The 287463-nt window shown below is 39.8% G+C and overlaps 8 protein-coding genes and 1 long non-coding RNA gene across 40 annotated transcripts; 4 read left to right on the top strand and 5 right to left on the bottom strand.

Moving 5' to 3' along the window:
• Positions 1–346: 346 nt before the first annotated feature.
• Positions 347–34790, top strand: CUL4A (cullin 4A). 9 transcript variants are annotated; one of them, XM_079301561.1, is made up of 20 exons: positions 353–823; positions 1343–1458; positions 4695–4821; positions 6867–6934; positions 8676–8749; positions 10167–10329; positions 12029–12118; positions 12525–12607; positions 15637–15704; positions 18862–18980; positions 21404–21596; positions 22999–23103; positions 24754–24864; positions 25252–25337; positions 26330–26437; positions 27622–27735; positions 28643–28748; positions 31811–31983; positions 32821–32973; positions 33225–34790. In XM_079301561.1, exons 1-20 carry the CDS (start codon positions 670–672, stop codon positions 33318–33320), a joined length of 2307 nt encoding a protein of 768 aa, XP_079157687.1. In that variant the 5' UTR covers positions 353–669; the 3' UTR covers positions 33321–34790. The 9 variants fall into 9 exon arrangements, with proteins under 9 accessions (XP_079157685.1, XP_079157683.1, XP_079157687.1 ...); XM_079301553.1 differs by lacking the exons at positions 4695–4821; positions 6867–6934 and having other exon boundaries at positions 356–823; XM_079301555.1 differs by lacking the exons at positions 4695–4821; positions 6867–6934; positions 26330–26437 and having other exon boundaries at positions 354–823.
• Positions 8893–26321, bottom strand: LOC306800001. Of its 3 annotated transcripts, none has more exons than XR_013773734.1 (4): positions 25776–26321; positions 24436–24524; positions 11049–11122; positions 8893–9771 (listed from the first exon to the last, which is right to left on the bottom strand). It is a non-coding gene; the product is annotated as an uncharacterized lncRNA (long non-coding RNA). The 3 variants fall into 3 exon arrangements; XR_013773736.1 differs by lacking the exon at positions 8893–9771 and adding an exon at positions 10336–10953; XR_013773735.1 differs by lacking the exon at positions 8893–9771 and having other exon boundaries at positions 10336–11122.
• Positions 34791–39598: 4808 nt separating the features above from the next.
• LAMP1 (lysosomal associated membrane protein 1) lies at positions 39599–58177 on the top strand. Of its 2 annotated transcripts, none has more exons than XM_079332511.1 (9): positions 39599–39761; positions 48625–48740; positions 50045–50258; positions 50365–50526; positions 53555–53772; positions 55153–55275; positions 56173–56242; positions 56401–56571; positions 57174–58177. In XM_079332511.1, the coding sequence occupies exons 1-9, from the start codon at positions 39725–39727 to the stop codon at positions 57311–57313; spliced, it is 1251 nt and encodes a 416-aa protein (XP_079188637.1). In that variant the 5' UTR covers positions 39599–39724; the 3' UTR covers positions 57314–58177. The 2 variants fall into 2 exon arrangements, with proteins under 2 accessions (XP_079188637.1, XP_079188638.1); XM_079332512.1 differs by lacking the exon at positions 39599–39761 and adding an exon at positions 39961–40138.
• Positions 58178–59504: 1327 nt separating this feature from the next.
• Positions 59505–93559, bottom strand: GRTP1 (growth hormone regulated TBC protein 1). 2 transcript variants are annotated; one of them, XM_079332667.1, is made up of 8 exons: positions 93415–93559; positions 91763–91914; positions 85685–85843; positions 78254–78378; positions 76421–76517; positions 62083–62255; positions 61782–61967; positions 59505–59996 (listed from the first exon to the last, which is right to left on the bottom strand). In XM_079332667.1, the coding sequence occupies exons 1-8, from the start codon at positions 93450–93452 to the stop codon at positions 59907–59909; spliced, it is 1020 nt and encodes a 339-aa protein (XP_079188793.1). In that variant the 5' UTR covers positions 93453–93559; the 3' UTR covers positions 59505–59906. The 2 variants fall into 2 exon arrangements, with proteins under 2 accessions (XP_079188793.1, XP_079188794.1); XM_079332668.1 differs by lacking the exon at positions 93415–93559 and adding an exon at positions 92644–92782.
• A 31481-nt stretch (positions 93560–125040) lies between these two features.
• ADPRHL1 (ADP-ribosylhydrolase like 1) lies at positions 125041–146991 on the bottom strand. The gene is made up of 7 exons (XM_079322910.1): positions 146476–146991; positions 142486–142650; positions 137457–137582; positions 134737–134877; positions 131528–131655; positions 127005–127137; positions 125041–125958 (listed from the first exon to the last, which is right to left on the bottom strand). Exons 1-7 carry the CDS (start codon positions 146687–146689, stop codon positions 125801–125803), a joined length of 1065 nt encoding a protein of 354 aa, XP_079179036.1. The 5' UTR covers positions 146690–146991; the 3' UTR covers positions 125041–125800.
• A 3772-nt stretch (positions 146992–150763) lies between these two features.
• Positions 150764–175340, bottom strand: DCUN1D2 (defective in cullin neddylation 1 domain containing 2). Of its 9 annotated transcripts, XR_013776451.1 has the most exons (8): positions 175217–175339; positions 172671–172887; positions 169564–169732; positions 166993–167123; positions 161289–161376; positions 160809–160905; positions 155924–156006; positions 154633–154688 (listed from the first exon to the last, which is right to left on the bottom strand). XR_013776451.1 is itself a non-coding variant. In XM_079322925.1 (7 exons), exons 2-7 carry the CDS (start codon positions 172843–172845, stop codon positions 153852–153854), a joined length of 735 nt encoding a protein of 244 aa, XP_079179051.1. In that variant the 5' UTR covers positions 172846–173067; positions 175217–175340; the 3' UTR covers positions 150764–153851. The 9 variants fall into 9 exon arrangements, 7 of the variants coding, with proteins under 7 accessions (XP_079179051.1, XP_079179049.1, XP_079179055.1 ...); XM_079322925.1 differs by lacking the exons at positions 160809–160905; positions 161289–161376 and adding an exon at positions 150764–153931 and having other exon boundaries at positions 154592–154688; positions 172671–173067; positions 175217–175340; XM_079322923.1 differs by lacking the exons at positions 160809–160905; positions 161289–161376 and adding an exon at positions 150764–153931 and having other exon boundaries at positions 154592–154688.
• On the top strand, positions 174758–207911 carry TMCO3 (transmembrane and coiled-coil domains 3). 2 transcript variants are annotated; one of them, XM_079322899.1, is made up of 13 exons: positions 174758–174896; positions 177625–178167; positions 182696–182875; positions 184479–184670; positions 185468–185596; positions 188499–188591; positions 189749–189935; positions 190927–191044; positions 191649–191844; positions 197927–198077; positions 204373–204452; positions 204939–205088; positions 206742–207911. In XM_079322899.1, exons 2-13 carry the CDS (start codon positions 177721–177723, stop codon positions 206853–206855), a joined length of 2037 nt encoding a protein of 678 aa, XP_079179025.1. In that variant the 5' UTR covers positions 174758–174896; positions 177625–177720; the 3' UTR covers positions 206856–207911. The 2 variants fall into 2 exon arrangements, with proteins under 2 accessions (XP_079179025.1, XP_079179024.1); XM_079322898.1 differs by lacking the exon at positions 174758–174896 and adding an exon at positions 175546–175687.
• A 5495-nt stretch (positions 207912–213406) lies between these two features.
• Positions 213407–250953, top strand: TFDP1 (transcription factor Dp-1). 11 transcript variants are annotated; one of them, XM_079316811.1, is made up of 12 exons: positions 213407–213553; positions 214988–215069; positions 227581–227647; positions 236565–236671; positions 239173–239294; positions 240705–240870; positions 241066–241209; positions 244915–244983; positions 246300–246451; positions 247023–247189; positions 247755–247836; positions 249874–250953. In XM_079316811.1, the coding sequence occupies exons 2-12, from the start codon at positions 215058–215060 to the stop codon at positions 250019–250021; spliced, it is 1236 nt and encodes a 411-aa protein (XP_079172937.1). In that variant the 5' UTR covers positions 213407–213553; positions 214988–215057; the 3' UTR covers positions 250022–250953. The 11 variants fall into 11 exon arrangements, with proteins under 11 accessions (XP_079172937.1, XP_079172941.1, XP_079172936.1 ...); XM_079316815.1 differs by having other exon boundaries at positions 241063–241209; XM_079316810.1 differs by having other exon boundaries at positions 213424–213553; positions 214958–215069.
• Positions 250954–260339: 9386 nt separating this feature from the next.
• Positions 260340–266542, bottom strand: ATP4B (ATPase H+/K+ transporting subunit beta; the record flags this gene model as incomplete). Its single annotated transcript, XM_079298083.1, is given in 8 exon segments — positions 260340–260372; positions 260376–260534; positions 260694–260786; positions 261320–261376; positions 262658–262857; positions 263636–263749; positions 264891–265019; positions 266431–266542. Coding segments are annotated over 8 exon segments (897 nt in total).
• Positions 266543–287463: the final 20921 nt, after the last annotated feature.

The following is a 287463-nucleotide window of genomic DNA, read 5'->3' as shown; positions in this document are numbered from 1 at the left end:
CCCAGATACTTCCCCGAGAGAGCGCTGGAGGCTCGCCTTCCCTCCCTTCTCGCTAGCTGCCCGCGGGAGCCCTGGAGAAGGGTCTCGGTGAACTTGGGTCAAAAAAGTTGAATCGAGTTCATAAACTCCCGAGCAAGTTGACTTTTAAAGGCACTGCGGCCAGGGAGATGTGTGAGACAAGGACACGCTCCGTGCTCCCGCAGGCCGGGCTCGGTGGGGTTTGGGGGGTGCCGGTGAGCAGGGCGCGGCGGCCTCTCGGGCTGGTTGTGGGCAGGAAGCGCGGCTGCTCCTTGGCTTTCGTTCCGGCCACCCCTCGGCGGGCACCAGCGAACAGAGCCAGGGCAAGCGGGGGACACCGGGGTCTGCTGCCCGCGGGAGGCTGCCCCGGCCCGGGAGCCATCTTGTGAGCGGGGCCGGCGCTGCCCGAGCGCCGCGGGCCGCCCGGACTCGGGAACGGACCCGAGCCCGAGGCGGCCGCCGGGGCGGGCGGAGGCGGGCGGGCGGCTATCGGTGCCTCCCGGCCCGGCGGCACTTGGCAGCCGCCCGCGGGCAGTGGGGGAGGGCGGCTGGGAGGTGGCGGAGGAGGAGGAGGGGAGCGGAGGCGGGGACCAGCCGGCCCCGGCCCAGCCCAGCGCGTTGCCCCGGCCGGACACGGCGCCCGGGGCGGAGATGGCGGACGAGCCGCAGAAGAAGCCGCAGTTGTCGGCCTTGGTGGGACACACGAACGGGCTCACCAAGCCCGCCTCGCTGGCCGCCACCCGCTCCACGGGAGGGGGAGGCGCGACCGCCTCCTCCAAGAAACTCGTGATCAAGAACTTCAGAGGTGGGTACGGGGCAGGCCGGGCCCTCGGCGCTGGCAGGTGCGCTCGGCCCGATCTTTGTTTACTGCGGCCCCGCCGCTCCCCGCCCCTTGCCCGCGGCCGGGCCCCGCCGCCGTATCGGGGCGAGGGGCGGCTGCCGCGGGGCTGATAACGCCGCGGGGCTGATAGCGCCGCCGGCACCGTGCCCGTGAGGCGCTCCCGGGGACACGCGTGGGGCTCCGTGCGCGGGGGCAGCGGCCGGAGGGAGCGGGCAGAAAGCCACCTTGGTGTCAGCGCTGATTAAAGCCAGGCGAGGGTGGCCGCCTCGCTAAAAGTAACACGGGCGTCAAGCACGGCAGCCGGCGGGTGAAGCGTGTCGTGCTAAGGCTCGGGTGGAATTAGCGACCCCTCCGAGTGTGCCAGAGTTACATGGCCGAGAGCAGAGTGGCTTGGCAGAACTTGGTGGAGCAGCAGGGAGAGAGGCATTGCTGCAGGCTCCCGTTGGGTGGCCCTTTTAAAACTACCTGTGTCTTACTTCACAGAAAGACCCAAATTACCAGATAATTATACTCAGGACACCTGGCAGAAACTTCATGAAGCGGTGGGGGCAATACAGAGTAGCATTTCTATTAAGTACAACCTTGAAGAGCTCTACCAGGTAAGCCTCATAAGGTTTAGTTTTTTTGTTTTGTTTTGTTTTTTTTTCAAATAAACTGCTTTGGCATGCACTCAACATGATAGATTTTGATTTGTTAAAAGCTGATTAAATACTTCACTACATACTCTGCTTTTAGTCAGTTCTGTATATCCATTCCTTGGAGGGCTACCAGGATCTGGGCCCATGAAAAAGCAGTTTATGTTGGGAAGTACAGAAAGCTATTCCTGGTTAGGGCTGAGATCTAAATCTTTAGTATCTTCAAAACTCTGCCCACTCAACATGTTGAAAACAGGATGTTTCTCTAACAGGGTTATAAAGTTCCATATCTTATGATGGTTTTTGTACATGCTATGGTTTCTTATAAACAGTAATGTTTTATATTATTAGATTTGTATTTCATATTATTAGATTATAATCTTATACTTCTGTACCTTTTGGGGAATTAAAAAGGCAGGCAACAAACTGGCACTTTACCCACATTTCAGATTACTGTTGCATTTTCATAACAATCAGCATCTTAGTATTTCTGTTCAAGTGGTGAAAAAGCATTTCTGGAACACCTGGACTACTGGAGCAGGGGCTAGTGAGGGCAAAAGAAGGATGGACTCCCAAGCCACTTCTCTCTACTTTCTCCAGTTATATGTAGTTTAGTTCTATGTTATTTTAGATGTATGTGCTTTAGCTGAAGTAGTAGGTTTTTAGAGTGATATTGTTATAAAAAATTACTGATGCACTAAATTGTGCTACATAACAGAAGTTAGTTATGAGTTCTCTGTGGGTGCAGGTGTTTGATCTGCAGATTAGTGTCCTTGCCAGACCAGGACTGAAAATACTATTAGGCACACCTAAGATTTTCTAAATGTTTAGTTGAGGTGCAAAGGGGAGACTGTGAGAGAGGAGAAGGCCAGTAATATGTACTGGGTCCCTGTTCAAGAAAATCAGGATGTATTTCAGACCTGACTGTACTTGTCCCTTTAGTTAGGGTATGTAGTAAGTAGATCTAAAATGGCTGATTATGAAATATATATTGACTTGATATAAGTGTTTATTTTAAATAGAGAAATTGAATGTAATATATTTATTAGTACTTAAAAATTTGCAGAGTTTGAATGATAGAATGCATTTTATTGTTTTAAGTTCAGCATTTGAATAACCCTGCTTTTTCATGTCTGAAAAAAAAAAAAAACCCAAAAAAAACCAGCCCACAGATGCTTTGAGTGTTACCTAACTTGTTTTCAGAGGCTCAGAAATGAGATTATAGTAATATGGCTATGAAATCACTAGGGTACATGCTTGAGTTTTGGCAGAAGAGGAGAGAGATTTCAGATAACTGTACTTCTTCTCTTTTCTTGTGCAAGGCTGGTCAAATAATCTGTAATGCAGCAAATCAGGAAGATTTCTGCACAGGGGTGGTGGTGCTCAGTGTGCCTGTGCATAGACAGGTACTTAGTCTCCTGCCAAAGGAATAAAAGATGAGGTTCAGAATCCATTGGAAACCTGATCTGTATTTACAGATCATTTTAACTGCCTGTTGGTGAGCACCGAATCATCCACAGGGGAAAATATCTCTGTGTGCATCAGTTGTTACTGTAAGGCCTTTTTGGTGGGTTTTTTGAGTCTTTATCTGACATTATGGGAGGAAGTGAAAGGGCTGCTAGAGTTCAGTGCACTCAGCAGGCTGGTGTACCAGCCTACAGTTGAACCTTCTGATTTATTTATTTAATTTGGCACAGTGGCTGAGAAGAAACTGAAGAACAATGATGAGGCTGTGTGGGAAGGCTGAAGGATACTCCTTTCCAGGCTTTAGAGGCAGCATGGAATCAGGCATGAAGGTGCTTGGCAGAGATGTAGTCAGTAAGCAGTGGGAGGGTGGCAGCCAATTTTTTGTGACTAAAATAGAAATGATATCTGGGATTGGTGGTAGACTGCACAGATTTTGATAGAAGTAGCTTTTATACTTGATGGGATAGAGAAAGTGGAGCAGTACAAAGAATTGCTGAATGAGGAGTGAGTGATAAAAATAATGGAAAAAGAAAATTACTTTTGGAGTGAGGTCCTAAATAATCTGAAGTGGGGCAGCACTGCCCTTCTGGAGGACACAGAACAGGACAGTGTAGTAGCAAAGGAAAGACAGTAGAGCTTTGAAGGAAAAAATTATGAGAGCCCTGACTAGTCTTATATTTGGGTGGGTGGATAGGAGTGGCTATAACATTATCTGCAAAGTGATTGTCTGAATACTGTTTGTTGTAAGTTAGCATTTTACTTGCTTTAAGATCAGATGAAAAACATATTATAGGCACTGTTTTGTAATTTTGTTTGTTTGTATGCTTTAATGTATCAAAATTGTGTAGGCCATTTTTATGAGCATTTAAGTAAAATTAGGTTAGGTTAGAATCCTCTGGAGCAGAGGAAAACACTCTTGGGTCAGTTTTAGTTGCCCAGGTGACATAGTGCTTTAAATCCTTGGCAGTGTTCTGTGCAGTATCACCTCATAGTATTAGGACAGTTGATATTAATAGAGTGACCACCAGAACATTTGGTTTTGGGCAGAATTGGCCTCTTTAGTTAACTAAGAATAAATACTCAACTAAATCCTGTGAGCTCCCAATAAATCAGTTCAAGTCTTTATGTAAGAGTTAATGTGGGGTTGGTTTTTGGGGATTTGTTATTGTTTGGGGTTTTTCTTACTTATTTTTTCCCTATAGTTTACATACCTTGGTGTGAGTGTGTAAATCAGTGGAAATATTTGGGAAGAAATAAGTTGATAAAAAGACAGGAAAGTAGCCATTTATCATTTAGACAGACTGATTGAAATGTCTACCTTGAAGTTAAGAAATTAAAATATTTGGTATGATTGTGTTCCTGCCCCAAAAAAGCACTTGTGTGCATACTGAAGGATGAACCAAATGGACTTTTTGAAGGAGTTCTACTCTTGAGCAGCATTGAAGGAGGCAGAGTTCTGGTAGTTTTTAACAGCATATCTGAAATATGACCCAGATTGTGATGGTGGATCTTGTTTGAGAGACAAAATCTAGCATAGTAAGAAGGGACTAAAATCAGAAAGGCCTCCTTAAGTCTTAATTTTTCTATGTAACTTCTTTTTGATATTTTGGTTTTGTGCACAGCTTGAACATATAACGCTGATTTTTTTTTTTCCTTTGTCAGCCTTAATTACACAGACACAAAACATTAAGTTATTTTTTTGTCTCATTCATAATCCTGTTTTTGGTTTTTAGGCTGTTGAAAATCTCTGCTCCTACAAAGTTTCTGCTACACTGTACAAACAGCTGCGACAAGTCTGTGAAGAACATGTGAAAGAACAAATCCTACAGTTTAGAGAATATCCTTTTGTCATGCACAGAGGTGGTTAGAATGGTTAGTTTACATCATTATTTTTTAAAACAAGACTGCAAAAATTTCACCAGTAATTGTCAATGTGTTAAAGAGGTTCTTTACCTGCTTGCATATTTCTTAATTAGTCATAGGCAACTTTAGTCATCTGGGTAAATAACTTTTTGCATATTGATGTGTAGCATGCTAACAAGAACTTATTTATCATTTTAATAGGGATGCAAATTTTACTCTAAATCTAGAAAATGTCAATAGCACTGTGAGATTTCTCAGCAGGTGTGAATTTGTGTGGCAGGTGAGTAGTTGTGATGCTTATGGCAGCAATAGCTTAAAGAAATCACAGTGACTGTCAACAACAATAAAATAATTTTCAAACGTGTAGTGCATCTGTATGACCAAAAATAACTACTGGTCAACAGTGATGTATCATAGAGGCATTCAGCAAACCTTCACATATCTTATGTGTACCTTGGGAAGTTCTTGGAAGACAGCTCCAAGTTCAGGGCATCATTTGGCTGCCTTGGGATGCATAGAAGGATGAAGTTTGATAGTAAATTTCCCCATGATTTACTGAAGTTACATTGCTGTACCTTTCTTTTGGCTTAATGGATCACAGAAGTACCTGTAGATTTTCTGTGTGCACCTGGCTGTATCCAGGTCAAACTTTGCATGCTGAGAAGGTGCTGTATATCTAGGTGTCTTTTTCTGTAATGGCCACAGGGTTGCACTTGCTGGAGCACCAGATGAGTAGTTTATGTCCACCTTGCTGTCCCCATATTCCTGGAAAATGCCTTAGCCAGCACATGATGGATGGGAGAGTGCCATATTGAACAGATATTCCGTTGCATTACTGATATACAGCAACACTGTGGCTGCTTCTATTTTTTCCCAGCTGTCTATGGATTTTTTTAGCAGAAAATGATAGGATAAAGTAGAAAAGATAGGATTAAGTAGAAAGAAACAAGAGGTCAGGGCCCAGAACAAACCTCCTTTCCAGATGAATGCTTTAAATGTGCTTTGGATCGTGACTCTCAGTTTCTTGGCTCACTGCATTCCCCAGGTGGGTGGAACTCAAAATAATGAGGGATTTTTAATGGTGCATAGCACCAACATGGTTTTGGTTTCATTTTTTGTTGATGGTTTGGGTTTGTGTTTTTTTAGTCCCGTTTATGCCATATGGCTTCTAAATAGCACATTAGTACAGTGATCTTTACCATACCTGGTTTTGGAGAACCAAATCTTCCAGTCTTCTTTAAAGCAGTGTACAATCATCTTTTGCATTCCTGCTTTTTCAGACTTTAGATGATATTATTAAAAAACATTTTAAAACTAGTGTTCTCAAACTGCTTTCACCTTGCCCTCTTGACAGGGTGATGGTGGATTGGAGAGTTGAAAATCTAGTATTTTACAGGTGTACCACTTTGTATCCCAAGTACATGAGATCAGATTAATCAGACTTGGCCAGAATGAGTTGGAAATGATAATGTGCAGGAGAGGAAGGTAAAGTCTCATTAGACATGTGAGAATTCTATTATTTGTAAATATCACTTGGATCTGTTGTGTAATGAAGAAAACTCTGCAGATGACTTAGAGTGATCTGGAGATGTATATGAAAAGAGTGGTATTTGGATTTGAGGATTATTTAGAACTGTAACTGCTTTTAAGAGATTAGGGTCACTCCTGTTGTGCTCAGTGTGAACTCATTAAATAAACAAAATAACCTCTCCATCCCTCTCACCTCAGTTGGTGACAAATGTGTCACTGGTGACGCTGGTGGGATTTCTTGTTTAAATCTATATTAAGGTTACACAGTACAGCCACTAGATGGTATTACTGAAGAGCTGTCAGTGTTATTCCTTGAAAACACGGGGAGGCCTTTTGGAAAACTGCCAGCCACTGTGCTGGGCAGTTCTGCAATTAATGGTTTATCCCTGGCAGGCACAGTAGCATTGGAATATCCATGGAGCAGCTTTGCCTAATGGCTGGCAAAGATCATCTCCAGAATATGGCCTCTAAAGATACTGGTAAACTAGTTTTCCTTAATGGGTGCTGCACAGATTCTCTGGATAGTCTTTTATTTTTAAAGAAGATAAATAAATGCTGGCAAGATCATTGCAGACAAATGGTAAGTTGTATGTTTATTCAGAGTACATATCCTTGGGTTGGGAAATCTGACTAAAATAAGTTTTCCATAGTTTTAACTTGGGACTGCACTGCATCTCTTCTCCAAGTTTTAGCCTTGCTTTTCACTTTCCCCTTTGCTGGCTGAGGGGACTTTTGTTGTTTAAATGTAAGTTCTGTTAACTCTGACTTTCATATGTTCATACAAGGTTTGAATATCACTCAGGAATATATTGACACTTTTTTTTTCTTTGGATGGAAAGAAAAACTAAGCAAGAAATGCTGAAGTTGTTTACTGTTCCTAATTTTAATTGGAGAGTCTTTGCTTCTAGGTAGCTCCAAGAACTAGGTTAACTTGCAACTTTTTTGTTTCAAAGCAGAGATTATTATCCTGACTGTAGAGCTAAGAAATAGAAAAGATGAAGAACTGAAAGTTGCTTTCTGTCTGCCTTTTTTGTCTTTTACCTCCACAACAATTTATGTTACAGAAAAAAGTCCTCCCTGAAACACACTCTGGAAACTGTGCCTTTAAGAAGGCATCATTATAATACCAAACTAACATTTTACAATGAGTTTTTATTTCATTGTCCCTTAGCTTGGACTGCAGATGCCCCATATGGTTGATTTGCTATTTTCATTCCTTGAATGCACTTTTCTTTCCTTTTCTGTGAAGTTTGGGCAGGGGTGTGTGATTTTTATCTGAATTAAAAATGGAAAGTGTTAGAGAAACTATTCGAATTCAGCAGTCTGATGAAAATAGAGTTGAATTTACTGCCTTGAAAATGTAGTTAGCATGAACCTGTGTTTTTATAAAAGGGCTTTTGCTGTGAACATTGTTTGCTTTAATTACTTCTAAGCATTCTTTTTTTTTTTCCTTCCTTCAAGCAACAACCTGTAGCAAGTGGCTTTCTTGCCCATATGCTGGGTTAACACTTGGTGCTATTTAAGGAAAAAAAAAAAAATCAGCCTTACTGCTGTTTTACTTTAATATGCTTGGCCAGAAGCTATGTCAGCTTGAGAATTGCTTCAGAGGCAATGAAATCTTTCAGGGAGAGAGTAGGTGGACAGCTGGGAATAGAAATCTCTATCTGGCCTGGGGGTGAGTTACTGACATCCGGAGTTAGGTTAATGCTAAACTGGGAGTTGGGCAGCCTTCTTATGAGCAAAGTTAGAAATGGATTTTGAATGTAGAAGTCTAGTAAGCTACAAAACCACCTTCTCCTCCCGCTCTTTTAATTAAAAAAAAGGGATAATATATTTTTATATTCTTTTTACTGTTGGATTTAATGTATGTCTATTTTTCTTATGAATTTTTGCAGCTAACTTTTATTATGAAAAGATCTGTTGCACCACTTATTACTGTCTAATCTTAAACCTTTGTTTGTTTTTTTTTTTTATTTTAAAGAGCATAGCAGCATGCTATTTCAGGGTGTTTACTGACTGTATTGGAGGTACTGTTTGAATAGTTTATGTATGTCAATGGTATAAAACTCCTAATAGGCTAATAAAACTATTTAGTTAATGGTTATTAATTTGAAAACTGTTTTGGATGTACTTGGGAATACCACCAATAGTACTACCCTCAATAAGTTGCATACCCGTGGCTGTACAAGTCACCATAAATGTTTAAAATACCTACATCAGTAAATGGGGTGCATGTCTGTGATGTAGTTTTTCAGAAGTTGTTTTATAATTTAAAATATCACATGGAGGTGAAGAGAAAAATATTTTCTTTGTATTTTCAGATCATGATCAGAAGCATTTTCTTATTTTTGGATCGTACATATGTGCTTCAGAATTCAGTGCTTCCTTCCATATGGTAGGTATCCATGTAAGTATTCCTATAATCTTTAGAGTGTTGACATGCTATTACATTTGCAATGATTGAAAATAATTTTTTCACATTATATTTAAACTGTATAATAAATCTCTAAAATTTTTTGTCAGTTTGTGGAAATGCATGTGTCATGTCCTCCTTTCCCAGGAAAGTGTTAACTGTTAAACTGTTAAGTGGGAGTAAAAGAAGGTCTGTGAACATGGGCTTAAAAGTCAAGGCATATGTGTAGCTGTAGTTGTCAGAGCCTGGGTGAGGCTGGTCTGTGGGAATCTCCTCTTGACTGCTGCCTCCCACCTTAGCTCTTGCTCAGCATTCCTGTAGGTGCTCCTAGTTTTTACAAAATTCAACATTCAGCTTCTTGTTCTGTTTTTTAAGTAAGTCAGATACAGTGACAAGATGCAGATTATCTTTCCAGCACTGGTCACTTGATGATGCTTTTGTACTTTCAGCCCATCATGGTAACATCTTTGGGCATTCTGCTTTAAAGCATTCCCCTGAGGGTCATTTAACATCATTACCTGAGCAAATAAACCCAAGCTTTGCCAAAAATTTTTGATATTGTTACTACTTTATCTAAAGCACGCTTCCAAACCACCCCCCACCCCCCCAAAAAAGGTAGATAAAGTACTGAAGTAAGAGCATGTTTTTTCCCTGCCTGCCTGGCTGCTATGCTCTTGTGAGTTCCTCAGGCTGTCAGGAGAGCCTGGCATCTTTCTCCAGCCTCTTGCTTGTCCAGTGGACATCTCTTGTTCCCAGCTTCAGCTGTTTTCCTCCAACTCTTTGTCTTAGGCTTCCTTTTACTAAACATTGTTGATGAGGTCTGTTCATACTTTGTCTTATTTTTCTCCCGCTGGGAAAATTCCTTTTATTGAAACCCTGATGCATATGAAGTTGTTGGAGGTAACAAGTTTTATCTAAGACTGCTCAGTTTTCTGTACTTAACAATTAGCTGCTTCATGGTGCAGAGGCACCCATTCCTCATCATCTTAGAATGAGACAAGAATCTGATAGAGGTGATAAGATCCTAAAGATACAAAGAATTCATGCTTTTGAACAAGACTTACAAATTGCAGGTAGAATGTCTGATCCAGGGAATCTTATGTTAAGGTGTATGATCAGATTTTTTTTTTTTAATAAGCAGAAAAACTTACAATCTGTTATGTGAAAGTTGGACAAGCTGGTAACAATTCTCTACTGAAGTGTATGCCTGTGGTAGCATGTGATCTGGTATTTTCAGGATAATTCTTGTTACAGTTTTGTTAGAGGACAGTGCCAAAAAGAGTATGCACACCATTAATATATTGTTTTTCTGTATAATAGATGTGCACTATATATTTTAAATGTATATGCGATTTTACAAAAGAATCAACAGTGTAACTAATTTTCAATATTCACATAGGGATATGGGGCTAGAGTTATTTAGAAACCATATCATTAGTGACAAGCAAGTTCAGACCAAGACTATTGATGGAATTCTCCTGCTGATCGAGCGAGAACGAAATGGTGAAGCTGTGGACAGGAGTTTGCTGCGGAGTTTGTTGAGCATGCTCTCAGATCTGCAGGTGAGTACAGCCAAATTCACTAGTAACAGCTTTGTTTAGAAACACAGTGTGGACTGCCCAAGTTGTGTCTTGTGCAAAAATTACTCTGTTCATCTAGTAAATGTGTGTAAAATCTAGTATTATGTTGGTATGATTGCCTTTTCTTTACCCCATGTGCAATCTTGTACTGCTTCTAAATAAGACCTCTTTGCCTGTTTTCCTTAACAGAGGTAATCGCCTCAGATCTTAATAAATTTACAGGTCTTTGAGTATGTGCAGTATTTTGTCATAATCACTCATTGTTTTGTCCGAGCGCCATTAAATATAGGAACCAAAGAATTCCTCTGTCACTGTAAAAAGTGTCACTTTTTGGAGATCTTTGGTCTGTATCAATAAAGCATCACTGTACTGACAGCCTTAGGAATGCTGAGGGTAGAATGAGATGCCATATTAAGGCCAATGTTTTCACATAGATCATGTCAAGCTGCAGCTCACTGGAACTTTCCATGAGCAGAGATAGTAAGTAACCAAGGAACTGACAGATGCTGTGCTGCTGGCTTCCACATGGTTTGTCCTTGAGTTAACATGTGTGATGTGCAGTGAAACTTTGGAGCTATCCTTCATTCCTAAAGCCTGGTGAGGTTGCTCCATTTCAAAGTGGCAATACAGCATTACAAAACTGGCTGAAGGTTTGAAGAGGCAGATGACATAAAAAAGTCCTTTCTGGTTAGGCAGCTTACCTGTTTTTCTGCCCTTCATGTTAATCCTCTTGACTTTAATCTGTAGCTTCCTCTGTCATCCCAGAAAAATTAGTCTGTTCAAGAGAGAAGCCATTGAAAAAAAAAATTAAGCTTTTGAAAGTGATAAAATTGTTTGAGTTGAAAGGGTCCTTAAAGATCATCTAGCTCCACCCCCCTGCATTGGGCAGAGGACCTTCAGCTAGGAGTCCTTATGGGACAAAAAGTAGCAGAATGTAACCCTGTTAGATGTTTTGGAAGAAATATTTTCTTCTATTCTTCCACCACACTCAAGGAATTTTCCCTTTCTCTTTTTACTGTCCCTTTGTTTGCATATTAATCCCTAATTCTTCAGATTGTTATAAATTTTTCTTTTTGTAGTTGTTCTTTTTGACTTACTTCCTTTCTATAATTAATAGTTAGTCATTATGCAGAAGTTTTTTAATGTCTCTGATTGTTATTGGTGCCCTTTTTTGCACACCTTATTTGTTTCCCGTAGAGAGAGTTCACCTTATTTGATATAATTAATTTCTCCTGGGCCACTGAGAGAAACCTGGCAGATCTGAATATTAGTATTTTAATGATGAGTATTGCCTGTTTTGTGCCAATGTTTCACTAGTTGGAAGGGGTTTTGGGACACAGAAAGTTCAGTGGGAGTTTAGATCTTGGGTGGATTGGGTGTCATTGCTGTGTAGTAATGTTGGGTACTGGTGATGGGCTGTGTGCCTTGAACAGAAGCCTGTTAATTTAGACTGTTAAAGTACTGGTGACTGATACAAGCCACTGCTGCTTTGGGAAATCAGCTCAATCTCAGTCTTTCTGAAACCAGAGGACAAACAGAATTTGTTAATGTAATGTTACATTGACATTTCTCACAGCTGTGTACATCCTTAAATTTTTACTTGCCCTCTTATGCCTGACAAACGAAATTGCTGCTGTTTCTGTGAGCTTAATGTAAGTATCTCAATTGATTTCTTGAGCAGGTTTACAAAGAATCATTTGAACAGAGGTTTCTGGAAGAGACAAATTGTTTATATGCTGCAGAAGGCCAAAGATTAATGCAGGAAAGAGAGGTAGGTGCATATGGTAGATGATTGCTGTTATGTTAGTTTTATCATAGTGCTGTGGTGTATTAATGTCCAGTGAAATTTACTGGCACACAGATATTCATGTGTTTTGATATGGACCATGGTACTGTATCAACAGGGAGAGCAGGCCACAGGGTGCCATGGAATTTTGTAGAACAATTGTGGAGTAACCCAGTGACATTTTTGTAGCTAAAGTCACATTACCAACATAACACATTTAATATGAAATAACATTGATTAATAAAAATACAGATTACATAGTACATAACAGCGTTCTGGAGGAATAGTCCTTTCCAATTCATGTTATCTTTAAAAATGTAGTTTAATTGTACTGGAACAAAATCAGCTGCCTTTCTTATCTGTATAATTGAACTGGTTGTTTTCTTGTTAGGTCCCAGAATATCTTCACCATGTTAATAGGCGTTTGGAAGAAGAAGGAGATAGAGTAATAACATATTTAGATCACAGCACACAGTGAGTACAAATGTTATCATTTTTACTGTAAGTCAAGCATTCTTAATAAATGAATATGATTATCTATGGTTGTAGGGACACTATGATAATCTTTTCATTATCTTACAGATACTATCTTGTTGAGAGTGCTTGTGAAATTTTTTGGTTTTTTAAAGACATCAGTTTTATCAAAAGTTACTTCTTTAAAATAAAAGTATATTTTCAGTAAGAAAGAAGAAATTTGTTCAGAAATACTAATTCTGTATAGTGCATTTAAAAACATTGCATAAAACCTCAAATTTTCATTATCAAAACAGCAGCTGATTTTAGCCATTCACACACTGATAACATCTTTAACCACAAATCCTTTGAGAAAAGGAAAGACTCACAAGCAAAACCACAAACAAACAAAATAAGCAAACAAAAACCCAAACAAAACCTAAAAAAACCCAGAAAGGCAGAGAACATGAGTGTAATTTGTAAACAGTCCAAGGTGTGAGCTACATCTGCTGCTGCCAGTGCACTGTGTGAGGTAGCTTGTCCTTTTTTCACTTGGGTCTTAAGTAATAGTTTGTGTTTTGTTGGGTTAACACATTCCTCCAGAAACTGACACACTGCATAAATCTATGTATCATTTGCCCCGTAGCAAGATACTGGTTTGTTGTTTTTTTTTTCTTTAGTTAAGAATGTGACATTCAATTTATTGAGTTTTAGTGTTCTGGAGGATTTATAGGCATTTCATTTGGTGTCAAAAGGACAACTGAATAAAAAATATCTTTGACTTCTTATTTTCTTCAGCCATTTTACATAGATGTACATATATACACATGTATGTGTGTTGTGTGTCATGGCACATATTTGAACTTGGATCTTCTTCCTGTAAATGGTGATTGCAGGGTGATTAACTTTTTCTGGTGAAATCACTCATATTGAAATATATCAAACTATTCCTGTTCATAAAGTTACAGCAAATATATGTATTTATTTACTCTTTAGGTTAAAAAACAGATTGATACCATTAGGTTTTCAGTCTAGATAGACATCAATTGAATCTTGCCCATAGTTAAAGGCTTAGAAACCTACTTTTAGAGGGCTTCACACTCATTTCCTTCCCTTGCATTAAGAAACAGCAGTTCTTAAAATTTGAGTACTTCAATTTTCCTGGGGTCATACTGTTTCTCTGTATGTGCATGAAAAGAGCAGAAAGGTTGTTATTTAGTTGGAACTGGCTTGAGATGGAAATGATACTTCTTTGACAAAGCTGTCATGTAAAACACCATTCCATGTACTCCAAACTACACCTGGGAAGTGGTGTTGTAGCCCACAGAGGGATTCTTTCAGCCCAGCAGTACATGCTGTTCTGGACAGCTGACCAGATGAAGTGTATCTCCTTGTCAGTCAGTAGATGACTGAGGTAGATGGCTTTGAGGTCATACAGAGGGTGCCTTCTGGCTCCTTCCTCAGCCAAGATAAATACTCATGTTGCTTGTTTGCTAGCATGTAAGTGCTTTGCCTCTTGGCCTCAAGCAGACAAATTGTCCCTTCTTCTCCTGTACTCAGAATAGTCCTTCCAGAGCAAGGGATGGTATTTCAATAGAACCCTGACTCCTGCTGTTGGAAACAGTCAGCAACTGAAGATAGCAGTGGTTGGAAATGGCAGGAGATATGGAAAGTACCATAAAAATGGCCATGTATGTTAAAAATAAGGGTCTGTCTAAACAGTATGTCACCTTCACATATGACCACTGAAGGGAACAAATAGAGGAAGTGTATGTGATGCCCTGATACTCTCCTGGTGTCTGCCTGTTTCCAGCTCAGTGCGTTTTTGGTACCTGCTGTGGTTTGTGTCTTTGTATCTCTAAAATGCTCGAAGTCTCTCAGGGGGATTCACATCAGCTTTTCTGTCTGTGCCAGGTACCAAAGTGTTCCACAAGTGGTAAACTGCACAGCCACCTGGTGATAAAGTGCCTCCTTTTAAGTCTGATATGCAGTACCACTGCTGATGACCCCAGTTCATACATTGAAAAGAAAAGTGATCAGTCAGTTCCCTTCACCCCTTTCCTGCCTGTTTATGGTATCCTTAAGTCATCTCCTTCCCAGAAAGAAGAGTCTTGACATGTGCAGTTATCTCTCTTGTAGCTGCTAGTGCATGTTTTGATCATCCCTACTTCCTTCTTGAAACCTTTCCAAATGAAGGACCTAAACTGGTGTGTTGTTTGAAGGTCTGGCATGTCACTGATGGGCTGTTCAGGAAAGAGGGTGTGTTAGCAAAGGTACACTTTTGTTTTAGCATTAAGTGTATCCTCCTACAGGAAAGGCTTCCATCAATCCAGGTTGAGCACCTCTCTCCTAGGAAATGTCAATTAAGGCTCTGAGAAACAGTTTTGTAAAACTTAACTCATAAAGAAGTGGTCGGTCTTATGTTGTTCCATTGTAAGCAGGATAGAAGTTTAAACATTTGAATTAATTTTATCTTTAGGCAATTAAGATGTAAGTGAAAACTTCCTATTATTTTTCACTCCTGTCTAAAATGTATGTGTAACTGTAAAAAGTAGGGGATATTCAAGGACAAATTTAAAAGCTTTTGCAAATCTGTGTCTTGTGGCTCTAGCTCAATTCATGCTTGTGTACATACGTAAGACAATCAGCTGAAAATGTTACAATTAGCTGAATTTGGAACATAACTAGTGTGTATTGGTTTGGTTTGAAGTCCAAATCCTTGGTGGTTTTTGGGTTTTTTTGCTTGTTTGTTTCCAGAATTCAATATGACTTTTTTCCAGTTAGGCTTTTGTATTGACTTTTGCAATGTGAGCTTCTCACTTCTACTGTGTAAGGAATTTCATTTTATCAATTTTTTAAAAATTACATACATAGCTTATTGCTGTCTTTCTAATATCACATGGTAGTTTTTGTCTTAACCTCCAAGTTAAGTCTAAGAAGATTGTTGGAGATTTTTGGATAATAATGTAAATTATACATAAATACACTGTGACAGAAGGCAACTCATTTATACCCTGGAGCTTCTAATATATTTTTCTTGTCTAATTCAGGAAACCACTGATTGCTTGTGTGGAGAAGCAGCTACTAGGAGAACACTTATCAGCTATTTTGCAAAAAGGTAATTTTTTTTAAATTTTAATCTTTGATTAGTAATGGATTGTCATACTCTGCAATAGCTATAAATTCCACACCTTTTACTTTAGGAGGTATATTAGGCATGGGAAAAACTTCCACAGACACAGAAAGCCAATCCTGTGATTGTTACCCTCACTGTGACAAGTAAATGGTATATCTGATAAGAAATATATAAAATCTAATTCCATATTTGTAAAGGTTGCTAAGCCTCTAGCTTTCCTTTGACTTGCAGCCGTGGGCTTGGAAATTAAACCTTTGGAACTGCTTCTTTTTTAGAGTTATATGAACTTCTAAATGAGAGCTGCAGTTACTGTTGTAGCTTTTTTTATGTGATGATCACACAGCTCAAGTGCAGTAGTTTCACATATTCTCAAGATTGTGTAGTTTAAGAATCGTGAGTTACTGGAACTGGCAGCATTCAAGACAGTGAACTTTCATATGCCTTTATCTGTACTTTACCTTTTGCCTGGCAGATAAGAGCTGCAGCTTCTTAAGAAGTCCTTATTCAGACATTAGTGTGTTCAAATTGCCATTCCTTTATTCCTCTTAAATTTTAATCTCTCCTTTTTTACTGAATTTGTGTTTGTTCAGTACTCCCCGATATTTTAATACTTTAAATGATCTTTTCCTTCTCTTGCAGTAGCTGTATTTCAGGTTTTAGCTGAACTTCTTCTAGCAAAATTGTCCTTACATCTGTGTTTTCTTTTATGTTGCAAAACATAAAAAGATGTCCCTGGTAGTCTTGTATCTTCAAGCTGCATCACGTCCATGTTTAACACTTTCATGTTATACATACCCTTTCTATGTCTGTCTTTGCTTTCTTTGTCCCTTTTAAAGATGACTTACACTCAGTTTTCTCTCAACTACACTGGGAATAGCTTGTTAAATTGCTTTCAGTACATTTATAGAAATAAGCTTGGTGGCTTCATCTTAGCTATTCTTAAGATTATAAATGGAAGGTAAGAATAATTATATTATGCTGATATATGTCAATTTTGCTTGCTCTTTAGTTCAAGTATGATTAAGTAAATTTTCCAGTGATATGCTTGTTTATCATTATTAAGTGGCTTAAACAGGAAGTATGTGGTCTTGTTTTAAACTGAACTTTTTCTTGGCTTACAATGTGTATGAGCCATCCATGTAAAGATGGAGATTTTTACATTTTTCTAGTGTTCTGATTACTGTGCTTCAGGACTCGTGTATCATTGGATCAGCTTTTGCATTCTATGTCTCCACTGGAAAAAATAGTTTAAAAAGCTTCTGTCATCACTTTACTTGCTTAGTTCTCTGTATTTGTTTGATCTAGGACACATTTTAATTTGCTTATGACATCTTAATATTCTGTTCAAGTAGAAGAAGATGTTGCCTTTTGTAAGTTTTCTTCATTAAGTCTAGAAAGGTGAAGTAGTTTGATACAGGAGAAAAAAGTTTAAAAATGCAGGGTCTGTATAAAAACCTTTTTCCTCATGTTAGTATAACTAATGTTGACTAGATATTTGAGGTCACATCTGGTGGTGGGGGATTTTTCTATGGCTATGGCAGTGTTTTCTGGAAGCTCTGTGAAACCTTTTATCAGAGGACTTTGCTGCATGTCCTTTTTGTTTATCAAATGTGTGACTAAATATTTTTTCAGTCACACAGCTCATGTTAGAGAAAGAAGGAAGGCTAGATTTTGTGACCCAGGTTATAATAAAGCAGATAGTGTATTGGTGTCTTTAAATAAATAGGGGGTAATGCTTGAATGGGATGGGCATTTCTTAATTGAGAGAGTTGGGGTAATTCAGTATAGAAAAGAGAAGGTTCCTGGGAGACCTCACAGTGACCTCCCAGTACTTAAAGAGGGCTTATAAAAAAGAGGGGGCAGATAGTGATTGGTCAAGGGGGAATAGTTGTAGCTAAAAAAATGAGAGATCTAACATGAGAAGTTAGGAAGAAATTCCCTGCTGTGAAGGTAGTGAGTCACTGGAACAAGTTGTCCAGAGGAACTACGAATGCCCCATCCCTGAAGATACTCAAGGCTAGGTTGGAAGGAGATGTGAGCAGCCTGGTCTGGTGGAAAGTGTTCCTGCCCACAGCTGGGGATTGGAACAAGATGGTCTTTAACATCCCTTCCAATCCAAGCCTTTCTATGATTCTTTGATTTTAGTTTTAGTTCCATGCTCAATTAAAAGAGAGCCCTAAAACCCTGTATTTGAGACTGTAGTCTGTTGTCTTCTGTTTAAAGTATGTCTACTCTTCTGACATCTCAGAAATTAGGAAATCTCAAAATAGTAGACAAAAGTTTACCTGACATCATTCTTGAATATCACTTGCCTTTCTGAACATGTATGTAAGTTAGAATATACAGTGAAAGCATTTTTAAGCTGAAGAATATAGTAAAATATGGGATAATTTGCTAGTGATTTGCAAAATCAATTTTTAATACTATTTAAAAATTAGCACTGATGAAATATACTTGGTGAAGTAGGACAGTTGTACAGTGTCAACTACACTGATAATGTAACTTCTCAACCTGTATAAAATCAAGCTTTTTGTTTTCTAAGAAAATGTTATAAATCCTTGATACTATGCTGCAGCATTACTAAAGCCCCTGTAGCTGACACCAGACGAAGTAGTTCTGATTGCACTGGAACTACGTATGTCATACTGCCAAATGGAACAATGTGTATGAAGTTACTTGCTTGTTACATTCCTTGGGCTTCACTTCTCCATTTGTTAGCCCAAAGCTTACTCTCATGTAGGGTGAATTGACAAAGCAAAAGTTGCTTGAAAGGAATTTTTTATCTTGTGTTATTCCATTGGGAGGAGTGTAGACTGTTCCCAGCATATTCTTAATCTAAAAACACAGCTCACCATGCTCCACAGAAAAATCTCATGAAGTATTTATCATTACATTAAATTTAGGGTAGTTTACTTAGCTTCCTGTTTTCTTTAGAGGTTCTTGATAAAACTATACCCTTGAAGTCAACCTCTCTTCATAACCATTCTGCAAAAGGCTTACAATCATCACCTTGTTGGGAGAGTATTTCAGTTGAAATACTGGCATATTCTCTAATAGATATATTCTCTAGTAGATTTCTGACTATATTTATGCAACTCTATTTAAATTTGCTCTTTTTTTTCTAATTATTTGTTTTTAGGACTTGATAGCCTTCTTGATGAAAATAGAATACCAGATTTGACCCAGACATACCAACTGTTCAGCCGGGTAAAAGGTGGGCAGCAGATCCTTTTGCAACATTGGAGTGAATACATCAAGGTATTTCAAAGATCTATTACTAATATAAAAATTTATGCTGTTACAAATTTCTTCTGTCAAAGCAGAGAATAACAATAAGGTGTATCACCAAACTTCTGTTTTAAGTAAATATGGGGGATGTTAATGTTTCTGCCTCAGTAAGAATCATATGATGAGAAACAGCAACACCTGCTTGGAAATTGCTTTCTTTATAGGTTTGAATGTTATACAGTATGTATTTGGTTGCATTGCTTTTAAATAGAACCCCATGCACATGTGCTGGACTGTACTGTATGTTGTTTTGCTGCAAATATACTCAACTGTTCACATACCTGCAAAACCAGTGAAACATCAGATGTTACTGTTCTTCTGCAGCTTAGGCAGTGCTACTCATAACCACCCTACAGCAATGCCTGATGGGTGTTAAAGCTGTTGGGAAGGGAATGCTCCTGATGAAAATAATCTATCAGTTGTATTTAGATGCTCTGGGTTTGTCTGTTAGGAATAATATCCCTACAGTATGCTGCCCCAGAGAGCTTGCACTCTAGTGCTCTTAGAAGATGAAGGCAGGAAAGCTTCACAGAAGACTTTTCTCCCTGGAGTTGATCATTTCCGATGTCATGGCTTTCCCCTGAATTGTCCATGTGTTCATCAACCTTCAGGACTAAGTGCACATCAGTTCTCTGTTCTCCATGCCTATGCCTGGAGTTCAGCATGATGCACCAGTGCTGCAGCTCACAGGAGTGGAACATGCTTATCCTGTGCCCCAGAACTGAGGTGGAGTTTACTCCTTAGCATGCTGCCCAGTTGAATGGTGGTGCTGTGGCTGAGGAGAATCATCTTGCTTCTCCCTTTCTCCCAGATCACACTCCTCACTTAATCCTAGTGCTGCCTGCCACTTCGTAGGCTCTCCTGTGATCTGTTTTATCACAATTCCTGGGCAAGATCAGCTTAATTCCTGGTTTAGTGAACTAAAGAGACTCACAGAAAAGTCCATGTGCTGGTCCAAGGAAAGAAACAGGATTTTAAGATGGTTAGAAAATAAGGAAAAGAATCTTTACTTTCACAACAGCAAGTTGTTAATTGGCTTATCATACCCTGTATCTTGCAGAATCAGGCCTCTTACCTGGTGATAACTTATCTGGTGATAGTTATATACATACTCTAAAACCTAGAAAACCTCTTCTGTAGTGTCAGTAAATCTCCTCCTTCTAAATATTCTGTGTGACAGTGAGGAGAGGCTTCAAGAACAACTAATGTTTATCTTGTGGGCCAAGTTACTGTGATAAGGATCTGTGCTCCATTTTAGTCACCTCTCTGTGAATTCAGAGATGCCATTTGGCTTTTTCTATCTCGGTTTGCTGTTTGCAGAATGGGGAGAATTTCTGAATGTACCTGATAGAGACTGAGGTGCCCAAATGCTGTGTTAATGAAGGGGAAATTGTGACAAGTGGAAGATCTGATTAGCTGATCATCAGAGGTCTTTTCCAGCCCAAACTGCTCTGTGATACATGTGTTGAATCTAAGGACCTTGGGAGCCTTGTGTTCAGCTTTGCTTTGGAATGGTACTTGAGAGAGATCTCCATGAAAGATGACAGTGGCTAATTAGACAATGCAGTGGAAATTCTGAGGCTGGAGAGGAATTTTCCCCTATCTCTTTTAGTGTTGCTGGCTAACATACTTGAGTTGGTGAAAATAGACCAATTGAATAGTGTTTTGCTTTTGTTTGTGCTATGTCTTCTTTCTCACCTTGGAAAACTGATCATTCTGTCCAGGGCACTGATCAGTGTTTACTATGTAAATGTAAATTGTCCAGTTGGTGGAAAATCCTCCCTTAACAGGATATTTTGGTTCATTAGACAAATGGTGTTCTATCTCTGAGATAATAAATGTAGGAACAGGAAGAGAAGGTCAGGTCTGTGGCTTCTTGTGTAGAGAAAGTTTTGTTTCCTGGCAAGTCAGCTAGGATGGTTTTGGTTTTTTGATGAAAAAGAAATCTTTTAAGGCTGAGCAGCAGTTAAATTTTTGCTACCTATTTAATAAGTTACTCTCTTGTGGGTTTTAATAAAAGTAGTGCAGAGTTTTCCATTATACTTAAAATTTCTGAGGCAGTTTCCATTTAATTTATTTTACATGAACCATAGTTCTGTATCTCACTGTGAACTTGCACATCATAGTCATGTCTACTGTGTATTTTTTTTTTACTTTTGTCTTAAATGTAAATAATATTTAAATCAAGCACTAATGTTTGAAATCCATTAATGTGTGTCTAGTTTTTATTTTAAATTTCAATGCATCTCATTTTTTAAATACTTGAAGTCATAAGTAGTTCTGTAAAAAAAATTCCTTTTTCTAATGATAAATTTTATAAGGGTGAATGTGTCTGTTGTGGGAGATAGGTAGCACTCTAAAGTATTTTACTATCAAAAGTGTTTGTTTTACAGAACTTTGGGACAACAATAGTGGTTAATCCTGAAAAAGACAAGGATATGGTGCAAGAGCTACTAGATTTTAAGGATAAAGTGGACCATATCATAGAAGTGTGCTTTCAGAAAAATGAAAAATTTATAAACTTGATGAAGGAGTCCTTTGAAACATTTATCAACAAGAGACCAAATAAGCCTGCAGAATTGATAGGTACACAAATATTTTTCTGTAAAATATTTCAAAAACCTATAGAAAGCATGATAATGCTGCTGAGTGTGCTAGCGCGATAGCGGTGCAGTCGCATCCTGCTTTAGGAGACTGGTTTTGGGAGACGAGGCCAGCGTTAACCCGGGCGTGTGGCGGGTCCCCAGAGCTTGGGTGTGCTGTCAGGGGTCCTGGTGGAGCATGTCACCTCCTGTCCTCGCTCTGCTGCTTGCACTGAGGGGCCTGGTGCTAACAGCTGCTCCTGGAGCGCTGGGGCTGCCACGGGAGCACACGGTCAGGGGCGAGAGCAGCGGCGGCAATGCAGGGGAACGGGCTTTACCTGGGCAGGAGAGGAGTTTGGATCTCTCAGCCCATCCATCTGCCCTGAGGGCTGAAGTTGGGATAACAATTTTAAAGCTTTCAGATACAAGGGGTTTTAATAGAGGGAAAAAAAAAAAAACCCACTGCCTTGACAGGAGAATTAGTGCTTATTAAGGGCAAAGATAATAACTAATGATTTTAAAATATTATTATTTCAATTATTCCCTGATCTGGCAAAAGCTATCCTGGTAGTTTTGCCTGCTGAAAAACTGGAGCCTGTGGTATTTTACACCAGGAGAGTATCCTGCTCCTTGGTTGTTTGTTTTTCCTCCACATTCTTTTGCCTTTATTCAGCTTATTTTGTGTCTTCCATCTAAAATCAGCTTTATATAGGACAGATTGCACACACATAGTTATACAGGTTAAAGCCATGATATCAGCTGTTGTCATTTGTGGATCATGGTGTTCCAGCTCCCACAAAGGTTTTCTTCTTACATAGGAGGTTGTGTAAGGATACTAATGTGGCTTAATAAATACTTAGCAAAACTCAAGGATTAACCTTATTTCTGGCATTCTGAAACTACTAACTGGAAAGCATTGCTTCTGTTTAAATTTTAATATGCTCCTATCAAGGAGCATGAGGGACATGGTAGAGGTCTACAAAAATATAGTCCTCTTTATGTTGTTTGTTTTTGTTTCTCATAAAATACATCCATATACATTGTATGCTTCCAAAACATTGTCTTCCAACAAGTAATGTGCTTGTATGACTATAACATAAAATGTGGGAATTTCTAATGTATTAATTTTAATTATTTTATTGTATTTATTTTTTGCCTGGGACTATTCCTTTTTTGCAGTACTTTCCCATTATATACAGTAGAGCTCCAGTAATTTTCCAGGAATGTAGTAGGGCTCTGTCATTCCATTGAACATAGGAAAGGGAAAATAGAAAAGTTTCAGTGCTTAGCCTATATTTTAACATATAGTGGTATTTAACACATAGTAATATTTCAAACAGGGGATGCATAAGTTGGTTATTTAAAGTCTATTTTTAAAGCTGTTACCTAATTTTCTTTATTTGTAGCAAAATATGTGGATTCCAAATTAAGAGCTGGTAATAAAGAAGCAACAGATGAAGAGCTGGAAAGAATCCTTGACAAAATCATGATCATTTTTAGATTCATTCATGGTAAGAAATAGCAGTTCACTGTTGATGCAATTAAAACTGTTCCCCTTGTTTTCCTCTGAATGCAAGAGATCTGTTTCAGCATGAATTTCTGCTCAACTCAGTCTTTAATTCAGGTTGCCTTACACCTGAAGGAGCACAGTAAATATACCAGGGAGGACAAATAGTTCTGTGGAGATTGGCAAGTTACAGACCTAAAAGTCTTGTGAGTGGACACCTAAGAGTTAAGGTGCTGCTGGAAGTTTACCATAAATTAGCCATGTCTGTAACCACAGTCTCTCCTCTAATGAGAGTTGAGACTTTCTCTTTCCTGTCCACTTATGTGTGTTGTAGGTGCAAAGCATGAAAACCCAGCAGCTTTTCTTGATTTCTCTTATAGCTGAGAAGGAACGTAGAGGGGGGCTCAGAATGATAGGAAAAAGTATTACTGCTGAGTTTTGCTGCCTTTGAAATGCATTTCCCTCATGTATGTTCTGTCTGAGCAAAACCCTTGAATATGTTAGGAAATTTTTTTTTCTAGATTGGATATCAGAAAAACCAGTGGTCTAATCCAATATATTTGCATGCTCACTGCTCTGAGGGAAGTGGAATGTATGTCTTGGACTGGGTTGGAATAGCAGGAATTGTGTATTAGTTTGAGATCTATGAGGTCCTCTCCTCATAAAAGTCCCAAACAAGTACAATATGATGGGAAAGAAGTCAAGTCATACAATAATATCATTTGCATAATTGCATCATTTTGGTCCGATGGAAATAGTGAATGAAAACAGTTGTACTGGCAGATTGTCAACCTAAGAGATTAATTTTTGTTAATTTGAAACTTTCACCAACTCTTTTTCTCTTCTATTTTTTGTAGTACTGAGCTAAAAGCACAGATTTTATTTTGAGCTATCTAATACGTAAGAACTCTTCTAAGAGCAGATGATAACTAGTAGACAGTTTATGGGCATTGGTCTTTTTGATAATATGTTAATGCAGCTGGTTGATGAAACTCCACCAGGACAGGATGGGGAAGGAAGAAGGCTATCATAAGAAGCACTAAATTGGAAGGTATTTCAAAGGAATTACGAGGGGGGTACTGTAGGCAGCACAAGTAGTGGCTTGGGTTACAGTAAATTTGTTCCTCTTAGCACTGTCAAATAGGGAAAGCTTGGGTTTAAGGTGTGAAAGTTTGTGGGTATCTGTATGACTCCATTTCAAAAGGCTATTGGCAAACCATATGAGAAACTTCTGCTAAATTTTCTTCCCCTTTAGGCTTTTAAAATATATTCTTTAATATATAGAGGACCTTTCCCCCCCCCCTTTTTTTTTTTTTTTTTTTTTAATTAATCAGACCAGTGGAGGGACAATATTCTTTTGGACCTTAGAGTAATTTCTTGAATTTTGCAGCTGATCCAGTAGGAAATACAAGGCAGCTCAAGTTCCTGGGACAGAAATAAAAAATAAGCAAATAGTTTGCAAAATATGTTAAGAACTATTAAAATACAAAAAGAACAAAATGTCTACATGTTGTTCTTCACTGCTGCATAATGAATATTGTTCTGCTGATCAGCTTTTCATGGGAAAGGCTTGTGTCACAAACTTGAAGGGCAGTGATGCAGATAGAATGCATAATTTAATTTTATTTCAATTTTTGTTTCAATTTCCTTACAGGGAAAGATGTGTTTGAAGCATTTTATAAGAAAGACTTGGCCAAAAGATTGCTGGTTGGAAAAAGTGCATCAGTAGATGCTGAGAAGTCCATGTTGTCAAAGCTTAAACATGGTAGGTGTCTTTAGATGAGTTAAATTTGTATTACTTTTTTGGCATGCAAATTTGGAATCCCTATTTTCTCATGCTTTTTAAAAATGACAAGCCAAATTTTAAGTAATAGCTGGGCAGCTCTTAACTTAAATAGTTTTGGGGGGAGTATACATATATATGTGTGTGTGTATCAGACCTTTCCCTATGTTCAGCACAAACTATTAGACTGACTTTTTAGGTATGAGACTGGTCTACAGAGGAGAACAAATCCTGAAAATGTACCTATTTGTAGGTGCTCTGTAACCTGGTAAATATGGCTCAGCTGTCTCAGGTTATAAATGTTTATCACTTGTTCTGTGCTTCTTTGTAATTGTGGGATCTTTGCTCTTTTTTGTGTGTGTGTGACAGAATGTGGCGCTGCTTTTACCAGCAAACTGGAGGGCATGTTCAAGGACATGGAACTGTCCAAAGATGTCATGGTGCAGTTCAAGCAGGTACATTTAGTTTTTGTTTGTATACTAAATTTTCCAGTCATGAGGGAGGCATTTAATGGTGCTATCTCTTGGATTAAGCTGAAATTAAACAAAACAGTTTGGGGCTGGTCCTAGTCATAATAATAGTGTCTACTTACTGTTCTGTTAATACAACAGAATTTATTTGTTTTATACAATAATTTTACAGTTTTATTTTATTCCTTTTAAAGTAAAATAGTCTAAATACCACATAATAATTTATTTGACTGACATCCTTGGAAGTCTGTATGCCTTCATTCTGTAAACTGCTGCTGCTCTGATGAATTTTTTGGCAATGGCCCACACCACAGAAACCCCCTGAAGGTTGCTAAGTGCACAGAAACAGTGCATGTCTCAGCCCCAAATTTCCAGCCTGTTGGTGACTGATGAATGCTTGCAGGAAATACTGTATGTGCTCACCTTGCTGTTGCATTTCTCTCTGGGTACTTGTTTTGGGGTCTTACTGAAGTCAGGATTATGGGTTAGAGATCTGATCTAGGGACAGCACCTGTAATAAAATACTGTAATGACTCTTCTGTCCCAGATTTTGCAGTCTGGCTTGACTGATGCTCTACTCCAGTTATGTGAAAAAGTTCTGTCTAACAGATGTGAAAGCCCAAAGGGATCCTTTTGATCTTAACAGTCCTTGCCATGGCTTCCTTGCTTTTGCTTTATTTGCATGTAATTGAAATTTCTTTGACCTTAGTACCCTGTATAGACAGTGGACTAGGATATTTCAAAGCATGTTGATCTTTCTTTTCTTTGTACTCCCAACCTCTTGCTGTGTTTTGAAGTTGGGGAAGTGGTCATTAGATAGTTACTCAAAATCCTGGTACAGCATGTCTAACCAAGGATGTGGCCTGTAAGAATTTTTCATTGTTATACTAAGCCTAAATTTCTAACTTAAGTATATACATTTTCTAATTTAGTATGCAGATAGTATACTTGAATAATTTTTGTCTCTTGTGTTTTAGTATATGCAGAACCAAAGTGACCCAGGAAATATAGATCTGACAGTAAATATATTAACTATGGGATATTGGCCAACTTATACACCTATGGAAGTCCACTTAAATTCAGAGGTTTGTACTTGAATTCTTCTTCTAAATGCACTTTTCAGAATGGAATAAGCATCACAGGGTGCATTAATGCCCTTCATTTAACATTTTTTCTGCTAGATATTTAAGGGTTTTATGTAATTTTAAGGATTCCAGAATTGCAAAAAATAAAATGTAAGGGATAAAATCCACTTTTTTTTAAATGATTATTTCACTCAGTTTGGGGTTTTCTTACCTGTATAGTAATATCATTGCCTTACTTAGCATTGCAGTCAGTTACTTAAAAGTTTCAATTGGTCAGTTCACCTTAATTTAGTCAATCTTTAACTACACTGGTTAGGCACTTTGAACTAATCAATAGTTATTGCACTTTTATAGTGCAATAGTTCCTTTCTTCAAAGATCCTTCCTCTGTTCTCTGCAGTGTGTCACACAAAACTGGCCTCTGCACTTAAATAGTATTTGCCTGAAAAATGGTTGTTTCCAAGTTGAGAGAATCTTGCAAAGCTTCTTCCAGTAGCAGTTTAGGTTGAAATGTGTATTTGGAGTCCCTGCTTCCTACAATACCTTGCTTGATCAGAGGTGTGGGAAGCACTTCAGAGGTCAGAGGTGGTAATGGGGTTCCCACTCAGTTTGGAAGATATGGAAGCTCTTGTACTCTTGTTCCTGAGGTGTCTCTTCCTCCATGGCTGACTACTTCTGAAGGATCCAGCCTGAGCAACACTTCTTGAAAATGGAGGGCTAAAACCCCCTTACTTGGAAGTAAAAGGGCATAAAGTAGTGGAGTTGGACTGGAGTCCATTCCATCTACAAACTACAGGAAGAACTTAAGAGCAGATGGTACTATCCAGTGTAAAGGTGTGAGATGGATGTTTTTTGTCCTGTGACTTCTAGGTCAGATTCAAAGTCCAGGACGAAACTAGTATTTCTTTTGAGGTTTAAAACCCCTTAAAAGGAGTTTATTTTATTTAAAACAAAACAAATTAAAAACCTGAGGAAAATTCAGTTATTTTTGAATTGAGGCTTTCTTACATGCATAGTAGTACCAGTGTACTTGAGAGCAAAACTTTGCTCTTAATGGATTAAGTTTTTCCCACAGAAGAACCTATTATGAAACATGATTGAGGAGAAGAAAGAAATTACATGTGTGAAATCATTTGGTATCACTGCACTGATATAATGCTAGTGTGTTTTCTCTTTTCTTAACAGATGATAAAGCTTCAAGAGGTATTTAAAACCTTTTACCTGGGAAAACACAGTGGTCGAAAACTTCAGTGGCAGACCACTTTAGGGCATGCTGTCCTGAAGGCAGAATTTAAGGAAGTAAGTTTGCTTGCATAATGCTTTGCTTGTTAGGTTAAAATTTAAGTAAATTATTTGGAATCTAATTATGTGTTTTATTTTTATAAGGGTAGCAACATTTTTGTGGAGACCAATCACAATTCAGTACTGTTATTTTGTACAGAAAGTAAGCTTTTTATTAGTAAACTGAAATACTACCTAGCTAACAAAACAACATGATACTTTTTGGTTATATTAATTTGATAGGGAATGTTGTTAATTCAAATAAAGATGTAATAAAGGAAGAAACTAAAGCAAGAAAAAGAACACAGCTATTTTTAATCGTTAATATGGAATTGTTTTGATTTTTGACATCCTGTTGATGCTTTTAGAATGCTTGACATACATAAAGAGACTGAAGGGTATTAATCATGTGGTGGCTGTGGTAAAAATTTAAATCTTGTTGAATTATTTAAGTGTTAAATAACTGCACCATTCATGTGGTTTTGTTTTGCCTCATGCAGTATCTTGCCTTGTAATAGTGCAGCTTCACTGAGCCACAGCAAAGAAAAAAAAACCCTTGAATTTTTACTAACTCATTCTGAATATTAATGACTTAATTACGGACAAATTCACTATTGATGGCTGCAACACAAAAATTTCATATATTGTAATTAAAATGAAGTGAAGGATATGAAGTAAATAGCAGGCCATTCTAATGACTTTTGCTGTGTATTGTTACTGTTAGAGGAGCAAAAAAAAGTGGTTTAAAAATATCCTGTTTCCTCAGTACTACATTCAGGCAGATTCTTCTGTGTACCAGGCATTCTAAAATGCATATCCATTCTTCTAGAAATAGAAAAATTATTGTATACTTTCTGTATTGTCAAATGTAGGGGTACAATAGAAAATTCTCTAATACTACTGCTATTTGTTGTTTTTCTTTTAGGGAAAGAAGGAGTTTCAAGTATCACTCTTTCAGACATTAGTACTGCTTATGTTTAATGAAGGGGATGAATTCAGTTTTGAAGAAATTAAAATGGCTACTGGTATAGGTAGGAGGAATACTTTTGATTCTTAAGTTTATTCATGGAGTGATCAGCAATTATGATTTGCTATGTGAAGTCCTAATTTTAAGAAATTTGTCACGATCTTTAGGATAAACTTTGTGCCAATAGTGCATATACACACCAAAAGAGATGAGGAAAACACACTGCATGTATTTCTTAGTATATTTTCTTGGTGTGTAGAATGTAGTCTTCACAAAACTATTAGTAAGAGCTGTGTGGAATGTGATATTACTAACAACCTATTAGATTTAAAAAATTTATCACTTCAATTCTTAAAATGTAAGTGGTGATAAAGACTGTTGTGTGTACATATTATTTTTGCTCCCTTTCAATTTTACATAGTATATTTTGAAAATGATATGTTGTAGAATGCTGTCATTTGAGGGTGATTTAAGAGAGTATTTTCAGTTTAACTGTTCTGAGAGCTCACCTGCCTGTTGCCCATTCCTGGCAGTGGGGTGCCCCTTCACAGCACATCTGATTTGTTCAGAGCATTGGTGTCTTCTGGGTTTGTACTTTGTATTTCTCTGCCTCTGCACTTGAGCCTGAAGGATGAAGAAAACTGAGGAAGAGAATAGTTTTCATTTTAATCATCTGCAGTATCTGTCTTCTATGTTTTTATGTTCTTGGGTAGTTTTTTTTTCCCCAAATTCTTATATTCTGTTGAAATAGTTATAGCCAAAAGACTGTCATTGTTACCCTCTGCAAGGTTTGCATCAATTAGCAGCTTACACCCAGTAGGCCTTCATATGTTGAAACTTATGATCAACCTAACACAGCAGTATCTGAAAGAGTATTTGAGCCCTTACAAGTACTAAAATATTGTAATATATTTACTAAAATACTCTAAAATGGGGATACCAAGAGTCCTTGTTCAGCATGATGCATTGCAGAAGGAAGTACAGCTTGGGTGCTCCGTTGTCTGAGTGTCAGTGTTTCAAGTTACTTAAGTCATCCTCTCCCTTAATGGAAAGGAAGCTGAAGTGAATCCATGCCAATGATAATAATCATCGGAGCAGTCTGGAGAGGCTCATTAGTTTGGAGTACAGTGTTTACAGAACAAACACAGGGTCATGCAAGTCTGATCCAGATCCTGCTTTCTCACCTTGGATTGCTGTCCTGCTTTTTCATCTTGGATTGCTGTCCCTTGGACTTGCATTCTGGCTGCCTGGACAGAAACAGATAAAATCTGCTGCATGGAAATCCATTCCATTATAGCACAAAATAAGGAATTTAGTAGACTGTTTTTAAGGCAGGTGGCTGAAATTGATAGTTGGGAGCTGCCTATGTATGTGTCATTACACTGAGTGCCATGTCTGTATTCTCTTTCCTTTGGAGAAGTAGTTTAGAAATTTAGGTAGTAAGGACAGTTCATGGTCCACACGGCTCCTGTGAGGCCAGGATGAATAGCACAGAATCACAGAATGGCTTGGATTGGAAGGGATCTTAAAGATAATTTAGTTCTAGCCCCTGGTCCCTGGGCAGGGACACATTCCATTAAACCATGTTGCTCAGAGCTCCATTCAGCCTGGTCTTGAACACTTCCAGGGAAGGAGCATCCAGAACAATGTGCTCTAATGTCTTGCCACCCTCACAATAAAGAATTTCTTTCTAACATCTAATCTATTCTGTTTCAGTTTGAAGCCATTCCCCCTCGTCATGTAAATTTACAAGACCATGTAGTGACAAGTTCTTCTCAGTTTTTCTTGTAGGGATTAACTGGCCATGGTTGGAACTTGTGTTTTCCAATCACTGTTACAGTAAATTATCATCAGCCTCTTTAATGAGATTGTCCCTGGTTGTCCTCACATCAGAACAGTGAGAACTGTTACTCAGAGAAAGAATAGTCACGGTCTAATTTTGTTGCTTTGAGATGTGTTACCCAAATATATTCAGTGTTTTTACTTGCCTTATTATCAAGGAAACCTCTAGGAGCTGTAGTTTTTACTTCTACTTCAGGGATTGATAGGTAATTGTAAATTCCTTCCCTTTGGCAACTGTAACCTGTGACTTCACATGCAAAACTTCAGTGTTTTAACAGCAGCTTTGTGTTTGGACAAAAACACAGCTCAACAATCTGACTTTACTGAGGCTGAAACACGCAAAATGTCTCAAATGTCATAAATATCTGTTTAACCCACATTGTTTAAAGGGAATTTTTAGAATTCATAGAACAGTTGGAAGTTTAAAAGAAGGAAAAGTTGCTCTCTGTAAAAGCTTAAGTATTTTTAAAATAGCAATTGTGTTAATCTTTTACTCAGCTGTACTTCAGCACTAGATTGCAAAACCTGTCTTTGTTTTTAGGCTAAAATTCTATTCAGGAGATCCAACGCATTTAGTGATAATTTTGTACTGTGAATAAAGTGTTCTAGAGACTGCGGAGGCTGTTTTCAGTGCAAAATCTCGATACTAGACTTTGCAACACAATTAGAATGTTTAAGACTTCATTTTAGCTTCTTGTCTAAATGCTTTTAGTTTTACATATTACTAGGTAAAGTTCTCCTCACACACTTGTGTCTACTACTTTCCTGTTTTGGGGGAAGTTTGACTCTAATAGCTGTCAGCTCTACCCTCCCACAAAACATCTTCCTGTCAATTTAAGCTTCTGTATTTTTTATTCCATATGTATTTTTTGCTGTGTGATAAAACTATTCATCAAATCTTAAAATAGGTGGCTTTGCGTTTCTTGTCATACACTGACTCTTTCTTTTCCAAAGTCCTGTTAGTACCAGACAAAACTAAAGCAATAAAACTAAGTTTGTGTTAATGTGAAATCTTTTCTGAAGCTATTTTGCATTGAAAGCTCACTGAGATGAGCCTAAATCTGTTTTTCTGACACTTATAATCCTGTGCATGCTCTCAGCATTTAACCTGTGAAAGACAAGACCAACTTTGAAGCCTGTGAGATGATTCCTAATTGCAATTTAGTTGTAAGAAAGTATTAGTATAAAACAACTAGTTTTTCAATTTATTTCTAGATTAATTACATAAAACTGTTCATGTTAATGTTTTGTTCTGCTTTCTCCCATATTTTAATTCCTTCACAGAGGACAGTGAATTAAGAAGAACCTTGCAGTCTTTAGCTTGTGGAAAAGCACGTGTATTGATTAAAAATCCAAAGGGCAAGGACGTAGAAGATGGAGATAAATTCATCTTTAATGGTGATTTCAAGCATAAATTGTTTAGAATAAAGATCAACCAGATTCAAATGAAAGAAACAGTACGTACTTTTTACATTCATTCAGTTTGTGTATTAACTGTTTATCTACATATCCCATATGGAAACACATTATCTCTTGTATTTTTTGTATATAAAGAAATGTATATTTAATTTCAAAGGACATTTAATTTTTAGAGTAGTTAAGATGACTCAGAGAGGCAATAAAGACTTCAAAGTCACTGAAATTGAAAACAACTTAAGTTGCCTCCTGTGCTTGCAAATTTAAATGCCTATATATTAAACTAAAAGAATCTTGTAGATGTTTCAGTCCATATTAGACGTTTGTGGTATTGCTGAAGTGTTGGTACTATATTGAACTCATGAATCAAATGTCACCATGCTACTTCTATATTTAGCAGGTAAGAGGGCTGTAAAAGTCAGAGTTGTCCCTGATTCTGCAGTGAAAAAAAAACCTTTTTTCTTGTATCTGAATCCCCATTCTTGACACAAGGCTTGTTTCTTTTTTGGCTTTGTATATTAAATTTCCTAGAAGTCAAACTGGAGTTTGACACAAAACACAGCTGTATTTGGGCTGTCAAAGTGTTATGTGTTCTCTCAAAAATCTGAAGGGAGTTTCTAAGATTTACTTTAATTTATCAAATAATGTAAAATAAGACACATTTTATCCATTACATGATCCTTAATTTTCTCTTTTACTTGCTTTAGCAGTACACTTCAGGAATCACTTAGCTCTTAGAATGCGGTAATGTGTGCATCTCTCTCAAGGATGAATAAGAATGCATGAATTTCATTTTATTGTGAAGGTTAACTATAGAAATATAATTAATAAAAAGTAGTAACAGAGAGTGATATTTGTGGTGTTGTATTGTTCTTCAGGTTGAAGAACAGGTCAGCACAACTGAAAGAGTATTTCAGGACAGACAATATCAGATTGATGCTGCTATTGTACGAATAATGAAGATGAGGAAGACTCTTGGTCATAATCTTCTTGTTTCTGAATTGTATAATCAGCTGAAATTTCCTGTAAAGGTAACTTACTTTTTTTTGTCACATTATCCTAGATCTATATAAATACAATATATTCAGCTTGTCTATTAGAGCAAGAAATGTGAAATAAACCCAAAGATTAAGGAGTTGTGTGAACAGAAACAAATCGGAGTATCAGCAGTATGTCAGTTATATACTATGGTTCATTTCTTATGTAGCTTTTAGCAATTTTTTTTTTTTTTTTTAATATTGGCCTTTGTATTACTTTACACTAATCTCATCTTTTCTTGTAGCCTGGAGACTTGAAGAAGAGAATTGAATCTCTCATTGACAGAGACTATATGGAGAGAGACAAAGACAACCCCAATCAGTACCATTATGTTGCATAAAGGAGAAGAAATTATTTTATTTTAAAGAAAAAAAACCCTAAAAAATAAAAACCAAAATCATCCACATACATCTTCAGGACACCAAATACCTATGCTGTTCGAGACTTTCCTTTTAGCAGATTTCAGGTTGATGTATATTATTCAACCAGCTGCATGCACTGCTGTGGAAGAGAAGCAAAATGACATGATCACTTTTGTCAAGACTTACTAATTTTAAATGTCCTGAGGTTTTTTTTTCCTTTAGCTAATCTTTTGTTCTCTTGGGTTCTTCAGAATTTAGTTTTACAGTTTTGTTTAACAATGTCATTGAAGTTGGATGGAAAGGTAAAATCACCTGTGTGAGAAATACTTCTGTGATGGATGCAAGTCTAGTTTCTTCATTTAGGTGTTCCTAACTGCATCCATAAAGTCCCTAAATGCTGCACTCTTTAGCTACAGTGACAACTTGGGTAACTTTTTAAAAACTCTTCATTGATAAACATGTATGTACAAGCAGTGTTGTTGAAATACACTGAAGTTTTGCACCATGAAATCCCTTAAACTTGTGTTAGTTTTCTTTCAAGTTATGACAAACTTCAGTCTGGTTTGGATAAATCAGGTTTTGAAGTGAGATTCTTGAAGTGCCAAGAGGACAACTGCATTCATGTGTGTACTGAGCTGTTGGATTACTTAGCTAAAATATGGATTGTTCTATTATTACTACTTCTGCTGGCTTGGGTGGCAAAAATTAGATCTGAGTCAGAGGCCCTACCTCATTTTAGGGCAGCAGGCGTATTTCACTGTTTCTGTAATTGCCGTAACATTTAGTTCTGCCTTGAAAATAACATCCAGGGAACCTAGTGTACAGCATGCTCCACTTTAAGAAAACAAAACCTTTTTTTAAAAAATACTTTTATGGTCTCAATATTGGGAAAGCATAGCATTTTGTCTTGAAAGACTAAGGATTTTGTGAGTACTTTGTTACATATTGTACATATGTAAGTTGATTTGAATTAGAGTGAAAGACACTGTAGATCAGTTAGATAACTGTAACTATAACCTGTAACTAACCTTTTCTGGTAATACTTGTAAGACTGTTTATTTTCCTGATGTCTGCTGGTATGTTTCATTCTGAAAAACAGCTACCAAAGGAGTTTTGATCACTACATAAATGAGAATTTAACTGAGAAATATTTTCTTGAGAGATACCTTACTAAGTTTATGTGACATGGGGTTTGTGCATCAATTAAAAGGCCACTTAAACAAGGCTATGAGGCGACAACTTGTGAAACTACATATTAAAATTGTATTCTGTCCTCTGGTGTCATTAATTGTACTGCAGTCTGAATTATTTTTGTTCCCTTTGTGTTTAGAAACTAAACATATTTAGTTTATTGTATTTAAAGCGTATTTAATATTATAATTTAATGTAGACTTATTTTAATATTTGAATCTGCAGTTAATGCAAATAAAATCTTTGATGCATATTAAGTATTAATTTCTTAGCCTTTGTGAGAATGTGGCACTTGAGTTTATTTTTGTGGTTGGTTTTTTAGTTATTCACTTTGTAGTTCACTTTTTATGTATATGGAAACCAATGACCTCCATCTTACCAGACTTCTAAACCAAAAAGGACTGTGTGCCTCACAGAAAGGTAGTGGCCAGAGGCTTTATCCACACTGAAAGCTGGCAGTAGTGTGCAATAGCTGTTAGGAAACAGTGAGAATGTGCTGCCTGCCCCTTCTGAACCTAAATGTTCTGGTTCAGTAGTTTTAAACAATAGCTTAATGCAGTGGAGTTAACCTGAAGATGACTGAAATGGTTCTGCCTCAAGAAGCAATGTTAATTAAAAGTGCTGAGATGTAGTTTTTCTTAATTGCCACAGACTAGGACCTCTCTGGCCATATTATTCTGGTCCAGCAATTAAAAATGGGTTGTTCCACAGCAGTGGAAATTATGAAGCCTGAGTTTCTGTGCTGTATACCCTTGGTAACCCAACTGTATCATCCCCTGCAAATAATATCAAGTACTCAGATGGGTTCTCCTTGGTTCTGCCTTTCTGTTTGTGGTAGTGGGAGTTTTGACCCTCATCCAGCTGCTGATCTCTGCCCATCCCCTTAAACACCTGAACCTACAGAGAATGTCTTCAGGCATCATGACTTCTACTCTTCCATACTGATCTGTAAGTGGCTTCAGAGATTCAAAAGCTTTGCGAGAGACTGGCAGGCCAGGTTATTGTGACTCTTTTTCTCAGGTCCTCATTTTTAATTTGATTTCCTCACATTTTTCCTCCCGGGGTGTTTTATTTGCTGAACTAAACAGGTAAGCAGTTACTTTATGAGTCAGCATGGACATCACTTCTCTATAATGAAATAGCTGCAGCTTTTGGGTAGCTAGTGATAGAATTTGGCTGAGCAGTCTGCCTCAATTTGTTCTTTGGGGTCACGTTGCCTGAGTGTACCTGTACCTACACAGGGTTGCTAAACATTTCTTCCTAGAAAATCAGCTAGTGTTGAAGATGTTTAGAAGTAGCAAAGTAACAGATTTACTCTACAGAGCATCTATGTTCAGATACGTCTGGGAAACCTGGATCTTGGCAATTCAGTGTCCTTAGAACAAATTGTAGCAACTTCTATGAAATGAGAAAAATAATGGCAGGAGTCTGGATACAGCCAGGGGCTCTTAACTTACCAAACTTACATTACATACATTTAAAAAGCAGCTTTCATAACTGTGGCACACTGTTAACTAGCCCAGCATTTCCTGAGGGAAAGTGAGTGTGAGAATGTAGGCTGGGGGCTGACTTGAAGGTGCTTCCCAAGCCTGGCAGTTATAGCTGTCCTTAACCAGCCTCCTTTCTGCCCTTTCCTTCTTTTTTTTCTTAGTTCTGCATTTTATCTTCCCTTGGATTCCTTTATCTGAACCTGGTTTTATCATTCAACTCTCTTGATCTGCTGCAGGTTTTTTTCATCCTTTCTTTGTAATACAGCTTTGGGGGTAAAAAAATTACACACGCTTCAGGTAACTTCAATGTCTCAATTTGTTATGCACATCTACCTATGCACTGCTCCAGGCAGGGGGACACAGTAGCTGGGAAGCTGCCCAGTGGAAAAGGACCTGGGGGTGCTGGTGACAGTGTCTGAACATGAGCCAGCTGTGCCCAGGTGCCCAAGAAGCCAAGGGTATCCTGGCCTGGATCAGCAATAGTGTGGCCAGCAGGAGCAGGGCAGGGATTGTCCCCGTGTACTCAACACTGATGAGGCCACACCTCAAATCCTGTGCTCAGTTCTGGGCCCTCACTACCAGAAAGACACTGAGTGTCCAGAGAAGGGCAGTGGAGTTGGCGAACAGTCAGGAGCAAAAGTCCTATGAGGAACAGCTCAGGGAACTGGAGTAGTTAAGGCTGGAAAAAAGAAGGCTCAGGAAGGGAGCCTTATTGCTCTCTACAACTGCCTGAAAGGAGGCTGTAGCCAGGTGGGATTGGTCTCTTCTCCCAGGTAACAAGTGACAGGATGAGAGGAAAAGACCTCAAGCTGTGCCAGGGGGGTTTAGATTGGATATTAGGAAAAATTACTGAAAGGGTTGTAAATCAAGCTGGATTAAGCTGTCCAGGGAAGTGATGAAGTCACTATCCCTCTGGGTGTTTAAAAGACCTATAGATGTGGCACTTAGGGACATAGTTTAGTTGTAGGCTGGGCAGTACTGGGTTACCAGTTGAATGCAGTGACGTTTTGAGGTATTTTCCAACCTAAACAGTTCCATTCTGTTTGTAGGTTTATTATCTTTGGCAGCTATGGTCAGGAGAGTGGACTCTGTACCATGAACTTGGTTAGCCCTTCCTATCAAATCTCTTCAGAAAGGAAGTAACTGTGTGAAGTCAGGTAATACTCAGCAAAAGGCCATGGGAAAATAGTCATGTTTTGTGGAAATTCTTTCCTGGTAAAAATTCCAAGTCTGAACTCTGTTTCCCTTGCTTGTACTCTGCCTTGACCTCACAGGACAGCTTTTACTGTAGTAATGGCTCCTAACTCTCCTAGGTGCTTCCCATGAGCAGCCCATTCTGCATCCATGGCTCTGCAGAAAGACCAGGGAATGCATCATGGTTCATATCTGGGCCTGTGGGCATGCTGGCTGGCCAGCAGCTCTGTAAGATGAAATGTGGAGGGGCTGGGTATGGACTATGATTTCCCTCAGAGACAGCACTAATTTGGACCTGCAGGCTGTGTATGCAGCAGCTTCTACAGAAGCTGTAATTCTATTTGTTTATGTCTTACCCTGCTATCACGCTTGATTGATGTCAGCCAGCAAGTTACCAAGCAGTGGGGCCGATGGCCAACACGGTTGTGCAAGACTTGATGCATTTGTCTAACAAACACCCTGGTAATACCTGTACTGAAAGGAGGTGGAAATTGGTATGGTGCCTTCTCTGCACCATTAATAAAGGCCTAGTGAGCTAATGATCCACAGCATGGAACATCAACATCATTCTCTGCTGATAACTTTATGTTCTTTATTTACCAAATTTTACCACAATCTTGTTGCTTTATGCAATTTACATGTATGTATATGGTGGTGATTGCTTGGTAGCAATCTAAGCAGCTGCCATTTTTCCATTCATAGATGCCTACTGATTTTCCAGCAGAGAGACAGAATACTGCACACCAAGTTTAAACGTGACCTTGGGCTTCCCTCTCCATTTGTCTTGTGGCAAATTTCGTGTTCCACAGACCTTCCTCCAATCCCAGTGCAGGTTCCAAAAACAGTCATCCAAAATGAGAACAACCCATGTCCCACCTCCATTACCCTCAACTCCTCTGCAGATGAGTCATTCAAACACTTGACCAGGGCTGCTCATTATGTCCTTTTCCAAACTAACTTCTGCTTTTGGCAATGCGTGGCAGGAATAATGAAGATTGGTAGAAGTGTTGCAGGGAAAAACAAACAAACTAAAATAATACAATACTGTGTATAAAAATGCACAGAAAAAAAATACAGCATTAAAAAACAAATATGTGTTTATAGCAATAGCATTGAAAATGAAAGGTAGATCCCCTTGCTACTATAAGGATCAACTAAACTTACCCAGGATGTTTTGGGGAAACAGAAACTGTGAGTGAACTCGGACAAAGAACAAGGAAAGGTCAAGTACATAGCAGCTGAACTTTACTTTAGAAGCTGGGAGTAGCTGAAATGCATTTCAAATGGGTTCAAAGTAAAAATGTATGAAGGCAGCTTGGGAGCAGAAATCATTCTCCCTCAGAGATGATTAATCTGGAACAGCCTGTAGTGAGGACACCAACTATATGGTAGTCATTGTGAGAAAGCAGTGGCACACTTCTACTGGCACACATTCCAATTGTACTAGAGACAGGATTTCAGGAGGAAGATACGTGCTTCTGAGGTTTCACATGAAATAAGCATATCCCTAACAGCGTGGGTAAGAGAGGGCATTGGATTACAAAGTGATCAAATGACCTGGGCTGTCCACCTCCATTACATCTGAGAATGTTTACAAACTAACTTAACCTTTTCTGGTTTTCTAAAAAAAAGAAAAAAAAAAAGGGATTCTTTAAAAACCATCAGACATCTGAAGCTATGTGAAATCTCCCAATGTACAGGTCAGTAGCGCGCCTGTTTTGTCTTGGAACACGTGACTCACATGTAAACCTGAGTATATATAGACAGAACACTTCAGAGATAACAGACCAACAACTTCCAATGTTTTTATACAGCTAGGACTGTATAATTCTCTGCGAGTACTCACCTCAGACTGCCTTTAGGTTGAGTGGTAGGAACTACACTGTGGAGCAACACAGAGCTCAGGGGGTCAATCGCACCCGCGAGTCACTGCCCCTCACACAGCTCCCCCTTCACACCGCCCCCTCACACAGCTCCCCCCGAGTCACTGCCCCTCACACAGCTCCCCCTTCACACCGCTGCCCCCGAGTCACTGCCCCTCACACCGCTCCCCCCGAGTCACTGCCCCTCACACAGCTCCCCCCGAGTCATTGCCCCTCACACCGCTGCCCCCGAGTCACTGCCCCTCACACAGCTCCCCCCGAGTCACTGCCCCTCACACCGCTGCCCCCGAGTCACTGTCCCCCTCACACAGCTCCCCCCGAGTCACTGTCCCCTCACACCGCTGCCCCCGAGTCACTGCCCCTCACACAGCTCCCCCCGAGTCACTGCCCCTCACACCGCTCCCCCCGCCCGGCCCCGCTCTCGCGAGATCCTGTCCCCCCTCACGGCCCGCAGCGCCGGCCGGCTCACGTGACGGGAGGGCCGCCCGTGTGACGTCAGCGGTCACATGACCGGCCGGGGCCGTCGCCAGAGCGCCCCGAGCGCGGAGCCGCCGCCGCCGCCCCCCGCCCGCGCCCGCCCTCGGCCCGTGCTCGCTGCTGCCGCGCCCGTCCCCGCACCCCGACATGGCCCGGGGGCTGCTGGCGGCGGCCGCCCTGCTCGGTAAGGGGAGAGACGCGGGCGGCCTGTGTGCTCGGCGGGCTGGCAGGGGGGGTCGCAGCGGCCTGAGGGGCCCCGGGGCCGGCGGCGCTGGACGCGGCACCTGTAACGAGAGCCGGCCGGCCGCTGCCGCCGGCTGCCGGCGTTCCCGGCTGCTGACTGACCCGCGGGGGCTCAGGGTTCTTGGGGGGCCATCCCGAGGTGGAGGGCAGTGGCGGACGGGAGGCGGCGGCGCAGGAGCCGCGTTAGAGCCGGCCGGGCACCTGCGTTGGATGCAGGGACAGCGCTCCGGGAAGAACCTGGAAACGCGCCTGGAGCACGAGGCGTAGAGACGCGGGAGCTACTGATGTCATTGCTAGGAAGCAGCGCTTTTCTGTCGGGCATGTAGTCCTCCGTTGTTTAATGGCTTTCTTCCGGCCATATCTTGAGGAAAATACGAAACGTGTCTGGAATGGAGAGATTTCAGTGCCTTGATGAGAAGGTTTGTTAAGGCGGCACAAGACTGTTTTACGAGGAAGTGTGTCTTGCTTGTTTACTGATAACTACCTTGCCTTTGGTTTCTTGTCTTGCAAGCCACATCACACAACGCTGTCAGGTTTCTGAGATGTGGCTTTGGCAGCGAAGGAAACTTGTTCAGCAGCTGGCCAAAATATTTCCCAAATAAAGTAGTTGAGAATGCTTATCTGCCATCGTTTTTGAGATAGGACAGTGTCTGACTCCTGTAACGTCTCTTGGGTTATCACCATTGACCGTACTTCAGTTTCACTGAGCCCAAAAGATGCCACTTGCAAAGGGCACGGAGCAGTTCACATATCCAGCCCTCGTGAGTCAGTGTAGCAAGCACAGTGATTTACAGAGCTCCTTGACTTGCTTTTTAGGGCTGCCAGCTGAAATGTCGTTGAACTGGTATTATGGTGGGAATTACTTGAATAGTTAGTTTGATATAGTTATGGCTTAAATGAGGAATTGCTTTATAGTTTGCATTCAAATCAGCTTTTGTGATTATGTGGTACCACAGTTAATACTTTCAGCCCCTGCAGTACTCTTCTTCTGCTTAATTGGTAGTTGCAAACATCATTCGGTGCATTATCTTTGTCACTTTCTGGCATGTAAAATGTGTCAGATTTCTGCAACTGAGGCAACAGAATAGTTTATTGTACCATAGAGTAACTATTTACTGATAGTCGGGACTTTGTACCAGTGTCTAGTAGCTTAGTAGCTGGTTGTTCCTGCATAACTTTGTACTGCAATCTTGGGGGAAGATTTTGTGGTGCAAATAGATACCCCATTCTTGCTAGGGTGTGGGGTTTGGGTTGTAGGTGAGGGGAGAAGAGTAAGAGATAATGATAATATGTGGACTGAAGTCTTCAGATATTTTAGCTTATTTGCAGCCTTGTAGTCATCTGAGTGAACACTGATTAGGATAAGGTCATGATCACAGGAGACTGAAAGATTAGCATGGTTGGGGCAGATGTGAAAACTTGTTCAGTGATGCCTTGACTTTAGGACAGCAGAACTTTTCTTTGCCCCCCCGAATACCTCACCATACCTCACTTACTGTTTCATTTTTTTAATTAAATTGAGAAGCAAGCACTAAGCTGAATGTTTCATATGTCAGCACTGAGCATTTTGTAATTAATTTCCTTGTTAACATCATATGGAATTAAAAAAACATTGGGGTAGTATATGGTACATGCAGGGAAAGGGGGCTATGGGAAATGGAAGCACCTCCCCTAAACTTAGCTGCTGCTTTTTGAAATACTGATTAAGATGGTGCTTGTCTGTTGTTGAGCACAGTGAGTCAGTTGGGTTGTGTGCCAAACCCAACAGTGCTGCTCAAGCTCTCTGAGATCTAGAGCAACCGAACAGTTTTTCATTACTGAAATACAGACACATCAGAGAACGCTTTCCTGAAAATTTAGGATTAGAAGCAGACATGGATTCAGTGTAGTGAATAAGTAATGAAGTGTTAGAGAGTTGCTGAAGAGAAAATTACTTTTTCAAGGTAGTGATGCCATTTCAGAGTCACTGACGCATAATCCACGTGTTTCTATTGCGCAACTCTAGGCCAAAAAGGAATTTCAAACCTTGCTACCAATGTAGAGATAGTTTAGAGAAACTTGATAATGAATTCCAGCCTGTGAGCAATCTGGTGGTGAATTGGTTTTTTCAGGCTTGTTATTATCAGGTGTTTGAAACTGAGACCAGTATATCTTGGTTTTCACATACTCTAACTGCTTTAGCATTGAGCAACTTTCAAAACATTGTTTTACCAAATGCTGCCCTTGACATCGTGCTTGCTTGATAGCAGCTTGAAGTGTGTTGACACAGTCTCTAAGGATCTGAATTAGTGTGCCAGTCATCATGTGATGGGTTACTTAGCTTTGACTTCAGCAGCTTCTCTGACTTGTGAAGTAACTTCTTGCTTACTGAGAACTCTGCAGATTCCCTGACCTGTCACTTTTCAAATATGTTTCCAAGATTTCTGTTCAGGCTGACCAAGGATTTTAATTTTTGGTGTAACTTGCTTCTAGATGTTCTGTAGCCATTAGGATGTTTTCTAATCAGTAACAGATAACAAAATGAAGAATTGCCTCTAAGTGCAGAAGAGACTGATTCAAAGAAAAGATTGATATTCTGTTGCAACATTAACTGCTGTTGCTACCTCTGATAAGCTTTTGTAGGTCTCAAAGATAAAAGCTTATTTCTAGCAAAAGGCACACCTTGCTTTTACTTGTTGCAGCTTCAAGAGTTTCTTTGCTCTCAAGTCAGCCATGATTATCTGGAAATTCCTTGAGAAACTTTAGTGCTGAAATGGATTTCTTAGTATGTGTTCTCTTAAGCTTGGCAGAAGACACTTTTGGGCATGTGAGTGGTGGGAATTACAACAGCTGTTTGAAAACTCCCTTGCATTATCCTGATCCTATATTGCATACTTTTAAATGTACCTTATGTTTTGGTTAATCGGGATTCCACAGTTTTTGGGCATCTGGCTTCAAGATGGACTGATCTTAGTCCTTTCAGTTTTAGTATAACAGTTTCTTAGCCTTCTCTGACCCTTGACAGCACCACTGATTATCTACTGTTTATTCCAAGTGTGAGAGTCTTAGGTGCACCCTGGCATTAAGAGCACAATTTAAAGGTGCTTCAGCTCTGCCCAGTGGGTACTTGTTTGTTCACTCTCCAGTGTTCAGCCTTGAGCACAGAGTTCACAGTTAATACATTTGGTTTTGTTGTATTAAACTTCTGATGACACCTGTTTTCTTAGCAAGAATTCACTCCATATGATATGGGAACACCTGCATTTTTACTTGCCTTGGCAGGGTTAGGATCTACTCTGTAGGACTAGGAGAGTGATTTTACTCAGTTAGTTTATTGCCTTATTTCCAATATCCTCTCTTCTGGGGAAGCTTTCTCTTTAAATTGTCACACAGTGCTCCTTTCTTCAAAACATTTTTTGGGGCTGGCAGCTGCCTTGAAGAGTGTGTCTTAGTTGTGTGGTGTGATGCAGCAGCACTAACCAGAGCCAGGGCAAAATGGACTTGTGTGAATGCTGAAAAGGGTCTGGTCAGGGGAGTTCAGCTCTCCCAGTGTACTCATGCAATCAGTTGCTGCAGAGCTATCCCAAGACTTCCTTCCTCTATATAGGATGCCATAAAGAAGTTTCATGTGACTAAACTTGATGCAGTTGTGCAATTCTCTGGTCAAATGGCAAGTGTATGGCTGTTAGATAGCCTTTCAGTTTTAGTGCTTTTGTACATGTATAAATTGGTTTATAAAGGCGAAATTTATTAATCTGCAAACTTGAATTGAAAAAAAAAAAGTTTACTGCCTTAATTGAAGCCAAGAATATCGAAACCATGATCTGAGATTGCATGAATTTTTCTCTTGGTTGGCAAGGATGCATATCCTGGGCTGGATCAGGAACTTGATATAATCAGGTGCTGCACCTGCACAAGTGCAGCTGGTTCTCTTATCCCCCAAAGTGCTCTCATGCATCTTTGAATTAAGTTCTGTTCTTTCTTTCCCTACCACTGTGTGTGTATTCAAGTGAGTCCAGCCTTGTCTTTTCCTGCCAGCTTTCCAAATAGGCAGCATTCAGCCTCATATGTCTGTTTGTGAAAGGTAAGTATAACTTAGAATTTCATGGAGACCATCTTGCCTCTTGCAAAGTGTTTCATACATCAAGCCTGTCAAGGGACTTTCCTGCTTTCAGTTGTGACTGTTTTTTTCTTTCTGTATTATCCCGAGGTGGTAAAGGTTCTGAACTGTAAGGAAGTGATCTTGACTTGTCTTCTGATAAAGGACTTGGACCTGGTGTCCCTCTGGGAGTGGTGCATGCATTAGAAAACAGAGTGTTGTAGAGGACCAGAAATCCTCAGGGATTTTTCCATTCTATTCTCTGGCATAGATTTAGGAGTTTAAAGTGGTGGCTAAGGTTACCACTGTTAACAAAATGGCACTGAGATGACAGGATCATTCTGAACCATCAGAATGAGTAAATTACTGGGCAATCTGGTTAACATAGACAATAGAAAATAAACCTTCTTTAGGTAATAACCAGCATTTCTTATCTCCTTGGATTGATGCCCCACAGATAGCAGTGTTTGCTGTGTTTGTCATCAGAACACCTGGGCAAAGGTGCAGGGCAACACATGAGTGGTGCAGCTTAGGTACAGAACCATGGCATCCCTTACCCCAGGGTGCTGCTGCACAGTAATTCCAGGGTGGGCTGGAGCCAGGGGGAGTCTGTGAGTGTGGCCAGGCTGTGGGATACTCTGAACCCCGTCCCAGCACATCCTGGGAGCTGGCAGGTGTGCTGTGCTGCAGCCTGGTTTTCCTCCTGAACACAGTTTGAACACATCAACTGTTTGCAATTGATGTAACTGCAAACAGTCCCATCCACTGGGACTTAACCTGTATGGCTTAAAATACTGATGATACACAATGTGTGCCCAGATGGATTTGGATGGCTTGCTGCCCTTTACTCCAAGAGGAAAAAAATGCTAAAGTTTTTACATATTCAGGAAACATGACCATAGTAATAAACCCTAGATTATACAGAAGTAGCTTTTGTGTTTCCTTATTGTCAGTGTTCCATGTTTCTAATAAAAATTAGAGGCAAAGTAAATCATTAACTGGAGTAACTGCAGTCTTCTTTGCAAGCAGATGGTGTACACAATTGCCATTAAATGTGCTTGGTTTTCTAGCACACAACAACCATTCGTCTCTCTCCCTTACTAGGTTTCTATTGTATGGGAGAGTAAATCAGGGTAGCTGTGTTTGACTAACAGGATTTCAGTTATAAGAAGGTTGAAACCTGACAGCATTGCTGTGCTAAATTGTTTTGTTAGCTTTATAGTTTTCACCTTAAAGCAAACAACTTTATGAGGTGGATTTCTTTAAGATAAATTGCTAGACAATCAAGGAAGTATTTGTTTTGTTTGACTTACTTATTTTATCTCAGGCTGTTAATATACTACAGGGTTTTTTCAGGTAGGTGTATTAGATAAAGAAGGATACTGGATTTAATTCAAGCAACATCTCTAGTTGTTGCTCTAACAGTTACCTTAAGTGTTTTCTTGCATGAGACCATAATTGCAGAAATGAGTATAAAGTGATTGTCTTATGATTTTAAATTGAAAATATGTAGCTAGAATACATATTATAAGCAGTCTTTGGAACATAATGGAATACAAAGGAAGCATCTGAACCAAGTGAAATTTCTTTGATATTAGTACATTTTTGGTAATTCCTTTACTAGATATTCATAATGTAGTGTTTCCTGCCAAGTGAATAATGAACTTAACTTACTTTTTGCTGTTGAAAGGTCTTGGACTGCTTCATTTATATCTGAAGTACTGCACTTCTACACAACTGTGCACAACTACACAGTTGTCATAGAGGGCTCTGCAGTTTATTAAGAGGAACATTTAAAGCCTAAAGTTAAGAATCTGGATGTTGTATCAGTTTTTTGAGTTTTACTGCAAATAATGATATTGTTCTGAAATGTACGAACAATATTCTCAATTTCTAGATATGCCCTGATAGAATTAAGCAATACATTATGTAACTTTGTTAGAAACATTCCCAGGATAGATTGATTCAACGTCAGTTTTCTTTTCTGTAGTCTTGACATTTTGACTGTAGGATTGTAGTATTTGTGGGCTGGTGATGATTCATGCATTAATCACTACTCAACATGAAACTGCCTTCCCAAAACTCAACAGTTGCTTTCCTGCAAGACCCAGCGAGCTGCTCCTCTGCCTTAAACTGCCTGGAGCAGACACCTTCTTTCCTTCAGTCTTTATTTGTTCTTCAGTGGTTTTTTTCTAATTTTTCTTTGCTCCTATGTCCCATACATATGTTTCACTTGGTTTCATCTGCATTCCTTCAAGACCTTGAGAGCAGATGATGCTGCAGCTCAGTTCTCTCTGATCACCATCCCTGTGAGTGTTGTCTTCCTTGCAGTGAAACAGCTCTCACCACTCCATCGAGGACAGCTCAGTGTCTCCTGCTGGATGTGCCTGTCTCGTCTCTGAAACTGCAAATCCAGCCACTGCTGAATATTTCTGAAGAAGGACTTCAGCATTTGTTCCCCACTAATGAAATCAGAATTCATAAAATGATGTGATTTTAACCTTACAAAAATCTAATAGTTATGCAGTGTTACTATTTAATGTTTATTCATGCCCCTTATTCTTTATTACTTAAACTTGCTGAGGGTGATTTATCACTTCTTCATTACCAGAATTTGTCTTCCATTTGATACTTTCTGTTACCTCCAATCATCATTTGTTCTCTGAATCATTTGTAATGGACAGGTCTGTCATGTTTTCATTTTGGTCAGCAACATTTTTCTTACTTGTTTTTCAGTATTTTCTTTCCCCTGCATTTCTTTTAAATTTATTTTTTTCATTCTTCTAATATGTTACTTCATTATTTTTAGCTCCAAAATTGCTGGATTTTAATAGCAATCAAACAAGGGAGTCTGCATGCACACTGAGGGTTTTCATTCTAGCACATTTTTCAGTCATAGTGTTAGTTCAAGGAGCAATGGATTCTTATTCCCTGCCTCTACACTTTTCTAGGCTGTGCTAGAAATCTTCAGGAAAGTGTAGGCAGCTTGCTTTGGAGAAAACTAGTGCTTGCATGAAATGTAAACAAATTCCAATGCAAATTCCAATGCAAATTGAAGGAAACTTTGCAAATTGAGACTTCCATGTGGATGATCATGTTTCTGATGCTGCTCTGAATTGTAATAAATTTATTTGTGAATATTTGGTCCTTAATGAGCATACTATGCTGGACATAAAGGCAAATGTAGAACAGTTTTCATTTGAAATAAGTTTTCTACACTATCTGCTCTTAAGCTTTTTCATTTTTCTGTCTATATCTGATTTCAAATAGAGACTCCCCAAAAACTGGGTAAAGTTGAATGAATTTCAGTTTCAGCTCTGTCGTCTTTGGTGCTAGGAGAGGATGTGATGTTGCTAAGGGGAAGGCAACAAGGGAAAATGCTTGCTGGGTGCCAGTGAAATAGTTTCCAATGTGTTCCTGCAACTGATGTGCCTTTTACTGACGTCCAGCTGACAAAAGTCCAATTTTTCCTAATAATTGTCTTCATACAATTGTATGCACCATAGTTTGCAGTGAGAAGTTTTAAGGTTTGTTTTTTTTGAAAACTTCTCAGGGAGGGGATCTAGCTAATGGATAATCCCTCACCTGGATCTCTTTGCTATTATCAACAGTTGAATGGATTAGCATGTTTAACTCCTTAAAGCTTATTTGCTTGTGATAATGGCTTATGTCTTGCAGCTGTTTTTTTATCAGGTTTTCTGCAAGACTGAAGTTGTTGCAAATGCAAACTGATAAAGTGCTAGCATGAAAATGGTGCAGGCTTTTTTCAGTGAGGTTCACTTGGGAGTTGTTGGTGGTGACAAATTGAGAATCTGAAAAATAAAAGGCTCTAAAATGAAGAAGTGGTCAGGTGCAGGAGCACTGTCAGGTATCCCTTGCCACAAATGAAGTAGGAGATAACCAGCTGTTTCCATGCTGCCATCAGAAGGGATGGTTGTATGCTCCCCTTGCTCCATGTTCTTGCCCTGTTAAGTTGGTATTTTGGCAGTTGTACTCAGCGTGCTCTGAGCATAGAGGCTGGAATGGAACAAGAGGCAGAAAAGCTTTTCTCTGCTTTTCTCAGCAGCTCAGTCTGAGTTTAGCTTCAGCCAGTCAGGAAAACATAACCCCAGTCTGTGTCAAGGTCTTGGCCTTTTCCTCCTCTAAAGAGTGGAGAGCACGAGGATGGTAAAGAGAAGTTCTCCTGGCAAGAGTAGAGTGCTCTATCGTGCTATTTTTGGCAGTGCCTTTGAAACATCTGCAGTTAATCCAGGCTTTCTAAATGCTGCATTCAGTGCTTGTACAGCTGAGTGTCCTGGTACAGCAGGAGTGAAGGCTGCATGGTGTGCTTGGGGGGGGAAGGCAGAGTTTTGGAGACATGCAGGATCAAATAAGCTAAGTCAGGTCTGGCTGAAGATGGTGAAATTGTTACTGTGTGTGAAGAACACTGAAGCTGCTTTGAACAGTATGGCTGGGGTTTGTTTCATGTTTTTCTTATCTCTTAGGACCCAGAATGTCAACAGTTTTGGTTTGGGTGGCTTTGCATTTTTATAAATGAGGTAGTTAATTTGCATTCTGTTTGCTAGTAAAGCTGAAAGTAATCTGGAGACTGTTAATGCCCAAGTTTCCAAAATCAGCTGTTGCTTAAGTTGTACTCCCAAAATGTACAGTTGTACTTATTTGTCTCTTTGGGATTAAAAATGCAAATTTATGTAACACCAAGTTAACCACTTTTTATTTTTATCAGGCTTTTTACAGGTTTCCTCTTCATTTGAAGTGAAAGATCCAAGTGGTAAGGTCTGCATAATTGCTAATTTGACAGTAGCCTTCTCCGTGGAGTACAAAAACAATGGGCAAAAAGAGGTAAGGGCAGTGAGTGTCTTACTGCTTGTCATTTATTAGTATTTTTAGTATTTATAAGATATGTGGTATCTTTGCATATGTGCAGTATTTAAACTTTTCACTGAGTATCTATGCATGAAAACTGCTTCAACAAAGATTTTCCTCTCCCAGTCATGTTGAATCAGCTTTTCTCTACTATGCATGTTTCTTCTAATTAAACAGCAAGGTTGAGGCTGCCTGAAACAATCACAAACAAAACATATCAAATTACTTTTGTGACTAAAATTCCACACCTTGATAACTGAAATGGGTTTCTCTGGAACTATAAAGGCAAAAATACTACAATTTCTCTTTAGATAACTTGGTCACACTCACATGCACTAAATCTGAACAGGCTGTTGACATGTAGCTTTTGAACTTTTTAAACTCTGGAAATCTGACCTTTTTACTTAGTAAATCTCTGGATTTCATTCTATTGACAGACTAGCACAATGCTTACAAATTGTCCCATATTAACAGCAAAAGCTTGGAAATGAAAAATTAAAAATGTGCATTAAGAAATATGTTTTGGAGACTTTTAAATCTTCACTACTGAATAGGAATTGGGGATTATTTATAGTCTTATGGAAGTTTTGTGTTGTTATTTTTTTTTCCATAGCCATCAGTGTAATACGAGGTTAAAAAAATCCTGCTTCTTTACTAGTGGTGCACTTGCTATGTGGGATTTGAGCTGAGACTTATATTGTATAATCCATATTTTTCAGTGGTGCTGGTGGTCTGAAATCCTGCTGATACTAGTATATGTGTTTGCATTCAGAACTGACTTCTTTCGTAACATACTTTCATTTGTTTCTTCTTGTAAAGCAGTAGGCTCACAACTTCCCAGAAAATGTATTGGTCTTCAGATATCACATTTCTTCACAATGTGTAATAAACTCCAAGTGTCACAGCCAGTGTAATGTAGGATGTTCCATTCACTTTTGTTATTGCTCAGTTGTACTACAAGAAGCGAAGCTTAAATTCTCCCATTTTTCACATGTCCAGAGTTTGTCAGATTTGATTCTTGCAGTACAGAAGTACCTGCAAATTTATATTGCTGGTTTAGGAAGAAAAAAAGAGATGCTGCAAGTATGTACTGTTTTGTCCTCCAGTTTCAAACAGCAAGATTCTCAAACTTGAGTGCCAGTAGCATGCTGCTTCATATATACTGGTATATAAGTAGACATCTTATATATTAATGTCTGCTGTATGTTTGCAACAGTTTCATAGGATATTTAAAAAGCTGTGAGGAAAAGCTTACATGTATTTTATTTTCTACCCCACAGTTTGTACACTTTTTTCTTCCTCAAAATGCTTCAGTAGCCTCACAGAGCTCATGTGGTAAAGACAACACATCTCATCCAGTTCTGGTATTGGATTTTGGAGCAGGACATTCGTTAAGCCTGAACTTCTCAGAATCTGCAGACAACTACCAAGTTGAAGAGTTAGTTTTCCACTACAATCTGTCAGATACAACTTTATTCCCAAATTCAACTGAAGGTAAAATGAAAGCTTCCTGTTGTTTTTGTGAAACCCTTCCAGATGTAATATGGAGTCCTTTCTTTAAATACTGGTACATACAGTAATGCAATGTATCTTTTTACAGGAGAGGTGAAGACTGCATCACAGAAAAGTATTATTAAGGCACATATGGGCACAAAATACAGATGCATCAACTCCAAGCACATCAATATGAAGAATGTGAATGTTACTTTTAGCAACGTCACTTTGGAAGCCTATCTCACAAATGGCACTTTAAGTGTGAACAGTAAGTATCTTGTAACAGAAAATGTACTTGATGATCTAATATCTCCAGTAAGAGGTTATTTCTTCTTAAGTCCTGACTAATCATATTTAGGGTGGTTACAAGCTGGATGTGAAACTGATAACAGCATGTTTTTGAAATGAATGGACTGGCCTCAGGTTTTCTGTAGGGTGTTGGAATCTGTGCCTCAGGGATAGTGCCCTGGGTTCCCATGGGTATTGTACTGGGCTCTTCATGAGTTAAACACATGCTGCAGGAGGTCGAGTGGGCACAAGGCCAAAATCCTAGTTTAAGTAGTATCTGATAGCTTCCAAGCAGTATGGCTTCTATCAAAGTAATTTGATCTGGTTACTCTGTGCTCTGGGGAAAATCAGTGAAATAATGGCAGACAGTAGAGAACTGGTCTGTAGAGAGCAGAAATGTACATCTTCTTACAGGAGGTTTTATGTCAGCTGTAACAGTCAGGTTTTTCTTTTTTGGGTACAGTGACAAAGTCATGTTCTTACCCTGATTGCTTTTGAATCCACAAAATACTTTTATATTGAAAAGAAGTGTGGAATTTTACCTCAATTTATTAATTCAAATTAATAAAATCACTTCATGGTGTGTTCATGTTCTTTGCTTTTGTGGCAGCAGTCCTCAAACACAAAAGAGCTGTATAAACTCATACCCAAACTATGTTAATTAGTGATAAGTCTTTGCCTTACTCTTAGAGTCTTCATCTTCCCTGGGAAATGTAGGACTTTTCTTTAGCTGTTAATCCCATTTATGCACCTGCTAAGTTGAAACAAATATTAAAAACTAAGATAGTGAATACTAGCATGGAATAGATACAATGAAGTGCCTTCTACTGGAGTATCTCTACCTTGTCCCATTTCTGTGAAAAATACCTTGCCTGATGCATGATAATAGTGGCATTGACTTATTTTCTGGCTGCTTCACATGACTGGCTCAGATTTGTATGTATCATTCTCTTGATCAAACTTTTCCATTCAGTGAACTAGTTTGGAATAAAGGTGTGTACCTACATTTATGCTTTAAAAAACCTACAGCAAACCCAAATTTCTACTATTACAACATTCAGAACTATATTTTTTTAGATTATGAAACTTTGATCTACTTGTTTTACCAGTTAAGTATGATAAGTGATCATTTATCAGCAGGCTCAAACATAAGACATGATACTGGGAAAAGCTGATTTTTAACTTCTACGAAACTTCAATGAAATCTCCCTAATGTGTAATACTTTTTTTTTTTTTTAAGACCTTAAGATCTGCTCTTATATAGTCCTCTGGATCCATTCTTGTAGGCTTGAGCCTTCCCTGTCCCTTAGGCAGCTAGTTATTGAACTTTAGATCTGGAATTTTTCCCTAATATTTTTTTTTCTCTGCAAATCTTTAATGGCAGGATATTTCTGTCAATGATCTGTACAAGGCTCACTGAAGGGAAGAAGAGTCAATAGTCAGTGCATCTGCATAGCTAGAAATTGTGACTTCTGTCATTGTACTAGAAGTTAGTGACTGAGGGGGTGGCAGTGGTTCTCTGCAGCTCTGAAAGGAAGACTCCCATTTTCTCTCTGTTGGTAGCTTTGCCAGCTGCTTTCCTGTAACTGTCAAGAAAAGACATAAGAATTTGTCTCATCTTTTGATCTGTCCTGCAGAGCTACTAGAAACTGCTCTAAATCAGTTCAGTAAAAATAATGTATCTAAACTCCAACTAGGCTAAACTTCCACTCAATGTGATTTGGTTGTTTCCATCTCAGCCAACTTAAATAAGAGCCTGTTTGTGTTGAGGTCTTGCAGATAGAGGGTAATTCTCCACTGAAGTACCAAGAAAGATGATTTTTGGTTTGTTAGAAAATGATTGCATTTTGGGATGTGACCAGTACCAGTCTACAAAATACAGGATCACTCCACCCACCTTCATTGTGCTCTTAGGCTTTCTAGCAGTTAAGTAGAAATAGGAAAACCTGCTATGTTGAAGTGTGTGTGACTTCAGTTGGTGTGATTAGAGTTCCTCTTTCTGAGCCATAATCAAAAGTTAAGCTGCTGTTTAAGGCTATGTATTAGGTGTCTTGTCTCTGCAAGTACATATGCAATAAATTTTAGAAGTAGGCCCTTTGAGTCAGAGTTGATTGTCACTGCAGTTGTGGTTGTCCTTAAAAAGTTGCAAGCTGTTATCCCTGGCATGTGCAGATGACCTTGGCATGGAACATGGAAGCCTCTACTTTAGTAATGTCTTTGTTATGACCTTTGGTTTTGGCTTAGATGTTTCAATGCAGGAACCTTCTTGGCTCCCAGATCGAGTCAAGATCTTGCTGCCACAGGTTTCCAAGTACTCTGGCAAATAAATCAGAGTCGCTGTTCCCCTGGAAGTTGCTGCTAGACTGGATGAAAAGAGAAGGTGAAATTGCACACCTTCACAGCCTTGTTAACCCTGTGGAGGGTGGCTCCTCGTGCAGGGCTGAAGGGAGGATGGATGTGAGAGGATGCAGCAGAAGAAAACTTGTCATCAGAAGCAGTGTCTTAGAATCCCCTTGTTAAGGACAGAAGAGCCACAGCAATATCTTAAGGCTACTCTGGGTATTTCCAGAATAATGAGAGTAGGGGAAAGGAGAACACATCTCTTGGGGGACCAGTTTGAACAGTGAGCAGGAGAACTGTTCCTCTGCTTTTCCCACATGAGTGCCCAGAGTAAGGGATAGGGATCCCAGCCTGGCTGTGAACAGACAGCAGGAATGCTGGCTCTGTCAGATTTACCCTGACCCAATGGCAAAGCAAAATGAGGAATGTGGATGTGGTCACCATGAACTTCAGTAAATTACCAGCAGAGGTGTTGTTTTTACATGCCAGGCTTTAAAAGGGCCTCAAACTTCACAACAGGAGTTTAGGTAATGCTTTACCATTGTGTTTCTGAGCTTTTATTAGGAAAACTACTTGAAATTCCATCTTTCTTTTCCTCTAATATTAAAAAGGTAGATCATCTCACAGCTTCATTTTGTTTGTTGATGACTGTTTTCCTTTCTCTGCAGAGACAGAATGTACTGAAGATATGATCTCTACTACTACTATGGCACCTACAACTTCTAAACACTCTACTAGCCAGGCTCCAACACCTAGCCCAGCCCCAACATCATCACCCTCAAATCCTGCAGTTGGTAAATACAATGTGACTGGTCCAAATGGAACGTGTATACTTGCCTACATGGGCTTACAGCTTAATATCACCTATCCAAAAAAAGATGAAAAGGTACATTTTGATTTTTGTTTCTTCAAAGCCTTCAATTTTTTTCTTTGGGGAAGACTTGGTAAATTATTATAAGCCAACTTTTCTTTAAAAAGTCTAGAGTAGTGACATTTCAAACACTTGAACTGAAAGTGGTTCTTAAGAATTTTTTCATTCAGTAAAAACAGTATTAAACTTGTCTGTTGAATCCAGGAAGTGTATATATGGTCATTTAAGAGAAGTAGCAAAAATAACCAAGATATGAGTAGGGGAATCCTGTTATCAAAGTTGCAATCAAAACGAGATTTTTAAACTGTTAAATAAAATACAGAAATTTGGCCTGAGGCACAGAAAGAGTGAATGACTAGTAGAAGGGAAAATTACTATTGTAAAACTGGACAGGCTTGTGACTTTGCCTTCCAGCCAGCACTGAAGACATTTGGGTCTGACATTGATGTTTAAAAGCTACTTAACAGCTGATTTTAATAGTAAAAAACCAAAACAAAATAAGGTTTGTGTAAGATGTGGCCCTGGCACAGGTTCTTTCCCTCCTATTGGTACAGAGCCTGGCTTGCCAGCCCTATTGACAAACCCAGAGTTCTGAAGGGACTGTTGACTCCCCCCAGCAGGAAACAGTGGTGTTGCAAAAGGAACTACTGTGTTTATTTATGATGTTGATGACTGAAAGGTAAATCATGAGCACTTATAGCTGGTGTGTGGCTGTACAGTGGCTTGTTGTGGTGGTAACTGTGTTTTAGCCACCTTAATTGTGTGAAATTGCCTGATTGTAGTGTTCTGCTTCTGGTGGAACAGCTGATTTCTAGTGTAATGACCAGTGAAGAAGTGGCAGGTGGGTTTTCTGGTCACATGAGGATCAGCTAAGAGCTAATGAAAGGATTTCTATTTAATTGTTTGGCAAATGCATTTAACCCACAGCCTTCTGCAGATGCAAGACAGTATAAAATCATGAACCATGGACAAAACTAAAACATTTTGAATTGAAATGACATGCAAGATAATTGTGCTGACAGGTGGTTCCCCTTAATTGCTTCTACCTTATGTCAAAGCAGTATTTTATAGCATCTTGCCCTCTGTGTAGTGTGGTTCTTGATGTTTTTCCTTATGCTGCAAGGACCAAAGCAGTTTGTGTGGAGAAAGCAGTGGGCTCTTGGCTGCAGCCAGTCAGGCTTGCAGGAAGCTTTGTTAGATGTGCTCTTAGTTGTCTGTCAGCCTGGTAACTCAGGGGCAGCCTGCACAGATCTGAAGTGTGCACATGGATGTGCCCTGGTGTGTGGGCAAACACAACACTGTAGGCACAAGACACAAGCCAGCTACACCTCCACTGAGGGTAAGGTGATGTGCTCAGTCTCTTCAAGTGCCATAATAGCTCCTCTTCTCTCACAGATGGGTTTGGATTTGCTGAATTTTGTACCACATAACACAACTGCTTCTGGAATATGCGACAATACATTTGCCTTGTTGAACCTGACTTTTGAGAAAACGAGGGTTGTTTTCCACTTTGCATTGGTAAGAATCTTTGCACCAAGCATGTAGGGTCTGCAGTACTTTGCATGTGGGAAAACTAACTGGGACAAGTGCAAGAGGAGAAAAGATATCTACAGGAAGGGGAATAACTAATTCCTTTGGTTTTACTACAGGATTTAGTGGGTTTTATGTGTGGTAACCACTGTTTGAAAAGAGTATGCTTATGTATATATGCATACATATATATTTGTACACAGAAAAGTATTTTGTTTGGAGTGGGAACTTCCTTGAAGATTGTGTTGCTTACTCTTTTAGGCTTCTTGCAGAAACTGGGAGCAGCCTGTGACAAGTGGGCATCTCATCTAATTTTAAGCCTGGAGCTGGATTTAAGGCCTCAATAATATTCTGTTTACAGCCAAAGGCCAAGTATGCTTGTCTTCTGGTCTCCTATGATGGCTGGGAGTCTGGTTTCCCACAGCCCTGCCCCAGGTGCTGTACTGGAACAGTGTACCTTTGAGGACTGAATCCACTGTTTGTCAGAGCTTCATGCTCCTTTTAACGCTGATCACCTTGAGCTGTTACTGTTAGATGACTCTACAGCTCTGTGGGGTACCAAGTTCACTGCAGGTAGGCTGCTTAAGCAATGGGTGGGACTATGCCTGCAGTGTGGAAGTTACATCAACAGTTTGGGGGTGACAAGGCCGCCTTTCACTGTCTCTTTGCCCTCTCACAAAATAATCTTCCTGAAGGTGCATACTTTATGTAGCTTTAGGAGAGAAAAGTCCACCTAAATGCCTCCTCTGGGTGCTAATCCCATTTGTCATCTACATTTTAAAAGCATTTCTCAAAATGCATGCAGAATGGAACCTGAACAGCTTATGTTGTACATCATCATCTTAAAGGACAACTACTGATTGTTGTTTTTTGTTTTTATTGAAGAATGCAAGTGCTGAAAAATTCTTCTTGCAAGGTGTGAGTGTAAGAACGATCCTGCCTTCTGAAGCAAAAAGTAAGCACTTCTAAGAAATCTGTCTGTAATTGCTCCTGTAAATAGGATAGCCTGCATTAAATAATGTATGAGAAACGTTGGGGATGAGTGTATCAAATTGCAGCTCTATGAGCTTACAGCTCCTTCAGATTTATATAATGAGACTTTCTCTTACACAGATCCAAACTTTGAAGCATCAAACAAGAGCATGAATGAGCTGACAGCTTCAGTAGGGAACTCCTACAAGTGCAGTTCTGAGGAGAATCTGCAGGTCACGGACCAAGCCCTTATCAATGTATTTAATGTTCAAATCCAGATTTTCAAGATTGATGGAGACAAATTTGGGCCAGGTAAGAGGTTTGCATTTGGCAGCCCCTGTCAAATCCAAGATTTGTGAAGTGTACTTTGATATAAATACAACATTCTGTAGTCAAATGTCAGCTTGTGGGTGCTATGCCTAGTCTCTGCATGCCCCACTACAGATGATGTGGGGGCTGATTGAGATGTCCAAGTTGAGGCTAGTGTGAGAAGTCTGTATAAAGCTTTGAAACAACTTGGACTTGTTCCTGATGGTCCAGAGAAGAGTTAAGGAAGGGTGCTACCTTTCCCTCCAAACTGTGTGAAGACAGTTGTGTGAAAAAGGCAAACCTGTCCTTTGTGACTATGATGAAAGCAAAATGACTGTAGGAAGGGTTGCATGCATATTTATGGTGGCTAAATTTGTGAGTAATTAACAGTTCCAGAGGAGGAAACAATCAGTATAATCTCCATATTGTGTATACAGCTTGTACTATAAAGACTTCATCCTGAATGATCATAGCTAGTGGATTTATTGTTGGCAAGCTATCTGAGCCAGTTTTATCTACGTGCTGAGAGCAGAATGCTGAAGCTCTGGATGTAGCCATCTGTTGGTGCACTAGTACCTAACATGGATCTTTTTCTCTCTCTTCAGTGGAAGAATGTCAACTGGATGAAAATAACATGCTGATCCCCATAATAGTTGGTGCAGCCCTTGCTGGTCTTGTTCTAATTGTCTTGATTGCTTACCTGATTGGCAGAAAGAGGAGCCATGCTGGATATCAAACAATTTAATTACTTGCACTAAAATCCAGCATAGATGAACAGCAATTGCAAGAGGCTGGGGGAAAAAAATCCCCCTTCGTTTCCCCTGAACTGGTTGATATTGTAAGGTAACATCTTTTCTTGCAAATTGCTTCTTTAAAGTCTGCTTTATTAAATGTGAAATCATCTTGCAGCATTTAACTATGCACAAAAATAACTTCTGAAGATTATGGTGTTTAATTTTGCTAATTAGTTTTAATATTTACCCACTTAGAAACAAGCTAAAAGTTTTTAAGGGTGCATTTTTGAAATTGGTGTAAGATCATGTCAGCTGCAGATTCCAGAGAAGGATGTTGCTAATTCTGACTCCATTTCAGAACTCTTAACAAAGGGAAAAGGTTCATTATTTGCACCGCTGCCATTGAGCGATGATAAGTATACTGATGATGCATTTGAAAAAATTGAGTAACAACTGACAAAATTCAAATCTAAAATCTGAACTTCACCTTGTCTCTTAGGTGTGTATTTTTTACTAAGCTTTAAACTCAATGCCTGGCACATGCAGGGTGTGAGCGACGCAATACTCAAACCTTACAGGAACTCTTTATGATTGGACAACTCCCCTGTTTGATATTTTTGATGCTATGCCAGCTTGTTAGGAGCTGGTACTTTTTTAAAATGGGTGTTATTTTTATTTACTTTTTTTTGTAAAGTGATTTCAGTCTATTCTGTTGGAAGGTTCAGAGAGATCCTGTTACTGCACATGTGTACAATTTAGATCTCAATCTGCTGATTCTATTGCTTTAAACTTGGCTGGGGGGTTGTACACTTTAAGGATCAGTTCTTATGTATGCATTGCCTGTAACAATGCTAATAAAGACTTTTTTTTCTGTATTTCTTAGTACTGCTGATCACTCTTAAAACCATTTGTTGACCATTCATTGAGTCTTGAAGTCATGGTTTGGCTATACTTGGAAACCTTCAAACATTCTTTAGTGTGGAGTTAAAGAAGTGCTTAAGTTTTTTCTCTGTGGCACAAAGGAAGACCTTAACGTGTGTGTGTTGTAATCAGGTTGCACTTTGTGTTTGGAAACAAGGAAAGCTATGTGTTGGTAACCTGAGACCTGGAGAAGTTAACTCTTTAAACTGCCCTTCCTGAGGCATGTTGCTACAGCACTCTGCCTAGCTAAGCCTCACTTTCTGACTGTGCTGCTAAGGTCCTTAGTCTAAGGACTGTGTAAATGATATTTCATGTTTGATTTTGAAGCTGGCCTCTTACCACAAAGTAGGAAACTGCATCTGCTGAGGGCAACCAGGACACACCAAAACATTGCACAGAACACTCCCGACCAAGAGAACCTAATGCAGGGCACTAAGGCTGCTGTACTTCAGACCAGTGCCCTGTGACCTTGAAGGTACCTGGAAGCTATGAATTTTGCTAGTAGTGAATAGTGTTTCCCAATACCTGCTGCCATACTAGGACTATGTTACTGCTGCTATCCTTATAATACATACTTGAAGAAAAAGGTGTATATCTCGTACCATAAAGGAAAGGATGGCCCAGACTCACTGCTCAGTGACAGTCTTTAGTTGTCTAGAAGAGCACTCTTATACTTCCTCTGAAACAGACAAATTTTTTTCCTGCTGAGGAATGAAAAAATCTCAATTTGTGGGATAGGGGAAAGTGATACTTCACAGGGAATGAAGAGAACTTGGAGTGGAGTCTGAGAAGGACTGTGCTGCTAAAAGGTGAGGCTTTCCACAGTAGTTGTTGCACAGGGACCGTGCACGGTGCTCCAGTTGTCTTCTTTTCCCCAGCTGGAAGGAGAGGATTTGGCCACCAGAGGGCTCTGTATGGACAAGAAAACAATTCCCAGACTCCTGACCCCAGCAGGGCTGGAAGTGGCCTCGTGCCAGTGCAGACTTAGGAACTGCCAAGTATCTTCCCCTGTCAAAGAAGTCTGTTTGTGGATATCTTTACAAGTGTTTCTCCTCAAATTTTTAGGGAGACAGGTGTGGGAGAATTGCACTACAGCTGCTCTATTTCACACTGCATAGATCAACTGCCAGTGAAAGATCATTGATTGCTCTCTTGCCCTGTACTTTGCTGTATTTGAGTTCCTTAAGTGAGAACAGTGAGGAAAAAGATGCTTGTATGCCAGCCAATGACTGGCAGTCAGGACTCAGATCACATGTTTTACTCTCTACACCAAAGAACAGGTTCTGACAAATTAAATTAATTTATTTTGTACAAATGGTAATGGTGTCACAGTTAACACAGTAATACATAATTTTATACATCTGTTTGCTTTTAATATTACAAAATTCCCTGGGACTATTCTTTTAAAAGGAAGGTCCTGACACTGATCACATTCTTGTCTGAAGATACCTTAATTCTTTAAAAATAAAAACAACACACCACCAACAACACTAACAGAACCACCAGTTCCAGATATCAAATCTGACATACAGTACTAAAGTGTTAACACACTTACTTGAAAGGCAGGAAAAATTGGTCAAGTGTCAATTAATTCATGGAAAGCTTAAAGTGTGCTTTAATCAGTGCAAATAGAGGAATGTGTCAATTGCTGCAGTATCTGACCACCTGGTTACATCTGGCATGTTATCCCTGAGAAAGCAACTTCTCCCTGCAAGTCTCTCGGAGTTTGTTGATTGTTGCCATGGATAAGCTTCCAGGATCAGTGAATATTTTCTGAGGGCAAACAAAGAAAATTCTTAGTTAAACTGCTGGCTTTGGACAGCATGCTAGAATTCTCACATATTCTCTGAGGTGTGAAATCCCTGCTTCAATGTCCATACTGTGAAACTGCTCTTTGGCCTTCCTGTAATAGGGTAACTTCATCTACTGAGCAGTAAACTTGCAGCTCATAACAAGTGCAGTAAATGACACAAAACAGCAGTAGAAAATCTGGTTTGAATGGGTGTCCAGTTGAGATTATTTTAGATGGCAGGTGGTAGAAAGTGGCATATTTAGAACATACTAAACTGCCCTGAATAATGTGACAAAGCACCTGTGCACTTCCTGTGTGGTGCTAGCAGAGGTGGTTCAGGCTCTGGAACACAAAGAAACCAGTGTCTTCTACTGCAAAAAGTCACTTTTAATCTCTCATGACACTGCTTTTGCTCCTCTTCTCTACCATGCTTTCCAGGGGAGTAATGGATAGGGATGTAAGAACCTGATGTGTTCTGAATGCCATCACATGTCTTCAATTACTTTTTTTCCTTTTGTTTTCACTCTTGTTCAAGAACAATACATTTGTTTCCACTACTTCACCTAGAACTTCTGAGTGAACAAAACTGTGAAGCAAAGCTACAGGTTTATGCACTTCAAACTACAGTTAAGGTGTGTGGGCACCTCAGGTCTCTGGAGCTGTTAAATGAGCTAGTGTAAAATTTAACATAATTAAAGAGGGGAGAGGGAATTCCTTTAAGGACAAGTGTTAGCATCAGCCTCTGAACAGATGTTCTTAAGGCAGTTAACATTTAATAAAATTCTTACTCTAAACTGTTTATGGAATGGAAAAACCCCTCAAACATCTCCCTTCTAAATGAAAGCTGTACCTGTGATTTTTTTTCTTGCTCCTTTACTTAAAAGACTTAAAAGTGTCAGTAAGTTAAGCTAATTTTTCTTCTATATGAACAATAATGAAAGTTAGTATAAGTGATATCCTACTGTGACTGACCTATGCAGAGAGATGTGCAGTGAGCATGAAACACTTTGGGGGGTAAATGGCACCCTCCAGAACATGGTTTTGTGCACACTGAGCAAACATGATAGTGGAGTTCACCACATGATTTATGACAGATATGCTCCTGTTACTTGTTTTGCAGGTACTACCTTTTTTATGTTTCCATCTTCCTACTGTTTTATACTGATGTGGTACTCACACTGTATTAGTAATTTAAAAGAATAACTTCTAGATTGCAGACTGTCATAGCACTTGGACATTCAACTTCATGGGTTTTGTCTGGAAATGACAACCTGCTGCTACCATCTTGTTTCTAAAGAGAATGCTAAACAGTCTGGGCACTACAGCCATTTATCAGGGCAAACTTAAAATTCACTTCATGCTTATTCTACGTGCTTATTCATGCATTTACAGTTCATCTGAAAACACAGGATCAATAACAATAGTCCACTGGAAAAATGTGCTAAAACTATTTGCTCATCAGACTTCCTGCCTCAACTGGTAAAAAGGGTGAAGAAGAATTTTCTTCCCTGTATGACAGATAATGTGGATGGATTGCTATATATAGAATTAGATAATAACTATTAAATATATAATTGATCATAATTATTAAATATAAATTATTTATTATATTAACATATTTATTAGAAATATTTTAGTTTCTTATTTAAAAAACAATCCTAACAGCCATGTTTCTCCTAACTGTATCCATCTTTTGCTCAGTGAAGAACATTTCTAAGTCAGACTTGGTTTTAATTTGAAATGACTAAAAGCTGCAGAGAATTTACCTGCATGAAGCTGTGACACTCTGTTACAAATGTTCCTTTGGTGATCTGCTTAAATTTATCACAAATGTCAGGGAAATTTGTGGCTTCCAAAAGAAAAGCTTGGTTTTGCTTAATCAGAGTTAAGGCCACACGGAAGATGATCTTTGACCCTTCATAGAATATACAATCCCATATTCGGAGCACAGTCTGCAGGAAAAGAGAGAATTCAGATTAACTTTGATTTCCAGTAAGCAGCTATTACTAAAGCAGTACAAATGAAATAATTAGGGGTGTAGTAAGAGACCTTTGTGTTACCAATTACCTCCACTGGAAGAATGTCAATGAACAGGCATATAAACCAGCGTGACACCACTAGGGTCCACATGACTCCATGTCTTTCCATCAGCTCCGCCACAGCTGGAACTTTCATTTTCACAAGTTCTCCAAGAACTTCCTGATCAGTTTTCAGGCCCAACATTGCAGGACTGTAATAATCTTAGAGAGAAGAAATCAAAACTCAGGAATCTGTGCACATGATCTTTTTATGAAATTGAAGAGGATGTCCTCTGCAACTGAATGTATAAAGCCTAGGAATCCCAAGGTGAAGTAAATTAACTCACAGCATGAAGATCTCTGCACTGTGATCATAAACTGCTGCTCTTTCAGCCAAAGCTGATCCCTCTGCACAAACACTTCATTCATGCCTACTGAAATATCTTCTTTCTCTCTGATGCTTTTTGGCAACTCATTCTTCCTTCCCAAGGAAGGTGGTTTTTCACTGCTAGCTTAAACTACAAAAGTGTTACTAATACTTAAACGGTTCGTTATAACCACCCCCTCCTTCCTGTGTGTGGGGCCTGCACAACTCCCAGTCCACACAACACCCAGACAGGTACCAAAATACCCAAACCCTCAACAATAACCTGTAGCCTTTAGACCAGATCCAGTCGAACTGGAAATGAAAATTCCCCAGAGCATCAGCCGTGCAGGGGTGCTGGAGGTCAGATACTCCCCATCTTCTAAGGTGTGGCCTAGCCATTAAGGCAGGAGTTTTTCTCTCCTTTGTCTGAGCCAAGAAAATCCCACTTTTCATAGAATAGTTCTGAAAGGAAGTGAATGACAGATGCCCTCAGGCAACATCTCTTCCTACTTAATTTACCTGCAAGTGAGGGATTAAAATAAGACCTACATTCCTGCACTTCTGGTCACTGCAGTAACTGGTAAATTCACAATTAAGAACAACAGAGCTCTCTGGCTGTCAGTCCAGAGCCTGTTTGTCAGGGTAAGCATTTTCATTATCAAGGTGCAGGCTGAATAACGAGTGTCTCAGCTCTATAAATGAGTAGCTCTGGGTATATTTAAGGGAAGAAAAAGATGTTTCAATTCATAAGTATTCAAATGCAACAGTATGACACAAGAATTACACATGTTTAAGGAATTTGTATTTTGGGTTGATATGTTGACAGAAACATTTAAACTAGACTTGGCCTCTCCAGTCCTGGGAAGCAACTTTTGATAGTTCATGAGTGCATTGTTGACAAGACCTACATTATTAACTTTTGTTTATGGAAAGAAAGCAGTGGTAACACAAATTCCTTTCTATGCCATTCTTTCTTCACTGATTCTGAAAAGCTGCAGTTCAGATTTCTGCCTTACATGGTTTCTGCCAATGTCCCCAGACACACAGCATAGTCCAATGGTTCATATAAAGGTGAAGGAATCAGAGAAAGTCTATTTGCCTGAAATAATTCGAATAAAACCTCCCAGTGCCACAGGCAAGTTTAAAAATATGTCTGAACTATGCAGAACATGTATAACCACTTACATTTCTCTAATTTCACAAGAGCAGTTTAATATTCCACTCTTTACTGTGCCAATGGTTTTCCTGACCAGACTTCCCTTCCTATGAGTTATTTGCTCTACATTTGTACTGTCCAAACTCTAGAACATCTACAGGAGTTTTTCATGGTACTGCAGAGCATCACATCCAGTCTTTAGGAGCTAGCTTTCTGTCTGGGATCCTTTGTTCCCCCTGGAGAGTGAGATGTAAAACTCCTCTACAGACCTAAGAGTCACTGCCACTCATATTCTTTAACCATCTGCCTTTCAATTGCTTGTAGGGAAAGCTCCAACAGCTAAAACACAAGTAATCCCATGGAAAAGTGTGCTGAAAACACACCATGACTTTAGAGCAAAAGCAAACCCCTCTCTTTCTGCATGTGTTGTATTAGTGCTGTGCTCATTTTTGAACTGGAATGCAGTAACAGTAACATTAATTGGCTGAGTACATATTTTTTTAAACTGTTGCTTTAATGCAAGTGAAATCTAATGACATCTCAAATAACAAGTAACAGAACAAGCCTTTTCCCTTTCCCATCCTTCCTCCTCCTCTCATACATTCACAAACAATTTTTTTCCTCGTTATTTGTGCTCCTGAAACACGTGACTACTGAAAACTTCAAGTTACCACTGGCAAATGTCCTCAGGAGGAAGGACAGCAGTCCACTCACACTGCTCTGCTGCAATCATCTGATATGCTGAAACCAAGAGCAGCTGCTATTTTTAATCTGTACAGCAAAGTAAATGTCAGGATCTCAAGAACACAACTGGACACCTCCCCAGCTCTTTGAGAGCTGGGAAGCAAAAAGTTAACAGTCACTCCACAAAGTCCTGAAGCAGCCAGGAAGCTTTGGTGTAAATTAAAATTTCATTCAAGTCTGTTAGATTGTACTACTGGACAGAAAGGAAAAAAGGATCCATTCATCTATCTGGGGCAGCCCCCTGCTGTTCCTCGTGGAGCAGGAGCAGCTCCCATGTGCCCTGGTACACAGCACTGCAATGTTCAGCCCAGCACTGCTGCAGAACCAGTGGGAGGAGTGATTAACCATTTATGCAAATGCCAATAACAGAGTAGCAGGGGTTTTGGGATACTAGCTGCCAGTTCACAGCAGAAGTTAGGTTAAATGAATCTGCACTGAAGACATTTTACATGTAATTCTTGTGTGTTAATTATAGATCATGTGGGTATTATAATTATGACACATAATTAATATGTAATTATAATTTAATATTTATTTTTCCTGTATATATACTTTTATACATAAATGTATGTATATAAAATTAGCTTCTCAAATTAGGAAAGCCATATTTTCAAATCCTTCAGAAACATTCCTGGAGGACCTCATATTTGTGCAAAACTTACCCACAGATCATTTACAAGGAACACCTTTCACAGTCCACATCTGGTTTCACTAGGGAAGATGATTTTTGTAGCTTGGTTCAGTGCCTAAGTGCTTGGTAACATTTAACCTACATGGCTCATCTATTCCCTTCTTATTTACCAGGGATCCCCAGTCATTAAGCCCTCTGAAAATGTCCCCTCAGCAAAAATCCTGCAGCTCTCCCTTGCTGCAAATGCCTCACTGTATGCCCTAGTTTCCTAATATTTTATAATTGGCTGCTCTGCCAGAAGTCAAAATATCCTTGTTTATAACCAAGTCTACACAAGCCTACCTCTCCCCCACACCACAAAGCTGTTTTTCACAAAATACAAGGCAGTCAATTATTTTTACTAATCTACCATTGAAACACATTAGCTTTATATTCCTTATGTATCTTATATCTTACAAATTATTTGAAATTTCTAGATTTGCATGATCCACAGTTAATTAGCATCTTAATTATTTTTCCCCTCTCAATAATCTGGCAAAACACTGCACATGTGATGACTCAAAACAAACCTGAGTCAGTAATGGCTCCTAATCTACCACTTACTAATTAAAAAAATAGGCTAATTATATTGTGTATCTGTTGATCTAGGTGGTTTATAGGAATGACCTCTGACAAAATATCATTCCCCTGAAAAAAAACCACATAGCCAGGTTGTTTCCTTTATTTCTTCAAATGGTGGAATGGAAGTAATAATTTTTAGGTGATCACATTCTACATTATTTTTCATCACATTTTCTGTAAGGCAACAAATGAAATATTATATTATTAATTGATTACTAAATTCCAGAAAAAACATCTAGATGAAAATAAAGTTTCTCAATATGCAACTTGGCATTTTAAGTGCTTTTGTCAACTGATCCAAGGCTTTCTACTTTCCTCTCAGCTTTTCCTTTGTTGCTTTACCCAATCTGTTGTTCCAAGTATCTGCCTATGGATTTTGGATGCCTTGCTAAGTTCAGGAGTGCCTGAGAGTGTATCAAAGGGCAATGTGGGCAGCATCCCATATGGAATTCATTGTGCTTCTTCCTCATCCAAGTCCTGACCCTGAACAGCAGTGTAGCCCTGTGGCTGTATTGGCACCATCAGCTGCTTCCTCTTGGAATGAAGCAGCAAACAGGAAAAGCCAGCTTCACCAGTTGCCAGCTACTTTATTGCTACTGTACAACACAGGTGACCACATGAAGGGACTTTTTTCCTTGTTCAAAGGGCTTTTGGTTACTAACTCTGCACTGCCTGTGGCATGCAGTCACTGAGCTGGAAACCTGTCCTGGCACAGACATTCCTAACCCTACATTTCACTGTCTCCCTGTCACAACAGTTAAAACATCTCTGGATCTTACCAGAATATCCAGGACTCAGACATAACTGGCTGCTTGTGTTCCAGAACAGTAATAAGATTTGTAGGAAATAAGGATAAAGCTTGTAGGGACTCTATGACCTTGTTCTCTGTTACAAATAGATTAAGAGGTTCCAAAAATAAAAGTTTAAGAAGCAATACTCTTATAGTCTTAAATTATCTCTAGGAATCAAGAGCTACAGAAGTTTAAAAAAAAAAAAAAAATCCTTCCAGTCTGTTGTGCCTGTGTCAGGTTAAATATACATATTCCTAGTGGAACTAAATTCATAAGTGTTACAAAAACACCCCAAACAAGACCTCAGCTCTGCTGCTTATATTCCAGCATTTCTATTATTTCAAGAGCCTACACAGACCAGCCTTGGGCAGAATGTTTTGTCTTGGAGATCCAAACCAACTGGAAAGTTAAAAACTGGCTGGTTTAACTTTTCTCACAGACTAAGCAACGCAAAGTATTTTATTCACAAGAATACGATTATAATGTCCATGTGTGTGTGTGTGAGATGATAATCTTCTGTCTTCTCCCATAGTAGCAGAAATAGTTCATTTATATACCACCAAGCAACATTGCATCTCTCCTTACTGGAGATACCATTTGCTACCAGACCTCACTGGAATCCAGGACGAAAACAGAGTAGGCAAGAAAATTCAGAGGTTTCCATGAACAGAATTTCATGAAAGGCACTCGGTTCTATATTTCCTACATTTCAAGTCAAACCCAAAACAGATTCCATCATGTGCATTTGTAGGGGGAAGAAAATAAACATTTTAAACATATCAGCTTTGGTGTCTTCTAAGTATCTACATCATGAGCCTTACGTTAAAAGCTGAACAACCTACATTTGGGAAGAAACCAGGAAGCCACAACAGGAAAAGGAGGAAACCCAAGAGTACTGCCAATTCTTTTTGCAGTATCAGACCAGAGTGACCCCTGCAGGTGTCCTGGCCAGAGTGATATCCTGTAGATATGTGGCTAAATGGCAAGCTAAAACCTCTTAACTACATTATTTTTAAAAAGTTCCTAATTTTCCAAGGAACAGAAAAAGCATCTAACAAATCAAGCAACCCCAACAGGCTTAAGCTATGTTTTATCTCTTCCTTCAAACTAAAGCGCCTGAGAACTTCTGTCCTGGGGTACTGAACTCACATCACAACCAGCATCAGCTGTATCATTCACAACTGAACATCAGCTTTAAGTAAACATAAGGAAACCAATTTTATTTTGGATGGCAGAACTATCTTAAAAAAATTGGAATGCAACATCTTATAGATCCTTATTGGTTGAGATTACACAAAATGTAGAGTAATATAACTTGAGAAATAACTTACTAACACCTTTCCAGCAAGCACAAAAAGGTAGTATTTGTTTCTACATAATGCCATCTGCCTGTATTCATCTTTTGCTTCCGGTCCCAAACTTGGAAAATAGATCCCAGGGTGCTGAAAGAGCCTTTGGTTTCCCACATCACAGAGCACAGTGGAATTTTGAGCAGATGTAGTAGCTACCTGCCATTTGGAAACTGAAGAAGGATGCTTGTTAACTAGAAAGACAGTGGAAAGGCAGGCAAAGATGTCATCCTTCCAGACATTACAGATAGCAGAGATGAAATACAAAGAAACAAAGGCTTCATGTGTAATCCCTCAGAGAAACAAACTTAAGTTAGCAGCATGTTAGAAAACACAAATGCAACTTTCAGACCTTCTAGTTACAGAGAATGAAACTGGCTATGTTAATTATTTACATACCGGCTCTGTTACGTGCTGCTCAGTAGAGACTTAAAACGATTCCAGCTTAAAGTTATAAACACCAAACCACTCTAACATAGCTCAGATATAATTGAGCAAAATACTGTTGGCCAGCTCTCCTCGCTCCCCTCTTTGTCAATATTTGTCGATAGTGGTTTTTTCACAGTATCACTGAGCTGACAGACACAGCACACACACAGTAATCCCCACTTGGCTGTTTCCAAACAGCCTGGCCTGACTCCAGTCAATGCACCCCATGAATTGTGCCTGTCTAAACAACTGCATGCTTTGGAGCAGTCTGCAGCTTCTGGGGCTGACAATGACCCCAGGAGCCAAGGCTTTTAACTCAGAACCCTTTGACTGACTTTTAGCACCAATTTCCTTAAAGTGAGAGGAAATTCAAGAACAAGCATTGAAAACTACAACTGCTTATCATGCCTGTTGAGTAAACAAACTTTAAAAAACAAAAGCTTACAACTGTAAAATGAGTCTTAATGACTGATGACTTCAGCTGAATAAGGATTCCTGGGTCTGTTTTTAACTTCACAGCATTAGAAATAATAGGTATTTTATCAGTTGACTGCACTGACAAGATTATTTTTAACAGTTCAGCACAAAACACAGCTGTGATATCCTCTCATGCTCAAGAAGAACCTCAGTGTCACATTCTCCTCAGGTCTTCACAAGAATGCTGCAGTCACACCAAGGGGACCACTGAGCACATTGAGACTGGGACAGAAGCCCCTTAAAACAGAGAGCTGGACCAACAGGGATAGCTCTCATCTGGCACTGAAAAAGGAAGCCAATCTGACACTTTGGTCTGAATAGAAGGGGAATGAAAGCCACAATCCTCTCATTTCAAGCTTGAGGAAGCTAACAAGAGAATGAATTTTGTACATGGAGCAACAGGTTTTAGAACTGTAAGATGAACAAGACTTCTCCACTAGCCATGAACTGACATCTTAGTAAAGCACTCCAGTCTTCTGAACACGAACACATGAAATGCAAACCAAGGCTGTAACTCTCTCAGAGGTAGACAAAGATTACCACTGTACATGATTTTCTTCATTTAATTTCCTTTCCTCCCAAATCACATCTTACACCAACACATTCTTTATGTTGCCACCTATGCTGAATGTGCATTATACTATATTTTGAAACAGTATCAAAGCCTGCTGTCTTTCCACTATGACATATTTTTAAAAAGCCAACACTTAATGGAGTTAAACTTTTGAAAAAACCCTCAATTTCGCAGTATCTTAAGTTGCAAATATGATAAATCCAGAGCAAGCACATCATAGCTCAGAAAAAGCCAAAGCAATCTTTGGATATATTCACTACTGAAGAGAGAGTATATCATCTCTGATTATAACATTAGCAAAACTGAGAAAACTCGTAACATTAGAAACATAACTCCAAACATTAGAAAACTGCACCCAGCTCTGATATTTACAATTCAGGTAGAAAGCTGAAGAACTTGAAAGGACATGAAAGAAAAGGTACTTAGAAAAACTGAGTTCTGTAAGGAACCTCTTTATTTGAAGCATTTATGCAAGAAAAATTAAAAGCAAAGGTAACCACTTCATAGAGACAACACACCAGGCATTGTGGGCTTTTCAATATAATAGGAGAAAGTCTTAAAAAAAGCAATACCTGAGAATTAGGACAACTCAAATTCCAATTAAAAATAAAAAATTATAGCAAAATTAAAAAATATAGCAAGTGTTTTTAGTAAGACTGATTTACAGTTTGAATACAATACTAGCAGTGGTGGCAGGATCACTATTTCAAACCAAGTCTGGAACTTCTCAAATATCCTGACCTAGCCTTGAGAACTTCCAGGGACTGGCACCTACAACTCCTCTGGGCAGTCTGCTCCACTGCCTCACTATCCTCTGAGGAAAGAATTTCCTTCTGACATCTCATCTAAGCGTCCCCTATTTTAATATAAAACCATTCTCCCTTGTTCTATCGCTATCTGCTCCTCTAAGAAGTTGCTCTCCACCTTTTTTTAAAGCTCTCTTTAAGTACTGAAAGGCCACAATGGGAAGAATTACTACTATTTCCTCATCTGGCTTTTTGTATGGAAAAATCAAGATTTCCAGTTACATTTCCAGTTTTATGAGTCTTGGTATTTAACACACAGATAACTTCAAGCATATTAATACATTTTATGGGGATTTACAAGTTAAAATACAAAACATACAGAGCCCTGGCTGACCATCAGAAAGTAACAAAAACCCAAAAAACTGCTGTGGCTTTGCTGTGTTAACTCTGCAGGTAGAACAGCACAGTCCCTTAAGCATGGAGATGGCTCTGTCAAAAGCATAATTTCAATACCAGATGTGCACATGAGTGCTTTCACAACTCAAAGCATTAGATAAAACTAAAAAAAAAAAAAAAAATTCAAAAAGATAATAGAACATCCCTCCAACATGGCTACTCTAATTAAATATAAAGCACAAACTAAGTCAGTCTTGGGCTGCATACTAAGGCTTGGCTACTTATTGATTCTTCCACATAAAAAAAACCTGTGACCTCTTCTTCCAAACACACACTTCTGTGTTTATGCCACAATACCTGCTTTCCTCCTTTGCATGCAGCCAGGGAATTCTACCTTTGATCAGTCCTAGCTGAATTAAGATTGCATTTGGCAATTTATTTTGCTGATGGCTTTTGAAAGGGATAAAACTTTGATTTACTGGGTAGATAAGCAAATAGCACTACCTGCACAGACAGCCAAGGCTGCAGTCCCACACAGACTAGAGCTATGGATGGCCTACTGAATAAGTTCAACATAATCAAATTATATCAATAGAAGGCTTACTTGTCAGAATGAAGGAGGCATTCTTGACTTTTCCTTGGTGGAATATGTCCTGCTTCCAGTGTAAATAGTCATGCCAAGGAAAACAATATTCTTCAGCATTTTTAAACATTATGGGTACTTTTGTTGCATATTTCCTCTGAAATGTAAGGCTAACAGCATGGATATTCTTGTCATGTGCAGCAAACTTCTGTTTCACACAGAAATGTAAGAGTTCTACCCAGTCATCTAAAACACACCTAACTAAATAATGAGATTGTTCTTTTATTGATGAGTTTTGTGACTGGGTGAGAGGGAGATATGATACAGAAAGTAAATAAATTATTTCAAATAAATGCCTGTGTAATTTTAAAGGAAAAAAAAAATCAGTTGCTTTTCCTGCTTGCTCAAGTCTCACAAATCCCCTAGCAGTTCAGATTTGTAAGTAATGAGGATTTCAGGCTTATCATGGTCTCTAAATACAGGCACATGACTCCTTCATTCCACCTTCACCTTACCAGGGCACTGCATGCTTAATTCCTGGGTATATTCAACTGACCTCTAATGCTTTCATCGTGGCTGGGGGTTAACAATAAAACATGATGGAGTTCTACAATTCAAAACTCTGAATCGTTCAGCTGACCAGCAAAATGCTCCTGTCTCCGAGGACCAGATGTGATGTTGGAGGCCAGAGGGGCACACCACTATGGCTTCAAATGCAATCACAGAGGAAATCCATGGATGAGTGAGAATACTGCCAACTCACAGACCTGTAACTGTGTGCTGCCAGAGGAAGAAGATAAAGAAGCAGCCCTGAATGTATCAATCTGCTGAAATTTTCCGGGTTGACGGTGCTGTAAAAAAAGTTCAGCTGTCAAAAACTACTTTGCAAACATGGTGTCATGCATGTCACACATAGCCTTGAAAGGAGCTTTCCACACCAAAAGCACATCCTGGAGGTGCTCAAGTCTTCTCTCTAAAAGGAAATCTTTTAGTCATGACAATCCCCATCTTAGGCTACAAATTCAGCTCAGTTTAGGTCTAGCAGTGTTTTTTACCTGCACAGCTAAATAAAAATGTTTCCTGTGAAGAGTTCCACTCCCTTTGGAGATGCAGGTCTGAAAAGATGCAGCTGCCAAGTCAGTTCTGCATTCAGAGGTTCCCTGACAATACCCAGTTAGGGTATTTAAATAATTCAGCTATAAGAAAATAAATACAGGCTCAACTGCAATTAAAAGCAAATAGCCTAAACAGAAATACTTTACAGCTTAGTACAGCCTTCTGCATTTCCCAAGCAGTTCTTCCCTTAAAACCTGCAGGTCTGTATGATGGGACTCAAAAGATTGTTACAACATGAATCACTCAAGAGAAGGATATTCAAGAGTTTGATATGTAGCTATGATGCCATTTAGTTCAAATATTCATGTCTCTCATGTGCCCAATCTCTTGTGCAACCTCTGAGTCTCTGGCTGACACAATTGCGAGCCAGAGAGCTGAACAAACATGGGAGATATCTGTTATCTCAGCATGCAGGCACTTGCCTTAACCAGCATCACTACACTACACACCAAAGTGGCACCTTGCTTTACACCTTGTGTGCTTGCAGCTCATGCCAGTTACTTCAGTGCAGTCTACTACTGCTTTGGTGACTATTTCATCATCAAAACTCTGCTCTTTCAATATTTTATAAACAATCCACTATACACGGGAAAAATAATTTTAGAAGAAGCTGCTAAAAAGTAACGAGACTGAAGAAAGATTGTTAGACTGATTCTTGAAGAATGCTACACCTCATTTAAGATTTTCATTAAGAACATTGGAGAAAAAGAAAAAGCTGGTATTTGTTGGCAACCCTAAACTAAGAGCTACTGACCCACACATGAAGCACAACAAAGTAACAGTGAAAGACTGCAGTAGGAAACATGATAACACTTAAAATAACAAGAATGTGCAAATAAAGTTCAGCAAAAAAGGTGTTATGAATTCCTAAATGCTGTGGAAAAAACATCCGTTGACAATGAGAGAGAAGGAACAGCAGATGCATTATGGTGGAGACCACAAATCAAAACAAGTCCCACTAGGGAAAAAAGGCAAGGGAAATGCTACAGCTTTTCCCTCTTAAGCAAAACACTTTCCCCTGTGAAAAGAGCCACTAGCTGATTCTGCACCGGAAAATAAAAGTGTGCCATTGTGATCAGGTTTAAAAAAAAAAGAAAAATTAATTCAAACTGGAACAAGCACACAGAATAATTACTAGGCTAAAACAGGAACAGAGAAAAGGTTCATGCAAGAGAAGAGTTTGACTGAAGAAGCATAGTCATACAAAAAAACCTCCAAAATTAACTGACTGCATCCTACAAATACATGAAAAGTAAGCACAAGAGAGAGGGGGACTTTTCTCACCCCCATAAGTCGGCACTGACACTAGAATAAAAGGATATCAAATTGGTGCAGAACCCATGAGACCTCTTTTAACCACAGGACAAGTACTCTACAACTAGTTTTCAGTAGAGTAACTCCAGTATAATAGTCCAGTAGACTATTTGGAGTATAGGTTGATAGACACAATTGCTTCCAGACTGAGAACCACTGAAGGTAGGAGGGGGGATTAGCATAACTGTCATGCTAAAGTGAGACCAAGGTGTTCATTTTTTCTACTCATAAGCTCACCATTTAATCACAAATATGTAGAATATGACAAGTGTACTCCTTTACTTACATACTGAAGTACCACAGTTAAAAGATCCTACCTACCCAGTGCTTTCTAAAGCAATTTCCCCACTCTTCCCTTAACAGCCCAAAAAATTCCCCAAAACTTCTCAACAAGAATCAGAGTGAGGAACAGAAACATCAGAGCTACGCTGAGTACAAACTGCAGGCACATCCACTCTGTGCTTGCATTGAATCTATACTGCTTCTTGTGGGCAATGTTGTCTGCTCCAGCCATCTGTCTGAATGAGCCTGGGAATAAAAAAAAATTTGGTAACACCCAAAACTTCAGTTAAACATAATTCTCTTCCCCCTTGCTGTGTTTAAATGATAATCCCTCCAAATCCCTGGCTGAGCAGCTGACAGACAACAGGCAGAAATGCATGGGCTTGCCCTCAGCAGAAGCAGGAGCTTTCTGGCCTCACCCAGCTGTACCCAGCAGTGCTAAGTTCAGCCAAATGAAAGGCATGCACACAACTCCTCTTACCATCCAGCCAAAGCCTAATTTACTGGCTCTCTCTATCCAGCTGCATTATCTCCATTTGGATGTAACAGAACAATTCAGCCAGAAAACCTTTAGTGATGGAGTCCCATTTTCTGTCACTTCCCCTGAATGTTCCCATCTGTCACACTGTACATTTTTCAATCAATGACATTGATCTGTGGCTGGCTTAGTTCATCTGCCGACCAAAAAAACCACTGTCAGCACCACAGTTCTGGAGGGTCTGTTTAATGTAATTAAACACGTGTGGGCAGGGGAGGAAGCACCCACAGGGACACAGCAGAGGGCAGAGAATGGATTTCTAAATTGTCCTAAAGCACCACTGATTTAACTGGCAGTGACAGGACACACTCAAAAATGAGGACATGACCTGGAGGCATATTTGGTGCAACAACAGGGGGAAAACATGTATATCATAATGTAAACAAATCAAGAAACCAAATCAGCAACCAAACTAATGGAAAAATGCTGGCATCAACAATCAAACTGTTAGCATCCAACAAAACTGACTCTTAGTCTTCCCTCTGAAGACCTGGAAAACATACAAGATCTACAAGATCTTGAGAGGTACAGTGCTTCTCTGCTTTCCTAATAATTATAGGGCTTAAAACTGAAATGTGCAATACCTTGTACTAGCAGAAAGGCAGTAATTATTTACCTGTGAGCTGCTTTATGAATACAGTCTGTCTGATTCTCTCTCACATATGCACATACAGTATTTCACTGAAATTATGCCAGTTATTTTATCTGTCATGCTTTGACTTTTATAAATATAAAAATCAAACTATATAAGAGAGTGATGGGAAAAGAAGGGATAAAAATATTTTTTACAATCAGAGTGAGAGAAGAGCATCAGCAATAAGTTTTCTGTCAGGAACACCTTGTATTATTCAATACAAATATTTATACTATATAGAAGATTCATATTGCCCAGTTGGACCCAGGCTAAAGTCAGTAAAAACAATCTTGCAGAGAAGTAAAAATATACCTATAACTTGAGTAGATATACACCTCCTTTATACACAGTAATTGCATTTCATGTTATGAGTTTCTTCTCATCACCAATGCTACCTGCCTAAGATAAAGTCAAAAGCTAGGAAGGAAAAATAAGAACAACTTTTGCCACAAGTATCACTAAAGTGTAGAAGTGTATAAAAATGCAGGTTTTTCTGATAGGTTCTGGTACGTTCCCTACCAAAACAACAAGTATAAAATTCTGAATTTACCTCCTTTGTCTCAAATGAAAGAGTGCAAGACTATTGAAAGTATTAACAGCAAGAGTTTCCACACATCACAATTAACCTGCCTTTTACTGAGTGCCTTATCTCTGACACAGTGATGTCAAAGCAGATATTCACCCATGCCAGGCAGCAGCAGGTCCCAGGGCAGACACCAGTCCTGTCTCCCATCTGCTTGCACAGCTTAGAGCTCTCAAGGCTGAACAAAAGCAACAGACAGTTGATTTCTTTACACTATTTTTACAGCTTGAAAGTAAACTTCAAGGCTGCATAATGTTAAATATTTGCAGACTGATTCAACAACTCATAACATTCCCTGCCTGTCTCTACTCTTTCATCTGGAAACAAAGTCCAACCACTGTTTCCACACAAGGAAAATCCAAGTTCCTACACAGTGCACTTAGTGTAAAATAACTTCTTACAGTCATTCAAAAGTATGAAAAGAATCTTTCGGCTATTCTTCTTTATTTCTCAAGGTCTTTCCTTTCTATTTAATAGGGAACCAAAATTCTTTTGTTTAATTTTGAACATGAACAGACAGAAGGAAAAGTGAAAGTTTTAATCAACCTCGATGTCCTTGACCAGTACCTAGTTTACAGTGTAATACTGAATTCCACCTCCAGCAACTTGAGACAAAAAAATCACTGCAAAAGCAAAACTAGGCCAATAAAGAATTAGTCCTCCACTTTCCACTACTCTTCCAATGAGACCTTCCACCTACATTAAAGATGTATCTGTAGTCAGACCTGTGCAATGAATGGGAATTCAAAATAAAACCCTTCTCCCTCTATAATTAAATCTCTAGAAAAAACATTGCCAAATGCATTTCACAGGAGTAAAAAATATAGCTGTGCCTGGTATCTGCTTCTGGTTTTAAACTACCTCACATGTGCAGTGAGGTTCAGCTTACACATGGGGCAAAACTGAGTGTTTAAACACCTCCTGTAAACCCAGAGATCCAGGCAAGGGAACTCAGCTAATGAATGGACCAGATGCAAGTATTGTCTACAACTAGGGAAGAATGCAAAGATAAAAGCCAAGCTCCAATATATGAATAAAACTATGTTTTTAACATACCAGGCAATATTCTTCCAATAAGAGCATCTAGCAACCAAAAGGATTCTTCTTCATTCTTTGTAATAAGAATCAGGTATCCAGCAATGAAGTTCATGCCCTGAAATAAAAAGAAGGGTTTTGAGATGCATGCACTTATCTTAAGAGTTTCTAGTTTACTTCTTTTGATTAAGGGCTAAATTACTGCAGTTCTACAAAGTGTGCATATTAATTCTAGTAATGAAGGCCACTAGTTGAGTAACCTGCTAAACCTGCACAACAACAGCTAACAAGAATTATTAACAAAGATCAAGGAGAGGAAAATTAAAGGAAAAAGCTTAGCAGTCTATGCTTTCAATTTTGCTTTTTTGTAAATTCCAAAGCCCAATGCAACTGAAAGCTGCTTTGATCAGTACCCAAACACAGCTGTATTAGATGAACACTACAAACACAACAAACCTGCAGGTAGACAGTGAGGCTGCAGGACCAGAATGTCTGACCCAAAATACACCAAGTCAAATGTTCCTCATTCCCAACAGTCAAATGTTGCAGTTCCAGCAGCTTTTACAAGCTTTTGCTGCCTAACTCATCCAAAGGCTGTGTACAGTTTTCTTCCATAATACCTCAGTACTCCACATATACATAAATAGCACTGATCCTGTGAGGAGACCAGACGTGCAAAGAATCCACACAAGGGTTTTTTAAGTGTTCTTTCATTAGCCAGTAAAGGTACCAAAATACTTTATTAACAATTGGACATGTAGAAACTAGTATAGTTTAGAAGTTGTGTGTTATGTTGTGTATAACCACCTCCATATAGAAACCTGACACTTGCAAAAGTGAGCATTCATAATTCTACCCCTTCTGTCATTATCAAAATATTGAAATTATATTTTGATAAACACCTATTACTGGAAACAACAGAACTTACTCATCTTTTGAAGAATGGGAGTAAATAATTTCTGTACTAAAACTAGTTGGGGTACAGAAGAAAAATAAATTTTTTTTGAGACTTCAGTGTAGGCTTAAGTCCCTCTAAGCCTTCTCTCAAGATTTAAAAAAATACTGTTTCATATTCTTTCAACTTTGGAGTAGTTATATTTACAACACTAATTTTCTCAACTAAAATGAGCCACATGTTAGCACACACATTCTTGCTCAGGAAGTGGAGGAGACAGGAGAGGAGGTAATAAGTGAACTAAAAACACATTGTGATCATGACAGTGCTTGCTTCTTTAAGATCCTTAAAGTCAGATGGTTTTTTTCCTTGACTGTCAGACTCTCATAAATCAACTTATCTTCTCTGTGTCCCACAGGAAACTTCGCAGTACTTGACAGTGACAACAGAAGCTTTCTTGAGCTGCCATCAAAGCAGTATCAGGTTGAATTTCAAAGAAATTTTCTTCCTACATGTGTTATCTATATTGGGAGATGGCACTAAATAAATGCTACTAGCCCCCAAGTACATGACACCACATTAATGCTGGTCTTTCTGTACTTTGAAAAATGTGACAGTGAAAACAAAAGAAATTGAGATCTCACGATGCCATGTACATACCCTCTTGTTCTCCAAAGCAACTACTGTTCATACAACCACATGTGATAAAATACTTATGTTGCAGCTAACAAATGGAACCAAATTGATTAAGATGTCTGTGAGAACAGCCACTGAGAAATTCAGAAGGAAACTTGAATTTGCCTGACGCTATTCATATCCCACACCCCCACCCCAACCTCTCAGGGCCAGTTCATAAACAGAAATAGTTTGTGGGTGTGCTTCTAAAAACACACATTGAAATGGACAGGAACAGTTACCACTGGTGAAATGCAGCAGTTTACAAAATGATGCTTACATACCTGACAGTATCCTACTGCTTTATTGTGATGCCCATATGCGACCAATACATTGTAGAGCGTGTGCTGCAAACACGGATCAGCGGTTTTGCGGAATTTTATATTATCTGGAAATGTTCTGTTCATGTCTAGACAAAAGGAAAAAAGACCAAAATTAAGAGCTGCTCCTTGTCACTTCCCAAATAAACTTTTACAGGTCTTCTGAAGTACAACTGAAGCTTTACTATAGTTCACTGAACTGCTGCTTTGGTGGACTAATTTTAAAAAACAGCTTTACCTCCATTTTGGCTAAAAGGGCACTTGCATTCAAGGATAATCTATTCCTAGAAAGAATAATCCTATTAGAGTACCAATTTCAATTTCAAGCAGGCTTGAAGAAATTCTCCTGCAGATTGGACCCTCTCCATGTCTGACTGCAAAGGCTTAAATGAAAACAAACTTGATGTTTAGACTGACAGACACAAAACATGCCAAACGTATCAAGTCAAGTGGCATTAAATGAGTTATGCTTCCAGGACAGCATATACTTGTAAGAAATCAGATAAACTTTCAAAGGACTTATGCAGCAAACTATTACCAAACAGTAGCAGCCAAAAAAACCCAGACATGTTCCTGCAGCTGCCAACTTCCAGTTAAAAACCACTTTTTAAAATTTAACTTTCTCCATGATGTGATCGTGATGTGATCACTGGTGCAATATCACCCAGAATGGGAGTGATTTCAACCAAGTAGCAGAGCATGTTCCCACATGCTTCAAGCTCAATGCTTAACCAAGTAAGGAGGATGTAATTACTGACATTTCCAACTATTAATTTCTTTCAGACCAAACATTAATAGTAGAACTCATCTCTCATGACAAATATCTAAAAATTAGACAAGCAAGTTTGAGCTAATAATCCCAAATCAGCCCTTAGTTGTTGGAAAGAAACAGGCAGAGTAAATTTTTGCACTGCTTCACTCCATAAAGAGAGAACCCAAGGTCACTTGCATACACTTGTGCATCTGATCTTTAAATAGAAATTTTCTCTCCAATTTAAACAGCTGAAAGTAACTTTGCAGATTTTCAAAACCCAAGAGTTACTAGCAAAATATGAGTAGTTGTTTGACTTATATTTAACAACAAATTGAGTTAAAGTTAAAAACAAACTTCAGTAACAGCACCTCTGTACAGATTTTCATGTCCTAAGAATTATCACTTTTTATCAGCCTTTTCCAGCATAAAGGACGAAGTCTGTTACAGCTTTGACACAAAGTTCAGCTGTAAGCAATCAAAGGAAGAAAGCTCCCCAAAATCGTGAGCAGTGTACCGGAAGTCACATGCATGAAGAAGTTATCACACTAATTGCTATTTCTTCCTTTTAAGGGGAACAAATCATTTGCAGAAAAACATTTCACTTCACCTCTCATGTGAATGAGAAGAAAAACATAAGGAAAAGGAAATTTTTGAGAGGACCTGAACAGATAGTTACAGGATAAATTAATTTCTTTTGCTGCTTCTTGATAGGAAGATTATGCAGCATAGTACTTGCATAATCAAAATTTATTTTTTATTAAAGTACATGCTGAATGTCACAGAAAATATTATTGCTGAAGTTTAGGCATGGCTCTTCTCCTCAGCTATGCAGATAAAGGGTGAGGGGAAAATGAGAAAAGTCCATGACATACAAAGCAGGGACTACTCAAACCGAACTCATCTGCAATTTCACAACCAGCAATTGAGAGAATCAGCTGCAACTTGTTTTCTGATTGCAGAGCATGTTTTTCCCACAAGGTCTGGGGGAAGCCTTCCCTAGTTTTATGATGGATATAAAACTTCCCTCTGTATTTAGTAACAATACTTTAGTTTAGAGTGAGGCGATGGAGAGAAAAAACAACATACAAGAGCTAAAAGGCTTTACTCTTAGTGGAAGATTTGGAGCATGGTCTCACAGGACTCCTTGTGCCAGGTTATTACTTTGAGGACAAGAGCAGAGGGTCCCATTCCATCTCCATCCTGCCCTTTCTGCTCCATTTGCTCTCCCTCCTCCTCCAGTTCTGAGGCTCCTCTGACTCAAGGCGAGGGAACTCAACCCACTCTCCAGGCACACAGGAGCCAATATGTTTTACCTTGCTACAAGGTGAGGGCCAGAGATGACTTGAGGCAAATGGCAGGATCAGGTTAGGGCTGTTCATTTGGCTTCACCACTTAAACCCACTTTAATACACCTGTTCCAGGGTAGACATCCAAACACCACCTCCTCATGCCCAGCACAACCTACCCTCGGACCTACTGTCCATCAATCTGCTTTGCTCAATAGACATTACTGTCCAAAGGAACACAGCCTCAAACTAGTTCTGTTTAGGGGAAAAAAGAAAATCAGAGTTCTTTTCAAGCAGTAAAATGAACATTAGAATCTTACATTGCAAGATAAATCCCAAAATTATGACTATCTTGTCATTATGTGCAGATCTGCTGCTAATAATGGGTATTGGGAGCACAGAACTAGGAAGAAGGTCATTTTGAAAAGACTAGCTACTCTTTTGTAGTCAATTCAGATTAAATCCCCACAGCAATTTTTTAAACATTATTTCAGCTCTCTGAGCTGGCAGTTTTATGCTGCTATGAAACAAAACCAATCACCAGCTTTCCTGCTGATTTATCTCTGTGCAGCAACCATGAGAAGACCATTGCTTCTTTATTCCCTCCCATGGGTCTGCAGTATTTCTGCCTCATTCAGTAACACAAACAGGCAGAACACATTAGCATCATTAGTTTATAAAACAGATGTCTATTTCAGTACCAAGAACCACCGTCATTGATGCTATTTCTGGAGCAAAGAGATTTGAAAGTGCAGTCCAGAAAACCAATGTTTTTGGAACCAGTCTTGTGCTTTTCCTAGTTCCTACTTCAGAAGTCAGGCATCTACAAGACAACATTCTTCACCTTTCTATCTCATCCTTCCTTTTTGTCCTGGTTCCAGTCAGGGCAGAGTTCATTTCTGCAGCAGTTGTGAGAGGGTGTGGCTATAGGGCCTGGAGGTTGTTCTATACCCCCTCATCATTGTCAGGGGCCTGGGAAAGGGACTGTCTTCCAGGGAGAAGGGGCTCCATCCAGCTGAGAAAACGGCAGAGGGAGCCACTTGGTATTGCCTATTATATTTTGTTTTCTGTGTGAATTGTTTTGTATACCTTTTGTTATTACTGTTGTTGCTGTTACTGTTCATTTTTGTATCTCATTGCTGTTTCCAGTAAATCCTTCTTACCCATGATCTTTGCCTTTTGTCCCTCCAGCTGGAGCAGGGAGAGGAACTCACATGTGGTTTTAGTGGGAGTGCTAAATTGAAGAATACATTTCCTAAACCATGGCATTTTTACTTTCATATCCAGGTGCTTCCCACTCCAAGACACATGTGGTCAGTAAATTACACAAGTATTTTTATTACTAACATATCCTACTACACTTATGGACATTTCTTTGCCATTGCTACATTTGTGATGTGCATCTGCTCTGAAGAGCTTCCAGGCAGGTAGTTTTTTCTTTTTTAACATAGTAGAGAGCAGAGAAAAAATTCAATTTGACTACCAACTACAAGCACTCAAAAACTCCACTGCAAATCCAGAGTAATGAGGCTAGGCCATAAACTGCAACTTGTAGAAACAGTATACTAAAAAAGGTATTTCAGATTTGTTATAACTGGGTAGTTAGCGGTCATCTTCAAGCTTTTCCCTGAAACACCTGAAAATATAAACTATTTTGGAGGCTTGGGGGGGTTGTTTGTTTTAAATTAAGGCCAAGTTTGTCATTAACTAAAGTCATAAGAATTAAGCCTCACAATCCCCACTACCAAGTAACAGTTAAAGAGCTTTCAGCAATCAAGAAAGCCTACAGGGTTAGGATTCCCTGTAACTGTATAAATCTGAGAAGAACATGCATAAATTCCAGTCCCCTTCACCTCCAGAAGATGACACCAGAATTAGAGAAATTATAGAAAAGAATGGCAACAAGGAAGATCACAGATATAAAATGGCTACTACACATAGCATAAAGCCAGGTGGATAAAAGCTCCTTGAAGGCAGATGCTTAGCAGCATTGAGACAACACAAATCTGCAAAATCATAAGCAAGGTAAACAACATGAAAAAGGAGCACCCAGAAAGATTTTGTGATTTTTTTTTTTCATCCAGCATTATTAGGTACGAACATGGAGCATATGTCTTGGCAACTCTCCAAACAGCAGGTAACTGGAGACTAGGAAAAACGTTCTGAGGAAGTGCCACTACACACTTCACTCCTCCAGTTCTCCCTTCAGCTGTTCTGGTAGACCAAAGACCAGATGAGGCAGCTGTTTGGATAGGACCTAATAGGGCTCCTCTTACAGAGAGCCACAAGAGCTTCCCCTTCCTTTTGCATGGTTAAATGCTTTAAACTCACCTGAAAATTCCCAACATCCACTCAGTTTCAGGGAAGTTTCTGAGTTCTTAGTGCTTTGATAGTAAAATACTCCCTGTCTCCAGTGAAATGGCAATGACCATTTTTGAATTACTTTCCTGAACCCATTATAAACTCCATTAAGATCCTGCAACTATCATCCAATCCACAGACAGATCCTTAGACCAGCACAGCTCAGGCTCTGGGAATGGCTGGTAAGTATCAAATTGCAGGTTTCACAGCACCTACAATCCCTCCTCATGAAATGCAAGAGTGGAAATACAGATTAACTGCATGTACATGCCTGAGCACTTGCAGAAACAGATACACTTCTGTCCAAAAGCGTGTTTTTTCAATGGAGAAAAAAGACAAGACACAAGAGCTAAAATCCAAAACAGCCCAGCCTAAAGGGAGTTTGCTCCAAGGAAACTACAACGTACACTCCATCTTTTTACACCCAGCATGTATCCCCTGCATTAGGAGGACAGCCATTTGTTATCTTACAGCATCATTTGTCCTACTAAACTTTCCTATGATAGGGCATGAAAAGAAAAGTGTTGTTGGAATGCATGCCCTTCTAAATGTGTACATAAACGAAGACACAAAATTTAGGCACCTGCACTCTTTAAGTTCTTTTTTAATGGTTAGAGTAAGAAGCCTGTACCCACCTGCACTTTTCCTTAGAAAATCGAAAGTGTTCCAACAGCAAATACCATATAAAACACAGTAGCAATAAATCTCATCAGTTCAGAATCATGAAGTTAAAGGGCAAAAATGGTGAAAGAACAGATTACAGATTTAATTAGCTAAAATACTTCTGTTGGTATTACTAAGCAGATTTTTCCTTAAAGATTAGACCATTTCTTCACACAGTCCTTTTAAACCTGATTATACCACGTTAAAGACTTTATCATATGAGAACAAGTTTCAAACATACATGAAAATTGTTTGCAGCTTCTGGGCATGTGAAAGAAAGAGAACACATTGGTTCTTACGCATTTTAAACTGAATCTGAAAGTCTTTGGTTGGCCTTGTCCTCCTGCCCCTCCCCCAGGAAAAAAGGAAAAAAGTGTGATTGGTAAACCCTTGTTTATAAACACCAGCACTGTGCTGGCTTGGAACTCTACAGCTGTGGGAATAAATAGAACACAGTTGCCTGAAAATTCTGAAACTGCAAACATGAAAGTGAACAGCAGTACAATTTCACATTTTACCTTTCTTTATTATTAAAAACAACTACAGTAATAGGAAAACAACACTTGAAGACACAAAATGAAAGGCAACAATTCACACTGAAAGTCCTCAGCCAAAGCCCACTATAAAATGTGCACAGTCAATAGAAGCACAAGTTTATTAAACACACTAACCACAAAGTTTGCATTCACCTTAAGAACTTTGCTCCTTTCATCCCCTTCCTATGTCCACACTGGTTCTTCCTTTCTGAAGGAGGGGTGTCCGAGGTCTTCATTATATTTTTTCCCCTCCAATAAAGTCTTCCAAGCCATTTTTCTTTATCTTTTCCCTCGCCTGTTCCATGTTAATTTTCTCTTCTGCAGTTTTCCAATCAATGCAGTAGCTCTTCCAAAACATTTTTCCTCCACAGTTCACAAATAAATCTTTATCATCTCCCAGTACTTTTCCTCCCCCACAAAAACATTTTTATTTCATTTTAAGCTGTGTGAAAAGCCACCTACTGACCCTTCATGTCTTTGTCTAGTACTGGAAAAAAGTGGTTTTTAATTTTTTCTTTACCTCAGTTGAATAGTTTGATGCTTCTCTAGGCTATTACCAAGGCAGGTGTTAGAAAGTCATCTTACTAGCTCCCTCTCTATTCATAGTAAGAGCTCTACTGTTTCTAGTTCTGAACAGGATATAAGCCTGCAGACTTCTGGCTAGCCTCCATTATTCATAGGAACATGAATGCTTCAAAATACCTTACTAAGGCGTGTAGTCCCAAAAGCCCCAAGTACTGCTGTTGCAGGGAAAGGCAGAGAAGAAACTCTGCATAAACCAAAAGTGTTTGGATGCTTATCCAACCCGAATAAAAATCCAAAAGTCCAAACTTTAAGTACATGGGTTTTTGCAAGAGGAAAAAGACAACCTGCCTTTCCAACCAAATAACCTCAGCACTGTTCAAAGGCTCTGCTGTAGCAGGTTTCAGGACAAGTATCAGTTACATCAAACTCCCACTTGTTTGTCCACACCTACTGCCTTTTTCCTCCCAGTGGGCCAGCCTGAGGTCTGGCTGCCCTTATACCCTGGCATCAGTATTGGCCACTGATCAGGGTTCGCAGAAAGCACACATGTGAACGGATTAGTAGAGGAAGGGTGTTTCACCTCCTACATTTCTCCCAGAGATTTACATTTAGTGTTTAGTATTTCATGCATCAAGTGGATTCCCCCACCTCTCAGTTTATCAAATTCCTTCATACTTCAAACGTCTGCAGCACAGTAGCAAGTGCCACAACTCTTCTGCAGCATGGCAAATTTCATTCTGTGTCCTTGGTTCTTATGTTACAAGAAACAAATAACAATTGCTTCTCATTCACCCTCTTTGCACCATTTATAATTCCTACAAATTTAGCAACAGCTTTTTCTTATCAGTCTTCTTATTCAACCTGAAATCCTAGCATACTTCACCTGCCTCAAATGGGCCTCTGTACCATATCTTCAACCATCCCTGCTGCTTCTCCAGTGTCCTATGGGACAGAATTAAGGAGAAACAGACTCAAAGACAGGTGTCATGGCTCAAACTTACAACTCTTCAATTACTTAGATGACACTGTAATGTCTTCTCAAATAACTTCCAATCTTCCTTAAAAGTATTCCTTAATGCTTTTAACCACATGATGAACCTGGAAAGATCTGTGCTGCTAAAGAGCTTATGGCTAACCTAATTTAAGTGTTAATTCAGCACTTAAACCACCACTACAGAAACACTAAGTTTTCCATGACATAACTTGATCTCTACCACTTAAGGGCATAGGATGGATAAATACAGATAAACAGCATTATCAAGAGAATAACCTGTTTTGATTGCTTCAAGCAGCTTGGCATTCTTCTCTCCTTCAAGTAGTCTGTGGTAATACCCAGGGTTTTGTTCCATGTTGGTTTGGGCCCCACTCACAACCATCCAGACCAACGCACGGTGTTCATTGGGGATGCCTTTCCTGATATATCTCTTCACTGCAAGACAAGAAGTTTGGTTTTGTTTGTTCATTTTTAAATAAATATTTTTTAAAAAATCCATCTGCATTATTCTTTTTTAAATGAGCAGCCTGAAGTTACAAAGTCATAGTAAAATTCTTGACTGGAGATAACTGTATTTTCTCTCCTATACTACCATTTTAGGATAAGCATTTACTTCTCACCTGCATAGTGTGTTTTAGATTCACTCCTAAGCACCTGTCATTCAGACTCAGGTTTTTCTGCCTCCTCTCTTCCCTTGTTAGAATTGTGAATGCTTTCCTCTTCTTCTACCTTTCTGAATGGAGATAAAAGCAGCAAAGTTTCCCATTGATCTTTGTCCTTTTTTATTCAAGACAAGCCCTAACTTGACTTTTCATACATTACCAGTGACCTGTGGCATGATGGCTCTGCCCATTCAGCTCTAACATCGATGGCCATGTTACTATAACCCTAGGGCTTCAGCTTAGCCCCTGACCACTGAAGTACAGCAGAAACTGAGGAATAGGAAATATGTGCTCCTGTCTAAATGAGCCCGGGAAGAACAGGAGATGTGAGTGAGCAGCAGATGACTTTTTCCTAGAATAGCTGTGGAAGCCTTTTCAAATCTAAAGCAGCTCTTATCTCCTGCATCATTTTCATCATAAGGATGTGCTTCAGGGTTTTTTTTAAGTAGATGATTCAGTGTAAATAACTATGATGCAAGATTGCAGGAAGAAGCATCAGGCAACAAAAGCAGCTTCCTCCTGGGAATGGCATGAAAAATATTAATAAGGAGTCAATGCTGCTTATGGGTGCATAATCCTCAATCAGCATTACCTTTTCTGACCCAAAAAGACAGCTGAATGTTTGAGATTCTTCTCCTTTTTTCAGGGAGAAGAAAATGACAAATGAAACAGACATTTTGTACTAAATGAATCACGTTGTATCAATAAAAGCATCAACTCCTCCTCTCTAAATTTTATGGGACTCAAATCCGAGTGGGAATTTTTATTCCGCCCACATAGTATCTACCACACACAATATCACTACCTAGCCAGGTTTTATTGAATCACACAGTTCTGTAATAAATGCTGCCTAAATTAAAGGTCTTAAAAACAGCAGAGTGAAGCAAGGTTGTACAACTCAGCCAGACACCTTCTAAATACATTCCACCTAATTACAGCTGCCTGTCCTTTAGGACCCAAAGCTGCTTCCCCTGTGTCACCCAACATAAACACACCCATATTATGAGCATTTCACCCACCTAAAATCTGGTGTTGTCTCTCAAAGAAACATATTTGTAATAAATGCCTGGTCTATAGGGTACAATTTTGTTTAGCTTTTCAATGAGGATTTATTATGCATTACAGAGTCTACAGTTCTAGCTGTAAAGTCACCTTAACTACAACCTTCTTTTGGACTGGAAATAATTCACTTGTTTCCATGGTGGTTTAACAATCCCTACTTCATCCTTTTTACAAGACTTTGAATTCTAACGCTCAAGAAATGAACTCTAATGATCAAGAAATCCTATAAATTACAGTAAATAAAAAAATGACTAGGAAGGACCAGTCTTTACTATTTAGGTTAACAAGAAACATTCAGATGAGCCTAGAAACAAATTTACTGGCTAAAATACTGGATTATCGCATTTTAACACATAATCCAAATGTATTTTTTTCTGGAACAACTGTCAATTCTGGAAGCATGGCCAACAATATACATTAAATTCAAGAGAAGCATGGACAAGCCTTTGACAGTGGCACAAGGGGAAAGCAGCCTGCAGCACAGCACAACCTCATTATTCCTCAGTGTCATCAGTCTCATGGCAATAGCCAGGGGCTCGTATGACCCCAAGTGACTACTGACCCAGCTCCCTCACTCCCTGAGGAATGCCAGAGCCTTTTACATCGTGCTTTTTTTCCTCACACCATTATAATACTTGCTAGGATCTGCAAACTGGCATTCAGAAGCAGCAAAACAGTTTTGAAAAGAAGGACAGCTGCACTTTAATAGATACCATTTATATATGTAGGTAAGACATAGATATATTCTATACAGAGAATTGTGTTTATGCAAATATATATATAGGCTCTCTTCCACATTATCCTTGGGAACTAAGGAGCCCACAACAGTTCACACTGCAGAATATCCTCCTACTGTAGCATCTGAGAAGCTTTCCCAGATGAAGCCAGGTCATGCATGGGTCTCCACCCACACATTCAATGCCAGCTGTAAACCAAGGGCTTGACCTCTAAAGCAGCACTCTTGATGACCCCCAAGCACTGCACACAGAATCATTCCCAGGACAACCACAGTATGTGGTCTAAATTCTAGACCATACATAGGTAAGAAATGTCTTTAGGCATAATTTTTGCCTCTGTTAATTAACAAAATATGAAGAATCAATTTTTAGGAAACCTTCCCCCCCCCTTTAATAATTCAATTGCCTCTGAAAGTGCCAATTTTACAAGTTTAGGGTCACACATAATGAATATGGTGTTCTTTTTACAAGAAGAAACAGCTCCCTGAGAGGCCAGCAGTCTAAAAGGGATGATAAATACCCAAAGTAACTTCAAGAGAAAAATATGCAGAAAATAACATTTTTTCTAATATCATACACTACTTCTAGTAACAATATGTAAAAATATGTCATTTCAACCAGCCTGTCCTTGTTTGATGGTAGAATATGAGAATTTTGGAGACTTTGGTTTCAAGAATAAGTGTTGCATTGCCTTTTTCCCCCCATTAACATTGTTCCACTCTACAGCATAGACTCAGTTTATGTAGCAAAAAAAAACCCCAAAATTGTCTCATGTTAAAAATATTAGAAGAGTTTGATTTTGAGAAGCATCTGCACTTCTACTAACAATTATTGTTGAATGTTGAGGAAATAAACTTAGGCCCTAGAAGAAAAATTCTACAGGAGAGCTGTAAATGGCATACAAGGAACTGAAAACTTTATTTCATGAATACATAGCAGAAGAAACAGAGCACATAAGTGCTGTAATGTTAAAGTTCCAGTTAAACTGACTTTCCTTCCACCAAGCCCCAGGAGGGAACAGAAGTGCTCATGTTATAAGCACTGTTTCATACATTTATTTTGCCTTTTCACTGTATTTTATCAAATATCAGAAAGTGTCTTCTGCTCTGGTCACTTTTGACTAGTGTTCCAATAGCCAAATTTTTTGCATAGCATGATTTTAGACAGAATCAGGATAGTTTGAGCAATTATGTCAGGTAGTTTGTTGCCCACCTGTAAACAAAACAGAGCAGAAATCTGTATTTTGGTTTCAAAGATAGAGCTGAATGAAATAAAAAAAAAAAATTAGGAGGAGCTCAGTAGTGGCAGAAAGACAGAAAGAAGGCAAGTGACAAGCAATTATTATAAACTCATGAGCAGTGGAAACAAGGTGAAAATAAGGGTGGGGGGAAAAAAACAAAATACAAGAAAAATTACAAAAGGGAAGAGACTGGAGAATGAGTGAAAGGAACTGTCAGCCAGATTCCCATAACCCACCCTACCACAGGATGCAATACAGAACAACAGAACACACTGCTTAATTACCACTGTTAAATCATAGAATTATTTTTCTTTATAGTGGCACAGAATTATAACCACCCTGGATACGAAGCAAATGCAGTAGCATGTGAACATGCCACATTTCCAAACTGGAAAATTAACACAAGTCATCACTTCTCCTTGTTTGCCTGGGCAGAAATCATGAGCTTCTCTGTGTGTAGACAAATGGGTGTGGAACAACTGAGATACCACACATACACTGTCTCTCTCATACCTACTCACAGCAGGACACACAACATTAGTTCACAGCTACTGTGTCTGGGGAGGGAAGTGGCAAATCAAATATTCTTCTCAGTTCTAGCTTATGGCAGAGCCAGCAGCTCTGAGCAAAGCTTCATAGCAATGAAGTCAGGTCCTGGAGGAGGGAAATTCAGTAAATAACCAGCAGAACAGCAGAACTGCTGCTATTTGCCCTTAAGGAAATCACTGCATAATCATCTTGCAGGATAAAACACACACCTGCTTACACAATTCCATGTGCAAGTCACAGACTTCAGTCTTAATACTGAAATGAGAAGGAAAATATTTTAAAAATCAGTTCATTGCACAGGTCAACCTTTCATTCTCTTCCTCTAAGGTATCAGATGAGACTAATGCAGAAAGCTTTTTGTAACAAGTCTGAATCTACACTCAGACAACATTTCCTCAATATTACTTATTCCTGTCATTCTCCCTGGAATTACAGGTGTATGTCAGTCTCCACAGCCTGGAAAGCCAGGTATCTTTAGCAAAGGTCAGTAATGTCAAAGATGATGCACCAGCCCACAAGGACTTGTGACAGTCCAGAGCCATGCCTGTGTCCCCTCAGTGGATTTACAGAATACCAGCTTTCACAAAGAGCAGCCTCTTGGAAACAATCAAAGCCACTTTACAGGCTGTGCCATTATGTGCCCAGTGGGGCAGCATGACCATTGATTCTGAAGCCTGGGGGACAAGTTAAGAGATTTGGTCAAAGTTTTGGCTCCAAAATAAGGACAAGGTATTCACACTCTTAGTATCACAGCAACATTCTTTTTCTAAAATGGTAGAACTGGGAACACAAAGAGAAATGAAATGAACTCACAGAAATTGCTAAAAGCTGCCACTGTTACCACTCACACATTAAGAGAAGAGTATGAATCAAAACTGAGATTATTTTTCCTCACTAGAAGACTAAGTTCTGCAAAACCTCAAATCCTCACTAATTCAAAACGGCACAAAGTTCTTACTACATTCAAACTTTATAAACCAAACAAAAGCATCTTTACATTTGTAAGAAAAAATAATATAGTAGAAGTAGATACTTTCTGGTTAGCAGCATAGGACCTAGCAGTTTTTGCTCAAATCTACATTTTCTGGAATTTCTCACCTTTAAAACAGACATCTGTACACAAAATACACTGCTATATTTAAAATGTCTCACTAGCTATCATCCCATTTCTGGTGCCAAGGAAAAAAAATAACCCCAAAACAACAAAGCCATCAGAATCACCAGCCAAAGGCTGCACCTTGGAGCATAGCTCTAAATACTTTACCAACACTACAATGTCTGATTAATTTTTGCTTCATTTTACTCAATTTTTCTTTTACATACTTCAGAGAAGTCTGCCCAACTCCAGAAGACACCCAAAGAGAAAGCAACCTGATTAGCACCATTTACAGCAAACAGGAAAATTTACATGCTTACATAAAAACAAAACCCAGAGTGGGAGGAAAACTCCACCCTTTATTTTCACAGGATTCCCTAATGCCTTCTGACTCTCTCCATTTATTTCTACCTGTATCTCTTGCAAGATTAAACATTACTAGAGGTTTTCATGCTCTTTGAAGCAGACATTCACAACTCCATCAGCATTTTATCCAATGTTTCATTAGCCCCTGCATAAATCTTACTTTCTTCAGTTCATAAGGCATTTGTCATCAGTTCTTAGCATACACCTTTTTAGCTGTATGGTACACGTCATTTTACAAAAGGAGAGCTAGAAAATCTCAGCAGCTTAAAGAACTTTCAAAGAGGAAGCAACTGACATCCTGATCCCTGGGGTTCAAGACAGCATCTTCTACATAATCTCATGTATTTTTAAAGAGAGCAGAGAGTACAATACGGCCAACAGCTGCAAAACAGCATCCTGGAGTGCCAGGGGCCACAATGGTTGGTTACAGATGTAACAAGATATTTGTTTGCTGAAGAGGGATTACTCCTTTGGAAGGATTCAATGGAATCCCTCTGACAACAGCATACTTGCTTATGCATTATTACTGTTTATACTACTGGTTTTCATCTGGAGACAGAAATAGTATTCAACATTCAAAAATACAAACCTGTTGAATCCTAACATAACGCACTTTTACCTATAAAGAGACAAGAAGCTCACCTTTTAAACTCTTCTGTATACTGTTTTTCCCCTTTAGGAGCTTGGACCATTTTATTGCTCTTCTAGTGAGTACCACTAGATATCTGGAAAAGAATGCTTCATAGGATGCATAATCAAAATCTTCTGGTCTTTCAAACCCATATGGATCAACCCTACAAAATAAAAGGAATTCTTATAATAATGTTTCTACATACCTACACCTGAAGGGAAAGAAAAAAAAAAAAAAAAAAAAAAAGCAAGTATGCTTTAAATAACTTCCAGCTGCTATTTCTAAAAGCAGCTCAAGACTCCCTCCTCCCAGCAAAAGCCTACTTTACACAAAATGTTACACTCCATTTTGCATATCAAAGGTATTTAAATAAATTAATTGAAACATGCACTGTTCAGTCAGTCTTACAGATTTCACAGTTTCTAAGTAAGGAGTTTTTGGAGCAAAAGACCCATTGTGTGCAAAACTGACACAAAATTACAAAACATAAAAGGTGTTGTATGTCCTCCACATGAAAAGTGGAGGTATTTTTCTCCACAACACAGGCAAACAGTTGAAAAGTATGAGATATAGCACAACAGCTCCAATATGGCATGAATTCTCTTTCCAGACAGCTCTGTGCAAAAAAAAATGACAACAGAAAGCACAAGTGTAACAAGTTACAAAGGTTATTTTTAAAATAGACACTTTCTGAAATTATCTTCATGAAAATACGCAACATGTGCATGTGGAAAAAGACAAACCCTTGTGTCAATCTACCTTCTTCAAAAGTAGTACCAAAATTCTTATTTTATTATCTTTTACAATTGTTCAGTGCTACAGTACATTATCTCAGGCAGCACAATAATAAGAGTATCAGGACTGCAAGGCTGATTCTCGTGTATCAACTCACCTTGCTAAATGACATTTATGGCAACTTTCCAGGGTGCTCCCTACCTGCAAATTATCACCTGAGTACAGGACATTAATGGGCTTCTCAGAACTTAAACAGGCAGAGGGATCTGTCCAGTCAGACAAGGTTTCAAGACAGACTTGAGGATTTAACTTCCCAAAACACCGCCTGTTTCATTCATGGCGAAGGAATTCGGCTATGGAGCAGCACTGACACAGCCTTGGGAAAACTGGCTCACGGGAGCGTCATAGCTAGTAAAGCATGAATCAGATGAGGAACAATTAAATATTTAGACCTCAAATTGTTATCGCACTGTTGACTGTTTGGAATAGTCACCTCAACATTCATGTACTCCCCAAATCTGACACAAAATCCACAGGTGTAAAAAGCAACGACACTCCTGACACAGGACATAAAAACACACACACACACACACACAAAACAAACCCCCTCACACGTCCATCAACACACATCTCTTATTCACGACTACGACTGCCCAGGCAGCAAATACAGATCAATTTCACGCTCCGCTCCATTCCGAAGGTAGAGAGGGACAAAAACAAGCAGTGAGGACGCGGGGTTTGGGGCAGCCGCCTTCCCGCTGCCCTCGGGCAGGGCAGGTGGCGGTGGGCGCTCGCTGCCCTCAGCCGCGCCGCGCTCCGTGAGGGGCTCCCGTGAGGGGCTCCCCGGCCGCGGTCCCGGCAGGGCCGGCTCCGAGCGCACAGCTCGCCCTCCCCGCCGGCCCGAGCTCAGCCCTGTGGGCAGCCCTACCTGTACGCCCAGTCCCGCCCGTCCTCTCGCCCCGCCATCGGGCGGGCGCTCCCCAGGCCGAGCAGCGCCGCGGCCGCGGCCCCGCGCCGAGCTGCGGCTCCCCAGTTCAACTCTCCGCCGCCTGCGAGGGGCGGGGGCGGCAGCGGGCCCGCCCCGCGCCCGGGCCGGCAGCGGGCAGGGCCGGGCTGGGCCGGGCAGAGCGGCTCCAGAGCCGCGGGGCACTGCTGAGCCCGGCTTGCGTTTGTGTATGTCACGTTTAGCTCACGTCTTGAAATAAAAAAAAAAAAAAAAAAAAAAAAAAAAAAAAAAAAAAAAAATTTAGCACGAGCCAAATCTTACTAGTACGGGGGTAGAGTGGTTTCAGGTATAGTTCTTCAAACCCAAGGAATTTCCCCGTAAGCAGGAAGAAGAGGCGGTTGTGCTGCTATTTAAGTTTGCATGGTTGGTTTAATATTCTTTTTTTGTGTCCTCAAGTCGTCACAATCTTCTTTTTAATTTCGCCAAATTATTCATTACAGCCATAATCACAGAATGTTCTGAGTTGAAAGATGGACCCACGAGGATCATAAAAAGGCCAGCGCTGACCCTGCAGAGGACACCCCAAGAGCCACGGCATGTGTGTGGGAGCATTGTCCAAATGCATCTCGAGCTCTGTCAGGCTGGTGCTGTGAACCCTGCCCTGGGAACCAGTGCCCAACCACCCTGTGCGTGAAGAGCCTTTTTCAATACTCAAATAGTGCCAACTTCAGCTTCTGATGATTAGTTTCCACCATAAACCAACATTCATTTAGATATTATTTAAATAATTGGTAGCAGCTTGTAAAAAATGTGGAGTAGTAATACAGAAAATTATATAAAAGAAAAATTGGCTTCCCCATTTCCAGAATCCACCTCTAAAATTAGCACACTGTTCTTCATTTTTAGAGGTCTTGAACAAAGCCTGAAACCCACAAGGACTCAGCCCTACCTGACTGCCAGCAGCTTAATTCATAACACCCCAGAACAGAAGGGAGAGAGCAAAATTACATCCCTGCTTGTCCTTTTTTTGAATCAAGTTCTGACTTTGCACCCAGCAAAGTGCTTGGAAAATTACAGCTACTGCTGGGGAAACATTATCTTGTTCAGCCAGCAAGTAAGAGTTGCTGCAGAGAGCAGATGGGATTTCACAAGGGAGATCAACAGTTGTTCCAGCACACTCTTCGGGAAAGCTACCTTCCCTCTGCGGATCACAGGCCATCACCCACACAGAAATGTAAGAGCAGTTCCCCTCCAGTGGCAGGGAAAAGAAAATAAAGAGGTTTGTACTTGGTTTAGCTGACACCACAGTGCTGTGAAAATTTGCGAGGGCACAGCCCTGCTCAGCAAGCAGCTCTGCCGGCGACTGGCCGCTGAAAACCCTTGGCAGAGCTGCGAACAGGGGCAGCGCTGTCCCTCAAAGGAAAGAAGGAAGCCTCAGTTAAACAGAATATCCCTTTCTCCTCTAAATCCATAGGCTTGTTAGGTAACAGAGTTATGCTTCATCTGTCAGCATCAGGCCCTTTAAGTGTTTGCCCTTTAAAATGGATGCATCAAAAGTTCCCTGCAAACAGCAGATTGTTTCTATGATTAATTAAGGTACATCTGCTGTGCATCAAGGGTAGCCCTGTCTATAGCACAGTGTACATTTTACTAAAGCCTCAGATGCTGTGAACAGTTTCTGTTGCTCTAACAGAAAGACAACTGTATGGCTGACTCAGATTTGTGCTTGTTACACACAAAAGTTCCCATTAAGAATGCTTAGGTTACTAACTGATTAATAGAAATAATTCCTAAATTTCAGGACAATAGTTGGATCCCCATATTTTGCCTGATAATACAAGCCAGCCCGTTGTCTGGCAAGAGAGAATACCTTGGTTGTCCTTCCCAGGATATCAATGCTGCTCTCTTCTGGGCAGATGATATCATGTTGCTTTTAAAGGCATTCAAAGAAACTCATGCATAAACCCTCGAATCTGAAAACTGCTTTGGTGATGTGATCAGCAGAAAAGGATACTATTTACTTTTGATTCTTTTCTTCTGTAGGAGCTGGAGACAGTGGCAGAGTGCAAAAGGGTAGGCTTAGGTCACGTCAGTGAAGCTCACAGGCTTCCTATCTGCCACCTGGTGCAAAAGGAAATGTACTTTATATAACTTCTCCCTACCCGGCTTTTTGCATCTGAACCTTAACCCTGACGTTTTTATGTTATGGTGAACGTGTTTGGTAGAAACTCCCATCATTCTGCTCCCAGAGTAAAATAGTGACTCCCTTAAAATAGTGACTTCCCTTTAAGGGTAGGCATTTAGACATTGCCTACAAAGGCAAATAAAGACAGCAGATGAGTGTTTCACAGGCTGAGGCATTCAGAGCTTTGCTTGTCTCATACCCTGCATTTTAGTGAGCAAGGCTTCCCTCCTTGTGTTTGCAGAGCAGTTGCTAAATAACAATACCAGGATGATTCTCAGCCTTATCAGGAATTATTCTGGGTTGGCTTTATGCTTCCTAATGCTGTGACATGTGTGCTACCTCACCTACATTTGATATATCAGCAGTGCTGAAATGGGGTCCAGCTCCTCCTATACCACCCCACAGCCATTGTTACTCTTATGGCCAGAAGTGGAGAAGGAGCATCAGGAGATATTCTTTAATAGTATTTTTGCTGGAAGTATTTCTTTGACTGCCTGTGGGGACCATAAGGATTCTTTATCCATTCAAGAATGGAAGAAATATATTTATTCTTTTGAATATCAGATAGATGTCTGGGGTTATTTTTCTCCCTGAGGTTCTTTTTTGCTAGCTTTAGGGAGGCCAAAGAATAGAAATTGGTAGGGGAAAGAATAGTATTATAGAACCAAGAAAAGAATAAGGTGTAGGTGAATATAGATATACATGGATGTAGTGTGACTAATATTTTTAAAACAGCAGTGGTGAATCTGTTCATAAGAAATACTAGTGAGAAACACCATTTTCAGCAAAGGTAGTAGCTCTGCTTTTTCAGACCCATACAGGAATTTAAACTTTTATAAAAACCTTAACTGCTTACAAGATGGTTTAATAGCTCCTGTTTTAAAAATATGAATGCAACAGCATTGAAGAAGAGATAAAAAGATAATTCTCACTATTGTCTGGGTGCTGTAGTAAGTAAGGGATGCAATTCCCACAGCTTAATGTGGCTTCCCTAGCTCATGGGATTTTCCATACAACCACTCATCTGTGTGTCTGTACTTAGTTAACCACACCACACAAGTGTACCCTGCTTCCTTGGAGCTCTACTCCTTGGCTGGAGCTACTTTCCCACGACCTGAAATAAATCTGCTGCTCTATACTTGGTGAAAACTGTTGAAGTTAAGTAGATTTGGCAGTACAGAATATCCAGTAAGAAGTAAATGTATATGTGTGTGCATGTGTATATATATATATATATATATATATATATATATATATATATATATGTCACTGCTTGTCTGCATTCTAACATAGACATAATGTGCTCCAGGAATAGACAACTCATTCAGCTAATGATGTTAAGGAATGCAACATCCAGACACCTTTAGTTCCTGTTACAACCAACTATGTACCAAGTTTAGTCAAACTTCACCTGCATATGGCTCTCAGTCAGTAATGAAATGTAATGAAATGCTGAACGTTTTTGTCCCAGCAAATTGCATCATGCTTACATAATTGTAGTCTGCAGGCCTGATTAAACCTGTTCACGTGAATTGTCCATCAGCATTCACTGAACTTTAGAACAGACTGCATAGCAAGGACAGAAATATATTTTTCAAGTTAATTTCCACCATTCCCTAAAGCCTTCACAGCTTCATGTCTATGAAGGTTACTAGCTGTTAGGACAAGTTACATCCATGTGTAGTCTGGGAACTGCCAGTATTTTGATTATTCTCGGTATGACTCTGGCCTCGGGAGTCAAAGCATACTGATAAGAGTATCTATAAAAAGAAAGGAGCTCTAAAGCTTGCTGCATAGCACTGCAGCTGCCTGGAGAATCAACATTACCCATGGAAACCTCTGCAGAAAGGTTTCTGCACTCAGCTGCCATCCTCCAGCTGCGTCAGAAAAGAAGGCTCAAGGCTCTGAGTGACAATACTGGAAACAGCAGGGGAAGAGAAATTATATGGTAGTGCTCTCGGTGTGAAAAACACAGCAAAATTATATGTCAAAAGTGATATGGGAAAGACACTTAAACATTATTAGCAGGAAGCATTCCTAAGGCAGGGACAAGGGTGTCCTTAGGAAAAAGGTCAGTAGCTATTACAGATCAGTAACCCAACAGCGTAGAACTGAGTGGAGCAGGAGACAAATTAATGGATCTACCTTAGATCAAGCTGCAACTCTGTAAAACGTGTCTGCTATTCAACTGACAAAGTGAAGTATTTTCTAGATGGCTTTATTCTGTTTATCTTGTTTTTCCTTATCTACTTGAATGATCATGAGGGATGTGCTGAAAGCCCTTTAAATCACGCTGATGATGTTTGCCTTCCTGGCTGCATGAGTACAAGGCTTATAACTGAACTTTGAAATTTCATAGGGAGAGATGATAGGCAAGATTGGAGATCATTAACTCCTTACTTGTCCCATCCCCTTTTCTTTCTTATCCCCAATTGTGAAGGTTCCCTGCCTAGCAAATTGAGGAGCTCAAATATCTATTGATTAGGAATGGGGTTTAATTTGGATATTTTCTGTCTGCTGTGATTTCACATTTGGTCCTAGTTGACAAAAGTTAAGGCAAAACCTTCTCCTGGCCTTTGATGGCTTCTGCATTAGGATTCCTCCACAGGACTCTCGTTTCACTTGTCTCGAGTAGTATCCCAATCAGGAAGAGTTACCATTGCAGATCTTTAAATACAGTATCTGCATGCAAATACATGATCTTAGCTGTGAAGAACATCAGCTATTTCACTTAGCTGTCTCTATGCATTAAGAGGTTTCTCTAAAAATAATGTATTAAGTTAAAAAAAAAAAAAAAAAAGCTAAAGTAACAATGTGATTTGGTGTAAAGAGAATAAGGTTTATCTATCCAGCGAGGAACAGACATCAATTTCACACGTGGAATAAGGATGAGTTTTGTAAGAGCACAGATGTGAAGTTTCTGTAATTAAATACTATTTTATAAGGCATACATACAGGGGTACTTAAACTAAGTTAGATCAGCAAATTCCCTTTCTGTGGGTTCCAAGTGCTGAAGTCTGCAAAAGTTCTGAACTCTGCAAAAAGGTAATGTGCTTCCAAAGACATTGTTCTTCACCATAGCTTTCTGTACATTTAACCCCTACACATTTTTCAAATTCACAGCCTGAAAGAAAAAGTAGTTTTGTGAAAACCTAAAACTGGGTTTGACAGCAAGAGTGAGTGAAGCTTCTTGGAACTGCAAAGTTGTAGCAACAACCATCAGTACAGACATGCCTCAGTGCTTACATGGGATCAGGATATCAGCTGAAGTATCATGTTTTTAAATTCCTTTGGAAGGGAAGAAACTGTGATTGCAACATCTAGGATCAAATTATTACTTTCTTCTGGCTTACTTTGTCAGGTTACAAATTACATCACATGACTAATACTGGAGGAAAAATGCCACTCTCATTTTCTGTTAATTTGCAGTTAAGTGTTCTGAGTACTATGACAAACTGGTACATTTGCAAAATTGAAATAATTTAATTTTTCTTTTTAATGTTACAGGTATTTCTGACAGTGTTCTTTCCCATCTTTGAGTAATCATATTGAAGAGGGAAGCATAACATTGAAAACCAGCAGCAACATTTTGTTATTTCCATGGTTTGCTGTGTAATTAGATACAAAAAAAATTGTGTTCTTAGTCAGCTGTTTGATTCTTTTTTTCCATTTAAAGTGTAGTTCTTTTGTCAACAAAGCACCAGTTTGCTTTTTCAACTGAGAAATTTTATTTTATCTGTGTATGAATTAAAGAAAATTATATAACTTGATTCGCTGTAATTATTCAGGGAGCCATAGCAATCATTGAGTGTGGCAGTGCTGCACATTTGTATTGCTTCTGCAACAGGTACTATTTCTGTGTTTTCTTATTTCTCAAAAACATATTTTTCAAAAATTTTCTTCTCAGAAACTCCAGATGTCTAATTTTTGTAATTTCTTTTTACATGACATCTTTTCATTGACAATCCTCCATGAGCAGTTGCTGATTTTCTGAACACAGTCAAGTAAGCTTTATGGTAATTATTATCTTTCCTGATCTATGCAAAGTAATTTTTTTTCATTGCAAAAAATGCAATGCATTTGCACTGCAATTGTTGTCTTACTAGATGCTGATGGAAAATTGTTGATGAAAAATTGATTGTAGTCATAATCTACAGGTAGATGCAAATCAACTCACCAAAATACATAGTCACAATTTTACTTCACATCTGAGTACTCAGGGGAAATAAACATGAAGGAGCTGAAACTAGAACTAAAGCAAGTTCAGCCTTCCATCTGGTGGAAAAAAAATCTGCTGGTGTGTTGGATGTTGTGCAGATCAATGCAGAATTCTCCTGCTTCACATTACAGGATCAATTATTGCTCACAGCAAAGTTGCAAGTCTAGCATCTCTATGCAAACTGAGAGAACTTACTCCAATTCACCCAGTGCTTCAGAAAGAGAAAAAAAAAGGAAAGGAAAGGAAAGGAAAGGAAAGGAAAGGAAAGGAAAGGAAAGGAAAGGAAAGGAAAGGAAAGGAAAGGAAAGGAAAGGAAAGGAAAGGAAAGGAAAGGAAAGGAAAGGAAAGGAAAGGAAAGGAAAGGAAAGGAAAGGAAAGGAAAGGAAAGGAAAGGAAAGGAAAGGAAAGGAAAGGAAAGGAAAGGAAAGGAAAGGAAAGGAAAGGAAAGGAAAGGAAAGGAAAGGAAAGGAAAGGAAAGGAAAGGAAAGGAAAGGAAAGGAAAGGAAAGGAAAGGAAAGGAAAGGAAAGGAAAGGAAAGGAAAGGAAATAAGAGAGGAGAGGACACTCTTGGAAATTTTAGGGAGTACTCAGCTTTCAAAGTGAGCACAGTATTCATGAGCATGACTGGGATTTACTCTGTGTGGAAAAACACTGTAGTTCTTTTGATTGCACTGGCTGTATTTTGGAGTACTGGCTGTGTGGTTACTGCAAGGGGTGGTCAGAGTTCACAGTGTAGGTTCTATCACAAAACAAATGCGGGATTAGCAAGGTGTTGTATTTCCCACAGCAATGATAGCATGTTCCTGACAATACCTTTCATATTCCCAGGAGAGAAAGCTAATGCTGCTCCTTGCAGTTAAGCTTATTTAGTGATATTAACAGTACTTAAAAACCTCACAGTTGCTGTCAAGGATCCTCACAAAGGGTCATTTGTAATGAAACAAAAGACAGCTCTGGTGGGCTGATTTCCGGAAAGAAGTAACAATTAGATAACACATAAGAGCCAGTGTCTGGCTTTAGGCTTTCAATGGCCTGGTTTGCTGCTCCAGCACCCTTCAGTACCTTTTGTAAATACATCCTTCTGTGCAGTTATTGGCTTTTGCAACTTGCACTCTCCTTACCCTCAGATCCCATGAACTTCAGCTGTCTGGGTCCAGCCTGCATTTAACATTTCTTGCTAAACAATTTTGAAAACCAGTGGAGTAACACCAAATAATACTTGAGAAATTTGCAACAGATACTTGCAAGGAGCAGAGCTGTGAATGCTGAAATATTGACAATAAGGATATGCAAGATGCTTATCTTGTCACTTCAACTTTTCCACTTACCTTTAATGAAACTAAAAACAAAGGGATCTTGGATCTCCTCCCTGAACATACATACTGCAATACAGCAATTGTGTTGATGGTCTGTACTATTAAAAATGGGTAAAAATTAGAAGAGACAAAATCTGTCTTTGACAAATGTGAGGAGAGACGAGGCAAGAAAATCACTGCATCAGAGTTTTTGCAGCTCTATTTTGAACATGACTATTTTTAGAAGACCTGTTGTACATACCAACAACACTAATGGTTGCCAGATGAGACAACCATGTTCCTAAAGCCAGTGACATCATGCAGCTCTCAGGATTTAACTAAAGCATGTGTTTAGAAAATAGCAATAAAAAGTAATTAATTATTTTTGTTTCCATTAAATTGAATTATGCTTTTATTTTGCCTCTGTTTTCCTTTCAGAAGTTAGTTCTGAGAGTAATTTTACAGCCTTTAATTCTTACTATTTAATGGAGACTTTCTATTTAATTCAGACTTTCTATGCTATGAATGGAAACCATGATTTCCCATTGCCTTAATTTTATTGCTATTATGTAATACTTCCGAGATCTGGGGAAGCAAATAATCCCTAGAGAGAAATCTGTCTTCCCCATTCCTAAATGGTGAGAAAAGCAGAGAAGAAGACTCTGTAATCTCTGCCAGGAGACACACGAACACATTTGTCATAAAGACCCACATTGATAAGAGAGGCATCCTGAGCTGGCCAAGAAGAAGGGAGCTATTTATTGCAGGACAAAATTCTGTCTGTCTTTTCCAAGAGCATCTTTCTTATCACTATTTACTACTAGCAAGCTGTTCATTCACAGATCTACCCACAGTCCCAAATGATAATGTTCAAAAGCAGCCTCATTAGAAAAGTTTCTGACTGGCTGTGGTGGCTGGGGAATGCAAGTTGAGTGGCAAGCAATGGGGAGTGAGAGAGAGCACTTTGAGCTATGCCTGCAGCAGAATAACACCCAAAGAAATCACTGTACAGACACATCAATGAAAGTCAAAAGGGCCTTGAAGTAAATCGTGGAGAATTTGGTTGCTGATCTCAGCAAAATACCATCCAGACCTTGTCAGCTGTGGAAAATGGAAAGAAAGAGTCAGAACCTGCCAAATGCAAGGGCTCCAATTAGGCAAAGCCACTTAGCTGTTGATTTGTGCTCAGTGCAGGTACTGAGCCCACTGCATACACAACATAAAATCACAGAATCTTAGTGTCACCAAAACCAAGGGAATGACACAACATGACACACAATAGTATCAGAGCATCGTTTCTGTTGGCCATGACCTTTAAATCATTGAGTCCAACCATTAACCCAACACTACCAAATCCACCTTTTACACTGGAGTGGAAGAAATTTGCAGAAATTTGAGAGGGAGGGAGAGCCAAAAATGGCTTGTGGGAGATGAAGGAGCCAGTGCTCTTCTTAGAGAGAGATTGCCACTACTGCAGTCTTCCTTTCAGTCATGCACAGCCACATCATCTAAATGACAACAAACCCTGGGATTTTTTTTGTCCACAGTAATCTGGAAAAGCAGTTGAAGGATTTCCATCCTATAAAATATAAAAGTACACTCTGTGCCGAGTGTTAATAGGGCTTTAAGACCTCCATTCCTAAGTCCCTGTGGCAACTTCACTGTCAGCTGAGCCTGGAAGCCCTGTGTGCATTGGGAAAGGCAGAGGTAATGACATAAAAGGTCTTGCAAGCAAGGAAAGGAGGTTTAGTCAGCCAAAATTGCTGCACTTTATCAGCCAAAAAGTGCTGTGTGTGCAAAGGGAATGCCCCAGGGCTGGTGAAATATGCTATGGAGGTATTGTCTCTGCTCCCCTTAGCTTTGCCCACATGACTCACAAACTGTTGTGGGGTGAAAGACAAGCTATTAAAATCAAGGAATGAAATCTAGTCCCTGGATTGCTGGAGGGAGGAGTTACCAAGTGCTGCTCTTTGCCAGCATCATGCTCTTCTGGGCATAATCAAGGTTTCTTCTTTGTTAGCACAGCCTTTGCCATGCATTTCTCCTTCCCTGGTACTGTAGGAACCACACGCTCCTCTGTGCACAGCTGCTCATTGTCATGGAGAGCAGCCCTGCAGCTGCCCCAAGACAGCTCCTGTCCTGGCAGCAGCCCTGCAGCACTGGGAGTTGGGTCAGCAGAGGGAAAGCCATGGGCAAATACACTCATGTACGTGCCCAGGTCCTTGCAAAACTCACCCATTTCATGGGAAAGTGGGGGACAGTGGTGGCAGTGGCAGAGCAAGAGGAGTTTGGTGCTTGTGGGAGGTTTTGGGTCGGGGCTGCATTACAGAACACAGCTCTTATGGCTTGTAGAGGTGAAGGCAGTGGCAGAGCTCAGCCTGGTACAAGTATAACAGGCCTGGTTTGTTTTCCTGTGCATTTGTGGGCTGAGAGCTGAGTGCCAGATGTCCTTCTGCCAGGCTGGAAATGCCTGGGGATGCTGCTGCCTGCTTTGCTGCTGCCTGTCCCTTGTGCTGCCCAGAGGACTCAGCCTTCCTCACCAGCTTCCTCCTGCAGCTGGGGTGGTGGCAGAGGGGAAAATCCCAAGGTATCCAAGGATGAGTGGGTTCTGCCCTAGAGCACAGGAGGGTGTGCCTGCCTCCCAATTTTCACCAAATCTGAGATCTGCTGCCAAAATGCAGTATATGTGTACATCTGTGCAGCTGATCAAAGGAGCACGTTCAAAATATTAGAGGGTTTTTTATGTCTGTGAGTGCTTTCTTAAAAAAAAAATAGCAGTGAAACTTCAGAATGGAAAGATTACTATGTTACTGAAAACTGTTTTCAGGGTTTTCCCAGGAATTAATGAGCAGCTGCATGTAGGAAACAAATTCTTTCTCATGAGGCTCTTGGGAGCGCTCAGGAGTCTTTATTGAACAATAACTGGAAAAATTGACCCAGAGAACAAGTTCTCTATGTTTCTTGGAAACACATGATTCATGTTCGAGTCTCATTTTATAGCCCCTGAACAAGACAGAAATATAAAGGGAAAAGTAGGAAATAGAAAGGAAGAGAGGGAAGCCAGAAAAAGGAAATGCATGTGTCACAGGATGAGCTTAGCGGAGTTTCCATGAGAGCAGTGAGGGAAAAACATATATTCTTTACTCTTTGCAACATCTTATTTTTACTTTTGTGAAGCATTCATATTTTTTCTTTTGTGAATTGGTGAAGGAATCCAGATGAGTTTTAAACACAAACATGGATTTTTGAAAAGAATAGACGTGAAAAACATATTTTTCCTAGAAAGCTGTGATGATTTAGTGGGGCCCAGACTCAAAATTTTTGAACTCTAGAAAACTGAACTTGTTATGGCACAGAAATCAGTAACACTGCAAGTCATTGCTTGAGTCTTAATCTTGGACCTTGCTGTGGGACCTTTGTAGTCAATCAATATGGGTATCTCTTAATTCATGTCTGTGTACTGCTAAAGACTGTAGGGGGGACCAGAAAATGATCAGATTATCATGATGTAATGTTGCTTCACCTCCTGGAAGAGCAGTGTTCTTGATTTTGTGCTGTGGACTGTGGCTGCTGAAGTGGGTGGTGAAGATCCCTATTTCCATCACAAACAGCAGTGTTTAATGATGAGCTGAAGTATTGATATTACCATCTCCGGGCAATATCCTCATGCACACAAAACAAAGCACTGTTCGTGGGAGAGCTGCTGGGCAGGGTGAAGAGTTAACTCAGCTATCATCTTCAGGCAGAATCTGTTTTTCAGACTCCTTTAAGGATGCAAGGCAAAAAGACACATCTCCACATGGCAAACTCGCCATCTGCAGGCCAGTGAGACAACTCGCCAGGGACGGGGAGAAACAGCCCCACAAGCTCAGGGACACCTTACCTAAGGGGTCTTGGGATTTTCTCCTCTTTTTTGCCCCATTTAACAAAAGGAAATCGCTCTCTTGGTGTTATCCCAAAGAAGTTTAGAGTGTCTGTTTCTGGAGCTTAATCCTATCCCAGCGGATTGCTTACAAATGTAAGAAAAATTAGAATTGGTGTTCTTCTGCAGCTGGCTTCTTCTAAACTTATTAACTCCTCCTTAACTCCTGTCTGGTCTCAGCTGCAAGGAGAGAGCACAGCTTCCCAGCCCAGACCTTAACACCCTCCCCCAGCTACTACAAATCAGCACTGTTTTGGCCCATGAAACACAGTTTTGATTAGAACACTCTGTTTCATAAGCATATTTTTGCCATGAGAACATCTTTAGATTTTTAAAGATACTGAAACATAGTGCTTCAGAAAGTTTGAGCTTTCTTTGTCAGGCTGGAAGAAAATTATTGGAATGCATTTTTCTATTTGGAATTAATCTTAAGAAGAATTTTTACCTTATTTCAGTGGTTATTTTGTAGTGCTCTTGAATGTCAGTTGCATCCAATGAACCATAGAAAGTCAAAGCCTAAAGGAAATGTTTCATTTTCATAATAGTGTTTCCATTCAGCCCTCAAAACAATCAAAACAAACAAACAAATAGAGGAAACTGAAGCATCCTCAGTTTCCCCCTATTTTGAATAAAAACTATCTCTAAATTGAGATGATTTTTCATTTAAATCTGGGTTTCTAAAGAGGAAAGCATAAAAGAAGACCTGATTTTGCATTTCTCTTTGCCTAGAGTTGGGCACTGGTGGTATACATTGGAGAGCAGTGTCCACCTATTCTTAAAAAAAAATATTTAAAGAAGACCGCACCAAATTTTTAATTTAAAACTAAGCCTCAGTGTTAGCTTGTTTGAAAGGGAAGCACCCAGAGTTTGTACCTCTGCCATGTATCTGCTTCTGGGTGAATTCTGAAAAGAGGGGACTGAAGTTAATAGAAAATAGTATTCAGACTGGGCTTTCACATTGCCTGGAAATATCAGGTGAGCTCTTGGTTGAAGTCAGAAGTACATCTGCATACACATGCTTGTTGCAGACTGCCATGACCCAAAGAACTTTAGTGTATAGAGATATGGTGAGGGAAAGTCATTCATTCCCCTTCCAGAGGGGGAGAAATAAGGCATAGGCCAAGGCTGATTATTTTCACATCAGAAAGTCTTACTGCATTGGGGAGGCAAAATCAAGACTTAACTGTGTTTTTATTATATTTTCTTAGGATCCCATTGGGCTTAAGTGTTTGGTTCCATGGGGCACTTACACAAGTCTGTTTCTTTTAATTCTTATTGTTATTCATCTTCATACATGCTCCCTCTGGGAATTGTTTTCCCACACAGTTTACATATACTCTTTGTACCTTTTTCAAACATGGGTTATATAGTCTGTGAAGAAAAACACCAGAGGACATCAGAAGTCCCTGAGCAGCTGCTGGCATTGGTTTGGGTAAAAACAGGGGAGTTGTAACTCAGCAAAAACCTACAGCTGAAAAAGTGCTGCCTTTGTAGGGCGTTGCTCTGATGACCTGTGTGCTCACATGGGCTGTGTCCCCCGTAACTCTGCTCACTGTCCAGCACACTTTGTCCCACTCAGTGTCACCTATGTGTGTCTCCTGGAGAAATAGCACTGGAAAAGCCAAAGGGGAGGTGAGTATCTGTGGTGGTGGTTTTGGAAAAGGAGCCAGATGCACCGTGGTGAATGGTCCTGGTTTCCCTGTGCTGTTTGCATCCAGGCAGTGGCTCCAGGCTGGGTGGCTGCTGCAGCCTGCCCACAGCTGTCATCTCAGCTCCCTGCTGCCTGTGAAGTATGTCTTCTATTTTGCAGGCAGAATGCATGGATGGATTAATTACCAGTGATTTCACAGACAGTTTGTGACAAGAAAGAACAGAACAGAACTTGACTCCTCCAAAATGTCTTCAAATGGGGAAGGGTGAACCCTCAGCAAGATCCTTCTCTTCCCTTCATTGGCATTTCTGGGACCTGAACAAAGTGCAAGTGTCAGGGATCTCCCCAGGGTTTGCCCCTCACAGACTAGTCCCAGGTTTGCCCAAATGCTCTGGAGCAGCAGGCAGGGCTGGAATGCTTGCTGGTCACACTGAACTACTCAGAGGGTAACTGTATGTTCAAAGGTTCAGGTCAAGTGAACTTTCCTGTTCTGGGGAGGACAGCATCTGGAAATCTCAACAGTAAAAGCTGTTTTCCTCAAAGGTTATATGTGCAGGAAGCTGCCTGAGGCCTTTCCACAGTTCTAACGTACTGATTTGCTCATCAGATTACTGACTTCTTCTGCCAGCCTTGAACCACAGGTAGCCAAACCTGATCCAGCCCTGCCACAGCAGTGGGTTTGTTTCAGCGTGCATTTAAAAATGTCCTCACCAAGCAAAGGCAAGACAGGCAATCAGTCAGGTTGTGCAGCCCTGGCCAGCCATCCCCTCTGTGGGCAGCACAGGAGGAAGCTGCTCCAACCAGCCCAGTCCTTAGCCCACTGCAACTCCTATTTCTCTAGCCAGTCACCTCCCTGATGCACAGTTTTCCCTTGGCCCATGTCTGAGGAGCCAGCAAGGAAAAGACAGAGGGGAATAAGCTGCAGAAAATGTAGTTTGCTGAGCTCTTTTCAAAGCCACACCATTTGCATAATAAATGTTCCATATTTTCTACCTAATTCCAGCTGTCACATGAAACTTGGCATGTGTCAGCTCTCTTGGGCATAAGGAAAATAGTTTGTATGCTGATGAGACATTTACAGGTGCTGTTTGTCTTTATTTCTCATGCTCCTTTCCTGATGACAGAATAAATATGACGTTATTTTATGTGCTTTTACTACTTTAATCTTCTCAACACACAAAACTCAGTGGTACAAATAAGGAACCCTTTGAGGAAGAAAGCAGTTTTATTAAGAAATCTGTATGGCATGACAATGGTACAGACTTTTAAAAAATGTACAGATTTCTTGTCACATGATATGTGTAATTTAAATGAGTTAATAAAGAAGATGTCTTTTGGGGATTTCTGATCTTCTGCAGTAGGTGTCCTGGAGCTTGGAGACAGAGTTGAAATACATTTGGTGGGATCTTACTTGGGTGATTGGATCACTGCTGCCTGCACTGTTCCCATTCCTGAGAAGAATGAAAGATCTCAGTAACTGAGTTAGCAATCCAGAGCTGCCTTTTGATAGTCCATTGTATTGGTATGAATCCCAGCAGGCACAAGGATTTCACTCTGATGGTGTAACTTGACTTCACAGCTGTTTCTTGAGAAGGATGGGCTGGCTCTAGAGTGTCCAAAAGGCTTCTGTCTTTGATTTCTTTCTGAAGTCTTGAGAAGTACAGTGATGGGAAGGACTCACCTACTATTTAGACTGCATCTCAAGCAGCAACTGCAGCGAATGGTGGTGTGCAAGTCAAGTGGTGTGCAAGCTGCAGAAAGTGGTTGAAATTCTTTGTGGCAAAAGCAAGGCCCTGGCTGCATTCACCTACAGGGCTGCAGGGAGCTGGCCATCCCTGCACACCAATTCTTTTGCTCACATGCTTTTCTTTTGTAGATGCAGGGGCAAGTAGGTGCCCATGAAACTCTCCTGTAATTCTGGAATCTGGGGCATTTTAATTAGAAGGGGCTTTAGTTGGCTAACATGAGGCATTTTTTGAAAGAATCTTGATTTTCAGAGAGCAAATGCTGAGCACTTTCCCCCAAAATCAGATCTATGATAAGATGCCCCTTTTTGGATATTCAGGGTCACTACCTAATTTTTGAAAGAGAGCCTATGACAGCTATTTGGTGGCTTTTTGAGGATTACTAGTTCAGTGCATTATAGATTTCCATGGCTTTATTTCCCAGTGATTTTTCCCTCTGGCAGTACATTTCTGCTGTTGCATGACAAGCAGCATTGAAAGCCTGCTGTAGTGCTTGTTTGCCAAATGAAAATCCCACCATCTTACACAGTTGTTCTTGCACCTACAACTGAGGGCACATTGAGGTTACTACCAAGTGCAGTAACAGATGGTGTGTGGCAATTTCCTAAATGTTTCAGGTCCTTCAGGTCATAAGAGATAAAATACTGACCTGCTGATTCTTTGGTTATTCATTATACAAAAAGTCTTTTAGTTGGCAGGAAAATAGATACCTTGCAGCTTTTCTCCTCCCTGTTTTTCCTAAATTCTCATCAAGGAGTGAAAAACGTTTTGATTTTATAAAAACATGTTTATGGAAATTAAAACAAGAAATAAAGCTCATAGGATCTAATGCATCTTGGAGACCACATTGTGAGTACTGTTGTGTTGATAATACATATCCCTGTGCTCATTTTTCAGGTAACAGAGATTTACTTTAGTGCTCCAGAGAAACCACCTGCCCCAAAATCCATAAGGATCCCAGCTATTACTTGTCAGGTTTCTCCAATCAACCAGACAAACTTCTTTTGGATGGTGTCCATAGTGGCACAGGAATAAAAGAAGAAATGTTTCCCTAAATTTTCTGCTGTTCTTGGCATGGTTTTTCCTTTGCTTTCACCACTGCTTGCCTGCATCCTGCTTTATAAATTCAGCCATTAGGTGGGGCATTCCTACTGTCAGCAACCCAGATTTCATCTGCAGCACCTTGTGCCTGGGACAGATGATGAATAATCCTGTGTGCTGGGATATGATAACAGAAAAGTCTGTTATCTGAAGTGCTTTCTTTTTTTTTATCAGCTCCATTGACATCCAAAATAGTACAAAGGCTAAAACCTGAGTCAAATGGTACAACTTAAGGTCTTCGTCTCTATCTTTTTTGTCATGTGTGATGTGTTAAAGGTTATCTAGCTAAAGAAGATGTTGATCAATTACTAAGCTATGCAGTTCACAGCCAAAAGTGTGCACTCAGTAATTTTTTTTTCATTTCATTTGAACAATGTGGAATCAGGACAAGTATTTCTTCCTGGTTTCAATGTCTGGGTAAAAGCAGTGAACACATTTCCTGACATTGCAGTGGATCAGCTGTGTCTCATGATACAGCACTGGACTCTGTTCTTCCATGGGGTAAAGCTTCACAGGGTTTGGGCTTCTTTTGCTGGGAATAACTATGCTTTATATGCCCTTTTCAAAATTGAAAAATTAAGAAAAAACAAACCAGTGAGGAGCACTTTGTTATACTTACATAGAGACAATACTCATCCAGCATGGCTGAGCAGCCCTTTCTGAACTGGGGAGGAGGGACCTCTCCTCTGGCCCTCTGAGCCCTCCTAGCACCTCAAGTCCCAGAAACATAGGCATCACTTTCACTTCATGCAACTTTTGGAGAAAGTGATGGTCTATTTGCAAACCCAGGATTCTGAGGCCTGGGTTTGTCCCAGTCAGTCCCAAGGACCCTAATCAAGGACTGTGTTGCTGCAGGAGGTGGAGGGACAGAGAGGCACATCCAGAGGGCAGCTGAACTTGTTCTGAGTTTGGGGACCTGGAGAGGGCCCCAAAGGCAGAGGTTTGTCCTTCAGTCAGAGATGTGGGGATGTGTGGGGCTGCTGGAGATGATGGGCACTTGTCCAGCACTGTGAAGGGGGCTGCACTGCCACACTGATGTGCCAGGTCCAAGCTTGACTATCCAAATCACCCCAAACCAATACTTTTGGGATTTTGTGTTATGAAGCTCATCTAGCAGGTGACCTGCCAAGAAGAAGGGCTAGTGGAAATTTGACTATGGCCAAATTAGAGGGGACATAAAATGTCTAAAGGACTTTACTGATGGCTGGTACTGGGAGCCTGCCTGGCTTCTCTGCTGCCTCAACCTCTATGCACCACTAACTACTGAGCCCCCTCAGACCTGCTTCTGCAGATGGGACCCTTCAAGTACCCCAGCTCCAGCTCAGAGTCTGGACTTCTCTTAAATGCCTCTTGTACTCAGGGTTTCAAAAACTTTTGGAAAGCTTCACTTTGGAGGTTCCAAAGCAATGGACTATGCTTGAGGCAATAACATTGTCATTAATTTGCCCAGTCTCCTTAAAAAATCTCTTTCCATGAGAGTGTAATTCCATAGCAATATGAAACTTCAAAATATGCCACCATAAAGGGGGAGCCTCGAAAAACCTTGTTTACCTGGGCTTTGGGGTTTTTTTTTATTCCCTGTTCCTGGCCTGGTTGTGATTGTGTCTTTAGCTAAGCCAGGGCTTTAAGGAATTATTACTAAAAAAAATCCTGCAACATTTAGTATAGGCTAAGGATCTAATTCCTCCAGTGACCTTGAGAGATGCTTGCCTTGAGAACTGTATATTACTAAAGTAGAGGGCTGTAGTGTGGAAACAGATCAGAACTGCACAGAATTACACCCATTGTCTGGAACCACAAAAGCAAAGAGGTGTGCTGGCAGGTGCCTCAATAGTATCTGTTATTAGGTCAGGCAAATTGAAACAGCAGCTGGGAGTGCTCTGTTCACTGCCTTTCCTGTGATGGAGTAGGAGATGTACCTAAAGGATAGCAGGAGTAGAGGGCTGCTCCTGGGGGTAAAAAAATCTGTGAAGGACTAATGGACCCTGGGAATGAAACTGTTTTCTGTTGTGTCAGAAAGGGTCTCATCAGAGTTCAAACCTGGCCATTTGCACACCTGGCACCGTTTGCACAGATGAATATATCACACCTCAAACTCTTGCTTTCTGAAATACTTATTTCTGGCATTTCTTTGCTTATCACCAGTCCTAAATTTCCTGGCCACATGGTCTTGTTTGGGAGCATGGCACACTAGTCTTCTGCTCCATCATCACTGGAATTTTTATGGCCTTTCTCTCTTCTTTCCTGAAGGATGAAGTGTGCTAATTCCCAGAATGAAGTTCTCCATAAGTGAGGCTTTACCCATAAGGATGTATCTCATGCAAATCTAGGTCAGGTTTGAAGTGTACTTTGAGGAAGGTCATTTGACTTGGATGGGTGTTTCATTTTACCAGCAGAGATTAAAGCATGCAACAACCTAACAGTTGATGACTCTGCCTGGTTTACCCTGAACACAGGATGCTGCATCTTAGTCAGCAAATGTTGCTCTCTATTGAGAAAAGCAAACAAGGCAGGTGTAACTAGAAAGACTTAAGGGCCTCCTGCTACCCAAGGGAAAGCTCTGCTGGGAAGCACCTGCTTAGTATTTGTCTAACTTTTTGGCAGAGACAAGAACTCCTTCAATTTGTTACAGAGTAATAGTATTTCCAGGTGCAAGTAAGGGGTGACATCCCACCCAAATTTCTTTTAAAAGGTTAGCAAAAGTATAATTGAGATGGCTTCTAATTAGAATAATTAAATTCTCATAAGGTTAATTAAAACTCCCCCAATGAAAAGGTGACCTGTTTATTGGCTAAGGGAAAGGGTGAGTATGTTGTCTAACTAGACCTTAATAAAGCCTTTGACACTGTTTCCAACAGCACTGACCTGGGGGCTGTTTGCTGAGCAATAACCCAGATGGATGGCCAGGCCCAGAGGGTGAGGGTGAATGGAGTTGCATCCATCTGATGTCTGCTCCCCTGTGATGTTTCCCAGGGTCAGTACTGGGTGCAGTCCTGTTTAATGCCTCTATCAATGATCTGGATGAGGGGATTGCGCCTGCTGTCAGTCAGTTCACGGGTGCCACCAAGCTGGCAGGAGTGTTGATCTGCTGGAGGGCAGGAAGGCTCTGCAGAGGGATCTGGACAGGCTGGATCAATGGGCTGAGATCAGTGGTGTGGGGTTTAACAAGGGAAGTGTCAGATTCTGCCTTTGGGTCACAACAATCCCAGGCAGCTGCAGGGAAGACAGGCTGGAAAGGGCCTGGAAGAAAAGGCCCTGCAGGTGAACATGAGCCAGCTGTGCCCAGGTGGCCAAGAAGCCAAGGGCATCCTGACCTGGATCAGCAATAGTGTGGCCAGCAGGAGCAGGACAGGGATTGTCCCCCTGTACTCAGCGCTGATGAGGCCACATCTCAAATTCTGTGTTCAGTTCTGGGCTTCTTGCTACAAGAAAGGGCTGGAAAGTATCCAACAATAGAGCTGGTGAAGGGTCTGGAGCACAAGTCTGATGAGGAGCTGCTGAGGGTGCTTAGCCTGGAGAAAAGGAAACTGAGGCAGGACCTCATCACTCTCTACAACTACTTGAAAGGAGGTTGTAGTGAGGTTTGTGTTGGTCTCTTCTCCCAAATAACAAGCAGTAGAGAAGAGGAGATAGTCTCAAGTTGTGCTGGGGGAGGTTTGGATTGGATATTAGGAAAACTTTCTTCACCAAAATGAGTCAGGCACTGGCATAGGCTGCCCAGGAAAATGGTGGAGCCACCATCCCTGGAAGTGATCAAAAAATGTGTGGATGTGATAGGGACATGGTTTAGTGGTGGACCTGGCAGTGCTGGGCAATGGGTGGACATAATAGTCTTAAAAATCTTTCCCAACCACAACAATTCTATGATTCTGTGATTTTCCCGTGCAGGCAGACGAAGACAGCTGATGGAAAATTTATTATTCAAGTCTGGCACAAATTCTCTGTAAGGCCTTTTCTCAAATATGAAATGAAATCACGGACAACAAAAAGTAAATTATGGTTTTGGTTTAGTACAAAGTTGCCAGCTTATAAAAGTTTGATGGGTGAAGTAAATCCATGTGTGTAAGGGCAGTGTTGTATCTCCAATAAAACCTGTTTTTATTTTTGAGGATTGGTGTGATATACAAATAAAATTTTCCCTCTGTGACCCTCTACATGCTGAAAGCCTAACTCTTGGCAGGCTGAGAAGAAAAAGGAAGTCAAAGTTTAAGCCTTTTCAGTGGCCAGGAGACATAATGTTCACATTCCCATTTCGTCACAGCAATGTCCCCCACTGGGCCAGCCCAGTTGTCACATATGTGACTCGTGTGCATTGTGCTGGCAAAGGGGTTTGGTCTCAGCTTGCTGCCAGCCTGTTCTTGTCCTCAGTCTCTTGATGGCAGTGGGTGGGGGCGTTCTGCCAACCTGGGCTTAAGGAACAGCCAGCCCTTGCCTGCAGAGTGTGGTCATGGAGAGCATCATAACATGGAAGGGAATTCACTGACATGGGGAAGCAGGGCAGTGTTTGTTGAGCCCTCTCTCCTGCTGAAGCTGAGTCTTTAGGACATGCCTTTAGGGCTCCTCCACAGTAAGTTTTAATTTGAATGTGTGGCTACAATGCTAAGCTGAACTCGTGTATGGGAGCATTGGCACTGTGAGATGTTCTGTCTGTCACAGCTTTACTAAGACACCCCAGGCAGCACACCTGCCCTCACTTCTCCAAAACAACATTCATCACACACCAGCCTTTTGCAGAAGATGCTATTATTGTAAACACAACAATTCATACCCCGTTTGTAGCATTCAGTGACATGGCTGCTTTCTACTGCTCTGTTTCACATTGCATTGTAAAATAAAAACTTCCTAAGACTTTAAATGTGAGCTGAGGCACCTGCCTCATGTCTGTGTGCCCCAGCATTTGGAGTGGGACAGATGTCCCAGGAAAAGCTGAATTGCTATGTCAAAGTGTTGAGCCCCTCTGGCTTACCTTGTCCTCATGGCTTTCAGCATTGAGCTTTCTTGAGCTCTTACACTTGTTGCATATTCATTTCCAGTAATTAAGAACCCCTTGAAATGGTGTACCTTTACAACAATAATGCATACAGTGTGTATGGCCAAAGTGCAAATAGCTTCAGAGGAGGTTAAATCACAATTTTTCCAATATTAATATTAATGAGGCTGACTATTTGCATTTGCAGTAAATCCCCTTGTATCATCAATGTCCTTTGAGGATTTTTCTGCAGATAAATGAAGCATTCCCCTCCTTCCCTCACTACTTCTGCTAACAGTGTCACTCAGTGCAGCAATAGACCAGCAGTTCCTGCTAATCTGTGAAAAGGCAGAGCTTAGAACAAGTGCTTTTTGACATAATTAAAGCTACACTGGAAGAAGTACTAGCAGAGTTTCATTAGAACAAGTAAATACAAATAGAGTTCAGCCTGAACTGTTGTCTTTGTTACAAACAAAGCCCATTAGTTAGCAAGGAGAATTTCAAGCAGGGCTGAATTCAGGATGATCTCAAAGCCCTTCTCATATTTAATTTATAAACTGATGATTAATTCAGTGATTAGCTAATTCACTTGCAGTGATTAATTTAATTCATGTCTTCAGGCTAATCTTTTAGAAAGAAAAAAACCCTAGCTTTGATAGATGCACATCAATGTCCTTGTGATTAAAGAACGATAATATAATGCCCTGGAGAAAAAAGGAGAGAAGAAAGATCAAGTGAATTGGTAGCATGATCTGTTGTAAGTTCTTGCCTAAGCTGTAGCCATAATTTTTAGCTGTGATGTTTAAATGTGTCAGTTGCTCTAATGATCAATGGTTTGAAAGCCGAATCTAAGGATCCTTCACTGTAGCTTTCCACTGTGTATTTTGAGAATGGTGTTGTTTTAGAGCAGTCCTCCAGCTGTGCTTTTTTGTCACTTGTTTTGCCAGCTGCCTGCCCGCTCTCCTCCCTTTCAGCAGCATCTTTCTCATGCCTCACCAAAGTTTTTGATGAGAGTGCTTTGTACTTCTTAAATCCAGGCTGCTTCTCTCTTTTTCCAGCAGGATTTGCCTCATCTTTTGATGCAATGTGTAATGATGAGGATGATTTGGAGGATTTCTCTGTGTTAGACAAACTGGTCTCTTTTGGGACAATACTGTTTTTATATTTTATACCATTGCCTGGTGATGGAGCTTGATAGCTTCTGAAATCACCCACAGGGCCCTCCTCTCCTGAGCCATCACTGCTGTGCCTCTCTGACTGAGCTGAAGAGCCTATCTGGTATTTCTCTCTTCTCTCAGGTTCACTCTTCTTCTCTGCACTACTAGTTTTATACGTTGTTTTTTCATCATGTCGTGGTAGAAAATGCTCCTTTTTGTCTGTGGCATTATTTCCTTGAGATTTCATGGGCAAATTTGAGTATGGGGATTGAATCCCAAAAGCTGGATCTCTGCTTTTATCCATATTTGCATCAGGCTTTGCAAAACTTTCAGATACAGTTTGTGGTTTTTCTCCTCCTGGAATATTTTTCTCAGGCTTCAATAATTGGTTTGAAGGAGGTAACAGAGGGTTCCCAGAACCTTGGTATTTATTTTTCTCTTCTACAGCCTTTTCTTCAGGTGATCTGGTGTCCTCTCCTGCTGGTGTCTTTTGCTTCCTCTCTCCTGAAGTGCTTTTTTCTTGAGGCTTCAGCCCTTCATTTGAAGAAGGCAGCTTCTCAGAATTTGGATTTCCATCCTTTTCTTTTACAGAATTAGTACCAGGCTTCTTAAAACCTGAAGAATATGATGTTTTTTGCTTTTGTTCTGGAGTATTTTTTTCTTGAGGCTTAACCAATGTTTCTGGTGGTACTGCTGGACACCTCCTGGAACTTGGAAGTTCATCTTTCTCTTTTGCAATATTTGTATCAGGTCTTGGAAAATCTTCAAATCTCATTTGCTGTTTGTCTCCTGGAAGATTTTCCTCATGCTTTTCTGATTCTCTTGGTGGAGGTACCTGGTTCTTCCCAGAAAACTGCTGCTCAATATCCTCTTTTACTCCCTCTGTTTCAGGTGATCCAGTGTCTTCTGCTGCTGGTGTCTTTTGCTTCCTCTCTCCTGAACAGCTTCTGTCTTGGCAATTTGGCACTTGGTTTGAAGGTAACTGGAACTTCTCAGACGTATGTTTAGCCTCTTTTTTGTCTGGCTCAGTTTCAGGCTTTACAAGGTCACTTGTAAAATGACCTTGTTTCTGTGTCTCTGGAGCAGTGTTGTCCTCATCAGTGGTCTTACTGTCCTGCCTTGCTGCATTTCTTGGTGGCACTGAATAATTGTTGAAGTCTGACTTGATGTTTCCTTTCCTGTCATTTGCATGTTTCATTGACTCATCTGATGAGTCCAGGTAGTTTTTCCTATTATTGCAATAGATGTTTTCATCTCCTGTCCCATTGTGTTTGTGTTTCACAAAATCTCTTGGAGATGCTAGATGCTCCAAATTCTGTTCAGTATTTTTCACTCCTTGACTGTTGGTATCATGCTCTGATGAAGGTATTGGGGATTTTTGAGGACTATAAGCATCATTCTCCTTTGAAGAGTTATTGTCATGGTCCAGAGTATCATTTGGTGTGAATACTTCTTCCTGCTCATTTCTCTCTTCATTCTCCTCCATCTCCATCCTATCACTTTCACGCTTCATGTCATCATCTGAGGAGAAGAGTTTATCCCCTGTGTGTTCAGATATTTTATTTCTACTTTTTGCATCCTTCTTTTGGTCTGAGACCAACTCAGTTGATGAAGGAATTGGGTTCTCTTCTAGCATATCACATCCTTGCTTTTGGGTGTCATCTAATATTGGTGTTTGGCTCCTCTCCAAGGGTAATAGGGGATTTCCTGCTAGTGTGGTTTTAATTTCATGTTTTCCTGGCTTTGTGGATGAATGTGAAAGACAGTTTTCAAGTCTCTGACAGGTATTTGTCTCTTTGTCTGTAGAGTTTTCATTTTCTGTTGCATGATCTGGGAATAGTTCTTGGTTCTTATAATCACACACAGTTTTCTTCTCCCCCATTGTGTCATTCCCACCATTTGTCAACTCATCTGAAGGGGGATGTGGATGTTTCTCACAGCCATGGCTGTCATGCACATGTTCCACAGCATCAGCTCCCTGTCCCACCAGATCAATAGGTGGAAGTGCTGGGGAGTTTCTAAGAGTGTGGTGGATACTTTGTCCTGCAATTCCATTCATTGATGTTGGTAAAGAGGTTGACAGGGGTGACTGCCATGCCTCAGAGTCAGGCCAGGGCATCTCACCTGCAGAGTCCTCTTCATGCCAAATGAAGGATTCAGATGGCTTGTGGCAGGTCTCCAGGTCAGTTAAGGAACTTCTTTGCAGGGCTTGATTGTTTGAATAATTCATCACTTCATTTGATGAAGATAACTTGTCCTTCCCAAAATCTTCTTCTGAAATAAAGAAGCTGTGCTTCACAAGGTCACCTGGCAAAGGGTTTTGTGTCTTTGCCAAAGAAGAGGTGCTTTCTTCTTCTGCAGCACCAGGCTTTGGCTCCAGGCTCTCATTTGAGGAGAGTGTATGATTGTTCTGATTTGCATCTGGAACTGGCATGTCCCCACTGGAAACATTAAAGTTATTTTGTGAGCTAAAATTCATTTGAGGAGGCTGAGGCTGCATGGTTTTTAATTCATTTTGCATTTGGCAGTTGAGTGTTTTACTGTCCTCCTCCTCTATATTTGGGACATCACTATAATTTTTGCTAGAAGTGGAAGATATTTTGTCTTCATTGTGAAATGTTCCTTCTTTTTTGACTTCCTTGGAATATTTGCCACTTAAATTCAGTGCCTCTATTGCTGGCTTTGTGCCAGAAGCTGGTATTAGGACAGTTAGCTGTCGATCATCCATTGAAGGCTCAACTTCACAAGATGCTGAAAGTTTTGGAGAGCAAAATGGCAGAATGTTTTCCAGTACTTTCTGCTCTGGAAAACATTTTTGGCCTGCAAAGAAAGGATCCTTTTCTGGCTCTGTGAGCTCTGTGTCTTCTTCATCTGAACCGGATACATACAGAGATATTTCAGGAATCTCTCCTGGTTTAGTATCCTGATCATGGGATACTTCAGCTGTGCTAGAGTCAGAAGGTGGGCTGTCTTCCTTAACATGTTGCAGAGCATTGGTAATTCCCAATAGTGAAGATGTGTCAGGCTCAGCTGGCATGTTAGTCCTGTCACAATCTAGACCACATTCAGGTAAAGGGAGGATAGATTCTGCAAGAGCTTTGTTTTTATGAGTGGTTGAAGAGTTATCTAGAATGGGATGAAAGTTGGGTCCCTGTTTTGTGTAATCTGTTTTAGCCTCAGCACAGTCCTTTGCATCTGACATGGCCTCTGGTGCCATCAGTAGCTCTTCTTTTTCCTCCCTGTCCTGTGCTGCATTTGCCTGTGTTTTGTTCTCTCTGTGGTCTTGGTTGGATCCCTCCCTCTCCTTCAGTAGTGTGTCGTGACCAAAAGGCTCCTTTGTGGCATTATTTTTCGACCAGCTCCAAGGATGGTTAATTTTGGTAGCCATGCTGAGTCTGGGCACTGGGACCGTGGAGCACACTAAATTTTGGGACTCTGGACTCTTTATACCTGTGGCTGTCATTGCTGCCATGCGCAGCACTCTGACCTCAGGCTTATGAATAGTTCTTCTGCTGGGGCAGCTTTTAGTCTTTCTCTCACCTTTGCGCAAGAGCGATGCTTTCACCTCTGCAGCCGAGCACAGAGTGCTTTGTTCAAACTGCTCCTTCAGTTTGGACAAAACTGAATTCTTGTTGACTATTTTTGGCATACTACCATTTGCTCCCTTCTTTTTCCAGCTGGGCGACTTCTCCTTGGCTTCTTTCTCTTCAGCAGCTAAAAATTTCTTCAGGATGTTCTTCACTGTGTTTTTTCCAGTCACACTACTCCACCTTGGCCTCTCGCTGGATGCTGTGTCTGCATCCTCTTCCCCTGCTTTTCCATCTCCCCTCCTGTCTCTACTTCTGTCCAGCTTGTTACCAGCCCTGCTCAGCCACATCTTCTCTTTAATGACCAGTTTGCCAACTTCTCTTCTCTTCTTAGTGTACGGCTCGCGATTGTTGTTTAGAAACCTGGACCGCAGGAGCTGAAATCTGGTTGGATACTGAACCCTGACTGGATCTGGACATGGCTGCTTGGAGCTCACCTGGTTTTCTTTACCTTCTGCCCATTTTGTCCTCTTGTTGCTGATCTGGGGATCGCCAGCTGCGAGCTCAGTGACATATAGCAGCAGGCTGCTGAGAACAGCAAAGGCTCCTTGCTCTGTTGCCATCCTATTGAGCTTCTTCTTCAGCACCAGAGGGTCTATAAGCATCTTGTTATCTCCAGAGAAGTGTGCGCTTTTGGTGCTGTGCAAGAGAAAACATAAATGTCATTTCAAGTTGTCAGCATTGTCACTACCTTCTTACTTTGCTTTAATGGCATGCTGCTACGCATGAAATGGAAAAGAAACCACTTAAATTTAGAACTTCTCAAGAGAGTTGATGTTAGTGGCCTGTTAAAAAGCATGCAGAGTGCTCAACAAGCTTCATGAGGCATGGTGTAGCAGGAGTGTCAGGGCTTCACATTGTCCCACACACCACTGTCAGCTCTTTCTTCTGTGTTTTGTGGGCAGTGGAAGCACTTAGGGAAGCAAGCAATGCTAGTCAGGGCCACTGCATTTCCTCTGTGCCACTAGTCCCTAATTTAGAGTTACCATGTCCTAAAGTGAGGGCAACACTGAAGGTATTTTCCTTTCCTGCTAGGTGAAGTGTAGGCAAAGATAGATATGATGAGATTGCAGTTAGCAGGAAAACATGGTTCTGTCTCTGGTTTATAACCATTAACCATACTATTGGTATAGGTTAGAAATCGGCAGATACCTCCTCAGAATTTTTTTTTTAAACCACAACAAGGTTGCTATTATTTGCTTTTTGATAGCATTCAAATCCCACATCAGGACTATGTTCTTAAATCTGCATTGTGAAGGCTGTCACCACAACAACCCTGGCAGTGTCCCTTGACTACAATCTGTTCTAATCTGGAGGAAGAAGGATGATATGTTGGACCTTTGCTTGTTTGAAGAATCAGGCTCTTGGACAGCTGGGGATTTAGGCAATGCTTTAATTGGTGTGGATCAGTTACTAAATAAAATATTGAACTCAGCACAAAAGCTGGAGCTTGAAGTCAATAACAATAGATGGGTCTAGGAGGGAAAAACCAAGAGGTGTCAGCTTTCTGACACCATGGAAAGCTGGAAGGTTACTTCACCGTGCAGTGAAATAACTTCATGCACAGAATGCAGCCTGCATACCCGCAGGGGATTAATTTTTATGAGCAGAAGTGGAATAAAAAATTCTTCAAATTAAATCCACATGTAGAAAATGAAGAAAGGCTGCAAAGAGGGTCATCCTTTAGGGAGTGCCAAGCTCGGAAAGCTGGGGAAGGCCCAGCTCTGCCCCAGCAGCTGGCACCCCATGGTCTCTGAAAGAAACTGGACCCGGCCCCCCTCTACAATATTATGGAGGATGTTTGCAAAGTGAGGGGCTAGCTCTTGTCCAGTTGGGTTGTGACATTTGGATTCCACTTGGCTCTATTTCAAGTGCACATATTGAAAATTACATCCCTCAGCAAAGGGAAGCTTTTGCCATCTTGAATGGAAGAAGGTCTATTTATAATGACTTGCAGGTATTTTTAAAGGCCAATAAAAGAAAAAAGCCCAACAACTGGCCCATGTCTAATGTGACAAACAATACCTCATAGGTTTTGATAGGGAATAACCACATTTCAGCATAGCACAGGTGGTATCATCCACCCTTTCCCTTACCAAATTGACCACAGCCAAGGAGGCAAAGCTTTTATGTTACTACAAGAAGGCCATTTGTCTCAACTATGAGAATTTTCAGAATAAAAGAAGAACCAGAATTCAGAGTATAATTGGCTAAAATTATCCAGGCTCATTCCCTCTCCTAGCAAGTCTGTTGATATTTTAACTGCAATCTTGCCATCCTTCTCCTCCCTAACTAATGTCTGGTGTATTCAGAAAAACGTGGGGCAATCAACCAGTGTACTTTAGGATAATCTCTGATCTCTTGGAACAGCAGGGGAACCGGATGCCCTGCTTGCCCCTCCCTTCTGGACTGCTTTGGATGCTATAAATGGCCACAGTAAAATACAGACTAATCTTGCTTTCAGCATGGTCAAACTGCTATTAATTGTGAAGGGAAGACAATCAGGTCCTCTCTACTAGGAATATTCACATATGAATATGCTAGGAATTAATCACATATGAGCTATAAAATTCAAACAACTTCATTAAAATGTACTATGGGTGAGCTCTATTCAGGGATTCCTTTTCCATGTTAGAGTGTTATTACAGGATGCCATCTGAAATGCAGCAGTTGTGGGAATACTGCATTGCCTTAAGTACCAAGACATGTTGCATGGGTTGAGTGTTTGATCCATATTCACCAGTCAGCAGCAGAAAATGAACAAACAGCTATGGCACCTATTTAGGGCATCTGCAGTTCTTCCAAGATGACGTCACCTGCAAACGACCATCGTGACCATGTAAATCTGAAATGCATTCTGTGCAAGGGCAGGGGTACAATGACACTGAGCTCTGAGACCACCACAGAAAATGGAGGTAGTGATGAATCTGCTTTAACCTAGTGTTTGGAAAACGCTGTGATTTCCCCTTGAGGAAGGAGGCCTAAGTAAGAGGCTTGTCATGTTTGGGAGCATGACCACCATTCTCAATAGGCCAAGTCATCATCCTTAATTTTTTCCTTACTGTCTTTTCCCAAGTTGCATCCTGCTGCTCTTAAACTAAGTCATCTATCCGTGAAATATAGTCACCTCTATATCAACTAGAGGCAGTCAATTCTAATTCCATTGGGTGTATCCAGACAGGTAGTCCCCATGCATGGGGAGCCCTGTGGCAGCAGAATTCACTTCCCAGCACTATGTGAGCTATGCCATATGACAAGGCAGATACTTGGGCTCCTCCCTCATCCTGCAAAATGGCCTAACATGTACTTTATGTCCCTCACCCCTCTCTTCCTCTGGAGATGCTGGTTTCCACTCTTTTTAATGTGTGTGATGTGCCTCAATGTACTGCTGGTTATGGAAGCTGGTGTATGCTGCTGCATAGTTTTCAGTGTCTGGAGGACAGACTGCTTGGCCCTGCAGAGGAGGCAAGGCCACCTTCAAAAGTTTCCTGTCTTCTTGGCCCACAAATAATTAAGATGCGTAAGACAGGCTGCTTAGTTACTTATTTATAGGTTCTTTGGGGACACTTATCACAGGCAGCATTGGAGTGGTAACAGTCTAATATGCTAATGGGCAGCAGTGCAACCCTATCCCTCTGGCCAGCCTGTCCCAGAGAAACCTCTGCAGTGGATCCCCCTGTTGAGAGCAGGGCAGAGCTGAGGTGCCAAGGCAAAGGGAGAGGGGCTGGAACTCTGTCCCAGACCTGCCCACTACCTCCTGCACCACTGCACTCCAGCCTTTCCATTCTGTTAGGGGTCCAGATGCTGCTGAGCAGCAGAGTGTGGTGGCATTCCACAGCATTTGCTAAAAGCATGAAGTTGTAGGATTTTCTGGTTTAGTGTCTCTGGTGTGGAGAAGACAACGCCCTGTCTCCTGCTCCTGAATTTCATGTTAAATATCTGATCACTGCTTTCGACACTCTGACAGCCCAAAGGACTGGCTGCTGCAGGGACAGTGGCATGGGCAGAAGAAAAACAGTGCCATGGAGGCCTCATCAAAAAACAAGAAACAAATTGAATAACACTGTCCAACCTGCAAAAGCTGTCAGAGATCAACGGATTGGTCTCTGCCAGCTGCCAGTCTGCCTTACTGTTGGTAGGCTCTGGGGAAATGGCCATGAGCTGGAGTGTGCCAAGTGCCATAGCCTCCCTCATCCCTGGCCACCCCATCACTACCTGGCTCTGTGTGGTATTTGGTCCAATGACCTGCCAATGACCTAGGTAAGGAAGACAACCAGGAGCAGCTCTGCCCACTCAAAACAATGCACAGGCCTTTTGAGTGAGCTCAGTGAAATGAACTGCCCACCCCAACAGCTGCAGAAATGGTGCTTTATAGGTTCAGCCATTTTTTTCTCCAACAGGATTCTCTTACTGATCTCTGAAACACAAATTGGTCCTGCCCAGGTTAGATAGAAGTTAAAGCGGGAAAAATTATGAATGATCTTAATATTTATGGGTGATTTTTTCTTTTTCTAAAGGAAGAAGAAAAGCCAAAGTACTAGAGAAAGTCCTACCTTATGCAGAATATGCTCTTCTCTCTTCTCTACTGCTGAATTTATTACAGGAGTGCTAGAGGCATCCTAAACTAGAAGCAATGTTTTCAGAAAGTCTTGGTATTTTCTGGCACCGAAAGCTACTGACACAATTGCTGCCTTTGGTTTAAGACATCTCCAAAGCAAACAAGAAAGCACCTTGCAAAGCTGCCGAGAGAAAACATGCTAGAACAACAGTGCCGGAGGTAACGCGGAGTACGGAAAACCGTTCTGTGCAGACATTGTCATGCAGGCTGCTATTCCTACTGACAGGCATCACCTGCTCCTGTGTCTGCCACATAACATCTCAGTGGTGATCCCAGCAATGGCTTACATGGAAAAAGGCGTAGGAAAGTACTCATGTATTTTTAGCTATCTTTTTAAAACACAGTTCAGCAGCTGGAGAAAGATAGGAGAAACCAACACCACGTAGGCAATCACACACGGTGGAAATTAGAAAGTATTACGTAGACTTCGATTTCTGAACTTCTAAGGTAAAACGTGAGGTTAAATGTGGGAAAAAATTCTGAGCTCACTTGTGTTATTTCATTGAGGATTCCATATTTGTGCCTGTGCTGCTCTTGGGAGCATTAGGATCTCCTTCATTAAGGCCTACTGTTTGTTTTATCTGTGGTTTGCAACTTCTAACCCAACTGTAGTTTGCTGGTTTTCTTGAAAAATGAGAAAATAAAAGAAAAAGGAAAAATGAAAAGAAGAGGGGAAAAAAGGGAAAGGCAAAGGGAAAGGGAAAGGAAAAAAAAGAATGGAAAAAAAACCAGTCAAGAAAAAAAACTAAAAAGAAAAAATCAAAACAAAAGAAAAATTCCAGAAGAAGAAGAGAAAAAATCTAAAAGAAAAAATAAAAAAAGAAAAAGAAAAAAGGAAAAAGAAAAAAGAAAAAGAAAATAAACGTTCAAGAAGAACTTGGAGACGAGAGGTGAGATGAAGCCAGGCAAGAAAAGGCAAAAAAGAGCAATAAAGTAATTATAATAAAGTAATAAAGGGAAAGAGGAAAAAACAAAAGTAAAAAAGGTAAAGCAGTTGTAATTTTTCTTCTTGGGTTTTTCATAGTGCTCAGACTTGTGAAATGTATCACAGCCTAACTGTTGACCTATTACAACTGCTTGAAGACTCAGCCAAAAATTCTGATACTGATACAGCAACATATAATCTGTTCAATCTAAAAATAAAGACTGATACTTAGAAAATATTGCAAGATTAATTTATTTACAAATATTTCAGCCAGTTATATTTTAGAGAAACTTTTGTTCTGAAGACTGAAGAAGAATAAAACATAATTCAGAAATTTTAGACACGCTGATCAGAAATTTTAGACACACTGATGCTTTGCTTGTTCCTTGGAGGTATTTTTAGTGTTGGCTTTTCCTTTTCTGGAAGCTTCTAATGTAACAATACCTTACACCACAGTGCTGATACAGGGATCAGTGGTTCATTAAAAGCTAATCCATGAGACATTAGGCTTACAAGTGTCACAGACACATTAGATTTGAGAACAAGGAGGGACACGGTGGTGAAAGGATTGTCAAATATACAGAGAATATCCCCATGAGTGGGTACTACCATTAGTTTTGCAAGAAAGCATTAGTTTTGAAAATTAATTTTGTGTGTGTAATTACTGGAAACAGCTGTTTAGGAAGTGGTATTATAGCAAGTTAGACTGAAATCAGTCAAAAGACATTTTTATTTCTTTTTTGCCATTTGAGGTTTAAGCAGCACTCCTTATATTTAGAAATCCCTACATCTGTAAAAAACCCACAAATATCACATGTATTTAGCCAGTCTAGTCATTCTAACCAGTCTAATAACTCAGCTATCTTCACTTGCACGCGATGTACATTGAGCTCTTCAGACTAACTCAGGGCTACTTCCTTCACTGCAAATGCCAGTCAGATATCTACAGCGTTCAATATAGTCTTTATAGAAAGAGAAAATGGCAGAAACTGCTTTACTTTTCCTCCATGGATAGTCGGTAAAGGTTCTCTCCCAAGAACTCGAGCCTCTCCCTTTGCTCCAGGTCCTGGTACAAGCCCTTGGGCACCTTGCTCAGGCCGTACACCAGGCCGAACAGGCAGCCGGCGATGGACCCGGTCGCCGCGCTCTCTCCTGCGGGTGTAAGCACAATGGTCTCTTAGTGTCACCTTCAATGTCACCTTCACACACCGCCAGAAACTGCACTGCACAAAGGAGGGGGCATTCCACGCCCATGGAGAGAGGTGAGAGCGTGTTGGGTCAGTCCTAAAGGCTAAGGATGTCTGAGTAAGAGCACATGGAGATGCCAGTCTGGTGTGCACTCCTGGCCTGGGAGCTCACTTGGTTTTGGGAAAATCTACCCCAGCACAGCAGCTCTTGCAGGCAGTTAGCCATTGCTAAGAACAAAGGAGGGAATAATAGTCACAGGGGTGTCTACTATCCAACACAGGTCCTGGACTGGAGAGTGTTCCTTCCTCCTCACTGCTCAGCACAGTGCAGGCTCCAGAACACCCAGCCTTGCTGAGGAGCACTGATGCTCTGTGCTGATGTGGGTTTGTGCCTCCAGGGTCCACAGTGGGCACTGTGAGCCCTCACCACCGTGCTGGGGCATGTGAGAGACCCAGAGCCCCTTCAAAGGACTCACCCCACACAGGGAGGGAGGGGGTGAGTCAGGGCTGGGGTCCCACCCCCAGCCATGCTGGCCCTCCCCAAAGCCCAGCTAGATGCTTCTGCTAACGAGAAAGTTCTCTCACAAAGCTGTAGAAGTACTCAATTGTGTGCCTCCAACTGCTGGATTTTATTTGGCTGGCACTTGTTTGGGTGCTGTATTATTCTTCTCCCTGACTTGGATTCATTACAGGCGGCTAAAAGGTTGTTTTGCCAAAGGTACTCATGTTCTGTCAGGATCTGTCGGCCCTTTAGAAAGCCATGCTGGACTTGCTCCTCATGCACCTCTGATGGAACCACGAGATGCAGATGGAGCAACATTTGAAAAGGGCTGTAATTGGCTTGTATTTGCAATGTGGCAGCTGCTGCCAGCAGGACGGGGTTTAGAGGCTAAACCAGAGGTGAGAATGTTGCAGACAGCATGGCAGAGTGGCCAGCAGAGGCAGCTGGCAGCCAGGAGGGCTCCATAAGCCCTGCCCGGGGAGCAGGCGGGAGGCACAGGGGACCCTCACCTCCGTGGAACATGGAGCGGTTGCAGAGCTCTGTCCAGTCCCCTCCACAGCCCATCAGGGCATCATAGGCGATCATGGGGGCGTCGTGGCCTCGCCGCCCCCCGCGGCCCTCGGAGCTCCAGCGCCGGTAGGTCTGAGGAGAGACAGCGCCATCAGGGAAGGGAAGGGAAGGGAAGGGAAGGGAAGGGAAGGGAAGGGAAGGGAAGGGAAGGGAAGGGAAGGGAAGGGAAGGGAAGGGAAGGGAAGGGAAGGGAAGGGAAGGGAAGGGAAGGGAAGGGAAGGGAAGGGAAGGGAAGGGAAGGGAAGGGAAGGGAAGGGAAGGGAAGGGAAGGGAAGGGAAGGGAAGGGAAGGGAAGGGAAGGGAAGGGAAGGGAAGGGAAGGGAAGGGAAGGGAAGGGAAGGGAAGGGCCCAGAACCTGCGCTCTGAGCTTCATGGGCTTCCCGACACCGACCCCTGGAGACCTGAGGCCTTGGACAGGCTTCCACATTGGAGTGATGGAGTTGAAATCATGGGTGGGTAGTTAAATAGAAGTGTGTGCTTTCACACGGTGAAGGGTTTTAAATTTGCGGTTTTTTATAATATAGAAATAGATATGGTAAAAAAATCTGGAAGATTTTAGGTGGTATGTCTTTTGGTGTTCTTTCTCCTTCTTGTTCCTAGTTTCAGTAATAGTTTCTAGTTGGAAAGTTAGTGCCACACTGAGGGTCACGGGAATTTGGTTATTGGGTTAAAAGTATAAATAATACAGGTGCTATTCCTCTATTAGATTATTTTAATCTAAGAGATCTTGTAGCTACCTAAATCTTGCTCCATTTTTCTTTCTTCTAGCTGCTGGTTAGAAGTGTTGCTGAACATTCCGCACTTTTGATAAGATTTAATGAACAACCAAGCCCAAACAGAGGAAAATTCATTTTCTTTATGTGTTTTTTAATCCTAGCTCTGAGTAAAAACAGAAAAAAAACCCCATCAAACAAGGCACTAATGAAGTGGTGCAAAGCACCACACCGTTACAGCATTGTGGCTGCACGCCTGGGCATTGGCACACTGGGCTGGGGTTTCCCCTGTGGAGTGGGAATAGCTCCTGGGGCTGGGAAATGGCAGCAGGGACTGTGCTGGGGCTCCTCTGGTGCAGTGTGCATGAGCCACAGTAGCAGCTCCAGCAGTCCCAGTGATGCCTGAGGTGCTGGGATAAACCTGCAGTCCAGCTTAATGCACCGAGTTCTTGGCAGGCCAAGAGGCTGGTTTAAGCAAGCCAGAAATGCCAAAAAGTAGATTGAGACACATTTCAAGTTCACATCCTAAAAATTCCTTATCATATAAAAAATTAAGGTTGGTAAGGACACACTTCATCAGTCATCAGTCATCTTCCTGCCTCTGGGAATATTCTCAACTCCCTTTGCTGAGCATTTGCAATTGTTCCAATTAGCCAAGTTTTCATTGGGGGTGAAAAATGTTCTGATCCAGTAATTTCTTTAGGGCCTTAGTTTCAGACTATGTAATTCAAGCCCCTCTCTCTGTTGTTTTCTTGCCAAGCCTTTTCTCTCCTCTTCTAAAAGCACTTGTTGAACAAAAGGGAAAATTATTTGCAAGTGTAAGAAACAGTTCTTCCCCAGGAGAATTAGGAAGAAGAAAGAGCTCCAAACCCACAGTGCGGTTTGCAAAGGAAAACTGGATTTTCTCTAGAGCAGGTACCTCCAGCCCCAAATACCCAAATTATCTCAACACTAATAAATTTATAGTTAAAAAAATACCTTCCTAATAAGAAATTGGCAGCTTTATTTCCTCAAGATTAACTTATATCAGGGCAAGTTGAATGTTGCTGGTTGGCTGGCTCTTGGCTTCTGCAAAGTGGATGAAGGGTTTGCATTTCTCTCTATTCACTTTCACCTGTGCTATTTCATACTTGGTTGAGGTTTATCTGCACATACATCAAACACAGCAGAGTCAGACTACAGCTTCACTCTGTGTTTTTTTTTTTTTTTCTTTTTTTCTTTTTTTTTTTTTTTTTTTTTTTTTTGGTACAATTTAGAGAGATTATTTATGCCTTTATGCCATCCTCTGCCCATCCAAATTTCCAGCCCTTTTGCTGCAGTTTGGATGCTGGTGGAGCAGCACAGACACACATGCAATGCTGCCAAAGGCAGGAGGGCTCAGCACAGAGGGGCTATTCTGGGTGTGGAGCCAGGCTGCTCAAGTGTCACTCTGGTTATTCCTCCTCATCCCTGATGCTCTGCACACGTCCAAGGTCATCTTGCCTTGCTGAAACAGCTTTACATTGGGGATAGCTGTCCTGGGACTGAACCTGCCAGCACTTAGCTGCTCCAAGGCAGCACTTCCCAAACTGCTTCCTTCTCCTTTCAGCTCCAGCATCTTTGTGCAGCCCTGTGCTGTGCTGTGGCACCAGCCCAGCTTCCTTTGGGTGGGCCAGCAAGGACCTAGGACTTGGATGGAGTGTCAGTATGTACTCTCCTGCTGAAGGCACTGAGCTGCTGCCAAGCCCAGGAGGTAATTCACATGTCCCCTCCTTGCTGTCAACCCCTGCCACCAGTAATTACAGCTGCCTCTGACTTCCCCAGTGTCCAGGAGCTGACCCACTGCTGGCTAGCACTCCCTTTGCATTCTTCTTTTCTCCCTTCTTTCTGGGTTCTTTCACTCTCCTGGTTTAAGCAACTCCATCTTAAGAAAACAGTGTCCTTATAGTCTGATTTTCCTGGATGATCTTGGTTTTGTTTCTCCCTCATTCTGCAGCACATTGTGTCCATCACAGGAAAGCAAGTCAGACCAGTGTTTTGTTTGCAGAATCAAGGCTGATCCCATGTGTTTAACATTGTCTGCCCATTCACCTTGTATCTAACATCTTCCAAATGCACATCACTGAAAAATTAGATATACCAGCTTATAGAGAATGTGGCCTTTGCTGCTAAGCATTTCAAAGTGTGATTTCTTTTCTGGGAGGAAAACTGCCTTTGAAACATGCTTGGAAAGATTCAAGCCACATTTGAGGGCTTCACTTTCACATGCAGCTGACACTGTGCCTGCAGAAAGGAGCACCTGGCCAAGCAGGAGCACACATGTGGTGACCTGTGGGCAAGGGATGTGCCAGACACTGCTGCTTTGATAACTGCATGTGGAAAGGCAACTGGCTATGCTCCCAAACACAAGGGGACAGTTAGTTTGGAGGGAAGCAAAGGGAGGGCACTTCTGGGAAAATTCCAGGCAGAATGGCCGCTTCTCATCTTTGCTTTCCATAGATATTAGCACACTAGTGAAGTGTCTTGGCTTCTGCCACACTATAATCTCTGCCTGGTGGGGGTTTGAGGGTCAAGCACCACTTCCCCTTTCTTGTTCATCAAAATAAATAGCTCAGTAGGCCAAAATAGTTGGGCTAGGGTAATGAAGGTAAGTTTTGCTTCTGCATTAGGAATTCATACAGTTCTCTCTTGAAATGATTGTGGGGAATTCGTTTGGTTTAATCTCTCTGGTATTGCTTTGCTGAGACTCCAGTAGTACTGAAAGGAACATGAAAGTAGTAGTGAATTCATGGCACTGCATTAGTAAAATAAACCTGGAAGAGAATCTATTCTTTATATTTAGAGTGAGCAATTTCTTACTATCCACAGTCAATTGGACTTACATATGCACCTTTCACTGAACAGATAATCACCTAAAAATATACAAAGTGACTCCTCAACACAGAACTATGCTTAAATAGTCTGGAAAAAAAGGAGATTGATTTATGGCAAAAGGTGACAAGAACCACATGCTTATTGCTTAGCTGCTAAGTGGAGAGCTTTGGGCAGTGCCAGCCCATATCAGATAGCTGTAAACAGCAGGGAAGAAGACACATTATTTCTCTCGAGTTAAGAAGATATAACCAGCAAAGAAAAGATCATGTACATTATGAAATAGTATCTCATGGAATGTGGTGAAACACCATCTCCTAAGACACTCAAAACTAGCTTGGCACAGCCCAAGCTGGCAGCAAATCAATCACTTGGGATGTCTGTTTGAAGGACCAAAAAATCATAGACTGGTTTGGATTAGAAGAGACCTTTAAAGACCACTGAGTTCCAACCCCCTGCCATGGGCTGGGACACCCTCCACTAAACATGACCAGCTTTTAATACCTGGGGGTACTTTTGTGGGACTCTGGCCACAGCTCCATTAGGCTTTAATGAGACCTCCAGGCAGGACATTTGCTTTTTCTACCTTCAGATAGCCATAGCCCATGTTTTGTCCCTGCTCTGGGTACCAGACCGTTAAGCCTGCCTCTCTGTACTGTTTTCTCTCATTGCAGCAAACCCAGGACTGGTGGTAACTACTTTTAAAAAAACAAAAACTAGCAATCTGAGTTGAGGATGGGAGTTGGTTTTTTTTTTTCTTGAAATTTCAGGGAAAAAAAAAAAAAAAGTTTTCATGAATGCTCTGGCAGTGGAATCAGTTGAAAAATAGTGGTTTGTCTCTCTGAAAATACCCCTGTAAGTTCAGAGCCATCCCAAGAACTTTTGGAAGTTGCAGTTACCTTTTCTCTCTCCTCTGCGTCATAGTTGGCTGGAAAGACAGGCTGATTCTGATTTTCCTCATTGATTTCTCTCTCCTCCAAATAAAACTGCCACTTGGCTTCAAAGTAAAACCAGTGCTCTTGATATTCTGAAGGCAAAAGAAATTAATGATGTAGTGTTTCATTTTGGGAAGATTTTCAGTTCTCCTTCAACATATTTTAAGGATAATGACAGTATTGACTGACATGCAACCCCAGGTATTTTACAGTAATGTACTTCATATATACTAAGTATGTATGGAGTGGGACATCTAATTGAAAACAGAGGATGAAGAAAATGAAGAAAATGAAGAAAATACTTTCAGAATTTTGTGCTATTTTAATGTCATTTAAGATATGTCAAGATGAAATTTTACAATAATTTACTGAAGCGCACTCCAAGGAAAAGATAAAAGTCAAGAAAAAGAAAACAATCAATTCTTTGTTAGTTTTTATTCCTTTCCTATGATTAAAGGGTATCTAACAATGCTTCCACATCCTAAATACAATTTTCCACCTACCTCAGTTATCAATTTTTAATTGCATAAATTCACCAATATTTCTGTTCTATTTTCATCACATTTATTGTGTGATCATTCAGGAAAAAACAGATAGGAAAGCCCAAAATTCCCATTTGTATATATTATAATACATATCAAATGTAGCAAAGGGATAAATAACACACACCTCTGCTAACTGTGCCCACAGAAATAAGCCTTTTTAAATAACCATATGTCTTTCTCCATTTTTTCTGCCACTTTGGGAAGTCATCTCTAATCATGCCTAATGTTTCCCATGTAAATAAACTATTAAATTTAGTTTATTTTCAAGCCAATGCTCTGGTTCACCCTTTTTATAAAGGCTTGAAAAGGCACCTAAGTCAGTCACAGTGGACTGTTAAGCACATACACATGCACCTGGTGCCTGCAGAACTGTGGCCTGAGGGGAAACCCTGCCTGGCAAACTGATGGGGGGGAAGGAGTTAGGGGACAGTGAGGTGGCCCAGGTGGCTAAGTATGCCAAGGCAAACTAGCAATCTGGGATGGGACCATGGGTATAAAATAAAATTTAACATCCCCACTTTCTCCCTCTCTCCTGCTTGGCTGCTCAGTGGTGTGTGCTGCAATGGACTGAGAAGCACACATGCAACCAAACTATTCACCTGAATAATGTAATCTGATTTTGCCTCTTTTCCTAAAAGCCACAATTTGGCATTTTGATTTACCAATTAAGATCTTTAAGTAGGGGCTTTTCTGTAAAAATGCAAGCTGCTTTGTAGGACCTGACACTTCCACAAAGTTGTCAGCTTCCCCAGCCCCAATGATGAGCATTCAACCACATGCCTGAGACACCTGGAAATGTCCAGCTGCCTTTTTTCTGAGTCTGTGACCCAGTTTGGCCTAATTTCAAAGAAACCATTGACCAGAACCCTAAAAAGGGGACATGTTTACAAAAACAGAGTGAAAGGGCATTTATAGCCATCATGCCAAGGAGAGCATCTAGATGTATCTGCAACATCTAGAGGAAAACAGGTGTAAGCAAATCAAATGTAAACTATCAACACCCACTGCAGCAGCTGGTTATGACAGTTTTTAGAAATGTGAGTGATCTGACCAGTCTATTTTGTTTTTGTTGGCTTTTTGTTTGTTTGTGGTTATTTTTCCTAATTCCCCCATGACAATAAACCATAAATGCCTCAAAAATGAATGTTTTCTATGTAGCACCTTAACAAGCAAGGTGCTTCTTCCACAGAAACAGAGGGATCGAGCAGCTGAAGGAGATTTTTGTTGGGTGGACCTGTAGCATGGTCAGAATGCCATGCCACTAACCCTAGCAAGGCTCTGCACCATCCCTCGAGCCCAGCCGAGGTGATGGTCACATTCCAGTCCTTGGAACTATCTGTAATCCAGTAATTGCAACTGGATATCAGAGAGGGGTGTAGAGTGGAACTCTCTGTGACATGGATAACAAACTCTCTGTTTGTTATCCATGCGGGATAATATAGCTAAAATAGGATTTTCTAAAACTGGAGGACTCTTTGGCAGGATTTCTTCACAGCGCATCTCAGCAGCCAAGGAGCTTAACTTTAATGCAGGACACTTTTCCCACTACCAAAATAGGATGAAGCCCAACAATACGGGCACTGGCAGGAGGGCATGCCTCAGGAGCCCAGCACACATAGCTCCACTCTGAGGGGTCCTGCTGGGCTGGAGTGACAGGGACCTGCTGCACAGCCACTCAGAGCAATGCTCTGAGCACATTAATCCTGCACCTGCTCCTCATGGATCCCTGCTAAAAAAATCCTGGTGTGCAATGAGGCACAGATGAAAACTCAGGGTCTTTCAGAAAGCTTTCCTGGGGCTCCTTTCAGATTTCAAAGCAGCAGTTTTTCTTCAGGGGTAAGCTTTAATTTCTGAGTGCTCTTGAGTAATGATTTATATTGAATTTAGTCTTTGTCAACAGCTGTCCCTTAATCTCTTTCCTTGAAGTTTCAATGCAATGATAATCATCTGTCCATGGCAGGTCTCACCATAACAGACATCACTTCCTGGCAGGAGGGGACTAAAGTACTTAGCCCCAAAGACCACGTGCATAGCAATAATAAAGTAGTAGTATCAAGTTCAGTAGTTGGGTGACACTCAGTTGTTTAAAACAAGGATACAACAGGTTGCATCTCAAATATTTGTTTAGAAAAGCAACAACTCAATTCTGAATTGTGGTCAAAAGCTAGCTCTTGGTTTGAAGGCATCTGCAGGTGAAATTTTCCTGGCAGGATGAGGGGTGTCAGTGGTTTTATTCCTGGAAGATGTTGAACTGCACTAATTGATGGAAGGCAGCTGAATAATTAATCTCAGCAGTCAGTTTGCCTAATAACCTGCTAAATATATTTTCCTTCCTCCCCCCTGCCCAGCAATCTCTGAAGATTCCCTAAAAATAAAGCTGTGCAGTAGGGCACGGTCATTGCTATTTTGCTTTGTATTTTTGCCACAAATTCACCACTCACTGGTGGTAGAAGAAGATAGCACCACCTCTGAGGTACTTCTCTGAGCAGAGAAAGCAGGAGGACAACCTTTGGAGGGTGGAGAGGGGGGAAAGCAGCAGAATGTAAAGACTAGGCACTGACATTTCTTCAGTGCCTTTCCAGCTAAACATAGCTTTAAGAAAATAAACTCTTGATCCAGACTCAGTACCTGCCATGTGACGAATGGTCTTCTTACAGTATTCTTCAGCCATTGGCACAACCTTCATCATCTCTCTTCCCCACTGCACAAGGGGTTTCCCTTGTATTGCATATGCCACAAAGAGAGCTGTGCACAGGGACCCTAGAAAACCTGGAATTCACAAATAACAAGGATTACCAGTGTGCATCTGTGCTGGTACCATCCTTTTTGTCCTTGTTTCTCCTCATAAAATCACCAGGGGAATGCCTCATGGCTGCCAGGTAGATTAATAAATGTACACAACCCATCTCCTCCTGTTTGCAGCCTGACTTGTGGCATCTCAGGATTATTGGCTAATGAGCGCTGCCCATTGGTTTGCGACTTATCTTACAGAGGAGGGAGCTTCTGTTCTAGTGGTGTAATGTGATAGAAATTGAGGTAGGGGTCAAAAATAAACACCATCTACCAATGGTGTACTGAAAATCTTCTAATTGAAGTCACATGAAATAATTGACTTGTACAAAGTGATTCAATTACAAGCTATATCAGCTTGTTTACAGCATCATCCAGCCCAAGAGTGGTGTTTGCTAGATCTAACACTATTTCTGGCTCATTTGACTCTAAGGGAACAAACCCATGTCCCCTTAGGTGAAAAGAAGAAATTGTCCAAGAAGGACATGCTGGTCTTCTATTTGTAACTTTGGTTACAAATATTTCAATATTGCAAATGTTACAAGTATTATAACTGTTGGTGGGCACTCAACACTTCCATGACACCAGAAACAGTCAGCTCATTTCTTATATTTGCTTGTGCCCTTGGCATTCTGTCAAGGACAACAAAATCAACCTGGTGCAGTGTGCTGGAGAAGCTTAAGAAAAGCAGTCAGTCATTTAAATAAATCCCAGGTGAGCAAAGTATTGGTGCAGGTGCTTCTCTCAGTGCATGGGTCCAAAAGTGTTCATAGAGGTAATTGTGAATTTTGTGTTTTGCTGAAGGTAAAACAAAATTATTTTAGGAGGTGACAAGTCCAGATGAGATTACTAATTCCCTCTGCCACAAGACCTGCACTACTGGGTCAGGCTCAAGGTGTATCCAACTAGAGTCCCATATAGAGTATTCATATATTCTACTGTATGAATAATAAAAAGAGTAACAGCCTGTGTAGACCCAGCCCAAAGGGTCTCACTCAGATGCACAGCATCTATCCCAGATGCCAAAGATCCTTGAGGGCCACACTTAGTGTGAAGGTGGCAGCAGAGGGTTTGGAGTGTGAATCAAAGGGCCAGCAGGGGCCAGTGGGACAGCTCAGCCAGAGGGTGGCAGAGGCTGGGGTGTGCCCTGAAGGTTTCCTGGGGGCTGGCAGTCTGCTCCTGCCTGCTCCCCGGGCTGCCCATGCCCTTTAATGTTGCTGTTGCTCCCCCTGCTCACAGCAGCCCCCACCCAACCTGCTGCTCCCCACTGGGAGGAAAGCACACCCAGCCAAGTGTCTGCCTCTTCAAGACAGAGTGAACCCCTACCATGGAGTGGTTTGCCTTCTCCATTCCCCAGGGCAACTAGACTAGTTTTTTAGGGACCATTTCAATTACACAGCTTGATTGATTTTGACAAGATAACCTCTTTGCCTGGTCTCCTTTGAACTGTGGCACACCTGAGGACTTTGCAGCTGCCTTGGCAGCAAGCTCTGAGGCTTCATTGTGCATAACATGGGGAAGTATTTCCTTTGTCTTCTTGTTGCAGTCCCAGCTGACACACTTGGTTGGGTTTTCTGAGTCTGAGTTAGGAGGATCACAACTGGGATTTCCCTGACACATTTCAGGATGCCAGTGGCATGCATGTGGCCCTTCCACCCCTCTCCTTCCTGCCTTCCTCTTGTGCCATTTGTTTCTTTTCCCAGCTGAAAACTCTTTCTGGATGTAATTTCTCATTGTATGGAAGGTGTTTGGCAACTTGGATCCTCCTTGCTGCCATTTTCTGGATCTCATAAGCCCTTTCTGACATGACTGACACAGACTACAAGTGGTCTTATGGCTGCTATGCACCACTGACTTTACACACCAGCCTAATTCTCTGCTTTGTTTTGAGCCCTTCTCTCCTAATTTTATGGCATCTTGATGGCTTTTCTGACTGCTTCATAGCACTGAGCATGTTGCACATGTCACCATTCATTATGGTTTTATTTATTGCTGTTTAAAACAGACAGAATGAATACAAATTTACATAGCATAAAATTATCAAAATGACAGATCTGAATATTAAAAACAACATTAAATCTGCTTATTTAGGTTTTGTTCAGAGAATGTTTCAGATTGTATCCTAAAATGTGTGGAGTTCAGGTTTTTTGGCTTACTACCTTTACCTACAGTGATTGCATATGACAAAACCTGCCAAGAGAAAAATGTTGTTATCCCCTGAACCATAAATTTGCATGACAACAGTGAATCATCTAGATATACATGAATCCTAAAATTCGATCAGGGCAACTAACATGATTATGCTTTGGACAAGGCAGGTTGTGTTTAGATATTGGGATTTTAGAAGAGAAAACAACTATGCCTGAGGATGCTGTCTGCATAATATACAAGCAAATATATAAGCCTGTATAAATAACATATATATGTATGTGCTAACCAAGTGAGGTTCACACTGAGGGCTTGGAGCCTGCAAAGCAGAAGTGGTTTAACCAGGGGAGCCATGTTAGCTCCTGCAGAAGAGCACAGCTGCCTTAGGGATGTCAGAGTGCAGGCATTACCTGTGGGGTGGTTATGAGTCATTCGTCCACATTCGATGCTCACTTCAATAAGTGTCTCCAGCCTTTCTGGCTTCCAGTATCGCATCCCTAAGCACATGGCTTTTGTGGAAGCTCCAAATCCTGAACCTAAAATATAAGGATAATACCAAGCATTTAAAAGGAGACTGATCTCACACAAATATGTTGATAAAATATGAGACAAGCACACTTTACACTCATATGTGGGAAGAGAACTCCTCAGGGGATGGGAAATTAACATGCAAAATGAGTTACAAGTTTTGAAAGTTTCTTGCAAGGAGTTTTGCTCCTACATAGTCATTCTGGTTGTACAGATGCATTCCAATATAATCAAATGCTATGAAGAGTGTAGTGGGTTCAGAAAGCTGTGTGCTCTCTTGTTCACAGAACTTGTTTGATCCAAACTCTCATCCCATCTTCACTCATTCTTGGCTGACACTGCTGTTTTGCTTGCTCTAGGTGCCCACACCAGAAACAGAACTTTGAGAAACAGATACATTTCCCCACACCCTTATTTTATAGCTGTAAGCACACAGTTAAAACATTTTATATGAGCTTCACAGCACACCATTTAATTTTAATGCATGTTTCATCCTGGAGAGCCTCACCAGTTTCTGCTATTTACACAAGTAATGTGTCCAAAAGAAGCTAAAGGCTACAGAGCCAAATCAAAGTTAGTCAATGTCAGAACTGAAGTTTGTCATGCAACCTAAAATTAGTGCTTGTTGTGCTACAGTCTACACTTACTGAGTTTAGTCTTGAGAATCTCCACCTCCACGTAGCACAGAATTTATTTATTGAATAACTAATTCAGAATTTCTTTTAATCCTGGGAACTGAGTGTCTGATCCTAGGTGTTCAACTTTTAAACACTTCATTGAATGGAGTTAAACTTACTAATGAGTTTCTCTGCAGTACTTATCACAGTAATTTTAGGATCTCAGAGAAGTTTTAATGAGCTTATCTTCACCAGGCACCAGTGAGGTGATTATCTCCTCTTTGCAGCTGGTGAGCCAATGCCCAAAAAAGCATTAACTCATTGCAGACAACCACCCTGGGATGGATAGGCTTCGATTTTTCAAAGTACTTGGCATTTTTCAGGGCTGTCTTTGCTCAATCACACTTCCCAGTGACCTTGGGAATAGCTGAGAGCAATCAGCATTTCTCTTCTTGGTTCCTGGAAGATAAGGGGCATATTTATGCTACCTAATTTTAGCCTATGTGAACCTGCAATAGAGCCCAATCTCCTTGTCTTTCCCAGAGAGGCAGCATGGAGAAAGGCAGTGTGTCCATTAGTGTGTGTGATGGCACAGTAGGAGCAACTGAGGGGCAGAGTAAATTGAAGCAGCTGATGCCAAGGAGCCAGGTCACAGCTCTCAGTCACTTACCTGCAGAAAGGCCCTCAGCTGCTCCACCGGCCTTTGCTGTGAGAGCAAAGCACTTCGGCTCTCTTGGAACACCTCTTGACATTAAGTCTCATCCCAAGTGGCTCCAGCTCTAATGTCCTAAGATTATGAGTGTGATCAACGTGGGGTAGTGAGGGTGGCACTGAGATCTACTTCAAGTTAACTGATGCCTGAGCCAAACTAACATAAACCACCTACTGGCATTTCCAGGTGCAACATCTGAATTTCCCTCTTAGGAAAAGGGTTCTTCTCCTCTTAGAACAGCTATCCAGGAGCAGATAAAACTGTCTGCCTATCCCACAGATGACATAGACACCACAAGGAAGAGTCAGGAAGGAAATTCAGTCTTCCAGGGCACCACTCAACTGGGAGAAAATATCTTCTCCTGCTTACAAGACCAAACTGTTCATGAAACCATCTGCTGCTCGAGAGTAGCAGATGAGAGTCTTCACTGTGCAAACCTGGTTTCTCCAAAGGACACACCCCATTCTGGTTATCCAAGAGGGAAGGTCCTTGCACTACACAAAGCTGCTAATTAAATAACATCTCTCAGTCTATCTGAAGTGGAAGATGTACTACAGCAATCTGACTTCTGGTCTGGAGGAGTCTGTATTTCCCACTCCATTGCATTCCTACAGTCTGGGAAGTTCCATTAAAACCTTCTGCAGAATTAGACAATAAACTTGATAATAAAAAATTCCATCACGTGGAGTAACATTAAATCCAGAGAGAGCTTCAGGGAGCTAACTCTCATGTATCACATCTACCATTTGAGCTAAGGACATAAGGGACAGCAAGACTAGTTCAAGCAACAGGGGTGACACGTGTGACAACATAAGGACTGTCCTGCATGATCAGATCAAAGGTCAGGTCAATTCATCACGTTTGACAATAAAAAGGATACTTAAGAAAGTAAGAGAAGTACAATGACATTATCCTTTTGTACTAACTAAGCTCCTGATAATTTGTCTCCCTGATCCAGGAGGCAGCTGGCTATTCATCTTCCTGCTTAAAAACTCTTGAAGGATTTCCCCTGGGTGAATTTGCCCAGCTCATTTTTGAACTCACACAAACTGTAGCATCTGCAAATTGGCATTGGAAAATAGTTATGCAGCTTATATAGGTATTGTGTGAAGAAGCCCTATCCATGTTTCTCAGTTATTTTCCTTTTCATTGATGCACTACATTATTCTTTTTGAGTATGTCATACCTCAGTGTGATTTTCTTCATTCTACACCTGTGGAATAACAAAGGTTAGGGTCATGGCTGCTAAGCCCTGAAGAGGATGTGCCATTTGTGACTACAGATCATTCTGAATGAAAACTTAGAGCCCAGCACCTTTACCTCCCGTGCATCTGCAGCTTAACCTTCTCTTCAACTTTCCCCTCAACTTTCTGCATTTTCCCTCACACTCTTCCCTCACGCTCCTCTGCCAATATCACCAGCAAAAAGTTATCAAGGACTTGTAGGAAGCCCAGAGGTTGCTTCCACAGATGCAAATTAAGACCTGCTTGGATGATACAGTCTCAGCCTGAAATACACGATGCAGGTAGAGCCCAGCTATTTGACCCACCATTTGACTGGCCTTTTGCAGTGGCTCCAAAAGCAAATCTCTGGCTCAGGAGGTACTACCTTATTCAGATTTTGGTTCCAGTTCTACAACATCAACAGTTCTCTTTCAAACAATTTGAAGTTTTGGCAGTGAGTCAAAACATTTTTACCATGTCTCAGAAACAGCATCGAAGCTTTAAACAAATACTTACAATCTGAGGCAAACACTTAACGAAGAGAATTTTATCCTTGTGCTAGTCAATGATGTCAATTGTAAACAAGCTGTTAAAATGGAAGGTGTTAGACAATCTTGGGCAGGTTTTCTGTGGTCACATAACCCAGGCATCTCTGCAGCGAGTGTGACAATCACATGAGGTGGCAGAGACACATAGGGCAGTCTGACTTAGGGATTCAGTGTGTTGACTAAACCCTCAAGAATTTGACCAGAAAAGCATCCATAAGCAATGCAAAATTACCTAAGATAAGTCCATGAAGGCTGGCACACAAATTATTGCTGGAAGCAAGATAAGATGGAATGTCCACAGCAAATCAGCAAATCAGCAAACCTTTTGGTTCCAGCCCATCCAAAATATAATCTGAGTGCTAGGCATTTAATCCCAGGCATTCAATGCCTGTGGCATGGTTTTGCCTCAAGAAGAATTTTGTGCAAATTTAATTAAAAGTTAATTACATCCACAGCAGTGTTGAGTCTCATAGAAGAAAGAACACCTCCACTTCAGGTCACTAGTTCTCTTCTTTCAGGGTGAAACAAAAGTTTCCTGAAATGTTCTGGTTGCTAATTTGTCAGACCAGATGGAGAAGGTGGCTTTCAGCTGTCAGATCTCAAGGTAGAAATTAATTTTAGATTCTTCTAGCCCAGAGTATCCCCAAAGCAGATAGTCCATCATGGAAAGCTGGGAAGAAAGAAAGCTGAGAGAAGAGAGGTAGCTTCAACACTGTGGTGGACCAGGGAGCAGCCATACTCAACTGCTTGTCAAACAATATTAAGAGCTACTTGGGACCAACAGCAGCTCCCACAATTATTTTCACCTAATTTTATCCATTGCAATTTTATCCACAAAATACATGACAGCTGCCAAAGAGACACTTTCAGATTTGGCTGGCTGATAGCAGGATGGGAAAAATACACCCTTTTTGCTCCCAGCACCTGTTGTGAGGAGCAGAGGATGAGTGAGAGATGCTTTTTTTTGTCAGGAAAACTGGCTGCAGAGACCCAGGAATAGCCGTGGCATTGTGCCACTGGGTCTTTGCCATGGTGTTGCATCAATATTCAGTTCTGTGGAGGCAGTGTGTTGTGCAGTGCCCGAGCATCACACGGACACAGCCACCATGGGTGTGAGCTGACACATTTGTGGCTGTCTGGGTCTCCATCCTCTGATAATAGAGTGACCCTACAGGCTTTCAGATTAATTGCACTGTGTGTGATTGTGTGTGCACATAGCTGTGTGCGTGTTATTTAACTTGATATGGAAATTTCATTAGTTGTAAAAGAAAATTATCACAAAGGGAAAGAAAGAGAGGGTCAGGCGTAGGTAAACCAGGCTAGGGATGTTAGGGATTACCAACAAAACAATCGTAGCTGTTAGCAGGGCATCCAAATGGAGAAAAGTCTCTGTTTTCCCTCCAGTGAACATGTTGTTGTTTAGAGCAATTTATAGGCTTGGCATTTTGTTTCAGATCTGGTGTCACTGAAAAGATCCAAGTCTACAAACGTTTAAAGGAAAAATGGCAGAAAATATTTCTTAAAATAACTATTAAACTCAAGGACAAAGATCTGGACCCTGAGGCACAGAGCCAAGGACAAAGTCTCTTTAAATAGATGTTAAAGAGGGAGGGGTTTGCTTACAAGAGGACACAGTGCCCTACAGAAGGAATTCTTGGCAGGTCTCTTGTCATCCTCAGGCGAACATGGAAACGTTTCAGGGGTAGTGGCCTTTGATGTCAGGGGGAAGAGGAAACAATTTCCATATAGCCAGGAGCACAGAGAGCATGCATTATCCCAGGCAGGCCCTCTGGAAGGAAAGCAGTGCCTACCCTTCTCGTTGAAGGGCGTGTGCCAGGCCAGGAGGTGGTTGTCTGGCTTGAGCTCCCTGCAGCCCTCGATGGTGGCGGGGTCCGGCCGCCTGCCCGACAGCTTGTCCACAGCGTCCACGTAGCGCTTCACCAGCTCCCGGTACAGGTCCTCCAGACACCAGTAATCTGCTCACAGCAGGGACAGAAGGTTGTTGAGTGAAGGCAGGAGAGCAAAAACACACAGAAAACAGCTCACTGTGCATTTGAGAAATATTCCTGTTTCTGCTTCCACTATACCAAGTCATGTTTCTGGTGCCGCTGTCACATTTTTACACACTATGACAGCGGGCTGGAGGGAGAATGGTCTTGGCTCTTAGTTCTCATCTTCCCCTCCTTTCCTTTCCATGTTTAATTCCTTCCCTGGAATGATGAAGCATCCTATTAATCAACAGTAGCTGCTGAGGGCCTGTAATAAGCTCTGTGGTGTGAAGTCATTACAGAGATGATCTACTGTCAGGTGACAGCGTGGCTGCCACGGGCTCTGGGTAAAGCCAACTGTGCCTGGCTCAGCCCCTGCCTTTACAGATGAGAACCCAATTTAAAAATAAAAGCCTTTTTTCCTTTTTTTTTTTTTTTTAATTATCACTTTACAGAATCACTTTAAGAGTGATGTATGACTAGATATAAAAGCAAATTGACAACTTCCTTTTTTAAATCTGTATGTTAATTATGTTTTGTCTAAAATTTGTAGGTTTTTCATGCCAGGATCCAAATATACTATAATATCATGAACAGTGAGGTTTTAAAAAAAATACTATAAAAATCAGTAAGAGTAGTAAATCCCTACTGCCTGAAGGAAGTTTCCAGCACATAAATTTCTCTCTGTACAAAGTACACTAACAATATCTGTTTATAGATTATTTTTATCAAGTCCTACAGTCTTGTCTAAGGAGGAGTCTTGCCCTTGTTTAACATAGACTAATTCTTCAATATTGCTATTTTCTTGGTTGATGGTCTTGATGTGGATCTTAAAAAGTCCAGGCCTTGACTTGTGCCAAGGAAAACCTTCCACTGGCATCTATTACAGCTGTGTAATCAATGCAAATGGAAGGCAAAGGCATTCATCCATTTATTTATTTTCTATATACTTGGAGAAACCCCATTTAATACTTGGTTTGTTGCACAGGTTGAATGACACAGCAGGGGAAGTTCTTCTAAAAATATCTTCATTTTGTCAGAGAAGGTGAATTCTGGAAATCCACAATTTAATTTAAGAGAAAGTTAGGAAACCCAGAAGCAAGAGACACTCAGTTATAGAGGCAGACAAGAAGATGAAGGGAAGAACAAAGGTTCCTCTTCTTTCACATAAAATAATACCCTACCAGTTACACTGGCCATCCCACATGTAATCCTAAAGAAACAAAACCCTCTCAAGCTGCCAGCTCTTTCCAGATTTAGGAGTCAGGTGTCACAGTTTATGCAGACAGCAGCCAGGAGCAGGGTTTGCTTCCTGGCAGCTCCTGCAGAAGCCTTGTCCCCAGAGCACAGAGTCCATGTGGTCCAGCACCTCCAGGCTGTCCAATTCCACCATGGTTCCCATGCTGGAGCCAGCTTGCTGTCTCAGCCATCAATAGGACAGGTCCTTTCTTTAGAAATGAACTCCTGTTTTTTTTTAACCCATGTGTAAGCAGGAGAGGAAAACAACAATGCTTTTGTTGTTGCAGAGACAAATTCCCTGGGTTTGATGATGCTGTCCTTGTTCCTCCATTACAGGACAGTTTCCTCCTGAAAGCAGATGTTTTGTCTGTCCTTCATTGTCAGATCAACCTTTCAGACAGGGCACATGGTGCATTTGGGGAGCAGCAGCTCAGTCAGCAGCAGCCCTAGTTTCTTGTGGCCATGCCACTCCTGGGATGTTCTCAATGCAGCTGGCAAAGCTCTGCCCAAAATCCCCTCCCCAGGTGAGAACTGCCTTTAACACAAGCCTGCACCTCATGCTTGGCTGCTGCCTCAGCCCCAGGCTGGCAGCTCCCCCACAGTGACAACAGGACAGTGCCCCCACAATGACAACAGGACTTCATGGCTTTAAGCTGTGGGCATGTTTGTCCCAGCCTACAAGCATCCTGCAACTGCCTGCAGGTGAGTGTCCAGGGAATGCTGTGGCCAGCAGCCAGGAGCCAGCCAGGCAGGCAAACAGGATGTGCAGGGAGCAGGCCAGTGAACCACAGAGATATTTTTATTGCTTAACTCCCCTCTGATTTTTTTTTTTTTTTTTTGGCTGGTAATGTTCCAGTCACCCAATATATTCTTTAAAATCTGTTCCCATAGCAGTAAGGGCAGGTCTCCAGGGCTGGTGGCAGATGCTTTCAGCCTCACAGACGTTCACCTTCTTCAGCTTCACTCTGTTGACGTGGGTGATTTGGCACCTAGGCTGGGCCATGAGCAAGCCATGGGGTTTTTTTGGGTTCCCCATGTCAGGAGGAGACACAGCTGTGAGCAGGAATGGTTCTTGTTTCCCTTGTGGGAAGCAGGGAGAAGGACTCCTTTTATCCCACTCACCAATGTTGCAGTGAAATGAAGGTTTTTTACTAAAATTCCCTACTCCATATTGCTGTTTCCTCTCCAGTCCACAAAATCACCTTTTTAAAATACTTGTCTAATGAGGTCAAAGAAATGAGTGTGTAGGATAAACACAGTCAATGAAAACAGTAGCTTAAACTTTTTTCTTTAGACCAATTTACAGGCTGTATTTAAGAAAATAATTATTATTTTACTGTTGGTCTAAGTGACTTGATTACCCAGAAGTTATGATTTTAGAGGGTTCAATAAACAAGAAACATATGATACGTATTTAATCATAGCCTATATTCAGAAATATGCTAGTCATCTTTTTTCTTGATAGGCTGACATCTTGCCCTTATCTTTAGTGTATTAGCTACCCCTTAAACCATTGGTTAGCTAATAGCCAAGTATGAAGTGTCCTACACACTCTTCAACTGATCTCTACCTACTAAATTTAGAGCAGATTGGAAGCAGGCAGATAAAGGAGTGGAACACTAGCACAGGGGAAATCTCATTGATGTGAAGGGTACTTAGCTACATTGGGAGCTTCTGCTACTGGTAGTTAAGCAGTGTCATGAGTTTTGAGAAAAATCAGGAATACTTTTACAGAGATTTAAAAAAAAAAATTAATCATTCTGAAGAGGCAAAATACTGTTGAGAGGTCACTGTCTTCTGGTGTACTTTCTATGATCTTGCCAGTCTCAGAAAGCTCTAGTTTGATGGGTAAGGTGTTGATACAAACACTTTTCATCTTAAAAAGACTACCCCCACCTTAAGAAAAAACAAGTGCTTTCTCTCAAACCATTGTGATTTTATAAGACATCTTAATAATAACGTCCACTATTCTGACAGATTTCATTATAAATACAGTATGTTAGGATACTTTTTGGACTAAAGACATGGAGCTTCCTTATAAAACAAACAGGTTTTTGCAGATGCAGCCCTTTGTCTGAGGGGCAGCAAAGAGGAGACAGCACTACTGCTTTTAGCCTGAAAGTGGTACTAAGGTAACTGTACTCCAGCCTGGAGTTCTGGACACAAACATGTAAAAAATGCATTCAGAAGAGTTCTTATCTCTTACAGAAGACTCTCCAGTGGCTGTATTATTCCCTGATTTACTCCAGCACACAGATAATCTACTTGGCAATTACTTTTGTTACACTGGACATGAGTTATTTTAGTCTTTAAGCTTTAACTAACTGTATATCTTTAAGGAAAATAAAGGAAGAGCCCATCCACACTCCGGAAATCAAGACCCCCCAGTTTGTGAGATGGTCACAGGATTATGCTCATGGAGCAGCCAAACTAATGCACATTATCATTCACATAAGCAGCATTTCTGTCACACTTTCTCATGATTTCCCCAGCAATCAGGCTTATTTAAGAAATGCAGCAGCTCGACAGGTCTGCTGCAGTGCAGGCTGTGTCTGCTGTTCCCGCCGTACCTACCTGTGATGACAGCCTCAGCTGTAGCCATGTGCATGAGCGTGTTGTCACTTACTGGCCACTTGTCAGGAGACAGCACCAAGTTCTCAAGCCCTCCAATTTCCTTCAGCTCCTGCTGGATTTTTGCACCTAAGGCATTGTTTTCGCGGGAGAAATTGCGATAACCGAGAGCATCCCCTACCCCAGCCAGAACAAGGGCAGCCTTAAATTTATCCATCCCCAAGACACTTTCCACTTTCCTTTTGCCTGAGACAGCCACCGAATCTTGATCTTCCTTTGTTCCTTTGCTTCAACTCAGCTCCCCCGACACTTTATATCAGCCATTGTGTCACACCAAGAGCTCTCTCTATAAGGCAAGGACTTCCTTTTCTGGCTCTGCAGATGCCATCTCTTGTCTGGGACCCGGCAGAGAGGAAATATTTCATAACCCAGGGATTTTGCAGGGGCTTTGTTCAATGAAACTCTAAGAGCAGACCTGCAAAAGCCTCGTTTCTGCAACCCAGCTTAAAGCAAGCCAGGAGATCCTTAGCCCTACCCAGCCAAAGTAACTCTACACCCAGAAAAACAGATGCCTCCACAGGGGTGCTTATTTATTCAACAACTTGTAAATTAATATTTTTTTTCTTCTGCCTGTTTCTCATATGCTGAAGTCAGCCTCCTTCTCAGGGACAAGTCAGAAGTAAAGGCTATTATAAAAGAAGTTTTCCAGACTCTGTACATACTAGAAAAAGGGATTAAACAGTAAGAAATCTTGTGAAATGCAGATGACTTCTCCCATTCCTAATTAAGCCCTATGGAGATATTTTGTTAACAGCTTTCCTGTTCTGTTCTACCTAGTATAAGAAGGTACTGCTAATTCACTGCACCCCTGAATAAACACTGAGCAAAACACCAACTTCAATTCCACACCTCTTACTCCCTGGCAAGGAGTGACTTTTTCCTAAAGCTAAGGTCAGTCCACACTTGTACTCTGGAAGGAAAGTATTTTGAAAGATGTATTGAAATGGCATCCTGTGAGTCTAATAAATAAAATCCTAAAGACTCACAAATTACTTTAGAGACAGAAATAGAAGTGTAAATATAAATGTAGAGAGGTAAACAGAAAGCATTGATTGACTTGACTGTAATTTCGATAACTCATACCAGGGGAAAGGTCTTTGTTTTCTTTGCTCTTTTTCAGAGGGCAATACTGATAGCTATTCAGATGGAAAAGGCCAGCAGTGTAAGGGATGCATCATCCTAGCACCCAAAGCAACAAGTTAATAAGCAATAATTTAATCACTGTCTGAGTTATTGATCTGTGCAGAAATATCTCTGTACTTAATGGATTTTCAGGACACACAGAAGCACTGCCATGCCTGTTCTATATTAGAAAAAATAAAGTGCCCAATGGTGAAAGTAGCTTCTGTTGGTGCACTCTTGTTTTTAAGACTGATTAACAGAAATGCTGAAAAGGACCCTGAGAGTGTGCTTTCATTGCTAGAAAGTAAGAGCACCACACTGAAAAAGTAAAGGAAAAAAAGGAAACGAAAAGGAAAAAAAAAGGGAGAAAAGGAGGACAATTATGCCTTAGGGACCAGAGGATATGCAGGGACAAGTATCACCACTTGCCACAAGTGGCGGATGGCAGGGGGAACAAGCATCATCTCCCACAATCAGGGCATTTACACAACACGAGGTAATCTTAGAGTCACCCCTGCCCTGCGCGTTACCTCCTGTTCCACGTGTCTGGAAACAAACACTAAAAATGGAAAACCAAGGCCAGGACAGCCTACAGAACACAGCAGGCAGAAGCACTGACGTTGATGTGTCTGTTACAGGTCCATCCACCCCTCTGTGGCACACACCTGTTCTCTATTCCTGCATAGCATCACGGTTTGCAGGCACGTGAGAATTTGAACTTGCAAAGCAAGGACAGGAGGAATCACCTGCTGAGGCACTGTGGTGAGCTGGTGAGGGCCTCATCAGATGGAAGGTTCCTCCCTGAAAATGGGCAAAGCTATTCTTAGTTTTCCATTTATCTTTTTCTTCTGAATGTGGCTGGCAGTTGCACTGCCCTTTTGCCTCCCATAGACTTCACTGTATTGCAACACACTCAGCTGCTCGGAACAAAGCCCAAATTAAGAATAAGGCTATAATAAAAACCTAGAGAAAATTTAAGAGATGTTCTACTTTTCAACTCTGCAAAGCAGAACATGCAGCGAAGACATTTTTATTTAATTTTTTAATCACACATTATCTCTTTTTCATGTGGTACTTCCAGATACTGTGAGCTTTCTGGGCAGAAATAGGCTAGCCACACTAAACTACCCCTATTCCCCACAAAGGAGAAAATTGTTTGTAAAATATCATACCTACATGTCTTAAACAAAGATAAAATACAGTTATTCCATGAAGATGGGTGACTTCATCACAATAGGAAAAAAAAACAACCTGACCAGAGCTGGCAAAACTATTTGGTAAATCATATTAAAATAGATCTTTGTTGTCTTTTCATTAGTGTTCATACAACAGCCTTCAGATGGGGAAAATCCATAAAAAAAGGAATAGGAAGGCATGACAGAGAAAAGGCTTGTCTGTGTTGGTGGCAACACACTTGTTCCAGCTCAACTGCATTTGAAACCCGAGGTGAGAACATGAAAGCAGCAGGCTTTGGCCAGCGTAGCTGCTGTGCCTCCTGCAGCAGAGGGATGTGCATGGATGGGCTCCAGCCCAGGACAGAGCCTGTGCATGCTACAGGTGCTGAGCTCTGCTCCAAATCAAGGAATTGGCAAACAGAGCTGGACTGATGCTATGTCCACACAAGCCCTTTTTAAGTTAAAAGAGGACTACACCCCAAATGCTTTCCCCATGAGTGAGTGAGTGATCCTTTGCCAAAGACACTCAGCACAGAAATGCTCTTGATTCCAAGTCCACCCATCCAAAGGACACAGAGCCATATCCTGGAAAAGTATGGTTGATACCAGATGGGTGCCAGCCTTCTGTCAGAGCTGCATTTTTACAACTCTTGAAGGATTTTACTTGAGCATCAGGATCATTCCTTTAAAACACATTCACTGAGATCCAAGAAAAAAATAAACTGGTTTTACTCAGTTCTTTAACAATGGAGATAAATTATTTCCACACAGCTTTATATCACTGACTTGACGGAAAAAGAATCCTTTAACACCTCAGGATGGAGGATGGAGTTCTTTACTGGCTTGGCAGAAAGCTGAGGTGATGACATAAAACCTACAGGGTTTGCTAAACAATAAAGTAGTTCACTGCTTGGAGAAGGAGGCACAAAAAAACCTCCATGGAAATTGGTCAAGTATATGCACCAACAAGAGGAAGTACCCCAGTACTCAATTGAAATGTGAATGCCCCTAAATTTCCACAGTCCTTCTCATTAAGAGGTGAACACTGCACCCACTTGTCTGAAACACAGTATTTTCTGCATGTGGTTGTAGAGGAAGCTACATGTGCAGATCCCTCTGTAAAGAGTTTAGAACAAAATGATAATTCTAGAGGTGTGTCATCTAGTTCTACCCAGTACACGCAGATAACAAAAAGACCAGAAAACAAACATGTTTTACTGAACAGGTTTATGGTTGTATAAACATTGCACTTTTTCAGAAGGGTTATGCTTTCTGGTGAGTGAGATTCTGGCTGGCATCAGCTGAGGGAAGTTACTGGTGCTGACACTTCAAAGAAAAAAGGCTTGCCATGGTTCAAGTATCAATGTTTGCAGCTTCTCTGTCACAGGAAAAGGAAGACAAGACTTGTGCAACACCAGAGCAGCCCGTGGTTGGTGAAAGCACTGGAGAAGGATGGCAGCTGGGTGAAGATAGAGAATTTATTTGACTTAAACTTTCAGAAGAGAATTAACAATAGGTGAATGCACACCGCTGAAGGTCTTTGCACAGATTTCTGAGCTGCTTCTCTTACAGAGCTCAGAGCCACGACTGAGCAATTCTTCTCTGCAATTACACCTCCCATTGCCAGTGCAAACTAACGACACAAATAGTGGAGAGTCTGGTGCCCAACAGATAACATGCAGTGAATACAGTACTGCAGCTAAACATGTCAAGCCTCTTAAAAGCTTATCAGTGACACAGATGACCAAACCAAACATTTATTAACGCCATTTAAAAATTAATGAGTTACATCCTTGCCCTCTTCTGGCTGATGGAGTAGTAACACAACCATCTAATAAATGAACCAGAGAACAACAAAAACCTCCCACTAGACGAAGACTTCCAAAGCAGAAAACTGACGAGAACCATACAGACATCTCACATGACTGACTTCAATCCTTTGACAGTCCATTTATTCCTTTTTCCATTGCCAAAAAAAATACACACACGTACAGCTTACTCAGCATCAAATCTCCCAGGTGCATTGAATGAGCAGATGCCTGCAGGTTTGCTCTCCTTGGCATGACACACATGATAAATTACATTTAAATTTAGAATTGGCAAGTACAAATCCTATGGCTCAGTTTCAAACCAAACAACTTGGCACCAAGTTTAAAAATACATACAGCATATCTGTGAAGTAATACTGTACGCACTGAACAACTTGAAGACATCTGTACCATTTAGGATTATAAATTGACCAGCCTAGGTGTTACCACTGTATCAGCTTGCTTAAAATGGAAGTCAGAGTACCCTGTAAAGTGGAACTGTGGACAGCAGCAAATAATTAAAATATGTAAGAAACTTTTAAGGTGAAAGCAGTTTATTTGCATTTTTTATGACTGTTCAAGTGTAAAGGTGTTACTTCATGCTATTATGTATGGGAATGTAAAAATCACATGTGGTTTAAAATGGGTAGAGGATCAGGAAGAACAGAAGAAAAAAGAAAAGCCGAGCAAGTATCAAAAGCTGGCTGACAAGATCAACTACCATCTTTGGAGTATTTTGCCCAGTCTTGCTCTGCTGGAAGCTGTCACCCATGAAGGATTGCCCCAGGAATGAGGTTTAAAAGTAAATGTATGTGTGTGTATACATATCCACACACACACTGAAACCTGGGTTAAGCACCTTCCTTCTTGCTCCGATTAACAAGGAAAAAAAAACCTCACCCCACATGCATTTTTTATGCTCTATTTATTTTAAAAGGTAGAAGGTTCATCAGAACGATTTGATGGAGCTCTCATCATGAGCAAATGTTTCACAAGTGCTATGAAAGTTCAGCTACATCACGTATCAATAGACTGAGCTACTTCTGGTCAGTTATATTTTACCTATATATTTTAAGTGGCAACTGTGTGAGTAACAAGCATTCCACTGCTTCTGGCTAGGTAAATGCACTTGATGCTGTAAGATATTACACATTCTGCCAAGCCTGCAGGACAGATATAGAAATGGCTTGTTTTGAGGAAGAGGCGTAAATCAAACACAGTAAAAAGAGCATAACTACTTGTAGCTCTCTGCTGACTTCTGTAGAGTACCTGGAGTTATGTACACAAATGCCCTTGTAAGAAGATGCAGTCAGAAAGCAGGAACTTGGCAAAAGCTCAGTGGGTAACTGCACGAGTGCCAGGCTCAGACGCTGACACCTGGCGGCTGCTTGGCCAGGGCTGACATCACAACGAAGACAAATATTCACAACAAATCACAGGGCATTTGTAACTTGCTTGCTAGGCTCTTACTAAGAGGAAAAATCACGAATTTGTTCAAATTTTCCCTCGTCCTGCTTTTTAAACATCATGCACAACTGAAATTCTGTCAGGTGGAAGAATGAAGTCAGTCTCTGTATACAGCATGGACACGTGTCCTTGCAGGTTGTATTGACATAATGAAAGCTGACTGCTTGTATGAAACTCTAAATATTAGAGTTTAAGAGAATACTGTAAGCTTTTATACCCTGGCAACTACAAAATAAAATAGTCTGTCATGCAACACTTCAGCAATCTAAAAAGATATAATTTATATAACTTAATGCACTATTTTCTCCAAAATTCTTGCATCTATTCAGCCTTAAATACAGAAAATATATTTATCATGACTGTACATACTCTTTAGTAACTCTTCATTTTAACAAACTTTTACAGTGGCTATGACAAGCTCATTTTGATGAGGTAGCATTTGCAAGAGCCCTCTGCAAAGACGTGCTGAATAGTTTCTGGTAAAACTTTTTTGTGCTTTTGACAGCAGAAGACACTGATGAGAAACAGAACACTGACACCTCTGTGCACTTCATAATCAGTGGCCAGAAAAAGGGGAGAAAACAAGTGACTGAACAAATTCAGATTTGGTGAAAATTAGTCCTATTTCACCAGCCTTGAGATCACTGCATTAATTTGCCTTTGTCTCCCCTTAAAAAATACAACTGAATGCACAATACCTTCACAGGCAGGAAGACTTAGAATCATTAATATAAAGTCTCCTTACCCCTAATTATTTCTCCACTAGAAGCAAACTAGTTAAGTCTTTGGGCTTATTCACATCTGTTTACCATTGGAAGTGCCAGGAAATAAATTTACAACTATCTTGCATTTAGCTAGAATTTATGGTATGTTTCAAGCTACAAATAAAATCCATATTCCACCACTTCCCTATTAAAAATAAATAAAACACATAATTGGAGACTAACTGAATTATGATAATTAAACATGAATTATAAAAGCATCTTTGGTTGTTTAATGTCAACTTTAAAATGGTTACTAAAAATAGCTGGAGTTGCAACACAGCACAGAGCAGCAGCCTGTCCTCAGCAATGCTATTGTTACATATCCAAGCACTTCAAAAAGAAAAATGAGGAAGTAAAATTCAGTGGGAGAAAGCAAAAGGCTGGATGTAATCACTGTATACATCTAGGATGTGAAAATACAAATTTAAAATTTTGGCAGTAAGTTAAAAACAAAAAAAAGCTTTTTTTTTTTTTTTTTTTTACAATTCTGTATTAACACAGATTCACAGAACTAACTTGTATAAAAATACAACATACTGCATAAGTTTTATTTATGGATTTAATTTATATAACACAAATACTGCTTTTAATATAAGTACAATATAATACATTTTTTATTTATGTAACTGCTGGTGTTCACTTTGGATTATGAACTGAATGGCATGCTGTGCTGTCAAAACTTTAATAAAATGGCCTCTAGTTAAACTTCTCCAAAGTATAAAATCATGCAAAATCTACATCCTATATGATACAACCAGTACAATAATTGAAGCCAATAGCCTACAAACAGCTTGGATCTTCTGAGTTTGCTCTTGAAGTGTCCACACGTCAGTCATCATTTCCTTTAGGCAGAAAGGAAGAATTTCAGTTTTGTCTGCAGAACGTCATCACGCCCACTGAAACCAGCACCAATGTGCAGTTATCAGCTAACAAATCTTCATTACCCAGTGCAGTTCATTTAGTCCATATTGACAAGTCTGGGGTTAGGAAGTTTTATGTTTTCCTCCTGTGACTACTGGTCGTGCATATTCCACAAAATCATCTATTAGAACAGGCCACGCTCCTACAGAGGAATCAAGCAATTGAGAAATTAGCCTACCACTATCAGCAATAAACTGGTGTAGTCTATAAATACAATGGCTTGGAAGCTCATGTTGACACTTCTGGCTAGTCTAGCTTTAACAGGCACAGTATGATAAATTACTTGAAAAAAAAAAAAAAACCTAACTAATAAATTTCACATTCTAATCTCTTCTTGCAGCAAAAGCTCTTAAGTCAGCCAAAATGTATTTAAAACATATAACCCCACACTACAAATATAAACATTAGTTGATAGCAAAACCACAGCATTCTTATTATAGCCATTCATATCTTAGGACTTATTTCTGTACACATTGCAAAACAGAATTAGTAACAGAGTGAACTGCATTTAGGGTAGCAAAAATTTTGAACAAAACTTTGTTTCACTCAGAGGTCTGTAGCTTAACAAATTCAAATAATGGGCTCTATTGTGGTGTGACTGTATCTTTGCTTCTGATTTCAAATTACAACAAACCAGTTACCCTTCTTATCACTACTATTTTGGCAATGACACTGTATTGGCAGCTGAAATTTTAAGAGTAAGAAAATTAGGACACAAGGTAACAGCATGCTCTCATGCTGATTTATAGCAGTATTTAAATTCTGCTGTACCAATTTTTGGAGATATTCAGGTACTGCTTACCTTCTTCATCGTAGTTGGACATATCATCTGCAATCATATTTCCAAAATCTAACAAAAGATTCCAAGTATCTTTTGGAATTGATCTTTTATGATGTTCCTGTACAGAGGAATAACAGTACAGTTCAGTCCGAACTACTTTCAAATTCCACAGTGGTATTCTATATTGACATATACAGAAATACACCTATTACAAACATTTCTTCACCTTCTGCATCTTAAAAAACAATAAGCAAAAAAAAACCCATCTGGAAGAGTTTCAACTTGCTTCTTTCTTAGGCTGAAATATTGCAAGTATTTCTTCTCAACTAAACATTCAGGTTAAATATTTCTTCCAAAGTAACACATTTTAATACCAGGATGTAACTTGCAGATTTCCCTTCAGTTACATCTATAGATCTGAATTTGGATATCTTAAAGAATATTAAGGCAGTTAAAACATGAAATGCTTTCAGAAGCCCTCTTGATTAAACTAGTACATTATTCAGTGATTCAAATAAATATACTGCCAAAAAATTTAGGAAAAAACTACAGAAAAATATTTTAAGTGCACACCTTCCCTATTAAGCACTGGGGGACAAAAATGCAGAAAGACTTTATTTCTCCTAAATTACAGATAAAAAGATAAAATGAAGAAGAAAATCAAGATAAATTATATATTATGTAACTTCATTTTTCATAATTATATAGGCATGCAAATGTAGAAACATGGATGAGTGAATCGTGTCTTTTACAAGAATATTTTTGAATTTCTAAAGTTTAATTTATGCATTTTTACTCCACTGCCCACTGAATTACACTAGTAATAAGGAAACTGTCAAGATCAGTTCACAACTATTAGCTAAAAAATTAAATCAATGTAATTACTCATGCAAGAAATTTTGTTGAAAATGGGAAGTCTCTTAATGTTAAATTCTGGTATGACTGATTTTAAAAGACTGAGTTAATGTATTAGTACTACAAAAGGCAGAGCATGGTAAAATATGTGGTTGACAGTAATCACAGCTGTCTTGAGAATCAGCAGCACCAGTTCCATCTACTATCATGGCTTCCCTTCATGAAGGAACTTTCCTAAGTAGGAGGATAAAGGATTAGGCAAGCAGAAGATTTTATCAATATGCTGCATCTTTTTGCATTCTTCTAAATTAGAAAATCATAAAGAGAAGATTTAATTTGGCTTGATTTGAGACTATTTCATATCAGTTTTCACGAAGGAAAGAGTTTGAAGGAAGTATAAAAGATATCCAGCATTTTTTCTCATTGGAAGCACACAGCCCACAAAAGCCAGACTACTGTGGAATAAGATAGGCAGTAAGGAATGAAATACATACTTACCAACAAAAATTTATTCCAAAGATCTAAAAATTTAAACCTTCCTGACAAAACTAAATTCCAGTATGCAATTGCCATTTCTAGATCTGCAAGAGATAAAGCAACATGTAAATATTGCAGTGCATTATAAGCAACCCTTCTGGTTAAACTATTAATGCTACATCTACTATATTATGATACAAATAAATAACACTTTTAAAATCACTAAAACTAGAATTGCTTTCTATTCTCCCTGACCCAAAAGGTAGAAGACAAGCAGTAACAGTATAAATTTTGTATTGAACAAAGTCAATAAAACTAAAATATTTTTGTAACCATCTATCAGTGCCAGATTAAAGCTACTTTCAATCTACAGAAACAGGATACTTAATGATAAATCTCCCTGCAAATCAAAAAAGAAAAATATATACACACATACACAAACATAGCAAACACTGATAGAAACATTTAAATCCACAGATGTCAAGCCCTCTTAATTTATCACATTTTGTTCACACTTTGAAGGGAATTTAAGGACATGAGGGGGTAAAAAAAGTCATTTGTCTGTGGTATTGTGATTCTACAGAACCCCTTACAGAAATAATTCTCTTCTTCTGGCATCATTCAATAGACAAACACCTACACCCAGTACTGAAAACACAAGTTCAAGAAATCAGCCCTTATTCTGCATCATGACCAGTGATCTGAGAGCAGGGTTCAATTCAAAGAAGATGCAGCAGTGCCACATATTTCAGCAGAAAGGCAGAATCTAAGGGTAGAAAGGATATTTCCTTGCAGGCCAGTTTTCATCCTCAGCAGCTCACAATACCTAATGGCTTTGGTGCTTGCTCCCACAGGTAACAGCACTAAGTACATGAATACCACTGGGCAACTATAAAATAAGGCACTGCCTTTCTTGAACCACAGAAATATTTCAGCTTGTGCTCTCAGTATAAAGGAAGTGTAAACAGAACATGAAGCTTAAAAGAAAGTACTGTGATAGCACATAAACCAGAAGCTCAACCTGTACCTACAAGAAGGAAGAATGGTTTTTGAAATTGTACAGATCACACTACAAACCAAAGGATGCTCTGTCACCTGAAATCAAGCTTCACATCTGGAAGAGATGTTCCAGATTTTAACACAGCCATGGCTCTAGAGTCCCTGGCCCTAGAGACAGAGCTGGGGCTTGGATGAAGTGGAGCATTTAAAATAGAGAAATGCAATATGCCTCTACCTATCTGCACAGTGCTACCAATGTTTGTCTTACTATCATCAGTGCTCTTCAGTACTGAACTTGAATTATGCTTTAATAAACTTCCTTCAGTTCTTCCTGTCTATGCTACCACACTAATTTTTCACAAAAAAATGTATAAGAGAGTAATTAATAGCATTAATTGCTGTTTAGATATGCTGATTAATTATTCTTACCTGTTATCCCAAATTAAAAGCAAAAATAATGAAAAACGAGAAACTTACAATCTTAAGTTTCTAAATCTCACTGTGAAGTAACTGGCTTTTATCCCACTCACTCAGGCTTCTTTATGAAGTCTCAACCTCTCCAAGCAGACCTTGCAAACCTATCATGTGACAACGTTAAGCAAAATGCACTTTTCAACTATTAAGATGTTATTTCTCCCAAGTTTTTACGTCTGATGAAAATATTCTTTGGAAAAAGGAAGAAAGTACAGCTAGGGAAACAAAGATGATTAAAGGTGCCACAAAAGAAGAGGTAAAAGGGGAAGAAGAGAGAACACTTGCTTGGTTTTTGTCAAAGTCAGTATTATGTTAAGGTGATCTTGATTATTGCAAAATTGTATTTAACACAATTGAAAACATCACAGAATCAGTTAATACACGTCAAATACTGTCCTGACAGCTAACATAAGTGGTTAAGAGGGACACTGTGTACATGTGTCTGTCAATGAATTCTGCACAAAACCACAGAAGTTATTTGCTATAACATATGAAAAATGCATATCCCACTCAGGATGCTGCTTTGTAGTGGATGGAACAAGTTGGAGCTGCTCTCCCATAAGGCACAAGAAGGAAAGTTCTTATATTGGTAAAATTTGCTAAAGGGAAAAAAAAAAAAAAAAAAAAAAAAGTCCAATCTTTCTCATCTGGTTCACTGTAACCCCACAAAGCCATCAACTAACACAAGTGTTATTTGAACACAAGGACTAGATAGAACTATCACTTTTGGTAGTGGTGCCAGTTTATGCAGTCTTAAAGTACATGAGTAAACCAGGCCTTCAGGTTTGCCACAATCTCAGGGGATATGCTTACACTTCTGTTTGAAGACAATTCTCTACCTAGGTTGAAAAATTTGGCACTGGAGGACAAAAAAAGAGGATTTTTCTGCTTTAAAGGGAAGACCTAGTTACAGAGTTCAAATTCTACATTAGCAAGCTGACAGTACTATCAATAAACAGTAATGCTGTGGATGTGCTACAATTAGTGCTGCACTGATAGATACTAAAAAAAGAGAAAAGCCCTTATACTATTAGAGTTCTGCATCCCCACAGGAAGATGCTCTTGCAAAGCAAAAATTCCTCAGGCAGTCTTAGGAATACCTCTTTCAGTGCTGTATAGATACAAAGGCATCATTACAACAAGAATCAAACTATAGCTATAAAATATGCTGGTTTTTTTATATCAAAATTTTTGCTACCCACATTACAGATCAATAATATAAGTTTTATAAACAGAAAAAGACAGATGCATGGATCTCTGAAAACACCTAGACAAGGATCAGTTTAAAAGAGACTTGCTAACATCCATGTACATATCCAAAGCATAAAATTACTAAATGGTTAAAGAACATCATAAAAATACTACATCATGTGCTGTACATTATACAGTTTGAGCTTTCCTTTCAACCCAAAAATATTTTCAGTGTCTGTATCTAGTGAGAATTGTATTCCATGCAGACACTTAAATAACCAGTTTTTCTCAATCAGAAATAGCTTTTTGCATGCAGTATGATCTATCCTCAAACACTAAAAACTGGCTCATTCTGAACTTGCTTTTAAAAAAAACCTCAGCCTCTTCTATCCTGATTGAACAGAAAGCTTGAAGTGATAACAAACAGCACAATTAATGCATAAGGAGAAATACAGCCTGTGTCTACTTTTAAGATCTGATCAAATGCTGATCTTGTTAAGAAAGAAAAAAAAACATTATTAGATTGCTGCATGAAAAGAAAATAAGAATCAAACTAAGTTTCTTATACTATGATTTTGGACAATGGGCAATGAAGTCACTAGACACTAGAAAACAAAGAAGTGTGAAAACAAAAAGAGAAATCAACAGATAGCAAGGGATTGGCTAGAGAGCAGGATTTCTGAGGAACATGAAACATTTAGACCTACTGTGCCAAAGCTGCCCTCCAGGACTGCAGCACCCAGGTGCCATCCTCTGCCTAACAGAGCTTTCCAGCTCAGTCTGCCCTGCCAACAAGACCTGCTCGTGCACTCATGTTTGAAATGGATAGAATGTCACAACTAATTCACCTGAATTACTCATACAACTTTTCAACACTGTGTTGAAACTGGTGCACAGGCAAGAACAATGGAAAATGATGTCAATCTGTCTCAACAACAGGACTATTATACCTGCTTGACCAATAAGCATCAAGTAAGTACTTGCAAGATTCACTGAGTTAATACATTCCTTGTTTCTTCATTTCTGAATGATTTTAAGAGTCTTTGCCTCCAAATTGCTAAGAACACTGACACAAGAATTTGTTTCTTCTTTCTTAATCAGCAAAATAAAAAGAATATACAAAGATTAAACCTAAGAACACTTAACTGAAATGCCAAAAGCTTACAGAAAAATAGCCTGTAGTTGCAAGTGGAAGCTCCCCCACAGAAGACAGGTAGAAGGGGAAAAAACAAGTAAGTGGGGTGATACAACTACAGATCATAGTTCAACTTGGGATCTAGCTGAGCTGGATCCACTCAGCCCTGCAAAGACATAAGCAAAGAGCTTTCCAGTGCCCTGTGTTAGGGGACAGATAATGCACAGCATCAGGCTTAAGTGCCTGTGGTGGACAGGAGGAATGGTAAAGCACAGCACATGGATTTCAGAGCAGCACTGCAGGAATCCAGCAGGGTCTGGCTGTGCACACTGGCTGTCTCTGCATCTGCCATGCTGAAGCAGCATGATTCCATGCAGAACCTTTCACATTTATCTGTTTGTCACCTTAAGCACAGAAACAGATGAACTGCCTTGGAATGCAAGTTAGACTTTGGAGATGCAGCCTAATGAACCTCATTGTAGTCAGTTCAAACATCCTTCTGTCTCTAGAAATCTCTCCACATACAATTCAGATAAACTACAACAGATGACCTAAAGTTGACTGGATATATGTTTCCCAATCAAGGTCCAAATGTGAGTGAAAGAATCAATGAGGCATTAGTAGAACTGGCAGTTATGCCACACTTTTAATGATCAAAGCACCTCAACTATAACAAGTTTCTCTTAAACTGCTGGCATTTTCAACATGGAAAATGTGAATAAAAATAAAGCAAGATCCATATACACAAACCAAGGTCACTGGAACACCTAAAATACAGCATTCACAGACATCTTTCAAAATAAATGTAAAATTCATTTATAGACCTCACTCAACTTCTTCCATGCACTTACTCCTACAAATTCCCTATCTAATTCTTCATTGAAAGGGGAGGATATATTGATAACTAGGTTGGGGGGAGGGCAAGTGTTAAAAAAAAAAGAAAACAAAATAGAAAGAAAAAATATCCTTCCCTAATGTCTAAAGACCTCTTCAAAGAATCTTAAGATACTGCTATAATAAAAGCCAAAGCTGATGTTGCTTCAATTAAAAAGAGTACATTATACTCATCTGCTTACAGGAGAGGAAACCTCCTTGAAGTCCACATACCGGATGCAAAGATAGTCATTCTTCTGGTCTTGAGGTAATATTTGATTCAAGTCTGAATGCCCTCCTCATCTTTCATCTCTTGCTTGATCCCAGGCAACTGGCAGAGAGAAGGAAGCACAACCTTTTGAGCCAGCAAGCAGATGAAGGGATCACAAAGAAGTGATGAAGGACCAAATCGACTTTTTGTTTCCATGTTGGAAGGTGAAGACCATGAAAGAATGCATTAAGCTCCTCCCTGGGGTCTGTAACAAACTGTAACAAACTTCTGAGCCTGTCGTTTTGGGGCTCAAAGGGAGACCCAGTAAGAGAATCACAGCAAGCAACAGGTTCAAAAAAATGAAAGAAAAAAAAGAAAAAAAGGAAAAAAAAAAGAGATAGAGCTAACACCCTATTTTGAGCTTCAAAGTGACCTTAGAAATCTGAAGCGCTCTGCAGACAACACTACAAAAGACCTATAATTCTATTCTTTAATACACTTACCAACAAGAGCTAGGATACAAACTTTCAGTCAGACTGCAGTAGAAAACCTGAACCTTGGAAGTAGAAAGCAAGATAAACTTCTCCAAATCTGTATCATGCAAAAATTAAAGATTCATTGTACTACATGCAGCAGTAAGAACATGAGAAAGCAGATTAAAGACAGAATCACAGTAATCCATGATAATTCTTTCTATAGTCTCCTGACAAACCAGGTAACTTGATAAACTGCACCTTCAAAACATAAAGACTAAATTCAAATCAATTTAATATACTTAAACATTATGTATTCCAGGTCCAACATGCAGCCACTGAGATGGCACTGCTGTGTTGAAGCTTGGGTGTTTTTTTTTCCTTAATTCTGTCCATCACTTAGAGAGTCACAGTCTTAACAGTTATAAGCATCTCTTTTCTTTGATGATGACCAAATCTATTCAGATTTATTTGAAAGACACTCGACAGTTGGGTGATGAGTAACATTAATCAGAATATCCTCTTCTGCTTCAAGATCATGGCAGATCTTATGCACTGAGCTTTTGCCCCCTGCATCTCACTCCCTACACAAAATACCACCCTGGGGGCTGCTACTTTAACTTCTGTAAAAGCACATGTCCAGACAGAAGCATTCTACTTGGTAATACTGAGCTAGTAAATGTAAATGCAAATACTTGAGTTGGATGAGACTACAGCCATAGAAGTCCAGCAGATACAAAGAGAAACAAAATTTCCCTACTGCCACCACATGAACTGTGGAAAAGAGACTCCTATAAAAAGCAGTCCTATTTCTAGGAATGAGTATCAGTGTACTGAATTCTGTGTCTATTTTAGGGAATGACAGAACAGATGTAACTCAGTTTACTGGAGAGGATTCTTCTCTCCAATTACATAATGGTAGAATTTCTTGCACTGGTTTTGAGGGGAACTGCAGAAGAGGAAATCAAAAAGTAAGGGAAGACAGGCTTTTCTAAAAATAAATAAACCACAAAACTACACACACTCCTACCCTCCAAGACCACTTTCCTGGAGCAAAATCCTCTCTAAATCATGAAGACAGCTGTGTCAAGTATCAAAATTCTTCTATCACCAAAAATCTTCTAAGAAGGGCTTGTGTGCCTTCCCACTCCTCATCTTACAGCAGCTGGTGTGATAAAAGATACCATGTTCTGCTGATAATAACTCCAGAAAGTCTGGGACACACTGGGAGATTTTTTTTCCAAGCTATGCTCCAAGCAAAAAGATTCAATGAAAACTGACAGTTATTTCAGAAAATAACTTTTAGAAATCCAGTCTTCAAGCACTGCTGCCCAAAGTGAAGCCAGACAGGGTGATATTCACCTCCATATGCTGAAGTCATCTCAAACTGCTTCCTATCACATTTGAAACTTCATAAAGGCCAAAGAAGTTCTGGAAGAGCCTCAGGCACTCCCTGCCAAACTGGGAGAATGTAACTCATCCAAGCAGGTCAGTCCTCTATCTAACACTGCCCAATACTTTAGTAAATCAGATGATACAACAAAGAAAATTTCTGTTAAATTTGCAACTTAAACTTTTTTCTGGTTTTGTCTAAGATGACAGAAGATAGGATTAGAATTCACAATTATTTGGACAAACTGGAAAATCACTTGGAAGTAAGGAAGATTTCATTAAAGAGAAGTGCAAAGTCACAGTGCTAGTGGGAGTAATCAACTGCAGAAATAGCAGATCAGAAAGATCAGACTTAACTGGGTACACTGCAGTGCTGCAGAAACCCAAGAGTAAAAGAGACTGCAAACTGCAGACAGTATCAAACTTCAGCAAACTCAAAAGGATGCAAAACAAGAAGCAAATTATCTAAGACACACAGAGGGTATCTGGCTCGTTTGGGTACCACATGACAAGAAAATTAGATCAATGTGATTGCAAAGGAAACAAGAGTTGGAAGGCAAAATTCTATTATGAAAACTAGAAGATAAATTTCATCAGGGTAGTTGGTTTTACTCAGTCCAGAGACTAAGGGAAGACACATACATGATCACCAACTATGTAAGAAGCTGTTACTCTAAGGAAATGTCTGCATATTTACTTTGGCTGGTTAAAGTATTAAACTGAAAAATTCAGAAACAGAATTAAGTTACATGCTAGAAAAAGAAAAATAAAATCTAACAATAGGTTTAATCAAAGATGGACAAAAATGTATGAAACCTACTATCAAAAATTTAAGAGTCTATTTTGTGAAGGCAATGGCTCTCAAACTTGTTCAGCCAGAGGACCAGTACAAATCAGACCTCAAATCTTTTTAGAACCTACTGAAACTGAAAAGGCAATTTAGTATATATTGTAGTATACCAGAGCATTTGGTTAGAAAAGTGTGTGCAAGAATTGGTTTTGGTAGATCCTGTCTAGCACAAGGGAATACACTATATAAGTATTTCTCTACCTTTTAAATGTAAAGAACACCTGGCATATTAAAAAGGAACCCATAAATCACTATTCATGGCGTTTTTCAGAGGAGAGAGAAAAATAAATAAAGTATGAACTGTTGCATATCACTTCTTAAAATGGCAGATTTAAAGATTTATAAGACAGACTTAAAAAAAAGTAACCTGAAATGATAGAGCAATGAATATGACTCATAACCAAAGCATTGCTACTTGAACATTTTAGAGATATTTCACTCATTTTTTATGGTTTCAATATGCTAAGATAAGAAGATAAACATGAAAAATAATTATGTAAGTCAGTCTGCCCATCACAGATGTGTTTCTGCTAAGCTCTAGTCTCCAGAGTTATTTCTGCTAAAGAATAAGATGCCCTAGCACTTAGCCTGAAGGACCCAACAGAAGGAGTTTAATTATGTCTTCTTTTATAAAAGGTTTCTATTAACAATCTGCTAAGAATATGAATTCCCCATTTGTCAAACTTGCTTAGTTTTCAAATAGGTGCATTTATAGGTCATGTGTATATCCAAGAATCAAACAATATTTTTTAGTCTACATATCAGTCCCCTAACCAATAAGTACAGTTACCAGACTTAGTGATTTAAGCTCCCAGCCTAATAAGAAAAAGCACTGAATTTCAGACCCTAGAAAAATCACATTAAAATATTCTGCAACTGAAATTTAGGAAAGAATTCCTAGATTATTTCCACTTCATTAATTCAAACCATTCACTTGATTATCCTTTACTTGACATGAACTGACAGACCTCTCAGACTCCTCCAACTTCCAATTCACCAGAAAGACTTTAGGGCAAGCAGCTTGGGCAGGAACTAAGCAGCATCCTATAATGGCTGAATCTAATGTGCATGTGGGGAAGAAGGAGAGGCCATCCCTGTAAGATGACCTAGACAGAGCTAGGCACAGACTTCTACCAGCTCAGATGGTAACAAATCTAATTATTCATTCTGTTTAACTATCTGGACTTTATCAAAGTGAAGGCCCCAAACTGAGTAAGACAGAAGCAGACTTTGTGCATGGCTGGTATCAATTCCCACATCTCCTTAACAATAGGGCACACAGTCACTGGACACAAATACAAAACAACCCTGGGGAAAGGGAGCAAAGATGGACAGTTTATCACCCCAGGAGAAAATACATGAATGTATACAGAGAAAAGGATGTGAAATAAAAACAAAAAACAACCTAAACCTGTATCCTGCATTAAATGTAGCTGAAGCAACTAGAATTCTCAGCTCATACAGGCACTCCAGTAAAATAATTGGTGGGATTTTCTTCCTTGGTTACCACACACTGCTTCCTTCTCTGGTTATTACAAACACCTACCTGTAAACTTACTTTTTTTTTCCTTCACCTCTTTTCTCCACTATGATGGATAATCCCTGTAAAGATTCCAACTCCAAACCTATCCAGTGCTAATTTATATTTGGGTAAGCTATCACTGGCCTCAATCACTCAAATGTCACATCAGTCCATATGTTTGCTCCAAACTCTTTCTAGTCAACCTATGGTGATCCAAGAAATATGGTGTATCTCCACTGAAGTAAGAAAAGTAGCATCTGCTTATATTTCCCTACTATCTAGAATCATCCTAGCAAAACCAGAAAAAGTTTGATGAAAAAATGCCACCAATATACTGCCATGCAAGAGCTAAGTACTAGAAATCAAGAGACTGTAAGTATTAATGAAATTAGTAAAATTCCTGAAAACTGAAATTGGCAACAGTTCCCATCAATTCATTTCACAGTTTAAGTTTTACTTCAGTTTTTTGCACTTCTTACTTTCTCCTGCTAATAGTTTAACTATTAGTGCAAGAAGGAACTTTGGTATTTTCTGTCAATAAAACATCTTTCTTACACAACAGAAAAGACAGACTTGCAAATGAAAGGACCCCCAATACTGAATAAAAATTGGCAATGGAAAACCAGTCAGCTTCCTCCTCATGTCAAATACACAGTACATTGAGTTCCAAACCTGGGTTGGGCTGCCTTCCCTCCTCCACTCTTCATACAGGCTTAGGTGAAAAGCTTTTGAAATTTTTGCCCAAGTTCATGAGTTTCACATTGGAATACCCAATTAAAACAGGAAGCTATTTGTAATACTTCTTTAGGTACCTCAGATTCCAAGCTCAGCTGTAACTGACTTACCTTTCCTGAAATTTAAAAGTACTAAGCTTTGTTAATGAAGACTAGCTAAGAGAATAGAATTCTAACCCACTTCACAGAGCCTACTACAAGACTTCTTCATTTTTTTGTCAGTAAAAGTGGCCCATGAGCCATGAGAGTGACAGATGAAGTGAAAAATGAAACTGCTGAAAAAAAATGAAGAAAAATATAAACGTTGTCCTAAAAGTTGTCCATAGTTTAAATTAAAAAAAACCAAAAAAAACCAAAAGCACACACCTGGTTGACATTTATCAACTTCCCAAGTGACTTAGACAGACTTAAAGTGACTATGCTAAAAATGAAAAAAAAAAAACCAAAAACCCTAAAAAAAAAAAACAAAACCAAACCAAAATAACCCCACTTGCTCTCACACACAGCACAAAGAACAGAGATGGTACAGCGCTATTCTATATACAAAAAATTAATTCCTTCCTACACAGTATCTTCTGAAAGAGGATATAAATTCTGAATGAGCAGACTTCATCTTTTTTCATCTATTCACAAACTAGAGATTTTTGATTTGAAGAAAAAAAATGGAATTTAGTATCAGTTTTACTCCAGAAATACAAGGAATAGATTGGAATAAATCTCACACTTTATGAAGAATAATAGTTTAATGCTATATAAACTATGCCTACTTTTACTCACTAGTTTAAACCAAGTCCATAATACCCTTTTCCTAAACTTTACGTAAAGTCTGAGCTAAAACTAAACACTTTATGAACACTAACCTCTGCCCAGTCTTCTCCCTCTTCCTGAGCTGATATGGACATCTTGTTTCAGTAGTTATTAACACACAGAGCTCATCAGCTCAGTATTTTACAAAAAATAAAATTTGACAAGTCTCAAAGAACTGCAGGAACTTCTTCTGACAAGAGGTGAGAGAGAATGTCAATACTAGCAGAGAACCCTATTAAATTATACCAAGGGGACATCAAGAAGAGATTAAATGAAAGAAGATGGGGAAAAAAGTCAGTGAAAGAAATCAATAACGAATTTACTATACAATTGCTAATGAGAATATTGTAGTACTGGAAACATCTGGAAGACTTCACTGACTGCAGACATTTTCTCTCTTTTTTTTTTTTTTTTTTTTTTCCTACTTACCTAGACCTTTTTGTCCAGGATTTTTAGCAAAGTTAAAAGTAAATTGATAAAAATCTTTGAACTTTGCTGGATCCTTTAGCTCTTGTTCCAGTCTTGGCAATAGAGCTTTTAGCTTTTCCGTGGTGTCACACCTGTTCAAAAGAGATTACATTATTTGCATATATTTAAAATTTCTTCCCATCTTTTTTTATGGTTTAGTTTAAGAGCAAAACAAAACAGTGTTTAAGACAAAAACAAATTATCTTGGTGGATAGCATTCTGAAAAATATAAATGCTCTTATACCTTTACTAAAGAATTTTAAGTGGAACATTGTACACAGGCATCCATTAGGTACAGAAATGCAAACAGGATTCAGTGATTTAACTTATTTTCTATCTCTTAAGGAATTTCTGAACAGATGCTATTCTGTTCCTAAAGAAGACCCAAACCTCACTAAACTCTGTTATTCCTTCCCCTGAGACAGGTGTTGTAACACAAATGTGTGATGTTTTGCTCTAATCTGGATGCACATTGCTTATTCCCTGTTCTCCTGAATGAAGGGCTTCACACGTTTTTACAGTTCATCTTAATATTTGAGGACTTTGCAATTAAGTGAACTATTATTTGTAGGCATTCTCTCACCATCACAGAACACTTGAGAATAAAACCAAGGAACAAAATGAGCCCTGAAGGATAGCCTGAAGGCTGGCAAACTATTTTAAAGCTTGGCACAGGTAAGCTAAGACAGAATCAAATTACTGAAATTCTAAAACACATCCCTGAGTAACACCATCAAGCATTTTCAGTGATAACACCTGAGCTGACCAGACACTTTTAAAAAGGAAAGTGTTTCTGCCATAACAAGGCATCAAATGAATATTCAAGGTTTTCAGGACATGACCAATATATTGAATTATGCCTAGAAGCAAATGGGTTTCAAAGGAAGCAGCTATCACAACTAAGACTGTATTTGAAAGCTCTGCATAGTTAAATGTTTATATTTATTCTAAAGATTCAAGAACAATTCTATTAAAGGATGAGTAACTATAACAACATCCATAAGACACAAATGCAGTTTTAACTGTCTTGCATGGTACAGATAAAAATAAGTACCTTTCTGGCCTCCAGCAGTACTTGGTGGAGAAAAGAAAGAATTCTGCCAACAGTCTTCAACTGAGAAGCTCAGTTTCACTGGGACTTGATCTAGTCAATAAATATACCTTGCCATATGCATCCTGAAGATGCTGTGTGATCTAAGCCTCGGGGAATTTCTTTCCATTCCACTGCTCACTTGTGCTCATTGCTAAAAACCACAGACACTGTGCCTCCAAGTATGCAACAAAATCATTCCAAATTCTCAGTATGTGCTGTGGCAAGCAGGCACATCCATATTAGGCTCCCAAGGACAGTTGTTGTTCCAAGAACAGGTGATTTAGCAAAACCTTTTAAACCACTTTTATGAAAAAAACAAAAAATTCTGGCAACCTTTAATATAATAGCATGAGCACTTAATGTCTGTCCATGGTTAGAACATCATAATTATTCTTGCAATTTCTACCCAAAGCTAACCAATGGGAAAAAATAAAGCAGTGAAATTTAGATGGTATCAAAAGTGATTTCATCATTATTTCCTAAAAAGGGGAGTTTAAAAAGAAATCAATAATTGACGAGGTCAGTAATATCAGACTGCTACAGTCTGCTAAAGAAACAACCACCACATTTCCTAAAAGTTGGGTCTTAGAAATGTATTGATAAGGTGTCATTCTAAGATCAAATGAAATTGTTTAGCTACAAAAACACAGGAACAAGTAATTAACTGTACTTATCCACCCATTTAATGCAATCTGTTAAAAAGAGTAATTTGATATCTCTAAAAACTAGAAATGCTGCTACTCTTGCAAGGAAGTCATACACAAAATATTATTTTATGATAAATGCTTGAGTTTATTGGTAAGAAAGAGGCACTGTTCAAAGTTTATTATGCAGAATAGCTCCATAATCCAGGAAGGAAACTTATCAGTTACATCACAGTTGCACCAATCTTTTCTAGTACCAATATCCTCACTTCTATTTCAATTCCTCATAGATATTTTGTAAAAATGAAGTATCTAGTATAAAAGATAAGAAAGTATAGGTGGTAAAATGAGCAAAAAGAAAGAGGGGTCTATTTGTGGGTGGCAAGGTAAAGAATTGAAGGCCCTTTTCTGTTTCCTATTTCTTCTCTGCTTCAACACCAACTTTTTTTTCCTTTCATACACCTCCAGTGACTTTCAGTTTTTAACAGCAGGAGGTCCAACTCAAATCCTTGACACAAATATGCATATGCTTACTATGAACTACATAAAAAGATACATGAATCTGACTCCCCTGTTGTACAGGTAAAAATTGTTTTGCTTCCCCCCCCCACTGTGGTCATTAAGGCTTTACAGTCAAGCCCCAATTCAAGGAAGATGGGACACTACAGGCATTTTGCACCTGTTAAGCTTGACCTCAACAGCTTTTGAAAGCTTCACACAATTTAACTGAAAATGTTTTGAATAGAAACACGATTCAGGCCTTACATTATAAACTATGCAGAAATGGATACTTACCCCAACTCTGTCATGCCATCAACAAATTCTTTTTTACTGAATTCACACTGAGTAGCTGCTCTGAATTTCCATGCCACAACCAGAACACTGATACTGGCTGGGTCCAGGCTCAAATCATCACAGAACTGCTGAATCCCATCAATGCCAATTTTATTTTCATCTTGTGGGTCTGAAGTTCAAAATACAAAGAGGAGAACTATAATTATTTACAGCACATATTAATAACCATCTGACAGCTCTGATGTGCTGCATAATACAAGCATTCATTTTTTCATAATCTTCACAAATGTTTTCACTTGAAGTCTAGATATTTTTAAAAGAGATTCAGTAAACAGATCAAATATTCTATAAACTTCTAGAGAAAATGGTTTGCAACTTTTCCTGAACTTATCTGCTAACATCAACTAAATAATTTTGTTTCCCTCCACAATCCTCTAAAAGATTTTAATTAACTCAGGAGATGTTGCCTACATTTAGAAACAGAAAGGGTGATAAACACATCAAAATGTATAACATACTCATATTGGTCAGCTTGTATTAAGCTTTAAAAAAAGCAACCCAAAATCAAGTCCAACAAAAACACATCTACTACATTAGAACCCAGATTTTTTTCCTGATAGTGACATACAGGTATCCACAAAATCTAATTAAAGACCACATTTAAATGTTTTGGGGGTTTAATTTTAAGTCAGGGAAATCACCAAAACATTGTTCAAACAATGCCTTAGCATAACAGACTCTTAAGCTATTTAATTCAATTTAGTACAAGTGAAACATTTTATTTCCCTGAGAGTACCTTTTTGAATGCCAGTCAATACCTTAATTCTGTAACAAAATTCTCTTTTGAAAAAGCCCCCAAAAAAGCAACCCCCTGCAGGTAAACCAAGATAATTGAAGAAAAGAAAAACAAACAATTGAAAACAAAAGAAAATAAACACACACCTCTAGTTTTCAAAGCCTGAGACTTTACAAACCACACAACTGCCTTTCCCAGCATTTGAGAGGAAGTCATTTCAATATGTTAAGTTGGGCTATGTATGTTGGCTACGAAAAACCTCCTGAATTTTATTTTAATTCTTAAGCTAAGATCTCTTTTACTTTATCAACCAATACTACAGTGGAAAAAATCAAATTCCAGAGAGGAAGTAAAACTGGCAAACTGACTTACATCTGTTAAACCAAGAATTACACCCATGGAATAATTCAGGGACCTTTGATCCCAAATAACAAGTAAATATACTTATTCACTAGTTCTAAGGCATGTAAAACATTTATTGAGTATTTGAGGAGTAATTGAAGAACTGAAAGCAAGATGTGCACTGTCTTGAAATCAGTGGAAAAACTCTGTTGGATTTCAATAAGGACTTTTCATCCCTATCATATTTCACATCACCCAGGCATGTAGTAATGAAAATGCAATTGTTGTTTTGACAGAGTTGCTGGATAAACAGGTAGAAAAACTAAGAAAAAACAGCACAGAAAAAGACATTTCAGATTTCAAATCTGAAATATAGACCTTGTAGAACAAAGGAATCCCTTGCTGTTGAGGGGCCAGTGACTCAGGTTTAAGCCAGATATGAATCAAGGAAAGGTGCTTAACCAAAACTTTGACAGAATTCTGCCAAATCTTGCAAAAATTCTTAATGTTTACAGCTTCCATGTTTAAGTGCCAGAACTGCAAAGGTGTGCTGCTAACTAAAACACTGATGCAAACTGGCTAGATTTGCTTCCACAAAAGCCAGATGGTGCAGTTTGCCACTGCTAGAAATCTATAAATAATTTTTGTGATTATCTTCTTCCATTTCAGATATTCTTAACAGTATTTATGAATTTGAATATATATTTTTGCCCTAGCACTCTCAAATACTAACATTCAAGAAGCAAATAAAATATTCAGATATATGTATATGCTATATTTTTAAAAAAATGTATACATATAAATATACACATAGGCATATATCAAAACACGGTTCTCTGAGTTTTGTCTCTGGGTTTTTGTTTCCACAAAGAAATGGTATAGCACTGCAGCCTCTTTGTTCCTACATAATTAATTACCACACAATAATGAAGTATTAAAGAATCCCTACACTTAAAATAGAACAGATTATGTAAAGAAGAACAAAAATGGTGGAAACAGTAACATAAAAAAAAAAAGGATAAAGTGTACATAAAGCATGCTATAAATTTCATTTAGAAAAGTACATAAAATCATAGTTGAGTAGTGGTTTAGAGTTCACATTTTCACACATGAGATGTATGGATTTCAACAGGAGCTAGCAATGATTCCAGCCTGCACTGCTCCAATATGGACAAAGCACACCCATGTCAGATGGCCACAGTTCAGCAAGCACCATCACCTGGATCACATACATTCTTATACTTAAATACCTATTTTTCTTTTGTTTTTTTTAACACTGATGTAAAATGAAACTTAGAAAATAAGAAAAAGAACCTCTGCCTTTAATCTGTGCTCCTGTGGTTTTCCCTCCAAGACTCTCTGAAAAGGCATGTCACTTTTGCTGTAATACCCTAGCACTGAGGAATTAAATAAGGACATTTCTAGTTTTTGGGTTCTTATCTGTTTTGCCACACTCCTAGCTGTAATGTTATCTGAAACATTTTTGATTTTAACGTACAGAAATATTACTGTCTCTGAACAGAATTAGTTCCCCCAAATGTTAGCATAAGAACAATATGCATTATTTTGCCATGGAAAGACCATCACACACATTTAAGAGTAGCTACTTGCAAAAAAAATCACACATGTTGCATAATAAATTTTGCTACTGTATTTGACAGCTAACACTTTTTCCTCACTGTAAGTTTAATTTCCCACTTTTAAAGTCTAGAGAAATCTCTACAGAAGTTGAGTACAAATCATTAAGAGCATGTAAAACCTTTTTTCATTCTTATCTTATTACTATAAACACATATTGAGAAGCAACAGCTAGCAAGCTTTACTTACAACTCCTTAAAAATGGTGGAGGGAAAAGCAGAAAAACTCCCCACACAACATAATTTAGATAGAAAAAAAACCAAAACAAAATCCACAACAACAACAAGCCCAAGCCCACCAACCAAAAACTCCCCAGAAAACTAAACCTTACCTTTGTATCGATTATACAATTGCTCTAATTTCTTCTTGTCCACTGAGTTTTTCATGGATTCTTTGTAGTACAAGTCTGGATTCTGGAAGTAGTTGTCTGTTGCCACCTCTAGTTTCCATTCATTCTGAGTTAAGCAGTATATAGCAGTCCTTTCACCAGCCTGGGTAAATGCCATAAACTGACGGACCTTGTCCTTCTGGGATGATTTAAGTTTATGCTTTGGGATGCAAAAGAAGCAGGAAAGCCAATGAAGCTAATCCAGAAGTTTCTTTCAGCATTCTACTACTAATGCCTATCTTTTAAAGGTTTTAGTTTTCTTGCTGATGACAACTTTCACTTCAGAATTACAGGAAGACAAAGCCTTGTTCTTCTGCAGTTAAATAGACAGCATTTTCTTCTGAAAATTGAAATGACAGCATCTATATACACATTTTTAGCAGCACATATTCTGTCAGTAACAAACTTGTATTTCTGCTTTATTGCTCACATATGCTGACATTTTTTCTGTTCTGTAACAGCAGTAAACACAAGTTTGGTCATATCACAATATGGTTATCTTCTGAAAGATATGCCTAGTGGGTTGTAAAAAAACAATTAAAAAGGTGCAACTTACAGATTCTCAAATTCTGTATAAGTCTTTCATACATGGAGAAAAAATACCCAGGAGTTTTCTTAATATTTTCTTAGCAACAATTAACACAAAGTTTAATCATTTTATGTCATCAGCTGAAAAAGGCAGATGCATTTCTCATTTAATTATGTTATTAAACATTGCCATCAGAAGACATAAGGCAAAAATGAAATAGATGAAGTGGACATATTGGACACTGCTGAATGCTACAATGAAACTATAAGATTGCTGCAAATATGATCTAAAATGTTAACTAAACTTTGAAAAATATGTCTATCCTACTAACATATTAAACAACAAAAAAGCCTGTTACAGGTCTACAGGAACTAATATGATATTTCTCTCAATGGCAGCAACCATGTTAAGACAATATCCCTAAACTTCTGGAACACCCAAGGGCTAGAAATGGACATTTCATAAGGATAAAATTTGCTAGTACCATATTTCAACATTATTCTTTAAATGAAGTTGGAAGCAGAAGGAGATAGCTTAAATCAAGCTGGTTTTTATTGTATTCTGTACTGTCCAATTTTGTTAAGCCATACTTACTTTTAACACATGTTCTGAACCAAAAATTAAGCTGAGAAATTCGTATAAATTCCCCACTGCAGTTTAAATCATCAGGTATAATGGAAAATTCACAGGTCTCTTAAAAGAGAACTGAATCCTGATCCAGTGAGTAGTAAACATAGAACCATCTTTCAGTTTACATTTTATCTCTTTTACCCATATGGTCCACAGATAAGAAACATATCATGTAAACAAGATAAGGAGTTTGGTCCTTCCTACAAGATTTTTCAATCGAATATAAGAAGAAACATGCCGGGTTTCTTTTTATATAAGAAATGTGTACAGTGGGAGGAAAAACGTGCAAAATATAACTACTACATAGTTTGGTAAGTAAATAACCACTAATCATTTGGCTGCAAGTTCCAAAGCCTGCCTGGAAATTTTCATGAAGGTTTATCTGAGGGAGTGCATCCACATCTTCCTCAGTTACATAAACTTCTGGGCAACAAACTTAGCGATAATCACTTCAAAACACAGGACCCTGCCCACAACGCCGAAGCGTACCCCATGTCCTAAGCCCAGTTAACCCCTAGCATTCACGGATATTTTCTAGCGAAATGAAGCGCTGAATTGTTCCAAGCGGTAAGGACACTCAGGACTCTCCAGCCCTCTGCCCTGCCACGTAGCACGGCCGGTGCCTGCAGCGGGAGCGGCACCGGCACCTCCCGGGGCCGGGGCGGCTCTGCACCGCCTGTCCCCCCGTCCCTCCGGTCCCGGGCTGATGGCACCGAGCAAGGACGCGCACCTCGCACCCAGGCACAGCTCAGTCCCCTTCCCGAGCGCTCTCCCAGCGCTACCGACACCGCACCGCGCACCCCAGGGAAGCTGCTGCAGAGGCACCGGGAGAGCCCTTCCTTCCCAAAACAGCCCCGGCCGACCTCGCCACCCGAGAATTTGTACCGCACCTTTCCCACCGCCTCAGGCTGCACCTGCCGCGTCCCGCGGTGGGGAAGGGGCCGGGGGGGAGCGGGGACTCGCAGCTCCCGTGACCTGCCCCGCCAGCCCCAATCCCAAAAAAGGGAAAGGTACGCGCTGCGCCGGCTGCCTGCGCTCGAAATACCCGCCGCGGGGACCGGCCCCCTCCCTTCCCCCGCCGCCCCCGGTGACCTTCCCGCTCCCGGCCCGGCGGAGGAGGCGGCGGGAGAGCGGCTCCGCACGGGGGGTGCGCGTCCCCGTGTCCCCGCGCCGCTGTCCCCCCGCCTGGCGCCTCCCCGGGCAGGGCGGCGGGACGCGGCGGGAGGAGCGGGGGCGCGGGGCTCGCCAGCCCGGGGGGTGCCTGGGGGCTGTCCGAGGCTCCCCCTCCACGGTTTCGCAGCCTCCCCTCCCCCCGGCTCGCACAACCTACCATTTTATCACCGGCGCTCCCACCAACTTCACCGCCCGGCGCCGCCTCCCGCGCAGGCGCGCACCGGCCCGCCCGCGCCGCCTCCCGCCGGGGAGCGCTCCGGGCCCGGCCCGCAGAGGCGGAGCGCGGGGGTCGCGGCGCGGAGCCCGCGGCGCTGCCGGGGGGAGCGGCGGCGGCCGCGGCGCTGGAGCAGCTGCGGGGCCGCGGCTCCGACTACAACTCCCGGCGTGCGGCGAGAAGCCGCGGTGACGTTTCCCGCCGCGAGGCGGCGCTCGGAGCGCGGGTCCCGCCCGGCTGCGCTCCCAGGCGCCGCCCCGGCGCTCGGGCACCGGCGCGGGGCGAGGGGCGGCCGCAAGGACGGGGCTGCTCGGTGCCCTCCGCCAGCGGCCGCCGCCCACTCACACCCGTGCTCGCCGCCCTGCGATCCCGCCCTTCCCGCCCCGGCGCTGCGGGCCTTCCTCCGTCCCTCAGGTGAGCGTCGCTGCCGAGAGCGCCGGAGAGGGCGGCCTCTTTTCCCCGTCCCTCCGCCGCCATGAGGAACAGGGAGCCAGGCCGGTCGCTGCACTCTTCTCCTCGGTTCTCCCCCGATGCCCCCGCCCGTCCGGCTCCCCGGGGCGCGGCGCCGCGCCGCCATCGCCTCAGGTGCGGCGGTGCGGGCGCGGCCCCGCCCGCCCGCGGCTCCCGGGGAGGAGCTGTGGGTGCCTGGGGGGCGAGTGAGGGCGGGTGGGGAGGGAGCCGCCGGAGGGGTCTGCAGGCGGGGTCCGGTACTGTCGGCGTGATGGAATCAGGAGATACCGAGTGTGTTCAGGAAGGGAAAAGGAGGAGATGAGCTGCAATCCAACAGGACGCAAACGCTCCTTAAATAAGGACTCCAAACGACAGGAGTTCCCTCCTATCTGATACTTAGTGGTGCTGAATGGAGATGATTGTTAGTTTTTTTGCCTTTTTTTTTTTTTTCCGCTCAGCATCGCATCTTTTTTTTTTTTTTTTTTTTTGCTACGTCAGATCTTTTATTCCCCTAAGAGCTTTCGAGCACTGCCCCAGGTGTCGCTCCTCTAAACAGATTTTGTTAGCCAAGTAAAAAGCACTGAAATAAAACTGTCCCGTGTGTGAACCACAGTGCTAAGTTTGCACAGTGCAACAGTGAGTGAACTTTGCTGGTGTAAATCTCTGATCAAAATGCAGTTATGTGGTTTGATGAACCGCATGAGGCGTGTAGTAGAGTCTTTTACTCACCTTGGATATACACTGGGTGTTTTCTTCTCCCTCTTTCTTGCAGAAATAGGTTGTAATACATATTTAGCAAAATCTCTGCCCCAAGCCTACTAAACAGGGAGAGCATTAGTTTGTATATATGAATAAATATTTCCTTAAATTTCACTCTAGAACTTTGTCAGGTGGGTGGGGATTATTATTTTCCTCATTTCTTAAAAGTAATAAACCCCACATCTTTATCAAAATTCCAAAATATTTGTAAATAATTTTGTAAATAATAATTCAAATTTACGAATTTATTTATTTAAAAATAAATATTTGTAAAATAATTGATTCTTTTATTGAGATTAGACTGATGTGATATGCTTTTGCTACTTTTTAAATTGTACCCTGCTTGGTGTTAAAATTGAATATAGCAGTTTAAGTATAGATCTTCAAGTAGTTGCTGGGAAATGAACTTACGAATTAATTGATTTAATGTTTTTATAATTTATTTTAGAATCTTGAAGATCCCTTATAGATTTTTAAGTAAAGTACCTCAAGGCCCCACATCCTTTCAGATGAAAGTGGTCTTTGATCCCAACTAGTAGCACTCAGAAATCCAGGAAGTTTTGCTGTTCTTTCTTCCACAATTATGATTTATAATGTAATCTGATTAGGTTTTTTTATTATTATGTTTTGTTGAATGTGTGTAGTTGAGTTTGTTAATGCTTCTGAGACTTTATGAATAATAAATGATTATGGTATAATCTTTTAGGATAGGTTTGAGAAGAGACAGGAGGTTTACTGATAGCTAAGAGTAATTATATTATTCTTATACTATTCTTGTTGGGCTGGTTTCAACACCATTTCTAGTGCTGGGTTGAAATGCAGCCTATGACATCATGGCCTGATATTTTTAAAGGCTTTTCTCTCATGTGAGAAGTGCAGACGAAGTGACCATGTGAAGTGAATGAGCCTTCCAGTAACTGCTTTTAAAAGAAAATGTTATCTAGAAATAGTCAAGGGGAAAACAAAAATCTATCAATACCCTCAGACTGTTTATTGGTTTTCATAAATGATGAGTGAAGAAGACTGTATGTGTTCTGTTAAAGCTTGTGATGCAGGAGGCAGTCTTGGATTTATTTTCTGCATTTGTTTGGTCTAATGGCCCAACATTACCATGTTTGATACTGATGGGTACTGTCTTGCAGCCTGGTGTGCGTACTGGAGATGCAGAAACCATGTAGCAGAAAGCTGTGAGCAGCTGTGGATCATCAGTTTCTCCCTAGAGCAATCTAAAGTGAAGAATGAAGGCGACTGGGTTTATTTCCCTGTGGACGTTGGTGTCTCTGCCTTGTGGCCCGTTAGCAAGCCCTGCAGAACGGGAAGATGTAGTGAAGCATGCAATAAAGCTGCACCGTGGGAAAGGAGCTGTTATCACTCAGAGGAAGCAGTGGGTGTTGGAGAGCTGCAGAAAACTGTCTGGTCTGCTTCGCCAAAAAAATGTTGTTCTCAACAAACTAAAAAATGCCATAAGAGCGGTTGAGAAGGATGCAGGACTGTCTGACGAAGAGAAACTTTTTCAGGTGCACACCTTTGAAATTTTCCAAAAGGAGCTAAATGAAAGTGAAAACTCAGTCTTTCAGGCCATCCATGGCCTCCAGAGAGCTCTCCAGGGTGATTACAAAGATGTTGTAAATATGAAAGAAAGCAGTAGACAGAGACTGGAGGCCTTGAGAGAAGCTGCAATTAAGGTTGGTTTCTCCATGTTTTTTACTATTTGTATTCTAATTGCAATTTTAACTTTATTATGGCACAGTTTCAGTCTGTTTTAATAAGAAAGGGTATCTGCATAAAACTTGCAATGTTTACTGTTTAATGAAGTATTTGTTTTCATTAGTAAATTTACAAGTAATTCTGGTGTAGGGCTTAAAGCTTATTAGATGTCAATAGTTCTTATCTCAAAGCTAACCATAATCATAAGATCTATGGCAAATACAATGTTAAAGAGAGATGAATAAGAGTGAATCAGTGCACATAGCACAGTTTCACTAGACAAGCCAGTGGCACTAGCTGAGTGGAAGTAAAATCATCCATCAAATGGTGAAATACTGTTTTTTCCATTTTAAATGGGAATTGCTCAACCAAAGTCCAGGTTAAAACAGAATGATTTGTTGCCTTTCATTTCCATGTTTGTATAGATGTGAGCAAAATGGACATGCAAAACAGTAAGTGACTAGATTTTTTAAACTCAGTATTGCACTCCTAGCCTAAGAAGTGCAGGTTTCAAAAGCAGTGCTTCCAAGAAAGAGTCAGCTGAAATAGCTTTGCCAAGAAAAAACACAGATGAGTAACAGTTGAACACAAATACTTCATGGAAAGTTTGAGTTCCCATGTCCTGTTGAGCACAATTTGCCACTGTCTTCTGGACTTGGTAGTGCTTAGACTGTGTACTGGAAGTCCCCTATTGAGAGAAAATGTAATTTAATGTATTTGGTATTTAAATTGCTCTTTTCCTTTCTCTACCCCTCAGCCAGTGGAGGAATATATTAAGAATTTTCTTTGTTTTCTGTCTTCCAAAAGAAGAGGCTACCCTTGCACAAGGGAGTGAGAGAAAGAACAGAAATATAATTGGCATTTAGCATTTGAGTTGTCGGAGTCTCTAAAGGGCTTAGCTTTTTGCTAAGAAATATGCACATCTTGACAGGTAAAGATGGAAAGAAATTATGTGTGAAAAAGATGTCCAGTGAATTGTGCCAAGATAGGCTGGTGGAATTAGAAATCAGAATGTAAACTTGGCAGACTGGAGTGATTCTGTGCAGTGAAAATTAAGACCAAATTGCAACATATTTGAATAGAGATTAATTTGGATCTAGATGTATTCCAATGAACTGCTTTATATGACTTGTATATTGATATTTTATGGTCGTGCCAGCTTTTGCTGTATAGAAATGTCATAGAAATTGTCATGAGCTTTACTTGATTTTCCACCTTTTTCTTTGTCAGAGCTTGTAAAATAGCAGAAGTGAGGCTGTCCAGAACCTTCTTTCCCATTTATCTAATTTTTGGTAATGTTACTGTAAAATAATGAAGTAATTTATCCTTGAACTTGAGAATGGTGCTTCTAGTAGGAGGCATTTGTGTACAATGATGTGTTTTAGAGGTGTGCCCTGACAAAAGTTTACTTTTGCAGCATTGGATTGTGTATGCTTTTCTTGTATTACAAAAATATTTACTTGAGTGAGCAATCTTTTGCACCTTCCTTCTTATGCCATGCATGTGGTTGTTTAATCAGAATATTTGTGTTTCTAACCTTATAATTGTTGGATAAAGGGAAACAAAGGATATGGAAAAATGCATGTCAAAAAGATGAAAATTGCATGAGATACATTTGTTTTGGACTTGTTCTTTATTCATAAGACAACACATTAAGTCCATCTTTGTCCCAGTTCCATTTCACTGTAATGATTATTTTGTTAGTATACTCATAGAACGTCTATTTTTTAAACAATGATGAATGGAAAATACAAATAACTGTAGGGGATGCTGGACTCTTCCCTGTATTTCTGTTGAGTTGAAGTGCTTGGAAGTCATTAGTGCTGGGGTATGTATATATGTCTGATGTATTTCTTGCTGGCTCTGCTGCTGTGAAAAGATGTAATGGAATCATTCATGGTGTGGGGCACGGGGAGGTAAGAAGGAAGCAGTGAAGATGATTTCTGCCTTCTTTTGCTCCAGGATCCCCCTTGGAAGTTCAGAAAAAAGCAACAAAAATCTTACCTGCTTTTTAATTAGCTTCTCATTTCTTGGATACTTTCTAATCAGACATGGGTGGAAAAAAATAACTTGCAGATATTACAAAGATGCAACCTCTTCTGCATGTACATTTGTCATCTCTGATTAAATAGTAGAGGGCAACAGCAACACTGCATTTTGAATCATCATTGCTCCAAAGTCCTGCTTAATCTTACTTCCTTTTGCCCATGTGTTTTTGGGTGTTCCTGTTAAATGCACAAACCTTATCAGTATTACTTTGCTTAAGAGTTTGCTTGGTATGTACCTCATGGTCAAGTGTCTCCAATCCCAGCCTGAGTTTCAGAACAGTGTTTGTACTGTGATGCACTCCTGCTTAGCATGTAGCAGGTTGTTTGAATCAACTTGTGCTTTTTATGGACACAATTGCCTGTGGTTGTCCCAGTTTACTGCTGTCACACTTGGCTCTTGGTGGAAACAGGTGACACTTTAATAGACTACAGAAACCTTTATCTCCATTAATTGAAGGAACTTGCAGCGAAACTCTTATTTTTCCAAAGCTTTTCTACCTTGCTGTTCAGGGAAAGTTAACTTCTTTGAAATTAGAGAACTATTTTTTATGTGGTTTGCCTCTAGCTCTGTTCAGCCTGTTTATCTTGGCCAATGGAACTGCTTGAGATGGGCTCCTTGCACCCAAAACCTCTTCCATTTTTGAGGGGAAAGAATCCAATCATTATCAATTCAATTTTGTGTTCTAAGTTGTTACTGAATTGGCAGAGAATCTGCAGCTCATATGGGGGTTGTTTCTTACATCCTTTGAGCAATGTCTGCTAGCAGAGAGCAACAGATAGGAAATGTTTTTCCTTGAGGCTGTATGAGAGTGACTGTGTCTCCTACTTACGTGTTGCATAAGAACTAATTGTTGACATTGGGCCAAATACATTAATAGTTATATTCTTCCCAGCTCCAGTTATTTTGGGATCTGGGTACTTTCACCATGAGGGTGTAACAGATAGTTCAACAGACACCAGTACTGTGGTTTCATCACAATCAGAGGCATTCATCCTACTGTCAGGATTTTAAAAGGATTCAGCTACAGTTACTGTTTGTATTGAACATATTCTTGTCATCAAGGAATTGGATAAATTATGTGCATGTTCTTGCAACTTCCAAGAGGAAAAATGTTCATCTGCAAATGTGTGGAGGAGGAGACATTCCAGTTATTTAAGCATAGGCATTTAGGACAATTGTATAAGCTCAGGTTATTGAAGATATCTGTAGGGGGCAGGCAGATAAAGCACACAACCTATGGGAGACCGTTGTTCTCTGATTTCCAACTGGGCGTGGCAGGGGCAGGACTTCTGGAGACAGGAACTTGTGTTTTCTGGGAATCGAGCCAGACCTATAGATTGCTTGCAATTTTTTTCCTGTTTTTTTTTTTTTTTTTTTTTCTTTTTAATAATATTGGCTCTCTAAAAGAGCAGAAAAAGTGCCTCTCTCATCCAAGTATTCTCAGCATCCTGAATCTAACTGAAAGGAACGAGTGCTGCCCTTGTGTCTGTTTCCTTACTCATAGCTGTTCTTCAACAATCTTCAAAAGAATAGAGGTGTGTAAAGGAAAGAATCTTTTTTCCCCCCAAACCCTCAAGTTGTTCTCTGTCAATATATGAAGTATTCTGTTTGGTTCCTGTTATGGTAACTATGTAAAAGGCCTTAGGCCCAATTGTGAGTAAATTGAGCTTTTTAGTTCTGTTTTTGAACCTGAAAGATCAAAAAAAAAAAGGCATCGTAAGTTTATCAGGGAACTTACTGAAATATTTTCACACCATATCAAACCATATTAGCATATTTCCTCTTTTTCCTTTAGAAACCTAGTAATTTCAGAAGCTGTCAGTGGAAGTAAATAAGAAGCCCAAACTGAAATAGGGGGAAAAGTTTTAATTCTGATGGGAAAAGTGCTTTTTGGGAAAGAGGAAGCTTTGCCAGAGTGATTGGCTGCTCATCTCTGCCCAGCTCTTTTCTTTCTGTTTCCACAGTCACTGTAATTTTTGAAAACCATAAACAGACTTCTTCCTATGTTTATAAAAGGGCTTATAAAGTTAAGATTCATTGTGCTTTACATCTGTTTGTTTATTGTAGATAGTATAGCTATACTTTCAAGGTATTATGCTTCCCTTCAAAAGCACGAAGTTCTAAACTTTACTTGGCTCTGAAGTGTTTCCTAGAGTTTATCAAAGTAAATCCTTTCTTGTCTTTTCTGGATCATAACCTTGGGGCAGGTCTACTGTTTAGTGTAATAAAAAAGGCAGTTGGTGGATATTTTGTTTGATTATTGTTTTTCTTGCCCACTTACCCAAAGAAAATTGGCACAAGAAAAACCAGTCTTTAAATATCTTCATGACGTCTATATTGCTTTTGCAATTCCACTGATAAAATGTTTGGTGTCAAAAGAAGCACACATTTATGTCAAATGTTTTTTCTGCTCAAAGGCCTTCCAACACTTTATCTGTGTGTTGTAAAATTCAACAGGAAGAAATGGAGTATGTTGAACTCTTAGCAGCAGAAAAACACCAGGTTGAAGCCCTTAAGAACATGCAGCACCAAAACAAAAGCCTGTCGATGCTTGATGAAATTCTGGAAGATGTCAGGAAGGCAGCTGATAGATTGGAAGAGGAAATAGAAGAGCATGCCTTTGATGACAACAAATCTGTAAGTGATGCTTTAGACTCAGTCATTTAATTGGAGTTCACTTATTTGTAGTTGGTGTTTGCACTGTGCTTGTTTCTCTTGTGTTACATAGTTGTTAGGATTTTAGTGATTGTTAAAGAGTGAGCAAACAGGAGTAATTGCTCCTTTTTGCTAGTGATTTCTGTGGTTTTGGTTTGAAAGTCTTCCCTGTAGCTGCCACTTTGACAGGGACAAGAGTAGTCCATCTGACTGACACAGGCCATGAGAGATACAGCATCTCTGTGGTGGTGGGGACTGTGATGGTTGCACTTGGCAGGATATGTATGGAGTTAACTTTCTCAAGAAAATGAAAATGTGGAGACAAATGGTATGGGAGACCAAGAATCCTTGCAGTTGGTTTTCACAGTCTGGGAAAAGATAACTTGTTCAAAGGAAAGGCTTGAAATGGGTTTGTGATGTTACTTTCTTCCTTGTCTGACTTCCTCTGTGTTTTTCTGGCCTACCTGCACTGTTTGTTTTTTGTTTTTGTTTTTGTTTTTATGTTGCATGATGGGACAGTATTCTTCTGGTAAAGCTATGTGTCTCTGGAGCCAGGAATGTCAGTTTATTCTAGTGTCCCATTTTGCCTTCCTCAAACAGACTCCCTAAACTGGCCCTGTTTGCATAAACACGGGTTACATTTTATTTGGCTTCTGCTTTTGGGAGTTTTTTTTATTTCCAGGTTGACTCCCGAGATGATCCTAGTTGTGTTCCGCTGAGGATGCAAGAACAGTTTCTCTGTAGCAGAGAGCCAAGCCGTGTGTTGTTTCTTACGGGTTTTTTTGGTAGCTGTGCTGGAGGGGAGGTGGAAGCGGTTTCTCGTTCGGTGTCCGGCAGGCGGGAGCGGCCGTGCCCGTGGGAGCCGCACCTGGCGGCGGGCGGGGCGGGGCGGCGGCAGCGCCCTCTGCCGTCCCGCCGCGGTACCGCAGCCCGAGCGGAGCGGAGCGGGAACCGGCAGCGCCGCCTCGCTCCGGCATCGCCCTGCTCCTCTGCTCGGAGCTCCGTCCCTGAGAGAAAGGCAGGCATCACCTGCAGCCTGGAGGACTATGTGCTGCTCCATCATTGCAAGGAACAGTGGAGTTTTAGACTAGAGAAGCTTTAATGCCGTCATCGATATTCTGATAAAGATACACAAGCTTCTATTAGAATATAGCCAAATTGTGAAGTGTAGCAGGTAAAAATGAAAAAAAAATCTGCATTGCAACCTGCATTCCAGAATTGCTGTTCTGAGAAATAAAATCCTGAAAATAAATAAGTAGAAACAGTTGCTATAATCTCTCCTTCAAATTTACAGGATAGCGGCCTTTTCTTGACTTGGAATGTAATCTTTAGTTAAGATTTTTTTTGAAATTAATATCACTGTGTAATTTCCAAATGGCTTTGTTCAGTAAGATGTTACTTTTAAAGACATCAAGTTTTGATAAAGAGATGGAAAGATTTTTAGAGAAAAAACCTGCAGTATTTTTAGTCCCTGTCAAGAAGTTCTGTAGAAACTTCTAGCACATCTAACAGTCTTTCCCTTTTTATGATATGCTTAATTGACTCCCCTTTTTTTGTTTGATTATTTGTTTTCTATTTCTTGAAGGTAAGAGGTGTAAACTTTGAAGCAGTTTTAAGGGTGGAAGAAGATGAAGCCAACTCCAAAAGAAATGCTTCAAAAAGAGAAGTAGAAGATGACTTAGGTCTTAGTATGCTTATTGATTCTCAGAACAATCAGTATATCCTTACTAAACCCAGAGATTCAACCATTCCTCGTGCTGATCATCATTTCATAAAGGTAGTAATTTTAGAGACATTTTTGTCATTCACTTTTGGATTTAGTCCCATTAGTTTGCATGTGAGTACTAGTTGGTTGGAGTGAGTATAGTTTCAGCATTTGTCTCTCTGAAGTTATCCCAACATTCATGATTCCCCCATCTATGGTGATTCAGCCATGCGTTCCTACTCTTAGGTTTGTCTTCACAAGACTGATCATGATGCCACGTGAATCCTCTCTGTTTTTATTCAGCTTCTCTTGTTGCACCTTTGGGGCACTGTCCCTTCTCTCAGACTACAAAGTGTTAAAGCTACCACTGTGTTTAATACACTTGCATGTTGTCAGTAGAGAAAATGTATCTGTTTGTGCCTTGTGATGAAAAAAGGGATACTGGAAAATGCATGGACATGGTAGAGTTTTGATTGTATTTGTGCTTCATATAGAATAACTGGATTAGTATTTTTTTTTATTTATAAAACCCAAAACAGTTCTGTTTCACCATCTTGTTTTCATGCAAGGCATCATTCCACCCAGGAAATAGCCTAATTTCTGTAATATATTTTGAATATTTATAAATTGATTTAAAGTCCCCCAGTTACTTAAGGTCAGTACCTCATCTGCTTCATCTGAAAAACTGCTGTGTTTACACCTGCAGCAGCACTGAGGTCAATTTACAGAAGTTTTGTTTTCTTTTCATGGGAAGTAGTCTACATTTAATTTTACAGTGCTAATTATCTTTTAAAAGATAATAATCTTCAATTTCATCCCAAATTTATATGTCCTTCATAATAATACCTTTGTAAATCTTATCTATTTAGGATATTGTGACCATAGGAATGTTATCACTGCCATGTGGCTGGCTGTGCACAATGATAGGATTGCCAACCATGTTTGGTTATATCATCTGTGGAGTACTCTTAGGACCCTCAGGACTAAATAGTATCAAGGTAAGTGTGCAAGCCACTTCTTGACTGATTTAATGTGTTGAAATCTTTAAAAGGAATTTGAAAAGAATGTGATATTGCCAGCTTCAAATGTATTTTAAAAAAAGATATCCCCAAACCTCACCCTATACTAAAGGAGGGCTTCAAATTTTATGTCTTTGAATAATTTTGTATTTAGTATTTTTTCTTCTATGAAATTATGACAGTTGTTGAAAGTGAAAACTGAAGGTTGTGTGTTGTGGAAGTTTTATGTCAGTTTTTGGTTTTTTTTCTTTCTTTCTTCTTGATTTAATCATAAGGCATCACAATTGGGAGCCAAATTATTTAAATGACATAAAATATACAGAAACTTGCAAAAAGTCAGTGTTGTCAATGGAGGAAGCACTTAAAACAGATAAGTTCCTCAAGGAACATAGCTTGACTTTCTAGTAGTGCTTTCATCCATCCTAGTCCCCCTATTCCTTTCCCAGTACCCTCCCCACATTCCTGAAGTCTTTTGAACCTTTTTAGCTCCATCACGTGTACCCTGATTACTGACTCCTGTGAAACTGTGAGCTGTGGTTGGCTGGACACGTTTTGATTAGTGCTCTGGTGTGCATTAACAGATTGTTTAGCCAGCAGGCAAAACAGAGCACATGCTAGAGCTGCACAGTAATGTCTGCTGAAGTTGCATGTGTTTATTGCACAGATATCCATGCAACCACTTGGAATTTAGTGTCTTTGCAACATCTGCTCCTACCTGGGCTTCTGTTGAAAATGATTGTTGGGCTCGAAAAGTAGGGATTAGTAGAAATTGTAGGATTTTGTTGAGCTTGTACTGGAAGAGATTAAATAATCTCAACCTCTGTGTTGTACATAATTTCTGGGTGAAGAATGTCTGGAAAGTTTGACCACTTAGACTGAGAAACTAGTTTGTAGGCTTGGCATGAGAAAGAGACCCAACAATGAATTTTCAAGAGACTTACATTGAAGATTATGTGGTCAGAACAGATATGAGAGAAGTTTCTTTGGGACAGTTTAAGTGACTTGCGTTTTTCTTGTGGAGCTGTGGTTAAAACATTATTAAAACATGTTGACTAGGTGTCTTGTGCCTGGTCTCTTCTCCATTTCCTAGAAAAGTTAAATGTCTGAGGAACTGAGAAGGCAGGCAGATTCTAATCTGGCAGAAAAGATGTTTTTCATCCCCACTTCTGTAATTGATGGTAAACCTTGTTTTCTTCTACTCTGACCTGTAAATACACAGAAAAGAAATACGAGAGTTTTAAAGTAGAATAGACTATTCCAGTTAACTGCCTGAACACTTCAGGGCTGACTGAAAGGTAAAGCATATTGTTAAGGGTGTTGTCCAAGTGCCTCTGAAACACTGGCAAGCTTGGGGCATCAATCAGCTCTTCAGGAAGCCTGTTCCAGGGTTTAACACCCTCTTAGTAAAGAAATGCTTCCTGATGTCCAGTCTGAACCTCTCCTGAGGCAGCTTTGAACCATTCCCACTCATCCTGTCAATGCATATCTGTGAGAAGAGCTCAGCACCTCTGTCTCTACTTTCCCTCCTCAGGAAGCTGAAGAGAATGATGAGGTTGCCCCTCATCCTTCTTTTCTCCAAGCTAGGCAAACCCAGAGTCCTTAGCTGTTCCTCACAGGACATTCCTTCCAGCCTTCCACCAGTTTTGTCCTCTTCTGGATTCATTCAAGGATCTTCACATCCTCTTTCTGTGGTGCTCACAGTGCTCCCGAGGAGCCCTGATGCCATTCACCACTGGATACAGCAAGATAATTTTGGGTGACAGATGCTCTGTTTGATGCAGGACAGGGTTTGCCCTCTGGTATCTCACACAGGCTGCTGTCCACCAGCACCCCCAGATCCTTTCTGCAGGGCTGCTCTTCAGCCACTCCTCTCCTAATCCATGCTTGTGCCTGGCATTGCCCCATCCTAGGGGGAGCAGAATCCAGCATTTTGAATTGTTAAATAATTTCCTCCCATTAATCATTGCCTAATGCTCCAGTGTATCTACATCCCCTTGCAAGGCATCTTGTCCCTCCAGAGTCAACAGCACCTCCCAGTCTGCTATCACCAGCAAACTTGGGAATGGTGGTTCACCTCCTCCTTTCTGAACATTGATACATGTATGTATTTGTTAAACAGAACTGGCCCCATACCTGAGCCCTGAGGTATGCCAGTTGCCAGCCAGAAGTATCCCCATTTTTCTGTTGTGATGAGGAAGACAACCACTTTCCTTGCTGTTGGATCTGTACTCTCTGTAGCACAAAGGCTGTTAATTGTGCTCGTCTGAGAGATGGATGTGTGGAGCCTGTAGGATGGAGAGCAAAACATCAACCACAGTCTAGCAGAAAGATTATACCAGTAGACCAGTAAAATAACTAGCAAGAAGTAGCTTCTGACTTGCAAGCCATGGAGATTTAATAGTACATGCATAAAGCATAACCTATTCTTTTTCAATTAGCAAATAAGTTTACTGTTAAGGAAACTTCCTAGTCTGACCATTGACAAGGCTCTCTGCCTTCTTCACCTTTGTGCCCCTGGTTATCCCAAAGGTTGGTAGTTCACTGACACATGTTGCAGGCTCCCACTGAGAGTTCAGTCTCCATCTCAATCTGCAGTTGCCAGCCAAGCTACCCTGGATCAGACATTAATTCCTGAACACTTATCAAGATCAATGCACATGTGAATGTTGGGTCACCAGCACTCTCCCACCAGATTATCACCTGCTATCAGTCAGGTGATGGGAAAATAATTGCACTCCAAAGGTGCTCTGGGAGCTTGTGATATATGAGCAACAAGTGAACTACCTGTGAAAACTTAGGAATCAATTTGCTTTGTAGTGTACTGATAATTTTGTATTAGAAGTTGACTTTTGTGCACTGATTTATTTTTTTTTCCCCTAAGTCTATTGTACAGGTGGAGACATTAGGAGAGTTTGGTGTATTCTTCACTCTCTTTCTAGTTGGTCTGGAATTTTCTCCTGAAAGATTAAGAAAGGTATTTTTTTATAATATCTCTGTGTTAAGGGATTTAATTGCTAATTCCGGGAATTGCAGATTTCAGTTATATTTTAGATTTTTGCACACTTCCTACAATACACTGGTGTAGCTTTGTGCATTTTTGAAAAGACAAATGTGACATTTGCTTCTGCACTTTGAAAAGAACAGAATGCATTATTTATTCAGTGTCTCAAAAACCCTGCATTTACTCCCTATTTTAGTAAAACAGTTTGATTACTAGAAAAATCTCTCACAATTTTTCTTTTTTTACAGTCCATCTCTGGTTTATTTTAACATGCAGTAATATGCAGTTGCTGTTATGGAGTGTCAGTTATGTTTGCCATTCCTGTTATAAAAAAATCAAAGTTTAAGTACTGCATACTGAATTGATAATACATACTCTACTGGCCAATAAGTTGATTAAGCAAGTAAATTAACACAATCTGGAATATTAAATGATGTGACCATCAGAATTCAGCAAAAACTACGAGTTTCTTTTGGCCTTAATTTATAAAGAAAAAGTTATAAAATGGGTGGAATTCTAATAGTGGAAATTATGGCTAGAGATATATGAAGATTGTGTATATGTAAAGAATTGCACTGTGATCTGTTCCTAAACTGATGGTTGGGAGTTTATGATACTAGAAAAGCTTTAATGGAAATATGTTTCAATTTATGGCTATTTAGCTTAATCTGCTCTTTCTAGTCCATCTAAAGTCCAAGATGAAAGTCAGTAATTCAAGGGTTCCTAAACTGTAGTAGGTAAATTGCTGCTTCATAGTTGCTTGTGCACTAGTTTGGAGCAGGTTACTAGTATTGGTGACTGCCTTTGCCACACCCATTTTTTCCTCATCTTAGAATCACATCAAATAATTGGTCTTTCATTAATTAATTTTAATGTATTTCAACCCATACTGAACCATTTGGCCCTTAATTTGTCCATTAGCTTTGGGATATTCACCTGGTTTCTGGTAGGGAGTCTTTTGGGGTAGAATATCTGCTCAGTAAGTTGGGTGTTGTAGGTGATACAGTGTGATGGTCCATTACTCTGTTCCCCAGTATAACAGCCCCAAATCATTAAATGCTTATTTGTACTGAGAAACATTGTAAATAATCAGTGAGAAAAGTGTCATAAGAACTTGTTTTCTTCCCAAGGTATGGAAAATCTCTTTGCAAGGACCCTGCTACATGACAGTTCTGATGATTGCCTTTGGTTTACTATGGGGGCACTTGCTCCAAATTAGACCAACACAGAGTGTCTTCATTTCTACTTGTTTGTCTTTGTCAAGCACACCACTGGTGTCCAGATTTCTTGCAGGTAGTGTTCGAGGAGATAAAGAAGGTAAATATGGCTTTAAATATGGACCACTGTAGTATCTAATAAAATTTAAAAGAGGTTTACTTTGTAATATTATAAGAGAAGTGAGTTAAAAACCCAAAAAACCCCCGACTCGTAAGCCTGGTTTACAATCAGTCATCCTTGTTTAACACTGGCCAGTGTTGTGGGTATTCTTGCTAGGAAGTGTACTTGATTTGTACATAGCCAGTCCTTTTGGGCAAAGACAGTGTAGTACAACCAGTGCTCTCCATGGAGAACTGACTTTACTGAGTGTCTGGAATCCTTGAACTTTTTAAGATTTTACCAGATTAGCCCACTGCTACCTGTCATCAGGGCAGAAAGGCTAATTAAAAAAATTCACATCCTTCTTCAGGAAACAGAAACCAGTTTAGATGGTCTTTCATAGCTAACAGCTCTTCAAATAAGGACCTTCAAGGGCCATATTTATAGCTTCTCAAATGCTTCTAAATGTTACCTTTTGGAAGTTTTGACATGATGCTTTCTTCCACTTAAGTCTCACTCATATGAATTGTGTTAAAGTACTCCTCACCCTCTAGAGTATTCATTCTAATGCCAAAATTCAAGGTGTATATTTTGCACATGCTGGCTTGAATGTGTCTTCAGAATAAAGCCTGTATACTCTCAGTAGAGGGATTTCATTAAATGCTCTAGTAACTAAATTTCATTTCACCAAATACAACTAGTGCTTAACTGCTAAGCAAAGCCTCTTTTTATTGTGTAACAGAAGTTTCATCTGAATATTTTGTTTGTATTTTAATATGTTTCTGTATTTTTATATATTTCTTATAGAAACATTTTAATTTACCTTCTAGTGGGGAAAAAAAAAAAAGTCCCTGGACAACTTTGAATGACCTTCAGCCCATTAAGAGCTATATTGGGTTCCATTTGATTAAGCCATTTCTAGGTTTCTGAGCATTTGCAAGCATTCTTAGATTCTGATGACTGTTTCCATAACCACTCTGCTGGTGTACAGGGGATATTGACTACAGCAGTGTACTGCTTGGCATGTTGGTGATGCAGGATGTGCAGCTTGGTTTATTTATAGCTGTCATGCCTACACTTATTCAAGCAGGAGTGAGCACCTACTCCAGGTAAGAAAAGTCATTGTATGGATCTTCTCCCTACCCTTGCAATTAGTATGTAGATTGGTGGTATGAATGTGAAAGCACAACAGTTAATGTCAGTTCCATAGAAAATAGGCACTCTGTTCAGTGAGATTTCCTTTGCTGTTCCTACTTGTTGTGAAGTAGAAACCTGTAGTAGACATATAGGAGTAGTTGTTTGTAAATAATCTCTTTGCTATTGCTGCTTTAGTACTGTGTGGTAATTAAAATTTTTAGTGAAAAGTTTGTTACTGTAAATAAATAAGTTAATTTCTTCATTTACTTTATTCCTGTAGGGCATGTTTTTGTCAAAGACTAAGCAATAATATTATTGTGCCTAATGGCTTACCTTGGAGATCAGTCAATGAAAATCTTTCTGAGTCAACATGGAAGTAAATTCTAGACTGTAAAAGAGGTTTTCTGGGCACTCTGCAGATTTAGTCTTAATCTAGTTTACTAATGTATCTAAATACCTTCCTGTAGCTACTCAATTTTGAGCATTTATGGAATTAGGTATTTTCATTTATGGGGAACTGGTTGGGAAGTATGAGAGCACTTGAAAGAAACTTTTTGTTTGTTCTTCTCTTTCCAGCATTTTCAAGGAAATTCTGAGAATACTGATACTGATTGGCCAAATTCTGTTTTCTCTGGCTGCTGTTTTTCTTCTATGTCTTGTTATAAAGACTTATCTCATAGGACCGTATTACCGCAAGTTGCACACAGAAAGCAAAGGGAATAAAGAAATCCTCATTCTAGGAATAACTGCATTTACCTTCCTTATGTTAACGGTAATCTTTTAAATTGATAAAACATTTTAATACATACAATGTTTACTTCACCAGTATCACAAAAGCCATCACAATTAGTGTTATTGCATATACGTGTGCCTCTATGATTATTTGGTTTTAAATTGTTTTAAAACAAGCCCCAAATGTGCAGATGATTCCTGAGTTATAGCACAAAGATACAATTTGTGAGTCAGCTGAAATTCTCCTGTTAGCTTTTGATACAGCCAGTTTAGGAATCATAATCAGAGTTTTAATTGTGGGCTGCTTCATGCATTTGAAAATTATTCAGGATGGGTTTTGAGATACTGATAATGACATTTGTTCACAAGTTTCTTCTTAACAGCAACTTCTCAACATGGTTTTTATTGTAAGATAATTTTATTTTTGTGTAAGAGACACATTTTAGGAGGAAGAATAAAGTAGAGGAATGCCTTAGGGTTTATAGATTTTGATTAACCCTATTGGGTGTGGCTCATTTTCCCCTGAACTATTCATTTTTGTTTCTATCTCACATTTCAGCCTTCTGAAAAACTATACTGCTGGAGAGTAGAGTGTGACAGTTGTTTGATAATGTTGTGGGTTTAACACTCCATTATCCTGAATGTGCAGATTGTTACATCCCCCGAGAATAATTAAGCCAAAAAGTTCCTGTGCCTGTTTTCTAGGGGTGTTTGGTTAGTTACTACAGTCCAACAGGAAAAGCTGACCTTCTTCAGGAAGAAGGTTAAAAAGTAGTTAGTGACACCACAGCTTTATTTAGTGACTTCTACTGTGTAAGTTAAAAATGCCATTGCTCTAAATAGCTATTCATATTTCAAATGTGTCCTCTAATAAGATAAGAAACAAAACTGGTTTCACCTTTTTACTTTCTAACAAGTAGACATTACACCTGTAGAACAACTTTAACAAAAATCAGCAAAGAAACTGCTGAAGTTGTGCAAAATATTATGATATCTAGAAGCAATTTTACTTTAATTAAAACCATGGCCTACATAGAATTGAGCTTCTTGTATCCAAATTGCATTTCAAATATTCAAGGAGTTTGTCTGTGTGACTTTACACAATACGTGTGTGTACACAAATATGGGGAGAGAATATGTTTGAGTTTGTTGGATCTATACTGCAAACCCAGAAGGCTTCTTCAGTGTTTTCAAAATTCTCTTCCCTTTTAAAGTTGATGAATAATTTATCAAAGGGAATGGCACAAAGGATACTGCAGGTAACTTCAGGGAACCAGTTTAGATGCTTGATACTCATTGACACTTACAGATTCATTATAGTAATGGTACAAGTTATATTTTGAACACACACCAAAAAAAAGTAAAAAAGTGTTTACTTGTTGAGTTGAATAGGTGAACAAACAAATATTCTGGAAAACCAGTCTTAATTGATATAGATGCTGTGCTTTGACAGGAATACAAACATAGGATGAGTGATTGCAATGTAAGCTGAAAGGTTAAATTAAGGTTTTTGGGTGCCAGGTAGGAAAGCAGTTAAACTGTCATGGATTCTGCAAAGGTCTTTCTCCTTAAATATTGAAGGAGGTTGTACAACTAATCTGCAAACATAGAATATTCTGTATTAGTGTAATTCTAAGAAAGCTTTTTAATCTGCAGGGGAGCAGTGAGAGAATGCCTATTTTAACATCCTTAACCAAAGACAACTCTCTGTCTCCATTTAGAAAATTTGCGATACATTTTAAAATAAAATAATTTAATTCACTGTCTAGCATTTTGAGTTACTCTGCAGGACACATCCTTTCCAATAAACAAAAAAGAGAGTAGGAATGATATGGTGTTCCTGCCTCATGCATATAGTTGGTTATTGCATGCTTCAGTGTTGGCTGGATTTCTGGGGTCCAGCTAAGCTTTTTTCTGTATTTGAATTAATGTGCAACACCAGCATATATAGCACTCATTATATATAGACTTGGTTTATTTTGCTTGGTTCCTGTGTTTGAAAAATCTCAGATGATTAATTAAACAAGAATTGCCATTTCCCTGCTGATAAGGGCAAATTCTGTATGGGAGAGCAAGAGGGAAGATGAGGCAGAACAGGTTCCTATACTGCAGTGTGAGTAAACAATTCTAATATAAGGATTATCATGTCAGTTGAGGAGCTTTGAGTATGGTTGTGACTTTTGAGCATTTCTGAACCTGGGTCACTTGGATAACAGTGCAGCTTGTTACACCTGCAGATATGTTAGTAAGACTTAAAGCTTAAGGTATCCTTTCTGTTTCCAGTATTCTCAGAAATAATTGAATTTCCCCTTCCTTTTATCCTTCAACTAGTTAGGCAGATCAGGGCTTGGAGGTGGGGATTGTGTCAAATGCCAATTCTGTAATAGTATAGATGACAGACAAAGTTGTGCATCTTTGAGTCATGTACCTTGTCTTTGGTAACAAAGGTTCAGTAGATCATTATTGCACTTTCAGCAACTCCTTTTCATGCTCTGTGTTACACAAATAGGGGTTTGTTTGTTTGTTTGTTTGAATTGGTGAACTGTTCTCCTGTATTGCAACATAAACAAATCTAACTTATGGTTTTAAGCATGACCATTCAGGATCAATGGCCAAACTGGTAGTTTTATATCAAGATATTTACCAAGATGAGCTGAAGAATGTCAGCCTGAGCATTCATTGGTGTAGTGTTGCTTTTTCATGTTCTGTATGTACAGAATCATTACAAGGAAAATTGTTTTAAACACTCTCCAGATAATGAAGTGCTGTGTTGGAAACCTGCAGGACAACAGTATCAGTTTTATAGTTTTTTTAAAACTGAAATTGTGGAATGTTGTTAGGGAAATGGAAAATTATAAAACCTGACCTGACAAGAAGGACAGCAGTTACATTTACATGTTTATAGGACTATGCATACACGTGGGGGAAAAGTGGCTTCTAATTTCACTGCCTGATGATGGATGGTAGCAGCAAGTGAGGGCAAATTGCCAGTTTGCTTTATATACTGAAAAGAAAATAGAGTGATGTTATTGCAGTACTTTACATATGCAAATGTATGAGTTTTTTCTGCAGTGTCTTATGGATATCATTACTAGTATTAGAGTATCATTCTTTGTTTGCTAGAAGTACTTCTCAATAACTTATAACCTGATTATGAACTCTTTTCTATCAATTAAAAGAAGATTAAGGAAGATCTGTAATCTCAAATATTTTAGTTAATCATTTCATAAAATGCCATTGAGATAGTTTTTACAAGGTTCACTTAAAATTCTTTCAATTTCCATTACAGTTTCACTTTCTTGAAATGCTAGCTTAAAATTCAACTCTTTACTCTTACACTCTTAAGCAGATTTAAGTTACTTAAGCCTGAAATTCTAATACCTTTATTTCCACCAGAATTTTATTTAATTTTACTGGCTTACCATATTCATTAAGCTTCTATGATGATTAAAGAATTAGCAATAAGATAGGCATCATTAGAGAATATAAGCAAAACAACTGCTGAGCAGATGGTTGAGATTCACCCAGAACATGTTACAGCAATAATGTTTATTTCTTTATGTATTGATGTGGTAGAACATTTGAACATAAAGATCTAATATTCTAGTGAAAGCAAAGCAATCATTTCTGAATTGGAGTAAAATGGGACCTCTGAATACAACTGAAAACTAAGTTGTACTGAGAAAAAACATGTGAATTGACAAAATTTTCATGTAATTTTGACTGAAAAAGCTTTCTGTAACCTAAGAGTTGAGAAGAGCACGTGCAAAGCCCAGGGGTTAGTAATGGCTCAAGCCCTGTTTGGTAAAGGCTGACTGTTTGAAGTAATGCAAGCAGAGAGGGAATACTAAATGATCAATACTCTCCAGGTTTTGCTTATGTAAAAAACACTGCTACGAATGCCTTCCTGCCAGTAAAACAAGTCCTTTCCAGAATATCTGTGCACATGTGCTCATACATTATATATAATAAACCCTGATGCTACAGTTTTAGCCAAGGAGATGTGTCCACTTGTAGGCAATACTATGGGACAACTGGTGACCAAGATGGGAATTGTAAAAGGAACTTCTGAATAAAGCTACATATAAAAGGTTGGACTCAATCTCAAGGGTCGTTTCCAGCCTAGTTGATTCTGTAAATCTGAAGAACAAATTGGAGGAGGGGAGAGAGTGTTAAGAAGATTATGTCATTTTTGGTTCTTTTCTTGCTCTCTGATACACTTAATACTTTTCTATATGTAGAGTGACTTATGGATTTTGTACAGCTGAAGTTATGTAGTACCCAGAGTTTAGACAAGGAATAGTAAAACTTGCCTACTTTTTTAGCAGGCCCCTGAGCTCATACTTGGCTTGCCATAAGCTGAAGGAATGTAATTCAGTTTTTACGCTGTGGGACCAAATTCCCAGTTAGACATGCAGTTTACTCCAGTTATGTCTGATGCTTTCTGAACAAACATGTTTCTTTCACACTCAAATTGCTCCTTTCTTGGAGAGTGAGTCTCACAACAGTACAGTATCATGCAATTCTGGTACAAGATATGCTGTATCTCTTCCTTTATGGTAACCTAATCCTGTCCAAGGGAATGTTTAAAATATTAGCTATAAAAGTTTTGATGTGAAGCTCTGTTGCAGGTTGATGGCACTTAAGTGTGGGAAGATTATAGCTGAGTAGTAAAAATAATTCCAACTTTATTTGAATAGGTTATATTAGATCTTAATCATCCGCAAGAGGCTGTGACTTCTAAAACAACTAATGTATGATTAAGAAGAACTTAACTGTTTCCTATTCATAACTGTTTCCTTAATTTTATTCATCTCTTGGTGATTTTAAAGCCATTCATGTATATATCAGCTTCTTCCCTCTTACAATTTTGAATTGTTCTAAAAGCACTGAAATTCCTTTTGTTTTAAAGTCAGAATAACATTATGCTGTTTGCTTTGCATGATCAGCAACTAGTTATATTAGTTGACAGAACTAATTTATTACCTTAAATATCTTGCAATAATTACAGAGTGTTATCATAAATGCAGTTATGTGATGAGCATTCACACATTATTACTTCAATATACAAATGTCTTGGGGTTATTTTTAGGTGTCATCTTATGCCTAGTATGGAGACTTGTTTATTGTGTCTTTTGCACTCTGTTAGTTTCATGTTGCCTGAGTTTTTGTTTAATATCTTACAGTAAAACACCATTCAAGATACAATGAATGGTATCCAGAAATGTACTATAGTGTATTCTTGCTTAATCTAAATTAGAATAAAAATAAGTTGTTGGTTTTAAATGTTCTAATAATAACATTGTCCTTTCTCAGCAAGATGACCATCTACAGCTGCGTGATTTTGAAATAATTATTTTCAAACATACTTTATACCATACCATATATTAGAACTGCAGTTTGATTTTCTTTTAGTGTTCCAAGCATTGCCTTAAGCAGTTGCTTTCTGTCTTATTTAGTCTCTTTACATGTGTGTCATCTCTTCTTCTAGTACTGCATTAAAATATTAAAAAAGAATGAAGCGGTCTGAATTCTTTCAAGCAGTCATTCTGCTTCATTTCAGTAGTTTACACTCCTAAATGAATCCTTGTTCTGTAAAGCACACAGGCACAGTTGCACACCAAATTTACAATAATAAAACATATTTATGTCAGGGACTTCAGCTAGATTGAGACACTTCTCCCAAATGTAAGCTTAGATTTTCATTTCTTCCCTCTTGTTTGAAAGCTGGAAAATACCTTGTTCTTACTGCTTAATTTTACAGCCTCAATGTATTATGTAATCCTGGCTCCAAAGCTGCCATAGTCTCTCTCTGACTCATGAAATCAGATTCTATCCTTAAATGTGACATAAAGCATTGCAATGTAGATTAAGAAATTTATTTTTGTTTTTGTGGGAAAGGAGGTAACATAAAGGGAGAAGCTAGATTTGTGAGTCTTCTGTATAAATACAATACTACAGCACATTGAAATACATACATTGAATTCTGTTTGTTGTCGAACTTGCATAAAGCATAGTAATTTCCTGCATTTGGTATAATGTAAAGTTTTATAGTTTCACTGTGGAATGGTATATAAAAATAAAAGTCACTCAGCAGTAGATTTTCTGTTATTCCTTAACAGATCACAGAGCTGTTGGACGTTTCAATGGAGCTGGGATGCTTCTTAGCTGGAGCTCTGATCTCTTCTCAGGGTCACATGGTTACTGAGGAGATTATGTGCTGTATTGAACCAATACGTGACTTTCTTGCCATCATTTTCTTTACATCTATAGGTAACTTTCAAGAAATCTTACTTTAAAATATTTGATATTTATATGTAACATTAAATAATGTTAAATCTATACTATAAAAAAAATATATATTACATAAAAACCTTGCTTACAATGTGTGTGAGGAGAAAAAAATTGTGTCTATAATGTAAGGGGAGGAGATAGATTTTATTTTGTTAAAATACTGTACTGTTAATTGACCACGACATTGGTTTGCCTTTTCTACTACTTTTAAATGTAACATTTGGTTTCAGAAGCCATTTCAGTGTTGTACTCCCAAGACTTGGTTTAGTGTCAGTTTTTGAATGATAATTCTTAAATCATCCTATTTAAAACGTGTAACTAGATATTTTAAGATAAAGAGGCCCTGGTTTGGTTGTTGATACGTTGGGGTTTTTTTTTTTATGTTCTTTTGTCTTTCCAGCAGCTGTATTTGTAATTTATACTAAAATTGTATTACTATTTTGAGTCAGTTGATAGAGTAGATTTCAGATTTTTGTCATTTGGTTTTCCATAGAAGCAGAATGTCATCATAATTTTTTATAGCTTGTTTCTTTAGAAATTTAGTTGGGAGGATGTGGTCTGTGTTCTCAATGCAGGGAAAAATAATTGAAAGAAGATGTATCTCAGACACTACTTGAATACCAACTGAAATGCAGCATTGAGGTATAAGATGAGGAGTAACTTATTATGCCTGATATCCAAAAGGAGTTAACTTAGAATACTTACAGTAAATCAGTAACTTCCTTTTGAACTGCTGCATTCTCCAGCTGTCTGTGCATGCCCCAAAATGCTTTGTCTAAAGGAAACTGGAACACGTTACTGAGGTGCTGGGCTACAGAGGGTGAGGAGACAGACAGGCCCTGTGAAAGCACTTCCTCTCCCTGTGGATTGTACAGGAGAGACATGTCCCTGTGCTGGTGACACTACAGTGTTTAAGAGGGGGTTTGGATGTGGCCTGGTGCACCAATCCAACCTCCTTCAACCCATGTTTACTCAGAAAGTCTTAGTTTTTGGATTTTTTCAACACCACCCTTGGGTTTTCTTCTGCTGTTATTTTAAGTTGTTTATTGTTCTTTTAATTTCCACAGATTCATTCAGATAACAGTAAAGTGCCATCATCAGCATAATTTTAATGTTTTTCCTTATATACCTGTTTGATACTCATTGTTTCATAACAGAAACTAAAATTGGTGGCTGTCAAAACAAAAATGAAATAGCTATGCTTGCCAGTTCTAAATTTATTTTCTTTTTTTTTTAAATCCAGCCCATGATAATAGCATCTGGTGATGAGTCAGATTACTTAGTAATAAATATGTTTATTTAAATAACTTTTTTTTAATAATGGGAGGAAAGTGGTGAGCTCTGATGAAACTTGGGCCTGTATAACTGACAAGCTTGGATGAGTAATTGCTAAGTGCTCACAGATGTAAGTTGTTTATGTATTTCAGTAAAGATGCTGATGGAATGGATAGTGTTATCAGGGATACAAAGCATGACAAGTGATTATAAGCCCAAAGTTAATTTTACAAGGGACTGAACAAAAATACTGTCCTACACTCTTGTGGCTGCATAAATTAAGACTAGAGATAAGATTTTACTAGAGTAAAAGAAAATAGCAAGACCTCAGTTGGCATGCTAGCATCGCTCCATACAGCCTACATTGTACTCTAAGGAAATTATTTTAGTCTTTCTGCTACAGAATTAAAAAAAAATCTTTCAACAAATGTTGCCATTATAATTGCAAGAAGGGAAGAGAAGAAAATTGCCTAACAAATTGGGGTGGTTTTACAGAAGATGGATATTATTCCCACGTCAGAAGAAAATTAAGCTAAAAAATCAGAACCATGTTATAGACATGTGACAAAATGTGATAATGCTTGCTTGTTAAAAAATCCCAACCAAACAATGACAAAAAGCCATCCAAAACTAACAAAGAGGAAAACTCAAAACCCTAAAAAACCCCTATTTCCAAACAAAATCCCCTTCCTCCACAAATAAAAATTACCCTCCCCACTCCATTACTTTAAAATCTTTGCATCACAGGAAATTCTGTGGGGTGGCAAGGGGATAGGTTTTAATAGGAGTGATGTGATATTGCCAAAAAAACCTGAGTAGAACAAAAAATTTTCCTTAATTTTTCTTCTTACTAGATTTCTTTAAGGACTTCTTGCTTGCTCTCTACTTACATATATACACACACAAATTGTATGTATATATAAATATATAGAGATTTACTGTGTGAAATTGTGTAAAAGCACAGGGAAAGATTCCTCCCCTGCCTAAAGAGGTTTGTTTGTTACTATATGCAGCAAGAGTCTTACAGAAAGCAGAAACACTTGAGATCCTGAGGAACACCACTCCAGTAGTATCATTTTTGGTCCCTTTAGAATAAAGGCACAAATGGAAAAAAATTATCTAAATTGAAAAGTTCATTCCTATTTTGCTTGTCTTAAATGCCTTCTTTTCTGTTCTTACTACAATCCTTGTGGTGCCTAAAAGCTGAGCTGTACTTGTTCATGTAATACCCATAGCAGTGGACCTGCCCTTACCTTGACCTGTGCAATGGTACAGCTTTCAAATTTGCGCTTGGGTGCATTTGTGGGAATAGTGCACCTTTGCAGTTAGGCATTAACAGCTGCACTTTGAGTTACTCTATCTGTACATTCATTTAGGCCTCTGGGTGTTCTTCAAGGCTCCTGGCATTCTTTATGCCACCTGCTGAGGGTAGAGGGTTTCTGTTAGTGTCTGTTCTCACTGGTAATTTTGAGAGAACACCTTGACCAATCCCTTACAGCCACATTTTGGTCACTTCCTTTCTCTTTTTTGTGTTTATACCTACTACACAGATCTTTACCCATACATCATTTGGTTTTGATTACTTTTTGGAAAGATAGAAGGCATCTTTGAATAGACTGTTTGACTGTTTTAAAAAAGTTGGTTGGTTTTTTTTTTGTTTTTTTTTTTTTTTTTGTGTCTACATGTGGAGTATAGAGTTTGAAACTGGGCATCAAGACCCTCTGTGCCACTGGTGGGGTAACAGATTACTTCCACTGACTGACAAGTTATGTGTTCCCAATGGCTGTACAGATGTACCCACCTGCCAGGTTCCACATTTCCCTTCTGGGTAACCTCTGTGGTCACTGTTGGACCTTGAATGCAAGACACTGAAAACCCTTTAACAGCTCACTCTTTGAGAAGATGGGTGATGCTGACACTGCCAGCACCACCACTGTCCAGAAGCCAACATGCACACAAGGATTTCCAATAAGCCTCTTAACATTTCTGCTGAATCTTGAGAAAATCAAAGGAAGAACCCAACTGGAATTTGTTAGGTGGCATGCATTGCCTTCTCTTTATCCATCTGGCTCTAGTGCTTTGTTTTTCTGCATGGAGCACAATGAAAATTGGAGGCTTCATGCTCTCAGAACTGACAGTAGAATCAAAAGGACTTTCCCCTTTACAGAAAGATTAAGATTGGCTTTCCCCTCTGCTGCTTAATGACCTAGCCAGGGCTCTAGCATTTATTGCATTTGCTGGCTATGATCCTAGGTTCATTAAGGCTCTTAACAGATACAGCATCTCAATGCATAGCTAACTTGATTTTTCTGAGTGACGTCCTGTCTTGAGGATGTGTCAGAATTAATTCTACTGGCTCCAGTTTGACCCACAGAGTTCGGATTTTTGTATTCTTGTTTGCCATCAAGGATCTCCAAGATTGCTTTTTTGATGTTTGATCTAACCATGATGTGGTCAAGACGTTTAGATCTTCACATGCTGTTTAGAAGCTATCCAGCAGATTGGTAGAATCCATCTAATCGAGGAAAGACGAATTTTACTTGTTAAGAAAAAAATACTTTTTAAAAGATTGTGCAAAGTCTTGCCTGTAGTTGTCCACAGAATACATACCAACTTCTGTGAGTGAACTGTGCTTTTTGGCTTGACAGTGATGAGCCCTGAGGCCTCTGATCCAGCTCTTTGTGGACACTGCTTAGAGCTGAAATCTGGTTGCTTGTGGCCAGCTCTGTAAAAGTGTACCTAAGTGTTATCCTAGCTGTTGACTCCTGGCCAATGTGACATGTGCCAATGACACTGTTGAAGTTTTTGAGTTATTTGAAGTGTTTTTTCCATGTTAGAGAATGATTTCAAAATTACTCCTGAGCTTAGTCAAAGTCTGATCAAAACCATTGCAATAATTGGCCACATTCAGGCGCCTTCTGCCTATGAAATTTATCTTTGTGACTGTGTTTGTGTTGTCAGGAAGCTGTCATGTGCTTGTGTAGGAGTCTGATAGCACTTCTGGTCTTATCCCAGGTTTTCATCTAGGATTGGGGCAAAGGTCTGTACTGACCATAAAAATACCTTATGATGGGATTTATTCCCTTCAAAAAATGTCTGGTTTCTGGGATGTTGATTTGTCTGCTCAGAATATTGTATGTGACAGGTTTAGTCTTGTTTTCACCTTGCAGAGACTCTCCTCCAAAGGGTTGTTATAGAAATCTGCTATAGTTTGTGCTTCAGCTCTTTGGAATATGGCAATAATCTCCACAGTGGGCAGCTGTTCAAATGGACTTCAGACTGCCTGTGTGCTCCAGAACTGAACACGTAGTGCCACCAATTGTGATGACAGCACTAGGCTTTATTTATAGCCTCCCTTGGAAACCTTCAGTTCTGGATCTGGCAGAATTGTCCCTCTTATCAAACATTCCATTGCTACGGGCTGTATTTCTCTAATTGCTTTTCTGTATTTTCTGAGGTCAGCCTAAAGGTGAAGGAGCACTGTGCATGTGATATACAGTAAAAACAGAGAAGCTACCTGCCCTTGCACATGCATCTGTGCATATACGTGGATTTAGGGGTTTTTTTTTTGTTTTTTTTTTGGTGTGGTTTTCATTATTCTGCTGTCTCTCCTCTTATTTTGGTAGTCTTTTGCTTTTGTGCTTCAGCAGTTGGAAGGAAATTAAGAAATAAAACAGGGTGTGTGTGTGCATGCTGTCTGGGTGGCACTTGTGTAAAGATCTCTGATGTAATGGAAGTAGGTTTCCATGGGCAATTGAATGTGCATACAGATAAAACCCTGTGAAGTTACTGTCTGGAAGAGATGACAACTCTTGGTTCTCTACAGCTCATCTGGATCTGCAGCACTAGAGGGAGGGAAAATCAGTGGAACCTTTTCACGCATTAAAATAGGAAGCTATTCACAGCATTGATTTGCAGGCCTTATGCTTCAAAAAGCCAAATCCTTGTCCTTCATCAGAAATAATTGGGTTGGAGAAATGCCACCTATAATGAATTGGTCAGAAACACCACCACTATTTTGATTTCACTTTTTAGAAGCTTCTATGGAAAAGGAATGAGCTTCCAAAGATACGCAGTTATGTTTGCCTGCACAAGTTCCTCAGACTTCAGGAGATGAAAGTGGACTTACTCCTAAGGTTATTCCTTGGGGACTCTAGGACTTCTCCAATAAATATTGCATTTTCTTATGTTTAATATTCACAGGATTTAATTTTATATTTCTGAATTCTTTGAGGTTCTTGTTAACCTTTCTTTATTATAATTACCAAGTTATAATGATCAAATATTGCAAAAAACCCCAAAGACAATCTGTTCCAACAAAAGAAACCCCATCAACATCATAGCAGTGGATTTTTCTATAATTTCTTAATTGTTAGATCATGCTCAGGGGTTTATGGCCTTACCTGATTGTAGTCTTAAGTGACTTTTCCAAGTCCAGATGACTTTCAGTGTTTAGAAGTGAGGGCCGTGGAATGAAAACAGTTTGGATTTCTGTTGTAGCTATAGTGTGTATAAATACTGAGTATCATGTTCCTTGTACTGTGATAGTCCATTACCATATCATTAAAAAAAGTTAAATGACCAGTAAAATATTACAATGATTGTGCATACCAATTGAATTATTTTCTTGCAGGATTTTTATAGCTTTCATGAGATGTGTGTTTCAGGTCAGATTTTGTATTGTTGACTGGTGTGGAAGACAGAAGGCTTTAGAAATTGAAGTGCTTGTGCATCAGTCACATGCAACTTAATTCAGCTGGGAATATTGCCTGTGCCAAACCTCCCCAGAGAAAACAAGGGCTTGATATTGTGGGAAATGGTTTTGTGATCAAGTAGGTAATTAGGGCTTTAGTGATCAAGTGGCTGGTAGGTAAGTTAAGTTTTTGTTTGATTGGTTTTTGAGAATACTATCTTGCAATTAAGTTTATTATTAGCACATAAAATTACCGGAGTAAGATATTGGCCTCAAACTGTGCAATATTGTTTTCTTTCCTTCTAGGACTTCATGTTTTTCCCACGTTTGTAATATATGAGCTCACAGTCTTGCTATTCCTTACATTGTCTGTTGTCATAATGAAGGTATTTTCTTCTACACTTTTTAAAAATATTTTAATGTTCAGTAATCTAAGTAATCTTTGTGCTGCATGCCCTAAAGAAAATTCTGTATGAAAACTGAATATTTGATATAACAGAGAATATTACTGTAAATATGTATTTGGAGGAATCTTACTGATTAGAATACAGTTTGATACAAAGAAAATTATTTAATGTTAAAAGTAAGTTGCACATGGCAAAGCATCTATTTCTCTAGCTTGGGATTTTTGACAGTTGTCAAGTGTTTTATTATAGTAAAGAAGATGCTACTTTTTACTGTGCAATGTACATTTGTCTCTTCTGACATTAATACAGAAGACACACTTGGAAGTCAATTATTTTATGTTATGTCCAAAATTATTCTATTTGGTGCTATATATCTTACAGAGAGCGTACTATTTTATTTATTGCACTTCTTTTTTAAACAAACAAAACAAGCCCACAATAAGTCAAAAAAATCTGCTTTTAAAGTTTGTCTTGGCAGTGCTTGTCCTTTCTTTGATTCTTCCAAAGACCAGCCAATATATCAAGTGGATTGTCTCAGCAGGACTGGCACAAGTCAGTGAATTCTCTTTTGTTCTGGGAAGTAGAGCACGCAGAGCAGGGATCATATCTCGGGAGGTAAGCTGTTCTGTGGTTATTAACTTCACTTTTTGCACCTAAATAACTTACACTGTAATTCAGAATCCCAGTATTTGAAATACTAATACACTCCAATTTTGTGGCACCTCTCAAATGTAAGAGAGTAGAATCAAATCAACCCATACAAATGGATACTTGTATGTCCCTGACATGGTTCTTAGTGCTCGTTTTTACTTGTTTCATGTTGTACTTTAGAATTTTAAATAGCTTAGTTATAGCTTAGTTATAAGCTTAGTTATAAATGCTTTAGCTTAACTTCTCTCACAACTTAATTATATGAAGAGTGAGTTGCAGATAGCACCCAAGTCACAAAGACTGAGAAGCCATTGCTTTTGAAATCTTGATACAGCAATTGAAAGATGTATAGGAGTGTACAATACAGAGAGAATATAGGGTTTGAAGAAGGAAATACCAGTAAATAAGAACTGGAGAGCAGATATTGTAAAAACTGCCTTAATGTTTAAACAAGCAAATAAACTTGTAATCACTTTAACCTGTAAAGCTTCTTCATTTTAAATCCTTCACAGAAGAAACAACCAATGTTTTTCAGTAGTCATGAAAAAAGTCACCCTGGAAAGAAGCCTTAAACTTAGTTTTATACTGAACCTGTGAGAATGTTACTTTTTTTTTTTTTTTTTTTTTTTTGGAAGATGTCTGATATATTAAATTAAGTAAAATATGGTTATAGAGATACAGCAACTGACCTCACTTTCTAGTACTAGCTGCTTTATCCTCTGTGCTTCTGCTCACAAAAAAATGCTCTCCTGGTGCTCCGAAGTTTTTGTTACTTGAGCAAGTGGACTGCATAGTGTTAGAACCAATTCCAAATAAAGCACATGTGAAAAACTTACACAATGCTGTACCCTCGTAGGTAAAGGTGATTCACTTTCATGTTCACTTCTTCATATAATTAAGAGTTTCAAATATTGCATGTTTGCATAGAGTTTCGAGATATGTGATCACAGAACCAGTTTAGGGGCCCACCCACTGAGCTTGGAGGCTTCTAGGCTTTCAATTTTCTCTCAAATGATTATCTACTGTATAGGTTTGTATACCTCTGAACTACTTCCTGCCACTATTTTCTAGGGCTTATTCAGACAATGTAGTTAGGATCTTTTTTTTTCAGAAGATGTACAGTATGACTTAAAGGGATTTTTGTTTGCAATTTTCTGTTGATAAGTGAACTAGCACTGAACTTTGCCATTATATCATTAAACCAGAATAGTTAGAATGGTGGTGGGGCTTTCTTTTAATTTGTTTGATTGGTTGGGGGTCTTTTTGGTTAGATATGCTTGTTTGGGGAATTTCATTTTGTGTTTTAAATAAAGTAAAAATAATTTGCCTTTGATTTTTTAATGAATACTGCCAAAATTGATCACATCAAAAAACCTGCTTTTCTATGACATCATAATGATGTTTTTGCAATTGTATCTTCACACCTGATAAACAGGTAATTAGATAATTGGAGCATGCACTTTTCTGCTTTTGTAGCAGTACACAAAGTTGCTTAGCAAGACAGGTGAAGCCCCTTGAAAAGATGGTCTAGAAGAGTCTGATCTCCTCAAACTTCTAGATATTTCTTTGAACTACCATGTAACCAAGAAAATAATGGCTTTTATTTGCCTTTTGCAGGTCTATCTTCTTATTCTGAGTGTGACTACTCTAAGCCTTTTACTTGCCCCTGCCCTGTGGAGAGCTGCAATTATGAAATGCGTTCCAAGACCCGAAAGACGCTCGAGTACTTGATCAAGATTTGCACAAATAGAAGAATATGTCCTCTTGCAAGGAAAACATCATTGCTCATTGTATTTCTATGCACTCGGAAAACAAGACCTGTTGAGTAGTCAGTCCTCTTAAGCACTTGGTTGTAAGCCTTATACTGACCTTAAAACAAAATTCAGTACTAAAAAATAATTGCTTCACTTGAATTGCACACCTTTTAGAAAATTTACTTTAACTCTGACAGATTGGAATCTGCTAGGATATTTGTTTCTGATCCAATCTATTACTCAGAGCATAAATTATTTTTTGAAAATACAGTGTCATGCAAACTTTGTTGATTATTTTTTTGCCTGAATGTGCCTTTTAATTTTCATCCTGTTAATGCTGGTTCATCACCAGATTTTGTTCAGAAAGGAAAAAAAGATATATATATCTATATATGTATTATGGTGCCTATGGTATCTTCTTTCACTAAATGACTTGAGTCATGTTCACATTTAGGATTTTATTATAGCAGTATATAATTAATTACAAAACAGATTTCTAGTGGTGAATAAAAGAGTGATCTCTACACAAAGGAAAAGTTTAACTCTTTAGCATCATTTCCAAGCAGTTAATTATGTGTTCCAAGTCATGCAGCCAGTACTGCATGGTGTTTTATTCCAAATGTCAGCAGATAATGTATTTTCCCATTGTGTTATATTTTGTGCTAGTTCATGTATTTATTTACATATTTGACTAAAAATTGACAGTAAGAAAGGGCTTAACTTATGTTTGCAGACTGATAGTTGTTACCCATTCTTGTTGCTAACTGCTGCTACAGTCATGGTTTGCAGGGGTGCTTTCTTTTAAATCAAAAAGAAATGTAGTAAAACTGGGAAGTGTAATTTCAATTAGATGTGAAAAATAGCACTTCTGTAACCTTGGAGGTTGGATCTTAGTTGACACTATTCTAGATTTGAAATTATTTTAAATGAATTAACTTGCAGAAAACTGGAAACAGCAGACTGGATGTATATTTGCAACCCCATGACCTTTTAAGTTACATTTGCATTGAATAAATTGTTAGTCTTTTAAAAATACCGTGATATTTTAGAAAACTGTGTTTTGAATGTGATCTTTAGTGTGTTTTTTCTTTAAAATGTTGTATGTAATGAGATAGGTTGTGTAAAAGCACATTCTTTATGTGCCATGAAGAAAGCTTACTCAAGTAAGTTGTAGTCTACTCTGTGACAAAGCATTTAAGAATCATCTTGAGGTTTATCTGCTAAAACCAATACTATTTAAGATACATTAACACTTCAGTATTGCAGTATCATCTGAAATAACATTGATACCCACAAAATGGTTAGAAAAATGCATGTTACCAGGTTTAAATTGCCAATTAAAATGAAAATTGTCCTCCTAGTAGTAAAACAAAGCTTTGGATGGATTTTTGTGCTCTATACCTCTTTCCACGTAGCAGCCTTCTGTGTTTTCTCTGACATCTGCTGGGCTTGTCCAAATGAAACTTGGATTAGTCTGGAGTGTGTATGGACTGGTGGGACAGGGTAGAGGTCATCATATTTGAGTTCTTGCTCACTGGATTCAGGGCTTTCCCTCTAGGCACTAATGCTTTATAAAAGTTGGAGGATGGCAATTCCACCTCCCTTCAAATGGTTTCAAAAGTTGTTGCAGAACAGACAAATGCAGAGGAAAAAGCTAACCTATAAATAAAATATTTTTTAATAAAATGAATCTATAACAGAAAAGAAACTCAAAACTGATTTGTTGGTGTATTTCAATACTTTTATTCAAAAAAGAGGAGCAACTCAAGTTTTATGGTCCTGTTTAACAGTCTACTAGCTTAGACCTTTTACTCTTTTCCAGGTATATCACTGAAATAATTTGTTCCTTAACTGTCCTATGCACTCTATCCACTGCCCTAGCTCATTGTTTCTGCATTAAATACAAGCATCTCTCCTGAATGCTTCATTTTGGCTTTGAAAGATGCTTATTTCACATGTAATTTGCCACCTTTTTTGGGGGAAAAATGTATGACAAGTCATGGTAAAGACCCCTGTATGGTTTCCATTATGTCACTTAGCCCTTGAAGCAATTTTGACACCTGTGGTCACCTGTGATGAGTAAAACTTTTATCTAAATAAATTGTTGTGGGTAGTTGTAGTTCTCTAGAAAACTTTTAAGAATTAAGAAGAAGACTAGGGAATACTCATGGCTTGCATCTTCTGAAAGAAAGAAAATACTTTCCTGAGTATCTTTTGAAAGATTTGGGTAAAAAGCTCTTTGGTGCCCTGTTCAAAAAAGGAAGGCAAGTATCTAGATGCCTTATTGGTTGCCTCATCTCTCTCTCAGTTTTCTCCCAAAAAAACTTTGTCATGGTGTAGGAATGGTATTCCCAAATTTAGCGCTCCCACCAAAACCATGATGTCAGTTGTTTCCCCTCTCCCCCCAGCTGGAAGCACAAAAGGCAAAGATTGTGGGTTGAGATAAGCACCATTTACTGGAAACAGCAATGGGCTAAGAAAACAAACAGCAACAGCAACAATATTAATAACAAAGTGTACAAAGAGGATCCCCAGACAACAACAGTTCCCCACCCCACCACAGACAAAGGGCCACCTTTCTTCCTGGAAGCAGAGAAGGGAGCCCCTTTTCCCTGCCTCTGGCAATGAGGTAGAGTGGTATAGAATAATGAGGTACACATGCCCACACCACTCCAGGTTCCACCCCCTCATGCCTACTGTGAAAAAAGCTCTGTCCTGATCAAAACCAGGATAACTTGGCTAGGCATTAGGAGATCTGGGGGAAGAGAAACAACCTCGTGTGAGTGCCAGTATTCTGTGCCTCTGTTGACACAGCTTGGATTGCCTGGTTCAATATTAGATGAAAGTGCAAATTCGTAGTCTTAACAGACATACGGTAAATTTGTTTACAGTCAGACATTTGAGATTGCCTCATAGAAATCTGGAGGTATATTGAGATACTGTGTTTCCTGAAATGCAAATAATGGCTCCATGCATAATTCCATGTCCAAATGGGGTAGTCTAATAGGACTTTAGGACAGAAACAACAGACCTTATTCCTGAATGATCACTCATTCCTGTATGGAAAATGGGGAGAATATTGCATAACCAGCCCACTTAGATATAATTGCAGCTTTTCGGAAACCTTATGCTTGTACTGTGGAATATTCTCTTTCTGTGTCAAGCCGATAAAATTAAAGCAGAGTTCCGGGAGCCCTGAAAGGAAAATCTGCTGATTTGTTGAAGGTTCCTTAAAAAACAAAAGGTTTTTTTCTGGAAATTCTTGTTCCAGCTTGTTGGACAGTGGTTCTATCTCATTCATTAACTAATGATCAGCATCTCTTGAATACAGAAAAGCTGATAGAGAACAGAAACCTCATTAAGTGATGAGAGGATATTCTGTGGTTAAGCTGAACTTAAGGGAGTGAAAATGAAGGTCTGCTCTTGGCTTGCAGCTCATTCAGCTAACCTATTTTGGAGTTGATTTTTTTTTTTTTTTTTTTTTTTTTTTTGGGGGGGGGGGGGTTTGGTTTATTTTGTAGGTGGATTTAGCTGTGCTTGTTTGGCATGGCTTTCTGCAAATTTGAGTTCTTGTGCATATTGCCGCTTAATATCTATCCTTGATAGATAAAAAGATATCTGTGAAGATAAAGGAATAAAAGTAGTTTAAAAGCTGGTGGTGTGGGCTATGCTTTGTGAGCCATTTCCCTGGCCCTGGGGTCAGATTGGTATATATGGACCCACAAACACCTTACTTGTGGCTTATCCCATACGGAGAAGGTGGCTTCCATTTGTCAGTGGGAAGGTATTTGTGGGAGCTGTGAGGTGGTTTCCTGAAACTGTGACTGATGTAGGTCTAGAATGGCTCGAGAATGCGGTGATGGTAGACTAAGTCCATGGGACTTCATAGCCTTTTAAAAGCTGTAAGAATTTATAATTCCTATAATTCTCAATATGAGGAAAAGCATCCTCACAAAGCTTGTACTTCACTTGTTTTATGATTGGACATCCTTAGCTTTGCAGGCAAAAAGATGTGGGGGTGCCTTGTATGAGAGAATATTGCTGTACGATGATGCTTGATGGAAGGGGTGAGAAATCTGGTGTGGTCTTTCCTGTTGGAACAAATCCAGGAATAATCTAACCGCAAAAGCACTCCTGGGGTTAGTCTAGGGAAGGAATCCATAGTTCTGCTCTGTAACCAGTCCTGGCAGTGTTCCAGCATGTGGGCAGTGCCAAAGGTGGAGGAAAGGGATCCCTGAATGACAAGAGGCAAGCCACACTAACAGCGTTACTATTTTGTGGGAAATGCAATAGCTTGTAAGGAGCGGCAAAGTGTCAGACATCCAGTGTTGATAATCTGGCAACAGGGAGCCAACACCACTGCTGCAGGGAGAAGGAAGGACACGAGATGTCCTCAGGGCTTGGAGATGTGCAGCCCACTCAACACCTGAAGGCAGCGGGGAAAGGCATGCCTCTGCCAGCTTCACTCAGTAGCCCGGGAGATTTGCTTCTTGAGTTCTACCACCACCTCTGTTGAATAATTACAGAGTCGGACTTAATGACACTTTTAAGGACAGTGGGACTAGGAGAACCTTCTGTTTACTGGAGACAACAAACTGGAGACCGGTGTGACAAGAGTGATTTAGGGATAACTGATCCTGCCTTGTGGGACAAAACCTACATCAGAGTAGTAAAATTTTCGAAGTTATGGTACCAAGCTGTACTTTTTATTTCCTAAAATAGAGTAGAAAATTGAGAACTGGGGGATGGTATCTCCCGACGAGGCCAGATGCTGATAAGATGGTCAGGTAGCATTAGGTCTTTAACTAGGTAATGAGTGTGCACAATCAGTGTTCAGATTGCACGGCTCCCAGTTCTGTGCATTTTCTCTGGCATCTATAGAAGTTTTCTGCCAATAGACTAGATGAGATCTTGAAGCAATTTCCTCGCGTCTGTCATGCAGTCCTGCCGCTCTGATGCTGTTTAAAGTTAGGATCCCTTCTGCTTTTCGTGCACCTTTGAAAGGGAGAAGCACTCTCCAGAAAACTATGGAGTGGAATAGCCTTCCACTACGAAAACAAACGAAATCCTAAAGCTCCAAAATACCTGTAAAAGGTGTGTTCAGAGATTAGAGGAGTGTTGAAAGTTTTTTCACTGGTACAAATACTTCAAATTAGTTGTGAACAACCCTCGGCTAAAGAAAAAAAACCCAAACCACTACCCTAGAGTTGGGCGTGTTTGGGCAGTTAGTATATATCAAAATAAATTCTAGCAATCTAGGACACTTCTTGTTTGTGCTTGTTCTGTTGACTCGCAAGTGTTTTTCCTACAAGAATTAATGTAAAACAAAGGAGCGGGAGGTGGGTGGGTAGGGACGTGAGATACATAGACCGTTTGAAGCCCCAGGCACAGTATATATGACCTGGAGGGTGGAGAGCAGCACTATCAAGTGGAGATGTCTTTCAGGAAGCATTTTTTTCTGCAGCTGGCTCATAGGTTTTGTATGTGAAAGGTTTTTGCTGCTTTCTGAAAAGTTATAAAGCCACAGACACATTTTCATTATCACCTTTCTTCGATGTCCGCTGCCGTCAAGCTTAATCAAGACGAACGAAGAAACAGGGAAATAACCTTAGAGCGGATTGTGGGGGGATATTAATTAAAAACTCCGAAGATTGCTATTTATCAGCAAAATGATCGCGGCGTTTCATTACTATTGTAAAGCACAACAATTCAATGTCTTTTTTTTTTTTTTTTTTTTTTTTTTAAAGTAAGGTGTAAAAGTGAATGAGAATCTTGTCGACTTGTGAAATGCATCTTTTCCAGCATTCTCTCTGCTGGATTTGTCTGCGGCTGCAATGTAGTGGCTTTATGGTCGCGTGTTCTATACCCAACTAGTTTTCTTTCCCAGGAAGCAGCATTATTTTAGCGAAAGAACGAGACTTTTTCTTACTGCTCCCCTCCTCATTGCGTTATGAGCAACCTTGTACCGCGCAGACTTGGTCTTGCGTGCAGAACTTGTGTGTAGCTTCCTCCCCATCAGACAGCCTTGCACCCACCCCTGAGAGCAACACGACTCTTGAGCTTTCCTTGCTTTTCTGCAGTTTCCACTATAAGGGCTCTGCCTTTGTAGTCCCCCAGCAACGCTGCAGGTTTTGGTTGGTTTTTTTCCCCAAAACTTACAGGATAATGATGTAATAACATCAACACAACCCTTGCTAACATGCTGTGTTCCTGCGGTCGTCATTGCACGCAGAGGCTGCACAGCCCCGAGGTGCTTCAGTTTTGGGCGCAAGGTTAAGACCTGCAACCGCCCGAAGGAAAACTTTCCCTTGGATTACCACAAAATCTCTAATTTTAGCAACGATCGCTGCAAGCGAAACTTCGCTCGAGTAACGGCCGGACAAAACGCGATGAGGAAGCACCGGCAGCAGGATGTTGTGGCAACGAAACCGCACGGCCCTGCCCGGCCGGGCCCGGCTCCGCGCCCCGCTCCGCTCCGCGCCGGCAGCGCGCGGCACCGCGGCGCGGGCGGGGAGTCGGAAGAAGGCGCGAAAATCCCGCGCATGCTCCGTGCCGGCTCCCTCCGCGCCTTGGAGCGGCGGGCGGGCGGGTTGGCTTGGCCGCTCCGCGTGTGCCCGTGCGAGGCGCGCCGCGCCCGTGACGTCAGCGCGCAGCGTCAGGGGGACGCACAAAAGTGTAAGTTTCAATTTTTTTTTTTAATTTTATTTTAAAAAAAGAAAAAAAAGAAATAAAGAAGGAACGGGGGAAGAGTGGCGGGGTCGCGCGCGCCGGGTCCGTGGGAGGAGGGGATCGCAGCGCTGGCTCGTCCCCGCTCGTTGAGCCGCATCGCCCCCGTTCCCGCGGCAGCCCCTCGGCGGCAGCGGCGCCGGGCAGGTGTGCGGGGCCGCGGCGTGCGGGGGCGGCCGGCGGGAGCGCGGCGGGCTGGCGGCCGGCGGGGGCAGAGGCGCGCTGGGAAGTGACAGCCCGCCGGGGAGACCCTCTTCCCCCGCCGCCTCTTGTCCCTGCACCCCCTCCCCCGGAGCGCGGGGGGGGGGGAAGGCGGTCCCTGCCGGTGCCCTCTCCTCCCTCCTCGCTTCCCTCCCCTGTTCCCGGGCTGCCGCTGTCGGTGTCCCGCCGCCTCCCCCCGCCCCTGCCCCCTCCCGCCGGGCCCGCGCAGCCGCCGCACATGTGCAGTCGGGCGCCTCCGCAGCGGCAGCAGCAGAAGCGGCGGCAGCAGCAGAAGCGGCGGGCGGGGGGTGCTCCCGCTCCGCGCTCCGGGTCCCTGTCTCGGGGCGGCGGCGGGGGATGGAGCCGGCTCTCTCTGCCTTCGGCCGCTCAGGTGCGGGCAGCCCGCGCCCGAGGATGGGAGCGCCGGGGGCTGCGTGGGACGGCGGCGGGGGGCGCCGCCGGCCGCGGGTCGGGCGCGATGGGGATGGGGACGGCGCGGAGCCGCGCTCCGCCCGCCGCCCCTGCCCCCCGCGGCTGCCCGCGGTGCCGCCGGGCGCGTCCCCCCTCGCCCGCGCCCCCGCCGCCGCCGAGGCGATTAGCGCGGCCCCTCGCTGCCGGGGGGAGGCGGCGCGGGGCTCAGGGCTCTGCCCGGGCGGTGAGGCCCCGGGCGGGGGGCGCGGGCGGGCGCGGGGTGCCCGAGGCGCTGGGGCGGCCGCCGCTCTGTGCCGCCCGGCGCGGCCGCGGCCCGTCCGCCCGCGAGGAGGAGGAGAAAAGCGGGGCTGGAAGGCGCCGGGGGGAGCTGCCCCTGGGGCCTACTTGTGCCTGCTGCTGGAAATGGGGGTGGGGAGGAGGAGGCCGTGATCGCTGCCCGCGCCCTGCGCTCGCTGTGGAAGGGGCGCAGCTGGACAGGGACCGGCCTGGCGTGGGACCGGGCACGGCTGGGGGAAGGGCTCCGTCCGCCCGGCGCGGCTCACCCGCCGAGGGAAAGGAGTGCCCCCACACGTGTGCGTGGGGCTCGGGGGACGCAAAGGTGGTGATGGGAAACTTTTCCCTTTTCACAAACGTGGTTTTCTTCAAATTAAACCTAAATTGTGCTTGGTAGTAGTCAATAATTTCAATTGTAAAAACTTTCCCTCCTTTCATTTCTTATAGCTGTTGCTGTGTTTGCTTTCTGCTTTCCAGAAAATAGCATTGTCCCTGTGTCCTGCAGCCATCAAGATTTTAAGACGGCTGGTTTTTAGTCTTTGGTAACATGGCAAAAGATGTAAGTATATTTGTAGCACATAAAATGTGGGAACGTATAATGTTTTTATTAACAAAAGCAAATGGGGTCATGCTTTATGAGAGCTGGCATTAATGAATATGTGGAACTTTATCTGTACTGTGCATCAAGCCTAGGCTGTTTTCCTGTAGACAGCGTAAACCAGCTTCAGATCTGCTGCCATTTTTTCAGAGTGATTAATCTTGAGAGTTCCCTATGCTAATAACAGCACTTGGGCCGTTGTCATTATGTGCATTCATATTGAACACTAAAACAGCTTGGGTTTGGATTGGACTGAAAAAAGCCCAGCAAGAGTTGTTCAGATGGTGGTTCAGATGGGGGTTGTTGACTACTGTTGTCAACTAACATTGCCTTTCTTGAGTTCAAGAAGGCATCAGGCGTTTGAGGGAAGATGGTTCATTCTCCATATGTGTTCATTGTTTATCGCTGTCTACCAAAAGATGCTCGTTAGTGTCTGTAAAAACAGGCTTGGGGAACTTTCACCATACATTTCCATTACTGCTGTCATTAAGGTTTGCAGCATTGATTCTGTGACCTGCCTCATGGAGCACATTTGTTCTTCCCCCCATCTAGTACTTACTAAAAAGAATTTCAGTTTATTCTGCCTTTATGATGTCAGTCATTGTTCATACCTAATATAATTGGGCTTTCATGTTTTCTTATTGAGAATGAGACAATATACCAGTCTGTATTCAAATTAGAATATATCTCCTCTTCAAAAAACCCCCAAACCCCCAAAAAACAACAGCGTGCAAGCTCAAGAAAAGTGTTACAACTCACTGGTTAAGCAGCAGGTTGCAACCTAATGTGGAATGTCTCAGCTTTCAAATAGCGGGAATTTCCATGAAAGAGTGGTTGGTTTAAAAGATTAATCCTGTATGTAATTTTAGTAGTTCAACTGAAAAACATCTTAATGTGTGGAGAAGCAAGCAGACATACGTAGTCACTGAAAGCTTGCCTGGAAGAGATAAGGGTGGCCAAGTACATTACAGATAGCAGAGTTCAGGGAATGATAGGCCATATAAGCGGGAAGAAAACGAAAGTGGAGTACGAGAGTAGATGAAATTGAAACAGTTCAAAGTAAGTGAGATACCAAAGTTCGTTTGTTTGATACTAGCTTTTGGGAGAGAGAGCAACTAAGTAAAGAGTTGCTAGCACCTGAAGTACAGATGAATGTCCTGCTAGCTCTAAGTGGGAATAAGACATTCAGGAACAAACCTTATTTTTGAAAGATCTAGCTTGTTCTGAGAAAGAGAGTAGATAAAGAACGAAAGGAAGGAATAAGCTACCTCATAGTAAACTTAGGGAATGGGAGAAGGTGCTACAGATACAGAAAGAAGTTGCTTTCAGTATCTTTATTAAAGAAGCAATAAACTTAATATAGAAAAATGAAAATCTGGGTCAGGTTATAGGTAAAATTTTAAATATACTTGAGCACTGAACTCAGTAGCTAGAAAGGGTATGAAATCTTAACTGAATATTGTCTAACCTGTTCTTAAAATCATCTACATATGCCTCAAACCTGCCTCAGGGAAGAAATATGAACTGCTTACCTTTTTGTACCCACCATTACATGACACCTAAAATGTGTAAGTGAGTGTTGGGAAATTTTAAATTTCTAGGCCTGAATATGGGCCATATGAATTGTGGTTTACTGCTACAACATAGAGATATTAATTAGTATAACACTTTTTTAATTTTCAGAAGGGAAGATATTTATTTCCATATTTTTGTTCAAAGTCCAAGTTCTTTTTCAAGCAGAATAATGGAATTAAGCATGATGCAGACAGCATCACTAAATTTCTGAACACTGAGTCTCTGGAAACCTGTGTTGCTGTAAATTTAAACATGCAGATGTGAAAATATTGCTGTGATTATTAGGCTGTGGTTCTGCCATGTCACCCATCAAGTGCTCTAACTGTCTGTTAGATGTAGTGGTGAAGAAGATGGCATAGCTGATGATTGCTCCTGCCCCTTCCTTCCCTTTTTCTCAGCAGAGCTGAGATGGCTCACTGTGGGAAGGGCTGTGCTGCAGCAATGCTGGCTCTGGGTTTCAGGTGGCATTTCCATGGCCAGGCAGTTCAGAGTGCTCCAGCCTGGCAGTGCAGGTGTGGTGTGCATCCCTCTGGTGTCCTGTGCTGCTGGGGCCAGCGTGCCCTGGTGACAGGGAGCCCTGCTCAAGGGGAAGGTGTGGAGACAGTGCACCACAACAGAACACACTCCTACTGCATGCTTCTTCCTGCCTGCTGCAGGAGAGCACTTTTCCTTCTGTTGCTCCCTTCCAGTTCTTCTGATGCCTCTTTATAAAAACGGTAATTTGACAAGATCTGCTAAAAAAGTCAAACATTTATAACGGTTTGCAGACTAAGACTTTGTTGGATAATTGAACAAGCAGGGGAGTGTGATGGAGAGTTCTGCAAACCCAGTGAAATGTTTTTATAAAGTGCTAAAGTAATGATCAGGTAAGCAAAATAATGTTTCTGAGTTTGGTCCAGGTCTAAATTCTGTGAAGTATTACTTTAAAATGCATCTCTCTAGTGTTTTCAGAGTGTACAATCAAAAGAAAATAAGCAGCAAAGCATTGATTTTAAATTTTTTTCATTTATATTTTGGGGTTTTATGCAAAATACTTTTATTTCCTCCGTAGTAGCCAGGAAGCTATGAGGTGGAGGGAATAAGATACATTCATACCTAGCACCTTAATTAAGAGCCTGCAGGTGGAGTTTAAGTGTGTAATCAGAATGTTCTAGCTGGATAGCATGAAAAACAATAATGTAAAAAGAAATAGTAGCTTGTGAAGGTTAAAAGGTATATCAATTCATGTTTTGGGTAGGGGATCTGAAGTGCAGTAAAGACAAAGGACAAAAGAAAGAAGCACTCATTTTCCAGTGTGATCTGGTAATAGCAGTGAGCACAGCATTTTTGAGTTTATGAGCACCATGTGAAGCTGAGAAGCAGTTCTAACAGAATGGCAGATATGGTATATCCCATTTAGTTCAAGACGTCTTTGTTCCTAGAAAGACTTTACTGTTTGTGCAGTTTGAAGAAACTATGAAAAAAGTACCTGTGGACAGGAGAACAGCAATTGCCATGTCTCAAGGACTCGTGTACCTTGAGAGCAGGATCACTGCCTTGCTTCTCAGAATTGGGATGACAGGTTGAGGTTTTACACCTGCATTTGCACTGTGTAGGAAATTTTTGGTCATTGCATATGGACAGTATCCAAAAACTTCATCCTGGCCAGAATGTCTCTTTCTTAGTTAATCAGTGTCACTCTGAGTTTGCCTCGTCTCCTCTTAACTCTTCCACTATTTATAAATGTGGCACCTTCCAGGCAGGAGCTGAAGGAGCCAAATGTACAGCCAAGGTCCTCAGTCTACTTGTTCTGCCTACTGGATTCATGGGAGTGATACTGGGGGGAAAAGCAGTTACCTGTGTGCACTGGTCACCCATCCACCCTTGGCGTGCCTAAAACTAGGCAGGATGCAGCATTGAATGAAGTAGAAGGAATTACTGTAGCAAGAAAGTAAATTTGATAGATTAATTCTTTTTCCAGCTTCCAGTGAAAGACTGGGCAGTGCCTGCTCTCCACTTTTATATTCAGTTACATGTTTAGAATTATCTGTGAATTAAGATGATAAATACTATTTTTTTGTATCACTGGTTAATGTACCTTCCACCACTAAATTAGCAACTTCTGTAACGTGGCTGAAGATCCAGCTTGTGGTGACCATGTGTCTGCCCTCAGTTACTTCTGTCACTGCTGAACCTTTGAGGCCTCTCAAGGAGCCATAAGGAAGGAGAATCTTGTGGATCTTTTCTCCAAGACTCAGTGGTACATTGGAGAAAAGAAGAAGCAGGAGCAGTGGAGTTTTTCTGATGAATTTCTGTACTCTTAATACAACCACTTGCAGGCACTGGATCTGTTATGGATAGTCTAGTGCATGGTGTTACAGTGAATATTGAAGGGAAAGGGGCTAGACAAAAGGAATGAGTACAGTTCCTTCTAATCTCCAAAGATGCACTTAGCAGAATAGGTGATTCATGTAAATGAAATATTCTTATCTAGTCCTGTTTGTGATTGTTTCTGTTGTGCACTGTTAGTGGATGGACTGCTTCAAGCCATTTAAAAACTAAATTGTGCATAGAGAACTTGAAGTTGAAAAACAAATTTCAAAAACTTTTTAAATTGACACACCACTGTTAGCCTTCAGAATTTCTCACAGACTAAAATCCCTTTCTTGAGAGTTGTTCTTGAGTTACTGTTTCATAGGTAACTGGCAGTGGTGTTGGCTTTGGAACTGCTTGTTCTAAAATTAGATTTTAAAATTTATTTTTAAAAATTATGGTCTACTGTCATCTTTTGCTTGAATTATTTTATGAGAGATTTTTTATCTTGATCCCTAGTTTGCAAAAAATTATTGTATCTCTCTAGTTTTTTATGGTACTTTCATGAATCTTACTGAGGAATAGATATGGCACATACATCCAGTTTTGCAAAGGAAGCCTCATGAACATGTGGAAATATGGGGACACACCATAAAAAGTGTGAAAAGTTCATCACCTGATCTAACATGACTGTTTAAGATGTGGGAATTAACACTGGTGGTTTATTTTCATTGAGTATTCAGAATACATTCAGATATATAGCTTAGTCTAGTGGATTTATTTCACAGTATAAGTAAATTTTTTTATTTTGTGCAAAGAATATTTTAAAAACCCACAGCAAATTGATTTCTTCAAACTGTTTTACTAGGTAGGTTAACAGGGCTGCTGTTTTTGTGGAAAATTTGTGCTTTTGTATTAATTTTTTGCCAGAACACTGCCAAAGTTGTACTTTTTAATAACTTTGACGTGATGTTTCTACATCAATCTTGAGCAACTCTAAAAAAATTCCGTTTGGGATGGATTAAAAACAAGAACCCAGTGGAAGTAGAAAAAACACTTTATTTTGGACCTTTTTTACGTGATGCACTTTCAATCCCTAGAAAGTATGACAGGTTTTCAAAATATTTTTCAGACTTTTCTTAAAATACCAGCATACATTTCTCCTTTAATGTTTATTTTTGGGTTATGTACTGGAAATTTCATTGAGGCAGACTAGAGAAGTTAAGTCTTTGAGGAATCTGAAGTGGTCATACTCCTTCTTTGATATCATTTTAGTTCAGTAGCTTGATCTACTTCTATTTGCCTTTAGTGAGTTCTGACATGTCCAGAAGTTTCCAAACTAGTGATCAAATAATATTACAAAATTAGGTCATCTAAAAAGGCATCTCTGGGATTTCGTATGTTGCTAATTTTTTTAATTTGCTTTTTCAAAGAAGGAAGGTGATCTTTCAACTCTTTATTTTATGCATTTCAGGCACTCAATCCGAGCTGGTTTTTTCCTATGTTTGTTTGTGTTATAAAATTGGGACATAACAGCTCAGAAGTTACCTGTCACTTTGCCAGTTTATTTGTCTTAATGAAGCATTTTCTTGTAGTCTGTAAGAGTTACACTTTATTTATTGTATGTGCCAGTTAATGGTAGTGGCTTTATATAGGTATGTTGCTGTATTTTAGTGAATAACTACACTGTGATTCAACAGCAGGCTCAACAAAAACAAATTTTAGGAGTTAAGTAACGCTGGGGATTAATTGTTTTAATGTTTGCATTTGATTGCGTGGGTATCTATTAATGGAGATTTATTATAGCTAATTAGGAGCAGGAAGAAGAATGGATCAATCTTTGTTAAATGTTGTCTGTATTGAAATGGTTCTCAGGTAGCAGACAACTTGATTTTAATGATGGATAGTGGTCCATATTCCCCAAAAATGCTTCTGGCTACTTGTCTTGTGTTACTTTGCATTTGCTGAGGGTTCCAGTATTGCATTATTGGTTACACAGACTTGGTTGAAAGTTACACTGTGGGCCACTCCAGCCTTGTAATAAACTGAAAAGAAGGTTGGTGAGGCAGATGGTTTTGGAAGGGTCCTGTGTAATGTTACTTTTTGATTTCAGCTGTGATTCAGATGCTGGTGAGCAAGCTGCTCTAAAGGTTTGATTTGTCTGGAAAAACAGCAATCTCTTATGGTCAAACCTAGAATGGTTGCAGGATGTAGTTGTGGGAGTGGCTGCTGCTGGTACCTCCACATATGAGTGTTTAATCCAGGAGGATACTAATGATGATTTTATTTCTGATTAATTTATGTGATAGAAGTGGAAAACCAGTGCTTTGATGTCACATTCACCACTAGGACTCTCGTATTCGATTCTGCTTTGTTCTCACAGCTTCACTGTCAGTTTTGGGGATGCCAGTGTCAAATTTTGGAAGGGTTATATCACTTGACCAATTGAATTACTGTAAAATGCAACACCATGGAGTGACTTTTGACACTTGAGGTGTTTTTGATCTGTTAGCTGCTTAGACAGGACCACCATTTGACTTGTCTTCGAAGTGAGTTCTTAATTTAATTTTTGCTGAATTCTGGATGTGCTGCTCTTGTCAGAAAGAACAGCCAAGAAGCTAATGGTCTTGACATTCTGCAATAAAGGAAACCTTGGGTGTCATTTTATTTATTACTCAGTGTCCAGCTTACCTTCAGTATCAGCAGAGCCTGTATTCAGACGAAGATTGACAATGTTTGACTGAGCTTCTCACCTGTATTTAGCTTTTTGCCTTCACAACTCTGTGGTATGCAGACCTTTATTTTAGTGCTTTGACTATGCCTTGTTAGTTAAGATGCTAAAAATTCAAGTATACTCTTTGGTAAGCTCATTTCTGTGGTGTAGCTCATTGCTGAGTGGTTGGCAGATTAATCCTGAAGATACTGCCATGAACTGAGGATGTGCAATCATTATCTCTGTTTCAGAAAAAGACTGCTGGAACACAGTAAAACAGCACATCTGAGAATTTTGAACAATCAGACTCCTGTAGCCCAACTTCAAAAGTTTTAATGTATTTATACAGTAAACAATAGTTCTCACTGGCTTCATTTCCAAAATGAAATCCAAATGTTTTATATTTAAGAACTTTTTTCCCCTTTTCTACAATATTCCTCAATTTAATAGCTTGATTGCCTTTTAATTTTTTGCAAAAAATTGAAATGGATGTTTCATAAAATTAATCTTTTGCAGTTGTATAATAATTCATTCCCAGAGCATGTTTGCTTTGGTCCCTGCATGAGATGAGAAGCCAATGGGGAAAGTAGTTCATTATCATCTTGTTATAAATGACATTTGCATATGGATGGGGTGAAAGAAGAATATAAGTTCTTTAAGCAGTCTTAAAATAAGGTTGTTTATTTCTGATTATAAGCTTTATTCCAGTTCCACTTTGTAACTTTGCTTATTTTCTGTTGCTTCCTGATATTGAAATAAGTCAAACAAGAAAGGAATCCTGCATTGTCAATAAAGTGGCCCATAGTAACATTGCATGGCGTGGAGCATTTAGACATATTGCCTTTAAAATGGCTGGGGATCATCCTGGATTGAGTTAGGTGCAGTTTTGCACAAGAGGGGTGGTAGTTTGCTGGTGGGCTTTAGAGGCATCATCCGGGTTGTGAAACTGTGGAATTGTGGTTGGAAAAGACCAAAGATCAAGAAGTCCAACCATCAGCCTCACCAAATGCTTCTGACAAGCTCTGGGTGGAAATGCTTTTCTTCCCAATTCCTCCATTTTCTGATTCTGTTGTTGCTGCTGCTTTCCTAATTTATTTAGAACTTCTCTGTCTGAGTCCCAGCTTATTTCCCCTTTCAGTTGTAGTTCAGGCTGTATTCGTTTTCCCACTTCCCATGTTCTTCCCTTCTTCTCACAGGATTTGATCTCATTGTTCCATTAAAGATTTCTTAGGTTCTCATCAGTTGTATTGCCTGTACTTTTTCAGTGACTCACTGTTTCACTGCCTCAGCTCCTATTTTTGCTATCTTCCATCTGATTTTCTGATTTTTTGCACCTGTATCTCTGTCAAACCTAGTCCTGTGCCTCTATGCTCTATGGGCTTAATCTGCTGATAATAACTGAAAATTTCTGTTCTGAGAAAACCTTGTAGCAGGGACCTCTGTTATTCTTCTTTCAGCACTTTTTTAGGTAATGTTCTTAAAATGGGCTCATTACTTAGAAGCAGGGTAGAAGGGGTATTTCTGTGGCACAAAAGCACTTTTCTCTTCCCCATGCTTATTTGAACTAGTGTGGGGCAATGTGCCTCTCAGGTTAAATCTGATATACATAGCACATGTACTTGTTCAGTCTTGGTTTTTGTCAGATAAACTTCTTGTTTTTATAGGTTGTTCTTTAGTCCAAATTGACCTTGCATATTTCCTGTTTAATTTAAAGGTTTAGTGAATAATTTGATGCCAGTTTTTATTAACAAATTGAATTGCAAGACTAGAAAGCTGTGGAAGAAATTGTATTTTTGTTGTAAGAATGTTGTTTTTCTAGTGCATAACTTCAGAGACTGCAAATTGCTATTGTTAGTAAGTTAGTGCTTGTTAGTAAGATAGATAGTAATTATTCTCTCATAATCTCTAGGGATTCTTTAATAATTGAAATTCTCTGAATCTTCAGAAAACTTTGTTTCAGATTAACTTCTGGTAGTCAACAAAAAGATACTTCCCAGTTTACTGCTTTTCAGGCTGAGGGCACTTGTAGTGCTTTTCAGTTTTCACTTGTAAACAGAACAGAAATAGATTTCCCAGTCCTTAGGACTGCCAGTGATCTCATAGCAGACCAAAGCTAACTTTAGTTGATTTTTTTTTATATGTTTAGCCCTTCAGTTAATTTCTTTTCCTGAGGATCTCTGAACAATGAGCTGAGACCAAACCTTGGTGATGATTGGGATCTCCACCACAGCTTCTGCACTTCAAATTACCAGATCTACTAATTTGTCCAGTGGGCTTTATCCTCCTTTCTGGTGATTGTGGGAAGATATAAAGTTATTACAGTTTACATGCTGTGTTGGATGTCAAAAGCTGTTTTTTAAAATCATTTTTGGCTTTGTTGTAGTGTGTGAAGGATAAGGCTGTATCTGTATCTGGTGCCTGTTTAGGATTTCAGGGGTTTCTTTTTGTTGCTGTAGAGAAGCCTTCATGTGTCTTTGAAGAGGAAAACTTTGCTGAATTGTGAAGTTGCACACACTTGATTAGCTTTCAAAATCAGATATTAAGAGCATTATTACTTCAAGCAGCCCCAGGATCACATCAAAAGGTGCAATGCATCTTGAGATGGAGAATCATGACAAGATAAGAAGAAACTGGTATACAAAAAAAGATACAAAGGAAAATAGTAAAAATCCAACTACCTTGTTAAAAGTAGCTTGATAAGGCCTAAAAGCTAAGTGTGTTTTCTCATCAGAAAATAGAATTTCCTTGATGTCTGAACCCTTCCTGACAGAAAACTACCTTTCCATTGGGGAAAATACAATACTTTTTCCTGGGTGTTTTTTTGTTGTTGTTTTTTTGGAGGGGGGGGGTGGGGAGAATGGTTAGTTTTGGTGTGTTTTAGGTTTGTTCTTTTTTTTATTTTTGGCTAATTGTCAGTCTGTGATTATAATATCCAGAATGGGAGCTACAGTGATGTTTTCCTTTATTTTCTTTTTTCTTTGGGGTGCTATGCTACATTGGTCCCAGAGGAGTAATCCTGGTGCTTTCTCCAAAATAACCTGACTTGAAAAATAGTGAGAATGTCCTCAAAATGCACACTGAGAGATGTTTTGTCTAGTGTTTCCACTAAGGAACAAAGACACCAGAATTCTGTATGGGATGAAAGTTTTGCTTCTCAGTTTTGTTTGACCAAAACTTGTCCCTTCAACCAGGGATAAGTTTTGCTAACCTTAGAATTAAAAGTGTATGCAGAAATGTGAAGAGCCTACTGGGGCTGGAATAACAGAATTTTCACTAGAAATGAGTTTTCACTATGAATAATAGCAGCTGTTTTGCTGTGGGATTCATGGTATTCTTTCCAAATAGCTTTCTTGGAGTCTTTCTGGGCATATGCTTACAAATGTTTATGTGCATTTTAACTGCTAGAGGTGAACCTTTAGGAAGACACTGGTAGAAAGGTGGTGGAACTGTAACTTCTGTATTAGTCATTAGTATTGTGGTCCCTGAGGGGATTCTTGTTATTTGGTCTTTGGTATTTTCTGAATTTTCCAAATTGTTTTCTTTTATTGATTAAATATGGTGGTTTTTCTCTAGTTTTCCAGTGACTTCTGTAGTTTCAGTCACACAAAAGCATGGTATTGTAGGGCATATATCATTAAGATGGGCCTTTGCAATGCTAGATTAAATTATGGGTTTTGGAGTTGCATATTGTTTTGGGTAATATTTTTTCACTCTATGTTTTAATTATGCAGAAGACTTGAAGTTTATGAGATTATTCAATACTATGGTGTTGGTCTGTTTACTTAAAATGAATAGAAAAGATTCTACTGGAGACATTCTAATTTGAAAAAAATAGAGAATGGAAGGGACCAATAAGTAATTGATTACTGAATTGCCTAATTTTCCAATTTCTGAAATAGTGATTTGCATTAGTACTTTAATTTGCCGAATATCACACATTAAATATTTGATTTTGGGATATCATTGTAACTGACATACACTCAGTGCAGGTTTGTTTTTGCATATCAAACCAAATTAATGGATTCAATAATTCAAAATTATTAAATTCATGTGGTTAAAAGGAAGACATTACAGATTAAATTAGATATTTTCTTGGTGGTTTTCTGATCAAAATCACAATTTATTAAATGCTTTCCTAGTCTCATTTATAATCTTTATTTATTCTCATGGAAAAAGAATTTGCAGGTGTGCTGAGTACAAGCCTTTCTCTGCTGTGGAATACAAAGTATTAAGTACTGCATTGAAGAAATTATGACAATGAGACTGCCTGATCTTACACTGGTTTAACACTGTTGTTGTGAAATTTAGGTAGAATGGGAGTATAAGGTAGTACTTAGCCAAAAACTCTCCTTCATATTTTCCCACGGGGTTCCAGTGTTCTGGAATGTCATGCCATAGTGTATGTAGCTCTAATATCTCTGTACACAATAGTGGTCTCATTTTGGTGAGTATACCTTTTTCTTTGGAAGTGTCTGATACACTCTGTTGCCTTTCTGAATTATGTAGTTAAGTGTGATAAAGAGTGAAGCTTTTAAGGAGTTCTGGTGCCTGGAAATTGGGTGGTAAAACCATCCTTTGTTCCAGTGGGTCTTAAAAGTCCCTGCCGTGGGCAAGAAGGATGACAGGCAGTGTTCTGAAGCAACTGAAATTTGTTGCAGCCTTCCTAAAATTATGCTATTGTATTACTTTTTTGAAAGGGGAAATGGAGGACAGAACTGCCACAGGCTCTTTATTCTATCCATCACTTTTACTGTCTGCTCACTTGTATTTTCTCTGTGTGACCAGGGCTTCATTGCTGCCATGCCATTACAGACCACTGCTCTTTATGCCTTTCTTAGCAAAATTTGTCTGTGGAATTCCAGCCTGTCCCCTATTCTCCATCATCTTCTCTCCCTATTCATTGAGGAGAGAAAGTTTCCTGTTTCTTAAAGTTCCTTGTCTTTGGTAAGAAATCCTTGGTGTGATACACCTGGATAAAAATGGCTCCACAGCATCATCTAGTGGCTTACTTGTTTTCCCAAACTTCTGGCAGATCTCAAGTAGGGCTCTTCAAGTAGACTTCTAAGGGAGAAGCTTTGCTGCTGAATGTCAGCAAAACACTTGATTTTTGCTCAGGGTTGTCAGTAGCCTGCATGTACCTATTGCTCAAAATGCAGCTCAGGGCTTTTCAGCCTCTGGAGCACCATATGCTGCACTGTGGTTAAGTACAGGGATTGACTTGCTTGTGTTGTTTCTAAATGGAAATGTCTTCATTAATTTCTTTTTCAGAACTGTTTTGTCTGCAGTACAAAGAAATTATTGCATCCATTCTCTATTCAAGAATTAATAGTGTTTTGAAATTAATCACTACTGTGAGGTTTCTTGTAAACCTTATGTCACCCTATAGTTTTTTTCACTTAAGAGGTTTGTATTCTGGTCTTTAAAAAATAATAATTTAAAAACTCAAGACATTTCTTATTAATTGTATTTTTCATTATTAAAATGAAAATAGCCCAGGCAGTCTCCACCATGTAATGTTTTTGCTGTAATGTTTTTACCTTTATGTATTAGGTGAGTAGTATCTACAGAGAGAAAGGTGTAGTTGCAGGTGTCAGTGTTTTATATTAGAAGGGTGTTCAGCTGTTAAAACAGTGCATACACATTGTAAGACCTTAGGACACAAATTGCAAAGTAGGTGTGAACTGATTTTCTGCTTGCTTTTAAAGAATGTGGTATTTATAAAATCAAGATCTTGAAGTTTGACAAGTACTATACCCCAAAGAATACATAGTGTCAGATTTGTGACAAAATGAGAGTGGTAGGGGTAGAGGCTACTGGTAAGATACCTTTAATCTTTACCAATAGAAAGCTATCTGTGTTTGTAAATGTAACAAAAGTTTCTTTTTTTAACAGGCTGGACTAATTGAAGCCAATGGAGAGCTTAAGGTGTTTATAGACCAAAACCTAAGTCCTGGAAAAGGTAAGAGCACAATTCTTAGACTCTCTATTTCTTGATTTTTAGTTGTTATGCATTTTACTGGCTTTAAACTGTTTTCTTAGTATCGTTTTTGTAAAGTTTTTCTTCAGTTATATGATCAGTAAGCAAACTGTAGATTTGCTGTGGTCTTAAAACTACAGGTGCAGTTCAGTGGTGGTTTGTCTCATATGTGATCTCCTTAGTGTAGCTTGTATTTAAACATAAAGACCAGGATGTTCTGAGACATCTTTGAGGTACATCTTTGGGGTGTTTTAGCAATTGGAAAAAAAAAATGCAGGAGGACAGAAGTTTAAAATGGGTTATGACGGTTTTTATGATAGTGCATCCACTCTGCTGCAAGCTTATCTCAAAATATATTGTGAACAGAACTGCTTTGGACTTGCAGATAATGCCTGTGCCTGTATGATAATGTAATGTCACTAAGAAATTTAATAAAACACAAGATATAAATTTGAACTTGAATTTGATATGTGAACTAAAAAACTGAGAGTACCTAAACATTTGGGGAGTTAGGAGCTGCATTTTCCCATTTGGCATAGATGGGGGGAAAAGCAGAAGTGACACTGAGTTCCAGCCTCTTGCAGCTCTGGACAGCTATGTCATGTAACCTCTTCTGTAAACTGATTATCCTACATTTGAAGATGATATTTCATGTGTTCTTACGGGAGGGTTGTTTCCATAGAGAGACTGGAGAACTCTTCTCTAATTCCAGTAAAGTGTGTTCTTGTCAGATTATGTGTTCTGCTGGTGACAACTGTTTATCAAGTTAATCATTTTCTCCAGTGTGTTTACCTACTCCTTATATAGAACAACTGAATATCTTAACTAGTCTTTACTAGTTTGATGGACCAACAAGCCATTGTTTCCTAGATTGCTCATCAGATGTGCTCTTTGTCCTCTGTGTTTTCCTTATTGTATCCTTTGAGCCTGTTTGATTGCTTTAATCAAATTTCTTGGATACAAGTGATTAAAACAGTATGTGACTCCCAAGTAAAGTATCAGTCATTTTGTATGGAGAGATCAGTAATTTTTCTATGCAACATTATATTTGGTTCATAGGCATTTCACAATATATTTTGGCAAAATGGCCATTCTCCTTTGTGGTTGCTTCCAAATAATGACAGTTTGCTTTATTCTTGTGTGTAACTGATGGTGTCATTTGATAAGGTGTATCAAGTAAGCTGAAATTTATATTAGGACAGTTATCTGCTAGCTCTCTGTAAACCTTACTGTTGACTAATCCATTTGCTTTAAGCATTGTTGGAATGCCCCAGTACTCCCAGATTAACCTGTAGTCCAGTTCAGGTGAACTCCTTTAGTATTACTGCTCTAGTATTTTATATATCATTTCAGGAAACCCATTTAACTTCTGTCACCACCTCTAGGTACAGCAAGTATGTTATTGGCCAAGATTCTGTCTTGGACATTTCCTTGTCTAAAAGATACATTGCTTTACAAAACATGGGTATCCTACTAATCTGCATTTGGTGGAGAGGGCACTAAGGGTTGAGTAAAGACCCGTATGTCTGGAAATTTCTGTAAACATTCACACCTCCCTAAGCTAAAGAAGTGTGCAAGTAGGTACCTGATCCTTAGCAGCTGTACCATATGTCCTAACCCTGTGGGCAGTAAAAGTTTTTTTTTTTCAGGGCAGATGCTTTAGGAGGGTACATTTTACACCCACATAGGCGTCTAGACCCTGTTACAGTGGAGATCTAGTCAAAACAGTGCAGTCTAGACAGCAAGAACTGGAAATATGACTATTCCATGGTTACACAGCTCTTTAAGTAGAGCTGGTCAAATTGGAGGGCATTTTATTGCTTATAGAATTTTGTAAATAAATTAAATTAATAAACTCATTAAATAGTTTATTACAGCCCTGCACTTTGCCCAGTTTGAGAGTTGAGCTCTACTCTCGATGTATAACACAGCAAACTGAGCTTTCCTCAGTTTCTGCATCTCATGGCTTTGAGGGAAGTTCTGTGAAGTTAATAGACATAAAACATTAGTTACAAAAGTAACTAATTCTTAATATTGTGAAGAAACAACTATTTCTCTTGGCCTCAGCAGTTTGTAGATTTTGTCTCTTAGCTTGTCTGTGTTTTATGTGCAGACTCTGTAGTCTTAATTAGAGCTTGAACTTGCAGATACTTGTCACTAGAATACTCAGATATGTATCAGAATTTATTCAATAAAGTAGTACATTTTTCCTTTGCCACTTTTTGTAATTTTAGGAGGTTTTGTGCAGACTTTCAGTGTTGACTTTGACTACGTACAAAAGAACTACTCTCTCTCTAAAAGTAGTCTGCATTCCATGCCATTAGATCAACAAAGTGCTGTCCTCTGCTATTTTTTAAAATCTGTGCAAAATTTCTCTTAATTACATGATGGAGAGAGAGGATTCAGTCCAGAACAGTCATGGAGTAAGCTTTCCATAGGGTGGCAGAAGTGTATCTGGTATACTTTCTAGGGTGAGTTGAAGGTGGTTAGGAAAAAAATCTTTATATTCTTATCTGGTGGTTATCATTAAAAGGTGTTTTTGGTGGCTTTGTTTGTTTGCTTGGTGTTTTGTTTTGTTTTTTTCTTCATCTTCGCCTTTGGATTTATATTTCTTAAAAGGAAGGAGTCCTTTCTGGAAGTTTCAAGTCAATCTCAAGAAGAGATTGAGAGTACATTGCATGATTAATATTGGTTATGGGATCAAATCTCCCTACTGTGTCAGATGAGAGGTTTGTTTAGGTTTAGCCCAATCTGCTGCCCTTGATGAGTTAGGCAGGCTCTTGAGGGAGAATGCAGGAGCATGGCTACTTGTTGAAGTTCATTCTTCTTATGCTTCTACAGCACTCAAAGTCATTGGATTAGTAATACCAGAGGGTGCATTCCATCATAGTTTTGGGAAAGTCTGATTCTGAGAAGTCAGTGCATTGAGAATGAAAATCCAACATGAAATCTATTACATGCTTCAGTTTCTTTTGTTGCTAGCCAGATGTGAAAGGAGGAGTTCAGCTGTCAGAGGAAGAAAGGTTTTAGGGGGATGGTAGAGGACAAAAAATGGCTTGTGTGCTGGGTCATAAGGACATGCTTGCAAAAAAGAGAAAGGCTTGAAGGGAAAGAACTGAAATGGTTCTATAACATCTTGGTCAGCAGTTTGTAAGGTGTATGACTAAGTGGTAGGTACATGACTCAGCTATGAAAAAGATAGCAAAGATTGACTTTTCTGGCCAAAACAGATTATGATGCAAAAATTGCAACAGCTTTGTTGCAATGCTTTCAGAACAGGTTGTGGATGAGCTTCTGTAAGTTTTTAATCTGCACTGGCAGAAATATGGTAACTGGATAAGTTCTTCTCAGACTTGAGTTTTGGTGGTAGGGTTGTGTTGCTGTTGTTTCTTAGGTGAATAATGAAGAGGGAGCATCACCATCTTGCTGAGCAGTTATACTGAGCAACCTCTTTCTCAAGAAGTCCTAAAGATTTGGAATCAGAGAGAGAGGGTATATTAGAAAACAATCTGTGTATGCAAGGCTTATCCATACACTCATTCCCTGACTATTTATTAATGTCTGCTGACAGAAACAGGTTACCAGTGTATACGACCTTTTTACTTCAGCAAATGGGGACATGCTTCCAGTAGCTCATTTTGGAGCAACTGGACTCAGCTATGAACTCCAGATTAGGATTTTTCTTTTAAAGCAGAGACTGACTTTATTTGTTTTAAGAGGAGAAAACAGTATGTTTAAAAACCCCAAACAAAAACATAACAAGCCCCAAAAACTCAAACAACAACCCCCAGAAAGGTTTTGTTTATAATGAGTAATGCACGCAATTTTGAATCAATTAGTCATGCATATAAAATACCTCTCTAGAAAATGCTCTAAACATTTATTTCTTCAAAACCATTTCTAGTGTGAAATAAGAGGTATCAACCTATTTGTGGTAGAAATTAGATGGCTTGTGTTTCCTCCAGTGTTTGTGCAGTCTCCAGAAAAGGTTGCCTGTAAATTTGCCCATGTTTTCTGATTCCCTTGTGTATATCCATTACTGGAGTATAACACTCCATATAGCCCTGAAAAAACAGTATGACTGTGAAAGGTTTATTTTACTTGGTAACCAGGAAGGTGGTTTCCAACTGGCTAATTCGTTTTGAGAGTTAGCAAATACATATGGTTTGGAAGGATAGAAAGAATTTTTAATAGAGGCTGAACTAGTATAACTTCCTCCTGACTTCATGTTTTTTATTTGTATTTGGAATGAATTTTACAAACTGAGAAATAATTGTTTCTGGAGGTTGTATTTTGAAGAAAGCTGTTACATTCTGGTCCTTGCCATTTTCAGATGAGTATTGATATTTAAGTATTAAATAGAACACTATTTAATTCTAATTCTGCCCCTCACTTGTGGAGAAATTTGGATGAAAAAAATTAATTGCTTCTGATGGGTGCAAGAGAAAAGGTAACCAGTGGTATTAATATTGTATTGAAATTAAAACTCTTAGTTTAAGAATTAATCTGAAGGAAAAGTTGGATCTTCTCTTATGCCAGTAGGTGGCATTATTGGTATGTAACCAGAAAATGCTTGTAAGGTATGTCTCTAGCTCCTTTCACCACTTACACTTTAAAAAAAGGTTTCACATTTTATAGGCTAATTATATTTACGTTTCAGATTTGAAAAAATCTGAAAGTCAAACATGTAACATTTTAAGGTGTGTTTAGACTGGTATTTTAACACTGCCTCACTATAAGATTGATTTGTTCTTTTTATTTATATGGCAAGAAACTTGCAGTGTAATGTTATTGTTACTTCTACTTGAAAATTCATACTCCCTGATTTTCAACAGTGACTGGAATTGTTCCTCTGGAATAGAGCTAGAGATCTATTTCAGAACCCATGGATTATATTTTGGCAAACAGATACATGCTTGAAATTTGTTATAAAACACCAATGTATTACTGCAGCTGAGGTAAATCCAATTATTAATGTCTAAAGTCAAGCTAAGGAAATGAAACTTTCTGGAAGTAGAAATGGAATTTTGGAAAGTTTAAAAGTAGACCCCAGTTTATTTCAACACAGACTTGGAAAAAGTGGTTTGTTTGCTGAACTATTACTGGTCATATCTAAGGATGGTAAGAATCACGTAGAAGTCTGAGTTGATGTAAGCAATTACTGAGTACTACACACTGGGAGAGATGGATGTGTGCACAAAAACTCAGAATTGCTGTATAAGCATGTTTGTTGTCTTAACACAAACTGTGTGTGGCTTGTTCAGTAAGTAGAAGTGCTTTTACTTGACTTGGCACAGAACTGGAGACAGTCATCTGTGTGTTGTCACACAGAGATCCTCAAAGGCAGATTACTTCAGAAAATGGTAGAATATCTAGAATGAATGGGATTTCTGCTCCTGAGGCAAGGAGTGCCTCAGCCCATCCTCTCTAACCTCAACACCAAATTCAAAGTCACTGCTGTTTCAAGAATGAAGCAGTCAGCTTTTCAAGATATCTGCTGTACTGTCTGCAGAGGGCACTCATTTCTTTGATACTGTGGTTTTTTTCTGTGTCATCTTAAGTTATTTTGAATGTTCTTAATTAACTGTATCACTTGCCCTTTAAACTGCCAAAATTCTGCGAGGGATTCTTTGTTTTTGTTCAAACTCTTTGGTTTGTTTTTATATGCAAGCAAAGGTCTAGTTAACCAGTAACCAAAGAGAGCACTTGCTTGTTTGTAGACAGATAAATGACAGGTTTTGTTAGAGTGCTGCTTCTTTTGATCTGCAAATTTTTTATGCCATTACTCCTTGATTCCACCTGCATCATTTTATTGTATTTGAAGGTACTCTGGAACATCATGTTGATGAAGTTCTACTTCCTTTAGGTTGAATGGTTGCTTATAAGTTACTAAAAGTAGTTTTCCAAACATTTGGGACACTGAGAATGTAAGTAGTAGTAGTAGTAGTTATATCCTTCTGTATGTGTTGTTTTTTCTGCTCTACATGGCATCTTCCTGTGGTTCTCAAAGTCTTTAAGGAGAAAAAAAAGATGTGTCAGTAGTAGCAGTATTAATAGTTTGTTTTAAAAAGGAAGGAGAGTTGATATCAGCAAAACTATTTGCAAACTTGTGGTTTTAAATTTTACATGCTGTTATGTACACTGTATGTTGTCTGCAAAATACAGGATTATTGGGATTGCAGTGATTGAGTAATAGTAATTAGGAAATCAGTAGTAAGATTTGATAGAGAAACTGAGTTTTCAGTCATTTGCAAATCTAAGTTGATAAAATTACTTCTGCTTGTACATAACAAGCAACCCCCACTCACATATTATGAGCCTTTGAAAATGCAGGTGAGTATGAGGAAAATGTTTGTTGCAGTGAGGAAAATGAAAAAATAGAATGCACTTGGAAAGAGACATTGAAAATACCCTCTTAATAAATCTTTTTTTCTGTGTAAGTGAGCAGTTATACTGTTTTGTATTTTGTATGATAGCTCTTATAAGTTGATTTTGACTTTGCTTTGAACTGTGATGCTCGTGTTACTATTTTTTCACTTAGATTTGTTTCCTTGCCAGTCAGTTTGTGCTGTGCAGAAAGATGAACCTTGTAGTTTCTGTTTAGAGCCAGGTCGGTTCAGTTGCATGAATTCACTCTGGCACAGCACTACAGGAAATGTTAGCATAATTACAAAATTTAAAGAAACTGTATCTCAGTATGTGTATAATTGGTAGGGGAGAGTCTGCAGTTACTTCTTTTCAAAGTCATGCTTTGAAAAAGTCAACAACCATGTGGATAAGGATTATCTAATCAGAGCGATGTCCTTGGATTTCTTAAAAATAATAATAAAAAATTTGACTATCAAGGTCCTTAATCAGCCTGTTAAGCTAAGGTGTGATAGAATGGGATGGTCCTCCCATGAGTTAATAATTGGTGAAGATTGAACTTGGTACAGTGAGTATCCCAAGTGAGTTATTAGCACTGAAGAAAGATCTTGAAGTTGTCGTAGGTTATATTAATTAAAATGTGGTATCAGTATTTGGTGGGGAAGAAGCACATTGAATTTTGAGAATTACTTGGAAGGGAACAGGGAATAAACTAGTAAACAAGCTGTTGAGACATAATTAACATACTTCAATCCTTGTTCATGAATACTGTATGGATGCCTGGGCTAGAAAGCATGGGCAGCAATGATCATCAGAGGTTAGGGAAGGTTTGTTAAATATGGTGCTCATAATGCCAACGTTGAGGATTTTAGCCCTGTGTGGGCCATAAACTCAAGTGTTGAAATTGATGATCCTTGTGAGTCCCTTCCAACTCAGAATATTTTGTGATTCTGAGAAGATGATCAAATGGATGAAGTGTCTTAACCTTGGAAAGCAGTTACATGTCCTCTTTTATGCTAGAAACACCATCTTCAGATTGCACCAATTTGTTTTTAAAATAGTGAGGAGAAGTTAAAAAAAAAAAAAAACAGGAAGCTGAGAAGAAGCTACACAAGCACTACTAGCCAGAGTAGTTTATATTGATTTATTGTCTTCTGCAGAGAGGAAGAACAAACAAAATTCAGGTCATGATAGTGATGAGTGTACTTGAAGGGACAGGAAGGTATAACAGACTTAGATTACAAACTGGATAGCTGCTGACTTTCTGAAAGTGCACTGGAAAATTGGTTAACTGTGGAAGAAGGATGTGCTGCTGCATCCTATTTGGGGATAGATTGATCACTGAGAGTAGATTCTTATGTGAAACTATCACTTTGACATGGTGTAGTAATAGCAGCTGGGAAATAAAAGCCTTCTGGAAAGCAAGAGTTTAAAGAAGATTTGAATTGTCCTCAGCTTCCTGTAGACTTCCTGAATGTGTAAAGAGGGATGATAGGCATCAAGGACAGTTACAGCCCTCCTGATACAGCCCTTGCAAAAATGCTTATTTATTGCTTCTGTATTGGACAATGGGAAAAAGAGAGGAATGAGAGTTGTACCAAGTCCTTCTGACCCATTGGCCTCTTTAAAAGTCATCTCAGAGAAACAAGTGCTAAACCTGACAACCACTTGACAATTGATTCACAAAAAAAGTCTCCAGTATTTTGAGACTGGTTTGTTCATTATTTTCCTACTGTAGTCAGTCTTTGTTGCTGCTTTTTTCTTTCTCTGTTTTGTTGTTGGTTGAGGAGTTTCTTGTTTGTTTTGAATTGTGGGGTTTGGAGTTCTTTCCTGTTAGTGGATACCTGGGTTGTTACTTCTGTAGTTGATTCATCTTTTACATGGCTTAAGACTTGCTTTACCTGCCAGTGCTGATTATGTATAGGTTATGAACAGGGAGAGAGAGAACAACCTTTCCTGCAGGGTCAGTTTGTTGAGTTGCATGTATTTTTCTGAAATAGTGGATTCTTGAGGATGCTTGTTCTTTAATTCCCTGCCTTCAGCTGGGAGGATGCACTTAGAGGAAACTTGGGAATATTCTCTTGGAAAGGCCTGTTCCAGCCAAGCTTTATCTCCTGTAGGTCAGCATGTCTCAGAAGGCTGTGCCATATGCTCTGGCATTGGGCATGTTTGTCAGGTGGTACTGAAAAATATTTCAATAGCCACAAAGGATAAGGGTAGAAGACAAGAGGATTAGTCTTTTTGTCAAATGCTGGTTGCCTCTTACTCTGCTTTAAGGGAAAAATTTGAATACAAGGAATTAAAATATATTAATAATAAAACCCTGACCTGTAAGGTTATATAGGGGAAAGTTTGAGAGAACATGTTGTGAATCTTAATTTCTTTTTTTGCTTCAAAGGTGTAAATGCTACATTTATGTTGAGACTACGTGTTTCAAGGCTTCAGTTTCCATTAATATGCATTGGTAGTAGAGATGAGACTATTTGCTGAAATAGTGTGCTGACCTGAAGCTCTCTACTTGTATTTGTTCTAGGGGTTGTTTCTCTGTTGGCTGTTCATCCTTCTACAGTAAATACGATTGGAAAACAGCTCCTGCCAAAAACATTTGGACAGTCTAATGTCAACATTGCACAACAAGTGGTAAGGAGACTTTGTGGGGCTTTTTTGGTTTGTTTCTGGGTTTGTAAGATGTGGGGCTTTTGGGGTGGGGTTTTTGTTTGGGAGTTTCGTTTGTGTATTTTGTTTGTTTGGGTTTTTATTTATTTGCTTAATTGCTTGTCCTATTGTTTACATGTACTGCAAATCTGATGTAGCCTGGTAGTCTGTATCACTCATCATGGACAGATAATCTAAGTTTGTTTCTAATTTTAATAGACTTAGGTTAAAAAAATAAGTGTTGCATAAAGAAGTTCAAAGATGACTCTCAAGTCAATATGAAATTACCTCACTGTTCAGATGGCTTTATCTTTTGTTAGTCTTACCATTTAAAAATCAGTGTCTCTTTCAGATTCTGCCCTGAAATCTGGCATAGGGAAAATGTAAATGAAGTCCATAAACACATTTTTACAGAGATTTGAGCTTGGTGGAATAAATTTGAAAACATAACTATATTTTAGTGATTAATTTAAATGTTCTTTTGCTGAAATATTTATTTTGAGTTTTGCATGATATATGAAATTAGATGTTTCAAAGAATCTTATAATGCAGCAGGTAATACCTAAGTTATGGTAATTCTTGCAGTAATCAAAATTAGAATTCAGTGATCTGAGTAGAATTGATTTCAATCTTCTGGAAAGCAACTGTAACATGTAAATATCTGAACTGAAGTGTCTTATATTTGAGTTTCTTCTTGATCTGAAAGCAGTAGAGTAGATTCTGAATGTAGAGTAGTTGTTAATCACACTTCTCTCTCCCACTCTAGAAATAAGCCTGTGAATTTGTGCACACTTCATTTCTTCCTTTGTAGTGTTGAGTATTTCAGGACTCTCCTGAGTGCAGTAGAGGTTCAGGGTTTGCTGCTGCCAGTTTGTTTTTTCTCCAGCTGTAATTCCTCTCCTCACCCCCTGCTCTGTACTGGTTTGGCTTTCATCTTATTGCAGAGTGATACAAATTCTAGATGGGATATCTGGGTGGGGCTGCTGATGGAATTAGTAGGAGTTAGTGGGTGGGACTGTCTGCAAACAAGGTGCTAAATCATGTCTTGCAGTCTTCTGCATCCTAGGGAATAGAAACTAGCTAACAGCTTTCTTCAATTCTGCATAGTCTGCTTACTCCAGTAGCACACAGGTGGTTTTCACACTCTTTGGAGATGTTTATTGAGCTAGGCCAGTTGGTATCAGAACTGATATCAGAATTATAGAATATTTTTAATAGGGAGAAAGTGAGTGGGTTCACATGTGTCCTATGCCAGCATTCCCCACCCTCATTCCATTTCCTACAATTGGAAGTTTTGTTTATGGAAAACAGTAGAAGAGATTATTTGGCTTTTCATAAGAGACAGAAACATTTCAAGTATGGTACAAAACTGCTGGAAAGCAGTACCTAAGATATTCTAGTTGTCAGAAGTGGATGGATGTAACTTTCACACATGAAATGTTTTGCTTTCAGTTTTTGTATTTTACTCTTGTTGAGACTAAACTGTTGAAGCTGGCCCAAGGAAGAAAAATTAAGTTTTACTGCTCAGACAAAATGTGGCTGCAGGAAAATATGGCAAGCTTGTGAGTGGTTATGGGTTTAGGTTTGTTTGATGTTTTTTTCATTTACGTGATGTCAGGGATGCAACCAGCTGTTGGGAGGTAAATATAGCCCCAAAAAGTAGGTATATCTTTCTACAAAAGAGTAAACTGTATGGTATATTTTTTTCCCCATATTTTCTAGAAAGTTACATTTAAAACAATTCAGAGATAAAAAACTCTCATCTGCAAAAGTGGGTGCTTTGTTTAGCAGGGCACAGTTCTATGTCCTAATGGATGTATTATTACTTGTGATCAAATTAATACATCTTCAGGACAGTTCACATGGAGGCTGGAAGGCTGTGCTTTAGCCAAGTGTGTGCTCTTAATATATTTGCAATGGAATGGGTTTGTCTAATTTGATATCATTCACTGCAATGATGAGGAAAGTATACCCTTAATCTTTTTCATGTCTAACTTTTGATTCTAGTGAAAGAGACTGACACCAGGAGAGAGGTTTCTTGCAAAAGCTGTGTATTTTCTCTCTGATTTTACTGATTTTAAAATTTTCTTAGATTTATACTTTAACTGTAATTTACTGCAGCATCCTTATACATAATTTGGTAGGGTAGGGGTTTTTTTTCCCTCCTTTTTCCCCCATTTTCCATGGAGGAAGAGAGAGAGTGTGTGTGTGTGTTTTGAACTTATCTAAATTAGTGTTGAACAGTGTTAAATCCAGCAAGCATCAAAACCTGATTTAAGGAGGTTAAAATATAAATGCTCTTAACTTAGGGTGGGCTCTAACTATAATAACCATAGTCAGAAGTCTTTTATGCTAGTGTGTATAAATTAGATGCATCTAAGATAACTATGTGTAGTAGTGCTTGGATGTTACATCATTTGAATTGTGTCACTTATGAATGTCTTGGAATTCTTATTATTTTCCAAATTATTTTATCTTTTCTGTAGGTTATCGGTACACCTCAGAGACCTTCAGCACAAAATACCATCCTGGTAGGAAGTCCACACACACCTAACACACATTTTGCATCACAGAACCAGACTGGAGATTCTTCACCTTGGTCTGCTGGGTGAGCAAAATGAAAGCTAGAAAGGGTTAACAAAGTGTTGGAACTTTTGTTTTAAATGTTGTGGTAGTGTATGTACTCCTCAGGCTAGCAGTGTGGGAAAGTCTTTTCCTTTTCATCAAGAGCACTGCACCACTGAAGTCTGTTGTACTAAAATAGGGAGTAATCACACAATAATGAGTGCCTCTTCATTTCTTGTCAAAGAATGCAGAATATTTTCTGTAAGCTCTGGTAGATATTCTGACATTACTAATATTTAGAGAATTTTGCTCCTAAAAGAACACAGGAATTTGTCTGATTCTGTGATTTCTCTTATGCTGGTGTATTTTCAGAAAAATATGGTATATTTCTGATTGGACAAGGGTATTCCAGAGTGTAATTTGAAATAAGAATGGAGTCCTTTTTGAGAAAAAGTATTAAATACAAAGAATGCATTATTTTGCTGTGGTTTTTTCTCTTGCAAGCTTGTTTTTAAAGGCATCTTGTTAAATATAGTTGCTTTAAGACTAAATTTATTATCAGTGGCCTGTTACACATAGATTTCTGCTTTGAAATTATACAATTAAATGAGATGTAAGAGTTGAGACTTCCCCTTGCTGAAACTAATTTTGTTGATACTTGTATTTTTCCTCTAGTTACAAGGAAGTTTTTATTTAAAAACTTTGCAAAGCAGAAAACCTTGTTATACTGCTTGTATCTTGTAACTTTCAAGTTCTAATAGCAATTTAATATGTTGCATAACTTCAAGTCTGTGTTATAGTAATAGTGTAATGTTTAGTGAGTTCAGCCAATACCAGACTTCATCTGTTCAGTCAGTATTAGTACCACATTGCATAGAAAATGCTCTATGTGCTACTTTAAATTAAAAATAAAATTTTTAAAAAAGGACAAAAAAGTTCTCTCCTCTGATTCAGTTTTCTTGTTTTAGTATTTATCCCCTTATCTCTTCTTGTCTTGAAGTTTGGAGGGTTTTCTTTATTGACTTCTTCAAGGAATATGCCTGTTGTTAATTTATTGCCTGCTACTGGAAGCCTTTCAAGCCAGGTTGGATAGAAATTTGGGCAACCTCACTGAGTTGAGGATACCCTGGCTCACTGCAGGGGGATTGGACTAGATGACCTTTAAAGATTTGCTTCCAATCCAAACTGTTCTGTGATTTAGTGATTCTACTGGAGCTAGGACAGTCAGCAAAAGAATAAATCTATATTGTGTTTCAGCATCAAGATATAGAATTGTTTATAAATACTGTAAATTGTAAGGAAAAAATGTAGGAGAGGAAGTTGGGAAGGGATAAGAAGCAGAAGAAAAGGGAAGGTTTGGGTTTTTTACAGCAGTGTGCCTATATTTGAAAAAGAGACATCAAATATTCCAAAGTTTAAATCATCTTAAAATATATATTATACATATATTTAGGAAGCGGAACAAAAAAGGCGAGAAGAATGGCAAGGGTTTACGTCATTTCTCTATGAAGGTTTGTGAGAAGGTACAAAGAAAAGGAACCACCTCATACAATGAGGTGGCAGACGAGTTGGTTGCAGAATTCACTACCACTGATAATCACATTTCACCAAATGAATCAGTAAGTATATGGGAAGTCCATTACATGTGAACTGAATGGGGGAAGAGAAGTTTCTTTTGACATTTTTCTGTTTTTCCTACTGCTAAATGAAACAGTTCAGATATTAACTGAGTTTACCCATTTGCTGTAATATGTTTATTTTCAAATATTTTTGACACAGGTATATTTTTGATTAATGCACTATGTCTACAGCAGGCTTATGACCAGAAGAATATTAGACGACGTGTCTATGATGCCTTAAATGTCCTTATGGCCATGAACATTATCTCTAAGGAGAAAAAGGAAATCAAATGGATTGGTCTACCTACTAACTCGGCTCAGGAATGTCAGAATCTGGAGGTATGTGCATGTGGAAGTTCACAATGGCTTTGTGTTTGAGTAAATGTTTACAGCTTTCATATGTTCAGATGCAATACATGCCTATAATATTCTGAGATAGCAACATGGAGTATGGTCCTTTAACTCTTCTTATTTTGTTTTTTTTATACTGAACACATGCTCTTCAACTTCCAGATTGTTCAGGTGTGTCTTTAATTCTTCTATGTCAGAAATGCAGCTTTTATAGTATGTGAGAAATGGTTCTGAGTGGAAGGCAGTAAAAATTAATGTGGATTTTCAAGATTGCAGTGGTGGTACTCAGGAGTCAGGAAGATCTGTTTTCTCCAGATGCCAAACAGACAATAGATATGTGATGATGGATGTTGCATGTAGGTCTTAGCTTTTTGTGATAATTCTCTTATGTGAGTATGTCAGACTTTCTTATTGCACTTCTTGGGGAAGGTGTGAAATGCTTTATTCTGAAAGAGATTTGTAAGTTCTGACAGGGTTTGTAAGTTCTGACAGGATTTTTTTATTATCCTAGGTTTTGTACAATAATAAAGTAGCTGAGGTTCACTGAAGCAAATTTATTTCATCAGAAGAGAATGAGATGTATTTATTCTTAATAAGTCTAAATTTCCTTCAGCAGAAAAAAAAACATTAGTGTAGAAAGTGCCAGAATGAGGGCGAAAGTGCAACAAAAGTGTTTTGGAGCCTTATCTACAAAGGGATAATTCTAATTTTTGTTTGATACTGATAATTGATTTTTTGTTAAATACTGTAATTGCTGTCTAGATAAAGTAAATACAGGGTCTCTAATAATGAACTGAGATTTATTTGAATATCATCCCAAGTGAAAATTATTAGTTAAGAGAGTGATAATTGGGACATAATTAATAGGGTGAGTATGGAAGGTGAAGTGGTTCCAAGATGACAGTTCTGTGTGCTGAACAGGGAACCAGCTAACTGGAGAGACTTTGAAAGATTTTTTGGGTCTGTCTCACAAAGTATGACATTGCCAGCAATGTTGAAGCAAAAGGAAAAAGTATGGCTCATCCAGCTGGATTTGATGTGATGACTGATAATGTCCTAAAAAAGAGTATGATAATGCTAGTACTTCAGTAAAAAAAAGATACTTAGAAAGTAATAATGTACAGTGAAGGTTCATGCATTTAAGATGGGAACAGTGGTGTCTTCTGATTAAAAGAAAGTGAGAACATGTTAATTGACTGTCACAAGAGGAGGAAGGAGTTCTGTTAACCATTGAATAATTAAGCCAGCGTAATACAGTGAATTTCTGAAAGCTAATGTTTAATTTGTAAAATTGTAACATCTAATAAAGTTTATTTTGCTATTCCATTTAATACTGTTCAGCTTCATCCTTACACTATTGAAAATCAAGCCAAAGAGCTTATAACAAACATAGGAGTTTGCAGGTTTCCTCATCAACTATTTGTAGTTTTAAATACTCTTGAATTTGTCCTTTGTGTGTAAATTAGAATGTTAGATTTGGTAAAACAGTCTGATAATGCAAAAACTGAGTGTATGGAGCAATTAATAAGGTAAGGCAGTGTAGTTTATGTGTATGAAATATTTTTCTATCTCAAGTGAGATTTGTTTTGGAGGGAGGCAATTATTTGGCTTACTTTCTAATGCTGAATTGTAAGACTTGATCCTACCCTTTTATTTTATATTTTTTAATATAGCACCAGGCCTTTTTGCGTATTTTATTTTTTCAGTTGTGTACACCTGGGGGGTTGAGGGTGTTTTCTTTCACCAAAACCAAACAGTAAACTGCATCCATGTGAATTTTTAACTTGAGTAATTTAAAGATCTAAGAAAATAAGTTATTTTCAAGGCCAGCAGTCGTATCTGTTCAGGATCTTGGCTGACAGTACCAGTTACCTAGGAAGAAGGGAGAGTTGGACCTGGAGAGCTACAGGCTAGTCAGCCTCACAATCCCTGGGCATCTGATGGGATGATCCATCCTGGGAGGCTCTCCCTAAATATCTGGAGGACAGGAAAGTGGTCAGGAGTAGTCAGTGTGGATTCACCAAAGGCAAATTGTGCTTAAGCAACCTGATGACCTTTTCTGATGGAACAACAGACTGGGTAGAGGAGGGGAGAGCAGTGGATGTTGTCTACCTGGACTTCAGCAAGGCTTGTGGCACTCTATCCCACTGTATCCTCCTGGGCAAGCTCAGGGAGTGTGGCCTGACAGTGGATGGTGATTGATTGAGAACTGGGTGTGAGTGGCAGTGTCAGAGGGGTGTGATTGTAGTTTCTGGTAGATTCTGGTTGACTGTGGTGTTCCCCACGGGTCAGTGCTGGGTCCAGCCCTATCTTCTCTTTGATTAGAGAAGATGTTTTGCAGTGTTTTCTTCTGTAACTTGTGGTTCTGGCATAACTGAGGCAGATACATTATCTTTCTCTTTAATAGCCCTCAATATTTCTTCCTCAAATTTTTACTCTTTTTTATCAAAGTTTGCTTTTAATATTGGGTCATTTGTGACAATGAGTTTCAGGTGCATGAAAATACCTTTTGTTTGGCTTTGAAGGTACTATATTTAGTTGATACCTGCTGAATAGTTTTTTGAATTGGAAGTGATGGTGTCCTAGTCATTCCTTCTTCACTTTCTCCATCCTGTTCATTGTTTTACAGGCCTCTCTCAGGTTGTCCCCCATTATTTCATTCTCCTTTTCAGTCTTAATTTATTCATTATTCTCTTGCATAGAGTCTGTTCTGTATTGTTGATGATCCTGATTGCTCTTTTATATGCTTGCCTTGAAATAGGACCATCAGACCTACAGAATTCAAGATGTAAACATTCTGCTTCCTAGAGTAATGTAGTGGTAATTCCTGTTTGGTACTCTGTTTCTTGCCTAGTAATTCAATTTTTGGCTGTTACAGTATACTGAACTGATGGATTTTACAGATACTGTAATTTTAGATCTATCTTGAATGTAATTTTATTTTTAAAGTATGCATGGATTAGATTGTTTTCTCACACAAACCACACTATATTTGCCAGAAATAATTTAGGTCATGTAACTACAAAGTGCTGCAAGACACTTTGAGTTTGCTTTGTGTCAGACTTCTTTTTACTGTGCCAGGTAGCCCAGCATTGCCAGCAGATTCTGTCACCTTGTCACCTTAATCTGACTGTCTGTCATTAGAATAACAGTATGTCAATTTAATCCTTGTGGGAATCTGTTGGGGAGCTTCTTCCACTAAGAAAGCTGTGTATTTCCTAACTTTTTGTCTCTTACCTTTTTTGTTATTATTTAGTGCATATTAAATACTGTGAGGCCTTAACCTTGGGCTCTGTAGCAGCTTTGTGTCTTTAACCATCTTTAATGGATCTTCTCCAATGCCTCCAGTAGACTCTACTTCAAATCCATCCTTCTTGTCTCTTTGTCTCTTCTAGAGAATTCCAGTAACCCTTAGAGGCATAACTTCTGTTTGCAAATATGTTTTTATCTTCTTCACAGGTTGTTGTATTTTATTCCCCAGAGTTCTAATTCTGCTTTTTGTTAGCTTCCAAATGTTGTACTGATGTGTCTTGATAGTTAAGTCTCTAAATTATGTATAGAACCTTAATGATGGATTTCTGTATCTCCTACCTCCAGTTCTTTGGTACTGAAATCATTTTAAAGGGAGAAAGTGTTGGCATAAAATGTTACTTGAAACCAATAAACTGACCAGTCCTTTTTGTCTCTCTCAAGGTGGAGAAACAGAGAAGAATTGAAAGAATAAAGCAAAAACAGTCTCAGCTACAAGAACTCATTCTACAGGTACAGTCAAGGTACTCTTGTCTATAGGGCAAGGTAACTTATATCTGTATTCCTCTTGTTTTATCCCAGTCTCAGGGATGGGCAACTTCTAGAAAGACTAGAGATGAATTTCAGGATATGGTGTATGCAGCTTTATTTAACACTGTAGTTTAGCTGGGACCATGCTGTTGGACATTGCTATTGGGGATGCCATCAACCTTCCATCAGTTATGGTGAATTTGTTTGGAGTTTCAAGTATGTTTAAACAGGGTTTATGCTGACAGAAGTATTTAATACCATACCCTCTGAATTTTCCAATTCAGTTCAGGAACTGAACTAGATACAGGTATCTAGAATTTTCTTCTGTGTTAGATCCCTAGATAAAATTAAGTGACTGTAGAAGTTGTCAGTCATAGTGCTCTGCATTGTGCCTCTGGAGACTTGCTGTCACTGGTGTGTAAGTGGCTGAACCACTGTGAAACAGTGGCTGAACTCCTTCCCACATTTCCCTTACTACACCTAGGGAAGTAATAATCTATCTCCCAAGTCACTGTGCTGCTGGTCCATAGAAATGTATTCCTGGGTAGCTGTGTTGCCTACACAGTAGGAATGAGAATTTCAGAGATGCAGAAAGTACAGGCAGCTGTGGGACAGCTGCCTGATTTTTATCAGTCTCTGTTTTGGCTTTGGATTTTGGTCTTAATTCTTGTTTATTTCATTTGATTTCAAGAGCAGAAAAATATTTTTCTTTGTTTAGTAGCTTTCTGTATGATTTATAACTTGAGTTTCTGTGGCTTTTAATTATTCAAATTGCTAGGTTTTAAAGTGGGAACATTCCATTGCAATTTTGCATTCCAAAGCAATTTTGGTAAGATGTTGAAGTCACTAATCTTAAATGGGTAATTCAGGAACCTAGTGCCAGATACTCAAATCCCAAACATTATGCTTTTTTAGCATATAATTAATTTCAGTATTAACGTTCAGTTGTATTTTTTGGAGTGCAGTAACTAGTAGGGAAGAGTAAATGGAGAGGAAATATGATGCTATGTGAAAATTTATTTTTCCAGTCATTGCTCTCCCTCCAGTCTGCCTGGGATCTGTCCAAGGAACTGTCCTGATGTAGTTAGTAGGATGTGCATTTTTTCTCAGTAAAGTTTTACTATGTTGTCTCTTTTAATACTGCAATCTGTGACTTACATCTTATCATGCCAGAATATGGTAAACACTGTTCTTTTCTGCATTTGCTTGCTGCAACCATGACTGGAATCCTTAGGAATTTTGTTAGCACAATCCTGAAAGCTTCATTCATACTTTGATGTTGCTGTTGCTTTTTCTAGCAAATTGCCTTCAAGAACCTGGTCCAGCGAAACCGTCAGGCAGAGCAGCAGGCAAACCGACCTCCCCCTTCCAACTCTGTCATCCATTTGCCATTCATCATTGTGAACACCAGCAAGAAGACAGTGATTGACTGCAGTATTTCAAATGACAAGTAAGCTAACAAAGTTTTCCATCTAGCTTTTGGTAGAGCTCTGAGTTCATGAAAATGTTCATGTAGATTTGTTGAAGATTAAATACAAACTTGATTTACTTGTGCCTTTTGTATATTGAGAATTTGCACTTCAGACAGCCCTTATATAGCCCTTTAATAAATAGACTAATTGATTCACATTTGATAACTTATTTAAGACTTGCTATCTAGAGATACTAGGCATCTCTCTTGACATTTTATGTCATACTTAACCAAGCAGTGTTTTCCTTTGGCTTTAACACCATGAAATGCAGCCAGGAGAATTGGAAATGGATTTCATTTTCAGGACTGCCATTCTCCACTTTTGATTAAAAAAGCTGTTGTTTTCATCAGCTAAATAAAAACTGAATGTAAGCAGTCAGGAGCAAATACATAAATCTTCTATTCTTAAAAATTTGATTGCTTAGTTTGATGTGTCATTGTCACTAACACACTTAACACTGTGTGTAAAGCTTTTGAAATGCTGCAATTCCTGAAAAATTAAAGGTAGTTAAAGTTATTGAAGTTAATTGAGACATTTTTTCCTCTCCAGGTTTGAATATCTATTTAATTTTGACAATACTTTTGAAATTCATGATGATATAGAAGTACTAAAACGAATGGGAATGGCTTGTGGGCTAGAATCTGGAAGCTGTTCAGCAGAGGACCTAAAAATTGCAAGGAGTTTGGTTCCTAAAGCTCTGGAACCATATGTGACAGGTTAGTTACTCCAAGAAGAGTTGGGTTTTTTTCCTCTTTAATATAGGACTCTAAGAAGAAACATGGAAATACTTTAGATCAGTTAATTTCCACTGGTTTGTGTAAAGATTTCTATCAAGTTATCATATTTATCTGCTTTTTAGTATACCTTAGGGGCCAAAAAACATAGTGATTGATAAAGAACAGACTGTTGCTCTTTGCAAAACATTCTGCATCAAGCTACACAAGCAGATCTTAGCAGTGTGTCATTCTTTTAAGAGAAGAGCATTTATGCTTGATTCACTTGCAAAGGCAAAAGAAAGTAAGTGCAAGCATATGATGAATACTGAAGTTGTCTGTCTTGCTCACTTGAAAACAAATACGTTTTTAAAATGTATTTTGAAATTTTGTTGTTGTTTGCACTGGCCTTTACTTAAATTATGCTGTTTTGGATATAGTACTTAAATATGTTTTGTTGTTTGGGCTGCAAGACTCCTTTTCTGGACTTGAAAGGATTAAGCATTTCCACTGAGTTCGATGGGTGTGTTTGGAAGGATTCCTGAATTGCATGTTGTTTGTTTTACAGAAATGGCTCAGGGATCAATCAGCAGTGTATATGTCACATCTTCATCAGGTTCTGCATCAAACGGCACAAGATTTTCAGCCAGGTGAGATGAAATTTTCAATTAGTTTTTAAAATCTGTGGTCATCAAAGATATTTGGATATTAAAAGCTTCATGAAACAAGTTCTGTTTTGATTAAGTGTGCTATGGATATGTGTTTTAAATTTATTCTGAGACATAAGTTCTGTGGTGGTTCTTAGCAGTGTCATTAAGAAAATCCTTTCCTGTATAGTAGAAAGGTATTAAGAGTGGTGTTATTCTTGAATGTGTTTTTTGTTTGTTAGCTTGAGGTTTTTTTTCTAGTTTAGAGTTTGTGACAAGAAAATAGGTATTTCTCCAAAGATACAGTATTGGAAAGATTACTGCTTGATCATTAGTGTCTAATTTTAAAAAATATTTTGATCTTTGGATTTTAAACAGCAATCAAACTGGTAGTGTGATAAACCGTAAACTAGTGTTCAACTTTGTTACTCACAAGTTTCTTATTGCTGTATTAATCAAAAAGATGTCCTTCTGTGAGCTCCACAAGGTTGTAAAATGAGTCAAATATTCAGCAGTTGGATTCTGAGGTCTTTTCTAACTTAATTGGTGCTATGATCATTGAAACGTTTGACATTCGTAACAAATGCTTGAATTAAGTTCTGCATGTTTTGTGCAAGGGAACTGAAGCTTGAGTGAAAATTCTGCCAAAATACCTTTAGAGATGCTGAACAGTACCTAAGATCTCTGTTTTCAGCAAGTTTCCTTTTGTGGTAATGAGCAAGGGGCAATGAAAAAGAGTGCCATGTGTTTTTAAGACTTGGAAATTTGAATAGGCCACTGTTAGCCAGAGACCAGTAGAAAACCAGAGGCTGACTGGGGTTCATTATCTTGGTGAGAGATAATGAGAATAAACTTCTGCCATTTCCATTTCTTAGGAGTTTGGAAATGGGCAGTGACAAATTATGTTTAATTATAGGATATGTATGAATATTCATGGCAATAGCCATGAACATTCATGGCAATACAAGTTGTGCTGCCAAGGCAAATAAAGGCTGTACATTTATTTAACTAGGTCTCTAAAGAAAGTCTGCAGAAGTCTAAAGATGCTGCTACCAATATCTTCATCCCACTTCCTTTGTCTTACTTACTAGGACACTCAGGTTATGAAAGCCAGTTCAGTTTTTATCAAAAAGAGAGGAGAATGGGTTTTGGGTTTGTACTTTTGAAGTTTACAAAAGCACAAGAATGATCACTCTTTTTTTGTTTATTTTGTTTTCTTTGCTTTTGAAACTGCTTTTGCAGATAATTATTGCAGACCTGTTGTAAGTCATCTGACTACAGCTAGACAGATATCTTAGTATCTTGCTGCTGAATAAGTGTGCAGAACCACAGAAGTTCTTGAAAGTGTCTTACTGGATCTTTTTCCTGTGAGCTTATAGGGTGTACCCCTGCAGTTTCATTCTGTGTGATGATAGACCATTGAATTGGCTCCATACAGCCACAAGTGTGCATGATGGAATATGTGCATTAGCTGGATTAGCTTTTTTAAAATTACTAACAAATCTATTTTTGAATGCAATTTTTAAATGGTGGGTGTCTTTCAAAGGAGATACTTACAAAAAAACATTTTTTTTCAAAAAACATTTTGCCACAGGTTTGTGGCCAAGTTTAATAGTTTGCCAAATTATTTAGATAGTCAACAATTAAATAGATTGGCAAAGTAGCAAGTAATAATAAAGGCAGGAATTTTCTGGCTCTATTAAAATAAAATGCTGCACAATGAGAAGAAAACAGTTTCAAATTAAAAATACAGCACATGACAGTTTACTGTGGAATATCAAGGAGTTAAGGAAAAGCTAATAGTTCCTCAGTTTTCCAGATCTTTGAATCAAGATTAGTGATTCTAAGACATGACACTTGCAAGTGTCCAGTGCTACCCAAAAATACTAAAGAGCATAGCTTTGTAGCCTTAACACTAAATATACTTTAGAAAAAACCTGGAAAATATATTTATAAAGTGGCAGTGGCAGATTCATTACAGGAATGGGCTAGGTATGGGAGAAATCATGAGGCAATGCCAACTTTTTTTTTCTTTTTCAGTGACTTTTCCAATGGTGGAGATGGGATGTTGGCTACAAGTTCCAATGGATCTCAGTACAGTGGCTCCAGAGTCGAAACACCAGTTTCTTATGTTGGGGATGACGATGATGATGACGATGATTTTAATGAAAATGATGATGACGACTGATGCCCTTTGCTTGTAGACTATTTTTTGTTAAAATTCAGCAGGCTTCAGGAGTAAATTGTTCTAGGGAGAAGTGTCTCAAATTACTTTGCCCCATCCCCCAAGGAGAATATTGGTAAGCAGTTCTGAGTTTAGAAATTGCACCTCTGATAAGCAAGCGAGGATTGTTTTATGTAGGATATTTTTAAATGTGGTGTGGATGTGTGTTTTTGATACCAGTGTGTTAATGCAGAGCCTTTATTTACTCTTGTTTTAGGGGTTTTTGGTTTGTTGGTTGTTTTTTGTTTGGGATTTCTTTTTTACTTGAAGGAAAAAGAATTTTGCCCCAAATGTTCTTTCAAAGTTTGCTAAAAGAAAATGTAGACACATCATTGAGAAATAAAATACTATCCTTCTGTGGAAAATGAATACACTGAATGGCAATTTATTTGGAGTGTATTTTGATTATGCCACTTTTTGAGGGATAGTGAGCTAATGTAGTAGTGTTTTTTGTTAATCATGCAGTGTCCAAAGAACCAAACAAGAAAGATACGTCCTACTTTTTTACATGTTAAATTCCAGGAATGTTGTTGTGAACTTATTTTCCCTTAAATTATAGCTAACGTTATGATTCCATCAAGTTTATATACTTTTCACTGTATGTTGGGACATATGAATTACAAAGTTTTTGGCAAATGTTTACTGCCAATTGGTGCAGCTATATAAAATGTCTTGAAGGTTTGGAATGATTTATTGCTTATGGTAAAATTTGCCTGATTTCTTACAGGCAGTCTTTGGAAACTTTTTATTATATAGTTGTTTACATACTTATAAGTCTATCATATAAAGACATGTACTGAAACAAATGTTTGTATTTGTTTCATAAGCATCTTCCTGTAATCTATTATAAAGTTGAAATTAAATATAGAGAATGTTTTAAGTTTTTTAACTCAAAATTTGTCAATCATTTTTAATAGTTCATTTTTATAAAAGGAATTTCAGGGCAGGTGGTAGTCTTTTTGAATTTATTCACAAACAATTAACTGCACAAATACTGTCAGCTGCCTATTCTAAGACAGTAGTCTTTTTATTGAAACACAAATAAACTTTTCTGTAATATTTTATGAAATATAAAGAGACTATAATTGTTTGACTTGTTTAACCTTGGCACTGTTAGTTTTTATTAATAAAACGCGCATGGGCATTTTTAACAAGCTCTGTGGTTTTTCTAATTCTAGGATTATTTTAGAACATCTCTTCTCGTCACAAGACCTAGAATTAGCTGTCTTGGGATGCTGCATCTGTGCTGCAGAGGGCCCAGAGTTTTTGCTTTGATTTAGTAATTTGCCCTTAGAGCTCTTGATAACTTAAAATGCAAAAGGCAATAACATACCCAGCGTATTCTCTTCTTTCACACCTCTTTACTTCATCCATTGCTCCTCAGCTTGACAGATCACTCTAAGTACTCCAGGCTATCTTCTGTTTAAAATCTCATGCCTAATGTCCTAACTTTTCATTCCATATTCCTCAGTCCTAGCTTTCTGTGATATATTCCTGTGTCCTCAAAAAATCTGCTTCCCATATTCTTCCCCTTTTAACCATTTTGTTAGATCTCATCCTCTGCTCTCTCACCTGTAAGAGCATATTGAAGTGGCTCACTCACTGCAGGCTTCATTGAGGATTTGATGCTTCCACAAAGTCCATGGAGTCCCTGAAAAGTTTTATTGCATGTGCTGACTGTGGTAAGGGCTCCTGGATGCACTTAAACCCTGTGGTAAATGTGAAGTGTGTTACTTGCTTTTTTTTCTTGAAGGGATTATGCATAGACAAATCTGCTGTGGGAAGGTGGGGATATGGGTGATGAACATAGAACAACTGATAAACACCGAAGGTTTTCAAATTGTATCAGAGTAATTGTAACATGAGTGAACCAAGAAAAATAGTTGCTTGGACTGGGGAAAAATCTGGGGGAGAGGAGGCTAATGGAATGTTTTCCTTCTCAGTGAAGAGGCCATTCTCTGCAGTGCTAATGCTGAACACAGGGTTCTTGTGGGTGAGACAGTTGATTTAAATTGTCTTTGATGTTGAATAGCAGTTCAATTTGCAGAGGAACTTAAGATTATTCCAATTTTCCCTTGTGTTCTCCAGTATATGATCCAAGATTTACCTGCAAAGAGTGAGTAGAGGGTTGTTAGGGAAGGAAGGCTGAAAGAATCTGGCAGTTTGCTTTTGGTTCTTACTGGCAGAATAGTCCTCAGGCAAGACAAGGTCACAGTAGAACTGAAAAGGTTACAAAAAAAATATTTTTAAGATGTTGATCTTCTTTTGCTTAGTGATGAATCTGAACTGGAATTTGATAATTTAAACATTGGTGTGGTTTTGGAAAAATTATTTTTTATTATATTTGTAGCTGGACTTGATGATCTTAAAGATTTTCTTCTAAACAATAATGATTCTATATAATCTTTGTTTTGGGAGAGCTTTCTAGTAAAGCTAGCAATCAATAACAAGAGAATGTCTATAGATTTTTAAAATAGTTGCTTGATTTTGAGCAGTCACTTTGTTACAGTGCTCAGAGGAGGAAAACAAAAAAGACAAAAGAGACCAAGGGTGAGGGACCAGGTTGAGATGAGGAGAGGAAATGTGAAGAAGTAGATTGAGGGAAGTAGTAAAGAAATAACAGATTAAAGCAGGGTCTTTGCAGAGGAACGTAGAAAGAGAAGAAGGTGTGATTTGGAAAGAATGAAGAAAAAAGGAGCAGACTAGTCAAAGACTACAAAAAAGACCAGTAGTAGAAACTTACTTTAAGAAAAGAAAGGTAGAGAAATACATATTAGTCATGTCAGGTGTAGCATGAAAGGAACTGAAAAGTGAAAGATAGCTTTAAACTGTATGGTTCCAATCTGAAAAAAGTGGTTGCACATGTGCAGATGGAAAATGAAGATTAGGAGCATGAACAGAACATAACAGGAAATTGTGACAGGAAATTGTTAAGGAAATCTGTGGGAGAACATACTGTAAGGAGATAAAAACTAGAATTTGGTTTAAGAAAGATTAAATGATGATAAAGGGAATGAGAATTGTTATAAGGGCTCAGTTTGGGGTAAAACGTGGCAGGAAAGGAATATACTTTTCATTCCTTTACTTAGCCAGCACTTTTTTGTGATGTGAAGAAGAGGAAAAGAGTTGCAGAGTGTGTGTTTATACCTCTGAAATGGTCCTGCAGATAAATCCTGGGAGCAGTGTGCATCTTTTGTGCTTTCTGAAGTGTTACTGATCTTTGAAAGATTGTATTTTGACATGTGTAACAAGTTAACAGTTTCACAAATAATCTCTGTTGCTTTTCCCATAGGAATTTGTCTTAACCAAAGAGAAGCAGCTACGACTTCAGAAACTTATGTTTTTGGGGTTTTTTTTTTTAACCTTCCTTCAATGAAAGGTGGCAGGTGTTGCATAGAAAAAAAATAAATGTAGATGATAGAGTATTCACCCTTGACTGATGCCCATTTATTTATTTGAATGAAAGGATGAACCTTTATTGAAAGGATGAACTGTCACAAATCTCATTTCTTAAGCAGTGCATACATAGGTTGTAAAATCTTCATATTAATGAGAAATCTGAAAATGGGATGCTGCTTTAATATAGAAAGGGCAAAAGTTCAAAAAACCCAAAAAAACTAAACCAGCCACCATGATGTAACACTACTGGAATGATCACCAGTACAAAGGACAGCATATACAGTTTTTCCCAAATAGATAGTTATTTACTGTAGGGATTTCCTTACTCTTGTCTGCTTATGAGAAGTGTAGTAGGCCATTTGTCTTTATGACTACATTGAGTCAATAACTTGTCATCATTTCTCAGCACTGTCTGTCTGCTTCCAGAAGGATGAGTCTACTGCTTGTTGAAGCCTTGTCATTCATTTATCAGGAAAAGCAAAGATGAGCCAGCACAATGAAAGCAGCCTTTTTGTGTCATTTTCATCTAAATTTAGGATTTAGGGTTTTTCCTGATCTTCGGTTTGTCCTTGAGCTTCCATGGATTCTGGGTTACCAAAATGCTCAGTGGGCTGGGGCAGCTGCTGTATGAGGAGAGGCTGGCGTGTTAGCCTGGAGAAGAGGAGCCTGGAGAGACCTAAGGCAAACATTCCAGTGCTGCAGGAAGGTTATTGCCAAGGTGGAGCCAGTGCACAGGGGTGTGTGATGAGAGGATGGAGAGACAGCACACACAAGCTGAAGTGGGAGACTTTGCAGCTGAATATGAGCAACAACTTGGGATGGTCAGGCTGTGGAACAGGCTGCCCAGAGAGCTTGTGCTGACTCAATGCTGAAGGTTTTCAAAACCAGACAGGAGAAAAGCCCTAAGCAATGTAGAGTCTGACCTCACAGCTGAGCATGCTTTGGGCAGGAGACCACGTGAGATGCCTTCCAGCTGGAATTACCATATGGATCCCGTAGAAGAGAGGGAAAGAAAAAAAAAATACATGTTAGAAGACATCAGTGTTGGGAACAGACTACCAAGTGGGTCATCTGGCTTTCCAGACTTGTCAGAAAATAAATGGAAGCTCAGCTCGTCATTGGAAGCTGTCAAAAGGTACCAAACTGATGGAAAGGGTAGAAGTGAAGACTGTCTTCAAGATGAGGTTTCTAAGAAGCAGACTGATGCTGAGAGCAGGATGAAGGGCAACAAGCAGCAATGCATGAGTGTTTCTGACTTCAAGCATTTGGTGACACTGGAAATTCCTGTCTGGTGTGATGATGGTTCTGACCTAGCACCATCTGCCTCTCCCTCAGCTGGGACCTGCTGTCCCCACATTCAGTAAACGTCAGACTTTGTGAAACAGCGATTGGGAAAAATCATGATGATTATTATGCACAGCTTAGCTGTGGTAAAGACAGAATGTTCTGATATGGAAGAGAACAAAGAAGGGAGGCTGGTGTTAATTGAAAGTCACCCATGTAATGCCATTACAAGTGCTTTTCTTTGTTCTGCCATGACCTTTTTGTTAAATTTTTGAATGTTTTCAACATGTTGAAATCCAAACTTAGGCTGAAAAATTTGATCTTCCTTTATCATGTTGCTGTGTACACATCATGGTACATTTCTATAAATAATGCCATTTCATCAGCCCTACCTGGTCAGAGCATCAGCATTGTAGCATGTTAAAAAGACAGCAATGTTGCAGACTTCAGGCAGATTCCTGTTCTTTATTCATGTAAATTTGAGAGAAGTTATTAAAAATAAAGCAGAACATTAAACACATATTCTTAAAACAGGCAACTCCAGTAATTAATGTTGGGCAACTTCTGATACTGATTTTTAACGAACCTTAGAATAGTTCTTACAGGCTGAAATAATGCTAGAGTGCCAGTTTTTGAAGTGTGAAAAAGTAAAAAGTGTCAAAGATGTGAGGAAGTCCTGTCCAAATGTGTGTGGTCTAGACAGCTTGAGATCAGCCTTGAATCTTGTATTAGAAAAACTGTTAAAAGAAACAGCAAGAAATTAAGAAGCCTGGAAGATTAATTGTTAATGACAAAATATAGAATAGGTCTTACCAAATGAATATGGGAGGAGATTGCAAATGTTTAGCTGATTAAGGAAACAGTGGCTATGCTTCATCATATTTAAACCATTTTTATTTCATTGCATTCATTGCATTTAAAATATGTTTTTCAATATCTCCAGATTGTATGCTAAGAGGTTATGAACTATTTACTGCTGAATCATTTTTTTGGCATTATCACTGACTGAACAGTTCATCAAGTAAGACTGTACTTCTGTTTGACAATTTCTTCAATAACCCAGAAGGAAATTTAGAAATACTTGAAAGTAGTACTACTTAGAAAAGAAGTAAACAATGAAGAGGAGAGATTAATGTGAATTGTTTGGCAAGCAGGTCATGTCCAAAAATGTTATGGTTAAACTCCGCATCTTGTGAAGAAAGAATTCAAGGTATGCTTGCAGGAGGAAAGTGCTGGAAATGTGGGATCCTAAAAGTGATCCAGGACATCAAGGTAGATTATAACTCGATATGTCTCCTACACTGTTTTGTGAGGAATTTGCTAATCTGAATTTGGATTATAGGTAAAACTAATAATGGATTGGAAAATGGTGTTACATTCAGATACATTCGGTGAGACCACTAGTGAACAGCTGCATACTTGCTAGCTGCTCATCATCTCAAAAGGATGTTGGAAAAAAAAAAAAAAACCTCAGAAAAAAAGCCCTTCCCCCAATTATTTGATTCCTAAGGTCAAGATTTATTACTGTGAGAATTAAGGAGGTCTTATTTTGGCTTGTTTAATAAAAAGGAAGAAAACCAAGAAATGACTGGATTTGTGGCAGGTCGCACAAAAGATACCATTTCAACAGGATCACCAATATCTAGGGAAAAGCTGACAAAATATTTAAGAACTGGAACTTAAAATCAGAGTCATTAAAATGAGTTACCTAGTTGGTGATAGTAATAAACCCCTGGAACATATTTTTGTTTGAATGATGACATTCCCACCCTGGTAATAATAGGACTACAGATAAATATTCACATTAATGAATAGGGTTATCCCAAGTGTTTCTCCAGAATTTAGTTCTTTCTCAGAGGTGTAGCAGGATCCTAAAAAGGGAATTTTCAGCCCAATTTCTGCTCTTAAAAGAATGAGAAATTTGGCATATTCATAGTTACCGCTCTGGTAAAAAAAATTGGAAGAAAAGTGGAACATCTTCATCCCCTGTGAGATTTTCAAATAAAATTGAAGAAAAGGGCACCTGTTCTTTCATGCATATATTTATTTTACTTTAAACAATTTAATCTTGTTTGAGCTTAAGGTTTTGTGCCTGAAAGAAATGAAGCTTGTGAAGGGAGCTTGTGTGCACAGCAGAAAATAATTTCTGCAAGCATTATTGATGTAGCTGTTACTTTACATCCAATTACTGAAAGTAGCACATGGTTAGACAGCTTTATTTGTTGCAGAATCAATTTCTGCTTGACTTTTATTACAGGTAAGAGATTAAAAACAGCTCTGTGAAATGGTGGGAGGAATTCCCAAGTGCAATAGCAATGACTTCATATGAGACCATTAAGCAAAGACTCAATTATTAATATCTAGGACTTGGCAATTCTGAAAGAGAGAGGAGGCTTTGAACTTGGTGTAGTCTCATAGCCATAGCATAAAGTACTTTAAACATCAAGGTACTTGTATTCAGTGTTTTTCTCCACTGTATTATTTTAATAGCAGACATTAGGACTTTGCACTTCAGTGATTTGCCACTGACATGCATATTGATAAGGAGGTGTGGAAAGTGCATCTCAAAGAAACTGCTGTGTTTCTGTTCTCTGCACTGATCTTCAAGAGTTTTATTTAACACCTGCAGCAGATGAGTGGAAACTATTTTATTGGACATAAAAATTCATGGTGTTAGTGTATTGGTTTCATGGCCTATTTTGCCTTCCCTGTGCCTTTTCTCCTGGCTAATCTTGCTGTTGCACAGCTGGTAGGAAAAAAGGGCAGAGTCTGGCACTGAGAGACACTGTGGTCTCTGATACTGCCTTGCTGGCCCCTCCACTGTTCCAAAGGGAAGAACTAACCACCCACCCCCATCCTAGCTGATCTGCAGCTAACTAAACTCAGTAATTTGCATTTGCTTGCAATTCATTCTTAAATCTGCCGCTTCACTTTCCCATGTAGCCTGAGGGTTTTTTCCCCCCATTTTTATTGTTTGGTCTAATCAAATGCTGCTACTATTACAGCTGATTTATGTATAATCAGTGTATATGATTATATCTAGATATACCTAGATACACATATGTTTATATTTATTCTTGAATATGTGTGTATCTCTCTCAAGGAATTGGACTCTTGCAGTGAAAGTGCTCAGAAGACTGATAAATGTGTGGTTTCAAATTTGAAAACAAGGCTTTTAAATTAATTCTTTGACACACTTTGTGCTAATGGTAGCTCCTGCATTGTAATAATTATTGCTATGTGTATACAACTCTTACTCAATAATGCTTGTCAGTCTCTCAATTTACTGTGACTACACAGTAACTTGCAGCTGGCACAGTACAGCAGTCTCCAGGGTGAGGCTGATGAGGCTGGAGATGTCTTAGAGGAAATGTCTCTCTTCATTTCTTCCCTCTCATTGCTGGTGTTTCCTGCTTCTTGGCCTCCTTCCCCTGGACTCAGCTCTTCATAGCTTGTTTAGCTTTTGCCAGTCGTGCTTGTTGGGCCTTGGGCAGGATGCCCTGCCTGTTTTCCTTCCCATGTGCTTATTTGGTCTGTATCTTGTAACTTCTGTCATTTGTATGCCTCCAGAGTGCAGCTGTGCTCACTAGATGACATGCTTGTGTGTAGTGTTGGGTTGTGCCATGCAGTAATCAGTATTTCAGTTTATTTTCATTATGGGAATTCTGCTATTTAAGTGTGCTTGCATTTGGGGTTTGGACAGGCTAATATTAACTACACTTTTTTACTTCATTAGCCACAAACCTTGCTCTTTGTTGTTATTATTAGTGATTTCAGTAAAGAAAGAGAATAATCTCAGATAGCTAGAAGTTCAAGAAACATTTAACTTCAGGATGGCAATCTTTGTAGGTAGAGAACCAGATTTGGTGGATATTTTTTTTGCTGTCAGAACACATCATCATTTGGTCAACACAGGGATGCTTCCCTTTCTCTTTATCCCATCACAGGTCTTTCTGTGGAGCTGGTCCAGGTTGTTCTGAAGCTGTAGCTTTGCAGGCCCATGATCCATAGGGAATTTGTTCATCATATTCCTGTGCTATGGTTGTAGAGCTGACTTTGAGTTTGTGCCACTGCATTGCCCAGCTTGGTGCAAGCTGGAGATACAAAATACAGTCAGGCAGAGAGCCTGCCCTTGCTGCAGCACCAAGGGAAGAGTTCTGGGTTTTCTTGGAAATATTTAAATGTTCTGTTTGTAGACATTATTTAACCAATCTTGAACACGAGTTGTTATTTTGTTATCCAAAGTTTTTTATTGTTTTCCATGTTATTTTGGAAAGATGCATAGGGGGAGACCTGTGTTCTAAAAAGGATGTAAAATTGATTTTCCTTGTCTCTTAGAAGAAAGGCAAAGTCTCACTGTAAAAATTGAAACAGGAAAGGCCAGGGGAAAAAAAGTATTGATATGAGGAAGCATTTTCTTACTGTTTTTGAAATGCAGAATTTTTCTAAGAAAGGCTCAAATATTATTTGTTGCTTTGAAGATAAACATTTCCCTCCAGCTGGATTCTGTCTACTGGCTGGCTGGCCGAATGTTGCTGTAGTACAGCAGGTGATCTGTTACATCTTCTTGCTTTCTGAAATGTCCAGGCAGTGAAGCTGGAAAATTATTTCTGCTTTTGAAAATTTTTTTTTTTTTTTTTTTTTTTTTTTTTTGTGTGTGTGCAATATTTATTCTCTGGCTGGAGCATCCTGGACTCAGGTAACATAAACATACTATACAGACACAGCAATCCTGTCTCTTTGTATTATATGTGCTACAGTCAGACTTCTTAAAGTTTAGATTCATTTAAAGATTTAGTGTTATTTCAGCATCTTCCAGGTTACTCCAAGTAACCCAAAACTCATCATTGCAATACAGGGCTGTTCTACTGGATAAAACAAATAAAAGCATCACAAAAAAACTACGACAACAAAACAAACAAAAGCTCCAAACAAATTGCAGCCTCTAGTTAAATGAGCAGTTTCCTGGAGGTAACTGGATATTACAGTCTTATCAGACATTTTTATTAGGTTATATACATGGGGGTAAGTGGTGCAGTGAAATCTGAGCTAGAGGACAGATTTCAAGTTCACTTCTTTTGAAGCCATTGATAGGTCAACTAAAAAACTCTGACTCAGCTGACTAGTGCAAAAAGCCAATGCATTGGGATAGAGAATTTTAATACATTTTTCTACATCCTCTACAAGAGAGATTGAAAATTTAATTACTCACTAGTATTTCAGAGTATTGATTTCAAGCTATCTGACTTCTCAATAACCAAGATTTAGTATCATACATCAATTATTTATTATGGTTTGAAAAGTGATTGAAAATGATTGCTTGAGTCTGTACTTATGTTCTTTGAAGGCACAGCTGCACCCTTTTGGGGAAACTTGTTTTGTACAAATATTTGCATGAAGGCAGCAGCATCCTGTAGCCATGAAATATTAAGCTATGTACATTGAGATAATCTTCATCTTTACACACTGAGAGTGGGATCTTGATTTTTAGCTGTATAGGCCAGCTTCAGTAGAAAATGTCTCTTTGCACTGTAATTTATATGGGAAGCATAGTAAGAAAATAAATATAGATGAATGTGATAATAGTTAAGTTTACTCTTCATACATTTTTCAGGAGTGTCTCTGTTGCTGCTCAGTCTTCTATTTTCAGTTTAAATTCCACCTTTCCTTCGTATGGGTCGTAAAAATTATCAAAGGTAATTCCAGCTCCAATGATTTTGCACACTATTTTAAGTTCTACATTCCTCGTAATGTTGAGAAATTTCACAGCTACCAAGGGATTGCTGTAGCTGGGCTAGGAGGAGAAATAAAAATAAAAAATACTTAGATTTTACACTAAAAGTGTAAGTGAGGTGTTGAAAATAGCCTCTCCAGTTCTCATAGGATTGCAAAGATGCTCTGTATGTTTCACGTTACATAAAGAGGAAGGAAAGTTAAATACAGAGGCACCCACCTGAGCCTTTTTCCCGTAGTAGGGGAAGTAGTGCAGGTTGAAGGTGCCATTCACAGGGTAGTAGTCCACCTCCAGTGGGCGAGACTCCTCTCCCTGTTTGTGCAACAAGAGAGGAAGAAGCTCTGTTGGTGAGAAACCATCGACCAGCCCCAGGCAAGTGCTTTAGGGCTGCTAAGTGTGTGTTAAAGCTCAGGTTCAGCAGGCTGTTTAACACCAGGCTTATTTTTCAAATAAAAGTGAGGATCTCCGGCTGTTACTATTGCCAGGGAAAGCAGGCAAGTGTCCTTTGCCAGCAGCTGGGAATTCAGTGAGTTGGACCTGCTGAGAGCCTGAGGGAGCTGCACTGAGCTGTGAAAGTCACTGCAGGGAGCTGGGAGCAAACAGCAAATGTTCTCTGCAGCCCGAAAATGCACATTTTCAGGTGATTTAAAATAAAGCAAACTTGGAGGGTTTTTTTCCTTAGCATGTCAGCTAGTGCAAGAACTTGCACAGAACTGAGAATATTCCAAGCATTTGGGATCTGATTTTCAGAGCTGCTAGGGTGTTTTTTCTGGTCACCACTGCACTTGCTTGCTCTCAGAGCTGCAGTCCTTGAAATGTGTGAGACCCCAGCCTCGTACCCTTACCACATATGTGCAGTTCACCCTTGGTGCAATGCCCCTGCCGGGGTAAAACTTGATAATCTGAAAAAGAAAACACATTTGGTCATCTTGGAAATTGTTTTGAGATAAAGCTGGGCAATCAATAGTTTGAGAGCTGAGCTTCAAAGGATGCTTAATATGTTCTTGTGTAAGACTCAAACAAATCATCACATCCATGTAGGTGAAAAATTGTTGTGGCTGGTATTTAGGAAGCAGGACTCGGCATTACTTGGGATGAGCACTGCTGATAGACTCTAGCCTGACCAGAGCAAGTAGCACTGCACCTCCTCTGAGTCCAGCTCTTTTATCCACCCATACCACCTGCCCTTGCTGATGCCCAGGCAGCCAGGGGTCTCTTAAAGCTGTTAATTGTGTGTCAGTAAAGGAAAAGCTGAATATCCGTGTTTTCGGTCTTATCCTTCTTAGAAAACCTTGTTTTTGGCAGAAAAACCCTTGGGTTGGTTTGATCCTACAAAACTAGTGGGGTTGCATTCTGTAGAGACAAAAGGAAGCTGAAGCCTCCTGGTCACTGCCCACATGTTTTCCCTGCTGGGGATGGCCCCCAGTCTTGCTAAAGGAGGAATTTTTGGAAAAAGCTTGTTTCACCAGCCAGAATCAGGGGCACAGCTCCCCTCTAGGTTAGGAGGATTTTGGAAATGCCTAATGTGCAAGCCAAAGAAAAAATGCAGTGGTTTTGTCTATCAGATACTGGAGGGGAATTTGAGCTCTTCACTTTCTACTGAAATGGCATCAGGAGGCTCAGAATTGTACCCAAAAACAAATATAAAGCGCTTACGCCTTTATCTACATCCTGAAAAAATTAGAGCATTGAAAAGTCCCTTTATTCCTCTCCAAAAAATGTGTTGGTGATTTTCCCTGGGAAAAACATCTGCCAGGTTTGAATTTTGGTTTTATAGGTTCTTCTTAGGATTTTCTTTGCCACCTGGAGAAATAAGATATCACCTTTCTGAAACCACATCAGTTACTGTCACATCCCAGTGCCTCAGCTGAAGGCTGAGGTATTGCAGGAGGAAACACTTCTGGTGCTAGTTTGTGGGATGAGCCCTACAGAGACACTAAATAAGCTAAACTAAACTAAGCTGTAGAGTCAGTTCAGAGATCACTGCCCTATGTTACTTTCATAGGAATGGTGGAAGTCTCAGGACTTCCCTGGTAACTCTGGAGCTCTGTCTGACACATGATTTTTGATTCCCAGTAGAAAGCAGAGTTTAGAACTCGTGGCAGCAGAGACACAGCAGCTCCCCAGTGGAGACCCAAGTTACTCTTAATTTTTCCTGCTCAGCACCTTGAACTTGTACTTACCCTGTTCATTTTTATAATAAAGCAGGGTTTTCCTTCTGGGTATCCAAAAGTTGGGTCTGTGATGCCAGAGCAGTTTTGAAGCATGTCTGAGGTAAATTTGCAGGACAGTTTTGTTTTATTTGGGCCATCAAAGGTGTCCTGGATGAAGTATGTATTATTGGTGCAGTTGATGTTCAGATGCTGAGCAGCTGGTGTATATGCTGGATGTGTGAAGGAAGAAAGAAAAAAATCCCTCTGAAGCTTTTCATGTGCAAATTATACATCCCAATATCAGGCTGGAGTTCTGTCATGGGAGACTGTACTTCAAGTGGAGCTGGGATTAGATGGAACAAAGGAAGTTTAAACTGTATAGGACTTTGCTTCAGTTTTGTGTTTTTGTTTGGTTTTTTTTTAATATCCAAACAAAGCAAAAGAGATCAAATTAAGACAGCTGTGTTGATAGCTCCATATAAAGTCAATCTCAAGTTTTCTCAATATATGTAAGAGAAATATAAAGAATTACAATATTAAGGCTCAACAGGAATATAAATGTGCTAAGACATGAACAGGCAAATGGAGCACATAACCTACTTTGACTTTATTCCCTGAAGACACCATGCTTTATGAGATTTATTATGGCACTTTGATGTTTGCAGTCATAGACAAATTAATTAGATTAATTTAGATGAGACTAATTTTGAAGACCTTTTGTCCTCTCTTTGGACTTTCTATTGGTCTATTTTATTAAAGTTGTTTAGGATTAAACCAAGTGAAAACCCTGAAGGAGAGCCTGGATTTTTATAGATGTGTACCTATGTTTGATTTATAGATTCATTAGGTGATTTGCTCATCCCTTTCAGAAGGTGCACTTTCCACTCAAAATCTGTGATTTGAGAAGGACAAATGTAAAATGGAAACCCTGACTTAAGGTCCTCAGACCTAGTATGGGAGATAAGGCAGCACCTTGTTTCAGTATTAAGGAAGAAATTTCATTTTTACCTGTCAGAAAAGTGTGAAGAGTTGTCACTAAGCCTTCCCAGGTTTTGTTGTCAGATACGTTGTAATAAATTTGTAGTCCTCTGTCCCCATAAACATCAGGTCGTATGGTCACACCTTCAGGAGGAGGAAAGGGGAAGACAAAGCACAGGAGAGGTGCCAGGCACAGATTTGTTTATTTAAATTGACAGTAGCAGTTATGTTGCATCAAGACTCATTGTAAATGTAGAAGACCCTTCAGCCTTTTTGGGGAGGATTTAGCCATGTTAACCATGTAAATAGGAACTACCTCAGCTGTGAGCTGTTCCATCAAAACCCTAAAGCCTGTGCTGCTGCTGAATTATTTTCCTTTCACATATGTCCATGCTGTTACAAGAACAGCTTGTAAAATCACCCCAGCAATTGCACTGGATTTCCCCAGTACTTGTTAGCAACAACAGAGATTTAGGTTCAAGAAACAGATCATATGCAGCATGAGAAACAGCTTTTGAAAAAGCCACACATAATATGTCACAGGAGGTATTTTCCCAGGAAACACCAAACTTGATGAATGCTGGCAGTGGAAACTTCAAAATACAAAACCACCAACAATAATTTTCAGGGCTGTTTTCTCCCTCCCATTGTAGAAACCAACCATTGGGGTGTGGAGTTTTAGCAGTGCACTGATGGTCTCTGAGTATCTCATATAAATCTGTATTCCTAATCCCATATCTCTGTCTTACTTTTACTTCTTTGACTACTGGCACAGACATCCTGCTGGCAAGGTATTCCTGCTTTCCCAGGGACTTCCCATGCTGCTGGCAAGCATGGAAATACCCACCCCAGGCTGCTCACCCCATCACCACTACATCTTGCTGGGCAGCCCAAAGCCCTCTGTGGTGCTTGGGGGTTTAGAGTAGAACCTGAGACTTCAACAGGGACTGACCCTGCCCATGGGGAGAGAAGGTGACAGGCAGGCAGTGACCATCATATTTCATCAGCAAGACGAAATAAATTAATATATAGATACTATTTTTCATATTATATATTAATAAATATATTGTTATATAAGTATATTCATATATCAATATGTAAATAAATGTGCCACCTTTTTTTTTTAAGCCTGAAAGACTTAACTTTCAGAGGTTCAACTTTGCAGGGATTGTCTGGGCAGAATTGACCTGATTTATTCCACGTTGGTCTCCCCTCAGCCCTGGCTCTGGGAATGCCTCCCAGCCCAGCCCAGCCCTGCACAGCTGCTGTGGGACCCTGGCAGTACCTGGGGATTTCAGCTGGTCTTGGTAATCCGGCTCGTAGGGATTAATTGTCCTCATTAAACAGTAAATGGAGAGTGCAAACAGCCCCGACATCACCACGTAGAAAGCCAGGTAATAGAGGCTGATCCACACTGTGAAAAACAAGGGCAGAATTTCAAATTCTGAGCAAGGCTGTGCAGTGCTCTCTCTGCAGCCAGGATGATCCTGGCAGCAGCTGTCATCTCCTTTCCACCCTTGTCCCCAGGGAAGTTCTTCCTATAAAGGGACAGGTGCTTTGGAAAATTTTCTCTGCAATCAAAAAATATTCTTATAGAAAAAAAATTGTATAGTTCTATAAGGATTTTTTGAAGGACCTGAGCTCAGATTATTTAAAGCTTAGAGGTTATGTGGCATCTTGGAGTAATTTCACATATTAAAACCATTTCTGTACTTATTGCACATGGACTAAAGGACACAGATGATAAGGTGTTTTTTTGACAAACCCAAGTTGCTCTTTGTGTTATTTGGATGACAGATGACAATACTTCAGGCGTGTTGGTTTTAGACCCATATTATTTCACTGCCTTATCCAGCTGAACTCACCACCAACAAAATGTGCCATCTTGCTGCTTTTTTCTGCTGTGAGATAATGCATGATTAAAGCTGTGCTTTTGTCTGTATGTGCATAAAGTGCCTTACACATGGCTGGTGCTGTACAAGCAGGCAGTGGTTGTTTTGGAGGGGTGCTATTAGAAACCTCTACTTGTAATCATAGGTGTCTTGTAGCACCTTCTTCTCTACCAGCTGGAAAGGCTCACATTTCACTTGCATTGTTTGTAAAATTCTGATTTTAGGAGTAGCCAATAAACTACACACACAGGTAGAAAAAATCACCTGGGAACTTGCAGCTACTCCTACAGTCTATGGAAGAGTGTGGATCTTCCTTACAATGGTCCTGGCTGCCCTTCCCAGAATATGGATCATAATACAGATCATCATTGTACACACAAGTCTGGCTGTGGGGAGGGAGGCTCAGCTGAAATACTTGCTAGTATAAAATACATGCTGGTATGAAATACATATTGGTATGAAATATATGCTAGCATGCAGTGATAAGAAAAAGATCTACTGAGCAGACAATAATTAAGAAAGGAATTTCAGAAAAAAAAAAGGCCTTGTTTCCAAAGAATTGGAAAAAGTCACCAATTAAGCAAATTTCTCCATGTACGTGAACCCCCTTTTAATTAATAATGTCAAAACCACACGGAAACCATCACCCCTAGCTAATAGTAAGTTTCCTGTTAATGTGTTAATTTTTCTCCTTTTGAAGTATTTGGTTCAAAACCACTTTGAAGCCATACATTTGCAGGGACTACATGGATCCATGTTTTGATCTACTTGATCCAGCTCATAGAGCTGCCTGAAAAGTGGCTTGGAAGCACATGTGAGAACTGCTGGCTTCAACACATCCACATTGTGTCCCACTCACTAGGACAACATCCCCACCCCACAGTTTTTAAGTATGCCAGAAGGAAGAGAAGAGTATTGCAGGTGGAAACCTACCCCAGTTAATTAAGGACCTCCCCAGGAAGAGCTTTGTTTCTGGATTCCAGACAAAACGACGGAAATCTGCCATGCGCTCGCTGCAGGTCTTCTTTTCATTTAAAGTTGCCATTTTCTCAGAAAAGTTCCCAAAAATGTGTCCTCCTTGGAAACTAAGAAATTCAACTGGTGCCCAAACAGTCAACCAAGAAAAAGACTTTGGGTTTTATACCTTCTTCTCTACTGAAGGTCACCAAGACTCCTTCCTGTGCCAATGAAAGCCACTGTTCACCACTATCAACCTTTATAAAGGGTGTTGATAATGCTGGCAAGGGAAAGTTTGTTCCTATCAAATGCCCTTCCCCTTTCTCTTGCCTGCCTGAGCAGGTCAGCAGAGTTACGCATTTTGCAAAGTGCCAGCAGGGTTTGTGATAGGCCTGCTGTGATAGCTGTTATCAGAGCAGATAAAGCAATGGAGAACTTGCTTCTCTCTGGGTTTTCTTTTTTTTTCCCTTTTTTTTTTTTCCAGGTAACCTGCAAGTAGTAGATGCAGATCTCCGACTACAATGTGTTGGGACATAGGGTGCATGGTTAGAAAATAAGTAATTGCTTAAATATGCAATTACTTTTGGAAGCTATTTGCAAGGAGATGGAAGACATGAAGGTGGTTGGGATTTCCTAAGGGTGCACCACATCCACCAGTCTGTGAGACAAGTGGACTGGTCAGCAAACATGGAGACTTTCCAATTCCTTGACCCAGTTTGACATCAGCAGAGTTGGTGGCATAGCAGCCAGGTGGGGAGCTTTGGGGGGGAGCTTCCCAGATTTGGCTTGGGAAGGGCCAGGGGAGAGGTGGCAGCTGGATGACAGCTGGGACACAGTGCAGAACTCAGCTCTGGACATCCAGCTGCAACCAGTATGGAATGGTGACCCTGAGGCCAGTGCTGATACTGGGACACAGCCCAGCTCAACCAAGCTAGAATCATAGAATCACAGAAGGTTTTGTGATTTGTAATCTAAAGATTAGTTCCACACCCCCTGCCATGGACAGGGACACTTTCCACTAGAGCAGCTTGCTCAGAGTTCCATCCTACCTGGCCTTGAACACTTCCAGGAATGGGGCATGCTCAGCTAATCTGAGCAATCAATTTCATTGTCTCATCCCTTTCACAGCAAAAAATTTCTTCCTAGTATCTGGTCTACAGCTGCTCTCCTTCAGCTTAAGGCCCTTGTCCCTGAGCATGCAATAGATCTCCCCTGTTTCATGTCACAAAAACCCTGATGGGCTGCCCTCCCTTCTTCCAAGACCCAGACCTGAGAATGCATGCAAAAATATGAATTATGTCTTATGTGAGACCCAAGTGGCAGCATGAGGGGCTCAGAGGGGACACTGGGTTGTGTATGTGGACAGCCTGCTTCCAAGCCCTGTCACCTTCATGGACTTGTCCCCTGTCCCTCCTCTGTTTTGCAGCAACAGAAACCATGAAGAGAGAAGGGCCATCAAGAGCAGAACCTTTGTAAGTACAAGAGCTCTGAGTGTAGAAGTTTCCCATTGGGAACATGGGGATTTTCCACCACCTTACAAACAAGCTGACTTGGAACCTGGTGAATTGTCAGATTTTTGGCATGGCTGAGCTATGGGCAGCATCCATCAGCAGCTGTGGCAAATCTGGGATTCTCCTGGAAAATTAGTGCAGGAGTGAAAATGAACACTCCTGCCTGAAGTGGTTTATCAAGGCAGGATGGAGCAATTGCTCTGTTGAAGGGCTCCTGGACACTGCAGTAATTTGTCAGGATACTTGTTACTGACCACTGGGCAACTCTTCATGGCCCCACAGGAGGGTGGTCTAAGCTCATTCTTGCTTTATAGTCCATTAGGATTCATCCAGTGCCCCCTTTCCTCACCTGCCCCTGCAGGACTGCCCATCAGCATCCATCCCTGGCATTTGGACACTTCAGCCAGCCCTGGTCCCACTGCAGTGCCAATCCCTTGACCCAGAGCCTTTTGTTGTGTTTAATGTACCTCGAACAGCTCGAAGAGGGACTAATGTTTGCTTTCCTTGGCTGGTTTTTAATGCCTGCACCACTGACCTTGGGCTGGCCACTGAAGGGAGGGACAGCTGAGAGGAAGGTCACACAGGAGAGAGGGAAGGTTGCTCAGGAACATGGGGTGGCACAAGGTGAGACCTGTCCTGAACAGCACAGCCCAGGCACGGTGGTGGGCAGGGCTAGGCAGGATCCATTGCACTTTTCCTCTCTTGCTGATCAAGGCACCAGCAAGACAAAGCCTGGGCTCAAAGAGACCAAGAGGCTCCAGAAGAAACCAAAGGAGAATGAGTTTGCAAGGGTCACACTCCTGTGACCAGAGGTAGCTGAATGATATGTACAAACAGGGAGGTGAAGCCCCTTCCTCTTTCTGTGGTTTGCACAATTAGCAACTTGAGTAATGAGCTTGAAGGCCACTTTTGCAGCACTGTGCCTAAAAAGTTGGATGCAGGCTGAGACATCACCCCTTGGAGATGTTGTCCTGAGCAGACCTATGTGCCAGCACACCTTGGCACACCAGGCCTGGCTTTGTCCCAGGCTCCTTACATGCCACACCAGCTCAAACTGCTCTAAGTTCACCCAGCACTGACTGGGAACTCGGTGTCAATGTTAATAAAACATTAATTTGTGTACTCATGATAAGGGCATTTATAGATCCCTCCCTCTTGTGGAGGCAGTGCTGGAGGTGGTGGTGGTGGGGACTACAGGAGGGACAGTCACTGCTGGAGCCTCACTGGAGTGCTGCCAGTGCTGTGATGGGGCTCAGCCTGCTGGCTGCTGCCATGATGCTGCCTCTCCCAACTCCAGGATTTCAGCCTGCTCCAGGTGACTGGACATGTCAGGCTTTCTCTGCCTTTCTCATGGAGAGGGCAAAAATTTCTCCTGGAAGTTTTCTCAAATAAAAAATTCAATATGTAAGAGAATCCCAGTCCCTCAGATTGTGTGGCACAGTGAAGGAACACTGCACCCAGCTTTCTATCTAGTTTCAGAGTTTGAGATATGATTTTCTTTTATGTGTGTTATGTTTTTTCCTTTGCTGAATTGTGTTTCACTAATAAACCCTCTCATTTGCCTCTCTCCTGTATTTTGCAGTTCGACAGAAGAAAACACACTGGCATTTTCTCAAGCTAGGGAGCATAGTTATTCTGTATTTGAAATAAAGACATCTGATCTGCAGCCTGAGCAATTCAGGAAGCAAAACAGGGAAAACATCTTGGAGTGGAACTGAACTGATGCTCCCACTGTTTTCAGCCTCAGGGAAAGCAGTAAGAGCCAGGAAGGGTATTGGCAAAAGTGCTGTGCTGGGTTTATGACAGCACAGCATGATCAGTGGAAAAGGCAAAGCAGCCTCTCCTCAGGGCTTGACTGGTCTCAGCTTTTCTGTCCTGCTCTTGTTTGCCAAAGGCTGCAGACCCCACCATGAGCCTGACCAGATCCCTCTACTCCCCCTCTGCCTCCTGGGAATCCAAAGGACATTGCTACTATGAAAAACTGCTAAACTGAATGCAAAAATAAATCTAGCAAAGCCTAGTGGTGTTTCTTTCATGGTTTAGTGCCAAAGCCTGCTGTTTTGGGACAACTTACTACTGCTTGTGATGTATTTCAGATGATTGCAAATAACAGGGTCCTTGGGAATATTAAACATCCCATGAAACATCTCCAGCAGTTCCACCTCATCACCTTCCACTGAAGGGGTATCTCTGTATGTACAGACCATAAAGTTTCAGGTGGTGTTGCAAGAAAATAATCCACATGCCCAGCTGAATGCCCATCTGCAAAGCTGCACCCTAGCTCTCATTACACTCAAAATCTGTTTTGTGGACAAAAGGGATGCTCATCTAGTAAAGCCAAGAATTTATTGATAACATAAATGAAATTTTAAGAATCTAGTAATTTTTACTCCAAATCTAGCCATTCCAGGAAAGAATAATGCAGTAAAAACATATTTACATACATTTTCAGCCTCTGCATTTTTTCTTGATTTTGCATTCTCCTGTCCACTGCCCCTTGGGGTGCTGAGGTGGTGGGGCATTGTGGGTGGCAGGGACAGCCAGAGGCAGGGACATGCAGGGACATCCCTCAACTGGCTCAGCCTTCCAACCTGGGCTTGTCCCAGCCTGACCTCACCATGGCTGCTGTGAGATATTGCTCCCCTCTACCTTTAGCTCCTTCCTTTACACCTCCCTACTTCAAAGACTGTTAAGATATTGTTTAGCCAAGCTATTAATGATTTAATAACTCTTCACTCTTACTTCCTAAGCCAGTTGCCTTAAACTCTGTTACTTCCATTTTCTTTTGAACTCCTCCCAGCTTGTCAGTGGCTTGGGGGTAATAAGGTTTCCAAAATTGAATGGTGTTCAAGATGTGGCCTCACCAACCTTAGATCCTCTAAAATCCATGGCAATGTGCCTGCTGGCTTAAGTTTATTTTGGTATCTGGCCTAAAGAGAGGAGTACTGCTTTGTCAGCTTGGTAGCATGATGTCTCAGCAAGAGCCACTCGAAATTACATATAGATTTTTTTTTTTTTTTTTTTTTTTTTACAAAGCCCTATTAAGTTGCAAATTCACATGTATTTGGAGGATGTAACCTGGTGTCAGCCAAAGTGGACATTCCCTGATCATGGTGGAGCCTTGCCAGACCCTGGTGAGAAAATGACTGGGTTTTTTTGTCACATATCCAGAACCTGGTCCCCAGCAGAGCAGAAAGCTCCTGCCCCACCCAACACCACAGAGAGCCCAGCTGAGGTGAGGAAGCCTGGAGCTGTCAGGGCTTTCCTGCACACAGCAGGTCTGAAAAGCCTTTGGCTGTGTTGGTTTGGACCTTAACTCTGCAGCTGACTGTGCAGGGAAAGGTCAGCTCCAACCAGGTGAGAAATCAATACCAGTGGAAAGCATTGTCTCAAGCTGTGGGTGTTACAATGCCCCTGGTAAAATCTGCTTTTACAGATGCCTCTCTTTATTGAAAATTTCCCTCCTTTATGCATGGCTGATTCCTCCATTGATGTCAGTCTGATTAATACCATATTTGTTAAGAGCTAAATCCCCACAGGCCTTATTTCCCCCACGCATAACAATCAAGTATATAAATATAAATATTTAGCAGAAATTTTTAAAAATACATATATACATACATTTTTTTCCCAGGCTGGTATCAGGAAGCATGGGCAGCCACCACAGCATCCCCTGGGGCTGCCCATGAGGGTGGAGTGCAGGGGGATCAGCCCCCAGGGTCCTCACTGTCACCTGCCCATCCCTGCACAGCTCTGGAGACTGTGGCCAGCCTCACTGCACATCTCCAGATCAGGTTGTGCTAAGGGGCACTTTTAAATGGTGTCTAAATGACTCAGGAAACAGCAAAAATAATGCACCCAGTCTTCATCCAGGGGTAGAAATATTTCTCTTGTTCCAGTAAATGTTGTTAAGTGGGAAGAGATGATGGAGACTTTTCCTAATAAGTGGCTGTAAGTGCTAAGATCCTCAAGAGAAAAGGAAGTGAGAGAAATTTGAGGACAGGGGCTGAGAGCAGGCTGATTTTAGTATCAAATTATCTCTGTGTTGTACCTATTTGTACAGCCATTAAACCACCAGTCTAAGCTACACTGCCTTCTGAGAAAATCTTATCTTTAGCAACCTGGTACACAGTTTAAGATTAAATAATTCTACTTTTGGCTTCTTAGCTACAGGACTTAAAAACTGAGTCTTCAGATAGACAAGGTAAACAGTTTTAATGGAGATACTATTAATTCAAATGTCTGAATCAATATTTCAAAGGAAGGCCAGAAATTAGAAACGTTATACAGAAATTACAAAAAATTTACTATAAAACCGAGTGTTTCACTAAAACAGGTTAGGAGCATTTATAACACTTTTATGTTTAGCTGTCATCCTGCTGGGATTTGGGATGTTTCAGGATATGGCTATGCATTAGAATTTCAGTATCAGTACATTTTTATATTGATCTGTGTGCCTGGGATCAGCATCCATATAGATAATGAAGCTTATGATCCCAAGGCACCCTTATGAAAAACCACTGTTTAGAATTTACTACTGTTATAAGCAGAAATTGTGGAGATACTTGTGAATGCCAGGCCTGGGTCTCAAAAGATATTCCAGTTATTATAAAGAATTTGTTCTAAGCTATAATACTGGCTCAAAGATGTATTTGCTGCATTTGTAAGTTGCTATGAATGTGTAGCTAGCCTAGAAATCAGCATTAAGATTGGTGGATTTGGCAGGGTGCATGGCAAAGATCACCCACCACCTCCCAAAACAACGAACCTGCTTCTGATCTGACAAGTACAGCACTGCCAGAAAGCCAAACTTGAACCTGAAACCCTCAACCCAAGAGACAAAACAACTGATTCAGCCTTCAGTCTACCCCAATGACTTTAAAGATCCTGTTTGAGACTCATGACACGGTTCAATAAAAATCCCACTCCCCACACCACCCATCCTCCACTCCTGCTGTGTAGGACTCTTCTTGCAGAGGGAATTCAGTGATGTGAGAGACATCTGTATAGTGACAGAACTGCTGTTATGAGGGGGAAAACAACAAAGAGAAGGAAAGGGAGAGATCACAGAATTGTTCATTGGCATCATTTTTAAAAAAGGAGACTAATTTATTTTTTTATGTAGTTTATACAAATGGGGATCAACAGAGGCAAAAGGAGAAGTGGCAGGTCTATGGGATGGGTGGGGGCACACAGTCACAGTGGGCATTCATTGAGACTCATCAAAAACTTACTTTGGACATGGCCGTGTCTAGAAAGGCTTTTTCCAGCCCTAAACCACACAGAAATAGATTTTATCTGATATTTTTATTTTCCTCCCTGGCCAGATTTTCATAATGTTCTAAAATTCAGTTCCAATGTTCCTTCTTCAGCTGTGACAACAGTAGCATCATTCAGTGCACCAGGACAGCAAAGCAGAGCAGGCTATTCCTTCCCATGGCCCCAGGACAGCAGCACCCTCTTACATGGGGGTTACAGAGCAGAAGGTCTCACTGATGATCTTTGATTTCTGTGCCCCTGCAAACAGCTGCTTTTTCTTGACTCAGTAAAGTCACTGTCAATGCCAATACTGCAAAATGCAGTTATGGATATGTGAATCATTAGCAGGTGCTCTGAGGATGGGTAACGAGAGGGAGGCTTTCAGTAAGAGGACACAGGACCTGAGCTGAGGCCAGGTACTCTGGGGGACACACAGCACTGTGTTGCCTGCTGGGCTCCAGAGCTGTGTGTGGGATGCAGCTGGGTGGGTGCAGAGGCTGTCAGCTACTCCTGCTGGGGTCTAAAGGTCCACAATATTTTGCTGCTCCATTCCAGTCTCACAGAATTACTGTACCTGAGACTGTTTCCAAGCCCTCTTATGTCCCAGTGACTTTATTTACCTGAATGCCACTTTTTCTATCCTTGGATTGTTTCCTTAGAGGTGTTTCTGCTGCTGGACTGGGGGAGGCAGTGTCTGGCCACTGCTGAGTAGATGGAGAGAATGTTCCCTGGACCTTTGGGGCAGAAACTTGGCCTGCAGCTCTGAGGAGCTGTGGGGGCAGTGCTGGGGCTGCAGCATTTCCTCACATGCCTGCTCTTCAGGCAGGGCAGAGCCACAGGGACACTCCCCAGGGCCCCTTGCAGGAAGAGGCACCTTGATTACAATGATCACATTACACCCATGTGTCCAAAACCTGGGGAAATGTGGGTTATTTCTGATTTCACACACATCCTCAGGGACCCAGAGCTCTGGCACTGAGACCTGGATGAAGCTGGTGAGTTTTGAAAGGGAAAGGAAAACTTTCAATATCCCTTGATGGCAAAAAATGCAGTTTTGCTGCCTGAAGTTGCTCATGCTTTCTCCTGAATTCTCTTTCTGTTGCTCTGTTTCTCTCCTGCATTTCATCTTCCACTTCCTTGCCTCTCTCTGCTGCTTTTACAGCTGCTCAGAGATCCTGCTGCTTGTCCAGTGTTCTCTCCCACCACATACCCCACTGGTCTGTGCCTGCTTCCAGCTGTGTCTTGTGGGGTGCTTCTGACAGGGGCAGCTGTTCTTGTTCCTGGACACAGCAGCCATCTTCACATCACATGTTGTTGCTGGTTGCTGGTTTTGGGGATTTCCATCTCAGTCATATTGACTGTTCCAGGGGCAGTCAGAGCCCACACCACAGGGCAAAGGGCATTACCTGTGCTCAGTGTTCCCCAGAAGCTGCCACCCAAAAGCCCTGCATAGAGGATGTGCTTGTGCTCAGCAAGTGAGAAAATGCTTGCTATGCTTATGATGGAAAGTGTTTGTTGCCTAAGTGCCTGAAAAATGTGGGCTCACTAAAACTTTGTCTTATTTAGAAATAACCTAAAACAATTTTTGAAAGTATCCAGAATGTTCCTAGTTGAATATCCATTTATATCCCCAACAGTGCACTGCAGGACTCACTTAGAGATGCCAACACTCATTCAGAGCTGCTGCACTCCCCAGACATACTGAACAGAAGCAGGGTGGCTGTGTGTACATACACACTGCTGACTCCTGAGTGGTGTTATTCCATTGAAATATCCAAATTCTGGCTGTTTGGATCCTATATTGCTGGAGATATGGGAGGGGGATTATGGATTTTGGCTGACATCACATCTCTATTTATGTCCACAAAGAATGCATGCGCATGTGTCTGGACCTTCCTAAACATTTCTGCAAATACATTTATAAATCAATGTCATTTCAGCCAGCCAGCCAGGAGGATCAATATCCACTATCCCTCAGTATCCTGAACAGCATTGATCCCCCTCATACCTGCACAAGAGGGACTAAAAGCTGAGCATGTCCCAAGCTGTATGTATTAAGGATGCACATGTGCAATTGCACTGATCTGAAGGATTAAGGGATAACTTGGTGAATATACACCTCCCCCCCAGACAGTGAGAATGGATGAAATAGCAGGTTGTAAACTGCTGTCACATCTGTTACCTGGCACTGTACTTCCAGAGCAGCAGCATTAGTGAGAAGGTTCAGGGTGAAGAACAGCAGATGGAAAATCCTGTCAGGTAATTTTTTTCAACATGAGAGTAGTAGCTGCAGTGGGAGGACCCACCAGCAAGACCTGCTTCTGGAGGTGAGGACCTGCCTGTACAGGTGCCTCAGCACAGAGCAGGGAGAAGAAAAACAGTTTTTTGATACTGGTGTGTTTGACTCTTAATTATTGGTCACCTCACAGAAAGGACAGGATTAATAGAAAAAAAAGAAAATTCTTATTAAAAATTGTGCAGTCCTTTTTTAATTGAAGCTGCTTTTACTGCCACTTAGGGGACTTTATTGTCTTGAAGGCAGGGAAATTCAATTTCTCTGGAGCTAGGTGTGAAGTACTGAGTGTCAGCCTTTTATGTGCTTCTGCCCTCCTTGAGAACTTTATAGACACTTTCTCCATTCAGTTGTAAACAGCTACTGAAACTGTAAGCTATGAGCTCACTCTACAAACACTGGGTAGAGTTTCTTGGTGTGTGTTGTATGGGAAGGAATAGGGGCAGGCAGAGTGGCTTTCTCTAGCCTCCTACAGCAGTGTGAAGCCATATGGAAAGGCTAAGGAAGAGCTTTTCAGGGGCAGTGCTGAAAGCACAGCCTCTCAGCATCCCTCCCTTTTGGCTCTCAGGGCTGATCTTGAACAGACTTTCCTGTTCCAAACCAAACCAGTACAGTCTAAATAATGTCAACCTGATTATTTGAGGAATAACCTGAGCAGGGCATATAAAGTGTCACCAGTGCAGGTATGGGATGCCAAACGAGCTGAACATGATCATGTGTCCTTTGGGTCCCAGGAGCTGGCCTGGAGGCTGGGATGAAGGCACACATACTCTGCATACAAATTACATTTTGGAATTTTTGTACCAATGGAGGTAATCTCATAACAGCAATGAGGATTTTTCCCCAGCCCAAGTAGCTGAGCCCTGTGGGGATTCTTGCTCTAACATCAGCCAGACAGGGAACTGCTCTGCACCCTGAGACCACTCTCCCAGCAAGAAACAAGAGGGGACCCCTCTGGCCTCATCAAGCCCCACTGTGTGCCATGGGGCTGGAAACCCTGGAGCTGGTTGCTCAATCCCCATGCTCAAGCAGCCACCACAGGCTGGGCTGGGGGTGAGAGGCAGCATGTCTGGGGTAAGATGTGGCCCCAAATGACTCCAAGAGATAAGCAGACAGACAGACACTTTTATCATCTGTACCAGTGGTGATGACCCTCTTTTCAGCTGGTCTGTGTCTGTCTGAGCCCAGGTGACCTTGGAGCCTACAAACAAAAGGTCCCTGCCAAGGCAGCCCAAAAATTATCTGCATATTGTGTGTATAGGTACTTTTCTATCCTTTGAAGCTTCTGCCTGACAGGATCACTTGCTGAGCTGTGCTGCTTGGATTAGAAGAGACAGCTGGCAACTGTTCCCTGCTGGCTTTATTACTGCCATTCCTGCTCTTATTGATCTCCCTCAAGCCACCTCCTCTCCTCTTCAAACGGAAGAGCCCTCCTGGATTTATTGGTTTCTGATGCAAAGGCCTTTCAGTACCTTTTATTATCCTCACTGATGATGCACTGGTGCATCAGGAGCATCTTCACATCTTTTCCAGTTCTGCTGTAGCTTTCTGGACGTGGGGAGAAGAACACAATATCCAGCTTAAGAAAGATCTGCCCCTAAAATCAATGTGTCTGTTCACTGCAATATTACTGGTGCCTATCAGTGATGCTCAGAGCAGAAAGCAGGATGCATCCAGGAGGGGCAGACAGCTATTCAATCCCATTAAATCCCAATAAATAAATGATACATTGCCTAGCAGGACAATCTGGGCTATCAGATGTTCTTTCCTTATGGGGGAGTGTAAAGCCTTCTCTCCTGCTGGGAGAAGGTCCTCCTGCAAGCAGCACTGACGTGCCTGGGAGGTACCACCAGCTGCTGTGTGCCACTCTGCTGGCTTCTGATGGGAAACTTTGCCTCTCCCTTCCTGCACTTCTATATTTCTTCAGATGTGTTTCCATTTTTTCAGGACATTGATGCAATATTGTGACACAAATCAGCATATTTGCTTTCTTTTCAGGAAACCACCCATTATGCCACCACTTTTCCTCAACATATGCTGTATGGACTGTGTAGAGAAGAAAATCCATCCTCTTCTGTATAGTGGGATAAACTCAGGAACACAATCCATGACAAGAGAGCAAGGAAACTGACAGTTTTTACTAGATATCTCTTTTCTGGAAGTGCTTGATTGTAAGACCTCAGCAACTGATTCTTGCTGGGATCAGTGCCAGGGTTGCCTCATGAACACCATCTATTAAAGTTATTCACAGAAGATCAAAACTGATTTTGTAGATAAAAGAAAACTGAGCTGGACTGAACTACTCCAGGACACCCATCTGTTTGTGAACCTGTTGGAAGGCTGGAAAGGAAGTTCATTACGTGCAGACTTGATGTTGTCTGTGTGAATGGTCCATCTGGGTTTTTGAAGCTAACACTCCTCAGACAAGCTGCTCCATGATGAGCAGAGTCAGCAGCGCCTGTTTCCCATGTTTCTCTCTCTGCAGGATGTCTCTGGTGCTTGTCACTGACCTCTCCTTGAAACCCTTCTGCAGTGAATGCATTTACTCCCTCTCCCTTTATTGTCCAGTTGCATTTTTTCCCAGATAAGTTATCCTTGAGATTGCCAGCCCCCTGCAAAGTGTGATTACTTTTGGCCACTGGGTTTAAGTGTTGTTACAGGGAATGATAGGCAGCATAAGTCCCAGCTTCAGGAGAAACAAGGATAAAAATCCTCCAGAGAGAACAAAAAGGAGAAAAATAACCTCTTTTAAGAAACCTCCATGCATGTAGTGATTAGTGATTTAAAATCAGAGCCTTTCCAGGCAACTTCCACCTAAAGAAGAGGAAGAACATCCCTGCACTGCAGGCAGAGTTATCACATGAGGCTAGACCTTCAGATGTTGTATGAACAGATATATTATCTGTATACCAGCTCATAACCTGCAAAAGAAAAGGGCCTAAAAAATATTCATAACATAGAAACTCTAAAAAAACATGTTTGGTGCCTCTGAGGTCCATTTTGGAGTGCAGAAGAATGGTAGGCATATCACTTAGTGGTACCTCAGTTTTAAAGTGACCAAATCTCTCCCAGGTTTCAACAGGCAGATCAGCATAGAGGAGTTTCATTTGTGTTATTCTGCACATACAAATCCCTGTGCTTTATTTACCTCACCCAACCCAAGCCCACCAGCCCCTGCACAGTGTGGGTGTGCCTGTGCAGATGCCAATGCACCAGAGATGTAAATTTTGGTTTACTTCTGCCAGGAGCTAGCCCCTCTCAGGGGATATCAGATCTCCTCAGAATGCAGGGGTTTGTTTTCTCAGTTCAGTAAATGTGGGTTTGGAACCAGGGTCCAAAAGACCAGAGCATTTCCACAGGTGAGCTCAGCTTCTTTGTGACTGACATTCTGGGAGTCAGGTATCTCTGTTTTCACCCAGGAAATAGGGCAGAAGATCTCAGGTTTCTTCTGATACAGGATGAAGACTAATTTTTTCCATGCAACTGATTCTTTCTTTGAGGTCTTGGAGCCTCTTTCTTCAGTGATGCCCTTTAGAGCATATAATGTATTAAATGAAGGTTTTCTAAAGAAAGAGATATCACCCCAGATAGCCTTAGAGCTCCTAACTGGCAACCTAAGCAAGCCAGCATTATTTATAAATGAAAGTAAAGTAATTGATAGCAGCACTACAGACTTGGTATTCAGTTTCTCTGTCTGAAATTTCTGGCATTGCTCAGCACTGCAACTCAAAGCTGGCTGCCACAGGGTATTTGGTGATCTAACAAGCAATATTAATTTTATTTTCATTGAGTGTTTGCTATCTATTTGTGTAGGATACTTGCAGTACTTAGGGATTTGAGGTATTTTTGCTCCTCTGGAGAAGTTTTGCTCCAGTCTTTCTTGCTTGTTTCCCAACTTCCAGAACAGTTTCCTACATGGCAGATGCTTGCCAGTTTTTCTCTTTTCATGATCTGCAATATGAATAGAGGGATTTATTATCTCTTTCATTTATTTCTTTGCTCTGCTCCAGACTCCATGTGATGGCCTAATGATTTTCCTGGCAAGAGGAGCTGTCTGCCTCCTAGGATTTTAAAAGAGAAATGTATTTACCTCAATAACTTTAAGGCAATTCCTGTCTGGCTGTGTGGAGGTTGATGTGAGGGTTTTTAGAAGACAATCACTGCATATATGAAGCATTTCTTAAGAGTACATTTCGCAACTTGTGGCATGCACTGCTCACACCATGCCAGAGCCTCTGGAACACAATTCAAAAATCATTGAACCATTCACCTAATATCTCTGGGCTGGCAGCCACCCCTGCATTTTGTATTTGCCCTGCTGAGGACAGGAAGGGCAATGATTCCCATTTTGTAGCTCACAGTAACTTTGCTGTTGGGCCTGCCCAGCTGTTTGAAGACTGCCACACGAAGGTTGTGTGTGTTCAGAAACTTTATCCACTTTATCCTACAGTGCCTGTAGGAACTGCTTCTGCTCTTGGCCAGAGCTACATTCCAACAAAGTCAGTTCCAGGAAAGAGGTGAGCACCACTATGATGAGTGGAGACACCAAAATCCCCCAAACAATCTGTTGCAGTCCAAGGCATGAGAAAATCATTTATGGCCTTGGGGAAGGTCGGTTGCAATTATAGAGAAGCAATGCAGAAGATGAAAAGCAAATAAGGGAAGAGCTGGGGCGTGATCAGAAGCAGTGGTTAATAATCAGATAGAAGGCACAATTAAGAGTGACTGTTCTGTGATGCCCAGTGGAGGAAGGGAGATAATCCAATTCCAGTAAGACTGCCAGAGCACCATACCAGTCTGCCTTCCCTTTATTTAGGCAGCAGGAGAGCACTACCAAATACACATCATCATTATAGAAAGAAGTGCTCATTTCTCTCTTATTCACTTATTAATTAATAAGCTATTGTTTATTTGTAAAGTCATTATAAGGATGGGGTCAATTTATGTCTTGCTGAAAGCAACAGTTGCTGTTTGAGGAGTTTAAACAGCAGAGCATTTATTACCTGTCTCCCACCTGCCTCTTCCTAAATCATTCCTCTATCATTCTCCTTCCCTGCCAAGGTCTTGTCTTGGCCTCTTGTCCCATATGACACCTGGTCCCTCATGTCTGTGCCTGCCCTCACACATGTACCCTAAACATCACATAACTTGTGTTATGTGCTCTGAGCTGAAGCCCAGGCATCCCTCTTTAGCCAGAGTTCAAAAATTTTTAGTGAAACACCTCCCAGAAGACACTCACACGCAGCATGACTGCTTTAGCCACATTTACAGATGAAAAAAATCAAAATTGAAACCTCTTGAGCAAGTAGCACCAAGTTAAGATTTTCATGTCCCATTTCCTTTCTTTCCATTTGTGTTTCTCCTTGGGTTTAGGCTTTCTAAAGCAGACTCTGGTTGTTTTATCCTCACATGAGAAATCAGAACATGTTGGGTACTCCATGTATAGCAAATAAGCAGCAGACTAATTCTATGTGATAGGAAGTTTCCACTAAGAGCTGCCATATATGAATAGATGAAGGGGTAATATTTAAAGATCTGGCATCCTTGCTTGGTAGGGGAAATGTAGGATTCTGTGTAGTAGAACATTTTTAATAGAATAAGAAAATAGTGTCTTATAAATGAATAAGCAGCTTCTAGTTAAAAACCATAAGTCCAAGTAAGAAGTAAAAAAATGTAACAAAATATTCTATTTTTTCATGTTAAATGTTCCATGCTTTTATTTTGGTCCACTATAGTTGAAAGGGCAATAAAAAGGAAGACATAGATGTCCAAAGCAGAGCTGAACACCCAAATGTGTGCACATGAAGAATTAAAATCTCTGAAGGCTGGGTTAGATTAAGCTTTGTTGTCAACAGGTGGTCATAATCTTCCAGACTGAGGAAGACAGTTTTGTTCAGATGTAGGGAAGTCATCTAGATTTATAAGGATTCTGTAGTAATTAAAAGTATTGAATCTTTATGATCAGAAAGAACTACATAAATAAACCCAAATGTTTTGTATTTTTATTTGACTTCTTCCAAAAGCTGTTTGCATTATAGCAGGAAGCTTGGTCTCATCTCTTGTTTTATTCCTATAATTCATACTGCTTTGATGTATTTTTTCAAATTAAATGTTTTTTTTTTTCCTCAGTGAGCTGGAAAGGGCTTGTGTTTATCTTAGATAACAACTGCATACATGAGCAATCTATTGTACACATAAAATCTAAACTATTGTCCAAACCATAGTAAATCAGATGTTTCCTCATGAGCTGAAGATCCTTCAAATTCTGCCCAAATTTAAATCAGACCTCTGAAAGAGAGGCAATCTAGGAAATTTTATGCAGAGTATATGGAGTTAGGCCTTTGCTCATGGCATTTCAAATGTTCAGCACACTGAGGAGAGACCATGTAGAGTGGTTTATATCCCTCAATGTAGTTTCAGTTCCAATCCTTAAGATGATTATCCTTACCCTAAAAGACTATGGCATTTCATACTGAGTACTCAAGACCAGCTTAAAATGCCCAAAGGAACAGAAGGAATTTGTCTTTGCAGGTTGGATTTTGCAGTCACCATTTCAGATGTAACATAGAAACATCTCAAACTGGAAGGGACCCATAAGGATCACCAAGTGCAGCTCCCTGCTCCTTGCAGGACTATCCAAAACCAAGCCATATGGCCAAGAACAGATGTTGCTTGAGCTTTGGCAGGCTTGCTGCTCCAGCTATTGGGGAGCCTGTTCCCTGTTCCAGGGCCTGATCACCCTTTTCCTAACCTGAATGTCCCCAACAGCTTCATTCCATTTCCTTGCGTCCCACAGTTGAGCAAGAGAGAGGAGATCAGCACCTCCTCTGCTGATGCCCTTGAGGAAGTTTTGGACTGTGAACAAACCAAGTGACCTCAGCTACTCCTCCTGAGTCTGGCACTCAGGGCTTTCCACCTTGGTCACCCTCCTCTGGACATACTCTAGTATTTCTCCTCTCTTGTACTACAAATGAATGAGAATGGGGCTGAGTTTCTGCCCAGAGATGCTTGTGCCAGAGACATGTTCCAAAGGCATCCAGGAGAGAGAAGCTCTTGTAATTCTGTATCTCACCACAGCCAAGGTTTACTGGGGACCTGAACCAACGTGTGCCTGCTGTTAATGGTGAGTACAAATCATTGTCCTCTTACTCTTAGATATCTGCTTATAACAAGGTAAGTATAAGATTTGAGGAAATAATTGCCAGCAGCTTGCAGAAGGGCTTTCCCATGTGCTGATATTAAATAACTTTCCCCTTAATACCACAGTTTATGAGTGACTTCTGTTGCTGTTCCAGCTTAGTTGTCTCTGAGTGTGTTCAGGAGATTGTGTTCAATCTGAGCCCTGAATATCATCAATACTTCCCTTGTTTTGTTCTGACCTGTGTGGAGTTCTGGTTTCCAAAGCTTTAGGCTTACCTCATTTCATTTTGCTAATCTGAAGTGTGCCAAAATCTGACATCATGTGTCAAAGCTCTAGTGCAGAGAAAGGGCCAGAATCAAAATTTTGAATTATCCTAAGAGAAGTGTCAGAATAGATGCCCTGATGCCTGTCATCACACTTAGCAGGAATTTGGATGCAAAGAAAATGAAAAATAAAAGCAGACCTCATTTAGGACATAAATGCTCTTGTGTCACTAAAAAGTGACATTGGAAATGTGCATCTTCAACCTATGATCAGGAATCCCTCCAGGGACAAGAGCCAAGTGAATCAGTAAACTTGATTGTGCTGAGAGAAGAACATCTTTAACTTGAAAGAACCTAAATCTAAAGTTAACAGTGAAATGAAGGTCCTTTTGAAAGTTTTTATGGAAGGACAAAGCAGTAAGAACCTGTTGCACTTGAAATAAGCTAGTATATACTGACACATCTGCTATGTGTCAATATATACTAGTGTATCTAGTATATATGTGATCACATCTAATATATATGTGATCACATCTACTGACTAATTTGGATCTTTGTGTAAGTATTATTTAAAATGAAGGTCAAACATAGCATGTTTGAAATTTGGCTATTCAAATGCAGAAAGCTTCTATTTTAAACCAGGTTTAGTCCCCTTTCTGTCTTGTGCAGCCCAACAGATACAGAGAACCACAAAATTGCACCCTTCCCCAAAATCAGAGCTCTTTTTTTGGTAAAGATTGAGAAAATTCAGTTGAACTCAATGATCCTAGTGGTCTTTTCCAACCAAAATGATTCTGTGATTCTAATTCAGGATTACTGCAAGGTTCCAGGTTCAAGACTGGCTGGTTTGTTCCTCTTCTTAACTGCTCTATGTGTATCTTCTGTTACATATTCATAACTTTTGTGTGGGTGAAGTTTTGGTTTGTACAGAAGCCCCAGAAAAGGCTATTCTCTGAAAAAACATTTATATTGATAAGCAAATAACAGCACATGGAGTATGTCCAATTGTTATTTGAGTTAGTCTTAAAATTTTTATTTTCCTGGGCAAGGGGCAGAGGCACAGGGGGAAGAGCAGGTATGCTGAAACCTTGGGAGCCATCAGGTTATTTCTCATATTAAATTGTATCCTTTGGATTAATTATGGTAACAAACATATATGTAGAGCCTAGGATCAATTAATAACGAAAAAATTTAAAGTAAATTCAAAGTTTTACAGTTAGAGGAAATTGTGTTTGCTCAGAGGCCAGCTAAGAACTTATGGTATTTCTCACATCTTTATGAATCCCACATTTTAGTGGGATACGTGAGCATGTCTGTACACATATTTAAATAGAAATAGATATGCCTATATAAGGGAGTTATGGCAGTGTGACAGTTTTAGCTGTGTGAAGTTAGATTTAATTCACTAGGCATTTCTGCAGCCTCATCTGCACCCTGTTCCACTTATCAGGATCCTCAGGGTCTAGTGTGGACACTGTAAACTCCTGACACTTTCAAACTGCTGCTGCCATAGAGGCTGAACAAGCAAAACCCTCCCCTTTCCATGAACTCACAGCAAATATTCCTTTTCCAAAGACAGATTTTTCTCTGGCTCCATCTCCACAATGCTTTTCTGCCTGTGCCCACAGCATTCCCCATTCCTGAAAGTGATTCAGGCAGCAAGGCAGCACAGTGTCCTTTCCTTGGAATCACAGCAGGCTGCAAAGCCAGGACTGAAGGCTCTGTGCAAATGGAGATGGAGATCCCACCTTTACAGTTGATCTTCTGACAGATGGCACAGCTCCCAACACCAAGGTCACTCATGGAAAAGCAGTTATGGAGGTGGCTCTGCAGAAAGGCAGTGAAAGCTGTCCTTAGCATAGTTTAAGTATCTTTGCAAAGAAGTACCTTTTTCCTACCACCATCTGCCATTCCTTTAGATAATCCTGGGAGATGGTACATGCTCTGGATGCTCTGCCTGGATGCCTCCAGACTTTGGCCACAGACCAGAGGCTCAGGCATTTGCCCAGTCACACTAATAAAACTTTATTATTTCAAACAGTCCTTTCTGTATAAATTGTGAAAATAAAAAGTTTATAAGATTAGAGGACCCAGTTCTGCACTGAGCTGTGTTCAAGGGGCATTTATATATTTTACACAACCTCTGAAGCCCACTGGCCAGCCTGAAGTCAGAAGAATTTGCTACTTGGTTTGAGGGATCTGCTTTCCTCACAGTACAGTAGAGCTGCTGGGGGGACATTCATGGAAGTCAAAGGGATGAATTGTAGGGCAGGGTTTTAAACAAATATCTAGTAGGTGGCTGTATCAAGGGTTTTCAGTATCTATCTCAATGACTTCATTGATAACAAAAATAATTTTAAAAATAACACTTTCAGATGTGACCTATGTAAATATTAGCATAAATAAATATTCAGTGTTGTGTTCAACTGAAAGAGGCCAGCATCTTTTCCTAAAAGTTCCTTGCATTATTTGCACAACAAATCTGCTAGGAAAAAAAAAAAAAGGTTTGAAAATGACTTATGAAAAAAATTAGGTATATTGTAGCTTTATATTCCTCATCAACATAAACAAAATCTCAATTCACAGGTAAACAATCATGGTCTTGTAGATGCTCAGGAAAAAGGGCCAGAAATGTGTGAATCATCTGTTGCATTTATGCTGGAACCAAGCAGATGCAGTGTCTAAGGGAATCAGCCTGGAAAATGATGTCTTGATCAGAATCTGGGAAGGACCTGTAAGAGACCCTGGAGGTGAACCCAAATAATGACTGCTCACCACCACCTTAGTCCTCACTTGTTTGAATGAACTGTAATGAGAGTGGAAAAAATAATCTAATATCAGATGTAAACCACATACATGGTCTGTGAGGCAAAAGGAATGTCCCATTTATCACAGTATCTGTTTACTACAGTTACCTCATCCCAAAATACAATCTATTTTTTCCTATGAAATCAAGCATGAATCTGGGTTCCATTTTCCCATTTATGTTAGCAGGTTTTTCAGTGTATCCAGCCCATACAGTTTCACCTCTCACTCTACTTTTTCCCCACCCATATTTCAGTGAATTTTTTTTCTGTGACCCTGAAAAAACATAATAGGGAGACTGATTTCCTGCTCTCACTCTATTCCTCTTATGTATCTGCTTCCATACATCCATATCTCATATTTTGCTACCCAGTGCTGTAGTTTGTTTGCTGAGGAGGAATAGAACTAAAAGGAAGCTCCCTTCAGTGGCTGCACACAGAGTCCACAACTCCTCCTATGCCAAGGCATTTTGTCACATTTTGAGCTGACCCTTCCACTCCCCTGTACAGATATTTATTTCAGGGTAGCAGAAAGTTCTCCATGGAGACCAAGTAAGACTGAAGAGCTTCGATTTTGTCCTGTTCCTACAGGAGCACCCTCTTCACCTCTGCACAAAACATCTGGTGACTTGAAGGCTCCATCTGTGGGGGTGCACAGACAGGACAAGGCTCTTATTACTGAGGTTGCAAGCCTTGCAAATACCAGCCTAACTCTTGGTCATTTTAATCCAGTCTCAACATCTACTCATGGCTTAGATCTTCTCTGCTTAGAGAGGCTTCTCTTGGTTTCTTGTGTGTGCTGTCCTGTTGAAAACCCTGGTTTTGTGGTCTAACCACACAGGGCACAGGGACTCTGCTGCTGAAGCGACAGCTCTGTGTCAGGAGAAGTGTCTGTGACTGACACCCAAATGAAACAAAAAAATTAGTGGTAGAAGAAACATAGAGTTCCACTTAACCATTCAGAATATAAGGGCCTCAGAGCTGTAAAAAAAGGATGGGGAAGGGCCAGGGAAGGAGAACCCTATTAAAAATCTCCAAATAAAGTTTTCTGCTATGCTTTTCTCCTTTGTGAAACACTTTGGGCTGCAATGGTTCTACATCTTTTGTCTTCTTCTTGCATGTCTAAACATCCAAGGCAGCAAGCCAGAGTCCATATCCTGGACAGTTAAGCCTCCCTGGCAGCAAGTCATGGTCCACCAGCTACTTTTAACTCTTTTTTCTTTATTGATAACATATCATTTTACAAAACAAAGTACATGTAAGACTGAATTGCTGCTGAAAGTTTCTTAGCTCTGACAGTAGAGAACGCATTTTAAAACCTGTCACCTTTTTAAATTTCAACCCTACATCTCCTCTTTATCTCCACAAGCAGCCTATGTCACCATATGCACCATTAATTCTGGTACTTTCAAATCAAGCAGAAGAAATAAACTAGGCTGTAGCCCTTCCTTTGTGCTGCCATAATGAACCAAGCTAGGCATTGGGAAGACAGAGTGCTGACATTTTAATTTTTAATGGAAGAACTTCTTTCCCACCAAAGTATCAACAGGGAACAGAGGCTCATCCTCCCTTTTAAAAGTAAAGGCCAAGTTCCTCAGATGGTTTTGAGCCAGCATGGGTACAGTCATGAATGGGATGGTGTAGAGGTGACCCTTACAGGGCTGAAGGTGCAGCTGAGCTAAAGCAGGAGCCACTGTAAATCACTGCTCTAGCTGAACAACCTCAGATCCCTCAGATC

Source organism: Erithacus rubecula (assembly GCF_903797595.1).
Source record: "Erithacus rubecula genome assembly, chromosome: 1".
In the NCBI taxonomy this organism is placed as follows: domain Eukaryota; kingdom Metazoa; phylum Chordata; class Aves; order Passeriformes; family Muscicapidae; genus Erithacus; species Erithacus rubecula.
The sequence above is the reverse complement of the archived record's forward strand: the minus strand, read 5'-3'. Positions and strand labels throughout refer to the sequence as shown.

What these genes read in the sequence shown, in the direction of transcription:
- TMCO3 (XM_079322899.1), top strand. Translation starts at nt 177,721, where the DNA reads ATGAAGGCGACTGGGTTTATTTCCCTGTGGACGTTGGTGTCTCTGCCT. An exon ending in CTCCTGAAAGATTAAGAAAG is followed by an intron (nt 188,592 to 189,748) that starts GTATTTTTTTAT and finishes TTTCTTCCCAAG; the next exon opens with GTATGGAAAATCTCTTTGCA. An exon ending in TTACCTTCCTTATGTTAACG is followed by an intron (nt 191,845 to 197,926) that starts GTAATCTTTTAA and finishes ATTCCTTAACAG; the next exon opens with ATCACAGAGCTGTTGGACGT.
- ADPRHL1 (XM_079322910.1), bottom strand. Translation starts at nt 146,689, where the DNA reads ATGGATAAATTTAAGGCTGCCCTTGTTCTGGCTGGGGTAGGGGATGCT. An exon ending in ACGCAGAGGAGAGAGAAAAG is followed by an intron (nt 127,138 to 131,527) that starts GTAACTGCAACT and finishes GTCTCTCCTCAG; the next exon opens with ACCTACCGGCGCTGGAGCTC. An exon ending in CCGCTCCATGTTCCACGGAG is followed by an intron (nt 125,959 to 127,004) that starts GTGAGGGTCCCC and finishes TTACACCCGCAG; the next exon opens with GAGAGAGCGCGGCGACCGGG.
- LAMP1 (XM_079332511.1), top strand. Translation starts at nt 39,725, where the DNA reads ATGGCCCGGGGGCTGCTGGCGGCGGCCGCCCTGCTCG. An exon ending in GGCGGCGGCCGCCCTGCTCG is followed by an intron (nt 39,762 to 48,624) that starts GTAAGGGGAGAG and finishes TATTTTTATCAG; the next exon opens with GCTTTTTACAGGTTTCCTCT. An exon ending in TTGTTTTCCACTTTGCATTG is followed by an intron (nt 55,276 to 56,172) that starts GTAAGAATCTTT and finishes TTTTTATTGAAG; the next exon opens with AATGCAAGTGCTGAAAAATT.
- CUL4A (XM_079301561.1), top strand. Translation starts at nt 670, where the DNA reads ATGGCGGACGAGCCGCAGAAGAAGCCGCAGTTGTCGGCCTTGGTGGGA. An exon ending in TAAGCCTGCAGAATTGATAG is followed by an intron (nt 21,597 to 22,998) that starts GTACACAAATAT and finishes CTTTATTTGTAG; the next exon opens with CAAAATATGTGGATTCCAAA. An exon ending in GTTGTCAAAGCTTAAACATG is followed by an intron (nt 24,865 to 25,251) that starts GTAGGTGTCTTT and finishes TGTGTGTGACAG; the next exon opens with AATGTGGCGCTGCTTTTACC.
- DCUN1D2 (XM_079322923.1), bottom strand. An exon ending in GATGGCATGACAGAGTTGGG is followed by an intron (nt 167,124 to 169,563) that starts GTAAGTATCCAT and finishes TCTTTTGAACAG; the next exon opens with GTGTGACACCACGGAAAAGC. An exon ending in TCCTGGACAAAAAGGTCTAG is followed by an intron (nt 156,007 to 166,992) that starts GTAAGTAGGAAA and finishes TATCTCTTGCAG; the next exon opens with ATCTAGAAATGGCAATTGCA.
- TFDP1 (XM_079316815.1), top strand. An exon ending in TCAACATTGCACAACAAGTG is followed by an intron (nt 236,672 to 239,172) that starts GTAAGGAGACTT and finishes TCTTTTCTGTAG; the next exon opens with GTTATCGGTACACCTCAGAG. An exon ending in TCTGGAACCATATGTGACAG is followed by an intron (nt 247,190 to 247,754) that starts GTTAGTTACTCC and finishes TTTGTTTTACAG; the next exon opens with AAATGGCTCAGGGATCAATC.
- GRTP1 (XM_079332667.1), bottom strand. Translation starts at nt 93,452, where the DNA reads ATGGCGGGGCGAGAGGACGGGCGGGACTGGGCGTACAG. An exon ending in TATTGGAAGAATATTGCCTG is followed by an intron (nt 62,256 to 76,420) that starts GTATGTTAAAAA and finishes CTTCTCTCTAAG; the next exon opens with ATTATTACAGTCCTGCAATG. An exon ending in AGTGTCACAGCTTCATGCAG is followed by an intron (nt 59,997 to 61,781) that starts GTAAATTCTCTG and finishes GTTTGCCCTCAG; the next exon opens with AAAATATTCACTGATCCTGG.